Below are 243,793 nucleotides of genomic sequence, written 5' to 3' on the forward strand. Positions count from 1 at the left end.
CTAGCCATAGGTTCCCCAACCATTGACCTATTCACACCTGTGACTGTCCATGTCTACACTCTCTGGCACATCCTACTCAGTGGTAGAAGCTGTCATTTTTTTTATTGAATGCCGGATATATATATAATAGTGACCAGCCCTTCAAAATGATGGAACATAACCGTTATGTCCGTGCCGGCAGCTGTGCATGTCGTATACGGTAGATCTACAATTGATTTGCTCAGTTGCCCTCTTGCTCTCCAACCTCTCATCCCTTTCTCGCTTTCTCTGTGACACCCTCCTCTCTTTCCTCTCCCACTTTTTCCACAAAACTCACTCTGTCCCTCACTAACATGCTCCTCTATCTTACGGTTTCTCAACTGACCTCTCTCTGACCCCCCCCCTAAAGGGCATTGTAGTGACAAAGGCATGGAGTGGGTGCCCTCTCAAATTTTTCTTATGGGACCTGCAAAATTTCAGGTATGCCCCTGAGAGGGGCGGGGGCATACCTAGTAATATGTAGCATCTAAGGAGGGAGTTGGGGGAGCACCTGATCACTGCTAAGCAGCATGTGAATACTGAATAGATGGTGTGAAAAGAGCCTTGTGGCCAGTTTCTTGGCATGTCCTCAGTGACAGAAACAAGGATGTGATGTGAAATCCTATCTCTTTCACGCACAGCATATTCCCTCTTATATAGTATATAATGTTGGGGTTGAGTGTGAATAACGAAAGACCCACCACTGGTTGGTAGCAGGTACACACAATTTTCTTCCACATTTGAAAGTCCAGCAGTGAGCTATAAATATTTTAGCTAGATTGGCCTGACCGATGTTGGGTATGAAATGTAGACCGTTCTAATGTTGACATTCACCATTTTACCATGAGAATGTCGACACTGTCAATTTCAACTTTGAATATATGGACGTTCATCATGTAGAAACGTTGAGATGACTATATTATCATCCTGGTGGCCTTGCAGTGATCTACATCCACCTGGCAGCTGCACAGCTCCAATGGCTTCTTCCAGGTCCTGGTGGTTAACCAGTTATGGTTAGAGCTGCAATACTTGCTTTCCAGTATGTATATTTCCCCTCTCCCTTATATATTTCCCTTATCCCTATCCCTACCCCACAGCCTAACCCTAATGTCGACATTCACCTGTCACTTGGATTTGATTGGCAACAGATTATGCATATGTTTTTTTATTAAAGGCATTATCTAGCACAGTGATGGCTAACCTTGACACTACAGCTGTTGCTGAACTACACATCCCAGCATGCCCTGCTACTATTTTACCATTTGGCCATACTAAAACTGTAGCAGGGCATGCTGGGATGTGTAGTTCAACAACAGCTGGAGTTTCAAGGTTAGCCATCACTGATCTAGCAATTCTAACCCGGCACATCTAACCACTGGAAATCAGCAGTCTGTGATAACTTCCTCATCACAGACTGTTACATACATATAGGCGGAGCAGTGTTTCAGTGTTGGGCACTATAAATATGCAAATAAAATAAGTTAGGTGCTAGAAATAAATGTTCATAAAAGGCTTTTAAAGCATGGCACATTACAATTGGGTAACACACAAAAAGGTTTATTTAAGCATAATAGTGTTATCGCCAGTGGTGGTGAAAGCGCCTGCCTCTCCCTGGTGGTGGAGGGGGGGGCGCATGCCTCTCCCTGGTGGTAGAGGGGGGGCGCCTGTGTTCCTCTTTATGGCTCCTCGATGTCGCGGCTGAGGTCTTTGTTGTGGCAATGTCTGCATGCCATCCAAAGACAGAAGAAATTGAGTTCTAACAGGACAACTGCACAGATGACCAAAATGCAAATAAGAAGTATGACAGGGGTGTCAGGCTCTTCTATGGATGAGGAGGCTCGGGCCCCTTCAATAGCATTGATGCCTCTGGCATTGTCATCACTGGCCGCATACGTGGAGGCATCGTCAAATTCTTCATCAGTGGGGGAGGCCTCAGTGGTCTCATCCGCTGGGATGGTGTCAATGGCCACATCATCGGGTGCTGTGTAAATGGCTTCATACATTGGACCAGTGTCAATAGCCCCATCTGCGGGAGCAGTGTCAATGACCTCATCCACAGGGGCAGTATCAATGGCTTCATCCATGGGAGCAGCAGGATAATCTGAGGTGGTGGCATCCATGGCTTCGTTCACAGAGGCAACATCCTCATCTGTTGGGGTGGTATCAATGACCTCGTCCATGGGGGTTGCAGCAATTCCCAAGTCTGCCTGAGTGGACTCAACCATTAGGATAGGAGTGCCAGCCTTGACCGCTTTGGTGGTAGAGCTAGCCTCAGCCACCAGGGCAGGAGTGCCGGCCTCGACCTCTTTGGCGGGAGTGCCGGCATCTACTACTGGGGTGGGAGTTCTAGTCTCTTCATGTCTGTATGTAAAAGGAGCCTATATACATAAAAAAAATAGTATAAATCAATGAACATTTTTGAACTTTGTTCAAAAGAGAACAGCTTAGAATCTCTGTGATCACAATTAGGAACCACACTGTTGTGCAGAATACTTTAAATAAAGAACACAAATACCTGATTGCAATGGCCAAAAACATGTGCTACAGTTACCTGTAAGACAGATTTCACAATTGTTTCCAACACTGTTTGAGGGGACGGATCACGGCGGCTGCATGACATCACATGCAACCGCTGTAACCCAAAACACACCAACTCTGCGCCTGCCTCTGCAGCTAGGCTGCGCAGGCAGGGGACTACAATGGAAATGGAAGTGCTTCACTATTTAGCAAAGCATTGGCATTTCTGTCAGGAGGGACAGAAAGCAGTTGTTGTTTTGTGATTTCTCACAAAACTACTCCTCAAGTTGAATTAGGCACTAAGTACTGTAATACATTACATAGAGGTACAGTATAGTAACTGTACTCCTAGCATGGGAGCTTTGATCATTAATATAGTTTATCTGTAGCTAATTTCAAAACATTGTAATCAACACAAAACCTTTCAATATTAGTACATGTAAATAAGCAAAATAATACTCACACCAGCTCCATTATATTTGGAATAAACTCCAGGTAGAACTGCAGTGACTGTTAATACAAAGACAACTTATGTTACATATTTCGTATGACCATCTAGTTATGATTTACACACATATTTATAGACATACTGTAATTGCAACTACTGTGACAAGGAATCACATACACTGGATAAGATGAAATCTTGGTCTTTATTTTGTAGCAGGCAAACAGCATACCAGGTAACCAGCATAAGCGAGGATGGTTACAGCAATTCAGCATACAGGTGTCGCAGCATAGTACAAACTCTTCAGAAAGCTCCAGTGTACCCTACAGTGAAGCCCACACCCCGGCCTAATGACCCTCTGCCCTGGAAACTGTTATATCGGGAGAGCACAGGTGCTGCTAACCAGCCCAACCTTGATCACATCAGTTTCCCTGCTGCTGCTGCTGCTGCTGCTGATGATGATGATCTAAAACCTGGACCAGCTCCTCCACATTATCTTCATGTGGAGGTATGCTGTCCCTGCCACTCTACATAGTTCCGTTGAGGGAAATCCTTGCAACATTTTTGTCCCAGGGATAGGTGGCAGTGTCTATATAAAGTAATATGAGAAATGTGCCTCCATTTCTGTTGATATATACCAAATAAATCTAAAATAATGTTACTTATGCTAAAGGTTGCCAGACTATTCACAGCATAGGATCCATAGAAACATGGTCTTTGCCCCCCATCACTGCAAATGATGTCTTTGCCTTGGGCAGGAGATTATATGACAATTTACCCTAAATAAGATTTTTATGGATATCAAGCCAAGCTGCATTAGCAATAGTATTTGCATCTGAGTACACCAGGATCTGCCAACATACACTTTCTGACTTGGTGACAGTACTGGATCCTAGTAATAGGGTGAATAATGGTTTAACTCTCAGAATAATCTTGTTAAAAATGGGAAAAATGTTGTGATTTCTTCAGCAGCTGATTAGCGAAAATTGTGTCACGCGTATGCGACCACTTAGACCACAGTCACATACAGGAAAATGAAACCGTAGTCCAAGCCGCACCGGTCGTTGGGAGGGTGTCAAATCAGGCATTGGGCAGGCGTGGTCCAAACAACATAGGCATGTCCAAAACGTTTGCAGTTTGGGTCGTTGTGGCTGTGACATTACACACAGGGCCTTATTCTAGTTCACTCTTTCTGACAAAATCCTTCTTAGATGGACAAAACCATGTGCACTGCAGGGGGAAGATGTAAAATGTGCAGAGAGAATTAGATTTGGAGTTATTTTGTTTCTGTGCAGGGTAAATACTGACTGCTTTATTTTTACACTGCAATATACTGTAGATCTCACTTTGAAGTAAAACCCCACCTAAATCTAATTCTCTCTGCACAAGTAACATCTGCCCCACCTGCAGTGCACATGGTTTTGTCCATCTAAGAAGGATTTTGTCAGAAAGAGTGAACTAGAATAACCCCCACAGTCGCTGAGATGGGTAAAATGCCGTCCCTGCACCTGAAATCACAGCTAGGCTGTGCAGGCAGGAGGATACTGTAAAGATGTGATTGCTAAATTTAGCAGTTGCATTCAGGGCAGGACCCGGCATGCATGATGGTCTTGCCCCGTGTTGTGCAGCTCACCATATGCTGGAGATGGCAGGCGTAGTTTTGCGATTTATCGCAAAACTACAACTGATGCTGAATCAGGCCTATATAACCTTCTATCAGACTACGCATGATTGAGAGTAAGAAAATGTATTGTATAAATCAGTTGCTATTTCAATCAGCTGTAGGAAATGAAAGCCCTTTTCTCAACAACTGGCAATTGTATATCTGACATATTAGGTACAATAGTAGTCACATTATATATTTCAAAAGAGAATGAAACCTGCTTAATAAGATAGTGGAGAAGGATTGGCAATGCGCAGGCCAGCAATTTGCTATATAGCTGCTAACTCTTGGGGAATCCCATCTTGGAAACCACAGATGTGGCAAGTGTGGCGGGGTGATGCAATTCTAATCAACATGACATCACACAGCAGGGGCAGGGCTATAATGGCTAAATTTGTTCCAAAACAAGTATTCAACCCCTGTCCCTGAAAACCACACTTGTGAAACTACACATCCCAGCATTCCTTACCATCATTTTAGCATTGCCTAATAGCAAAACTGTGGCAAGGCATGATGGGACTTGTAGTTTCACAACAGCTGGAGGTCCATAGTTTGGACATGATATAGATAGCAGAGGTGGGACTGCACCACTGTCGCAAATTCAAATAGGGGAGCCACACCTGCCAGTCAGTCTGTACTGTGCTGTTTAGGGTGGCAGTTGGTGGGGCTCCCCTATATGAATTTTGGACTGTGCTGCAGCCCAGAGACTCTGCAACTGCCACTAGATTGGATGTCCAGAGACAGAGAATCTTGTCCCTCATGGAAGCACTCCACATGGCTGAAGAATGTGGAAATGAGGGAAAACAGATGGACAGGAACAATCCTTCCAACATATCTGTCCCAGTGATAGGTGGCAGTGTTTAAATAAAGTAACATCAGAAATACCCCCTCTCTCCCCAGTTACATTTTACCAAATAAATATAAAATAATAGAATACATAAATATAAAATAATGATACCAAAGCTAAAGGTTTAATCAGAATACTCACAGCAGAGAATCCACAGGTACATGGTCTCTGCACAGATCTTTGCCAATGATGCCTTTGCCTTGGGGAGGAGTATGACATCACACATGCTGATGTCATAATGGCTGTCTTAAAGGGAAACTACTCTAAATAAGCTTTTTATAGATTAAAAGCCAGGCTGCATTAACAATAGTATTTGTATACCAGCACACTGGGAGCTACCAACATACACTTTCTGACCCAGCAACTGTACTAGATCCTAGTAACTCGGTGAATAATGGTTTAACTCACTGAATAGAGTGATTTCTGCAGCAGGACATATAACCTCCCATCAGACTGAGCAATGGACTGAATAGACAGTTGGCACTAATAAATACTAAAAACTAAAAAATGATATCTTATATCAGTGGTTCCCAAACTGTGCGCCTAGGCTCCCTGGGGTGCCTTGGAGCACTTGCAGGGGTGCCTCAGGTTGGTGGTCCAGAACCAATTCAAATTATTTCTGGCCAATGAAACAGACAAAATCAGTGCTTGTGGCTTCCAATTATAAAATATGTGGGGAAACAGAAGTGAATCATGTTCCTCACCACATAACTGGACCTAAGGATGACATTTAAGCACAACTTATTTAATTTTATTTAATTTTATTTTTTTATTCTTGGTAACAAACTTTGGCCTAGGGGTGCCATAAAAAATATTCTGATACTCTAGGTTGCCGTGATTCAAAAAAGTTTGTGAACCTCTGTCTTATATGAAAGTCAGTGTAAAGGTGCCCATAGACGGTCCGTTCCTGGACCGTTCATTCTGTACTATGAGATGCGCGCTCATACGCATCTCATCGTACGGTGAAAAAATTATGTGCTGCACTGTGCTTATAGTCAGAAACATAATAAAAGAATATGTATTTTTAGTGGGGCACTAAATGGAGGATTAGTGAAGCTCCATGATTCCCAAACTGTCCTCAACAGCCCAGGTTTTAAGGATATCCTTGACTTAGCACAGATGCTTAAATTAAAATGAGCAAGGTATTAATTTGCCTGTATTCAATATCATGGATATCCTTAATACCTGAAATGTTGGGGTGCCTTGAGGACCATACTGTATATGGGAAGCTCTGGTATAATGGGTTGTAGGAGTTCTGCAGTATTAAAGTTATAATCACCTATTCAAAACAGAACTATCCTTAGGTTGAAATAACTTCATAGGAGCAGTTGTGTAAATTATCCTCTTTATATAGTTGCTACACATTGACCCTCATTCTGGTTGACTCACTCGATCACGTATTCTTCCTCAATCGTTCCTTAGCTCACTGCGCATGCATATCACTCGCAAAGCGCATGTGCAGGTTTTACCAGCAGTGAAAGCTCGTGACCTTCCGAGTAGAAATGGGCCAGCGAACGAACTCGTGTAGAGTATGCGTAATGTGGGAGTATTGATGGGTGCGGCCACAAAACTGGGCGGCAACCGGGGCATATACAAGGGTGGTGACTATAAGTGCAGGGCAGGGGCTTCACTCCACTGTGCGAGTGCTTGGGCTGTTTGAGCTCAAAATCACTCACTCTGTAAAAGTAAGTCTCACGCCTCGCAGTCCAGCCGCATGGCCCCGCATTCGCATGGGCAATCAACATGCACAATTGATAGACTACATGCACCTGCACCCAATGCACAGCCATGCAGCATATAATTTTCCCTCATTAATGAATTAACTAACAATATGGCAGTCACATGGGAAGCACCCACAGAGCCTCTTCGCTCAGCCGGCCATTCGGCCGCATGTTGGATTTTGCAACTGACAGGCCGAGCTCTGTCTGAACACGTTGCCGTACGTGCGGTTCCACGCCACTCCCCTTTGCCTTTAGATGCGAACGACTGAGTTTGGCAGTCTTTATTGGCATGCTTTCGCTGCCCGTGTCCATGTGCGGTCTGTAGACTAGGCTACGTGCGAATGTGTGGCCGAACGAATCAACCAGAACAAGGGCCTTTGTATGAGCACAAATATAGCACCAAACCAGAAACTCAATATGGGATATTTTGTTAAAAAACTTGGACCCCGTATCGCCATACTTACACCCCTGTAGGTGCCATGGACTGTGGCATTCAGACATGGCACCTGCAGGGGTGTAAGTATGGCAGTACGGGGTGATACGGCCGGTACCCCGTACCGCCATAACAAATACCCACTCAAGTTTTTACTGCACATGCATGCATATGTGAGTGGCAGGGGGCGTGGCCTCTCCCAGGTCTGCTGCCCCCGACAACTGATTCCAATCGGAGGGTAGGGGAGCGCATCACGCGTCACTCCTTCCCCTCCCTGTGTCACTGTGACTGGGCTGTCAACCAATAAGAGCTCACGGGCTGGCAGCCAATCAGGAGCCAGCCCGCGAGGTATGATTATCTCATGGCCCAGTCAGGGACACAGTGAAGGGGAAGGAGAGACGTGTGATGCACTCCCCTCTGAAGGGAAGCAGCAGTGGCATGGGACTGGAGGCCGGAGGGGGAACAACCAAGACGAGTCCCGGAGACAGCCTGAGCCAGCAGCACTGCAGGAGAGTGAGTTGTGCTGCTGGCTTATTCTGGCACTGTGGGGGCATTTCTGTGTGGCACTGTGGGGGCATACCTAGCACTGTGGGGGGCATACTTAGCACTGTGGGGGCATATGTGTGGCACTGTGGTGGTATATCTGGAATATATATGTGGCACTGTGGGGGCATATATGTCTGGCACTGGGGGCATACCTAGCACTGTGGGGGCATATATATGTGGCACTGTGGGTGCATATCTGGCACTGTGGGGGCATATATGTGTGGCACTGGGGGCATACCTAGCACTGTGGGGGCATATATGTGTGGCACTGTGGGGGCATATATGGACTGTGGGGGCATATGTGTCTAAGTCTATGGGGGCATATCTGGCACTGCGGGTATATATGTGTGGCTCTGTGGGGGCATACCTAGCACTATGGGGGCATATTTGTGGCACTGGGGGCATATCTGGCACTGTGGGGGCATATTCATAATGGGCATCAGTTGTGCGGCAGTGGCACAATGGGCATTATGGTGTTGGGCATAATGTGTAACGGGCATTATGGCATGGGTAATATGTATTGGGTGTGTGACACGTAACAGGCATTACTGTGTAAATTTTGGCCATGCACATTCGGAATTTAATATCCCTGTTTGTAGTTTATCTGGCTCCTACATTTTGTGTGCAGGATGCAATGCACAAGCCCAAACAGAAATATCATCATGTTCTAAAGTTTTGTCGTGCAGCCACTCCCCCTTGTGTCATGTGACCACACCCTTGCCATGCCCTAACCACCTTTGGTGCGCAGCGCAGTACCACTAAGACATTTTTCTACTTTCACCACCTGTAACATTTCTCTAAAGGAACATGTATAAAGCAATACTGCTAACACACATAAAATACTTTATTAGAATTCTGTCATACTGAAGTCTGCACTGTTCTGTCCACATTCAGTTTGTAGACATATTTAGTGTTGAACGGACAAAAAACTTGCGCTTAAGGCACCCCAATGTTGATGTAATAGTCTCCTGCAGTGTTTCTAAAAAGGAATGCTCAGTCCCTTAAAACAATAGTAAACAAACAAACAGATAAGAACAGCGTTGAAAACAAAAGTATGGATAACATTTTGCTTCTATTTATTCAACAAAATTAATTGGTATCACTGGCAAGTGAAAATATAAAAAAATAAGGTACTTATGTAATATCTGGGCTCCCATTTTTCTTATGAGACCGCGTCCCCTCGCTGCGCTCGCCACGCTTCGGGCACGGTGGCTCGCTGCGCTCGCCACACTATATAAAATCAACTCCATGCGTAGTTGGATAGTAGGGGTATGAAAAAATGGGGTGCATTTAACATGGGAGCCCAGATAATACATAAGTACCAAAAATAATAATATATCACAAACAAACATTGAATAGACAATTAAAAGACATATACAGACTGATGGACTTAGACCGTTTTAACAGCTGATTAGCAATAGCCTTTGTTAAGGTGCCTTGAATTGAGTATTAAAGAGCCATCTTAATTTGTCCTTTTGTAAAAATAATATGTACTGATGAAAAAATGAATGAATGAAAAAAAAAAAAAGATCTCTTAAGGTGCGTACCCACGGTACGATTTATGTTCCGTATGATATTGTATACGATTTCCCAGAAAAGTCCCAGTGGTTAAAAGCATAAGATTTGTGCTTAAAATAACTTACAATGTGCATAAGATATCATATACGATATGGCGTCACAGCTGTACTACACTATACTATCTTATGCTTTCTAGCCAGATTGAGTTACATGCTCACCCGAGCAGCTCCCTCCCAGACGACCGTCGGGAGTGCGCATCGTACGTCGGATCGTGCGTACACACGGTAAGATATAGTGCACTATCTAGCATGCTATTCGAAACTAGCTAGATAGTGTGCTAGATTTTGCACTATATCTTACCGTGGGTACGCACCTTTACTGTATCCTATCTGGCCAGACAGAGAAAAGGTCCCTTTGCGTATCGTGCAGTGTGGCATCCCCTGTATATTGAAGTTTGTGTTCAGTAGTAACACATTGGTGATGATGCTGGCTGTATGTTTAAATTGCCTTTGGTGCAGGTTCCTGGCAGAGCCTCCTTATAGTTCAGTCAGGTATAGATGATGATGACGCGTTTCCCCGCCTCCTAAATGGTGTCAGCGGCTATTTCGTAGAGTATGAAGCAAAATTTAAATATACTTTTGTTTTCAGCGCGGTTCTTATCTGTTTGTTTGAATGGAATGACCTCAGCTTCACAGCGGTGGCAATGCCTGTATACCTCCAGGAGACTGACACATTTGGGCTCCAACAAGTCACAATCCCTTTATCACTAATTTTAGACACCTGATTTACCAATGTAGACGTCATTATACCATCTATAGATGTGTTGGTGGTAAAGTGCCAAGGCAATCCCTCTACACCAGTGATTTTCAACCTTTTTAAACTTGTAGCACACTACAGAAGATTTCAAAATTGCCACGGGACGTTGAGTCTGCCAACACCAAGGAATTAGGGCAGCTGGAGTCTTATGAGTACTATGTGCTGCTAATAACATTCATATGCTCTGCCAGCCATTTTAGCATGCTTTAGATGAAGTCTATGATATACATAGGATTAGTCTCTAATGTATATCACTGACTTCATCTGGAGTATGCTATTGTATTGTAACTATTTGCACCATTAAGCAAAGTACCTAGGGCAGCGTCGGATGGAGGAGCAGTGGCGGGTGGGTGAAGGAGCAGGCAGGAGCAGACAGAGGAGCAGCGGCGGGTGGATGAAGGAGCAGGCAAGAGCGGAGCAGTGGGCCAGTGGCGGTGCACGGGCAGTGTAGCAGGTAGATTCTGCCTAGGCATGGCCATCGACTATCGATGTTCCCAAACATCGATGGTCGGGACGTAGTGCTTGATGTTTTGGTCATCGATAGGCTAGGATCGAATAGTTTGATGCCATCGATGGATGACATCCGATGGCGATTGTTTTTTTTCCCCTGCTGGCTGCTGGCCAGCTGCCCGGCTATACTACCCTCTCTGAGTCCTAGTCGGAGCAGGAGCCGGGAGCCGGCTACCATTGTCTACTTGCGCATGCGCAGAGGAAGAACGGGCCCGGGCGGCCGCCGCCGGGCGGTGCGCGCCTGCGCGATAGAACTATACCTGATGCGCTGGATAATAAGGTTTCTTCTGCGTGGGGGCATGTGTGCGGCGCGCGCATGCGCAGAAGAAACCTTGTTACCCAGCCTGTCAGGTATAGTTCTATTGCGCATGCGCGCACCTCCCAGCGGGGGCGGCCGCCCCATTCTTCCTCTGCACATGCACAAGTAGACGATAGTGGTAACCATCGATGGCTGCCAATAGATGGTTCTGGGATAAACTGCCATCGATGGAAGATGCGTCGATTAATTGTGAATGGTCTTCTCTAATTTTTTTGTGAATGCCTTTATGTGGGAATATTTGTTCTCAGTTGCTGAATTTACATTATATTTTTGATCCCTCAGTTATCACAATTGAAATATAGAATCAAATGGGATAATCATAGTATATTCAGTGTGTCTGTGCGACAACAAACACTTTTCCCTTTATATTTTAGAATACTGTACCTTGGACCCAGGTAATTGTCCGGTTGGTGATATGTCGACATTGCGATGTGAAAGGGGTATTAGAAAGTTTCCTAATACCCCTTTCACACCAGCCTAAATTCCCGGGTTGGGCCTGGGAACAACCCGGGACTAGCGTGGGTGTGAAAGGTTCCAGGGACAAATTCCTGGGTTAATTTGCCGGCAATTCAACTCTGCTAGGTAGCAGGGTTGCTCCCGGGTCCTTACCTCTTAAACTGTAAAATAATTTGGGCAGGACCATCTTTACCTTCGGTTTCCTTTCAATGTACATCGTAATTTCATCATCTACACATTGATTATCTAAATATGCAGCACTGTGTAATACAGTATATAAATATAAATAATTTGTAATATTTTATTAAGTCTTGCAATAGGTGGTCTGGGAGGCACACCAGAAGGTAGTGTTCTTGCATCACGGATGGTGTAATGGTTAGCATTACTGCCTCACAGCGCTGAGGTCATGGGTTCGATACCCACCATGGCCCTAACTGTGCAGAGTTTGTATATTCTCCCCGTGTTTACATAGGTTTCCTCCGGGTACACCTGTTTCCTCCCACAATCCAAAAATATACTTGTAGGTCAATTGGCTTCCAACAAAAATTAACCCTAGAATGTCTGTGTGTGTATATATGTAAATATGTTCTACAGAACATCTGTCCTATGTGTAGTGATTGGCTATTCTTCCAAGAACATCTGTGGTGACCAACCATTAAAAGTTCCAGGCAAATATTAAGTCTCATCCAAAACCATCAGATATTTCTGAGACCTCAAATCTTGATACTTGAGCATGGTTGTTTGTCTCACCAGTGTGCAGAATTCCTCAGCTGATCCTTCTTGCCTTTCAGCTTCACTTGTCTTCAGTTTAGAGAAATCATATTTTAAAATGGTGAATTCCTCCCTCAATTTATCTCTTTTGCCTGAAGCAAATGTCATGTTTTAAACTGTAGACTGTTGTGGAGGGGTCTTATTGTTTACTACACTCATTGTTCTAAAGCGGAAGCGGTCTGGGTGGTCCCTGCTTTGGGCAAAGGTTGGGCTGACACTTTGGCCCTTATTCAGATCTGATCGCAGTACAAATTTGTTCTAAAAATGGGCAACACCATGTGCACTGCAGGTGGGGCAGATGTAACATGTATAGAGAGAGTTAGATTTGTGTGAGTTATTTTGTTACTGTGCAGGGTAAATACTGGCTGCATTATTTTTACACTGCAATTTAGATTTCAGTTTGAACACACCCCACCCAAATGTTACTCTAGCTGCACATGTTACATCTGCCCCACCTGCAGTGCACATGGTTTTGCTCATTTTGAGAACAAATTTGTACTGCGATCAGATCTGAATAAGGGCCTTTATTTTTCCACAGAACTTAAGTTGGGTACATACTAGACGATAATATGAATGATTTTGCCAATTCTGATGGGTTGGAACGACAAAATCTTCATATACAAGGACATACAAATTCCACACTATAGGGCTCTTATGTATAAACAAAAAGGCATCGTTATCACTGACACTCAATTCATGCACTCTGAATAGAGGACTTGGCTTGACTAACAGAGCTGTGGCTTTATGGAGCCCTGCCCCCCATTACATCACTCTGCAGGCATGCTTAGTTTATCAAAAATTCTAGGCTTCCCCGCAGGGCTGTGGAGTTGGAGTTGTAGTTGGAGTCAAGAAGTCGGAGTCGGAGCAAATTTCGAGTACCTGGGGTCGGAGCCGGCAAACAATGCACCGACTCCAACTCCGAAAATTATAATTAATGACTTCTCTACTGTAAGAATAAAGACCAATGCATGCAGTGCCTCACGTAACCGCAAAACGAACACGTTAAGTGACCATGAAAAAGCATGCTTTTCATGTGCTTCACTATATGGCACGCAACGCACAATTCGGAGCACCAATACTTATAAATGTATTCTCCCTTGTAGTTTACAACTTATTTCCAACGTTCAATAAGGTTTTCAATACCTCGAAAAATAAATTCAACCAAGCTCTCCCACCATACGCACAACATCTTTTTACGTGGATGAAGATCTTGTTTCATGCGCGGGGTCGTTTGTTTACCTTGGCTAAGCCATTCCTTACGCTGGTTCATATTGATGTATAGGCACCATTTTTCGTCGCCAGTAACGATTCGGTAAAGAAATCGTTCCTTGTGTCCGTGAATTGAACGGTGACGAGCAAGCAAACCAGCGGACAAACATTGTGTTTGTCCTTTGCTTAAACTGTTCAATACAGTAGACTGTTGGCTTCCCAGCCTCTAGTTTCTGTAGTAATAATATGTATGTTGCCTTTCTTTCCTTCAAGGAATGTATCAAATACATTCGCATATTAATACAGAGGAGTCGGAGTCGAGGAGTCGGGGTCAGCCGTATGAGGAGTTGGAGTCGGAGTCGGGCCATTTATCTACCGACTCCACAGCCCTGCTTCCCCGGGCCCCTGGTGCAATGCCGGTCCCTTCTCAGTGACAGGAGCCAAATGCTGCAGGATAATGTCATTAAAGAGTGAAACCCAGGTGCAAACTGCACACCCTTTGAATGCCTTTGATAGGAATGTTGCTTGTATCCTGTAGCTGAATATGTTACAATGCCAATACTGAGTGTGTGTGGCCAGATACATACATAGCAGCCCTACTGTCTTCCTAAAATATTGCCGAATTTTGAGAAAAAATAAATAAAAATCAGAAATATGATTTTAATGCTGCCATTTGGATGTTGTAGCACCATCCACCTAATTGTTAATCTGGCCCTTTCAATCAGAGAAGACTTCAATTGCCCTACTCTATTTCAGTCATGTGCTACTTAGGCTGCCTTGGCTGAGGTAAAGAGAGGCCTGTCATGTCTGCCATAGTCTACGTAGGTCTCATACAAACAACTGTATTGTTGGAGAACAATATAACACGTAAGTACAATTTAAACATGCTTGGGATAGGCATACTGATATCCTTACAAAAAAATAAGGATCAAATATGGTTTGAGGTAACATGTTTAAAAAAGGGGCAGACCAGATGGGCCAAGTGGTTCTTATCTGCCGTCAAATTCTATGTCTATGTCTAAGTAAGTAATATTTACCTTTACAGTATATGGAATATCTAGAATTCCACGCACCCAGGTGCTGGATGTGATACCCATACATGCATGAAGGAGGGGGGAACGACAAAAAATTACTACTCAAAGTAATTCATTTCTTAATGTGTGTTTGTAAATTAATTTCAGGGACGTTTCTGAAGTGATTTGTTGTTCTCCTGAAATTGCAGCAATTAAAAATTAGATTTAAACAAAGACAACTTGAAAAATAATTGTACTATAAACCTGCTACTTTGAGTGCCACACTCCTTTATATGCCTCAGTAATGCTAATCACAAAGGACACCTCCACACCAGAAGTACTATTTATATGCCTCAGTAAGTATGCCAATCACAAAGGACACCCTATACACCAGAAGTACTATTTATATGCCTCAGTAAGTATGCCAATCACAAAGGAGACCCTATACACCAGAAGTACTATTTATATCCCTCAGTAAGTATGCCAATCACAAAGGACACCTACACACCAGAGGTACTATTTATATCCCTCAGTAAGTATGCCAATCACAAAGGACACCTAGCTACAACAGGTGCTATTTGTGTATCTACATTCCATCTGCATAAATATTTGCTTCATCAATAAATGCCAGGATACAGAGAAATAGTCACAGTATACATGGTTCTCTTACACCAGTCATATAAGAGGTAATTCTATAAGTCCGGCGTCTGCGACTTAAGATTCTGCAGACGATTGGCTTTCATAATTTAATATCCTAATTAGTGCTGACACTTCCTTTCTAACAGGGTCATCATTGGTGCGGCACAGATTACCTGTGATCATTTCCCAAAGCACTTATTGTTCGTATATGATCGTAATTTACAGTGAGAGTCCTTAGCGTAAAGTCCTTTAGCTGCACGCTAACATTGTTTTACAGAGGAACTGTGTAATTTCTACCATCAGGCTGCTCCATGTTGTGAAAAGGATTACAGCAATCTGATTAAGACTGAGCCATGTGTGGAAGAAACTAGCTCAGGACAATGCATTCCTGTCATGAAATGCCTACTCCAGACATTTGTTTCTCGTAGATGTCCTCACAATGCTGTAATTTCCCCAAACACAAGGTAAGTCACTCATTTTCCTAGGTCTACATTTGTTAAAACAGGAAACTTCAAAATGTGCTTGCTAAGAACCTGTGTAGTATTATCTAGGCCTGAGATAATGATGCATGTACAGTATAAGCTTACAGCAGCTGAGAGAAGTCTCATGCTGGTAGCAGCACAACAAAATACTTTTATGTGTGATATGACGGCATCTTTCCTTTCAGAGCATATATTATATATATATATATATATATATATATATATATATATATATATACACACACACACACACACATATATATATGTGACAAAATGGCACTTCACGTAACACAATTAGGCACCTGGGTACCTTTGGGTACCATTTCGGGGTGCAAACCACCATCGTCAGGTAACAGCATATATACTGTATATATATATATATATATATATATATATATATATATATATATATATACAACACAAAGAAATAGTTATGTCAATAATTATGTTTTTTTTTTTTTTAATGGACATTTTGCCAAGTAATTAACTTGGTTACATGAAAAAAACGATATTTGGAATGAACGTAGGATCCTATTGAAGCACACTGTACCTGTTTAACAAGTGTATGTAATGCCGGTCTCTAATTGGACAGCTATGCACGATCTTTGCAAAATTTCACAAGATGTATTCATGGATCCATCACCCCACAAATGACTCATTATCTAACGGATCACTGCATAGACAGGTCACTTGTTTCTGGAGAATACTTTGTGGCCAAAAATCATTTTGTGGAGATGTTCTTAACGCAGTAGAATAGAACAGGGCTTCTCAAGTACCCTACAAGTCATGTTTTCAGGATTTCTGTTTAATAAACTTGCCTGGCAAAGAATAAAGAAATCCAGAAAAATGACCTGTTGGGGTTACTTGAGGATTGCAGTTGAGCATTTGTTTTTTATATTAAAATGATTTATTTAAGGTTATTGTAAAGTTTTATTTTATTGTATATATTATTTTTCAATAATATTCTAGTGACTTGTGTTGACAACTGTATATTTACTGTATATTTCATGTAGCTAAGATGTAGCCTAGGTATAGCTCGGTACACTGATTGTTATATATTGTTTATTTGATTGAAGAACAATATATTGCTAGCGCATGGATGTCATTCACAGACATATTAGGTGAGCCCTGCAGCCAGGCTGATCAGTCCCTGATTAACCAATAGGCTGATTAGGCTGCAGCCTATGGCACCAGGATGGGGGATGGGGGGCGCCTTGCAGGTGACAGACGAGGACCAAAATGAAGGCCTAATTTATTCCATGCTTGGTAGCCATCACCTGTCACGATGTACTGTAGGTACTTAAGGTGACTACCAGGTGGCTGTACCAGGGTAACTTATGCTGGCCATGCATCAGACCAACTTTCCTCTAACCATCCAACTAGTTGGATGGAATAAGAATCTGGTACTGGATGGGAGCAAATGTAATTTATAATGCAATCATTTGCTCTCAAAATCTGGAAACGGAAAAAAAACGTTCAGACAAGGGGCCAGATGTATCAAGCTTTAAAAAGTGATAGTGGAGAGTGATGAGCAAGGAGCCAATCAGCTCCTACCTGTCATTTTTCAAATCCAGCCTTTAACATTGAAGTGAGGAGCTGATTGGCTGGCTGTTTATCACTCTCCATTATATTACTTTTTGAAGCTTGATACATCCTAAGTAGTTGAATCGTTTTGACTTAAACAATTTGGGCCAAATGTAATAGGGTGCAAGAATTAGAAAGTGAAAGATTTTGGGAGAGTTTTCCCATTATTTTTTAAAGTTGCAATCATTTACACTGAAAAAAACAGGTGGATTTTGCAATGCAAGGAGAGCTACATGTATATTAGTCTAGGGCACCTGGAACCTTTATTCAGGCCCTGGCGATATATCATGCAGATACAGCTGGCTGTGTGTACAGATTTTGTGAGTGGTGGGCCGGGTGCAAAAATATGCTAAGAAAATCATGACCTCAGAACCAGCTGCCTACAGCAAGAGAAGGGGCAGTCTGATGTCATCAAAGGACGAGTCAGGAAGAGATGAGGGAAGGGGGTAGGAAAGGGCCACATTACATGGATATAGGACTAGGACTTTTATATAACAATTACTTCATGTGCCAATGTATGTGTTATGTTTCAGTGCTTACATATAAGCACAGCACTGAAAAGCAGGAGCACGGCGCAACACTAATGGAATATTTATGGCATTCTCTGTGCAGACCATGTACCCTGGCTGTATCAGTGTGTGCTCCGTGTGGTCAGAGCTGCACCACTGATACTTATTTATTAACAGTTTCTTATATAGCGCAGCATATTCCGTTGTGCTTTACACATCCGCATCTGATATGACATCACAAAGGGGCGGCCATATTCAAGTGAATCTACTGCCAGACATATTGGGTGAAATTTACTAAGATGTGAAATACACTTCACAGGTCATGTTGCTATGGGCAACCAATCACATCCTGTCTACTATCTTCTAGAGGGTGGTAAATAAATAAGAAGTAGCAGCTTCTGATTGGTTACCCATAGCAACATGACCTGTGAAGTGTATTTCACATCTTAGTAAATTTCACCCATTGGGTGGTAGATTTATAAGTGTCAAGATTGTTTGTGCATACACCTTACCTATCAATAGACTTCGGCCTCAGCTGGGAGGCTAATCCAATGAATAATAAGTGTGTACCCACTACCCAGTCATGTTATGCAAGTTTCACCCATTCCATAGTTAATAGTTAAATAAATAGTTGTTTTATATGTATACAATCCAAAACAGTAACCAAAATAAAAAAAATTGAAAGCTGAGGGGTGCTCAACATGTGGCTGCGGAGGACTGCGTGTGGAACTACATATCCCAGCATGTCCTGCCACCACCAGCAAGGAATGCTAAAACTGTGGCATGGCATGCTGGAATGTGTAGTTACAAAAAGATGGAGAGCTACATGTTGTGCACCCCTGCAATGAAAGATAACTTGCTTCATTATATTAACATTGTAATATATTTTATCTTTTCAATTTAATTTACAATTCAATCGTTTCAACCAAGCATACAATATAAACTAAATAGATGTAAGCATTTCAGTACTTATTTGCATGGGCGCTGACAGGTAAAATAAAGGGGTGTGGTCAACAGAGGGGTATGTCTGCTGGGAAGGGTGTGTGGCCACATCCGTGTGGGGCAGTGCCAGATTAAGGTCTAAATGGGCCTGGAGCTGAAAATGATCAAGGGCCTATTATGCGCAATAATAGGGGTTGTGGCCAGCACCTAATAATGTGGGAGGCGTGACCAGTGTTCTGTTTGGGTGGTCTGCTCTTGGGTGTCTATATTTGTGTAAATACTTTCAACTAATTATATATGCCTGGAAAAAGCAGGGGGCTGGCATAGGAAAAATGCAGGGAGATATATTGGCGGGTGCCCTCCAAAGGTGCACCCGCAGGATGCCAATGTCCTAAGATACTTGCAGGGTGAGGCGGCATTCCAGTCATAAAAAACAATACTGAAAGCCGAAACTTGGTAGACAACATTTCAGCACCTTTTATGTGGTCACCTAAGTTTACCATACCATATACCCCTTATACAAATCATGCAACACAATAGTAACCCCCTTATACTGTACTTGCCTCTTACACAATATGCCACATGGAAAGAGCCAAAATTCACACTATGGCACATGGATTGAGTCAAAATTCATGTTATGCCACACAGATTAAGGCAAAATTCACATTTTGCCACATGGATTGAGCCAAAATACACACTATATCAAACAGATTGAGGAATAATGCACAACATGCTTCACAAACAGGGGCATTACATGTTAAGCCACACACCATAATGTCCATTACGTATTATGCCAAACACCATAATGCCTATTAAAAATGATGCTACATAAGTGCTGCTTACCTACATGCTCATTGCCAGGGGTTCCATGCTCATTGCCAGGGATTCCATGCTTACTGCCATGTGGGATTGCATACTCATTGCCAAGGGGGAATACATGCTTGCGGTAACTGGGGGACAGCCGTCAGAGGGCAGAAATGACAGCCATTTACAGCCAGGCAGAGAGCAGGGGGCTGCCCGGCTGTACTCAGAGCAATGCAGGTCCCGGCTATTTGAAATAATACCCCCTTCACACCAGAAAATGCAGGGATTTTCCTGAGCTGGCCCCTTTTACACCAGCCTAGTCCCTGCATTTTCTGGTGTGAGGAGGAGAGAAAATGACCCCCACTCCCCCCCCCCCCCCCCCCCCCTTAAACAACCAGCTATATCTTTGGAACCAACTGACCCATTTACATGTTGGCTTCAAATGATTTTTTAATGATTTCGGTCCTGTGAAACTGGGCCGTTTGGTTCCAGGGAAATCTGTCCTTAAACAACATGAACAGCCATGAAATTACATTTCAGAAATGAAAAAAAAAAAACGGTTTACCCCAATATCTCTAGAACCAATGAACCCATATGGACCAGCCTGATTTCAGATTGAAGGCCCAGGGATTTGGGTTAGATTGAGATCAATCTTGAGCTTCTGTGATGCCATTGGAACCGGGTGGGGATCGGAATTAGCGGGTTCCATGGTATCTCCGGTTCCCGGGGGCTAGCGATGCGGGGCTGGGCTCATTGGAAAGCCCTGGCCCTCATCTACAAAATGGGCCTATGTGGAGTGTGGGCCTGGAGCTGGAGCTCCATCAGGCCCATTGTTAATCTGGCCCTGGTGTGGGGGAAAAAACTTGTTTTTGCGGGTGGCTGGGTGATGGTAGGGTGCTGGGAGAAAGTCCCCACCACCAGCTCTGAACAGCATCTGCTGGGCTGGGGAGAAAGGCTGTGTGCTGCAGCGGCTACCTCTCTCTCCCACTGCCTGGCTCTGCAAGTGTGGAGAAAGACCCAGCCCCTGACAGGTTTGGTTTAACAAAATTAACACAAAAAAAATCTAGTTTATGTTTAAAGCTCTCACAAACCAAATGTTCAGACTGTATTTGTATGAAAGCAGGGAAGGAAGGTGAAGGAGAACTTGGGCCTAAAAGGAACATGAGGAACATGAAGTTTATATTTTAGATATTGGTATAATTTTAAACATTTTTAACCACATTGCTGCTCGTTGAAAATAAATACACTAAAAGGTATGATGATTAAAAACTAGTTTTAAGAGCTACAGAGTGTGACTTGGAAAGCACTGAAATGGTGCCAATCCCGAGAACGCTATTTTAGCCTGCAAAACACAGACCCCCATTTGATAACAACACGTATCAATCCTTAGAAACACTGACCACTAACTTTCGAGTGTGTCCAGTTGTTTATAAGTTGCAACTATTTATAATAACATTCCTGGCATTCTGTAAGTAGCAAGGGCAGAATGTTCCTGAACCTGTTAGTCAATTCCCATCGCCACATAGTTTTCCTGTCTGCAGCTTGTCATTTCTCAATGTGTCCTATTGGACTGCATAGAGGAGACAAAATCTTGCACTAACTGGTCACTGTGCCGCTATAGATGATGGCAGTGTCGGAATTTGTGGGTTGTGGGCCCAGGTGCAAAAATATAATTTAGGCCCCCCTTTTCCACCCAATCCAAGTTCACAATATGCAACACAGCAGTGGGTAACAGTGGGTCAGATGTACTAAACTTAAAAAGGGATAAAAGAGAGAGTGATAAACCACGAGCCAATCAGCTCCTACCTGCCATATCACTACTGTGTTTGAAAAATGTCAGGTGGGAGCTGATTGGTTGTAGATTTATCACTCTCCATTGTATCACTTTTTAAAGCTTAATAGATCTCACCCAGAGAGAGGAAGAGGGTAACAGTGTAAGGCAAGGGGGAGGCAGAGTGTGACAGGGAGAGTGATAGGGGAAGACAGAGGGTGATGGGTAAAGGCACAATGTTCTTCGTGGTCCGGATACCAGGGGGTATGTACCTTTGTGGCAGTGACCCCTGCTCTGTCTCTGCTCTGTCTCTGACAGGGCCCCCACCCCTTGGCTTTCCTCAGTTTGACACTCTGTCAGACATAGGGCGAGATGTATCAAATGGAAAATGCGGTAAAACCCCGGTTTTACCGCATTTTCCAATGTATCAAAAATGATACCGCACTGAAGGGTATCGCCACCTTTGGGTGGCGATACCCTATAGAAGCCTATGGGCTTCTTTTCGCCGCCCGCCGACGCAAACTCGCCGATTCGCCGACCCCCCCTCTGGCTTACCTTCCTGAAGGGTCCTCCTGGACCCCGGAAGGTAAGCCCTGCCTCCCCCTAGTGAAGCAGCCGGACATCCTTCCGGCTGCAGGGGGGAGGAGGAAGCGCCGGGGACAGCATGCATAGCTGTCCCCGGCGTGAGGGGAGAGCGTGGCGGCAGGGAGGTGACGGAGACCCCCCGCACACCAGTGTACAGGTATCGCGGGGGGCCTCCGTCACCGCACCGCGATGCCAGCCGCATATGTTAGTACATATGCGGCAGCATCGCGGCGGGGGGGCGGCGAAGGGCGGCAATGTATTTTAATACATCCCGCCCATACTCTGACAGTGCCAATTACACCAGTTGTGAGCTGCCATTAAATCACAGACAGAGATGATCATAAATAATGTACAGCTGTGTGTTAATTAGTGGCAGCATGTGACTGTGTTCATCAGTGCTCATGGCAGGAGGTGGACATTTTTTACCATGAAACAATACTTAGCTGATGAATACTCTACATGCCTATTGGTTCAGTGATATCACTAGTACCTAGTGAATTGATTGGCTGAACATAACTTCAACCCAAGAAATTTATATGGGGGACTTGTCCACTGAGTACCTTTAGCACATTTTACTTAAAACCTGTCACTAGCTCATAGATCATTTATAGTCTGCATTCTCAGTAGTCCAGCCAACAAGATGGCTGACTCCAATGGCTATAGGTGATATGTCTCTGCAAGCTATAAACTATAGTAGAGGAGCTGTGATATTCTAGCTACAGCCATAACTAGGTTTATAAACAGGACCAGATTAAGGGCTACATGGTGCATATGGTGTCTGGTGCTGAATGTGTTCAAGGGTCTATACTGAGGAGGGGAGGGGCTAAGTGCAGGACTGTGTAGGCGTCAAGCCATGTGGGTGAGTACACCCCCTACACTGTCAGTCCCAGTGACTCCCTAAATACAAAAAAAATGGCATCATTTTGTGACAAAACTATGATATAGCCAACAGTGCGGCCAGGTTTAGTATGCGTGCCTAGTGGACAGGATGCCAGCGGTCAAAAGAACAACAGCAGTTTCCAAACAGAATCCTAGAATGGGCTGAGTAAGTTTATTTACCATACTGCCCTATCCCTAACCCTCCTCGTTGGTACTTAACCACCCTACATCCTTTCCCACAACTTAACCCTTACCCTCTTCCTCTTATTCAAATCTTACAGATAATAAACTGGGTTTGGCTATTTTAAAAGTGGGAGTGGTTGTCAAATCCAAGGTATTATAAAAATAAATATAGATCGCTCAGTTAATAGGTGGAGCAGGATAAGTGGGTGGAGACAATATGATATTAAGAAACTCCTGTAGGCTGTACTATATACAGTATAGACTGGAAGCTGTGTGGTGATATATAAGCAGAGGATGCTTCCTTCAGCCAGTTTCCTGTTACTGGGAAAACAGGTCCCTCCAGTGATATCAGTCACCTGTTTACACCCACTACAAAATATATGGAAATACATTACTGGCACAAATAGAAGTAGGTCAACGCACTGACTAGGTGCATCAGCCCTGCAAAATATAATCTCATTACATGAGATTATGTTTGATAATACCCTTATTTGTTAGACCTTGCCTAAACATTAGTTAGTATGCTAGAAAGCATATAAAGAAGATTATTTGTGAAATGAGCCTTCACTTCTCTTGTTTTGTAGTTGGTGACCTACAAATTTAGAGCATAGTTGCCTACCCTCCTGCATTCTGCAGGAGACTCCCTGAAATAACAGCAATCTCCCTCTCTCCCTCATTAGTCTAAAGGTGCCCATACACGTGCCGATTCGGCTGTGCGTTTTGAGCTTAAATAGCATCGCATCACATCACATGCATTGTGCATGCGTTGTGCATGCGATGCGATAAAAAGCAAGTACAAAAAGTATGTGCAGCACATACTTTTTGTACTGTGCGATGAGATGCCACTGGAGCGCGCATCTCAAAGCACACATCGCCTGGCCGGAATCGGCACGTGTATGGGCACCTTAACAGTCTCCCTCATTTCACCTATCCGACATTACACTGTTAAATTTTATGGGAAAAAAGGAATGAATGAGAGATAGATACATTTACATTGAATCATCAGTACCATTTCCCAGCACTTTACCAAGTATAGTAGCTCTTACTAACTGCTTTGGGGCTCATCTACATTTGGATCTTCCTCTCAGAAGTAGCAATACACACCCAGGCTTCTAGGTGCCACGCTCACAATCTCTTTTCACAATCTCTCCATATAAGGAACTCGACACGCCCTTTGGGTGGAGCATGACATGCCCTCTCAATGGGGTGCTGTGCAAAATTCTACTACCAACTATAATCTCCCTGAAACTAGTTTTCAAAAGTAGGCAAGTATGGTTTAGAGTAGTATGTATGAATGCTACACTGTTATTAGTGGCGTAACTAATAAATTGGCAAATTAAAGTTAAACAACTCCCCCTCTCCCCCCCCTTACCCCTCCGTATGCCGCCGCCGCCGATACAACACCGCATTCAGGTACCCGCAGATCTCCTCCTGGCTCTGTCTCCTCCTGCAGTGCTAATGAAAACTGACCCTCACAAAATGGCTGCCCCTAATAGCATACCGTTTTTAAGGATGCTAGAGGAGGCCAGTGGTTCCCAAATGTAACTCTCTCTCTGCACAAGTTACATCTGCACCACCTGCAGTGCACATGGTTTTGTTCATTTGAGAAAGAATTTGTCTTTGCAAGTGAACCAGAATAAGGCCCTCTGTCCGTGTAGCAGCGGCTCACGTGTACAGTACTGCCAGCGCCGGGATACCTCTGTCTAGAGCAGCCAGCACTGCATTCTGTAATTATCTGCCTGAAAGCCCTGTGCAGACAGGAGAGAGCTCCCCTTTTTCATCATATCTCCTGCTGCTGCTCTCCTGACTGGGCAACTGTATTTCCGGGACAGTGCAGAAGCACAGATGAAGCTGCCCGCATGCAATGTGTTCTTAAATGTAGGAGGGTAATGTGTGTCTGGGGCAGCGCTAGAGAACGGACAAAGCTGTTGTCATATAGGGGGAAATTTACTAAAGGAAATTTGTAAAAAAATAGGTGTATTTGTATCCAGAAATACACTTATTTTTGACATTTACTATCCCGAAAATACGGCTATTCGTATTCGTATTGATAGCACATCAATAAGAATACGAATTATAGTATTTTATATGTATATATATATATATATATATGTATATATATGCCGTATTTTATATGTATATATATATATATATATATATACGGGTGTGAAATAAAGCGGCACTAGGAGTCTGGTACAGCAAATCTATTGAAGCATAAAATACACAGTGTCCAACGTTTCGGGACAGCGACCCCCTTTATCAAGGTGTGTGAACATATATAACGTGTTAAGTAATTATTTCAGTACAGTGCAGGCTTCATGACCTGTGATACCCCTAGTCCAGCCTTTCCAGTCCTGTGCCCCCCATGTCTTGCCTTTACAGTCCTTTCCACCCCAGGGCAAGCCTCCCCTGCCCTGTGCATCCCAATTAAGGACCTGTCCAGCGCTCCCTGCCCTCCACCCCCTTTTTAAAAAAGAAATTGGATCTTAATGCCTCACCTATCCCCACCCGTGCCTCCATCCAAAGTATTTTCAACTCCACCCACCCTTTTATTTTATTAGGGGGGCCATGTCTACACTGTCAGTCCTGGGCCCCGCAAATTCTGGTGGTGCACTCAGTTCTAGAGTTATACCCCTTTTACACCAAAAATCTGGATCTGACCCAGCATTTGGAACAAGGATCCAAGCCGGGTCGGATCCGGGATTTACCCCATTCACGCTGCGGTGCCTACCCGTAGTGTAGATGACATCATCTCCAAGCACCGGGACCGTGGTCATCCCCGCTGGGACCAATGATCACCCCCGCTGGGACCAATTATCACCAAGGTAAGCTGCTGGGCTACCCCCAGCACCCGTGCACCCCCCCAGCCGTTGTCCGTGAGGTGAATGGATGCCGCACACAGGCATCCATTCACCTCCTCCGCTGCCACCGTTGTTATATGCAGATATCAGTGGAGGCTGTGTGTACCCCCTTGTCCAACATGTGGACGCTGCGGTCTGCAGGTTGGACATCCCCCATTCATATAAATGGGAGCCAGGTCGGAAGACCTGGCGTACCCGTTTACACCGCCCTCTACCCAGGTCCTAGCTGTATTCTACCCAGGTCAGAACCTGGGTAGAAGTCCCATGTAAAGGGACACGGCGTGATCCATTTACACCGCCACTGACCCGGGTCTAACCCGCCGATGACTAAGGAATATAACTATGTATAGCTTAATAACATGCAACAAATGCTCCACAAACATGCATCAGCCTCTGGAGGTCATTCTGGTTGACTCGCAAAGCTAAGAAAGTAACTAAATGCCTGCAGGAACGCCCGCCCGCTATGCGCATGCAAATTTTGCCTGCACGCATGTGAATAGATGTTTTGCATAAACATCAATCGACCATTGAATAATGTCTACAGCGCTCGCAAATCTGACTCGGATTTGTGGCGCCCTGGTATGGGAAGAGGGTGGACAATCAATAAGGTGCTGGGCATTCCCATGTGTGTGGCCCATGTCCGTCAACCCATGCTCCCCACTCACACTGCTCCGTGACCATTCACACAAATGGTCTGCACATGCGTATAAGCCAATATGCGCATGCGCAGTACATCACTGTTGCGAATCCGCAACGATGAGTATCAACCAGAATGACCTCCTCTATATATTGTGGGATGCGGTCAATTTCCCGACGCCAGAATCCCGACTGCCAAAATCCCAAACTTTCTCCCTCCTTGGGTGTCCATGACACCCATAGAGGGAGAATAAATTAGCGTACCGAGTGTAGCGAGGCACCGTGCCCGCTGCACGGCGAGCGCAGTGAGCTCGCAAGGGGGGGGCGATCCACGTCCCCCCTTCTTGTCGGGATTTCAGCGGTCGGGATTCCGGCGTCGGGATTTTGACCGCAGAGATTCCGACTGCCGGGATTCCATACCGAATCCGTGTCACCATATACCTTTCATCATGTGCTGGGAACAATTGCTCTTGTTGGAAAGTGCATACGATTCCTGAAATCGTTAGTACTAGAGTAAGAAATGACCATAGTGAATAAGCCTGTTCCTGGATCATGTCCTGTGTATCTTATTCCTTTCCACTCTTTCTGCTATCTATCCTCTTGTTGTTGACTCTGAAAATCTCAGTGTGCAGCAAAACCGCATCACCCCGTATGCCTGCTGGATGTCTGTGCACATTCTTGGATGTAATAAGGAGCTTTTGGCATGGCTTATTGGTTTAATTCAAAACTATTTGCAATCTTAGCATTCTCTGCAGCCGACTCCTCCGAAATTTTGCAAGTGTTTCTTCACGAAAACTATCAGAAAAGCCCAAGGTAGGCAGCATATCTTTGCTGACTAAAACATACTGCTCAATGTAAACAACCACCCTCCCCAACTATTTCCAAACCACTTCTCATTTCTGAGATAAAGATTGCATATAGTAACACTGTATAAGTATATGTCTGGGGAGGCTGGTGTGTGTTGCCAAGCCAGCTATATTGCTCAGGGGGAAAGTGGATACAACTATTAATGGGGAACTTTCAGAAAGTATGGTCAGGTGAAGGTCTGGACTCTGTATTATCCTAGAACCACATCTTGGAGGGTTAGGGGGGGTACACACCAGAACGATTAGGGCTCAATTCCATCAATCTGGATCCAATTCCGACCGATTGGATGCAGATTGTATGTAGATTGGGCATGTTTTTGCATGTTTAGATCCAATTCCGATCCGATTCCAATCCGATGCGCGTCCCCGCTGTCGTTTGATCGTTTTACAGATCCTACCTGCTGCAGGTAGGATCTGTAAGAGATCCATTCAACTGGATACAGACTCAGATCGGATTGGGATCAGATTGGATGCAGATCGTTAGCAGGTTGTTAGCAGATCGTGTGCCCCAACAGATCGTGCGACCATCACACAATCTGCTAACGATCTACTAACAATCAGGATCTTTCTGGTGTGTACCAGGCCTTACAGTATAGATCCTTGATGGCTAACCTTGACACTCCAGCTGTTGTTGAACTACACATCCCAGCATGCTCTGCATCAGATTTAGCATGGCCAAAATAGCAAAACTGAAGCAGAGCATGCTGGGATGTGTAGTTTAAAAACATCTGGTGTGTCAAGGTTAGCCATCAAGGGTATAGATGGTCGACCTTATTCATGTCGACTATGTCCATGTCGACCTTAAGCTTGTGTTCACCTTCTGTCAATGTCGACTTAGGGTATGTCGACCATTCTTAGGTGCCGACCTAGTCACTTTCGGCCATTAGTGGTCGACCTAGTGACTTTCGAACTAGACATTGTCAACCCAGGGAACCCATATTAGCTAGAAGCACTCGGTTATCCTAACTCAGCTCAGAAATACTGTACTTGTTTGCAGCACATAGAAAACAGTTATTAAGGCTGAGAGCCTGATTCAGAGGTGGACGCTGCTGTGCGTGCACTAATGTCCTTTGCCGGGTTAGCGGGTGGGATAATATGCAAGTTTCAGCCTTCCCCTTGTGCAGCAGTGTGCGCTGGAGAATGCAAGCACTGATCTTCTGAGCCCCTGTACACAGTACCACTGCAGGTGCTTATAGACAGTCGACCATCAGTGAATTATTGTTTTCACCACTGATAATTGCACCAGCCTTTGGCATACCTAGTCCCGAGGGGGCAGTCTGTCACACACTGCCCTGTGCCACCACATTGCCTCTGTGAATCCGCTATGCATTTAAGCACACAGACCGCTTGCAGTGACACTCCCATTACATGCCCACGTGGTGGGGTTTTTGCACTGCCTTCAAACCACTACCTACACACTGCCCAGGAATACCTAGTCTATTCCCAGGGCCGTCTTAACAGCAGTGTGGGCCTCTGGGCAAAGCAATGCACTGGGGCCCTTACCCATTCTCCCCTCCTAGGGGAGGGCAGCAGCTTTGATGTCCCACGGGGTGGCAGGGGTGCTCTATCTTCCACTCAACATGTAGGACCTGGAGCAGTAACTTCTGCTAATTACTCCTTTACTGCACAGGTGGTGGGAGGGAGAACACTAACGTGTGGAAGGGGACACTGAACTGAATGAAGGGTCCCTTGTAAATGACATCCAGGGAGGTAGGGGTGTTTTATACCCAGGGGAGGGTTGGATAATGGAGCGGGCTTAATATTTGTCATTTTCCGGTGGAAGGGCAGCTTGTTTGACTGCAGATATCGCCATTATCTGGAAATAGATTTCTTAGCCTTCAATAGTATAAAAACCTAGAGTCCCAACTTTCAGGAGGTGCTGGGGACTTGGGGATCAGAGATCAGGAGCCAGAGCAATCCATTGACAAAAATATAAAACTGTACACCAGACGTTTGGAGCTGGAGCAGGGACCGGCTGCTGGAAGGCTGATATCTCTGGTTCTGGGCATGATAGAGACAAGCCCATACCTCCCAACTTGTGTCCGGATGAAATAGGGACAGAGCGTCCGAAAAGGGGGCGGTGCGTATGCAAATGAGGGCGCGGCTTATGCTAATTAGCCGCGACCTCATTTTCATACGAGAATAGACGCTGTGCGCATGCGCACAGCGTCTATTCTACTAGATTGGGGGGTCTCCCAACTGCCACCCCCCGCAGCGGGACAATGCCTGCCGCGGGTGGGACGTCGGGACAGGACCCGAAAATCGGGACTGTCCCGACGGAATCGTGACAGTTGGGAGGTATGCAAGCCGCTCGTGTCGTCAGAAAAACTGTAAGTTATAGAGAACCTGAGAAATATGACTGGGAATTGCAATTAACAGGTCGGATGTGGACTGCTGCTTTGAAGTTGGATATCTCCAGTTCCCCAGGGCCGATTTTCAAAATTCTGGTATCCCTGGAAAAAGGGGATCCTCAGTTATCAGCAGAGGGCCCTTATATACCTTGGGCCCCTGGGCAAGTGCCCATTAAGCCCATATGAACAGACAGCCCTGTCTATTCCCCTACTAATGGGGTGAATAAAGACAGAAAGAACAACAAATAACAAAAATCCCATTGCTCTAAGTAATAGGATAATAGCGATTGCGGGTAATCGGAAAGCCCCCCGCCCCCCCCTTAATGAGAATATTGCTATCTGTAGGTAAAACTCATACTGTGGGAAGTTTGCTTCCCCAGGAGGCGCCTGTGCAGTGGGTCAATAAATCAACAGTTCTAGGTGGATATCACTGAAGGGCTTACTCTGCAGATTTCTATTGCATGGGCACTGAAGGTTGTCGACATTACCTATAAAGACAGCCCAAATCAGAAGAGTGTTGCCCCACCAGTAAAAAAGGGGGTATTTACCAAAACCAGTAAATTAACCGGGCGCTGATGTGAGGTGTTTTTTAATTAATATAAGAGAAAGCGGCTGTGAGTTAGTGGTTAATAGTGAACCACTGGATTGGAATACACAGCAACAAGAAAGAGTGGCAGCACTAAGGCCCTTATTCTGGTTGGTGCGGTCAGAGCCGCACACGGGGCTCCGACCGCACAAACCAAGGGCCGCCCACCCGACGGATCGCCACGGCCGTCCGTACACGGACGGCTGGCGATCCGCACAAAAATGGTGGAGGCTACGCCTCCACCATGGTGGGAGCTGCCCCCTGCCTTCGATGGTCGACGACCATCGAAGGCAGGCCCGCACGCCGCGGCAGCTCCCGCAAGCTCAGACCACACGGACAATCGTCCGTGTGGGAGCTTGAAAGGGGGCTGAAAGCTGACATCCGGCGACGTCAGCTTTCCGCCCCCATGTCATGGTAATGAGGGCGTCATGCCCTCATTACCATGCACACGCCCCGCGTTTGCATGGGAACGCCCATGAAACGCGGGGCGTACACATAGGGTAATGAGGGGCTGAAGCCCCTCACGCCCCTATACGCCCCCTTTGCGGCGGACGAAATCCGTCTGCGGCGAAGGGGGCTGCACATGCGCAGAATGACCTCTGCGCATGTGCAGAACAAAAACATCGGCGGTACGGCCGCACGCGGGCCGTACCGTCCGATTTAGAATAAGGGCCTAAGTATAATTAAACATATGGGATTGCCTGTATTTTCATGTTTTTTAATAATAAAAGTAAATAATTACACACATTTTACACAATAAAAAATACTTAAAATTGAATTACAATGTACTCTCCCTTATGGCTGGCGTGTTTGTTGGGACAGTCCTCCTTGGAACAAAACAATTGGGGCAATTGGCAATGTCAGAGTTTATGAGAAATGAGTGAATTGGATCTCACCACTTCCGGGCTTGGGTCCGTGGTCCTCACTATTTTTGCGGGGTTTGTAGATGGATGTATGATGTAACCGCTGGAGGATGGTCAAGAACCTTGTGGAGCTTTCCCAGTTCGTGGTATCCAAAAGGGGATTCTTTTTCTCGGATGATGACAACTTGCCAGATGAATTGAATACATTTTTCGGAAGGTCGCCAATGGAGAGTGGAGGATCGTGTTGTCCTTAAAAGTGTGCCGGGGGAAGGGGGGGGGGGGAGGGAGTGCAATGACCCACCAACGCATTTCGCTGAGTGTTCAGCTTTTTCAAGGTTGCCCCACCAGTAACTGCAGCATATAGAAATGTGAGAAATGGAGAGTGATAAACAGCCAGCCAATGAGCTCCTTCCTGCCATGTTACAGGCTGGGTTTGAAAAATGACAGGTAGGAGCTGATTGGCTGGTTGTTTATCACTCTCCACTTTTTGAAGCTTGATACATCTGGCCCAGAGTCTGCCACACAGAAAGCTTGTTTATTATTACTCTCATTAAGCGGCAGACAGAAATAGGCATTTTTGAATTGTCACTAACCCACTTACCAGCTGCCTCGGAAGATAAGGCCATGTTCTGGTAGTGGCCCCTGATAAAGGAGTTTATATTGCTTCATCATAGATAGTTATCTCTGTATATTGATTCTGTTTGACATTGTATAACTACAATTATTTTTAAAGTTTAGCCCCAAATAGTGGCACCTGTTCCCATAATAAACCTGGGGTAAATGTATGAAGCTTGGAGAAGTGGCATCTATATCCCATAAAGAACGTTATGTGCAATGTGATAATGCATCAGCCAATCAGCTCCAATATGTCAATTCACAGTTAGGAGCTGATTGGCTGCAGCATTATCACCTTGCACATAACGTTCTTTATGGGGATAGAAACTTCTCCAAGCTTCATACATTTACCCCTATGTCACTTATACCCTGTATATTGGAAACAGTGTTATCAGTGTTTGTTTATATTTTTATACAAATATTTGGCATATGCAGAATTTAGACTAGGAGACTATGAGGTGTATTCAATGCCCTGATGGTGAGCTGGCCGTCAGTATTCAACTCACCTCCCTTCACTCGACGTTTCCACCTCGTTGGTTCTTTTCAGTGAGGTGGAAATGGCGAGTGTGCCCATTAAAATGGCGGGCTTGCTGCATTTGTGGCGAACCTCACCATTTAAGGGAATTCTCACCGTCCTCTGATGGTGAGAATTTGCCTGGAACATTGAATACAGCGTTGACAGCGAGGGTGGTTTGCTTTTGGCAATCCTTGATGAAAACAAACCATCTTTGCCGCACAAAGCCCCTCGCCCTATAAAGTCCTCACCCATAGTCACTACAGTAGAAGATTATTCGGTACTTGTTTCCTAGCACGGCGCCCATCGCATACCATACTTAGTGGTGTGCGATGCGATATTCATGTTAAATTAACTGGAGTGCCTGTACAATGAAATATCGCATAGCATTGCATGCCAGTAAATGGCATGCAATGTGATGCGATTTTTAATTGTACAAGCACCCTGATGGGTGCTTACAATGTTAAATGCACCCCCATTGTCAATGCCACCCCCACTATCAACGTCAACCCGAAGCGTGGCGAGCGGCGGCGGTACGCGTCCTCCGACCTTTTCATACCCCCACTATCCACGTCGGCGTGGAGTTCATTTTAGATAGTGTGGCGAGCGTAGCGAGCCACCGAGCCCAAAGCGTGGTGAGCGGACGCGGAATACGAGCCCGAAGCGTGGCGAGCGCACGCGTAACACATGTAAAGTAATCCGTGTCCCCTCGCGGGGCTCGCTATGCTCACCACGCTTCCGGCTCGGTGGCTCGCTGCGCTCGCCACACTTTAGAGCTGCGCTCTAAAATCAACTCCAGGCCGACGTGGATAGTGGGGGTATGAAAAGGTCGGAGGACGCGTACCGCCGCCCCTCGCGGGCTCGCTGCACTCGCCACGCTTCAGGTTGGCATTGATATTGGGGGTGGCATTGCCAATGGGGGTGCATTTAACATTGAAATCGTGGGCGCCGTGCTAGGAAACAAGTACCGATTATTCTTAGACTATAATTGTATCTCGTTGTGTGTTGTAGATTACTGCAAATCTAGGTCCAGAAGAATGAAGTTCAATGCCAAGGTCAAACTATTGCTGTGGAAGAACTGGACTCTCAGGAAAAGACAAAAGGTATTACCGGGATCTGAAACACGGTATACAGTATCATATGTACAGTATTTGTGTTTGTAAAAAAACACGAGAGCAGTAAATAATATTCTCAGCTCCGATGTAAGGCTTCTCAGCACCCTAGGTAAAACTTTAACATACCCCCCCCCCCCCCCCGCACTGCCACTAATACCACTTTCCAATCTCATAATGCATACTTGCCTAACATTCTGGAATGGCAGGGAGGCAGGGATGGCAGGGAGGCTCCAAAAAAGCGGGTGGTCCTCCCAACCCCCTGGAGGCCTCCCACTGCAATCCAAAACAGAGTGGAGGAGAGTGCAGCAAAGTAGGGAAGTTTGCCTCAAGGGAAAGAATGGAGGTAAGGTCTTAGAAGTTCAACAGCAGCCACCTGCATAAAGTACAACAAAAATCCTCATAGGTATCATTGATTTTTTGATAGGCAGACTTGGTGGCGCCACCCAGATCCCAGCGGGCCAGGCAGCTGCCTAATGGTAGAGCTGGCCCTGAATAATTCTGCATACCTAAAACCAACATACGATATTGAAATTAATCTAGCGGACTTGATTCTGATTCGTACGTAATGCAGTTGTAATTCCATCCTCTCCCAGCAATCAGCAGTTATATGTGTAGATCTGCCCCTTGTAACAGCAGCTGTAAGATCTACTGCATTTGCACCAGATCCGTTCTTGGTGCAGAGTACTGGCTGAAACTATCCAGATATCTGCATATGTACACCTCGAAATAGCCCACAACTCTTCCTACACGATCGTAGCGTATCCAAAACACGTGCGATTTGCCTGATTTCACCCAAAATCGCAGCAGTGTATGGTCACCTTAAGATGCACAATACATGGTCCAGTGTCTTAATGGGTTCAAAGAAAAAGAAACAAATGTTCTTTCTTATGGGATATTGGTTTGTTTGAAATGTAATGTACAGTATTTGTTTTTATTTTTCATCAAATGTGATGTCAATTTTTCTTCTCTTTATTTCCCTGGTCAGCTTCGGGTTTTTGTGGAAATTTTCTGGCCCTTGTCATTGATCCTTGTTCTGGTGTGGCTACGAAATGCAAATCCATTATACAACCAACATGAATGTAAGGAGTTTTTAAAAAATAAAAACAACGTAAAATGAGGAGTCTAACACAGATGATTTGCTCGACAAAAAATGTTATGTCAGCTCAATGGTATATGAATGTATAGAATAATTTATGTTATTGAATACAGTACCTCTAAAAAAAAAAACGTGTTTATGATAACGATGTTTATTCTCTTAATATATTCTATATGTTTATTTTTTCCAGTTTCTATATAGCGCTTTACAATCTGAAACAGTAATAAAACAAACTGGGTAGTAACAAACCAACATAGTGGTAGGAGGGCCCTGCTCACAAGCACACAATCGATAGTAAATATATATATATATATATATATATATAATGTATATTGTATATAGGGTGTGTGTCCACATACTGTACATCTAGCCTCTTTGCGCATTAGACTCGGTAGTGCCGACATCTTTCCATGTGAAATTGTATGTTTCTTTGTTATGCTACAGTGTTTACCTAGAAAGTAGCAGTGTAGCATTGCATTTCATATGCAGATACAGAATACAGGCATACCGCATTTTATCATTTTAATCAGCACAAGCTGCTTGTGCATCCTATGCATCCTATTCACACATTTTATTGGAAAATGTTGCAGCATGTAAAGATGCTGATTGCTATCAAACCACCAAATGTGGGGGATATGTGGACACATCTGTATTGGTATCATCTATATATATGCCTAGTGTCCGTAAGTCTCTGAAACACTGCCATCTGCTGGCAAAGAGTGAAACTACATTTCTTTCTCACACATGTACAAACACAGAAGGTAGCAGTCTAGCTTTCAGAGCTTTTGCTTCGAGCAGGCTTATTAGTATATAGGTATGTGTATGCATACACATACACATATCTATATATTGGAGTTAAGAGGACAGTTATTTAGATTTGTTTGGACAATGTATTACCGTATGAGGTGTTGGAAAGTTTCCACTGGTCATTGTGGTGTATAGGACGTCAAGCTCTGCCCCTCAGCTGCATGGGCTTAAGATATGCATGCCTTCCAACAGATAAAATCCAGACGCAAGTTAAAAAGAAAAACATCTTCAAGTAACCTAAAAGGAATGTAGCACATAGACTTCTGATGTTATGACAAGTGTTGTTTTAAACACAGGCTAAATTTTGATTATTTCCCCCCTCTGTTTACCCATTTACACAGGCCATTTTCCAAACAAGGCGATGCCCTCAGCAGGGATGTTACCATGGTTACAAGGAATTTTCTGCAATACCAATAACCCTTGTTTTAGGAGCCCTACACGTGGAGAGTCCCCTGGCGTGGTTTCAAACTACAACAATTCCATGTAAGCAGTCAAGCCTATATGAAATGATTAGCTTGGATTGCCATATATTTACATTCTAGCGATATCTCCTTGAGGGATTGCATTTGTTGAAGATTCTTCATATTCCTCTATATGTTTTCACGTCAAGGAAAAAGTTCAGTCACAGGTTAAGCATTCTACTGCATTCTTTGGGTATGTTAGAAGCGATGATAAATTCTGAAAAACAAAAAACAATACATGCGGCAAATGTATGGGGGAAGGGGAAATTGATTCCCCCCCCCCCTAGTTTTACTGATGGGGGGCCAGATGCACTAAGCTTCAAAAGAGATAAAATGGAGAGTGATAAACAGCCAGCCAATCAGCTCCTACCTGCCATGTCACAGACTGTGTTTGAAAAATGTCAGACAGGAGCTGATTGGCTGGCTGTTTATCACTCTCCATATTATCACTTTTGAAGCTTAGTACAGTAGGAGCAAGTTTCATCTTTGCTCCTTTGGCCATGGCTATTCTATTGTTCTCAGCTGCAATACGTATTGTATTGCAGCTGAGAACAATAGAATAGCCATGGCTAGCCATGGCTAGCCATGACCAAAGGAGCAAAGATGAAACTTGCTCCTACTGTACATCTGGCCTGCTATCTTTACTGGGATTTCAATAATCATAAACTGAATAGTGTGCAATGGTGAGTTCTTTGTGTGAGGTGTAAGATACTGTAGAAGCTTAAGTTGGGTACACACTAGAAGGCTCACAAATGGTGCAATGAGGTCACCGATTTCCATTGAACTCCAGGATCAGTTGCAACATCCCGGAGAACGCTGTAGTTGATGATATCCTCAGGTTGAGTTGCATGTACAGAGGATGAACTAGCAAGAATTGGTACTGCTTTCCTAGCATGGCACCCGTCTCATTGATTGTATGCCTTAAGTTTAAGGTACTTAAGGCATACAATCAACGCGATGGACCCGATTTTTTTATCTCATGGATCTTATGCATCCATAAAATGCATAAGATGCATGAGATCCATGAGTTGCATGAGATAAAAAAATTGTGAGCCCCCAATAACCATTGTTAACGCCACCAGCACTATCAACCCGAAGCGTGGCAAACGCAGCGAGCCCGCGTGGGGCGGTAGTACGCGAGGGGCGGCAGTACGCGTCGTCCGACCTTTTCATACCCCCACTATCCATGTTGATTTTATATAGTGTGGCGAGCGCAGCGAGCCACCGAGCCCGAAGCGTGGCGAGTGGACGCGGACTACTTTACATGTATTCCGCGTCCCCTCGCGGGGCGCACTACGCTCGCCACGCTTCGGGCTCGGTGGCTCGCTGCGCTCGCCACACTATATAAAATCAACTCCACGCCGACGTGGATAGTGGGGGTATGAAAAGGTCGGTGGACGCGTACCGCCGCCCCTCGCGTACCGCCGCCCCTTGCGGGCTCGCTGCCCTCGCCACGCTTCGGGTTGGCGCCAATAGTGGGGTGGTGTTAACAATGGGGCATTTCACCCATGAGGGGGGGTTAGCAATTAAAATTGGGGTTTTGGGGGCTTTTTACATTGATTCCAATGTAAAAATCTCGTCGATTGCATCATCTCATGCATCTTATGCCGCACAAACACATAAGATGCATGATATGCTTGAGATATCAGCCCCACACATACAATCTAGATCGTGGGCGCCGTGCTAGGAAAGCAGTACCCAAGAATTTGTGGTAACAACTGGTTGTTATTGGCAAATTTGTTTAAAATGTTGTCTAGTGTCTAGTGCAGTGGTAGCCAACTTCAGTCCTCGAGAGCTACCAACAATTCACATTTTCCAGGTCACCTCACAGGTGCACACATTACTGACTAACATATTTTAAAAGATCCACATGTGGAGCTAATTTCTTCACCTGGGATTCTGTGAGGAGACCTGGAAAATGTGAACTGTTGGTAGCTCTCGAGGACTGGAGTTTTCTACCCCTGGTGTAGTGTGTACCCCGCTACAATTTGCAGTGTGCCTTGTTAACTAAAAGTTGTAATTCATTAACATATGCAAACCATAAGTGTAATTTTATATATAAGTGGGTATGCAGTTAAGTACGGTGTCGCATAGAGGGTGGTCGCCCTGGCTCAGCAATGTACCAAGAGACATACTGGGTACGTAGCTACAGAGACACGCAAAGCAGCCTGGAAGTGTTATCGACGTCTGTGTCTGGCACCACAGCACCATAGACAGTACAGCGAGGGAACGCCAAGCAAAACTACAGTGCCAAAGACAGGCATGAATAATAATTCCTGGCTGCTGTGCAAATCTCAAGGGCCAAGCAGAAACCCCACCAGGGGGGCAGGCAAGGTCATTATTGTGGGCATAGTGTAAGGGGCACTACAACTGTAGTCATAATGTGTAGGGGGCACGACAACTGTGGGTATTACCAGCAGATGAGCAATGGGGTGGATGGCTTTCCGTAGCTCAGTGTGTATGCACGGAGTGATTTTAAACCCAGCAATATTGGCCAATGTGTATGGACGTTAAGAGAGATAAAGTAGAGAGATAAGTACTAACCAATCATTTTACAGGCTGTGGCAGTTAAGAGCTGATTAGTTGGTGCTTTATCTCTTTCTACTTTTTCCATCTCCAAGCTTTTATAAATAATACCATCCCTAATGTTTACCAAATGTAGCCAAAATAATTTTTAGATTAATAGAAAGGAAGCATTGACAGAAAACAGACCCTTGTTAGATACAAGACCAGGGAATTAGCTGCAGACTGCAGGCAGCGGCTCCAATGCATTTTGTAGAATGTGTCTTTTCTGTTTTGTTATTACAAACAAAAAGCTCATTGTGAGCCGTGCCCAGCTGTGACAGGATACGTGACATGGATGATAAGAAAATAGGTGTTGTGGTAACCATCATACTCCTGATTGCTGTCAGCTTAACAAATCCTTTGTATAATGACTTGTTAGTAAACCCCCCCCCCCCCTCCCCCCCCCCCCCCTTCCGACGAACCTCATGGAGCATAATGGCAGATATGTACTGACACTGAGTATTCCACACATGACACATGATAGCCTTTATCATTAAGAATGAGTCTCATATGTGTAAGACAACTACCCCTCTCACTAGCATCTAGAATCCCAGCACACCCAAGCAGACCATGTTATTTAATTAAAATGTCTGGATTTCTTGTCAATATTCTAATGATCGTTCAGGTGAATCCTTGGAACCAACAACGTATTTTGTTACTTCAGCTATGTTGTAGATATGGTGTTATACATTGTAATGGACAAAGGGAAGACTTGTTCTTGGATGAAATGAGAACTTCACTCAAGTTCCATTGTCTTCTTTACCATATACATGGTATGCTCCCAGAACTTTGGATTATGGGCCTTTTTTTCTTCTATTACCTTTTTCTTTAAATAAAGATATGTAAAATGTTGTTTATTCAACATGGTATCATAACAAGACTCTATAGAAGTCAAGATAAAATAGCTGATACAGTAGATCCATTGATGCAGTGAGAGACATCACAATTGTTTTGGTACTTTGATTCACTGTGAAGGCTTGTGAGTCCTTCAAGGTGGTGGTAAAATACATTGACTTACCAGAGTCAGGGCAAGTCATTCTGCAGCGAGCACAAGGCCCAGCATTATCTTGTCACTTTACAAACACTTATTGCATTTAGCTGGTCAACAATTAAGCTGCAAAATGGCCGCTTAGCTCTTTCCTTTTGTGGAGACCATCAGCCTTCGGGCCATCCCTATCCTGTGTTCTCTAGAACACTACCAAGTCTAGCATTTCTTTTTATAGTTTAACTGTGTTTATTTTTCTGCTATCCGGCTTCTGATGCACATGGATATACGCTTAAGGAGTTAATCTGGTTCTCTCCTTCTGGCAAATTCCTTCTCAAAAGGACAAAACCATGTGCACTGCAGGTGGGGTAGATGTTACTTGTGCAGAGAGAGTTAGATTTGGGTGGGGTTTTCTTCAAAGTGAGATCTATATAGCAGTGTAAAAATAAAGCAGTCAGTATTTTCCCTGCACAGAAACAAAATAACTCACCCAAATCTAATTCTCTCTGCACATTTTACATCGGCCCCCCTGCAGTGCACATGGTTTTGTCCATCTACGAATGAATTTGCCAGAAGGAGTGAACCAAAATAACCCCCTTAATAAGCTTAATGGGACACCCAAAATGGATGATTAATATTTTATAGCTCAAGCGTTCCTAATGGTAATTGGATGTTTTATATAATTTACCTGGGAGCCAAAACTTTATTATATAATCCATTTAACATAACACAAGGGGCTTTACCTGTGCATTGGCGTCTCCTAATCTAATCTTCTGGTAACACTGCTGTATTTCATGGGAACAGAACAGGTCTCTGAAGTTTTATCAGTTTGCAGGTTTCGTCTTGTTCCATAACAAATCTCCATTTGTTCTTTGCTTTCCTAAGTCTTGCGAGGGCCTATAAAGATGCCCAAGATATCCTTTTGGAGAAGCCAGAAATCCAGCACGTTGGGCGGATGTGGAGAGAACTTTATACATTGTCTAACTTTATGGAAACACTTCGAATCAACCCTGGCAAAGTCTCAGGTAGTTTCCTAGTTACTAAGACTGAATATCAGTATTTAACCCTTTGAGCGCCAAGTGAATTTGTCAAAATAGGTGTGAGAATTGTCAAGCAAACATTTCTATTCATCATAATGACCTTTAATGTTTACCTTATATATAGGAAATACAGTATAATATATATATATATATATTTTTTTTACACAATATTTTTCATTTGAATTTATATAACAAATGTGAGCGACGATGGCATCTTTTAGCTGATATTTTGCACATCTCTCACAGAGATGCTGGCATTCAAAGGGTTAATGGTTCCATGCCAATCTGGAAGAGACATGAATACAGTTCATTAAAACAGGGCACTATTAAAACCATATTACTTTGCGTGTGTATGTGTGTATATGTGTTCATGTGTGACTGTATAAGTCTAGGTGCCTTAAGTGAGAATTCCAGGTTATGTTATTTATTTAGATGATGCAATAATAACAATGTACAATACTGCATATCAACAAGCTGGAAATAAACTTCCGTTGTGCTAGTGAAAGAAGTCTTTTGATTGGCTGCCCAGTGTTACGTATTCTCCTATTACCCTATGTTTGTATGTTAGTAATCCCCACCTAGCTTTAAAAAAAATGGGAAAACTCTCCCTAAATCTCTCACTTTCTGATTCTCACACCCTATTGCATTTGAAAAGGAGGTACTTGTTTAGTTAGGAGTAGCAGCGCTGGGCTGCCTTGGAGGAGTCAGCGTAGAACGCTGATAATGTACATGACAGAAGTAAGGCAGCTGCCGCCCTGAAACTAAACAACTAAGCAGCTGGCAAGCTGCCAGAATTCAAATAGTCGCTACGCTGATAGGGTAGCTGAAGGCAGTTTGGCAAGCTGCCAATATTCATAGCTTCAGCGTCCTCGCGCTGCCGCTGTGAAACTAAACAAGTACCGAAAAGGATCTTCTTTCTAGTTGTTCAAATAGATATCCTAATAGATGGGTACAACTTTATACAAAATAGCCACAACACTCTCCAATACACATACATACAGTACTTGCCCATATTCATAGCACAAGTCTAGGTAAAAGGAACCGCAAGGCTAAGACACTCACAAAACTATGGCCCTTATTCAGATCTGACTGCAGAACAAATTTGTTCTCAAAATGGGCAAAACCATGTGCACTGCAGGTGGGGCAGATGTAACATGCAGAGAGAGTTAGATTTGTGTGAGTTATTTTGTTTTTGTGAAAAGAGGTGATGTTGCCTATAGCAACCAATCAGATGCTGTCTATCATTTATCATTTGCATCCTAGAACATGATAGACAGAATCTGATTGTTCATTATGGGCATCGTCACATCTTTTTATTTTTAGAAGAGTTATTTAATGTACCCCTTAGGGGTGATTTCATTTACGGTAATGATTTTGGGCCAGATGCACTAAGCTTCAAAAGTGATCAAATGGAGAGTGATAAAAAACCAGCCAATCAGCTCCTACCTGCCATGTCACAAACTGTGTTTGAAAAAAAGCAAAAAAATGACAGATTTGAAACTGCGCCAAGAGCTGCTATATAAAGATCATCAAAAAATGGAGGTCGCCCAACCTCCTACACTCGAATTGCAGAACACAGAAAGATTGATGGCCCTTTAATGGCGCTCTTAGCTTACATTCACACAGATATTCAGAAACGTATAAAGGTTTCTTTAAAACGCCCACACCCACCACAGACAGAAAATACAATAGGAAAATACAATAGGTGCTCACACAGTCGCTTACACCAGCTTGATGTATCTCCTCATATAAAGGTTTCTTTATCTATAATCCTCCTGATTCCAAAGCTTTTTTTTTTCCTTTTTATTCTCAAAATACAGTAGGTTCACAATAAAAAAAATGTTAGGTACCACATAGGATGGAAAACAGTTAACATAGAGACTGCACAAAGAGTGACAAAGAACCCGGACTTGCTCACCTTTAGGCAGACTAAAAACTGGCTAAGTGGACCTATCCTTTAAAATACACACACACACACCAACGCGTTTCGACATGAAAATTTATTTTTCAAGGTAAGAGCAGTAAATCAAAAACACCTACAGGGGGAAGATTTGCATCCCTTCTGATGAACATTTTTTGCTCTGGACATATTATACTATACATACCTTTCTTTTTCTTTCTTGTTATGTACCATTATTGAACAACAAGGAAAGAACAACATAGAGAAGGATTCCAATAAGGAGACATATACAGTACTTAGGATATCAGGTGATAAGAGCGCCATTAAAGGGCCATCAATCTTTCTGTGTTTGAAAAATGTCAGGTAGGAGCTGATATTTTTCAAACACAGTGTGACATGTCAGGTAGGAGCTGATTGGCTGGCTGGTTATCACTCTCCATTTTATCACTTTTGAAGCTTAGTACATCTGGCCATTTGCCTGGCCGAATCAGTGCGGCAACAGCCCAGTCGCACCCAAAATGGCTCATGGGAAATTTAGTAGCAAGACAAGGTGCCACTGCCCATATTAAACATAGTGGCTACGGAAATTTGCACCCTTTGCGTGTAATTGAATCCCCCCCATGCAATTAACTATTAGTTCAGTTTAGTTTTCATCAATGCATGAAGCCAACTGCAATTTTGAAACCGTTCTAAGAACATCTCGCTTGAAGCCCTATGAACTTACTTAATTGCCACCAAGGGAATCATAAGTACAAGATCTTTGCATACATTCAACAAAGGATAAAAGTAGTGAGTTGTTGATACTGTACTTGAGATGAATGTATGAATGACCCGGCCAGACCCACATGCCTGTATATTCTCAAGCTACACCGCTACCTCTCCAGACATCACTCACAGTCTTCGTTAAGTGGGGTTTTAAAATACCCTGCTGAATGGCATATACCAGACACCTGAAACTTACAAACAACTGTAGCCAGAGACTTGATCCCAGACTATAAGCCACATTCCTTTCATTCTAGAGTATTCAGGAGCTTGTTTCTTGTCTATAAACATATTTCTTACAAGTTCATGGTGTTTATTAACCAAAATGATGTTAGATTTAGATTCCGCCTCAAAAAATGCTGTAAGTAATCACCTATCTATTTTAATAATAAGAACACCAACAAATCCACAACAATATATACATACAACCTGTATATAGAAAATGCTAGATTTCCCTGTAATGCCAATAACCTTACGCTGTACCTTCCTTAACAAGTAATGATTTTCAGCTGGACAATTCTCACATGCATGTACCAGTTACTTTCATACTGTATGGGCAACTAAGGTTATTCTGTAATTATGAAGAGAATGGGGAATCTCCATTAATCAAGGGCGTGCAGCTGCTATGGGGCCCAGAGCAGAGAGGGGCCCACTTTGCCTGTCAAAGTATCATGTGCTGTATACATATTTCAGCATTAGGTGATAAATAGGGGCCCTTGCAAACTTTTGCTATGGGCCCCACATGTATCTAGTTACGCCGCTGCCATTCATCTATTGTTCAGTCTTCTTTCTGTGACATCCCAATTGCAAAGATTGCCAATATAATACTATGGAAAATACTTGGATTAATCTGTATGTGTATTATTCCATACCTTCCAACTGTCCCCCTTTACGCGGGAATGTCCCCGTGTCCCGCCTGGGGCCGGCAGTGTCCTGCAGCGGGGGGCAGTTGGGAGTACCCCCCCTGTCCCCTGTAAATAGACGCTGTGCGCATGTGCACAGCTTCTATTCATGCCCCCACAGTGGCGAAACCGGTGGGAATGGCCTCGCGGGAGAGCAGCCCGTATAAGCCACGCCCCCTTCCTGCTAGGCCACATCCCCAAAATTTTTGGAGTCGCCTCTGGCGCGCACCAGCATCCCTCCTCCTCCCTCCTCAAAGTTGGGAGGTATGTTATTCTGAGAGTCAGGTGAGGAGGCTTTGGGTCCGATTCAGACCTGCTAGCTAGGCTGAGTATATTCGCTGTCTAGCAAGCAGCTCAACGTCACCCCGCCAAATGCATGCCACCCCACTGACCTCATGCCCGCGACAGGATGCTAGCGGATGTGTGTACGCTTACACATCTGCTCTCATGCATCCGCACAGAGGAGAATTCCTTTGATTGATTTCTCCTCTATTAGCAGATAACAGTAAGCTTGGACTTTTATTCTCACCATTCTTGTGTGAATTTGGGGCGAGTGCTGATGCCATGTGACATCATCTGCTCACCCCAAGAAGGCAGGGGCAAAATTATAGACAGGCAGGGGGCGGTCCCTGGGGTCAGCCCAGCGTTTCTATGGGCGCACCCCCTTCCTGTCATTTTGTGAGCATCTCGAAGATGTTCGCTCCGGGGATTCGCGCACACCCCCACCATTGAATACGGGGCCGAATTCGCTGCTCAATGAATCGGCCCCTTTGTTTTTAGGGGGAGGCTTAAGGTTCAGGTTTTATTACATAAGCTAAATGTATGTATAGGGGTTTAGAGAACAGGAGGTGTTGCTAACAGCAACCAATCAGAATCTACTTCTTTATCTAGCACTTTCTAGAATATGAGAGCCAGAATCTGATTGGTTGCTGTAGGGAACATCTCCACTGCTAGAAACCCTCACTTTAGTAAATATACCCCTCAATGTATAAACGTACCTGCTGTGTTTCCCTACATAGGACATGGCATCCGAATCAAAGACATCTTAAAGGATGATGAAATTCTGACACTGTTTTTGCTGAAAGATATTGGACTGTCTGATTCTGTGGTATATCAGCTCATTAATGCCCAAGTGCGCGTTGAACAGGTAAAAACAAAATGGCTGACAGCCTTCATCTGGTACCTTTATCTTTATAAAGTATTTCATTGTTAATTTATGTGACAAATGGCAGTGATAAAGATCGTTTCATGTGTAGTCAGCATATTTCCTTTATCTGATATCTAAGAAAAATAGATTGAAATACACTGTTAAAGTACTGTATATCATTTTATTTCTTACAGCAATAAATAGTTGTAGATATTCCAAAAACAAAATTTAGATATTAATAATATAACAAATAGCCAATCTAATAAATGGGGCTGATAAATGAGGAGGGGGCCATGAGTAGCCTCCGGATGTGCCCCCTCCTATTTTCACCATGCATTTGCAAGTGGACTCTGGCATTGTGCAGGTCTCTAGTAACATGTGCCCTTGCCATGTTCCCAATAATGTCTGTTCTGGCAATCTGCCACAACCTTTAGAAAAATTGCATTGTACTATTTTCACAGTGCTTTGTGTGTGGATACCGCAAAGTGAATTGCGTTCAAAATTGGCGCAGGATTTGTACAAATTATTGATATGTAGATATGCCATTTTGTACACTGTACATATTGGGCCTGATTCTGGTTCACTTGCAAAAGGAAATTTACTCTCTAATGGACAAAACCATGTGCACTGCGGGTGGTGGTGGTGGTGGTGGTGGTGGTGGTAGATGTAACATGTGCAGTGAGAGTTACACTGCAATTTAGATATCAGTTTGAAGTACAAACCCCACCCCAATCTAACTCTCTCTGAACATGTTACATCTGCCCCACCTGCAGTGCACATGGTTTTGTCCATTAGAGAGTGAATTTGCTTCTGCAAGTGAACCAGAATCAGGCCCCTTGTATAGGGTTTCACTGGATATTGAGATAACTTATTTGGATTGTGAAATAAGTAGAATTGTTTAACAATAGTTGGATTTTCCTAAAATAATATGTACTTTCAAGTGATTGCTTTTCTGTAATTTGTATAAAAAGTAAATAGAATTATATTATGTTGCCATGTCCAGCTGCTGTATTTGTCAGAATTGTTGCAAGTCTAGTTTTACAGCAGCACATGTCGCTTCACCGAGGTACAAAGGGCCTTATTCAGACCTGTTCGCATGGCTGTGTATGTTCGCAGCCTAGGGAACAGGTAAACGCTGCACGCTGCACGCTGCCCGACGGAATGCCCCCCCCCCCCCACACACACACACACACACACACACTACACGAATCCCTGCATTTGCATGTGAGGGGATGTATACGCTTACACATCCCCTCGTATACAGCTGTCCATCAAATGATACTAGAATTCTGGTTTACTTGACCACTCTTTGGACAATCTGCACTGCATTCGACAATTGCATTTCTCAGAGTGACTAGAGCATGGGTCCTCAAACTGCGGCCCTCCAGATGTGGTGAAACTACAAATCCCAGCATGCCTTGCCACAGGTTTCCTATAACGGAGTGTTAAAACTTTGGCAAGGCATGCTAGGAATTGTAGTTTCACAACATCTGGAGGGCCGCAGTTTGAGGACCCATGGACTAGAGCTTGGGTAATAATGGTTAATGGATTCAGCGGTGTACTAACGCTGGGGTAGGACTGAAACATGCTAAATTTTGCAGTCAAATTTGGAATGACGTGAATACTATTTCTAGCATTTTCAGTCATCTTTATATAAGCTCCACTGACCCAGGGCTACAATATAGGAGTATAACCAAATAAGTTTAGTTGTAATATTATCTCATGAGAACACTAAACAAAGTAGGATAATGTTATGTGAGGCCCTCCTGCCTCCGAGGCATAATGAGATAATTGTGGATTCAATATCCACATTTTGCAACACTTATTATGCACTACAAATATTTCTTTGATGGGGGAGATGGTCGCCCACAACTGCAGGCCTCTTTGTGGCTGTTACGGTGGTTACATGTCTGTCCCCAGGTGTCATTGGTAACACAAATCATCTCAGTAGCAGAATTGGGTCTGTATACTACAAGGGGCACAGTAAAAAGCTATCAATGGTCATTTTCAAACTAGCATGTCTAGAAGGATGCTTAGAAGCAACCACTGGCCAGGCCTGACTGTAGACCAAGCTGTTTAACATACGGTTTATCATTTACTGGACACCACATACGCAAAGGTCTTATATTTATAATTTTCCAAATGTTTGCAGTATTTGCCACACACACACAAACACACACACACTTACTTATGACCTCACTGCTCACTATTGGTTTTGGTCATAATACACATTTAAATAAAAAAAAATGACCCTAATGTAGCTATTATGTACAAACCAATATATTCCGGCAGGTTTGCCATTAGCAACTGTGGTGCCTGGGACTGACAGATTAGGCAGGGCCCTCCTTCCTTCTTCCTTGGTAAGACCTCCAGTGTCTTTAGCACTAGCCGGACTATGAGCCAGATTCTATAAGCTTCAAAAGTTATAAAATGGAGAGTGATTATACAACCAACCAATCAGCTCCTACCTGCCATGTCACAGACTGTGTTTGAAAAATATCAGCCAGGAGCTGATTGGCTGGCTGTTTATCACTCTATATCAGTGGTAGCCAACCCTAGCCCTTGAGAGCTACCAACAGTTCACATTTTCCAGACAACCTAGCTGCTGCACAGCTGCACTCATTAATCACTGACACATTTTAAAAGTTACACTTGTGATTCTGTGAAGAGACCTGCAAAACATGCACTGTTGGTAGCTCTCGAGGACTAGGGTTGGCTACCCCAGCTCTATATTTGATCACTTTTGAAGCTTAGAAAATCTGGCCCTATATGCTTCTTCAAGGGAAACATGAACTTTGTTTATCACCCTTTCTGCAGGGCCCCGGACTGCTACCCTGATGGAAGCCCAGGTCAGGGTGTGCTATGCATATGGCATTGCAGTATGTTCATTCCTTTTACAACTGCCAGCAACAGTGGTGTAGCTATAGCTCCGCAGCCCCCACAGTGGCGGGGAGGCGCAGAGAACATGTGGGCGCCGGGGGTCTGCAGGGCTATAGTTACCACTTACCCGCTGCTGTCTGGTGCCCTACAATCACGGTCCCGTCTCTCCCGACGCCGGCTCCTGCTGCTATAATGAAAACTGACACTTAGAAAATGGCTGCCCCCATACTGCAGTCAGTTTTCTTTATAGCAGCCAGCGCCGGGAGAGACGGGACCATGACCGCAGATGCGGCCAGGCAGGTACGCGGAGGGAGGGGAGGGAGGGGTGGTGCCAGAGGCGTAGGGAGGGCGGAGCCACCGGAGCTCATGCTCCGGGCGGCGATTGGTTGACTGGCGCCGCCGGCCCGCCCCCCCTCCGCAAATGATCCCTGCAAGTGAAGTGTCTGCATAAGTAACTAACGGCCCAGGCAGCGTGCGCAGCGCCGGTGGCTGCCCTGCCCGGCGCCTGCCTCCTGCCCTGCTCGCCCGTTCCTTGCCGCCAAGCGTCACGGGCGGTGAGGCCGGGCGGCGGGCTGACACCAAGTCGGACCTAGGCTATGTCCTCCTCCTGTTTCTGAATTGCTGCTGCTGCGCGGTCCGGCTTCCGGGCAGCGTAGCAGCACTGACCGTGACACACTGTACAGAGCAGACCCCTCCCAGTCCCAGCGGCAGCCAGAGTCACCTGTCTCTGACCCCCTCCCTGGCTACAGCAGTGTCACTCATCAGCCTTCCCAAGCGCTGGCTGTAGCCTGGAGGAGGAGGAGAAGGTGTCTTGCTGGCTGCCGCCCGTGCCTTATCCTGTTATTGAAGGTGGAGTGATTATTTATTTGTTTTACAGCTAAAAAAAGTTCTTACAATAAACATAGTAATGTGCCTGTATTTTTGGTGGATTCGGGGGGGGGGGTGGGGGGGGGGTGGGGGGGGGGGGGTTAGAGTGAATCTCTGGCTTCTGCTGCTGCCCTGGCCTGCTGTGCTGTATATATCTTTATTTATGCTGTATATATCTATCTTTATTTATTTATCTTTATTTACAGCTGTCAGCATGTTATATAGCGCAGCAGCTTCCGTTACAGGTTGTTATATAGTGCAGCAGATTCCGTTACAGTGTCTTATATAGCGCAGCAGATTCCGTTACAGGTTGTTATATAGCGCAGCAGATTCCGTTACAGCGTCTTATATAGCGCAGCAGATTCCGTTACAGCGTCTTATATAGCGCAGCAGATTCCGTTACAGTGTCTTATATAGCGCAGCAGATTCCATTACAGGTTGTTATATAGCGCAGCAGATTCCGTTACAGCGTCTTATATAGCGCAGCAGATTCCGTTACAGCGTCTTATATAGTGCAGCAGATTCCGTTACAGTGTCTTATATAGCACAGCAGATTCCGTTAAAGCGTCTTATATAGCGCAGCAGATTCCGTTACAGTGTCTTATATAGCGCAGCAGATTCCGTTAGTGTCTTATATAGCACAGCAGATTCTGTTACAGTGTCTTATATAGCGCAGCAGATTACGTTACTGTGTTTTTTAAGTTTTTTCTTTTCAAATGTGACATGCCAACACGTGTTAGCCACGCCCCCAATTCATTACCGGGGGGGGCGCGAAATATGCCATTGCTCCGGGCACCATGGCGCCTAGCTACACCGCTGGGTGGTGCTGAAAAATTTGCGGCGGGGGGTCGAAAATTAGGTAGTTACGCCACTGGCCAGCAATGAATCTGTAGATCTGTTGGTGACAATGACAGATACTTGCCAATATAATACTGGTTGTTGTGTGTCATATGGGAGTATTAGGGAAGGTCATGCAGCTGGGTTAATCTGTAACTACAGACATCAGGGGTAGCTGTTCTCACTATTAGGATTACATAACCTCAATGTTCACTTCATTTTCACTCATGTTTATATTTGGCAGACGCGTTCGAAATATATTGCTCTGTCAGATTGGAATCTGTCTCTTGCACAGATTGTTCTATAAGCAATAAGTCATTTGTGTATAATATGTGTTAATCTTTTACTCATTTTGTTCCGATACATTGTGTGACAGGTATTTTCTAGGACTGACACAATTCTTGTTTATCCAGATTGATTGGCTGGTACAAAAACATCTGGGAAATAAGTGTAGGAGACTGTAGCCATCTGTATCCTAACGACCGCCGCCCGCATCCTCTTGCTAGCATGCGAGGAGATGTATACGAGAACACTTCCCCTCACATGCAGCCGGAAGGGGAGAGAATTCATTTTATGGTCGCCAACCATCGAATGATTTCGCTCTTCGGTAATAAGAGTCAGTCAGAACGGTCGGAGTTAGCCGAAAAAGGGGCGAGTGCTGACGTCATACAATTTTTGTTTTATTTTGTATTTAGTACCTCCTATGTCCCTTGACCCCCTTTGTCACAGTGAATCCCACTTGTAAGAGTCATAAGTTTATTTTACATAGAATGATAAACATAAAACGAAAGATACCTGGATGCTCCTAAAGCTCGCAGCAGTGTACGGCCAACCGATTCCCCGTGAGCCACCGGTAAGGGACGCATGCGATCCATCACAATTTGTTGTGGTGGATCGCATGCGTCCTTGCTCCCCGCCTGCCCCGCCACCGGTAGGGAGGTCCCAGGTCAGGTGGTCGGATGGCCAGCAGGTCCAGTCACCGGCTCAGGTCCAATGCTACGAGAACACGCATTGGACCTGAGGGGAAATGAGCTGATTTGGGCCAATTTCACAGCACAATTCATCAAAATCAGCTCAGTGTATGGGCACCTTAAGCCCTGTACATACTAAACGAGTTTTTAAAAGATATTGCTCAGAAGGACCGTGCTGAGTGATAACGTTAAAAAAAATCTAATGTGTACATTCAATGTAGTAAATGATGCATGCTCCTATGTATCGTTAATGACCCCTCCCCTCCTGTCAGCAAAAATCCAGGTCAAGTTTGGCTATGAAGCCAATGACCTACATTGATAACCAATATCGTTCAGTGTGTATGCACTATCTAGTTTCACCAGTGGCAGCACCGATATAGTTAACTTTATCATCTAGTGCGTAAGATGCTTTAAATTATCTAGCTAACCGCATAACTGTCTTCAAAGGTTCTAAATGTAAACATAACTAAGCTGATATAGGATGCGCTTAGCCACATGAGGAACATAGGGTCTCCTTCAGAGTTGGATGCAAGAAATATCATTGGTCGCCGTTCACAGCGCATCTCAGAACATATGCTAATGCGGCATTACTGCAGCCCTCTTTATGCTATTCAGAGCCGCGGTCTGCGTCCGCAGAAGCAGCATTGGCTCAACATTGGGAATGTTGTGTTGACCATCAGACAGACGAGCAACCGTAAGGTTGCTCAGAACGAACAGCACAACTAAGCTGCCACGGTAATATGCCGGTTTCTCCAGGAAACACCATCATCAGCCCCAAACGCCGGTAGCTTGTCATGCAAGCTAGAGCCACACTGCGACCACCATGGCAGCTAAGCATGTACAGAACTCAAACCATCAGTCATTTGTGACCGAAACTGAATAGCGTCCACCTCTGAATAAGACCAAAAGTCCTTCATGCCATGGTAATGTCTCTATTTCCTGCTGAATCGATAGGCTGCATTCTTATAGATAGTATGAAGAGGCGACGGATACAATCAAACTGCTTAATAGACCTGATGGTCTTCATCTGTTGTCGAATCTTCTATGTTTCTATAAAAAGAATCACTATACTTGGTCACAGGGTCTTACTCAGCTAGTTGAACTGTCTTATTCTTCCATGACCCCAATTAATCAGCTGACAGATCAGTCTTATTATCAGCAAAGTCATGTGAATAACCTCACTCCTTTTCATTGGAGCTTTTTCCTCGAGAAGTAATCTGTTTATGGTCAAGTACAGATCAATAGGTCAACATTCTAGAGGCCAAAATGCAACGTATAAGCAGCTGGTGCCACGCTACTACCAGCAAGTGGAGCTCACAGTGACTATCACAAGTGCTGGATGACTCATCATTGACACTCATAACTCATTGTACAGGAAACATGGTGGATCATTATGTTCACACTGACTCACTGTTACTACATCATTTATATCTGTAGCCACAGAGTTTCTGGGAAAGGGCAGAATGGAGAAGACTAATTCTTTCTGTCCAATGTTGGAGTTGCAAACATAAATCACGCCTGATTTCAGGACCATTTCATTGTGAACACTTCACAAATATACTGAGATGTCAGGGAAAGGGAGGAGAAAAGGATGAGAGACATTTTTTTTTTTCACCTCACATCTGGTTTGACCAGTCACACACGTTGATAAAGATGTTAGTCAGGTTTCTAATGAGGTTATAATTTCATTTAGTAGTTTCACTGACATTACTGTAATTATTCTAATAACCAAGCTATAGATAATTATGTAACAGCCATTGCAAAATCATTATACTGCAGCAAACAAGTCACCTTCCTGTATAAAGATTAACACCGACGGAATAATGGTTAGCATTACTGCCTCACAGAACTGAGGTAATGGGCTCGATTGTCACTATGGGCCTTATTCTAGTTCACTCTTTCTGACAAAATCCTTCTTAGATGGACAAAACCATGTGCACTGCAGGTGGGGCAGATGTTACTTGTGCAGAGAGAATTAGATTTGGGTGGAGTTTTACTTCAAAGTGAGATCTATATTGCAGTGTAAAAATAAAGCATCCAGTATTTACCCTGCACAGAAACAAAACAACTCACCCAAATCTAACTGTCTCTGCACATTTTACATCTGCCCCCCTGCAGTGCACATGGTTTTGTCCATCAGAAAGAGTGAACTAGAATAAGGCCCTATGGCCCTACGGCCCTACCTCCCTACATGTGTGGAGTTTGTATATTCTCAATGTACTTGCTTAGGTTTCCTCCAAGTTCTCTGGATTCCTCTAACAATACAAAAGTATACTGGTAGGCTCCCAACAAAAATTAACCCTAGTGTGTGGATGTGTGCGTGTACATGTGGTAAGGAATATAGATTGTAAGCTCCACTGGGGCAGGGACTGGTGTGAATGAATAAATATGTTCTCTGTAAAGCGCTGCGGAATAGGTGTGCGCTATATTAATAACTGGTAATAAATTAACGTGCAATAAGTACAGTTTACACTCTTTATAACCCAATTATTATGACGGGATATGTTCGGTTGGTCAACCTAAAGATGGTCGACAGTCATTAGGTCGACATGTGTGCCCGAAGCAAGGCGAGCGCAGTGAGCGAAGGCACACGGTGCACTTAATCCTTTGTCCGTGTCGACTGTGTCGACATTCGGGTAAAAAAAAAAACAGTGAAAAATCCCACGTCGACCTTTTGACTGTCGACCTAGACCATGTCGACCTAATGACCTGACAACCTTTTCCCATGTCGACCTAGACCCATGTCGACCTTGCAGTATGTTGACCTAGTGGTGTTGACCTAATGACTGTCGACCATACAATCCATACCCATTATGGCAGTCACATCAGTAACAAAGTAATTGCTTTATATGTTGTCCTCTTTATAACACCACCTCGCTATTATAAACCCTCTGTTTAACTGGTGGGTGATGGTGGTGATGCATTTCATCATTACACACTAAACTCTGCTTCACCATTAGGATTATGTGTGCAGACAGATGTTTCTGCACATGCAGGATAGATAAACCACCTAAAAAAAGTCTAAATCGCATGTATTTTACATCAGGTGCGATGTGATCCGATGCGCGGTCCCGTGTCGCATTGGAGATACTGGATTGCATGTGCTGTGCGTAGGCTTTGTTTCTTCGTAGTAAAGCCAGACAGGACTACAAGATACATTGGGGGAAATTTACTAAAATGTATGATCTACTTCACATGTGAAGTTGCTATGGGCAACCAATCAGAATTTACTTCTTATTTATTTAGCACCCTCTAGAACAGTGGTTCCCAACCCTGGTCCTCAAGTACCCCCAACAGTGCACGTTTTACAGGTCACCTGGGAGGTGCCCTCATTATTCAGGCACATTAAAAGATCCACAGGTGGAGCTAATTATTTTGCCTGTGATTCTGTGTGGAGACCTGGAAAACATGCACTGTTGTTCCTGGCTTCTTTATACTGTGCCCTGTCCCCGCTGCTGTATGCCTCCTCCTTGGCTTGGCGGAGTTTCCTGAACTGGCTACCGAACCGGCTCGTTGTTGTTGAAGGATTGGATTCACTTGGTTGGTGGTACACATAAGTCCTCGCAGAAGCTGATGTAGGATGTGACTGCATCCGCTAGTTCATCTATGTCAGAGGCAGAGGCTTCGAACACCGTTCAGTCAGTGCAGTCGAAGCAGGCCTGAAGCTTTGTTTTTGCCTCGATTGACCAGTTTTGACAGACAATAACAGGCTTAGCAGACTTTAGCTTCTGGATGGGATGCGGTCATTTGGTCGAATGCATTATGGTCGAATGTCATTACATCGAATCCATTAGGTCGAATTGCTAAAAGGTCGACATGATTCTAGGTCGACATGGGAAAAGGTCGAAATGATTCTAGGTCGAAAGGTCATTAGTTCGACAGGTCATTAGGTCGACAAGGTCATTAGTTCGACATTGTCTAGGTCGACATTCACAAAGTCGACATGGGGTTTTTCACTGTTTTTTGAGCCGACATGTGCTGACAGCCGGTATTTCATGCCCTACCATCCACTAGGGCGTGGTGGGAGAATAAAATAGTGTGCCGAGCGTAGCGAGGCACCGTGCCCGACGCATAGCGAGCGCAGCGAGCGATGCAAGGGGATGCAGTGCACTTTAAACTGTGTCCATGTCGACTGTGTTGACATTCAGGTAAAAAAACAGTGAAAAAACCCATGTCGACTTTGTGAATGTCGACCTAGACAATTTCGAACTAATGACCTTGTCGACCTAATGACCTGTCGAACTAATGACCTTTCGACCTAGAATCATTTCGACCTTTTCCCATGTCGACCTAGAATCATGTCGACCTTTTAGCAATTCGACCTAATGGATTCGATGTAATGACATTCGACCATAATGCATTCGACCAAACGATCCCAACCCCTTCTGGATATATGTTGGAAGAAGGTGGACTATGCAGTGGTCAGAGAGACCCAGTGCTGCATGAGGTATGGATCGGTATACAGACTTTATGGTGGTGTAGCAGTGGTCTAGCGTTCGCCCCTCTCGTGTGGCACGTGACCTGCTGCGTGTATTTTGGGAGCTCCTGGCTCAGGTTGGCACAGTTAAAGTCGCCGAGCTCAATGAGCAGTGAGTCTGGGTGTCTAAGTTCGGTGTCCATTATCAGAGTGGCCAGCTGAAGTTGGGCTTCTCTTGAACTTGGTTGTGGGGGGATGTATACTCCTACTAGGATAATAGAGGCAATTTCCCGAGGGGAGTAGAAAGGTTTGCATTTGATGGTAAGAGTCTCTAGTTGGGGGCTGCATGACTTGCCCAGGGACTTTCGTTGGTGCACCACCTGACGTTAATGTAGAGGCAGATGCCCCCTCCTTTGGATTCGCCCAAGAGCTCTTTGTTGCGGTCGGCCCTGAAGAGGCCGAAGCCTGACAGAGTCACTGAGGATTCAGCAATATGGTCTTCCAGCCAGGTTTCTGCATAGGATGGAAGATCTTGCGCTGGCCGACCTTGCATCTTGTATTAGCAGAGACAGCTCATCCATCTTATTCGATAGAGATCTCGTGTTTGATAGCAGGATTGCTGGGAGGGCAGATCTATGACCTCTGCGTTTCCACCTGACAGCGACATCTTGCACCACATGCAAGATGCAACACTCATTGCAAGCACAACTGTGCTTAGTATCACCATATTCTTGAATACAATTGTAAAAGGCGGCTCTTCCGATAAGAAGAGTGGACACTGGGAGGGATCCCTTTCAGTGCATATTGTGATAAGAAGCCCATAGGTTTCTGTGAGGCAATGCCGTCTACACGTAGTGCTACCTACCTTTCCCAGCTCTAGAATATATTGCATTCGGAATTAAATACTTCCTGCATCTTTGTGCATTTAGCTTGGATGCATCCAATATTTTAAGTTATGTATAAAGACAAAACAAACGCTGAAAAATAACGTAGTGTAGCAGGGACAGCAAACTTCCACATGTGAAGGATCCGGCCCAGGTTTTAGGGCAGCAGCAGAAGGAGAAACTGATGTGATCAGGGTTGGGCTGATTAGCAGCACCTGTGCTTTCCTGATATAAGTGTTTCCAGGATAGAGGTTCAGGGCTCCTGAAGGTGGAATAGATACCCAGGTGCTAGGCCGGGAATGCGGGCTACGGTAGGGACCACTGGAACATACTGAGGAGTTTGTACTATGCTGTGACATCTGTATGCTGCAATGCTATAACTATCCTTGCCTATGCTGTTTACCTGGTAAGCTGTTTACCTGCTACAAAATAAAGACCAAGACTTCAATTTATCCAGTGTATGTGATTGTTGTCCCAATATATAAATATAACATGTAGAGCTAACTTGTAAGGAAAGAGATTACCAGTTAAAAAAATAAAATGTGTCAATGTTCAGCAACAGGAAGATAAATGAATGTTAGCAAGTGTGAGGTTCCGCAGAGATTTTTCAGCACTGTCTCTTGTACATCTAATGACTGACTGTCTCTGTGTTTCTTAGCATGTACTGAATGCTGGCATTATGCCTCAGCCCAATCGGTCCTGCCATCTCTCCCAGTGAAGCATACATTTATACTTAAAATGAGAACCAGTAATGGGTAACTAAATCCACCCAGTTTGACATTAGTTCCCCTCTGATGATTCCTCATTTCCCATATTGATTTGTAACAAAAGACATTCCATTATGTTCTCAGCAGATAAATATGTCCACTGTATGCATAAGGTCTATTACCATGTTTGCCAGACTAATCGGGGCATACTGATACCGCTCTCACTCATTAAATGTCTAAGAGTTTTTTATTCTTGACACTTTAAGTATTGCGGGTTCCTCAGGACAGGCCCAGGAAGTCTCCTATAACCCAGTAAATTGGGATAGTATTAATATTTCACTTTTCTAGAATATTTCATCTAGTCTGCAAGGCTACATTGCCTTTCCTTTTATATTATTATTTTCCATTTGTAATAGTCACTTGGGTACTTGTTTCCTAGCACGGCCACACCGATTAAGATCGGGGTGGTCGTGCTGAAAAAAATCGGGTCGATCGCATCGCATGCGATTTGGTCGCATGCGATGCGATCGACGCGACCGACCGATTTTTGACCCGATTTTTTTCATTGAATCCAATGTAAATTGGGTCCCAACCCCCCCAAATTGAAGCGCGTAAACAGCAGCCCACGATAGACGCATACCCGAAGCGTGGCGAGTGCAGCGAGCCCGCGAGGGGCGGCGGTACGCGTCCTCCGACCTTTTCATGCCCTACTATCCACTAGGGCGTGGAGTGAGAATAGAATAGTGTGGCGAGCGCAGCGAGCCACCGAGCCCGAAGCGTGGCGAGCGCACGCGGATACCTTCACAGGTAAACGCGTCCCTTCGCGGGCTTCACAGGTGTCCGCGTCGCCACGGACACCTGTGAAGCCCGCAAGGGGACGCGTATAACTGTGAAGGTATCCGCGTCCCCTCGCGGGGCTCGCTGCGCTCGCCACGCTTCAGGCTCGGTGGCTCGCTGCGCTCGCCACACTATTCTATTCTCACTCCACGCCCTAGTGGATAGTAGGGCATGAAAAGGTCGGAGGACGCGTACCGCCGCCCCTCGCGGGCTCGCTGCGCTCGCCACGCTTCGGGTTGGCGTCTATCGTGGGGCGACGACGGGGACATCTATAATGTGAAATGGGTCATATGGACCCATTTCACATTTTTTGACATTTTTACACCATTTCAATGTTAAAAATTTTTTTAACATTGAATCCTATGCAAAAATCGGGGGCATCGCGTCGCATCGCGTCGGGACCAATGTTAATGGTCCCGACCGACGCGATGCCCCCGATATTTTACCTTTCCCGACAAGATTTCAATGTTAAAATATTTTTTAACATTGAAGTCTATGGAAATATCGGGGGCATCGCGTCGGTCGCGTCGGGACCAATGTTAATGGTCCCGACCGACGCGATGCCCCCGATATTTTATCCTAGCCGGCAAAATGGACCTGATTTCAAAAGAAATCGGGTCCATCGTGGGTAATCGTGTCCCTTAAGTAAGGGACACGATTACTCACGATTGTGGCCGTGCTAGGAAACAAGTACCGTCACTTGTATAGATGTTTGTTACACAGTGGAACTGCATGGTTTATGAATGGTGCTAAAATTCCATTATTATACAAATCTTGTTTGTGAATAAACCGCGAGGACCAGCAAATTACAGGGCTCGCCTCCCAAAATGTGCCCACATTTGTATCGTCCTCATTTTCTTACATTCAGTCATCTTATAATGTTCACGTAATGATGTTGGCATCCTCAGCTGGATTTAGATTTATTGGGGCTCCAGGGCTTTGTGCAGCCGATACCACTGATCATGGTGTCCCACTGTGACTGTAACCTTTCTTAGGCTGCCTGCCGTAGCCCAGCTTGCGAGGCCATGTAAACTGTGCCTCGCAACGCAGTCCCTGGCCCGGCCTCTCCTGGAAAATAGGGGAGACGCATCACAGTTGCCAGAAGTGCAACCTCCCCATGAACGCCTCTGTCTGTTAATCAGGCTTTTGCTGTTCTGTACGTTAATTGTAGGACCCATCCTGTGTACACATAGGGCGGTATTCAATGAGCCAGAATCGCCAAGTTTTATGGCGATTCTGTGTTTTTTTCGTGTCTGACGGTGATTTTTGGAGCTCCTAATGCGAATCACCCTATTCAATGACCTATAATCGCCGATAAGGACCGGTGAATGAAGCACCAATCGCCAAATGTTATTCTCTACAAATCGCCGTTTTTAGTCTATAGGATTTTGCATGGGGAATCGACGGTAGTCGAGGGGAATCGCCAAAAGTGTATTCAATGAGAAGTTGGCGATTCCTTTTTCTTGTTACATATCGCCGTTCCTCACCGAGTGTCCCTCGTCATCTTTTTCTGGTGAACTTTTATAGGAACATGTCAAATAATTGGTTTTAAGTGTTCTATTTAACTGTGCAAGTGTAATGTATTATTATTTGCTGCCCTTGTGTGATGTGATGGTCGTAGAAGTGCTATACAAATATATATTTAATTTTTTTAGGTATTTTTTTTTTCTCCCACAAAGCACTGTTCTTACCCATGGTGCACCTCACTTACCCATGATTTTCCTCCCCACCTCACTCCTTCGTTTGGCCTTTGTGCAGATTACCCAGATTTTGCCGTCTGCTGTATTGGAAGCGTTTATTCAGGGTAATTTGCATTTTTCTTGCATTTCACTGCAATTTTTTAAACACTGACAACATTAATGAAGCTGTTTAGGGAAACGCAGGGTTGGCTGAGAATCGCCGTTAGGGCCGGCGATTCTCAGCCACGTTGAATAGGGTGACTCGGCGACTCCCCACGAATCCCCATGCATGGCGATTGGCAGCAAAAAACCGGCGATTGGCTGGCGAATGAAAAAACTGAATCGCTGTGACCAACGATTCAGCTCATTGAATACCGCCCATAGACTGCAGACACATAGAACCCCAGCACCTGGCACAGTGAAATCTCAGCTGAATTATTCCCACTCATTTACACCACAGGAGATCAAATGTAGGTTTAATTGATGGACTAATGTCTTTTTTCAACCTCATCACCTTTGTTGCTATGTAAGTTTCTTCATGCCCATAATTCTGTCCATCTAACTATGAGTAGACACAAGATACATCATTGTCTGCAGAACATTTATAAACTTATAGAAGCAAAGTGGAGAATGTGGTTATGAAGATAACAATAATCTCGTTTCTATTTCCTCATTTCAGTTTGCATTTGGGGTACCTGACTTGTCCCTGAAGGACATTGCATGCAGTCAGTCTCTCCTGGAGAGATTCATCATATTCAACAGTCGTAGGGGGATGCACTCAGTCCGCAATGCCATGTGCATCCTGTCCCAGCAGAGGCTACAGAGGATAGAAGATGTCTTGTACGCCAACTTTGATTTCTTCAAAGTGTTCGAAATTGTAAGTACTTGAGTTTGTGTAGTGCTGCCCAGCACCTGTATGATGCAACAGTGATTATTATCATGGCTAATTGATGGGAAGGGTTACTAGGTATACACAGGGCCGGCGCCACCACTAGGCAGGACTAGGCATTTGCCTAGGGCGCCGGCCGCTGGAGGGCGGTACTGAGCCGCCGAGGTACCATAGAGAGGTACCAGAAAACAGGGAGCGGGGAGCAGGTGAGTCTGTGATCCTCCCTCTCCCCTCCCCCATCCTGCCCATGGCGTGATTCAACGCTGCTCCCCCCCCGCGCCGCCCGCTCCCTGCTGGGGGGATTCCAGTGCGGCACCACCTGTGCTCCGGGGGGTAGTATCAACTGCCGCAGTATCGCCCGCAACCCCCCATGCCCCCCCGTGCCGCATTATCGTCTGCACCCCCCGGCGGGCGGCTGGGTGGCACGGGGGGGTTTTGCCTGGGGCGGGCAGGTGGCTTGCACTGGCCTTGGGTATACAAGCATTAGGAGGACAGACATTATGCCAACCACTACAGGTCAACAGTCACCAAGTCGACACATGAAATAGGTCGACATGCATTAGGTTGACATCTTTATTAGGATGACACAAGCATTACATAAAAACATAGAATTTGATGGCAGATGAGAACCACTTGGCCCATCTCGCCTGCCCCTTTTATGGAAAAGGTTGACATGAAGAAAGGTGGTTTTTCATACTTTACTATCCAAGGGAGCATAGAGAACCCGAAGCATTGCAAGCAAACACGGCACACTTGTCCATGTTGGCTTATGCCGACATAGACACCCAAAAACATAAAAAGCTTATGTTGACTTTTTATGTCGACCTAATGCTTCTTGTGCCAACCTAATGACTATGTCGACCTATTTCATGTGTCAACCTAGTGACTGTCGACTTATAGTGGTTGACCTAATGACTGTCGACCTAAGATATATCTATCCTATGACTCATACCCAATGAGAGTTATTCACCAAGGGGCTCAGTTATTGCATACGCACTGTCAGATGAGACTCTGAGTCGCTAGTGAAGAACTGCTTAAACACAGTGTATGATTTATATAACCATGCTCAATATGGAGCAGATGCATCAAGCAGGGAAAAGCATGGAGAAGTGGACAAGTGAAGAAGCAGCCCATAGCAACCAGTCATTTTGTTGGTAGCAGTTCAAACAAACACTCTATAAAATGAAGATAGAAGCTGATTAGTTGCAATGTATAATTCACTGGTAATAAATTCTGGTTTTATAGTTATTTGTGGTTAGTACTAGTCATGTTTTTTAACCATTCCTTTATGTTTAATTGTAATATTTGAGAGTTCTGCACAACAAGTCCAGACGGAAAAAAAAACTATTGTTTACAGGCTTTTGATAGGAAAAGGAAGCCCATTTTTCTTGGCATGGGGCAGAGAAAGTCACATTGGTGCCCGGAGAGTGGAGAACAAGCAGTGCGAATGTGGCACTTCATATCTGGTTTGCTCAGCTGTAGCTGGTAAAGTGAGCCTCTGCCTGAACCACTCTTGTTATTACAGCTGTCTGGCTCATTGTGCACGTTCTAGGAAAAGGCTGACTGCAGCAAAAGTGCGCACCCCATGAGAAGTGCTTACAAATAAATATATTAACTAAATGAATATTTCTTGCTATGGGTGTTTTAAAAGAGAAGAATGCTGGCTCAGAGCAGTAACTCTCCTCCCTGCCAGTGCTGTAGACTTTATCGTCCAGCTGGGAGACTTGCCCGCTCTTCCGGTAGGCCCGTAGCGACACCTGATTTTCGGGAGTTTCCTTGGCTGTTCCGGAAGACAAAGCAAGTATGACGTGATTGTGGGCACAGATATGGATTTGCACAATTGTAAAAACGTCCTCCTAAACAGCACTTTCCGAAACATGACTTATTCCAGGGATAGGAACTTCACCAAATTATGGTTAGACCAATTGCGTTTTTAGCTGCCACACAGATATTACAGTGAGATGGTATCACCAAAACCCATGAATAAGACAATATAAACAACAGGCAAAGGGGCCGATTCAGGTGTGTGACCATCAATGTTTTCTCTCCCATCCAGCCACATGCGAGGGGATGTTTTAGGGAACACCTCTCTCTCTCTCTCGCTCTCTCTCTCTCTCTCTCTCTCTCTCTCTCTCTCTCTCTCTCTCTCTCTCTCTCTCTCTCTCTCTCTCTCTCATATTATAGTTATATTTCTTTGTTTAACCTCTCAAAATATGAAAATAGAAGAGTCTCATAGTGTAATATGTTAAGAGATATCAGCAATTTTTATCATAAAAATGTCTCCCTTTCTACCACATTTGATGGTCTACGTTTTTAAGGTGGACACGTCAGCATAGATCATTCTTTATAATCTTCTTTACAACATACACTCTTGCAGTCCTCTGGTTTACCCATAGAGAACAGAAAATAAGGGGTCCAAATAGTGTTGTAACACTTAATTACAAAATTCCCAAAAATGATAAATATAACTATCTGAACTCATACCAGGTGGTATTGTCTACTAAACAATCAAGTATGGGCATTGGTTAAAGGTAAACCAGACGTCCCTGATGTAAAGGCCGCCATACACTATGCGATTTGGCCCCGATTTCACCCGATCCAGATGGATCGGGCAGTGAAATCGGACCAAATCGCAGGTTTTGACACCCGATGCGCGGTCCCGTGCGCATCGGGTTAGAGTCGGGACGTCGGACCGGCTGCACATAAGATAAATCTTATGTGCAGCCGTGGGGACTCTGAGGACGCCGGCGAGGGAGTGGGGCGGGAGACACCGGCGAGGGAGGGGGGCGGCAGGGGGAGCCTGAGCAGGGAGCTATTATGCTCCGTCCGGGTAGGGGGGGGGACACGCCGCTAGTAGTGCGGACGCTGCGGGGGACACAGGCGGCAGTGACATAGAGCCGGGCGGGGGGAGCCGGGAGCTGTCAGCACTGAAAAAAAAAAAAAAACATACAATGATTGGCTGAGCGCTCTCTCAGCCTGTCAGCAATTGGCTGAGAGAGCGCTCAGCCAATCACAGGCTGCCCATTCATTGTATGGGCTTTTTTTTCCAGTACTGAGAGCTCCCGGCTCCCCCCGCCCGGCTCTATGTTACTGCCGCCTGTGTCCCCCGCAGTGTCCGCACTACTAGCAGCGTGCGTCCGTCCCCCAGCCTCCTTGCAGCATCCCCCGCCCACCACCTCGATGTCCCCGGCCCCCCTGCTCGCTCCACATTGCAGCTCCCTGGGAGTTGCAAATGATAAATCGCATGCGATGTATCATTTGCAAAACTTGGCACATCAAGTGCCAAATCGTGTGTCCCCCTCCCGGGGAGCTGCAGGGGGAAATCAGGTCCGACTTGTCCTTAGGACAAGTCGGACTAATGTCTGGGGGCCTTTACAGTCTTAATACCCAGGTGGAGTCCATAAATGATTCCTCCGTGCCGCTCAGTTTTTCTGTCAACATTGTTCTGTGCAGGCGTTAATGAATTATGTATGAACTCATGGACTTTCAGAGAGTGCAAATTGTTGTGGCACGTCAAGAGGTTGCATCTGTAACTGTAGTGGCCAAGTGACGGCATTTCCGATTTCCAGAAAAACACACCACTGTTTATGAAATTGGAAACTCAGTGCCAGAGACAGAAGGGTATTGAGGAGGATTGTAGCCAAGAATAAAAAGACAACTACTGCAAAAGTAACTGCTGAGCTGAATACCCATGATAAGGGAACTCCGCATGTCCAATATTCATGGGTGAGCTGCAGTTGCCACACCACTGTTAATTCCGGCAAATGTAGCAATGCGGAGAGAGTGGTGTAACAATGGTCATCTGGTCTAATGAATTGGTCTTCACCCTGCTCCCAACTGCAGGACAAGTTTAAGTATGGAAAACACCATGCCAAGTGTACGAACAGGACTGTCTGGTGTCAAGATTAAAGCATGGTGGAGGGTCTGTTATATGGGCAGCCATTTCATTGTATTCTGCCTGCCTCGTTATCACCAAACATGTTTCAGTCACTGCCAAGAACAATGTAGACATTTTTTTTATGTGATAGTCATAAGACCCATGAGGCAAATGCTTGCCTGTCCTGCAACCAGAGCAATGCAGAGTTACTTATGTATCCACTGCTTAAGTACCCAGCGGTGGGTACTTAAATACTGGTGAGTTGGATACTTAATAATCTTTGGCCAATTGGCTTCCTATAATCAACAAGTCCATGAGATGCAATTGTCCTGCAGCGAGAAAAGGAGTTTTTAAAGTTGGTACTGATTGCAGATTAAAGGCAGCAAATAGAATAGCAAGTTGTACTCTTACTGCAGTTAGACCCACACAAAGCTCTAATGTGTTGCTTTCTGTTATACACTGGGTTCCAAACTTTGCATTCAGGACCAGAAGTTTCTTTGGTTAAACTAAGGCATTGACAAATGTGTGTGACTGTGACCAACAGGATGAGGACGGGGACATTATTTTAGAATGACTGGCGATGTAGATGAAGATTTGGAAACCTAAAACATACGACACGTGTTATGGAATCTACCCAAATTCTGAGGCACTTTTACCCTGGGAAAAAACAGGTTGCACCATACAGTACAGTATGTCAATTAAAACAAGTTCTCTTTAGGTAATGGAACATTGTTTTTCAGCATGTTCAGTTTATGGTCCCTTTAGGAAATGAGATTAATTAGTTGTAACGCTGGCACACAGTTTGTGCCAAGAACAATATTATAGTATGCAGTTTCATTTAGCGTTCCCTGGCACACGCAGTAAGACTGGAACAACTATGCATAATATTAATTAAAAATACCATAAGCTCATATGTAAAACCCATACCTATTGCATTATTCAATTATTTATTTTATTTATTAACAGTTTCTTATATAGCGCAGCGGGTTGGGATCGTTTGGTCGAATGCATTATGGTCGAATGTCATTACATCGAATCCATTAGGTCGAATTGCTAAAAGGTCGACATGATTCTAGGTCGACATGGGAAAAGGTCGAAATGATTCTAGGTCGAAAGGTCATTAGTTCGACAGGTCATTAGGTCGACAAGGTCATTAGTTCGACATTGTCTAGGTCGACATTCACAAAGTCGACATGGGGTTTTTCACTGGTTTTTTACCTAAATGTCAACACAGTCGACATGGACACAGTTTAAAGTGCACTGCATCCCCTCGCATCGCTCGCTGCGCTCGCTATGCGTCGGGCACACTATTTTATTCTCCCACCACGCCCTAGTGGATGGTAGGGCATGAAATACCGCCTGTCAGCACATGTCGGCTCAAAAAACAGTGAAAAACCCCATGTCGACTTTGTGAATGTCGACCTAGACAATGTCGAACTAATGACCTTGTCGACCTAATGACCTGTCGAACTAATGACCTTTCGACCTAGAATCATTTCGACCTTTTCCCATGTCGACCTAGAATCATGTCGACCTTTTAGCAATTCGACCTAATGGATTCGATGTAATGACATTCGACCATAATGCATTCGACCAAATGACCGCATCCCAGCGCAGCATATTCTGTTGTGCTTTATATATTATAAACAACGGTGATAGAAAAAAAATTTTGCAAAAATTTTTAAAAAGTTAAAGTACAGTATTTTATATTAAATACAGGAGAAAACAGGCAACCAATGGGGGCACTGACAGAGCGAGTCATTATTGCTACTGTCTATATTTTTACCTTTTCACTATAGCATCATAATTCTGCTTTCAATTTAGTAATCAGATCATTTAAACCTATGAGTTATGGTAACATAAATGGATTCTCATAATCCTCTTGTTATGATAATCTGGGGTGAACTCTGGGTTAACCCTTGCTCTGACTGGCAGGTTGATTCTGTGGCCAAGGTGGTGAAGCCACAGTAGCACCTGTGCCTTACCCTGTTTCTATTACTATACCCTGAGTTGGTTGGCACTTGCGTCTTTCCAGGGCAGACTAGCTCCTCCCTGTACTCGGATGCCACCTAGTCTTTCGCGGTGACACAAAGTCCCAAACGAGTCCGGGTTCTAGTAAAAGGATAAATGGACTAGATAACACAAAGATAAACTAGGCTCTGCACATGAACATGGACTAGAATTGCAACATTGCAGACAAGGACTGAACACGGGATTTGTGGAGTTTACTGCTATAATGCGAATCAATTGCAATAAACCAAACCAAGGTATTGCAGCAGTGGCGTAACAATGGAGGGTGCAGGGGGTGCAACTGCTATGGGGCCCTTCGGCTCGGGGGGCCCGGGGGCCTAGCAGGCAATCCCCCTGCACCCTTTTTGTTTTAATTATCACTGCAGTGTGATGCCGCCGCCGCCGCCGCAGCAATTTTAGTTCCTGGGTGAGAGGGAGAGCGGGTTGGAGGGCGGCATGTGGCGTAAAAGGAAAGGCAGTCTGCTTAAACTAAATCACCACACTAGAGGGCGCTGCAGCTGCCTTTCACAACTGCCGGGTGCTCGCTGAGATGTGACCTGTCACCTGCGACACCCGGCAGCTCTGAGTACTTCACTTGCAGTGCGGCTTCTTGTGTTGTGCGCGGAGGGAGGGTGAGTCAGCGCTCTTCCAGCACCATCCTTGGCCAGGGCTCCTCAGACCCTCCCTGCTGGAGAGCGCCGGCGGCAGGGGCTTCACTGAACTGGGACGCGCGTGGGTCTCACACGCACGTGCGCCCCAGTCTCTCGGCGGGACGCTGCGTGTCCCTGCCCGTCTCCGCTTCAGGGGGACGGGCAGGGTTAGGGGGTGCCCGGGTGGTGAGGACGATGGTTGGCGATGACGGGGGAGGTGGCGGTGACCGGAGGAAGGCTCCGTTGCACATGGGGCGCGTGAGCGTCTCCATCTGTATATACCCGGTGGCTTAGGTGGCAGCCACACCCAAAGACTAATGTATGTATGGAAACAAGGCAAGATGGATAAGCCAAAACCGGGAGCACTCATCTGGTGAACACATAAAACCAACACAGAACATGAATAACAGTGGCTGCTGCGGTCTGATTCAGATACAGTATACTCGCAGCCTAAGTCAGTCTAAACTGACTTTTATTTCTGCCGCAGATCACCGAAAAGGGCGCGGGTGCTGATGTCATGGAACATGATTACAGTCAACAGTTAAGCTGTCAGAGGTGGAGAAAACATAGTGGGTGTTGGGGGCCCCTAATGGAGGAGGCCGTAGGACAGCCGGCCCTGATGCTACTCCCTTAATCAAGTGATGGGAAGATTTATCAAACTTCTATAGAAAAGTAATGGAGGAATTGTAAACAGCAACCAATAAGATTCTACAGTACAGCTGGAGCCACTGTCATCCAGCCAGCTCTTGGCGTGCCATTCGCCAAGGTCCGCCACTGATTGTGGCGTGCGTGCATCTGTGGCATGCATGCATCTGCAATGCTCACATATACCATTCATGCATCGATGGCACGTCAGCCACCAAGAATGTATCGTTACTACATTTTACTAAATAATACCTAGAGACTATGGTTGGTTACTTATCCTCTTTAGAATGTTTGCTCTCCACCCTGAGGATGGTAACAATGCGGTTATTTTCACACTCAACAACAGATCGCCTGGCTCCAGGGACAGGCATAGGAAAATGGAAGGTGTACAGCGAGCACTCTGAGAGACCCACTAACGGCCCTGGTACCCTTGTGAACCAGCCTCTTGGCGTCCCTGGTTAAATTCTATCCTTTCCCTGTTAATAACTGACATCTTAGAGAAGAGAGTATAATACTGAGGTTTATAAATGGTACAGAGCAATAATAAAATAGACATTACTTGCAAAACTAATTCTAGGCTAAAATTGTGTCTGTGAATGTTTTGGGACATAACTGACAGTTGGTGCCCATATAAAACTTACCTTCCTGTTACTTAACTTGCATTTTAACATTTTTCCATTTCTACACATACTTGCCTACTTTTGAAAACTAATTTCAGGGAGAATATAGTTGGTAGTAGAATTTTGCACAGCGCCCCACTGAGGGGGCGTGTCATGCTCCACCCAAAGGGCGTGTCTAGTTCCATATATGGAGCGATTGTGAAAAGAGATTGTGCACATGGCACTTAGAAGCATGGGTGTGTACTGCTACATCTGAGAGGAATCTTTTTAAATGATTTATATTCTAATGTAGATGAGCCCCAAAGCAGTTAGTAAGAGCTACTATACTTGGTAAAGTGCTGGGAAATGGTGCTGCTGATTCAAAGTAAATGTATCGCTCATTGATTTTTATCCCCAAAAATGTAACAGTGTGTAGTGTAGGCTACAGTAGGTGAAATGAGGGAGATTACTAGACTAATGAGGGAGAGAGGGAGATTGCTGCTATTTCAGGGAGTCTCCTGCAGAATGCAGGATGATAGGTAACTACAGTATGTCTCTAATGTACGTAGTGCAATTAAGCAAATCATATGACAGTGTTTGTTTGTGTTTTTACTTTATGAATGAGACTATAATGCATTTGGTAAATGCCGAGGAGGAACTTTGTCTACGTTGTTTGCTTTGAACATTGCTCAATATTGCTAAATATTTGCAAAGTGCCAACAAAGTAGAGAGGCTGCATTGTTTCCTGGTAGAAATATACTGATTACATTTTGCTGAGGCTCACAGACAGTTTGGAGGCATAACTTCCATTAGATTAATAATCACTGTTATATCATGTGTGCGTAGGTTCGCCCAAACATTGTGCAGCCACAGGATTTCAGTCCTGTAAAACCTAGTTTAAGATTTAGTGGAGATGAATTAAAGATCACCTACATTTCCAAAGCTAAAATAGTTATTGCCAGTCACTAGCAGCCAAAGGGCCAGACACACTAAGCTTCAAAAAGTGATAAAATGGAGGGAAAAACATCCAGCCAATCAGCTCCTGCCTGACATTTTTCAAACACAGCTTGTGACATGGTAGGTAGGAGCTGATTGGTTGGTTGTTTATCACTCTCCATTTTATCACTTGTTGAAGCTTAGTGCATTTGCCCCTAGATCTGCAGATCACTGATGTTCATGGGATTTACTCCTTGGTGCCAACTCATTTTCCTTGCTCATAAACGCTATAGGGTGTTATGTGGCCTGTGTGTTAGAAGAAGCACCATCTTTATGTACATTCAAAACAAACAGCTAATGACTCACCTCAGATAGGATTTTATTTCTGCTATGGGAAAATACTAAGTTTTTACATTTATTTAGCTGGATAGCTTTCTGCAGCTGTGTTATCTGCCATGTAGCTGAAATTAACAAGCTGTAAAGGACACACAATAAATGATCTAGGTGGGGGCAGCCAGGTAGGCACTGCTGGAGGCATGGTGCGGTGCAAGTGGGGGGTGCTAGGGGTATGATGATGTATCATCAAGGTCAGGGCTGGATTAAGGAGGGGGGGGGGGGGGGGGCTCAGAGGGCAAATACCCCTGCCCCCTCTATCTAGGGCCCCCAGTGGTAAGCATGTATTTAAAAAAAAATTTAGCTAAAGGTTATGTGCATGGGAGTGGGGTAGTGCTGCAGCTTCACCTATCTGCTAATGTGACAATGATTAATGGTGCTGAGCATAAGGAGCCAAGGCACACTGACTTCACAAGTGTGCAGTGCATCACTGGGAGTTGACCCATGAGACTTTGCACAAGAGGTCAGAGGCTGAGAAGCTTGTGCTGAGCTCTGATTGATGAAGCTCATCACATGGTTCTTAGGCCCATGGAAGACAGCATCAGCAGCGGCCTTGTCATGGGAGGTTTTATAATCAGAGGCAGCGCTGAGCCTGTGAGGTCTCCTACAGAGTAATGTACAGAGGGACAAACACAGACTTTTCATGTGGTATATATATATCCTCCACCCTGCAGTTACCCATTGACCAAGTTTATACTGCCTTTACTCTGATCAAGTCCCCTGATCAAGGTCCCACCCCCCACTGTACAATGCTGAATGCTGCAAACTGCATAAGCAGCTACCTGTACTTGCCTCTTTAAGATGACCATACACTAGGTGACTTATTTGAGCGAGGGGTCGCCCACGACCCCGCTTGAGCTGCATGAGAACCTCCTGGGTGGCAGGACTACATCCTTATGCATACGATATATTGCATGTGATCCCAGCCAAGTCTGCCTGACTTGGCTGCAATCTGTCAGATCTCCTCTGCTGGTGGTGCGACTCATGTTATAATATTCTTGTTTTATTCTGCAGAGCCGTTCCTATGAACGATGAAATCTGGTTGTTGATGCATCTAGTTTCTATGCATTTCTCTGTGTTTTTTTCCTTTTTTTGCAGCTTCCAACGGTTATAGATAGCAGATCCCATGGCATAGACCTTAGATTCTGGGGGAGAATTATGTCCAATCTGTCCGAGTCAGTGAGAGAGGTATGTAGCTGCCTTTATCTTTCTTTATGCACTCATACTATAAATTGTATTACTTTAGTATCCTTAAGGTGTGTACACACAGTGTAATTGCCTTGCTATTCGAATTGCACCACAAGGCAAACGCATTCAATCTGGACTATATAGCCTTGCCTATCTTGCAATCAAACGAAAAAAGGAGCGACTGCCATATGCACCGAAAAGCTAATGGTTTTCTGCTGGGGGAACAGTGCCAGTCTTAGACCCTCTAGTCTAAGTCACTGCTGTAGAGGATATGCTGAATGCCAGTTGGGGGCCTGAAGTGGATGTCATTTATATAATCTAAGTTTGATTACTCCTAACCAGCATGATCTCTTTAAGTCAGATGGTGTATATTTTTTATAGGACTTGCAGGTTTTTGGCTGCACGTACCCTTGCAAGCTCTGAGAAATAGCTATGGCTTCCAGCCCTTAGATTAGACTCCATACTTTACCAGATGGGAAAAGAGGTGGCAGCCTCAAGCTATCACCGTGGCTATTAGAGTCCTCATTTCTCACCCGGTAAATGTTCTGTATTCAGCAAAAGCTGGTTTAACCAATAACTGGGCCAAGACTGGATTGGCCTCCTGACATTTGTGCCAAATGCCAGAAGGTCAGATGTCCTGATGGGCTGGTTTTAGCCAGACAGAGAATAGGGCTGGCTGAGCAGTGCAGCCTCCGGGCAAATGGAGACAGTGGTTGGCCACTGGTGCCACTGGTCACCTCATGGTGCTCTTCTTGGTCATCCGGCTTGCAGAGACACGGTTTTCTGCAAAGTTACGCTCCCATGTGCTGTGACCATGCACTCTTGGTGCGTGCGTGACTGCAATGTCAGGGCTGTTATAGAGTTCCAGTCCATCCCTGGCTCAGCCCCTAAGCTTACAAGTATTTTTGCACCCCACTGGCATTTCAGTCCTTCACTTGTGTCTTCATTTACACTTTTGCTGGTGAGCCATGGGAGCGCACCTCATTAGTGACATAGGGCCCAATACTGCCTTGAGAATTAATGTGTTCGCTGTGCGAATTGATGTATACGCCTAGCCTAGAATTCACAGCCAACCAAAAATTTCCCAAATGATTAATAACAGGCTCACCATCAAATGAATTTTCCACTGGGCACCAGTCATTGGAGGCTAGGAATAGCCAAAGACTTATTAGATAGCTGCGATGCATACAGGCATATCCGGCCTAGAGCTATCACACACCCTCCTCTAACAGGCTTTGGCACACTTCTGTTTTCACTGACACTCCCAGCATTTTTTGGGGAAAACTCACTAACACTCCCTTAAAATGGCCGCATATCACCCCCGATCCCTACTTGCTGTCAGTCACCTTACGAATGGCTAATCGGTCACTGTAGGAATTTGCACAGCAGCAATCAGGTCTCAATCGGGCCAATAGTGCGTACACACTGAACGTTTTGTTATTCCAATCTGTTGGAATTGGCCAAATCATTCATAATGTCATCTAATGTGTACCCAGCTTAAGCTAAATCATGCCATACCGTACCATATGTGTTCCTGCATGAATAACTTATTGGTCTTTGTTTTGTTCAGGCATTATGCAGTGTTTGACCATCCCATACTTCCTTTGTTATTGAGATTAAAAAATGATATATATTTAATTAATGTTGTTCTTGTTTTGCTGCAGTTATCACAAAAACAGAGTATACAAGACCTTCTATGGGTGCTACAACCTATTGTACAAGATGGTGGGCCCTCAACATTTACCCAACTCATGAGTTCTCTATCACACTTATTTTGTGGTTATCCAGAAGGGGGAGGTTCTAGAGTGTTTTCCTTTAACTGGTACGAGGATAATAACTACAAAGCCTTCCTTGGAGTAAACTCAACCAAGAAAGAATCCTACTATTTATACGACAAGACAACCAGTAGGTGCTCACGCAGTATTATATCGTAATAACAACTGACTAATTCTCTCTATGGTTAGATCAACTGTTATAGTGAAATGTACCAACTGACCTCCGCCTAAAGTGACGAGTTCAAGGTATCAGAGATGACAGTTGTATGTGGTATTTTCTGTTAGTAGAGAAGTACAGGGTACAGTATGTGGGGTTTATTTACTAAGATGGGAGTGCTATTAAAGATGGGATGTTGCTATGGGCAACCAATCTAAGAAGTAAATTCTGATTGGTTGCTATGGGCAACATCTCATCTTCAATAGAACTCCAATCTTACTAAATAAACCCATGTGTATCTATTCAGAACCCAATGACATGTCTAGCATAGATATCATAAATTCACATATCATTCACTTTATCAGAATAGATATAATGGCCATACAGTATATCCAGTGCTATGGTACAGTATATGGATTCCAATTTTAATTTTAACAAAATAAACGAAAACCCAAATATATTTGATGCATGGATGACAGCTGTCCTTTAAACGATCATCTGCTACAGTTAGCGCAGAACAACACGTGTCATTCTGCAACATAGCCGCCTATGGTATGGTGGTTACTGTTAGGCAGTATTTACAGTATATATTATGCTTCTGTTAAATACAGCATGCAAATGTACCTTACTTTATTCACCAGCACCATTCTGTAATGCACTGATGCAGAGTATGGAGTCCAACCCTGCAACAAAAATAGCATGGAGTGCAATGAAACCTTTGCTGATGGGAAAAATCCTCTACGCTCCTGATGCTCCTGCAGTCCGAGATATCCTGAAGAGCGTAAGGCATCCTTATGTTGTGTATATAACATCGCTCAAACCAATTCCCACAATGCATAACCTACAGTATGTTCACATTTCTGAGAATGTTTACTTGTTTACTTAAACAAAGAGAAACAGTGGTCCATAGATAGTGGGCCACCGTTCAAAAAAAGAATTCCTTTTTGGAGGCACACTTTTGAAAGAGTAAGGGTAATGTTGAATGAGTAAGATAAAACTTAACTTTTATTTCCAATTATTATAAAATACTGATAACTCTATAATTTCATGTGTTACACAGTAACTAGTTTATGTCCTGTGCAGGATACTACTCCTATTTGCTACCTGCTAATGTTTACTTGTTCTAAGATGTTGTGTTTGTTATGTTATGTTTTATTAAGTCTGTTTGTTTGCTGTGGGTGGCTTAACTGCGTATATAGTGCGTGATATATATATATATATATATATATATATATATTTATAGTGTTAGTGATCGCTTCATGTTTCAGGCAAACTCAACCTTTGAACAGTTAGAGCGCCTGAGACAGATGGGAAAAGCTTGGGAAGAGGTTGGACCCCAGCTGTGGTACTTCTTGCAAAGCAGTGTTCAGATGAACATCATCCGGGTATGTATTAAAAAAAATTCATTGTTACAGATGTATTTGTCAGGATTTAATACAATCCAAAGTTGCTGGATTTGAGGTATACTGGCCGACATTTGGCTTTTTTTTTTTTTTTAAAGCAGCAATCATTTAAAAAAGGCATGGTCTGCCTTGTAAATAACTTTTTTTTTAAAGTTAGAAGAAACTTGGACTGTATTACAGTCTCCTGGATGAAAATAGACAGTGTGGCGGAACTTATGAATTTAAAAAAAAAAAAAAGACTCAGAGGCCTGATTCAAGCAGCGGATGTATTAAATTTGTGCATTTGTCCAAAGCAAACAGCATCCACTCCCGATTGTGTGCACACAGAGATACAGGGCAAGGTCTGTCACTGAAAGTAGTTTCGTTCACAGACACAGGGGAGGCCTATACTTAGATGGAGAAATGGCACCTGCCATAGGACTGCCTCAGTTTTCAATGGTGCGACCACTATGTGCGTCTCAATACACACATGCCCTCATTCAGTTGGGCTCGGTAAGCAGCGAATATCGCCCATGATTCGCAAAGGGGTTGGCACCCCCTATGAGACGGTGCCACGCCCCCACAAAGCAAGGTCATGCCCTTTTTATATCTGCATGTGCACCTTCAGCACGTGCAAAAGGTATAATGCCAGGGTTATCTCAGAACTGTCTAGGTACTGTATATCCATCGGTGCATTTCCACAATGTTTTTTCATTAAGGCAGCTGGAAACTTCATAGCCACAGAAAAAGGTACACTGTTGATCTGGGTTTGGTTCATTGGGTCAAAAGTGTCTTGGTCAGCCCTAAAAAGTCAACACATGTGAAAAGCGTTTTTTTTTGTAGGCTTTTGTGTTGTCAATTTCTATTTCAATACATGTCGACCAATAGTAGTAGACTATTGATCCTCATCCAAATTACTGTTAACCTAAAGTCCGGATACCATTGAACATTCCATGCAGATGCCAGAAGTAGATTGTATAATGTGCATCTACCCCACCTGCAGTGCACATGGTTTTGTCCATCTAAGAAGGAATTTGCCAGAAGGAGTGAACCAGAATAAGGCCTTTAATCTCCAACACATACGCGGTCCTACAATCATCGGAAATCTGAATGACCACTGAGGCAGTATCATCTCCAAATCCCTAATGGTTAACACTGTTTCTCCCGTATGAATGAGTTTTGGCCCTATGACAAATTTGAAGCATTTAAATAACTGAGAAACTCATTTTTCAATTGAAACCTGAAGGTTTTACATATTTAATGGTCATTATTTAATAGGTAGTCTGTTAAAAATTAACAGTAAACCATAGCTTTTTAAATTTATGTTCATATCACAAGAGGAATTCATTCATTTCTTGTCTGCAGGATTCAATTAAAAACCCAACAGTGAAGGAGTTTATCGACAGACAACTTGGGGATGATGGATTTACAGCTGATGACGTCATCAATTTTCTGTACAACGGGAATCCAGATGAGCGACCTGTCGGAAAACCAAACTTTGACTGGAGAAATGTATTTAATTTAACTGATCAATTTATTCGTCTCTTTAACCAATACATGGCGGTATGTAATTCAATATGCACTTTTTTTCTTATGTTAATTTTGTAAAAGGGGACTTCAACTCACAGACTGCATGTAGTTTGGCCTTCCTATAGGCAGTGTAATGTCTCATATTGTTCCTGCACTGGAGGCTTATCAGGACAAGCAATACTTTTATATAAGAACCAATAACAAAAATGACAAGCTACCTATTATAAACTATCAACTGAAAATATTTACTAATGTCTTTGCAACATTTCTCTTACTGTACCTTGACAAAATGTAAGATATTTGCTATTTTATTTTCAGTGTGTAGCTGTTATTAACACTTTCAAGTCCAACGTCTAGTTAGGCTCAACAGCCCTAGCGCTAGTAGCAGATCCAATGGTGAGACACTTTAAAATAAGAACATTTACATCATTCAACATTCAATGTAGACCATTTTTGAAAAAAAAAAATTACAATTAATTTAAACATTTTTACCAGACTGTTTGAATTAAAAAAAATAATAATAATAATTTGGACTGCAAAGGGTTAATTATTCCGTTATCAAACATTTTCTTTAAACCATGGCTAGAAGTGGCTGTTGTGTCCATCTAAGTGATGACTGATAGGACGTCTGCTGTGTGTCAAATATATCTGCCCAAGACAGCTTTATCTTCATTATCTTCAGTTCTGCTAAATCCTGAAAACATTTATGTATACAGTATATTTGTAAATGTTATTATTCAATCTGTTGTGACGGGTCGTTAGCGATGTCCTCCGTCATCTGTACATACAGAACATGGGATAGATCGCTATTGAGAGGCATGCTGGGGAATGCAGCATGGCACCCTCCAACCTCCCAAACACCCCGCCCCCCTTATTCCCGATGCCAGCATCCCGCCAGGTCCCCAATCCAGATGTGGCTGTCTGCTAGATATGCCATTTATTATTGTCATGACCACTAATCCAGTAGCACTAACAGAGTAGCGACAGCAAATAACTAGTATATGGTCAACTTGTCGACATACAGAAGGTCAATACAAAAATGTTGACTGGTTTAGAATGGTGACATGGACATTTGGTAAACATTGCATCAAAATTGAAACATGCTTTAGGTTAAAGTGATTAAAATATTTACAGGTTTAAAATGTTGACAGTTAAAGGAGGAAATGTAATAGGATGAGAGATTCAGAAAGTGAGAGATTTGGTAAGAAATTTCCAGGTTTTTCTTAAAGCTGCAATCATTTACACTGCAAAACCAATTTCATTTTGCAGTGTAAATGATTGCCACTTTAAAGAAACTGAAGATTTCTTACCAAATCTCTCACTTTCTGATTCTCTCACCCTATTACATTTCACCCATGATATGCAGAATCTGATTGGTTGCTATTGACAACATCACCTCGTTTCATGTTTAGAAACTTTATTAAATGAACCCCTGTATGTCATAATGTGAATTGGGGATACTGTGTGGCATAAGGTCAGAAAATGAAATAGGGCACTATTATAGAGCATACAATTAATAAGTGCTTGGAGAGAGGTCTTTCAATAGCCATTAGGACAGGGCATCTTATCTTAAAAATGTTGCTGCGTGGCCCAGAAAAGTTAGGGTTACTCCCTTATCAATAAGAAATCATATTTTTACTATCAATGGATTTATTTATTTTTTATAATGATGATGAGAGTTAAATTTGTAGTCTACTGTTTGTATCTTTACTTATCAGTTCATTTGCTGATTGATTTGGAAGTTCAGGGAGATTATAGTTGGTAGTAGAATTTTGAACATTGCCCCATTGAGGGGGCGTGTCATGCTCCACCCAAAGGGCGTGTCTAGTTCCATATATGGAGAGATTGTGAAAAGAGAATGTGAATGTGGCACCTTGAAGCATGGGTGTGTACTTCTACATCTGAGAGGAATGTTTTAAATTGACTTATATCCAAATGTAGATGAGCCCCAAAGCAGTTAGTAAAAGATACTGTACTTGGTAAAGTGCTGGGGAATGGTGCTGATTCAATGTAAATGTATCTATCTCTCATTCCTTTTTCCCCCAAAAATGTAACAGTGTAATGTGGGCTAGGTGAAATGAGGGAGATTGCTAGACTAATGAGGGAGAGAGGGAGATTGCTGCTATTTCAGGAAGTCTCCTGCAGAATGCAGGAGGGTAGGCAACTATGTGGTGGACCTAAAATCAGTAAGTGTATTTGGTTGTCCCAATGGTGAACTTCCAGAAAGTTACTCCAGATTATATTGTATTAAATGACTGTCTGCCAGGCCTGCTCAGTACATACCGACCAGTACTATATTGTGTATGTGCGTGAATAGCTCAATATTTGGATTTTAGTAATTAAGAACAAAGGTCCCCCTCCCTGTCTCCATCAGCAGGTGATCTCCCTTTGTTCACAATGGTTAATTGTACTATGAAAACAGTGCTAAAGGGAGGGCAATAATTAGAAATAATGGGGAAACACGCTTACTGCCAAGACAAAGTACAGCTGTGACCTGTAAACAAACCAGACAACAGAATGTATCATTCCCTTCACCCGCAGCAGTGAGGAGAATCCATCCAAGCATTGCAGACACTTTCTACAGCTCTTTGTAATAGTGTCCAAGATATTTTTAGATTAGTCTCATGGGCCCTTATTCTGATCGGTGCGGATATATCCGCGTGCGTTCGGGCCACCGATGTTTTGTGTCTGCGCATGTGCAGAGGCGTCTCTGCGCATGTGCGAGCGGGGCGTACGGCCAAATCCCGCATGATATGTGAACACTCCGAACAGGGGGTGGAGAGGGGCGTGAAGGGCTATTTGTGCTCATTACCATATGCATACTCCCAGCGTTTGCATGGGCGTTCCCATGAAAACGCTGGGCGTACGTATGGTAATGCGGCCGTGACGCACGTGTAGGGGGCGGACATATGACATCGCCGGATGTCAGCTGCCCGCCCAGATCTCTGCTTTTGCACGGAAAAATGCCCGTGTGGTCTGAGGTTGCGGGTGCTGGTGGAGCACTCGGTCCTGCATTCGATGGTCTGCGATCAGAATAAGGGCCATGGAGAGGTTTCTGTATAATCACCTGAGTATTTCCCCATCATATACATATGTGAGACTATATAGCACATAGCCATAAAAGACTGCTGTCACTTCTAAGAGATGGGAGCTCATTTACCTCTGATGTCCTTTCAATATGAGAGTAGCAAAAAACTAATCATGATGAGAGAAATTACTATTTCATATATTCTGAGTGGAGTCTAACCAATACCGTGTTCCCTGGCCGTTCAGCTTCAGTCCATTGATGAATAGAGGCGAGCCTTATGTGAACTTGGAAGAGTGCTTTGGAATTAAGGTGTCCATACACTGGGCCGATTCCGATGAATCGGGCCCAAATTGGCTCAGTTTGATATCCGCTCAGGTCTGATGCCCGGTCCCGTGCGCATCGGACCTGAGCCGGTGGTCAGACCTGCTGGCCATCCAACCACCTGACCTGTGACCTCCCTCCCGGCGGCAGGGCAGGAGGGAGCAGGGATGCATGCAATCCATCACAACAAATTTTCCCAAGGGGAAACGAGTGGCCGTACACTGCTGCTAGACATTGCAGCAGTGTATGGCCACCTTTACACTCACAGCTCACAGACAATATCTAGGTAGACAGTCATTAGGTCGACAGCAAAAGGTCATGTAACCTTCGCATCTGACAACCTTTTGAGTGTTGACCTTTGGTATCGACCCATTGACTGTAACCTAGACATTGTCTGTCAGCCATCTGGATAGAGTGCAGTTTATGGTACTTGTTTGTTAGAATCTGTTTTTAGATGGCACTGTTGTGACTCTTGTGTATGAATGAAATGTACTTTTATTGTGGCAAAAAGTGTCAGAGGAAGCTAGTATATATAAGGTAAATGAAGGGACAAGGGGATGGCACTTTCTGTACTTTGAATTGGTAGATCGACATACACATGCGCAATAAGGCAGTGTTTACTATTGTAAACTCCCAGAATTGAGGTCATGGGTTCGATACCATCCATGGACAAATCTGTTGTGGATTAGTATTTTCTCCCTGTGTTTAGGTGAGTTTCCTCTGGGTGCTCTGGTTTCCTCCCCAATCCAAAAACTGGTAGGTTAATTGGCTTTGATGTGAGAACTTTAGAAACCCTATTAATGATTTCCTAGAAAAAAATATTTTAAAGTAAGATGGTTCAGTGCTAAATATTTCTGCCAACACTGCAGTAGCTCTGTGCCTAGCTTTCTTTTTATTTAACATACGTTCTATTGTTTGATACAATCTATATATTTTATTATATTTATTTAAATTATTTACATAGACCACACACATTTATGGCTTTGCTAAAGTTTGTTCTCACCTCAAATCCTGTATTACAGTATACTGTACATTGTGTTCATTATAGCACACTGCATCTCCTAAAAACCCATGGAGTTCCTCTTCCCTGCCTGGGTTGGTGTTCTCTGCTGCAGTGCTCCTAGCACAGTGTGGTGTGTATTTCAGCACTGATATGCAGACCAAGGGCCTAATTCAGACCTACTCGCATGGCTGCAAATTCCCGTAGTACGCATACTCGAGAATATCCTCCGATAAAATCCTGCTGATTGACAGAAAACCGGCATTTGGGGGTGGTAGCTGCCCATTTTCTGGGAGTGACAGGAAACACGCAAGCGTCCCCAGGTGGTTAATGGGAAGTGGTGTGACGTCAGCATCGGCCCCGCTCAGCCTGTTTCTATTGCAGTTGAGAAATCAATAGATGGTGACCAGCTTGTGAATGCATTGGGCAGGGAAGAGGAACTGCACACATTTAGAAAGATGCAGGGTGCTAGAATGAACCCAAAATTATAGATCATTTCAGAGCTACCTTTAGTTTTTAAAATAGCATTGATATCATTAAACCGTCTTTGTATTTTCCTTTTCTCATTCTTTAAAATGTAACCTCATTGCAGGTTCATCTAAATGTACCAAATCATTTTGTATCAAAATCATATCTTATTCTTATTATTAGTTGACAGGAAATGCAAGGTCCCAAATTAAAATACTCAAATGTACATATATCTATTTCATCTTCTCTGGAAAATTGCCTGTGAGATGTTCCAAAAAGTTATAAAACTGTAAAACTCATTTCAGTAAATGCGATACTGAAACAAAGGATTCTTTGCTTATAAAGAGATGTCTGCCAAGAGGGTAACAACCTGAGCACATATACTTTGATGTCAGGTAATTGCTAGATTTTTACCTACAATGGGTATCAGGAGAGATTATCAAACCATTTTGTTTCTTGGAATTACCATTATATGAAGTGTGGTAACATTTCATATGGCTTCCTGTTGATATTATGGCTCAGTCCATCCCACTCATCAGTACTGTAACTCCTATTCTTTATGGTATTAGACCAATATTTTTTCATAGTTAAATATGCGTTTTGACACAATTGACCGTTATTTGAGCAGCCCAAGCAGTATGTGGACATGTGGCTAGTGAGTCTGGTGTGAAAAGCTCACAATGTAATCACAAACTAATCTACCAGAAACATTTGGTAAGGCTAAAATTGGGTACACACGAGGCGATGTGTGTACAAAGTGACATCACGGGTGACAGGACCTGACAGGGGGGCTAGCATCCGTAAGTGCATACCTGATCCTCATGCTGATGATGGCAGCAATAGACTGGAGGCCATATGGCATGCAGGACAAACAAAGGATGTCACCTACGACTCATAGCATCATCAAGGACATAATGGGCACACACACACAATAGATGATATTCCTGGTATGTCATCTGATTTGCCAGATCGGACAACATATCGTCTAGTGTGTACCCAGCTTTAGATATCTGAATTCTAAGTAAGTAGTGTAATGAGGAGGCATAAGTTAGTTATATTTTACTATTAAGCATGCTCGAAGCAAATGCTTTGAAATCTTGATGTAGTTTTACTTGCTGCCAACAGATGGCAGTGTTTTGGTGGACATTAGACATATATATCTATATCTATATATATACTCCTCCAAAAACAGAAGTCACTCCGGGTCTTGTATGGTAGAAAATACTTTTACTATGCCTACAGCGTTTCGGGATTTACCCGTCTTCAGGACGGGGTATGTCCTGAAGACAGGTAAATCCCGAAACGCCGTAGGCATAGTAAAAGTATTTTCTACCATACAAAACCCGGAGTGACTTCTGTTTTTGGAGGAGTATATTTGGTGGGACCTACTTCCCTCTGGAGGGGCACCCGGGCCAAGAGCCTTTTCCAAACGGACAAGGGAAGTGCCAGACCATTTGTGCAAATATATATATATATATATATATACGTATATATATATATATATATATATATATATATATAGATGATTACATATTTTCTGTGCACCAAACTAGACATAGCTTGCCTTCTAGAACAGTGGTGGTAAATTTGTATATGGTACAACTGGCTACCAATAGGTGCATGTTCCTTTAAGGTTCCTCAAGACCTTCACCGACACCAGAAAAAAAACAAAAGTTTGAACACAACCAGGCGCTCTGGTTCTTGGGTGCATAGGATTCCTCCCCACAATGGTAGATGCATGTGAAAAACAAAATGCAATATAATGGTGAAGTACGTTCAATCACTTCAATTTAATTCAATTCACATACATAAAAATCCATGCATAAAAAACATTAAAATATTCCAGAACAAAACACTTCATAAGTGCTAAAGTGCAGAAGAAAATCATTCCTTCAGGGCAGAAGTAAGAAATTACCGGATTATAAGGAACGGGTGGTTAGGCAGTTCCAGAAAGGTTTGAATCACAGTCCCACATAAGCATTCAGCAGTGGATTTCCGTGTCGCCCCAAGTGTCCCGGCTTCTCCACCCACTGGTAGTAGATCAAGTTCAGAGTTTTGGGTGAAACTCTGCACAGCTGATTGGTTAGTGCGGTACAGGTTGAGTATCCCGTATCCAAAATGCTCGGGACCAGGAGAATTTTGGATAACGGATTATTCCGTATTTCGGAATATTTTAATATTTCAATGATGTAATTTGAAGTATCTTGCATTTATGCTGTATAAACACATCAAACACATGAAATACACACAAATATATTTTATTTGTTCAAAAAACAAGGTTTCAAAACATGAAACAAAATTTGTGTACTATCTCAGATATTGAATTTGAATGCCAAGCAATCATTGTCTTGTACATATATAGTGCCAGTTACATATCATGTCACCAGTAGTGCTGTTACAAATGTCCACAGTGAGTTTTAGCAAAGAAAATTTTTTTTTGTCACTTTCTGGAATGTCTGGTTTTCGGAATAATTTGGATAACGGATATTCGGATACGGGATACTCAACCTGTATCACCTTCCACATTATCCCTGCTTTATCACCACTTTATCCTTTTACCAGGTTTAATACATCTGCCCCATAGTGAAAAAGAAATTCTGTATACGCCACAGCCATCCTGATTTACTGTATCTCCCAGCCCTTGCTGTGAAATAACAGATTAGCTAGTAGAATAGTCAGCAGAATAGGGAGAGAACAGACAAAAGACCAAAACAATATTTTCATATTCAATTAAATGTCTTTTTTTGACTTTTATATTTGTGTTTTGCAGTGCTTAAACTTGGATAAATTTGAAGGCCATGACGATGAATCCCACCTGACTCACCATGCTCTCTATCTGCTCGAAGAAAATAAATTCTGGGCCGGGCTTGTGTTCATGGATATGTTTCCCTGGACCAATCAAATTCCTCCTCATGTGAAATACAAAATTCGCATGGATATCGATGTTGTGGAAAAAACAAACAAAATTAAAGACAGGTAGTTATGTTGCATTTAAATATATATATATATATATATATATATATATATATATATATATATATATATATATATATATTTAAATAGAGCATTCAACTATTATATACAGTAGTACATACATTGAAGTTATTTGTGGACTATCCAATATTCAGTCAGTCAGGTTTCTTGGTATGACACAGAGAAGAATGCTGCTTTTACTTCCCTTTATACAACTATTCTCATGGTTACTGTTGCAGCTGACAATATGGCCGCCATTGAGCGCAGTATAGTTGAAATATGCCGTTTAGAGAAGACAGAAGTTACATACTGTTTGTAATATGGAAATACAGGTTGAGTATCCCGTATCCGAGTATCCGTTATCCGAATTATTCCGAAAACCATACATTCCAGAAAGTGAAAAAAAAATATTTTTTTTGCTAAAAACTCACTGGGGACATTTGTAACAGCACTACTGGTGACATGATATGTAACTGGCACTATATATGTGCAAGAAAATGATTGCTTGGCATTCAAATTCAATATCTGAGATAGTACACAAATTTTGTTTCATGTTTTGAAACCTTGTTTTTTGAACAAATAAAATATATTTGTGTGTATTTTATGTGGTAATAAAATATATTTGTGTGTATTTTATGTGTTTATACAGCATACATGCAAGATACTTCAAAATACATAATTGAAATATTAAAATATTCCGAAATACGGAATAATCCGTTATCCAAAATTCTCCTGGTCCCGAGCATTTTGGATACGGGATACTCAACCTGTATTTCCTTTCCTGTTACTGTAAACTGATGTTCTTTTTCATTATTCTAGGTAAAAACTAAATTCCTGTAATATTGTTACAGTTACTGGTAGTATAGCTGGTCAGTACATGTTGAAAGGACATTCCACTATACAGTATTATAATTTAATTCCAGTATCATTTATCACAAAGGACCCTTAAAACTGGATTTCTGTTCCACCAGTGTCATGGGTGAAGTCTGAAGGTAAATTAAATCTGATTTAGCATGCATGGTCTCTAAGTAACGGATTAGAGCACCTGAACATTCAGTTGGGTGGTCCCAAGTTAACGGTTAATGAGATCAAAGAAAAATAGAACTAAGATCCTCTTAGTTGCCCCTGACTCAGTAAAGGCTTGACCTCTGTGAATTTGGCAAGCTTTTCACAGTCATATTGCCCCAGTAGCAATTCCTAGTGGTTTCCTCTCAGCATCAACTATTCTGTGTTTCAGATTTTCCTTTAGTGTTTTAGAAAGTAATCTATTGTTTAATTTTATATCCCAGAACAATATTAAGGGGCAGTAGATACCAGAAAGCTGTATGGGGGTAAAGGTCACACTAGGTGATTTTAAGCTCAGAGTAGCTCAGTTTTCATCGTTTGAGCTCAAAATCTGTGTATGGTTGAGCAGCGAGCGCTGGCGTGCACTCCCGCATCATCCCCAGCTGCCGCCGTCTGTCTGCCTCTTTTACAGTGAACCATTTTCCACAGTGCCATGGGAAAATTGCTGTGTATGCACTGAGCGATATTCATTCCGGCCAGTGATTTTCACATCATCGCTCCTCAAAAAAGCCCAGTGTGTATGCACCTTAAGTTTCTGGTCCTGCCCTCTCTCCCCCAAGATTTCCAGTTGCCATTACTGTTTTCCATATTAGTAACTGTGACATATACTGGGCCGGGATTTTCTTAACTAAAAATGCAGTAAAAACCCAGTTATTAGGGTTTTTACCGCATTGTAGGATGCTCTAAAGACCCACCACAGGCTTACCACGACGGGGGGCATCGGCAGCAAAAGCTTGTGATGCCCCATAGAAGCCTATGGCCTTCTACCGTGACCCGACAGACCCCCCCACCACCACCACCTATTACCGGGCAGCACAGTGCTGTGAGGCCCGGACTTGTGACCTCCTCCTCCCTGCACTGTAAATCCTCTTCCGGGTGCAGGGAGGAGGAGGAGAGCCAGGTAAGGGCTGCAGCACATAAGCCGGGTAAGGGAGGGAGGAGCCGCCGGGAACCGCTGCACATCGCTGGCTCACCGCAAAGGACAGCTCTTAACGCAAGAGCTGTCCTTTGCCATAATTATCACATATGTTAGAGCATATGCAATAATTATGTCAGGGGTAACCGGCGATGTGCAGCGGACGGGGGCACAGATATTAGTGAATCCCGCCCACTATAATTGAATGATGTATATGCAGGTGATTGGGCATATTCTGGTTTCTGAGGGGTACATTTACTAAGATGGGAGCACTATTTCAGATGGGATGTTGCTATGGGCAACCAATCAGAATATTCTTCTTATTAATTTAGAACCTTCTAGAGGATAATGGATAATATTTGATTGGTTGCCCAATAGCAACATCATATCTGAAATAGAACTCCCATCTTAGTAAAAAGTGTGCAGGTAGAAGCCCTCTCTGCATCAAAAGTGCTACTATCTGGGGCTGTATTCAGAAACATGTCATATCTGTAACTAATTTGCGGTCAATCGTCAGGTTGTGTGTAATAAATAAAGGGTAATATCTTAATTGCTATCTATTCAGTGGAGCCCCCCCAGGAAAAATCCGCCACTGTAGTGAAGCCAGATGCAATCTGCGAGACTGCACTAGCTTTACTGTGATTGGCAGTGACTTCCTATTGGAAGTCCAACCTGCCAGTCACCAAAGGCAGTCCCATTGGGAGGTGTTCCTTCCCTCTGGGACGCCTTTCTGCGGGCTGCCAAGCAAATTTCCCGATTGCGCATGTGCAGTACCTACATCGGTACTGCGCATGCACCGGTCCCAGTGCTTGTCACATACCCTCCAACATGACCCATTCCATTCGGTACACAATGCTCTGTTCCTGGACGTCCCTGGTAATGTATGATTGCCAGCACCTGTGTGGAACTAGGTTATTGAAGAGAAGGGTGTTTCAACACAGGTGATGACAATCATACATTACCAGGGACGTCCAGAAACAGAGCATTGTGTACCGAATGGAATGGGTCATGTTGGAGGGTATGTTGTCATTTGTATTACACAGGCGCCGGGACCATGATTCCCTTCTATGGGCTGTTGCCGAAGCAGCCCATAGAAGCTGGCCACATGCGCAGTACAGATGTTTGTACTGCGCATGCGCCAGTCCCGACGCTTGTCATCATAGCACAGGCACCAGGGACCGGAACAGGAGGAGAGGCAGCGGCGGTGACAGGGGGAGGGGAGGCCTGCATCGCAGTACCCCAGCGGCGGCTGTGGCAAGAGGCAGCCCCCCTCCCTCAAGAAGTTACAAGCCGCCACTGTATATATTATAAAGTTAAAGACTGGTTTATATCTTATGCATTTTTTTATATTTTTTAGCTGTTTCTATTTTCAAATATACTTTTCCCTATAAAGATAATTATTTGGTTTTGCTGCAGATACTGGGATCCAGGACCAAGGGCTGACCCGATAGAAGACTTCCGATATATCTGGGGAGGCTTTGCTTACCTTCAGGATATTATTGATCACGGTATTATCAAGACTCAGACGAAAAATGATTTGCCAGCTGGACTGTACTTGCAGCAGATGCCATACCCCTGCTTCGTGGATGATGTGTGAGTGGGATCATTGACTATAAGTTGTAGACAAACACAAATGGTAAATGGAGTAACACAATTCAGACATGCACAGTATAGATGTGTGATCTCTGACCTTGTCATTAGATGTTCTGAGAATGTCTTTTCACAAAGCATGACTGTGAGGCCCTGTGCTAGCAATGATCATTTTCCTGCTGCAGCAAGAAACATTATCATTTATTGTAGTCAGAAGAGATGGCCTACCACCCGTTAATTTCTGAACTGGTTGTTATACATCGCTACACTTATGTGTTATGTGTCTGCTCTTTGCACACTTTACTTTTATTAAACCTACATGTACCTGGACTATATCCAGATGATTGGTCGACAGCGGGCAGTATTCAATGCTCCCGATTCACAGTTTTTTCGGTGAATTGGCCTGTTTTCACTCCTTGCGGTGAATCTTTTTCACTGAAAATCTGATTCACCCTATTCAATGTTCACTTTTCACCGAAAGCGAACAGTGAATGCCGGCCAGTTCTCAGTTTCATGCTCGCTGCAATTCGCTGGTGTATTTCAATGGGGTTTTCACTGGGATTCACCAAGATTCAATGCTAGGATGGAGAACTGCTTTCAGAATGATTTTCACCATGATTCACCGTTTTGCATTCAACATCTTTTTTAAGGTGAACTGGAATGTGATCTTTTAAAATAAAGGGGTTTTTATTTTTTGGTTGGCAAAAAAATTTGTAATTTTATTCTGTGAAGGGGCATGCTATCTTTATTCATGTATATGTATATACACATGTATATATATTTCATTTTTAATTTAAATTTTTTTTTTACACATTCGCCAGCAGGGGGCGGGGAGCTGCTCATTACATATGCACGAGCGGGACCAGTGCAGCGGCTCTCTCCACAGCGCCGCTGCCAGCTCTCCCGGGGGGCAGCTTGTGCTGCCTATGTCCTCGGGAGCCCTCCCCCACACACATATTCTGGGGCAGGCAAGGAGGCTTCCATCTCCCTGCCAGCCGCTGTCCGCAGGGGTTAAAAATCGCCGTCAGGGGCAGCGAGCCCCTGCGGCATTGGATAGGGTGACAAGGAGGGCTGGCAGCGAATGCTCCAGCCCTCCGGAACACGGCGAATGTGCAGCGAATTCTAAACAGGATACGCTGCACATGCCGAAAAAGGGCATTGAATACTGCCCAGTGTCTAGACCACACATATCCAAGCTATGGGAATGCTAAACCTCTGGCAAGGCATGCTGGGATGTGTAGTTTCACAACAGCTAGAGGGCCACAGTTTGGACATGCCTGGATAGACAGTCAATAGGTCAACACCAAAAAGTCAAAATGCACAAGGTCGACAATGACAATAGGTCTACATGCACAAAGTTGACAATGACAAAACGACAACATACACAAGGTCAACATTGACAAAGCAAAGGGTCGAGATGACAAGGGAGATATGAAGAGAGATAAAGTACCAGCAGGTGCAGTGCACTGGGGACTCTGATTATTAAGGTGCCCACTGCTGCCCCTCTCTCTTTTCATATGTCACCCACTATTTGTTCCTGTCACATTCTGCATTCCCCCTGTAGGATGCAGTCAAAATCCCGACAGGGTCAAAATCCCGACTGGGTCAAAATACCGACAAGGACAAAAGCGGTATTTCATGCCCTACCATCCACTAGGGCGTGGTGGGAGAAATAAAATAATGTGCCGAGCGCAGCAAGGCACCGTGCCCGAAGCATTGCGAGCAAAGCCAGGGGCTGTGGTTCACTTCCAACTGTGTCCATGTTGAGTGTGTCGACATTCGGGTCAAAAAACAGTGAAAAAACCCATGTCGACCTCGCAACCTGTCGACCGAAAGTCATGTTGACTGTTTCCCCTGTACATTCTATATCTCGGTATTTTGACCTTGTCGGGATTTTAAATGTCAGGATTTTGTCCTTGTCGGTATTTTGACCCATTCGGGATTTTGACCCTGTCAGGATTTTGACCATCGGGATTTCATACGGAATCCCCCTGTCACCCTCTGCCTCTCTCTGTCACCCTCTGCCTTCTCTGTCACCCACTGCCTCTCTCTGTCACCTACTGCCTTGTTGCATATTTTGAACTTTGGTTGGGTTGGAGAAGGGGGGTCCCCAAATAATCAGCTTTGAAGTAAAATTTATCAAGAGCATTCTATAAAATGATATGTACAGTAGCAGCTGATTGGTGCCATAAGCAACTTCTCCACTGTCACACTTCTACACTCATCACTGCTTCATACATCTATCCCTAAGTGCTTTCCTAACTAGCTAAACATTTGGTCACTGTCAAAACTGCAAATCATACCCCTTTCACATCGTAAATGCCAGGTCACACCAAGAACACGGGTCCATCCCAAGAGCAAAATGCCTGGTCACTAACGTCATCTAGGGGTCTGATGTGGCATTGCATCAGGCGGGGAAGGAGACAGCACTGAAGTAATGCTGATGCCTCCTCCATAGAAGTGAACAGGACCTCAGTTGCTCGACCCGGGTTACCCGTTTAGACTGCCCAGCAACCCGCGTTCGACCCGGGAATAACACTGCTTATAACCCAGGTTGGATTACCGGGTTGCTGGACCCAGGATAGTCAACATGGCCCTTTCACACCGCACATTGGCCCGGGTTATTTTTGCGGTGTGCAAGGGGTATAACAGACTGAAACTAATGGGGATCATCCCAAAATAATAAATATAATAAAACAGTGCAAAGATAAATCGTGTGGGATATGTAATACATTACAATAATGCATTATTTGAGTTGCTTTTCCTTTCAGCATCGCCAATGTTTTATACATGAACGAATGGCAACAAATATGATGAATTGAGCCAGATATTAAATTGTAGCTCTCTATAAATAGTAGTCACTGTCGGGCTGGCACAGATTTCTGGCCGCTTCCTTTACACGATGATCTCTTGGGTTTCTCAGTCTGTTTTTTATATAATGACAATGGATTCTTTTGTCTGCACATGTGAATATAAATTCAGGCAAATCTTCATACTGTTGTTCTGTATCACAGCAATGGGTCTGCTTGATATCACTATATATGGGTCTGATGCAACCCATTTTCTTGTCAAAATCCAATTTACTTTCCAGGTTTTTTTCTGGGGGGTGGGGGGAGGCGATCGTGACAGGAAACCAGGGCTAAAACTGGGAGGAGTCAGGGCATAGGATGGGCCATTGGGGTGAATAGAAGTGCTATGAGGCAATAATTCTACCCACTACGCTATTTGTGCTGATCAACTGATATGTAGAGTTCAGTCAGCAACTGTAGTATATGTTTCTGGTTTATATCAGACATATGTCATAGATACTTATTCAGTTGGTCTATGTCAGTGCTTCTCTGCATGGGGTCGCGACTCCATGTTGCTGACCATCAGGCTGATTATTCTCTAATCTCTCAGCCAGTAATACAAGGAGTTTGAAAAATCAGTTGAATTGTCTGTTACTTTGGACTCCTTGCATCATTTTGTGCATCCACAATGCTGCCATGCATTTGCGGTCTGCACATGTGTGGTGACTGTTCTTTGGTAACTTGCTGGGGTCCTGTAACAATTTTTAATGTCTGACGGGGTCCCAGAGCAAAATAGTTTGAGATCCACTGGTCTATGTTATAGACACATATTTGCTATTAGGCATAAATGAAACTATAAAAACCTAATCTTACACAGAAACAACAAAGAATCCACCAATCATTGTCAGCGGGGCATTCCCAAACAGCCAATTGCATGTGATGCATGTTCATCAGCAACCATCTCTGTTCGCTGATGAAAAGGAGACACTGAGCAATATATTGCACCGTTTGTACACAGCTTTAGATTATTACATTTGATCTTCTGACTGTCGGAACATCCCAACAGTTGCAATCCCGTCCATTTTTCATCTGATCCAACAGTACATCAACAGTCAGTATTCAATGTACCAACTGTTGATTGCAAATTCTCAGAAACAGAAGCGTATTGTCTGAAAACGGGCATGAATTTGACAATCCGCAGCTGTTTCCGACAAAACAGGTCCGACTTTAAAAAAAGTTGGCTCTGACACCCTTCAATACTGTCAATAACGGCAACATTGAATAGGTGAGTACCGATGTTTCTCCTGCCGGGAGATATCAGCACAGATTTAACATCCCCTTTAGTATGCTTTAAGGAACAAGGTTGGGGAAGCCTGGTATAGATGAAGTGTGAATATAATCGTTTCACCTTTTTCCATGGTTCTTTCCCTTGAGACACCCATTTACTGTATCGTCCGGCAATCATTTAAAGGCAAAAACAGGTGGGCTGTGCACTGTAAATGATTGCTGCTTTAAAACATCAGGCAGACTCAGCGGGATTTCACCAATGCTTCCAAGTCGAAGGCTGTTACATTTCCCCCATGGTGTAAACATAGAATAGTAGTGAATACTCCAATGGAGAGATAGGTGAAAAAGTAAAATCAATGAGAATACTTGACTAATTTTGGTAAGATTTTAATTGACCTAAATGATGTTAGGAAGTTAGTGCTGGCTCTATATTATTCTGTATTTCTTGTCTTTCTAAAGCTTTTACTATTTTTACTATTTACAGGTTTATGATAACACTGAATCGCTGCTTTCCCATTTTCATGGTGCTGTCTTGGATATATTCCGTATCCATGCTGGTGAAGGACATTGTTCTAGAGAAAGAATTGCGTTTAAAAGAGACCATGAAGAACTTGGGTGTCACTAATGAAGTCATTTGGTTCACCTGGTTCATTGATAGTTTTAGTATTATGTCACTTAGTACCCTTCTATTGACAATCACCATTGTGGTAAGTTCCATCCCATTATATTTTATTGCAAACGTTGGGTGCTTTTGTGCAAGAAAAAAGTAATCCATGGAAATATTTACAGTTGAGATTGGCCAAACTAAAGCCCCGTACACACTAGCCGATTAGCACCACCGCCAATATAGTTAACTGTATCGGTGGTGCCGCTGGGCAAACAATATAGTGCATACACATTGAAAGATATCGGTTAATGATATTGTACAATTACATCGTCATGACACCACCATATGCATGCTGAAGCTGTCAATATAGTTATATTAAGCTGTATGCACAGACAATGACGTGGGGCACTCATTAATAATAATATTGAGCGTACACACTTAATATTTTTTAAGCAATATCGGTCTGAACGATATCTTTTAACAAATCTTGTGTGTATGGGGCTTAACTCTTATCTACCTATTTACGGGCAATTCTAATGATCTATCAGGAGAGATAAATCATTTGGATCCTAAACATCTAAAAGTGTTAACATCTAGTTAGACTGTGGTCAATTCACATTCTGCTTCTTTTTTCTCTTTCTTACCCATAATCCATCATTGAGAGAATCACTAAATGGTTAGCAGTGCAGCCCCCTTGAAGGAGTATCCACTGAATGCTACTCCCAAATCCAGCTTCAGCTATGTCACTACATACTGTACAGTACCTAAATACAGCCAAATTTGTCAGCACTTCTCCTCTATAGAATACAAGTAGAAGTAAATCATCAATGATGTAAAAGGATAAATGCAAGACAGGAAGTGTATGCGATGATGAACCAAGTAGCAGCCCAGTGTTCTCAGCCAAGTGGTAGATCTTGGCAGGCAATTTCACTCCATTCCAGGACATTTCCAGAATCTAGGGAACCGGATGATGGGTCAACAGCGTCTAGGTTGACAGTCAAGGGGTCAACACCATATGGTTGACATGGTGAAAAGGTCAACACAAGAAAAAAGTTGATATGGCTATGAGTGACACATGAAACAGTCAAGATAAGTTTTTGAGGATTTTTTTATTTATTTTTAACTTTTTCAGTTACCTGGTCCAAAGCTTGACAAATGAAGTTAGCCATGCAAGGGGACGTAGAACATTATTGGGGGTTCACATGCTCAGGTGTCGACATGGACACCAAAAAAAGTGGAAAACTGTGGCCTTATCATGTCTTGACCTTTTGCGTACCAATCTTTTGCTACTATTGACATTAACAACAGTGTGCATGCCAGCCTAGACATTTTTCAACTTATATACCCCATGCCATCATGTCAATGCTTGCAAAATGTTAAATCTACATCTCTGAAGGCAGCAGTGCTCGTGGTACATCTTATGGTACTTTCAAGATTCTACTACTCCCCATTAGCTACCTGACATACAGGGTTATTCAAAAAGAATGAACTGATATCATGACACATTCATTCAATTTCCATGCATTGTCATGAAATGAGTTACTGACCATTTGAAAGTGGAGGTTTCTAAGCTTTGAATGGCTGCCACAGGGGCGCTGTAATTGCGTTGCTCCCCCGGCAATGTTCAGTTGTTTATTTACCCTGAGAATGGCAAGTCCTCTGCAAAAGGCATTTTCTAAGGCAATTCGGCAGTAATCCGCCCTCTAATAAGAACATTCGACTGTTTCAAGAGAGAATTTCGGAGGAACAAGTGGTGAGAATACATGCTGTGTTTGAGCCTACGAAAGTCCACAAATCAAGCTAGCTGTGCACTTGCCATCCCTAAATCTGGCATGTGCTCAGAAGATGCCTACATTTGAAAACATACATACTGCACCTTTTTCAGGCACTTACAAATGACAAGTAGAAGCGGATGGAATTTTGCGATTCTATACTGGAGGAGATGATGGCAGATGAAACCTTTATTTACATTTTTAGTGATGAAGCGAATTTTCACTTGAGCGGCAATAGAGTTGATCGCAAAAGGGATTGCCCTAAGGTGAAGGTCTTCTGTGCTGTGTCTAAGGACAAGGCTTATGGTCCCTTTTTCTTCGTTAAAGGACAAACTACTATATCTCGGTATGCTCAAAAACAGGCTCTTTATTTATTGGCTTAATTTTTAACAGGATGGAGCACACTCCCCCCCCCCCCCCCCTTCCTCCCCCTAAATTTTTAATAAAAAGGTGTCCTAGGTATGGATTAGTCGGAAGAGGGCTGGGATATGTCAAATATTGCATTTATGTTCCACTGCTACTCACTAACCTTGATTACTTTAACTCAGTGGATTGCTGTATGCTGGGAGTAATTCTCTTATTGCCTTGATGTTGCAGGTAGTGGCCGCGTTGAATTCTTGTAAAATAGAAAATTAAACATTATTATGAGTAGACGGCTGGAGTATTGTATTTCTTTTCCCTAAAAAATATTGTGTAATGAAATCGGTTCATTCTTTTGGAATAGCCCTGTATATGATTATTTATTATTATTATTATTACCACCAGTTATTTATATAGCACACATATTCCGCAGAACTTTACAGAGAATATTTGGCCAATCACATCAATCCTGCCACAGTGGAGCTTAAAACTTATGGGGCTAATTCAGTACAGTATGTATTTCTAAATAGAGAATTATTGAATTACTGAGCATGCATAAACATAGTCATCTCGCAGTATGACTGACAGGAAGCCAGCATTAAGAGTCGTAACCAGCCATTTTTTTGTGTGTGTGTGTTTGAAAAAACGCAGACGTGCTCAGGCATTTTTAAAGAGGGTCTCTGATGTCAGCGATGAACACTTCCACCCTGTTTCAGGTGCAGATTAGTGGAACCCTCAGTCCTACATTGGCACAGACGGCAAAAACTCTTTGATGGTTCGGGAATTGCATATGGATATGTGTGTGAGTAGATAGCGATAAGCGTTCCATTCGCTATTCTCGCACAAGCAAGGGCAGTCCTCTCTTTCTTGCTGACCAGCAGCTTTCTCCTCGCAGTCCACTGTGAATTCTTACATTAGCGATCCATGCAGAGTTAGCCTCTATATTTCCTACCATATGTACACGCACACACATTCACACTACGATTTATTTCATTGGGAGCCAATTAACCTACCAGTATACTTTTTATATTATCATATAGCTGAAAGAGTCACAAAGAGTCAATTCATTTAGTAAACAAAACATTCTTGAACAATTGTTGTGGATGTTTATGTGTTTGCGTTACAATTTACTGAGGAAATGGACGGTGGGGAATGCTGATTAGTTGTAGTGATTGGTGTCCCTGCATTGTGAGGCTCTAGGTTGTTGGCAGGACATGCAGGGGCTAGCAGTTCCACAACAGAAGGGCCACAGGTTCATTACCTCAGCTCTAGATAATTTCCAGTACATGCACTATCAGGACTGCACATCTGACAAGGAAGGAAATTCATTGATGCCGGATTTGGGCATGTGTGTTGGAATTTACAGAGCATATTTCCTATAATAAGCTTGTGCATGTTTATTCACCCATTAGAGCAATACAGGTTAATCAATATATATATATATATATATATATATATATAATTCCAGGATATGGGGGTATCCAATTCCAGACGATATTTACAAAAGGTGGAAATATCGACCTTTGTGACTCATCTATGCATATTCGACTTTTTAAAAGGCAAAGTCTGCATTGTCAAAAATGGCGGCTGGATTGTCGAATCCGCAGGCATTTTCGATTAACGCTGATCCATGAGCTTTCCGACTCTTTCCGAATCTTTCAGAAAGTCAGATAAATGGACCTGACATTGAATAGGTTGAATGTAAGATTGTCCAAGATTGAATACCCCTCTGTGCAGATATTCATATGAGGTACTTAAAGGTGGAGTGACATGTACACATAATGGCCTGCAATCTCAAGATCTAAATGCCTATATCATCTGGAAACTCAAATGATGTATGCTTTTAACAGAGGCTTGATAAATAGCACCCTCAGTGTGTTTATTTTCTCAGTGGCACAGTGCCTATTATAAAATGAATCGAATTGAATATACTGAATTTTAGCCGATAAGCAATATCGGTAGTGTTTCCACCTGAGCTTCCATTCAGACGATATTCAGTGTACACACTGAACCATATCAGTAAACAATATCATTTATTGACTTCACCAGGACTCACTGAACATGCTTAACATAGCCACAACTGACCTGCATGTACAGTATAGCAGATGGGGTTTATTACCGATGCGCATTGTTAACAATATGGCGTGTACACGCTAGATGAGAATGTAAAAGATATCACTCAGAAGGGCCCTTCTGATCAATATATTTTACATTGTGTGTACGGTGCTTAACTTTCCTGTTGTGTTAGCCTGATTCTAGTGTATGAAGTCTAGAAAAAGGAAACGTGCTGATATAAAATGAGCAAGATTCTATTTTGTGCAGATTTGGCACTTACTCCCTCCTCTGTCTGTCTGGAGATGTGGGGCAGGAGAGTACCTACTACTGTATGCCGAGTACCATAAAGGCCCCCATCCACTAGTGCGCTGTGGTCACTTCTTATGCAATTCTGAAAAGTGGCCCTCGCATGTCATTCACCTGGCGTTCCCGTGCATCGGAGTCACAGATCTCATGGCTGCCACAAATATTTAACGCGGCCGGTTAGCCCTGCTAGGATCACATGAGATACATTGTATGCAAAAGGCTGCATACAATGTATCGGATGCGATCCTTCCCCCCTGGGTGAGATTGTGGAGTATTGCACAGATGTGATCAATTACAGGGTGGTGCAGGGTCACATATAATGCCCCACTTACTGTTGTCAGGAAAAGGTGCAAATTCCAATATATGATAATGATCGCCAGATCTAGCCAACCACTTGTGGACATTAGCATTTTGTGTTTTGCAGAAATAGTGTTTTTGAACACAAGACAAAGGCGTTCTACTATGTTACTGGTGGCTTTGAAGTTGTATTAATGCCTAATAGCTAATGGATATTTTACATGTGAAACCAATGATTAAATACATATTTAAGTGAATCTGGCATAAGTCTGATGTATACAGAAAGCAATCTACTGTTGCCGACCTGCATGTGTAATGCATGTGCATCAACAAATACTTGCCTACTTTTGAAAACTAGTCTCAGGGAGGTTGTGCAGCACCCTATTGAAGGGGCGTGTCATTTTCCACCCAAAGGGCGTGTCTAGTTCCATATATGGAGAGATTGTGAACGTGGCACCTAGAAGCGTGGGTGTGTACTGCTACATCTGAGAGGAATATTTTAAAATGACTTAGATCCAAATATAGATGAGCCCCAAAGAAGTTAGTAAGAGCTACTATACTTGGTAAAGAAAAGTCACTGATAACTGTCAGGGATTGTTCATCTATTGTGTTTTACATATAAATGGCCACAATAAATGCATGTAGCCATAGGGATCACCAATGCTGGGAAATGATGCTGCTAATTCAATGTAAATGTATCTGTCTATCGTTCCTTTTTTTCCCCAAAAATGTAACAGTGTAATGTGGGATAGGTGAAATGAGGGAGATTGCTAGACTAATCAGGGAGAGAGGCGATTGCTGCTATTTCAGGGAGTCTCCTGCAGAATGGCGGAGGGTAGGTAACTATGCATCAACATACTGTATGCGTGTAACCGCGCTTATAATACATACTGCTTTTGTGTATGGACATGGCACCACATTCGCGATCTACTCTGCATGAGGCCCTAATTGCAGTTTTATTTTCCTGGAAACTGCCTTTTGCACAGAACTGAATATGAGCAGCACATAACAATTATTAAGTGTTTAATTGACCCGACCAGAAGAAAATCACTGTGGCTGCTCTGCATGTACAATAGGAGAGACACTTCTGACCTTATTATGTGTTTTATCCAATACTCAATAATACAAACAGTGCGAGATTGTTTAGATGCATCCAGTGAGTCCTGTGTGTGAGTTCTGCTGTCTTTCCTCCTTTCTAATCTAGATTGTGTCAAAATGCTATTTTCCAGCATACTATTCTTTTCCATACAAAACAGATCCCATGCTGATTGGTTTTCCTGTTCTGTTTGCAGGGTGGCGGAGTCCTTTACTATAGCAATCCCATAATCCTCTTCGTCTTTCTGATGGCTTTCACTCTGTCCACCATCATGCAGTCGTTCCTCATGAGCGTCTTCTTCTCTAAAGCCAACTTGGCAGCTGCCTGCAGCGGAGTCATTTATTTCACACTCTACTTGCCGCACATCCTGTGCTTCGCCTGGCAGGACCGTATGACTTTCAAATTGAAAACCATAGCAGTAAGTCTCCATCTAGATTTATGCTTCAAATAATTAAATAATTAATATGAGGATATTTGTTTCTTTTTGTCTTCGTGTTTTCTGCAGAGATAAGTTTAAATAATTTTTTAGGGGTCTATTTACGAAGATGCGGGGAGAGAATAGAGTTTCTGTCACTTTTATACACAAATAAGCCCAATAACTTCTGTAGGGCAGCTGAACAATGCTGACTGACAGTGGTACTTGTACTTGTGCCCCTTCACCAAGCACAATAGTGTAGCCAAGTTTTCCAATGAGGTGGAGCAAAGGGTAAAATAGACTCCAAATGCTTCAGTGGTCACAAGGAGAGCCACCACCACATGTAAATACTGTGTGTTGGCATCTGACTATTAAAAAGGTAGATTGTGAAGAGACGGAAGCCAGGCAGTATGCACAGTACAATAATACTAAGTAGTGCAGTGTTTGTAGTGTTACCTAGATGTGTTATTGTAAAATACACTTGTAATAGAGATTGTTTATATCAATGTCATTATGGAGGAGCTGTTTTCTTGATGGCAGTTGCTAGGAAAACAAGCTCCCTGGGATTAGGTGCTGATCATGGATTCAGCCCATAAATTAAGCCAGAGGAGGAACTGCCCCCAGGGGCAGCAATGTGGCCCTTGTCACCCTCTGCACAGGAAGAGAATGGCAGGAGCCCATAGCTGCCCCGGTCACCCTCTTCCTGTCGCCCGCTGTCTCACTTTGCCCTTCCCTATCACCCTCTGCATCTCCCTGTCACCCCCTGCCTTTTTCATACTGTGCACTTGGGTTGGGTTGGAGGAGAGGGTCCCAAGTTATAATTTTGCACCTGGGCTCATCTGGGGGTTAAATATACTTACCCCTCCACTGCCCCCCCCCCCCCCTTCTCCAACCCTGTCCCTCCTTCCTGGCAGCCTTACCCCCCTCCGCCTGACCCTAATCCTCCCTGCTAGTGGCTAACCCTAACCCCCGTATCCCGCCATCTAAACCTAACCCTTCATTCCACAGCCTAACCTTAACCCTCCCTTCTGAGGGGTAAATTTACTAAAGCTTCTAAAAATTAAAAGAGGAGATGTTGCCCATTGCAAACAGCACCGCCATCTTCATTGATTTGGGGATTTTGGTGCCAACCTCCTGCTAGTAATCGGACGCTCGGCATCAGTATAGGGAATGCATGCATCCTGACCACCGGGAAGCTGAACACATCCCCTCACACTTAGGTGCAATGACCACTAATTGTTTATAACAGAAGTGTTTGAAAATAGCTGCGATGGTCCTTATTTGGAGTTGGGGAAACGATGTGCACCTTATATAGCTATGTCAGGGCTGTAATCTTAAAATACTCTCATACAGGGCCGTAGCAGGCAAAAATACACCCTGTGATAGCCCACTGCCTAAATATGTCACTTCATGTTGTCCCAAGGAGGAGGCAGAGCCGCCGGGACTAAAGCGAAGGTGATGGCCTGGTGCATCCTGAAAATGCTTTGGGTGGCCTGTATAGTGGTATCATACACTCACCCATAGTTATGGCCCTGCTCTCAGATCTACTGTATACATTTTAGCACATGACCAGTTCTGAAATGTGCATAGTTTTACAACAGAGTACACAGTGTACTAAATGAGTCTCAATGTCCTTTCACAAAGCAATATATAAAGTAATTGCATGGTATAACACCTTATATAAACAAGCCAAAGGTAACGCTGATATTTATAGTACAGTCAGGGCTAGGGGCCTAATTCAGACCTGATTGCAGGACAAATTTGTTCTCAAAATAGGCAAAACAATGCTGCATTGCAGGTGGGGCAGATGTAACATGTGCAGAAAGAGTTAGATTTGAGATCAGAGTTAGATTTGAGATCTGAGTTAGAGATGATGTGGGTGTTCCCCTACAGCCTGCATACAAACGCATCGTGCGATGTGGGCATGTGTATCGGCATTCGCAGGGCGGCTTCTGGTGGACTTGCAAGGCTGCGAATTTGCAGTCTTGCAAATAAACCAGAATAAGGTCCTATGACCATGGTCAAGCTTTAATTGACATGGTAACTGAATAATTTTTCAAGCGCCAGATTGTTTCCTTTAGGAGGCGGCTTCAAAATATGTCAATCCATTTCTTATTGTTTGCGTTTGTAATACAATTTAGCTTATACAGTACATGCATTTCTCTTGTTGCAGAGCTTCCTGTCCCCAGTGGCATTTGGGTTTGGAACAGAGTATTTATCTAGGTATGAAGAGCAAGGCCTTGGGCTACAGTTTGGCAACATACGGAAAAGCCCGGTGGAAGGCGATGAATACAGTTTCTTCTTCTCTATAACCATGATGCTCTTTGATTCTTTTGTGTACTGGGTTCTTGCATGGTATATAGACCATGTGTTTCCAGGTAGGCTACTTGCTAGAAGAATTTGGATTTGGTGCTTTCTGGATATTCCAAAATACTTTTTTTTATTGTACTTATTTATTTTGTGAGGTGTCCTGATTAAACTCACATACTGTCCAACTTGTCCTGCATCAAGGAAGCCTGGCAATCGTAGCCGGGCTAAGAGGTTATCCAATTACATGCAATAATTTTTTAGCTAATAAAAATGGGCATGATTGTTGACTGATGGTCATCATTTGGCTATCCAATTATAACCTGTTTTTATTGGCTAAAACATGTCTAGTTTTCGGGCAATTGACATATGGAATCCAGAATAAGTATCCAGACCTATGTGTTATCACTAGAAAAAGGGGGATGTTATCGCGTATTATGCTTTGTGTGCCCCATAATCCTACGTAGGTGCTATTTGGATAGCCGCGGCGGATAGTTGGATACACCCTATATATTATCCATCCTAGTCATCTGACTAGCGTCCAGTGAGTACTGAGGTGCCCGGATCACCCTAACCCATTATAATAATAATGTTGTTTATTATGACAAGCGGTGGGTGACCGGGTCCCATGCCAGTATATTGCCTAGGTATCCATAGGTCTCTGTGCAAGCAAGGATAGGCATAATTTCTATGCCAGTTGAACCATACCAAAGGCTGTCAGGAAATCTAATTTCCCAGCCTTTTGGACTGACTTACAGTACTTAAGAAAAAAACAATATAAAAACCTGCGCTCTAAACAAAGGGTGCAGCCTTATCATAAAGGATAGTCACCAAACTATCCAGAAGTAGTAGATGCAAACAAAGAGGGTCTGATAAGGCGCTCCCACTTGAGATATGGCGAACTTCAATGTCGGTAGATCTTTGATACCTCAAAACGAGAAGAATAAACAAATCGCAGCATTCATAGTATAGATACTAAGATGAACTATATAATACAAAATTCTACGGTCAATCTATATTCTCCGTACCGCAGATGAGCCTTTCCTTAGGCCACAAGATATTTCGTATGATATCGTCTGATATAAGTTTGGTTTCCTTTTTCCTCTGTTCGTATACCTCGGTTTAAAAATTCAATATTTGCACATAGTGTAAAACTGTGACAATTTATTCAAAAAAACATACTAATACACACAATCAATGGCATAGTACCGTGTCTGGCCTTATCATCAAGGCTATTTGTGTCGCTTATCGGACAGTCAGAAGGATGATTTCTCAGTGGGTTCCCGGGTTCCACTGAAGAAATGAATTCCGTCCCAAAATAGCCTCAGATGGTATATTGAAAAGTCCAGTCCAACGGCCTTTATGTCCTTTTAAAATAAACACCAACGCGTTTCTGCTTGATCCCAAGCCTTCCTCAGGGTGTGTGTGCTATGATGGCCAGTCTGGGTTTTTATACCCAGCATGCCTCTTAGCTCCTCCCTCATGCATGGTCACATGGGTGCGTTCATATTGTTGTAATTACTCCAAATCAAATCACCAAGGTATACATATGGCATATGGCATGAATTAACAAACTTCATTACAATGCATACTTAAAAAACAAAAACCTCCAGCTCTTTTTTTTTACATCTACCGACATTGAAGTTCGCCATATCTCAAGTGGGAGCGCCTTATCAGACCCTCTTTGTTTGCATCCCTGACTTACAGTACTTGCCTATGGAGTGTGGCGTGGAAAATTCCATAACTCTTCTCACTGAAAAAGCTCAAATTGAAATGAATAATTAAAAAATCAATTAAACCGTTTGTCTTCTGAATGCTGCTGTTTTCAGCAATAGTAGTAACTGATGGCTCAGCCAGAAGAGCTTTCTCCGAGTAATGCTTACATTTTATGCATTCCCAGAACACTCCCTTTCATGTTCTGCTTATCATTTTCCCTAATGACTCCCCAAATACAAGAGCCCTCACTACCTTTTACTTAACTGGATTACTCTCCTCCACACACATTCTCTGACTCTGCGGCCTACTCTGCCTCCCACGCTCTAATTATCCCTTTTCACTCATGCCAGCTGATAGAACCAGTTGTGTCTGCCCAGTCACCTGAGTATTTGTCAATCTGCATTCCTGTGGGATCTGTGTGGACAAAGCTCTCTGCATTTAGATGTGTCAAATCCTGGGATTATTATTATGCCTTGTCAGCTTTAGTAGATACAAGGCACTGTCTCTCTCCTTCTGCCTCCCACACCTCTGTGGCCCCTTCTCCATGACAGAGCATGACAATCTTTTAGAGATCTTTCAGAATTAATGAGACTAATGACAATTAAATGGTGAGCTGAGGAGGCAGAGAAACCAACCTCGTTTGCTTTATTATTTCTCAAAGCCCTTGTAATTATTCAATGTACATACTCTATGTGACCTCATACACCTATCATACAACATACACCACGAGATGCCCAGTATGACTGAGACTTTGTGCCTTCATGACAGAGCCCTTTTTTTAAAATCTGACATGTCTCACTTAAGTGGGGATAACTTTTTTTTGCTTTTACTTATCCCAGTGATTTTGAGATTGTTTTCTCGTGACACATTGTACTTCAAGTTAGTGGTAAATTTTCGTCGATACAGTCTGTGTTTTTTTGTGAAAAATACCAAAATATCGTGAAAAAATGGAAAATTTAGCAATTTGCAAAATGTTAAATTTTCTGCTTGTGAGACAAATAATCATACCACTCAAAATAGTTAATAACTAACATAGACCATATGTCTACTTTATGTTTCCATCATTATTTCAACTTCCTTTTAATTTTTTTGGACACTAGGAGGCTTACAATATGAATAGCAAATTCTCAAATTTTCATGAAAATTTCAAACACTGATTTTTTTAGGGACCAGTTCAGTTCTGATGTGACTTTGAGGGACTTGTATGTGAGACACCCCCATAAATGATGCCATTTCAAAAACTGCACCCCTCACAGTATTCAAAACAGCATTTTGGAAGTTTGTTAACCCTTTAGGTGTTTCACAGGAATTAAAACAAAGTGTAGGTGAAATTTCAAAATTTCTTTTTTTTTGCAGAGTTTCAATTTTAATAAATTTTTCTAACGAATACAGTAGATTTTACTAGAGAAATGTGACTAAAAATTGATTCCCCCAATTCTTTTGTTTTCAAAAATATCCTATATGTGGCCCTAGTGTGCACGTTGACCAAACCACAGGCTTCATAATAGAAGGAGCACCTACTTGATTTTGGAGCCTCCTTTTTATGAGATTTTTTTTTAGGCACCATGTAGGTTTCTAGGCACCATAAGTGCTAAAAGTTAGGAACCTCCCCCACAAGTCACCCCATTTTGCAATCTACACCCCTCAGGGAATTCATCTAGGGGTATAGTGTACATTTCAAACCCCCAGGGGTTTCACCAATTTTGGTATAACTGGGATGTGAAAATGGAAAATTACATTTTTTTACACCAACATGCAGTTCTGGCTCAAAATTTTTCATTTTCACAAGGAATGAAGGAGACAAAGCACCCCAAAATCTGTGCCCCAATTTCTCCCGAGTACGGCAATGCCTCACATGTGACCAAAAAATACCAGTTGGGTGCATGGCAGGACTCAGAAGGGAAGGAGTGATTTTTGGATTTTGCAGCAAAGATTTTGGTGGAATGAATGGTGGGTGCTATGTTGCATTAGCAAGACTCCCAAAGCACCAATACAGTGGAACCCCCCCACAAGTCACCCCATTTTGCAAAGTACACCCCTCAGGGAATTCATCTAGGGGTATAGTGTACATTTCAAACCCCCAGGGGTTTCACCAATTTTGGTACAACTGGGATGTGAAAATGGAAAATTACATTTTTTTACACAAACATGCAGTTCTGGCTCAAAATTTTTCATTTTCACAAGGAATGAAGGAGACAAAGCACCCCAAAATCTGTGCCCCAATTTCTCCCGAGTACGGCAATGCCTCACATGTGACCAAAAAATACCAGTTGGGTGCATGGCAGGACTCAGAAGGGAAGGAGTGATTTTTGGATTTTGCAGCAAAGATTTTGGTGGAATGAATGGTGGGTGCTATGTTGCATTAGCAAGACTCCCAAAGCACCAATACAGTGGAACCCCCCCACAAGTCACCCCATTTTGCAAAGTACACCCCTCAGGGAATTCATCTAGGGGTATAGTGTACATTTCAAACCCCCAGGGGTTTCACCAATTTTGGTACAACTGGGATGTGAAAATGGAAAATTACATTTTTTTACACAAACATGCAGTTCTGGCTCAAAATTTTTCATTTTCACAAGGAATGAAGGAGACAAAGCACCCCAAAATCTGTGCCCCAATTTCTCCCGAGTACGGCAATGCCTCACATGTGACCAAAAAATACCAGTTGGGTGCATGGCAGGACTCAGAAGGGAAGGAGTGATTTTTGGATTTTGCAGCACAGATTTTGGTGGAATGAATGGTGGGTGCTATGTTGCATTAGCAAGACTCCCAAAGCACCAATACAGTGGAACCCCCCCACAAGTCACCCCATTTTGCAAAGTACACCCCTCAGGGAATTCATCTAGGGGTATAGTGTACATTTCAAACCCCCAGGGGTTTCACCAATTTTGGTACAACTGGGATGTGAAAATGGAAAATTACATTTTTTTACACAAACATGCAGTTCTGGCTCAAAATTTTTCATTTTCACAAGGAATGAAGGAGACAAAGCACCCCAAAATCTGTGCCCAAATTTCTCCCGAGTACGGCAATGCCTCACATGTGACCAAAAAATACCAGTTGGGTGCATGGCAGGACTCAGAAGGGAAGGAGTGATTTTTGGATTTTGCAGCAAAGATTTTGGTGGAATGAATGGTGGGTGCTATGTTGCATTAGCAAGACTCCCAAAGCACCAATACAGTGGAACCCCCCCACAAGTCACCCCATTTTGCAAAGTACACCCCTCAGGGAATTCATCTAGGGGTATAGTGTACATTTCAAACCCCCAGGGGTTTCACCAATTTTGGTACAACTGGGATGTGAAAATGGAAAATTACATTTTTTTACACAAACATGCAGTTCTGGCTCAAAATTTTTCATTTTCACAAGGAATGAAGGAGACAAAGCACCCCAAAATCTGTGCCCCAATTTCTCCCGAGTACGGCAATGCCTCACATGTGACCAAAAAATACCAGTTGGGTGCATGGCAGGACTCAGAAGGGAAGGAGTGATTTTTGGATTTTGCAGCAAAGATTTTGGTGGAATGAATGGTGGGTGCTATGTTGCATTAGCAAGACTCCCAAAGCACCAATACAGTGGAACCCCCCCACAAGTCACCCCATTTTGCAAAGTACACCCCTCAGGGAATTCATCTAGGGGTATAGTGTACATTTCAAACCCCCAGGGGTTTCACCAATTTTGGTACAACTGGGATGTGAAAATGGAAAATTACATTTTTTTACACAAACATGCAGTTCTGGCTCAAAATTTTTCATTTTCACAAGGAATGAAGGAGACAAAGCACCCCAAAATCTGTGCCCCAATTTCTCCCGAGTACGGCAATGCCTCACATGTGACCAAAAAATACCAGTTGGGTGCATGGCAGGACTCAGAAGGGAAGGAGTGATTTTTGGATTTTGCAGCAAAGATTTTGGTGGAATGAATGGTGGGTGCTATGTTGCATTAGCAAGACTCCCAAAGCACCAATACAGTGGAACCCCCCCACAAGTCACCCCATTTTGCAAAGTACACCCCTCAGGGAATTCATCTAGGGGTATAGTGTACATTTCAAACCCCCAGGGGTTTCACCAATTTTGGTACAACTGGGATGTGAAAATGGAAAATTACATTTTTTTACACAAACATGCAGTTCTGGCTCAAAATTTTTAATTTTCACAAGGAATGAAGGAGACAAAGCACCCCAAAATCTGTGCCCCAATTTCTCCCGAGTACGGCAATGCCTCACATGTGACCAAAAAATACCAGTTGGGTGCATGGCAGGACTCAGAAGGGAAGGAGTGATTTTTGGATTTTGCAGCACAGATTTTGGTGGAATGAATGGTGGGTGCTATGTTGCATTACCAATACAGTGGAACCCCCCCACAAGTGACCCCATTTTGCAAACTACACCCCTCAGGGAATTCATCTAGGGGTATAGTGTACATTTCAAACCCCCAGGGGTTTCATCAATTTTGGTACAACTGGGCAGTGAAAATGAAAAAAATACATTTTTTTACACAAAAATGTACTTCTGGCTCAAAATTTTTCATTTTCACAAGGAATGAAGGAGACAAAGCACCCCAAAATCTGTGCCCCCATTTCTCCAGAGTACGGCAATGCCTCACATGTGACCAAAAAATACCAGTTGGGTGCATGGCAGGACTCAGAAGGGAAGGAGTGATTTTTGGATTTTGCAGCACAGATTTTGGTGGAATGAATGGTGGGTGCTATGTTGCATTACCAATACAGTGGAACCCCCCCACAAGTGACCCCATTTTGCAAACTACACCCCTCAGGGAATTCATCTAGGGGTATAGTGTACATTTCAAACCCCCAGGGGTTTCATCAATTTTGGTACAACTGGGCAGTGAAAATGAAAAAAATACATTTTTTTACACAAAAATGTACTTCTGGCTCAAAATTTTTCATTTTCACAAGGAATGAAGGAGACAAAGCACCCCAAAATCTGTGCCCCAATTTCTCCAGAGTACGGCAATGCCTCACATGTGACCAAAAAATACCAGTTGGGTGCATGGCAGGACTCAGAAGGGAAGGAGTGATTTTTGGATTTTGCAGCTCAGATTCTGGTGGAATGAATGGTGGGTGCTATGTGGCATTAGCAAGACCCCCGAAGCACGGTGAAATGATGAACCTAATAATCCATAGATGTGTGGTATATTTTGAAACACTCCTTTATACATAGGCCGGGTTTGTCGGGGCAAGTTTCACAGTGGAAAATAGTTTCCTTTCTTATTCCCTTTTTATAGCAAACTTTGCACCTTTTTTGTGTCCTGCCCTTTCTTGCAGTGGAGGGGATTTCGTTGGGAAAATGCTGCCCTGGTACAATACGGGGGCCAGTACTAGAAGTACTGGGGCCCTCTGCCTGCTGATTCCCAAATGTTAGGCTCTTTATGACTTCCTCTTGAAAGTGCATAAATGTCCCCCTCTGGCCGGTAGAACGGAATAGCACGTAAGCGTTATACAGTGCCATCTGGATGATATACACGGCCAGCTTCTTGTACCAGATATTTGTTTTCCGCAGGGCACTGTACGGCTTCAGTACCTGATCTGAAAGATCCACTCCGCCCATGTACTTATTGTAATCTAGGATACAATTTGGTTTTGAGGTGTGGGTACTGGTACCTCGTACAGGGATGGAGGTGGTACTGTCTCCATGAATTGTTGTCAGTATAAGGACATCCCTCTTGTCCTTATATTTGACCAACAACATATTTTCGGTGCATATTCCCCTGCTTTCACCCCTTCTCATTACTTGGGCAATGTGCGTTTTGGGGAGGCCTCTTTGGTTCTTGCGCACAGTACCGCAAGCTGCTGTACCTCTTGAACCAAGGGCCTTAAACAGGGGGATGCTGGTGTAAAAGTTATCCACATAGAGGTGATAACCCTTATCCAGGAAGGGGTGCATTAAATCCCAGACAATTTTTCCACTAACACCTACGAGGGAGGGGGGGCATTCTGGTGGTTCAATTCTTGAATCCTTCCCTTCATATACCCTAAACTTGTGGGTGTACCCTGTGGTGCTTTCACACAGCTTATACATTTTTATGCCATACCTTGCCCTCTTACTGGGAAGGTACTGGCGGAATTGAACCCTTCCTTTAAAATGTATAAGGGACTCGTCGATACTAATACATTTATCAGGGATGTATAGCTCTGCAAATTTGGCACTGAAATGATCAATGACCGGCCTGACTTTGAATAGCCTGTCAAAGGTGGGATCATCTCTGGGTGGGCACTGTGCATTATCGGTGTAATGTATAAATTTATGGATTGCCTCAAAACGAGCCCGGAGCATGGCCATACGGTGAAATGGGGTGCTGTACAGAACATCTGTACTCCAATATTGCCTAATTTGTGGCTTTTTTACTATGCCCATATGTAACACCAGACCCCAAAACGTCATCATCTCTACTGCATCTACAGGGGTCCACCTAGCAAATGATGACGTGGGGTTTTGAGCAATAAACTGCTGGGCATATAAATTAGTTTGGTCCACCATTAAATTTATAAAATCATCAGAGAAAAATAATTTGAAAAAGTCAATTTCTCTGAGACCTGTTGAATCAAATTGGATTCCTGGGATGGCCAAAAACTCAGGAACCTGGGGCTCAAAATTGTCTGGTGGTGGGGTCCATACGAGATCAATTATTGGGGGGGGGGTCTCAGCTGCTCTACGGGGGCGTCTTTGAGGGGGTCCCTCATCATCAGAGGAGGAAGAGGAGCTTAAGACAAATCCTTCAAATTCCCCGCTTGCCTCACTGGCTGTGTCAGAGTCAGAGGCAAGCATGGCATATGCCTCCTCCACCGAATACATTCTCCTGGATGACTGGGACGACATTTGGGATGACATTTGGGATGCCATTTATATTTTTGTGTTACTGGTAGTGAAATGTTTCAACACGTGTATAGTGTAGGGGGGGGTACAAACTTTATTTCAACCCGGGGGGTATGTAGTGTGTAGTGTGTATGTAGTGCAGAAAAAAAAAAATACAAAAAAAAAAAATTGAAGGGTTAAAAAAAAAAATGGAAGGGGTTAAAAAAAAAAATGGAAGGGGTTAACAAAAAAAAAATGGAAGGGGTTAAAAAAAAAAAAATGGAAGGGGTTAAAAAAAAAAAAGGTCCTGCGCCAAAAATTGAGCACAGATGTTGGTCAGTAACGTCCGTCACTGAACAGCGCTCAAAGGCAACAGGAATTTGATCCAAAAAAAAAAAAAATAGATCAACCCTGTGCCGAAAAAGCTGATCAGTGATGTACGTCACTGATCAGCGCACAGTGGCCACAGGACACACACAAAATCACAGTGTGTGTAAAAAAAAAAATGTAAAAAAGACCCCACAGCACTCACAAAAAATAAAAAAAGGTGATCAGTGATGCGACACTGATTACCAGTGAGGGGCAGCAGGTGCACAACCTTTGGTGGTACTGACAGGTATATATATAAAAAAAAACCTCTGTACCCCCAAAAAGTTGCTGATCACCTCAGATATAGTGATCAGCACAAAAGGCGGGGGCAGCAGACACAAAATTTAGCACTCTCTATCACTCTCTGTCACTATCTCTCTCTATCTCTCTATCTCTCACTATCTATCACTCTATGACACTGCAGCAGCAGCACTGACAGGTATATCTATATATAAAAAAAAACCTGCGCCCCCAAAAAGTTGCTGATCAGTTAATTTATACTGATCAGCACAAAAGGGGGGGCAGCAGTCAGTTATATAAAAAATATATAGCACAATCTGTCACTATCTCTCTATCTCTCTCTCTCTCTATCTCTCTCTATCTCTCTCTATCTATCTATAGCTCTATCACACTGCAGCAGCACAAAATATAGCACTAGGCCTCTCTATCTCTCTCTATCTCTCTCTATCTCTTTCAGTTATATAAAAAATATATAGCACAATCTGTCACTATCTCTCTCTCTATCTCTCTCTCTCTATCTCTCTCTATCTCTCTCTATCTCTCTATCTATAGCTCTATCACACTGCAGCAGCACAAAATATAGCACTAGGCCTCTCTATCTCTCTCTATCTCTCTCTATCTCTCTCTCTCTAACTCTCTCTCTATCTAATAAATCGCAGCAGCACAAGATGTCACAGGATGTCACAAGATGTCACAAGCATAAGCAATATCAATGATCAGGTAAGTATTTTGGATGGGTTCTGGTCAGTATAGGCGGCAGCTGGGCACGGTGACCGCACTGCACGCTATTCCAGACCGGAATGGCGTCTGCAGTGCAGTCACCGTTAGTTTAAACCCCCCTCCATGGCTGTGATTGGTCCGTCGGTCCGACGAACCAATCACGGCCTTTGGGGGCGGGAGGGGTGAGGTGGGGTGACACCAGTGTCACCCTTACACCCCGCGGTGATTGGTGCTGTACTTTACAGCACCAATCACCTCCGATCCCGTGTCACCGGCGAACGTTATTCGCCGGTGACACAGAAAACGCTGTGAATGGCTGTTCACAATGAACAGCCAATCACAGCGATCGCCGACGGGGGGATGCACGGACATGTCTGCTGTCAGGGACAGCAGACATCGTCCCTCTGTCACTGCGTCTCTAGACGCAGTGACAGTTTTAAGCCATGACGTATATATACGTCAACGGTCGGGAAGTACTTCCCGGCCATGACGTATATATACGTCAAATGTCGTGAAGGGGTTAAACTTTGTGACTTGTTTGCTTGGTAGATGTATCAAAATATCAGTAAGACACTGGGCACCGGCTGTATTAATTAACACAGGCATTAGCTTTTATAAAATGCAATCACAGATGAGCCACACGAGAAATGCCACGGCTGCTGCGATGTACTGTAGCTCCCAGTGGCATTTTAAAAAACGAGGTGGGGTCCCTCCCACGGCTATAACCAGCCCTGGGCTCAAAGACCTGGTCCTGGTTTTAGAAATTCAGGGGGAAAACAAGTTGGGGTTCCTCAGGATTTCTACAACCAGCACCAAGCTCATGGGCCAGACCTGGTTCCCAAAATACGGGGGACCATGTAAATAGGGGTCCCCCGTATTTTGACAACCAGCAGCGGGACCAAACAGCCAGCAGGGTTACTCCACAGCCAGGGGAAACTTTTTTTTTTTTTTTTTTATTCAATCTTTATTTTTGCAATTTTTCCTTTATCTCTTATATATTTGGCTACATCTGTCACTCAAAGTGTGTGAGTGTGTGTATAACGCTGGGTGGAGCCTCTGACTCACATGACTGACTCACATGACAGAGAACCAGCCCAGTGAGCCCACAGACAGTGCCCGAACCCTCTGCCTCACCATGTTGCCCAGCACTGCTACTCCACAGCCACCAGGTTTTTTTATGTTTTCATATTCATTGTCATGTGTCGACATGGACACCAATGAAGTGCATCACTTATGTCAACATTTACATGTTGACATTTACGATTCGCGGCACCCCTCCCACAATTCGCGGCAACCCCCCACCGGAACCCCCGTGAACCCCGCCCTCCCGCGATTCGCGGCACCCCCCCGCGCGATTCGCGGCAGCCCCAGGATTAAATGGCACATGCAAAACACTGACATGGCTATGGTCGACAATGAAAAAGGTTGACATGAGTTTTTGAAGATTTATTTTTCATTTTTTGAATGTTTTCATATTCATTCTCATGTGTCGACATGGACACCAATGAAGTGCCACACTTATGTCAACATTTACATGTGTTGACCTTTCTGTGTTGATTTTTTCTTGTGGCGATTCGCGTCACACCCCCACCCCGCAACCCCCACTCCCGCGATTCACGGCACACACACACCCCCTGCGACCCCCCCCTCCCGCGATTCGCGGCACCCCACCCCGTGACCCCCCCTCCCGCGATTTGCGGCACACCCCCCGCGACCCCCCCTCCCACGGTTTGCCACAACCCCCCCCCCCGTGATTCTCTGCAACCCCTCCCGCTATTGGCAGCAACCACCCCCCTCAACCCCCCTCCCGCAATTCGCGGCACCCCCCGCGACCCCCCCCCTCCCACAATTCGCGGCACCCCCCGCGACCCCCCCTCCCGCGATTCGCGGACACCCAAGTTGCAATACAGGGCATCTTTCATACAATTCTAACATATTTCTCATATACAAACGTTCACAAATTAAAGGGGCGCAGCCCCTTACGACAGTGTGAAGAGCGCCCGTAGGGCGCGATGAATCACCTAGTATACAAAATATTCTTTAAATTTGACCAAGTATAGAGCAGGAGGATGGCATAGTACAAACAATAAAAATCACCTGTACACAGACAGGCCTACAGTGCATGTAGCTGTGAACTCCAGGCATTTTGTTTCCTTTTTCCCCTTAATTTGTGGGTCAGTGTCCAAAACCCCTGCGCTCCACATGTCTATCCAAAGTGCACTTATCTTGTGGGTTCTTGCTTTATATTTGTGTTTATCGTATCTTAACTTGACTGTGCTTAACGTCTTAATTCTTATATTTATATACTCGTGCTAGTGTTTTATATAAATTACAGTCAGTGTTTACACTGTGTAGAAGGTATAATAAGTGTAAAGGTGACTACGTGTCTAAGGTACACTGTACTGAAAAAGTAAAAAAAATAGAAATCCAGGAGTAAAAAGTAAACTAAACGTCTTAATTAACCTAGTCTATGTAGTTGCACCTCTAACAATCTTCCTCTAGCCTATTTTATTCCTATTTTACAGAGTATAGTTGAACATTCACATCAGTCCCTGCAACTGTGGAGCTTACAATCTATATTCCCTACCACATGAACACGCACACACAGACATTCTAAGGTTAATTTTTGTTAGGAGTCAATTAGCTCCCATACATTTATTATAATTATTTTACCTACATACTCATTGCCAGGCGTTTCATGCTCATTGCCAGGAGTTTCATGCTCATTGCCAGGAGTTACATGCTCTTGCCAGTGGTTCATGCTCATTGTCAGGGGTTACATGCTTGTTGCCAGGCTTTACATGCTCATTGCTAGGGGTTTCATGCTTGTGTCCAGGGGTTTCTTATTCATTGGCAGTAGGTTATTGCTTGTTATAAGTGGGTAACAAGCTACCCATTCGGATCTCTAGGATCTATCCATCTGTCCAGTAAGGACCTATTGCATCTGTCTCCTACAAGGCGTTGGACATTTTTGGAGGGACATTTTCAGCAGATTCCATATAGATGGCCAAACTCATTGAATCTGCAGAGACCATGCACTCCTTCAAGCCACTGCATAATAAAATATGTTCGACAGTTAGAACACAGTTGGTTGTCTAAATGTATTTAGTTTTTTTATAAAACAAAGTTGATTTCAATAGTTGATATAAATGTAGTTTTTTTTTTTTTTAATATAATTTTTATTGAAGCATTAAAAAAATTTGACATTGCATAACAGGTTCAATAAACATCTCATCACGGGTACACTTCACATAAAAAAAAAAAACATCGGCACTAGGGTTAACATGGACCACAGTACAAAGTTATAAATAATGATCTGAAGACAATATAGAATGTATCGTATTTCTCAGTGACGTTAGGGTTTAAAAGGGAGGCTTCCCGGTCTCCAAGACATACATATTGTACCAGGTGGACAAGTATACAGACTTTCTGATAATGTCTCGTTCTGAGATAAATGTAGTTTTTAGTTCCTCTAAACATAAACGGCCATGGATTGTCAAGATTTGAGCGTGATAGCGACATTTCACGGCCATTATTGGCAAAAGGGGCCATCGGCCCATTCTGTCTATCTTCCTCTTCAATGCTGTCAGGGAAGGCAGCGTTGAATAAAGCCCACTGCTATTTTCCCCGTCGAAAATAGTGGTGGGGATTCAATACCCTCTTAATGTTTAAACTATTAATTTAATCATTCACCTATTTTTAGATATTATCCATTTTGATAGTGCATACTGTGTATGTGACTCTTTACTTGCTCTAATAAACTACATGCTAAAAATATAGTATGGACTATTGGATTACATACTGATTATGTACTGTAAGTCCTTGAGCTCCCTAATAAATTCAGATCAAAAATATATATTTATTTGCTGAACAATCTAATAAATGGGTACACACTGGGCAGATATTGTAAACTATATTGGCAGTGCCGCATGGAATAGCGATATAGTACAACTGCATACACTCTGAACTATATCGTTCAGTGATGTCACGCACTCACCCCCACCCCCTTGGCAGGTGCAAGGCACCTATTCCGTAAGACAAAGGGGCAGGGGGCATAGCCAGAAGCTCTCGCAGTGCTGGCCATGCCCCCATAGTGATGATAAATGGGGACGTGGCTTGCAGCAGTGACATTCCTGTGAAGCCACGCCCACTCTACCGAGGCCAAGTCCATTTTCAGGCACAATAATCAACTCTTTTAGTTGGAGCTCTTGGATCTTCCTGCTTTCCTGTGAAGCCTATACAGTGTGAACCTATAATGACACACACACCAATTTTTAAAGATCAGAAAATTTCTAGTGCCAAAGGGATACATTTTGGTGTTTTAAAAAAATATACGACGGGGACAGCATTTATTATACTTTTAATGGAATAATTTTTAACAATAAATAAATACAACAATTGTTCTGTCATAAAGTATTTATAAACACCAATTATTAAATTTGAATTAGCAAATAATATTATCCTTTAAATATAATTAATAAATAATATTGGTCTCTTAAGGTGACTGCCAGATGGCTGTGCCAATGTAACTTACTGATAGAACCATTACTTTATGTACATTGTGCTACAACACCAGCTGGGCAGCCTAAAGCCAAAGTCTCCTCACACGCCACAAGCATTAGATCCTACATGCCAGTTGTATAACCTTCATTACATGCCCATGGGCAGTATGAATGGCAAATCCCTGAGTGCTCATATATGTGTGTTTAAAATGGGAGCTACATATGGATTCGCCTAGGGCACCTGGAACCTTTAATCAGGCCCTGTACATCTCCTGTATTAATATACAATTTTATGTCTTTTAGGGGAATACGGCATCCCAAAACCATGGTACTTTGCATTCCTGCCAACATATTGGTGTTCATTTATGCCCCCCTATGAGGGGGATGGTAAGCAATGTTTTATACAAATCTACTTAGATAAAAATACAATGTAGAGTCATTGTGAGCCCTGGTAAAGAGATTAGATGGAGTAGAGTGGGAATATTATTGGTTTCTTTGAACTCCTAATAGGCTACAATTATTATTATAGAATTATTAGGAACTGAGCCATCTGAATGACTTTGATGCTAATGACAAGAATCAAATTCAGAGAAAGTGAGCTCATTTTAGTAGACAGTAATAGGATATAAGCTTGTCTTTAAAGTTTATTTTTGCTTGTGGCTGTCTTGTTCCAAGGATACAGAGCACGTTTCTGTCCAGCAGACAGTACAACATTAGCAGTACAGTGCAGAGGCGTAACTGTGGGAGGAAATGGAGTCATCTGCCGCCGGGCTCCTGCTCCCAAAGGGGCACCTCGTCTCCCCTGCAAGTTTGAATCCATTCATTGAAAGCCATTGATATCGCTTCTGTGGCCGACTCCCCCTCCTAGCAGGACCATAGACATCAAAACCTCTTTATTTTAAACAAAATATACATAACAGGCACACATATTTACACACATCATTTGTGTCATCATATTTACATACATCATCTAAATCGGTATGAATTTATACATTTATGATACAATCCACCATGAATTTTACTATGGGTTATATATACCAAGATGTGGTAAAAAGTATTCCCAAAATATTGCAGACCAATTCTCGAACATTTACTGTGTTCACTTGCCAGACCCACCCTAGGGATCCTGAACATACAATTCATTAATACCTTACTTATTGTCATCTCACCTTCTTTTTCTGCACCTAACTCATCCTTTTTCCTATCCCAAATGTCAAAAATTGTCGATAGCACCACCATGGCAAACATGGTGGTCTTAGCGAAAGACGATCAATGAGTGTACAAGCTACAGTAGCTATAAATATATACCAACTGAGTACATATAGAGTTCAAAGATTTCTGATGGAATCACATTGCTAATTGTTTCTCCACCTTAATGTTAAATACATTTTTATGATTTGTCACCAACAGCTGATTCAGTACAAACAGAGCTGTCGATCCATGAACATATGGAGGACAACCATGAATATGGAGCAGGTAAGAACACGTACAGAAAACTGTATGAAACATTGAGGTTAAATGACCTAGAACATGTCTGGGATGGGATGCAGTTAATATCCCGGCGGTCGGGATCCCGGCGTTCAGAATCCCGACGCCGGAATCCCGACCGCCGAAATACCGACACATTCTCCCTCCGTGGGTGACCACCGGGCCCGCTGTGTGGCGAGCGAAGCGAGCCCGCAAGGGGGGTGATCCACGCACGGTCCTGGCCGCACCGATCAGAATAAGGGCCCATGTGCACTGCAGGGGGCAGATGTAAAATGTGCAGAGATAATAAGATTTGGTTGAGTTATTTTGTTTCTGTGCAGGGAAAATACTGACTGCTTTATTTTTACAATGCAATACAGATCTCACTTTGAAGTAAAACCCCACCCAAATCTAATTATCTTTGCACAAGTAACATCTGCCCCACCTGCAGTGCACATGGTTTTGTCCATCTAAGAAGGATTTTGTCAGAAAAAGTGAACTAGAATAAGGCCCATAGAACCTATTAAAATAGTATTTAAATGATTTTAGGATTTCATGACAATATGGACATATAAGGATAAATCTAAACTGATCAGAGAAGCTGGAGGTCCCATGTTGGTTTTGCTTTGTAAATGATTGCCACTTAATTAAATATGTCCATTCTTGGACAAACTCCTGCACCACCGACTTCCCTGACCCTATTACATTTACCCCAAAGGGTCACATTTTTCAACAGCTGTACTTTATACACAGTTCAAACTCCAGGTTGTTGTGGTATGACCCATCATCAGGTGCATCTTTTACATATAAGACCCAATGTTCACATGCTTGGAATTACCTCTACTAGCATCAGGCCCTGCCATTTCTAATGACATTTTTGTAAGCTTAGAGGGTAGGGGAACACATTTGCAATACGCTGAAATTGGAAATGTGTAATTGTGACAGGTGTAATGAAAAAATAAATGCTTTAAAATGCTTGAAAGAAAACATACTTATAAACCATACATAGCCCAGCTAAAAGCATAGAAAATGCCACCATTTATATGACATTACAAGTGCCCCAGATAAGGAATGGCTTTATTTTGTGTAATTGTCTCTAGATTGAACCAACTCTTATTTTATTGACACTGTTGTGATGTTTTAGTGGGACATCTGCTGATGGGTCTAGGCTTGTTGCTTGTGATCCTCCAGTTGGGTGCTGGAGAAATGTGCAGAGTACTTCCCACCACTTTAGAAAACCTTCCATTTGGTGACAAATCCCGGGATCAGGATCGGCAGGTTCCCGGGATGTGGCCCCAAAATGTTTGGGATTTCAATCCCAGGATTGGAGTATTTCGGAATTAGACTGCACCCACTCAGACGCTGCCCAGCTGTTCCCGACCCCGGCGTGCAGTCTGCGCACTGCCCAGTGTGACTTGGTCATAGGTCAGGCTGCGCAGGCCGCATCTCTGACGCCGGAACTCTCCAACTGCCGATCAGCGCTCCCAGCGGACGATTGTGCTCCCAGCTCTTGGTGCTCCTCAGCTCTCCCAGTGGCCAATTGCCTGCCGCCGACCACTCCCAATGCCCGTCACACCCGCTGGCTGCATCCTCCTTGCGGTAAATAATTGTGGGGGGCAGGGCATTTTTCTTTTAGGGATGCAAATTTTTTCAATCCAGATTCCCGGGATTGAAAAAATGCCCTGGATTGGCATCCCTAGTGACAACATTTGGGTTACACACTGTGAAATAGGCAAGGGGGTACTTATGTAGTATCTGGACGCCCGATTAAAAAATCTGGTCCATCGCATCACATCGCATGCGACCAAATCGCATGCGATGCGATGGACCCGATTTTTCCATAGGATTCAATGTTAAAATGGACTGAGTCCATTTTAACATAGGATTCTATGGGAAAAAGGGTCCTTTTCATTTCCCCACTATCCAACTACGCATGGAGTTGGATATAAACCGGTGGCGAGCGTAGCGAGCCACCGAGCCCGAAGCGTGGCGAGCGCAGCGAGCCCCGCGAGGGGATGCGGAATACTTTTTAACGAATCCGCGTCCCCTCGCGGGGCTCGCTGCGCTCTCCAGGCTTCGGGCTCGGTGGCTCGCTACGCTCGCCACTTGCGATTTGGTCGGATGCGATGTGATAATCGGGTGTCCAGATACTACATAAGTACCGGCAAGGGGTCTAGACAAGGGGTCAAGGAACTTTTTTACCTTTTACTGCAAAATATATTTAGATACGCCGACGTTACCTCAGTGATTTGAAAGGAAGGAAATCATATAATTGTAATACACACTGTACCCCCATACATTGATGATATATCCTGCTAGTACAGTACACAGCCTGGCAGCAATTGATGATGATGATGATTATTACCATGTATGCATGCATGTGGTACAAAATTTGTACTACACAGCCATACATGGTAATCATCATTATCATCAATGGCTGCCAGGCTGTGTGTGGTATAGCCATTGATAATGTAATAAAGAAACTCGGCGCCGCAGTGGCAGTACAGTCAATAGGTCGACACAAAAAAAGATCAACATGGTCAAAAGATTGAGATGAGAAAGGCTGACACATGAAAAGGTCAACATAAGAATTTTCTGAATTTTTAGGTCAATGTTGACACTTGCTGACATGGGGTAACACATACCCTCGCTTTTTTTGCTTCGCTCACCATACTTCAGACTTTGAGGATCGCTCTGCAGGTTCTTCACCAAGCACATTTTACCATTGTAGTCAATGTAGATAAAAAAAATTCTAAAAGGAAAAGAATTTAAAAAACTTCTGTTGACTTATTGCACGTCATCCTTTTGTTGTTGACCTATTGACTGTCTATCTAGACACTGGTGATCTATCAACCGGAACCACCCGATGGGACCTGTTACCTAGTGGCATGAGGCTACCATGCATTTATAAAGAGTCTGTATTTATTGCAGCTCATAGTAAAAGCTGTAACTGAAGACTTGAGGTAAGTATAAAGTGCATGGTACAAACAGATGCATATTACAAAGCCGCAATGTTTGCAGGTATTTTAAATGTTTAAGGTAAACTGAATATACATTTTATTGCCAATTAATTATCTGAAATGCGGTATATATCCTTAGATAAACCTCCAATTCGCCCGCCTGTGGATGTTATAGAAGACATACCAGAAAAAGTTGTCTATGATAACAAACTTAAGGATAAGGATACTTGCAAACATAAAGCTAAAAGAGAGAAGGAGAAAGAAGAGAAGCAAAAGAAGGATGAAGAGGAAAAGGAGAGACATGATAAGGATGAAGCGGCGTATGGTAAAAGCCTATAGCAATACAATATTATGTGTTGGGACGAGTAATGTGTCCTGGTAGTAGATCCAATGATAAACCAAAATTCTTAAATTGTCACCTACCTTTTGTGTGGTGGTGATAGTAGTAGTAGTGGTAGTAGTAGTAGTAGTAACCCTACAGTATGTCCAGGATGGTCTCCCTTCCGGTCCAAATTTCAAATGTGCGCATATCCAGGATCACAATCATGTGAACTCAATCGGCTTCAGCCCATAGACATCAGATTCGGAGAGAGTAAACCTAGCTTCACAGCTACCTGATAATCCTGACCAGTCCAACAGGAGGCATAAATACTAATCAGATCTATTTAAATTAAGAGCCTAGTCAAGACCTGATCCCTGGGCTGTTAATATTTGGATTGATATCCCGCCCCATGCAAAAATGCAAATTGGTGGTTCGGCGATTAGCTGCAAATCCATTTGTAATCTGCCCACTATCTAATGATTTTTCCAGTGTGTGCATTATATGCGCAGCGATTACCTGTCAGATTGGCTGGGTAAATATGCCCTCTAGTATGTATGTAGTTTAAGGCATCACCATCATTTCAGAATGTAGAAATCATAAGGCCAAAAATAAATCAAATTATTTGCCACAATCCTGCCAACATAAAGGTGTATTGGTTTGATGAATTTTATTGTCTAGCTGCAGATTCCGAATTATTTGTTGTATAAATTATGAGTGTTGTGAGTTGAAATGGTGGTTCAATTTACTTACTCTCTTACTTTAATCCAGGTATTTTGGGGGAAATTTACTAAAATCGGAATAAGACTTCACATGTGATGTTGCTATGGGCAACCAATCAGATCCTGTCTACTATCTTCTAGAGGGTGCTAAATAAATTAGAAGTACTTTCTGATTGTTTGCCTATAACAACATCACATGTGAAGTCTAATTCCCATCTTAGTAAATTTCCCCCTTTATGTAAATCCCTCAATAATAATTATGATTTATTAAAGGTTCTAGTTTAGCAGTTAGCCACAGTATTAAAATCATCAATTTTCCACAAAATAGAATAGTACAATCTTTCACAACGTGTCCATGGTCTAAATAGCTGGAAATGCATGTACAAATTACCATATCTGTTACCATTGTTAAGGCCCCTACACACGGGGCAATTTCAGCCCATTTTCTAAGCGATCTCACTAGATTGCTTAGAAAATGACTCTACATTACTCCATTTGTAGGGGCCATAGTGATAGCGATATGCGGCAGGATAAATCTAGTTAGATTGCCAGTCAGGCCCAGTGTTCTCACCGGAGAACACTAGCCCTGACAGATCGCTTAGCACACAGCGCTGACAAATCGCTGTGCAGTGTTGTGCACTGAGTGATCTTGCTGGGCAATCTTGCTGAGCGATCTGAGTGGTCTACATTGCTCAGATCGCTCAGCATAGTCACTGTGTGTAGGCCCCATTACAGCTTTGTTACCAAGATGTTACATTTTTAGTGTTTAGGCTAAGGATTATCACAAAGCTCCACCTATAGGATTAAGGGTCTATTTCAGACCTGATAGCAGGCCAAATTTGTTCTCAAAATGGGCAAAACCATGCTGCACTGCAGCTGAGGCAGATGTAACATAAGCAGAGAGAGTTAGATTTGGGTGGGGTGTGTTTAAACTGAAATCTAATTTACAGTGTAAAAATAAAGCAGACAGTATATTTACCCTGCACGGAAACAAAATAACTCACCCAAATCTAACTCTCTCTGAGTCTGCACAAATTACATTTGCCCCTACTGCAGTGCACATGGTTTTGCCCATTTTGAGAACAAATTTGTCCTGCGATCAGGTCTGAATTAGGCTCTTAGTGCGAATTTGAATCAGCTTTTTTTCATAAATAGGGCTGAGAATGTGAAAAAAAATGTGGGTGCAATCTGGGTTGTTCAAGATAGACAAGTATGTTACTTGTCTATACAGACCTACAGTATCTCACTGTCAGGCAGCTTTACTTCAAGGTGACAATATTTATAATTCTCTCATTTCATTCCAAGGAAATTCATTTTTTGAACCAGAACCACCAGGGATGGTACCAGGCGTGTATATTCAAGATCTGGTGAAAATCTATAAGAACACGTACAAGCCAGCTGTGGACAGGATAACCATCACATTTTATGAAGGGCAGATTACAGCTTTCTTAGGGCACAATGGAGCTGGGAAAACAACAATACTGTAAGTTATACTTCTTCTTCAATACAACAGCACCAAAGTCACTAAGGCCCTTATTCTAGTTGACTCTGTCAGATGCGTATTTCGGATGGCCACCGAGTGTTCTTAGCCCCATCTACCGTACGGATCGCTCACACCATCCGAATGCCGTAAGATGCCGAGTGAATGGACCGCGAGTGGATGTTTCATGTGAACCACTCCCCCATCTGTGGAAACCTCCCCCATCCTCTGATGGTCGCCGACCATCGAATGATGAACCACATTTCTCTGAGTGGTCTGAATATCACAGTGATTGATAGCTGACTTTTGTTTTAAAATTGTTTTCCTATGGGCCCGTGACTGCGTCATTTAAGCCCTGCTGCCCTCACTAGCTATGTCCCTTGCGACCACAGACATGGTTCTGGTGTCTTTGGACCTGACCAATAGGCGGTGGCAAATGCAGGATTTCCATGGGGGGTTTCCATACATGTATGTGCGTACGTACGACCGTCATGTGTTTATATATATATAGCACATTTACATACAGCATATATAAATACACACACACATAGCATATGTACAGACAACAAATACACACAGACATATAAACAGCATGTGCACACAGACACATACACCATATATACACATACGCAGCATGCATACACACAGCACACACCTTCCTCCCCCACTAGCTCCCTTAAATATCAGGGGGTCTTGCAGCACACAGAGAGCTCTGGGTTCCTTCTAGTCCACCAGGTCACAAGTAAGTGCAATTTACTTTTAAAAATACATTTAATACAGGCTTGCCTACCCTCCCGGAATGGCCGGGAGCCTCCCGAAAATCGGGTCCTTCTCCCGGCCCCCCGGGAAGGTGGGCAAGTCTCCCGCTTTCTAGTGATAGACCCCGCTCCCCCTTGCCCGCTGGTTTAATTACCATAAATCGCGGGTCCGCGGTGATGGGGCGGGGCTTAAATGATGCGATCGCCCCTCTCCGCAGCCTGCGAATCACAGCAGTTTTCGGCATTAAGGGGGGGGCACGTGATGTCAGCCTTGCCCCCGCCCCCTGACGTGTTGCCTCTCTGGGTTTCTCTCGGAGAGGTGAAATCAAAAGTAGGCAAGTATGATTTAATATATATTTTGTATATGTTTTGTGCCTTGTGCCCTGCACCAAGAATACTTCAAACACATTTTAAGTCCACCAGGGGTTACACCCCTTCAGTGCCATGAAGGCCATCTTCTCCATGTGGGTTGGGGTCTGCGGCCACAGGACCAAACAATATTTCCGGCTATTTCTTTGGGGGTTAGCTGCAAACATTAGTATAACACCGAATGTACTGTATGTAGGTGGGACATTAGCAGATATCTCAGAGACCTGCTGCAATCCCTTAATCACCACCTACAGATGCATACCACGTAGGTTTCTAAGGGGGGCTGCAATGCTGTCAGATGTATAAATTTTCAGAATGCAAAGCATTCCCAAATGTGAACCCTAACACCCCGATATAGCCTATTGGCTACACACTGTACAGTATATCTGGCACGCAGGGACAGGATCCATTCGCATGCAATCCTCTCTTGCTTATAATGACACATTAACACCAAGCAATATGGGCCAGATTCTCTAAGCTTCAAAAGTGATAAAATGGAGAGTGATAAAAAGCCAGCCAATCAGCTCCTGGGGGAGATTCTCTAAGAATCTCCGCCCCCCTTCGCCTGTCTTCGCAATTATAATTATCGCATATGTTGTAACATATGCGATAATTATAGCAAAGGACAGCTCTTGCGTTAAGAGCTGTCCTTTGCGGTGAGAGTCGCCGGGTCCCAGCAGGTCCCGGCGGCTCCCCCCTCCCTCCCACACCCGGCGCTGCTGCTGCTGCGCCGGGCTCTTCTCCTCCCTGCACCCGGAAGAGGATCAGTGCAGGGAGGAGGTCACAGGTCCGGGCAGCACTGCGCTGTGCTGCCCGGACACAGGTGAGGGGGGAGGGGGCGATGCGGGGCGGCGGGAGTCCGTGCGGGGCGGCGGGGGGTCGTTGCGGGGCGGCGGAGGGATGCGGTAGAAGCCCATTGGCTTCTATGGGGCATCGCCAGATTTTTTTGGCGATGCCCCCCGCCACGTTAACCCGGCGGGGGATGTCTAGAGCATCCCAAAATGCGGTAAAAACCCCGATAACGGGGTTTTTCCCGCATTTGTTATTTAGAGAATCTCCCCCCCTGTCTGACATTTTTCAAACATAGTCTGTGACATGTCAGGCAGGAGCTGATTGGCTGGCTGTTTATCACTCTCCATTTGATCACTTTTGAAGCTTAGAGAATCTGGCCCTATATCTGTTTAACTTTGTATATGAGACATACATTGTATACGAGACATACATTGTATATGAGACATACTTTCATGTTGCCTCTCATTACAGGTTCTGGTGTTGTCTGTCATTTCTTTGCCTGTACTGTAAATGCCCCCATACACTAGATGCTGCAGTGACCAGTAAGTGATGCTGAGCAGACCTGTGGCGGCAGAATTAAAAAAAAAATAATCAAAAGATAGGTCGGCCGCTGATTGGCTGAGATCTCTCAGCCAATCTATTTAATTTTTTTTATTTCTGCTGTCACAGCTCCGCTCAGCAGCACTTCACAGACACTGCGGAGTCAGACTGCCCGCCACACCGCAACGCTGCATCCACATCCCCCGGGTGCTCCGCGCAGCCCAGACACCGCCACTGCCCGACTCTTCACATAGTTGTGTGCCAGCGGTACTTCTGATTGGACCCAACACATCGTGGGTGCTAAAAAGAACTGTGATGTACCGCTGATGGCTCGACAGATTGAACCTGTAGCAGGATCAATCTGTAGGGTCTGACTAGATGCGCACGGATCAGGTGGGCTGTCAAACACATCCGATTCGGGGCGATTTCTCAGCCCATCCAAAAGCGGTCCAAATCAGATAAGTGTATGGACACCTTTAATTACACCAGAAGAGGGCATTTCAATTGTTTAATGGGCACCAGCCTGTACAGGCACGTATCGTCATTGTGTTGTCATATTTTGTGGAAACCCTGCACTTCTGGGCATGATCAGTCTTAATAAAACTATGGATGCCCCGAACAATTGCATACCACCCTGTCTAAAGAGATATACTCTTTATATATACTCATAGGCGTGCGCAGCCCATTTTTTTAGGGGATGCACCATTGGAAGGGCATGTCCATCACCGCCTAATGGGCGTGTCCATCACTGCCTACTGGGCGTGTCCATCACTGCCTACTGGGCAACAATGCAAACTAAATAGAAGGTGATTTATTTATGTATATGCACTTCAGAATTTATGATACCCCACCACACACACCGGAAACTGGCAGTGCGCACCGAAGGTGCGCTACAAAATTTTACACTGTAATGCCCATTACACATAATGCCACACACTGTAAGGCCCATTACACATAATATAATGCCACACACCATAATGCCTATCACACATAATGCCGCACACAGTAATGCTAATTCCACATAATACCTCCCAACATAATGCCCATTCCACATAATGCCAAACACCTTAATGCCCATTCCACATAATGGCAAACACAGTAATGCCCTTTACACATTATACCAAACACCGCAATGCTCATTACACATTATGCCAGGGCTTTTTGTAAAATAGGGACAATAAGGCAGGGGAGGAGGGGGTAGGGTTAGGCAGTAGTGAGACAGTATGAGGGTTAGTAATTAGCAGGGAAGGTTAGGGTAAGCTGCAGGGGGGGTGCATTATGATGGTGAAGCTGGATAGATATCTGCAACGACTAATAGCTCATCATCTCCCCTTAGCATAGAATAGTCCCCTCCTATTCAGACATATTGATTACATCTAGTAATAATTGCCTCTTCCTCCCCTTAGCACTAAATAGTTCTTCTCCCCCACAGACAGAACATCTCCCCCCAGTACAGAATAACCCCCACCCCCTTCCCCCCTCGACAAATACACACACTCAGGAAAACTTTTTCTTACACTCACAGCGGGTGCCGGCATTGGCTTCAGTCTGTCTCCCCACCGAGTCCTACACTCTGTGCACAGCGCAGCATCAATTTGGCTGGCAGGCACCATCTGATTGCGGCCAGGGGAGCGCAGCACGGCGCAGACAGGGGCAAGGGCTGGACACACTCCCGCGCTTCTTCATCCATTATCTGCGGCCGTACTGACGTTGTCTAATTGTCATTCAAGGCAGTGTGACCAGTAATGCACTGAGGGGGCGTGACCACAGTTCACAGGCAGCTCCGGTCCTCAGACCCGCTGCTGCCATTGTAAATTGAGTCCAAGTCTGCTACTGGTCCCCGCTGTTACCCTGAGCCAGCCAGTCGGCTCTGATTAGGAGGTGCTGCACCCCCCGTGCGCACGCCTATGTATATACTTATTGCCCCTTCACTAACTCCCTACCATTTGCTGCTTTTGGAAATTATTAAGGAAATATGACATATAGGGCCAGATTCTCTAAGCTTCAAAAGTGATAAAATAGAGAGTGATAAACAGCCAGCCAATCAGCTCCTGCCTGATATTTTTCAAACACAGCCTGTGACATGGCAGGTAGGAGCTGATTTGCTGGCTGCACTGGCGTAAATATCGCCCCGCAGGGGGCTATTGTTACCGTTCTGCTGCGTCTGCCACGGGATCTTTTGCCGGCTCTCCGTCTCCCTGCTCTCCCTGCTCCGTCTGCAATAAAAAAGGTGAAACACAGAAAATGGCTGCCCCCTTAATGCAGACCGTTTTTGAGGATGCTAGAGGAGGCGGAGGCCTCCTCTAGCATCCTTAAAAACGGTCTGCTGTACGGGGGCAGCCATTTTCTGAGTGACATGTTTTTTATAACAGCAGGAGCAGGGAGACGGAGAGCCGCAGCGCAGACTGATTCGCCGGCTGAAGGTGCCTGGGCAGACGCAGCGGCACTACGTGCAGGGGGTAAGGGGGTCGACCTGGCGGGGGGCACGCAAAAGGGTTGTTGCGGGGGGGAGATTTTTCCATAGTTACGCCACTGGCTGGCTGTTTATCACTCTGGATTTTTTCACTTTTGAAGCTTAGAGAATCTGGCCCATATTCTTTTACATCATTATTTGCACCGGGAGGGGTAGTGTTAAATCACTACCATCTTTTTCTTCCATAAGGTTGACACTGACATAATGTCGAAATTTTCAAAATGTTGACTTTGTGAATGCCAACAGTCAGGATGTGCGACGTGCAGTTAGTTAGGGCTATAAATATGGTTGGGCTGCAGTTGGGTTGGATGAGCGTGGAAGATAATTTTCATGTGCACATGATGCATTTGTGTTTTATCACTGGTGCTAACTGCTAATCCTCCAAACAGGTCTATAATAACTGGCTTGTTCCCGCCTACATCTGGTTCGGTGTGGATTCGTGGCAGAAATATTCAGACTCATATGGACTCTATCCGGCAAAGTCTTGGCATGTGTCCTCAACACAATGTTCTCTTTCGCCAGTAAGTATATCAAATTTAAAACTTGACCTCTGTTGTATTAGAATGTAAGTTACTGTTTTGCTTATTTGTTGGGCGCTGATGATCCTTTGTGGCACCATATAAATAAAGGATAATAATAGTAATAAAGATAAACATAAAAAGAGGCACATCATGTATTAGACCAATATAATTAATAATTAGAAATTGCAGTGTGAGTGGTCTATGTTATATTATGCTAACGATTTCTAACCATTCTAGAAGGACACGTACACCAGATTATGGGTTTGCTATGGGGAGACCTATCTCTCTATGCACACCAGACTTGCTTTCAGTAAAGCACACTTTGCTGTAGTTAGAATTATCTAGAACCAAAGGTAAATTGCTTATTTTGTATTTTGTAGAGGTGGGATGTGGACCGCGCTCGTATTGTATTGGCAGCTCCGCTATATATAAATGGTTATAATAATAAAGGTATTGGAGCGCTCTATGTTACGTGCACTATATAGATGAATAAAAAATAAATAAAAAATATAAAATGAAAATAAAAATAAATAAAAATGAAAATAAAAATAAATATAAATATCGAGTGGACACCTGTAAAAGAAATGTGCGTTAAAAGATTGGGTTTACCAATGTTTACACTCTTTTATGAGTTAGATGGAGTTGCCCGTGACCCTGTCTATCACTAACTAAAAGCCGGCGGTGCAGCACGGAGGCTGCTATGTGGTGCCGCGGCTTTTGTTTACCTTCTCCCGTATGGCAGCGGGGATGCAGCTGTCGGGTCCCGTTCTTCGCCGGCGTCCCGGCACAGCTTCCAAGATCTTCTGCTGCTGGGTACTTCAGGTGTGGTAGGCAGGTGGGCTTGTGTATCTGCTCCAACGCATTTCATGCCGCACGGGCACTTTTTCAAGGATGCAGTCTATTTAAAAATTCCGCTTTTTTATTCAAAACTTTAATGATAAAACAGGAAGTTAATTGACGGATGTGTCGTCATGGTTTTTGGTGGGAACCTCATGGGTTCTTAATCTTCAAGGTGCCACTCGAAAAAATGGGTAAAAATTTAAATAAAAATAAAAATAAATATAAAAATAAGAATAAAGATAAAAATAAAAATAAATAAAAATAAATATAAAATGAAAAATAAAAATAACAATAAAAATGAATAGAAATAAAGAAAAAAATATATAAAAAAATAATTATAAAACTGGGCTTCGAATAATAATAATAGAAATCAATAGGACAAAAGTTGATAACGAGGTTTATGTGAAATATTTGGAAATTGTAATATTTAGTATACATGATATGAATATTGGTCAGTCCAGAAAAGCATTTAGTTCTAAGTCTATATTTAGACCACGAGGATGAAGGGTTTTTAATTCGAAGATCCATCGCATTTCATTTCTCAGTAGATCTTTAACGATGTCTCCTCCTCTCCAGTTTTTATGGATTTTTTGTATTACAGTAAATTTTTATTCTGTCGGGTCTTTGTTGTGATTTTCAAGGAAGTGGTTGGAGACACTGTGCGTAGTTAAGCCTTTTCTTATATTATATATATGTTCCGCTATTCTTATTTTTGTTTTTCTTTTTGTTTGACCAATGTATTGCAGTTGACAGGGACATTCTAGAAGATATATAACTCCTTCTGTTTCACAGCTGACTTGATCTTTAATATTGTAGTCTTTGCCTGTGATGTTTGATTTAAAGCTTTTAACTGATTTAGTGCTTGTAGATTTTAGTTTGCAGCCTTTACAGTTCCCGCAATGATGGAAGCCTCCATTAGTTTGGTGGGTTTTTGTCTGTTCTGTGGGTACATAACTTGTAGTGATTACTTGTTTAAGATTTTTTGCTTTTTTATATATTATCCTTGGTCTTTCAGGAATGATGGTATGTAGTGCTTCATCCAATTGAAGGATGTGCCAGTTCTTTTTAACCATATCTTCTATCTGTTTTGAGTTGCTGTTGTATTGTGTGATAAATGCTGTCGGTTGGGTTTCTGTGTTTTCTTTTGTTTTGTATTTTAGCAAGTCTTCTCTCTTTATCTTGTTGACTGTGGTGGTATGTTTCTGCAGTTGTTTTTCTTTGTATCCTTTTGCTTGAAAGTTGCTTAGCATTGTCTTACTCTGTTGTTCGAATATCTCTTGTTCTGTGCAATTACGTTTCAGTCTTCGCAGTTGTCCTCCCGGTATATTATTTATCCACTTGATGTTGTTGCCTGAAACTTCTTTAATGTGTGTCTTTGTGTTTATCATGTTGTTCTTTATATAAATTACAAGGTCTAGGTATATGATTTCTTGCTTGCTGTTTGAAGTGGTAAATTCCAAGTTTATGTTGTTTGAGTTCATATATTTAGTGAACATTTTTAAGTCTTCTTCTCCCCCCTCCCAGATGAAGAAGACATCGTCGATATATCGACGCCACACGACAAGATGTTCTTTGTAAATGTTGTTGTTCCAAATATTGTCGTCCCCCCATTTCGCAACAAACAAATTTGCATAACTTGGGACCAGGGGGGTCCCCATTGCCGTGCCACACAGTTGCAGGTAGAAGGTATCATTATACCAGAAATAGTTATGGGATAAAATGAACTCAATATTCGCCATGATGAAATTTATTTGTTCATTGTTGAGATCTGATTGTTCTGACAGATAATGACGGGTGTGATCACATCCTTTGTCATGTTGGATGCAGGTGTACAAGGATTTGACGTCTGCTGTACAAAGAATATAGTTTTCTTTCCATTGTATTGTTTCAAGTAGTTGCAGGATGCTGGTGGTGTCTTGTAAATAGCTTTTTTGTTGTGAAACCAATTGTTGGAGAAAATTGTCTGTGTATTTTGATAGATTGGATGTGATTGATTGAAGACCAGATATGATTGGCCTGCCCGGTGGATTTTCAACGTCTTTATGTATCTTGGGTAAGAAAAAGAAGGTTGGAATCTTTGGGTTTTTCTGTATAAGGAATTTATGTTCCTACAGTGAATTTCTGCTGTGCATAAAGAAATTCTTTAAATTAAAAGAAAACAGTCATCCACAGACAACAGTCACAGATCCATTTAAACATACAGAACTGAGACCAACATCAACATTTAACCCAACTCATCTAAAAGGACCACATATCAGCACCTTTGAAAAAATAATGGAAGCTGAAATTGAAAAAATACCGGACACTCAAAAAATACAAAGAAACATTTCAAAAACAGAGAAAAAAGCAATAAAAGATTTAAGGTCGGACGACTCAATTATTATCAAACCGGCCGATAAAGGGGGAGGCGTCGTCATCATGTCAAAAGAAAAGTATGAGAGAGAAGCCGAAAGCCTCCTTTCAGATACCACTACATACAAGATACTAAAATCAGACCCCACCAATCAATACAATAAAGAACTTTCAGAACACCTTGCGGAAGGACTTGAGATGGGAATATTAAATGAAAAAGAACATAAATTCCTTATACAGAAAAACCCAAAGATTATAACCTTCTATTTCTTACCCAAGATACATAAAGACGTTGAAAATCCACCGGGCAGGCCAATCATATCTGGTCTTCAATCAATCACATCCAATCTATCAAAATACACAGACAATTTTCTCCAACAATTGGTTTCACAACAAAAAAGCTATTTACAAGACACCACCAGCATCCTGCAACTACTTGAAACAATACAATGGAAAGAAAACTATATTCTTTGTACAGCAGACGTCAAATCCTTGTACACCTGCATCCAACATGACAAAGGATGTGATCACACCCGTCATTATCTGTCAGAACAATCAGATCTCAACAATGAACAAATAAATTTCATCATGGCGAATATTGAGTTCATTTTATCCCATAACTATTTCTGGTATAATGATACCTTTTACCTGCAGCTGTGTGGCACGGCAATGGGGACCCCCCTGGCCCCAAGTTATGCAAATTTGTTTGTTGTGAAATGGGAGGACGACAATATTTGGAACAACAACATTTACAAAGAACATCTTGTCGTGTGGCGTCGATATATCGACGATGTCTTCTTCATCTGGGAGGGGGGAGAAGAAGACTTAAAAATGTTCACTAAATATATGAACTCAAACAACATAAACTTGGAATTTACCACTTCAAACAGCAAGCAAGAAATCATAAACCTAGACCTTGTAATTTATATAAAGAACAACATGATAAACACAAAGACACACATTAAAGAAGTTTCAGGCAACAACATGCTCCCTGCATCCAGTAATCATCATACAAAGTGGATAAATAATATACCGGGAGGACAACTGCGAAGACTGAAACGTAATTGCACAGAACAAGAGATATTCGAACAACAGAGTAAGACAATGCTAAGCAACTTTCAAGCAAAAGGATACAAAGAAAAACAACTGCAGAAACATACCACCACAGTCAACAAGATAAAGAGAGAAGACTTGCTAAAATACAAAACAAAAGAAAACACAGAAACCCAACCGACAGCATTTATCACACAATACAACAGCAACTCAAAACAGATAGAAGATATGGTTAAAAAGAACTGGCACATCCTTCAATTGGATGAAGCACTACATACCATCATTCCTGAAAGACCAAGGATAATATATAAAAAAGCAAAAAATCTTAAACAAGAAATCACTACAAGTTATGTACCCACAGAACAGACAAAAACCCACCAAACTAATGGAGGCTTCCATCATTGCGGGAACTGTAAAGGCTGCAAACTAAAATCTACAAGCACTAAATCAGTTAAAAGCTTTAAATCAAACATCACAGGCAAAGACTACAATATTAAAGATCAAGTCATCTGTGAAACAGAAGGAGTTATATATCTTCTAGAATGTCCCTGTCAACTGCATTGGTCAAACAAAAAGAAAAACAAAAATAAGAATAGCGGAACATATATATAATATAAGAAAAGGCTTAACTACGCACAGTGTCTCCAACCACTTCCTTGAAAATCACAACAAAGACCCGACAGAATAAAAATTTACTGTAATACAAAAAATCCATAAAAACTGGAGAGGAGGAGACATCGTTAAAGATCTACTGAGAAATGAAATGCGATGGATCTTCGAATTAAAAACCCTTCATCCTCGTGGTCTAAATATAGACATAGAACTAAATGCTTTTCTGGACTGACCAATATTCATATCATGTATACTAAATATTACAATTTCCAAATATTTCACATAAACCTCGTTATCAACTTTTGTCCTATTGATTTCTATTATTATTATTCGAAGCCCAGTTTTATAATTATTTTTTATATATTTTTTTCTTTATTTCTATTCATTTTTATTTTTATTTTTCATTTTATATTTATTTTTATTTTTATTTATTTTTATTTTTATCTTTATTCTTATTTTTATATTTATTTTTATTTTTATTTACATTTTTACCCATTTTTTCGAGTGGCATCTTGAAGATTAAGAACCCATGAGGTTCCCACCAAAAACCATGACGACACATCCGTCAATTAACTTCCTGTTTCATCATTAAAGTTTTGAATAAAAAAGCAGAATTTTTAAATAGACTGCATCCTTGAAAAAGTGCCCGTGCGGCATGAAACGCGTTGGAGCAGATACACAAGCCCACCTGCCTACCACACCTGAAGTACCCAGCAGCAGAAGATCTTGGAAGCTGTGCCGGGACGCCGGCGAAGAACGGGACCCGACAGCTGCTTCCCCGCTGCCATACGGGAGAAGGTAAACAAAAGCCGCGGCACAACATCGCAGCCTCCGTGCTGCACCGCCGGCTTTTAGTTAGTGATAGACAGGGTCACGGGCAACTCCATCTAACTCATAAAAGAGTGTAAACATTGGTAAACCCAATCTTTTAACGCACATTTCTTTTACAGGTGTCCACTCGATATTTATTTTTATTTTCATTTTTATTTATTTTTATTTTCATTTTATATTTTTTTATTTATTTTTTATTTATCTATATAGTGCACGTAACATAGAGCGCTCCAATACCTTTATTATTATTTTGTATTTTGCACAATCTTACAATGTGACCAACTGTAATGCAAACAAACGCAAATGCACTATTGCATGCATGAATCCGTTTTTGCATGTATCAAATGGATATATGCAATTTTTCCCGATGTTTCTCTGATTTATTTTTCTCTTGGGCTATTGAATTTGAATGAGCGGAGGAAACCCCCCCCAAAACACACAGGTCCAGTGAAACCTGTGTGTTTCACTGTTTATGGAGATTTTGCCGGTGGAACAAAATACCCGATAAGCCATGACTCACATTGGCTTATCGGGGCTAATTGATTTTTTGTGTTTTGTTTTTTTACAGCACTTTGGTTTGTTTTTTTCCCAGTGGCGTAACTATAGCCCCGCAGCCCCAGCTGTGGCAGGGAGGTGATAAGTAAGTGTGGGCGCCTGTCTTCGGGGCTATGGTTGGCCGGGACTCGCCTGTGTGTGTGCGGTCCTCCTGCTCCTGGCTCCGTCTGCTGACCAGCAGTGCTAATGAAAACTGCCCCACACAAAATGGCTGCCCCCATACAGCAGAAAGTTTTCAGGGATGCTAGAGGAGGCGGCGGCGGCCTCCTCTAGCATCCTTAAAAACTGTCTACTATTAGGGGGCAGCCATTTTGTGATGGTAATTTCTCATCACTGCAGGAGGAGACAGAGATCTGCGCAGCGGGTCCCTGAATGCGGCGGTGGCGTAATGCGGAGGGGTAAGGGTAAGTGTTTACTTGGGTGGGTGGCCGGTCGAGGTGGGGGGCGCATTGTTTCTAGTTACGCCACTGGTTTTTGCAGCTTTACTTTGCTGCCCAGGAATGTGAGAACACCTACTCAGTAGATGTCTAGATGTATGGAAGTCAAATTATTATATGTTGATCTAAAGAACTTACATATTTCTGACTCATGACCAGAAGACACAATAAATGACCTGTGACATTGTGGCTTTATGAAAAAGTGTATACATGCATGCAATCATTTTGGAAAATGCTGTGATACAAGAATGGGTGTAAAGAGTTCTTAGTCAGAAATAATGTTTTAAATTGTTTTCCTCATGTGTTTAAAAACAAAAGTATGCCAAGGACAAATTGGAAAAAAAAATGTAGAAATGTTGAAGCTTGGTACCAGCTTTTTTGGAAAGCTATGTAAAATAAGACCATGGGGAGATTCAATTAACCTTGGGAAAAGTAAACACAGTGGCGTAACTACTGTAAGGCAGCCCCAGCTGCCGCTTGGGGGAGCAAGCCACAGTGGGGTCTATGTGGGCGCCAGCACCCACTGGCTGAGCACCAGAGGCAAGTCAGCCACAGCGCGGGTGCGGCCATGACAGAGCTATGGCAGAGACGACAAATCCCTCCCACAGATTCAATTGACTGTACACAGAGCCGGCTATTGGCTACTGTGTGCAGGATGGGCAGATGGATGGGCGTGCTGGGGCGGAGCAAAGGGAATCAGCAGTATCTGCTGGTTTCTCTTCCTCTATCCTGCTTCAGCTTCTCCATTATGCGTGTGACGTCATCACCTCACACGCTGGGGAAACACGCTGGAGCGGAGGGGGGGGGGGGGAGAGAGAGGGGCGCCACATACTTTTTGGCAGGGGGGAGCAAAATTTATAGTTACGCCACTGAGTAAACACCATGGGTGATAAAGGGTGGCAGCGTCAAGCTTTAACATACAGGACACACAGGAATATTAAATTCTGACCCCTTTTTAGCCCAAGCCCCTTGTTAACATCCATTAATTTAATGTATTAATGAGCATTTACACATGTAAATGGTGTTTACACACAGAGGGGCAGATTTATTAAGCTTGTGAAGTGATAAAGTGTCCCGTTTTTATCATCGGCCAATCAGCTCCTACCTAAGTTACAGGCTTGGTTTGAAAAATGACAGTTATGAGCTGATTGGCCAGTGATAAAAACAGACACTTTATTACTTCTTCGAGCTTAATAAAACTACCCCAGAATCTGTCAAAAGTTAATAGATTCATACTTTAATAGGGTTGTGACACCTGTTAACCCACTAGTTATTGAAGACGTATGGTATCTGTTCACATCCGTTTAAAACATACCTGATAAATGCTGGTGGTGAGCTCAGTTTGAGGATAACTGAATAGTTTTTTACAGCACTTCGGTTTGTTTTTTGCCAGTGGCGTAACTATAGCCCTGCAGCCCCCGCTGTGGGGGGGAGGTGATAAGTAAGTGTGGGCGCCTCTCCTACCCCCCCCCCCCCCCCGGGCTCCTCTCCAGCGTGTTTCCCCAGCATGTGATGTGATGACATGCATAACGGAGAAGCTGAAGCAGGATAGAGGAAGAGAAACCAGTAGACACTGCTTATTCCCTTGGCTCCGACGCATCCCAGGCCACCCCAGCGCTCCCATCCTGTACACAGTAGCCAATAGCCGGCTCTGTGTACAGTCAATTGAATCAGTGGGGGTTTTGTCATCTCTGTTGTGGCCGCACCTGCGCTGCGGCTGACTCGCCTCCGGTGCTCAGCCAGTAGGCAGTGGCAGGCAGCAGCATGTCAGTGCGTCCAGCAGGTGCTGGCGCCCACATAGACCCCACTGTGGCTTGCTCCCCCAAGTGGCAGCTGGGGCTGCCTTACAGTAGTTACGCCACTGACAATATCGTTTGTCCAGGACACTGAAAAGTTCAAGAGATATATCTTTCACCGAACACATCATCTAGTGTGTATGGGCTTAAACTGTTCTGTATTGTCTTGTTCTCACAGAGGAGATATATCAAGCCTTGGAGAGAGATAAATTGGAGCATTGCCCAAAGCAACCAATCACCTTCATTCTATCATTTATCTAGCATAGTATTTGAAATGGCATCTAGATGATAACTGGTTGCTTATTCTCTCCAAGGCTTGAAATATCTACTTTGTGAGAACAACCCAATATACTGTAGTACCGTTATGCATTAAACAGAACAGATTCACTACTGGGTAAAGGCAGGGTCTGTCCAATACCCCAATAGGTGTCTCTTCAGGGGACTTACAGTATTGTCCATAAATATGGGAATTTTTGGAGAATGAACCATTGACTGGGGTGTTTTCTGGTGTATTGTCCACATTATGAACTCAGGGTAGCAGGCTGCTGGGATATGTACTGTAAGGAATCAGAAAAAGGCTTGGAACTACACTAGAATACAAGTTAATTTTATTTGCCACAAGCAGTGTAGTTTATTCAAAGCAGGATATTTGTGGTGACTGACGAAATTCACACAGCATGTATGTTGTTGCATGTGTTGCTGGAGATTGCATATTTCAGACTGTAGTTTAACCTCCACAACATTCATTTATTACTGTGTCTGTCTCATCTTAAACTACTTTCCCAAAATAGACAAATGTGTCTGCTCTGTCAACAACCTCAGCCCAGGTAGGTAGTATAAAAAAGGTATACAGTATGCCTGTACCTTTTATGGCAGTACACATACAATTCCATCTTGAACATAACAAGTTGTGCGTCCATGATGGTGTTTATCAAAAAACAGTGGATCTATGTTTCCGATGCCATCACCGCCAAACTCCTGGCACCATGTAACACTTTACATGGTGTCAGAAGTTTGACTGACACACCAGCCAATCATCACAAGACTCTGGAGATCTGGAGAAATCACCACAAGATTCTGAAGAACTGCAGAAGTGTGACTTTACTAAATGCAAGTCATGCTGGAACAGTGCCTGCAGTAGCAAAGGGTTGGCAATGATGCAGATTCCACCATCCAAATCTGGCATAATGTACATCTACAGTCTGGCCACAAAAATGGATTATTTTGAGATCTTTCCTCAGTATGTTGGGTATCTGCCAATGTGTACGCTCACTTAGACTGGGCAGTGTAAATATTACTACTATGGAAGTTGTGGTCATAGGGATTGCAGGGTCCATTGATTTGTGGATCAGCTGTTCCCCCACCAGAGCAAGGTAGAATTAGTTCCCTTTTTTTGTATCCACTACTACAAATTCTAAGCTTCAGCAATAGAGGCCGGATATTTTGTAACAGAGATCCCCTCCACATATTAGGTATAATATTTAGGGAGTTCCTTAGTATCTAGCAAATTAATACACTGCACTGGGGCTATAAATATATACTTATACACAGGGATATTTTTCAGCAGGCTCCAGCAGGAACTGAGGCCCTTATTCTAGTTCATTCTTTCTGACAAAATATTTCTTAGATGGACAAAACCATGTGCACTGCAGGTGAGGCAGGTGTAAAACCCCACCCAAATCTAATTATCTCTGCACAAGTAACACCTGCCTCACCTGCAGTGCACATGGTTTTGTCCATCTAAGAAATATTTTGTCAGAAAGAGTGAACTAGAATAAGGACCTCAGTTCCTGCTGGAGCCTGCTGAAAAATAGCCCTGCTTATACATATACTAACACTTGGTTTACATTTACAGATGTTCAGAAATACATGACATAAAAAGTTTTATAAAATGTTTTCTTGATAAATTCTGCTTTGATGTTTTAATTACACAGATAAGGCTTCATGTCCACATTGACTGTTCCGTCATCTTGTCAGACATGGATTGTATATGATGCATTGGGACAATGGTTCTTCCCATGCAGCTATACTTCTAAAGGTTTATTGAAGTGACCTTTGTAAGGATACAAAGTGATGGTTGTGTTCAACATATCCAAAATTCTTACTTCCCCAGTTTAACAGTGGCAGAGCACATCCTGTTTTATGCTCAGCTGAAAGGTAAATCAATGCTGTCGGCTGAGAGAGAAATGGAAGCGATGTTGGAAGATATTGGAATTCCCCAGAAACGAAATGAGGAGGCGCAAAACCTTTCAGGTACTGTACTTGTTATTCGCCAGCTGTCATTCAAAGGTTTTCTAAGGCCCCAAAATTAAATATGAAGGTAAAATATAATCCATAGTTGCCTACCCTCCTGCATTCTGCAGGAGACTCCCTGAAATAACACCAATCTCCCCCTCTCCCTTATTAGTCTATCAATCTCCCTCATTTCATGTAGCCCACATTACACTGTTACATTTTGGGGGGGAAAAAGGAATTAGAGATATATACAGTTACATTGAATCATCAGCGCCATTTCCCAGCACTTTACCAAGTATAGGATCTCTTACTAACTGCTTTGGGGCTCATCTACATTTGTATATAAGTCATTTTAAAAGATTCCTCTCAGATGTAGCAGTACACACCCACGCTTCTAGGTGCCACGTTCACAATCTCTTTTCACAATCTCTCCATACTTGGAACTAGACACTCCCCCTCAATGGTGGCACTTTGCTAAATTCTATTACGGGTGTGTCTTGAGCCCCCTGTTGTATTCATTATTTACTTATGATTGTACTGCCAGCTCCGATTCTGTTCAACTTATTAAATTTGCGGACGATATTGCCATTCTAGGTCTCATCTCTCATGACGATGAGTCAAAGTATAGGTTGGAAGTGTCCAAATTGGAGTCATGGAGCAGTGAGAATAGTTTGATCCTGAACGTGAGCAAGACAAAAGAAATGATCGTGGATTTTAGAAAATTACACAAGACTACATATTGCCCACTGGTTTTAAATGGTTCAACAGGTGGAGACTGTTGATTCTTTTAAATTTTTGGGTGTAAATATATCTAAGGACCTTTCATGGAGCACTCACATCAATATTACCGTCAAAAAGGCCCACCAGCGTATGTTTTTTCTTAGGAAACTGCGCTTGGCTGGCATGAGTGAAAGAACTTTGGTGAGCTTTTACTCATGTGTGATTGAGAGTGTCCTCACTTACGGTGCTGTGGCATGGTTTGGTCCCTGTTCGGCAGCTGACCGTAAGTCTTTACAGAGGGTGGTGTCAACTGCAGGTAAAACGATTGGGGTAGTCTTACCAAGTTTACAAGATATTTTTAAAAAGCGACTTCTCTCTAAGACTAATAGTATCCTGAGGGATCCCACCCACCCAAATAGTGATCTCTTCTCTTTACTTCCATCAAATAAACGATACCGTTCGGTCTTATGCAAAACCAAACGACATAGGGAGAGTTTTTTTCCAGTAGCAATCCGCACTTTAAATACTTTAAATATTTTAAATGCTTAGGGTTATTTATGATCTACGCACAATCCTGTAGTCAAGTGTACCTCTTTTTTAATGTTTCTGTATTTGTACTGTTCATAATTTATTTTCGTTTAATGTTCATTGTATGTGGACGTTTTATGATAAATAAAGATTCTATTCTATTACCAACTATAATCTCCCTGAAACTTGGGGGGGAAATTTACCAATATGAAAAACCTAGTTTTTCGTATTGGTATTTCCTCTACGGCTGCATACGACTGTTTTAGTCCTATGCAAAGTCATGTTCCGGAGGGGAAATTACAAAGCAGTCAGATACGACTGCTTTGTAACCCTCCGATGGTGTATTCATTCGTATTAGCAGCACATATATACGGCCGCTAATGCGAATGTTTCTGGCAGTCTGCACGGATCAGTCAGATCCGTGCAGGCTGCAAGGTGTAAAAAAAATAGAAAAATTAAATAAATAAATTAAAAAACGGCGTGGGGTCCCCCCCCACAGCTGAAACCAGCACCAGGCTGAAGGAGCCGGGGCCGGTAATTAAAAATCAGGGAACCCGACAAATAGGGGTTCCCCGATTTTTAACAACCAGCCCCAGGCTCCAGGTCCGGGGCTGGTTCCCAAAATACGGGGGACAAAATGACTAGGGGTCCCCCGTATTTTAAGAACCAGCCCCAGGCACAACCAGCCAGCAGGGTAATGCCACAGCCGGGGGGAGACTTTTTATACAAGTCTCCCCGGCCAAAGCATTAACCCTACCGACCAGTCAGCCTGGCCAGGGGCCCTGGGGGAGTGGTGACCCCCCCAATAAAGGGGTCCCCCCCCCTCCAGGACTTACCTGACCAGGCTGAAGCCTGGTGCTGTCCTCGATGCCCCTGGGCGGTGGGCATCGAGCTGATAAATGGTGTAAAAAAAAGATTAAACTATTGTCTAATACTGGGGCACTATGAGTCCCAGCAAGCCTACCCCGCAAGCTGGGACTTGGAGAACCACAAGTCCCAGCCTGCGGGGCATTAAAGGGCCCGCTGGGTCTTGTAGTGCCACAGTATTAAAAATAGTACAATAAAACACACTGACACATGCTTAAAATAAAACTTTAATACATACAAAGCCCTTACATACTGATACTTACCTATCTTCTTCCCGTAGGTAGCCCTGGTCCTGTGTCGTCTTCTGGTCCTGTGTCGGCGGTCTTCTGGATCCATGTCGACGTCCTTCTTCAAGTCAACGTCGCTGTCGACGATGGCGTCCGGATCCGACGAAATCCATGGAGGAAGCTGTGGAAGGAAACCATACTCACCTGTCCCAGGGCGACGTAGTCCAGGTAAGGGTCTTGGCAAAAAAACAAACCAACACCCGAAACCAGCCGGACAGTGGGAGCCGCACGGTGTTTGTGTACATCGTGCGGCTCCGCCTCCCGAATGCCGCTATTGGCCGCCTTGCGGCCTAGCGGCTCCTGATTGGCCGCTAGGCCGCAAGGCGGCCAATAGCCGCATTCGGGAGGCGGAGCTGCACGATGTACACAAACACCGTGCGGCTCCCACTGTCCGGCTGGTTTCAGGTGTCGTTTTTTTTTTTTTTGCCAAGACCCATACCTGGACTACGTCGCCCTGGGACAGGTGAGTATGGTTTCCTTCCACAGCTTCCTCCATGGATTTCGTCGGATCCGGACGCCATCGCCGACAGCGACGTCGACTTGAAGAAGGACGTCGACATGGATCCAGAAGACCGCCGACACAGGACCAGAAGACTACACAGGACCAGGGCTACCTTCGGAAAGAAGATAGGTAAGTATTAGTATGTGTGGGCTTTGTATGTATTAAAGTTTTATTTTAAGCATGTGTCAGTGTGTTTTATTGTACTATTTTTAATACTGTGGCACTACAAGACCCAGCGGGCCCTTTAATGCCCCGCAGGCTGGGACTTGTGGTTCTCCAAGTCCCAGCTTGCGGGGTAGGCTTGCTGGGACTCATAGTGCCCCAGTATTAGACAATAGTTTAATCTTTTTTTACACCATTTATCAGCTCGATGCCCAGGGGCATCGAGGACAGCACCAGGCTTCAGCCTGGTCAGGTAAGTCCTGGAGGGGGGGGGACCCTTTATTGGGGGGGTCCCCACTCCCCCAGGGCCCCTGGCCAGGCTGACTGGTCGGTAGGGTTAATGCTTTGGCCGGGGGGACTTGTATAAAAAGTCTCCCCCCGGCTGTGGCATTACCCTGCTGGCTGGTTGTGCCTGGGGCTAGTTCTTAAAATACGAGGGAGTCATTTTGTCCCCCGTATTTTGGGAACCAGCCCCGGACCTGGAGCCTGGGGCTGGTTGTTAAAAATCGGGGAACCCCTATTTGTCGGGTTCCCTGATTTTTAATTACCGGCCCCGGCCCTTTCAGCCTGGTGCTGGTTACAGCTGTGGGGGGGACCCCACGCCGTTTTTTTTTTTTAGATTTTTTTTTTTTAGATTTTTTTTTTTTAGATTTTTTTTTTTAGATTTTTTTACACTGAAGCCTGCACGGATCTGACTGATCCGTGCAGGCTTAAAGCAAATACGACAGGAACATCAAGGTGTATTTTCCTGTCGTATTTGCGTGGGTGTTTTACACCACTTAGCAGCCGTATTATCAGTACGGCTGCTTAGTACATCAGGAACCACCATTCTTTTGAATGGTGATTTCTGTTGTATCCTATCGATGGTGTAGACATTCGTATTTGTAAATACAAATACGAATGTTCCATCTTTAGGACTACGAATTGTTGTATTTTTTGGATTGTAAATCCCGAAAATACGAATTCGTAAAAAAAAGGTATATTTCTCCCTACGAATACACCTTTTTTCTACGAATCCATTTTGGTAAATGTCCCCCTTGTTTTCAAAAGTAGGCAAGTATGATATAATCTATTGACTTTCCTATGTGTCTTCTTCCTCCATTACAGACAACTATAGTCATGCTTGTATACTTTACATACCTTCCTCTTGTCTTTGAGAGAGCAGGGCAGGATGTGGGATAAAGATAATTGTGTTGTTTCTTTGGTACTTGTGTAGTTTCACGGTGCCAGATATTGCATGCGATATAGCATGCGATTGCATGCAATGCGATTTTGTACCTGTTCATAATCCCACTACGCAAGGAGTTGATTTTATATAGTGTGGCGAGCGCAGCGAGCCACCGAGCCCAAAGCGTGGTGAGCATAGCGAGCCCCGCGAACGGACGTGGATTACATTACATGTATTCCGTGACGAGCGCAACAAGCCCCGCAAGGGGAAGCGGAATACATTATAAAGTAATCCGCGTCCCCACGCGGGGCTCGCTACGCTCGCCACACTTCGGGCTCGCCACACTATATAAAATCAACTCCATGCGAAATGGATAGTGGGGTTATGAACAGGTACAAAATCGCATCAAATCGCATTGCATGCGATATCGCATCTGGTGCCGTGAAACTACACAAGTACAGTTTTTTTTCCTGGCCTCTAAATGTTCACTGAGGACGGTGGGACTTGAGGGTAATATTTGCCATGTCACTCAGATACTGTTATAATGCGATTGGTTACAGAAAATATAACTTCTGGTTTAAATGATTGCCTGTCTTTTGGCTTCAGTCTTGGGGCGAGATGTATCAAATGGAAAATGCGGTAAAACCCCAGTTTTACCGCATTTTCCTATGTATCAAAAATGATACCGCAGTGAAGGGTATCGCCACCTTTGGGTGGCGATACCCTATAGAAGCCTATGGGCTTCTTTTCGCCGCCTCGCCGACCCCCCCTCTGGCTTACCTTCCTGAAGGGTCCTCCTGGACCCCGGAAGGTAAGCCCTGCCTCCCCCTAGTGAAGCAGCCAGACATCCTTCCAGCTGCAGGGGGGAGGAGGAGGCGCTGGGGACAGCATGCATAGCTGTCCCCGGCGTGAGGGGAGAGCGTGGCGGCAGGGAGGTGACGGAGACCCCCCGCACACCAGTGTACAGGTATCGCGGGGGGCCTCCGTCACCGCACCGCGATGCCAGCCGCATATGTTAGTACATATGCGGCAGCATCGCGGCGGGGGGGGGGGGGGGGCGGCGAAGGGCGGCAATGTATTTTAATACATCCCGCCCATAATGTGACACTTTTGGCTGTGGCCCCGGGTTTGATTTCACCAACAATGAGAGTTTATACAGAGGATTTATGTTTCTGTGGAACACTACTTACTTATTACTTGTTATACAGGCCACACATAGGGGGTTATTCACAGTTGACCGCGGACGTACAAATTCACAATCCGTTTAAATTTAGAATGACGCGCATGGATATGGATCGTAGCACACATGGCCCAAAATAGTGGCAGAAACAGCTAATGAATGCAAATGCAATCCTCTCGCAATTGGACGGACAGGAAGCCGTCGATTTGGGTTGGTAACCGGACGGTTTCTAGGAGTGTCAGAAAAAGCACAGGCATGCCCTGGTATTTTAAGGGTGGGTTTGTGATGTCAGCAAAAAAACAGGACGGTTCACGAAAATCGGGACTGTTGGGAGGTATGTTTATGCCCAACCATGTGGAATGGTGGTGGCTGTCTGGTGATGATCATGCTGCCATGATGATGGGCCTATTTTTATGTCGAGGCCTGGAGCTGCAGCTCCACCCACCCTTTTGTTAATCTGGCCCTGCCTGGACCCGTCACAGTTCTCTACACCCCAGTTAGTGAGGACAGGGCTGAATGTGACTGCGGCTGTTATGACAAGAGAAAGAGAATTAGCCACAGACTATTGCAGGGTACACACCACGACGACCCGCTTACGATGCACATCGTGAGCGGGTCATCAGTGTCTCGTCCGACCCGCTCACGGTGACGCGAGGGGGCACGACCCGCTCACGATGTGCACCGTGAGCGGGTCCGATCCAATGGCGACCCGCACCCGGCAGTATGGTCGTTATTCAGATCCTACCTGCAGCAGGTAGGATCTGAATAACGACCGACCGACCCGCGGGACTGCGCATCGGATCGTATCGGTCCACACCAGGACAGAAAAGGGCCCAATCAGCACACAATCTACATCCAATTGGTCGGAATTGGATCTAGATTGAGGGGATCGGGCCCTAGTCGTCCTGGTGTGTACCCAGCATAAAGGTGGCCATACTGTACATCACAAAGATATTGTACCCAATCATGCAATCTCAATTGATTGTAAGATGGATTGTATGCAGATTGTGTGCACAAGGACTGCCGGGGCATTGAAGGGAAATTGGACACAATCATGAGCGCAATCGATCTTAAGATCGATCTTTCTGATGTATGGCCAGCATTAGGTGTCTATTTATAAAGCTCAGCAATTTTGCCCCATCGGGTCATACATTCCTACATTTTAGGCTGCCAAAAAAGGATTCAAATATCCCTCTTTGGAGATAATGTAACAATATATAACAATTGTAAAGATGGTTTTTATTTATAGAGCCAAGGTCCAAAAACTTCAGCTTCTTGAAGCTTAGTATATTGCTGATGGCAGCAGTCTCCAGTATGGAAATGGTGACTGTGTTATCTTACATTAGCTGAACTCAAGCAGTATCTGTGATATCGCCTGTGTCCAGCCTCAGGTAAACTGCATGGAGATTTTAATCATGGGAGACCGATAAACTTAATAAATAGATGGTGGACAGAGCAGGGCCCCTGATGCAGGGCAAGATAAGGCTGGGGGTCCGGAGCACTTAGCACAGTGGGGCCTGGGTAAAGGGAGGAATGTGTAGTAGATTGTGCATACCTCCCAACATGTGCCATTCCAGGTGGGGCAAAATACTCTCTATCCGGGCTTTCCTCTTAATATATGATTGGCGTCACCTGTGTTCAAATAAGTCATTTATAATAAAGGAATTTCAACACAGGTGATAGCAATCATAAACTAACACTGAAGTCCAGGTAGAGAGGATTTTGTCCCTCCTGGAATGGGTCATGTTGGGAGGTAATGATTGTGTATATTAAATGTTAACCAATTACATTTAAACTAATAGTTTAATAATGTCTGGCTACTGTTTATAGCTCCACCTAATTGAGAGACAACTATTTTATAACGTTTTCTTGTAGTGGAACAAATACAACTTAAACAACCTTAAAAGAATCAAAGAATACTACAATTTACTGTATCATCTATGGTGCCACATGCATGATTAGCAGCAACCTGTATTTATATCTTAAGTGGTATCTTTTGACTTTTAGGTGGCATGCAAAGGAAATTATCTCTTGCAATGGCATTTGTTGGTGATTCTAAAGTTGTGATTTTGGATGAGCCCACGTCTGGTGTAGACCCCTATTCTAGAAGGTCTATTTGGGATCTTCTGTTGAAATACCGGTCAGGTAGGTTCTATTATTACTAAAAACATGGATCCTCAATTTATTAAAATGTTTCAAATATCTTAAACAATGATAATTTTTATTTGCAGTATTCTTTATATTGATTCCTATTTACTTTATATTGTTACATGATTATTACATGATCCATCATTGTGTGGTTTATCTTCATGTTATTTTTATCTGCATGTGTAGTCAAACAAAGGGACTAATTCAGACCTGATCCCAGGACAAATTTGTTCTCAAAATAGGCAAAACCATGTGCACTGCAGGTGACGCAACTGTAACGTGCAGAGAGAGTTAGATTTGGGTGAGGTGTGTTCAAGCTGAAATCCAAATTGCAGTGTAAAAATAATGCAGCCAGTATTTACCCTGCACAGAAACAAAGTAACTCACCCAAATCTAACTCTCTCTTTACATGTTACATTTGCCCCACCTGCAGTGCACATGGTTTTCCTGCAATCAAGTCTACATTAGGCCCAAAGTTATTATTTATTTACAGTTTTGGTACTCTTTACCTAGAACGGCGCCCACGATGTCCATCGCGGTCATCGGGGGTAAAAAATCTCGGGCGATCGCCCGCGATTTCCCATAGGGATCAATGTTAAAAGTGTCAATGGACGCGATTTTTGTGTTCAATGCCTCAATGCCCGCGATTCTTCCATAGGAAACAATGTTAAATGGGCCACAGAGCCCTAATAGTCCCCCTGAAGTCTGAAATGGCCCCCACAATTGTTAACGCCACCCCACGATCAACGTGAACCCGAAGCGTGGCGAGCGCAGCGGTACGCGTCCTCCGACTTTTTCATACCCCCACTATCCACGTCGGCGTGGAGTTGAGAATAGAATATTGTGGCGAGCGCAGCAAGCCACCGAGCCCGAAGCGTGGTGAGCGCAGCGAGCCCCGCGAGGGGACGCGGATACCTGTGAAGCCCGCGAAGGGACGCGTTTACCTGTGAAGGTATCCGCGTCCCCTCGCGGGGCTCGCTGCGCTCGCCACGCTTCGGGCTCGGTGGCTCGCCACACTATTCTATTCTCAACTCCGCGCCGACGTGGATAGTGGGGGTATGAAAAGGTCGGAGGACGCGTACCGCCGCCCCTCGCGGGCTCGCTGCGCTCGCCACGCTTTGGGTTCACGTTGATCGTGGGGTGGCGTTAACAATTGTGGGGGCCATTTCAGACTTCAGGGGGACTATTTGGGCTCTGTGGCCCATTTAACATTGTTTCCCATGGAAAAATTGCAGGCATTGAGGCATTGAACACTAAAATCGCGTCCATTGACACTTTTAACATTGTTCCCTATGGGAAATCGCGGGCATCGCGTCGCACCCATTTTTTAGTGCATGCGATGGCCGTGATGCCCGCGATGGGCGCCGGGCTAGGTAAAGAGTACCACAGTTTCTTATATAGCGCAGCATATTCCGTTGCGTTAAGTTATTGAAACCATTGTGAAATATTATAGTCATAGCAAAGTAGTTCGTAGATCATACACCACTTGCCACATTTGTACTAACCCTTATTTATACCAGGCAGAACCATTATTCTTTCTACTCATCACATGGATGAGGCTGATCTCCTAGGGGATAGAATCGCAATCATTTCTCAAGGAAAGCTGTACTGCTGTGGGTCTCCCTTATTCCTGAAGAACTGCTTTGGAACAGGCTTCTACCTGACTCTAGTCAGGAGGATGAGAAATGTGAAAGAATTAAGGAAGAAAGACTCTGTAAGTTTGTATATTCTTTTGCAGGTTTAGTTCCATTACAAGTTCCCCTTCCTACTGTACATTTATACTGTATCTTCATTTTCCAAGGCTTCCTGTCGCTCTGACTGTTCCTGCCCTTGTCCCAGCTGTACTCCTAAAGCCAAAGAAGATCCCCTGGAGCAAGAGTTAGATGGTAAGTTGATTATCAGTCGTTACAATGCAATTCGGATCCATGACACTAAAATATTAAGAGCAGGTTTATCACAATAGTTTAATGTGGATCCGTTATCTCTGTCATACTGTAGTGACTTATTATAGTGGGACCAGCCATTGGGGCAGATGTATTAATACTTCCTGCTTTGCCTCATTAACAAGGCGAAGCAGGAATGGACATTGACAAGATGTATTAACATCTTGTCTGCTGAAGCAGGGGAGTGCAAACTTACCAGGAGACAGCTCATAAGTTCACAATGATGCGCTGTCTCCCTCCCCCCGGCCGGGTGGACTGGGCATGCGCGGGATCTCGCTACTCACGTGAGATCTCCAGCACAGCACAGAGCCAGCAGCAGGGAAAGCGCTGTCTGTGCTGTGGAGATAGGGCTTCGCCAGCCGGCTGCTGGCAAAGCAAATAGTGGCAGCGGGCGGAATGGTTCGCCCCGCATATCGGCCTGCTATTATTTAGATAGCAGAAACTGTCATTTACAGCACACCGGCTCCTTCATACATGGGGGGGAAGCAGTATCAGTGCACCTAACATGCGCTGATACCCCTTCTCCCCCATAAGGAACTTCATACATCTGCCCCACTATGTGAACAATTTAGGACGGGAGTCAACATTTCTAAAGATTGGACAAGTGGAGATGTTGGCCATGCCAACCAATCAGCTTCTACCTATAACTTATGGAATGTACTTGATAAATGATATTTCGATGCTGATTGGTTGCTGTTGGCAGCTTCTTCACTTGTTCACTCTTTACAAAGTTTGGTACATTTCCCCATGAGCAAATATGTGCCCTGTATGTGAGAATGAAAGATAAGAGTACATGTCTCTAGCAAATGTAATCTACATCAGCAACGTAAAGGAATTCACTCAACCAATACATAGGACCACAGTCTTCCCAAGGTCCCTCACAAGTAGGAGGGTTTAGGGTTTGAAGTAACTAATCTGCAACCACTTAGATAATAAATGCATTGGAGGACAAATTGCCAGAGTAAGATTTAGGAATAGAGTGTGAAAGTGGAGAGGCAGTCTGTATGGAAAGGAACAAGCCGAGACTGCAGAGAGGACATGGGAGCATAGAGAGGCATGGGGAAGCAAAGACTAGAGTCTGAGAGGTAAGAGACATTCAGTACAGTAGGATCCGATTCGGTAATGCAAAAAAGCGTGTTTCGGTGCAGGGTAAATACTGGCTGCTTTTGCATGTAGCCCAAAGATGTTAAGACAGCTTTATTTTTACACTGCAATTTAGATTTCGATTTGAACACACCCCACCCAAATCTCTCTGCACACGTTACATCTGCCCCACCTACAGTAGAGCGTAGTTTTGCTGACTAAGGCCCATAATACAGTAAGTATTGAGAAAGTTTACACAGGTACTGTAGATACTGATGATATGTAAAGACAAGCACCTAAACCCTCCACCACTGTATACATCCCAACTGGCAGATTTCAGGCCTGTGTCCCAGCATCATGATCAGAACTGAATGAACCCAATTGAACTAACCCAATCTGCCGGACAATTGGGAGGCATGTCCCATTCCCTGCTGCTCCCCTATAGTGCACCAGTTCCATAATCACCTGCCTCTAGGTGACGTGTTACAGTTTAGGTTGCCAGATATGGCTATTTATGTATTTACTATTATGCTATAGGTGACGTGCCTGGGCTGACTGAGCTAATCCATCACCATGTTCCTGAAGCCAAACTAATAGAAAGCATCGGGCAAGAGCTGATTTATCTGCTGCCTGGTAAAGACTTCAAGTACCGAGCTTATGCCAGTCTGTTCAGAGAGCTGGAAGAGACACTGGGTGACCTGGGACTGAGCAGTTTTGGCATCTCTGATACACCGCTGGAAGAGGTAACGCCAGCCCAACAATATTGTAGTATTACGTATTATCTTAATTTCACTGTGCAATATTTATGTGTGTCACAAAACTAGGGGCCTGATTCAGACCTGCTTGCTGCCGAACGCACCCCCTCCCCCCCCCCCGCGCCTGGCCCCGCTCAACAATTTCCTGCACTAGCATGCAAGCAGATGAGTACGCTTACACATCCACTCACGTGCGGCCGGACAGATGAAAAATCATTGGATGGTCGCTCACCGTTTTATTATTTTTCCAGCCGTCGCTCTGAAAAGTCTATGGAGGAAATTTACTAAGAATACAAATGCAAAATGTTGCATTCGTATTCTTTATACGAATGAATACGACAGCATACCTCGTATGCTTTGTCGTGTTCCGGAGGGGGATTTGCAAAGCAGTAATATACGACTGCTTTGTAACCCTCCGATGTTGTATTAATTGTTATTAACGACCATATATACGACCGCTAATACGAATTAGTGTAGCCAGACTGCAAGGATCAGTCAGATCCGTGCAGGCTGCAAGGTGGAAAAAAATTAAATATTTTTTTTTTAAAACCGGCGTGGGGTCCTCCCCACAGCCGTAACCAGCACCAGGCTGACAGAGCCGGGGCCGGTAATTAAAAATCAGGGAACCCGACAAATAGGCGTTCCCTGATTTTTAACAACCAGCCCCAGGCTCCAGGTCCAGGGCTGGTTCCCAAAATACGGGGGACAAAATGACTAGGGGTCCCCCGTATTTTAAGAACCAGCCCCAGGCCAAACCAGCCAGCAGGGTAATGCCACAGCCGGGGGGAGACTTTTTATACAAGTCCCCCAGCCAAAGCATTAACCCTCTGACCAGTCAGCCTGGCCAGGGGCCCTGGGGGAGTGGGGACCCCCCAATAAAGGGGTCCCCCCCCTCCAGGACTTAGATGACCAGGCTGAAGCCTGGTGCTGTCCCCGGTGGCCCTGTGCGGTGGCCATCGGGCTGATTCAGTGTAAAAAAAATAGATTTAAAAACTATTGTTTTAAACTGTGGTACTATGAGTCCCAGCAAGCCTCCCCTGCAAGCTGGGACTCAGAGAACCACAAGTCCCAGCCTGCGGGGCATTAAAGAGAACGCTGGGTCTTGTAGTTTTACAGTTAAAAAAATAGTTAAATAAATACACACTGACACACCAGAAAAATAAAACTTTAATACATACATAATACACACATACTGATACTTACCTATCTTGATCCCGTCGGTAGGTCCCTGGCTCCGGGGGTCCGTGGGTCGGTGTCCGGTCCGAAGAAATCCATGGTGGACCTGTGGAAGGAAATCCTACTCACCCAGGTCCACCATGGAAGTTCTTCCCCCTATATGTACTTTTCAGATGGCCGCTTTCCGCTGAATTAGAGGCGGACGCTGACGTCAAGTGACATCAGCCACCCACCCTGAGGATGCATGGGCGCCTGCGTTCGCAGGGATACGGGCAGCATTTGTATGGGCACGCCCACCATTTTTGTGAGCACTCCCATAAACACTGGGTGGTCCCTCTGCATCCGCCCCTGCCTGCCCCTACCCACCCGTCTATGATTGAACGAGCATGCACAAACCCCCACCATCGACCGGGGTAGCAAATTCGGAACTGAACAGTCAGGTCTGAATCACCAACTATATGAACTAATTTGTACGTCTAGCTGTTTACTTTTTTTTTTCATATAGTAAATATTTTTCTTTGTGTTTAAAAAGCATTTACATGTGTTTGTCATTGTGTTATGCATACAGTCATGAAATTATTGTATTTACTTAGGCATAATGTGATTTTATTTCTATCTCATGAAAATGTTGTACAACAACTTACAGTACTTTGGGCCTTATTTTGGTTCATTCTTTCTGACAAAATCCTTCTTAGATGGACAAAACCATGTGCACTGCAGGGGGGCAGATGTAACATGTGCAGAGAGAATTAGATTTGGGTGAGTTATTTTGTTTCTGTGCAGGGTAAATACTGACTGCTTTATTTTTACACTGCAATATAGATCTCACTTTGAAGTAAAACCCCACCCAAATCTAATTCTCTCTGCACAAGTAACACCTGCCCCCCTGCAGTGCACATGGTTTTGCCCATCTAAGAAGGATTTTGTCAGAAAGAATGAACCAAAATAAGGCCCTTTGTGCTGTATGACTTAAGCCCTTATCGTTGCCATTATCGCCATTATCGCTGGCTAAGTGGTCCCTAAGTGACCATATCGCCAGAGTGTTTTTTGTGTTGTGGGAGATAAATCGGTACTTGTTTCCTAGCACGGCGCCCAGATTTTCTATGTACGGCACCGTAGGGAAATCGCATTGCATGGCATGGGCCATTATAGTGGCGTGCGATGCGATTTTTTAATGTATTTTTTTCCCTCATTTTACACCACGATATCGCATCGCATTCCATCGCATGTCCCGCAAAATCGCATGCGATCGCATGCGATTTTATAGGGTGTGCGATGCCATGACATTAGGTATACAATAATATGATTGTATGTCCCAAAAATAGATGTAACACACCCCCCACTATCCACGCCTCCCCGAAGCCTGGTGCGCTACGGTGGAACGCATCCTCCGACTTTTTCATTACCCCACTATCCACGTCGGCGTGGAGTTGACTTTATAGTGTGGCGACCACAGCGAGCCACCGAGCCCGAAGCGTGGCGAGCGCAGAGATCCCAGCGAGGGGACACAGATTACTTGCGCGTCCCCTCGTTAAGCTTCGGGCTCGGTGGCTCGCTGCGCTCGCCACACTATGTAAAGTCATCTCCACGCCGACGTGGATAGTGGGGTAATGAAAAAGTCGTAGGACGCGTTCCGCCGCTGCTCTCCACGCTTCGGGGTGGCGAGGATAGTGGGGGGGTGCGTTAAACCTATTTTTGTGACATACAATCATATTATTGTATACCTAATGTCATGGCATCACACACCCTATAAAATCACATGCGATCGAGATATTAAGCCAAAATTGCTCAGCGACCATATTGCACAGTGTGTACACAAATTTAAGCTCCGTACACACCCTATTTTCCTCCATATCTATCCACGAACTGCAAACCATCTGTTTTTCAAGCATAATAGAAACAAATGACTTAACATCGTCCTAGGCAGCATATCTAACCCTTTTATCAATTTGCCATATGTTTTATATATGCTCTTAATTTTATGTGTTTTATTAACAAATTTGACATGATTTACTAATTTTGATTAAGCGCTGCTTTATATGCAATTGTGTTTCACTTTTGCTTATTATTTATATCCCCGGCGATATAGGTTAGAATCACCCCGGGTGTGTTGGGAGTATAATATACTTTATACAGTATCTGCTACTTTTCTGGATTTTTCTTACTTTATAAAATGTACAATCTGTGAGATTATATTTTTATAGGGTTTCATAGCTAAGTAAGGAAATAGAGGGAAGTGAAACTCTTCAGAGACTCTCCGCAGGCCCCTTTATAGACAGCAACAGTGACATCTACTGACTTTCAGAAGCTACTATCCAACATACAAAAAGACATCATTACCGAACAATAACATATTGTGTTTTCTATGAGCTGAGAAATACATAATTATATTAAATACAAATCTACACATCTATTTTCTAAAATAAAAGGTTGGAGCTTATGGATGGTGTGCCCAGGTGCAAAAATATAACACCCCCCCCCCCCCCCTCCTCCACCCCAACCCAAGTTCAAAATCTGCAACATGGTAGTTGGTGACAGGGAATGGTAGAATGTGACAGTTGAAAACAGTGGGTGACAGGAACAGGGGCAGCAGTTGGCCCTCAGGGGCCCCGGTGCAGTGCATCTGCTGCACTTATGGTAGTTCCGCCTCTGATCCCATATAAATTAGTCTCTTGTAACCATATATCATTTTGAACTGATCAAATAATAGCATTCTTATGTTTATATTCCAAATTACAGAGCTATAGATATACAGGTAAATATCCACAGGTGTAAAATAGACATACACATAAATATATACATACATACTCAGTGCTCATGTGGCAGAGGGGATGTCCACCCAGTGGTTTGGTCCTGGCTTTAGTAAACATCTGCGGATCCATATTGCGACTTCCTCTTTTATTATTAGTCTCACTTTGTTTCATAATTGTTTGTAAGTGATTAAAAACTTTAACTTTAAATTTAAAACATACAGATTTCTTTGGTGCATTCTGATCTTAGAACACTCCCAATTATTCCGATATAATTTATGGACGTCTGGGACACCCTCCTTTAGCTAGGACCAAATTTAGGACTCAGGCCACCTCTAGCAGGGCCGACCCAAGCCTAATTTGTTTGGTAACCAAACATAGATTTTAGCACCCGTCATGTTGATATTGTTGGTGGAGCGACAATGTGGATGAAGTATTAATCAAAAATAGGAACAGTGAGGTGCGAGTAAAAAAATTAGGGCGTGGCCACATAATAGTCACACCACACAGAAGGGCCACTTACACACTGCGCCAGCTAGTGCCCCTTAGACACACTGCACCAGGTTTACGCACACCATAATGCACATAACACATTGAGCCACACACCATAATGCCCATTACACATTGAGCCACACACCATAATGCCCATTACACATTGAGCCACACACCATAATGCCCACTACACATTGTTCTACACACCGTAATGCCCATTACACATTGCACCACACATCTGTAATGCTCATTACACATTGGGAGTCATTATGCTTCATTCACTCCACCGTGTGGCCCGGGTCGCACCCATGGGAATGCCCATGAAAAGCCTTCCACTCTGTCACTCATCTGCTGGTAATACCTGTAGATGAGTGGCCGGGAGAGCTCACGACTCTGCTCTGTACACACTGGGCGGCTTTCAAGCTGAAAGCAGCTCAGACGAGTAAACTGAGCAGCTTTCAGCTCAAAGTCGCCCAGTGTGTATGGGCCTTAACAACATCATTGCTGCATCCTTATGTCTGACCATGGCCTCCTTTGCTTGAAACTTTGCATATGAGACACTCCCTGACACTCCCATAACACAACTAATTGCACATTTTTGCATGCATTTCTAACCTCCTACCAGTCACGGGCAGGAATAGCGAGCATGTTTCTGTCACCTCTCTAATACCCTCTGACCCGATAGCAACAGAACATGTGTGAGTACACTACTTGTGTTATCTATGCACCGTGGCTGTTTTTAGAACTTTTTGTGCAGTTGTAAATAATTGCTCATTTATATGATCTTCAGCAATGCGCATGTATTGTGAATTACTCAAAATAAGGCTCATTGTGTTTTATACCCATATGACATACACATTTTCTTTGAAACATTATCTCTGCAGATCTTTTTAAAAGTTACAGCTGATTCAGTGACCGGCACAGAAACTCCAGGTACTAACTCCTTCCCTATAACTTGGCAAGTATTACCACACTTTTTTGAAAACTCCTCTTAACTAATATTATTAAGCATTTGGTGCCAGATGTACTAAGCTTGAAAAGTGATAAAATTGATAGTGATAATGCACCAGCCAATCATCTTCTAACTGTCATGTTAAAAGCTGTATTTGAAACATGAATGTTAGGAGCTGATTGGTTAAAGTTTTATCCTTTTTGTATTACTTTTTCAAGGTTTAGTACATCTCGATTAGTCCTTTAGAAATCTAAGATCTTTGAGTGTATCATGACTTTTAAACTAGGTAAAATCTCCGATCAGATGCACACAGGACCGCATATTGGATCATGTTCAATGTCAAATACCTGGCCATTTTTCACCCGATTTCTTGGCCCGATCTGTTGGAATCAGGTGAAAAGTGTCCAGATCGTTAGTGAATGTAAGGTAAATTAAAGCAAAATTGTGATTGATTACTTTTGGTTACTGAATTGTTTAACTTAGTAGATAAAATTGAAGACTCCCTTTAATTTTCTACCTGAAAATGTATGTATCGCTGTACTATTAAGCAAAGCACAGAAGCTTTATTTAGCATTCTATATGAATATTGTAATACAGTATCTAGGATATCTGACTTCAATCCCAAGTAAACATTTTATGATGAAGGCAAAATCACTCTGGTTCTGTCCTTAAAACAGCCGCTTTGCCGATTCAGTGGCAAAATCATTGAAACTGCAATTTTGGCAAATTAAGGTCTATTACAACATGCTGTAGGGTCTATATGTTTCTTCCTAACCTGGCAGTCCTACACTATATATACAGTCATTTACAATAGCAGCCAAACTTCATATAACTGAAGTGACAGAGGCTGGAAGAAGCACACTACGTTCTTTTATTTGTTTTGGAGTAACGACCATCGCAACTAATTTTCCAGACTAATAATGCAGATTATCTATAATGGTTGCAGGATGAGTGGTGGACATGGTTCCTCAGTCCATGGGGCCCATGCTCTTCACCAGGCATTCCCAACCACGGTCCTCAAGGCACACCAACAGTGCAGGTTTTGTAGATATCCAGGCTTGAGCACAGGTTACTTAATTAGTATCTGAGTGATTCTGATTAAATCATCTGTGCTGAAGCCTGGATATCACTAAAACCTGCACCGTTGGTGTGCCTTGAGGACCGTGGTTGGGAATGCCTGCTCTACACCCATTCCCAATAATTACCTCTGCACCGGTGCTGCAGATATCACCGGGAACACGAAGGAGCCCTGTTTCCGGAGTTCAGTGCATTCAGAAATCATTGGGGAAATGACACTTGTGGGAGGGAGGTCTACACAGGGGCTGCACCTGGACCCTCCACTCTCTTGAAACCCTCCCCTCCTGAATGAACAGGAGATACAATTAAATCATATATTACTGTTGTTTATTAGTGTTCATAACCAGGGCACATACTTTTCAGCAGCTGTTCCTCGCTGCCCTACGGTGTGAGTATTTTGCCCCCTTTATTGTCGATAAATTGCTATGTTTTGATTTTTCTCTTGGCTGATCTGTATAACAGAGGAATGGATGTTACAACAGCGGAAATCCAGGACCAGTCTAGCAGTGGATACTAAGGCAACAGTTGTCAATATCGATACTAAAGGTGACTCAGGCATAATAAAGATGGGTAAACTGATCGGAATGTCAGCACCGCTGCTTAGCTGGTTAGATGCACTTGTGCATTTCCTGAAGCTTTTGCATGTAGTGAACAAATATTTGGCAACTGTGTTATTACTATGACATTTAGAGTTCAGCTATGACACAACTCTTCCCAACTCTAATATACACAATTTACAAATTCACAAATCGAATTTGGACTGAATCTGCCCCTTGATTCTTTATCAGTCCCTGTGCTGGTTATGTAAGGATGTCTACAACTTCCGGTGGGGCCGGGGATGGTCGCATGCATGTGGAGCTCTGGTCCCCCATCCACGGAGCTCCACCTTCCCTGGCCTCCAGAGTGGTGGCGGTGAGGAGAGGGAAGAAGCAGCGCTGCTCACCCCCGGCAGCGAGTGGCGGCGAGTGCCACAAACCACTGGAGCAGCAGTGGGACAGTCAGGACCATCGGCCTGCTGGGGTTGGAAAGGAAACCACACTGGGAGCTCCTGCTCCATCCACAGAGCTCCCATCCCCTGGCCCCCCCAGCCTCCCTGTGGGATCGCGAGCTGAGATGGCCACCAGGAGTGAAGAGGAGAGAGGGCCGGGATCCCCCCAGGCAGTGGCGGTCCGGCCTAGTGGAGGCCCCACACAGAGGTCTGCAGGCGTCTATCCCACGACCCCGGCATCCAGGCATCCAGGCTCCCGGTGAACATCGGTGGTAGAGGTTAGGGGAAGCTATGGGAGGGCCCCGAGGAGACATTGTGGCATGGATCTCAGCCCAGGGAGGGCCCAACTCCAACCCCAGGCCTCACTGACTCTGCCCAGGCCTCACTGACTCTCTGTCCCCCACCCCCCACCAACTCCTGCCCCAGGCCTCAGTGACTCTCTCCCCCCCCCCCCCCCCCCCCCCGCCACCACCACCCATGCTACCCATGGCTCTCCCTACAAATAGATGCAAGATGTCGCTGCAAAGGCTGCCTAGGAATTGTGCGCTCAGCCATATGTATCCTGTGTCCTCTATGTCTCTGTTACAACTGTGCTGTCTTTGCTCACACTGTTACCTCATACTGTGCTCATACTGTTACCCACCTGGCTGCTGCAACGACCAGTGGCACTGCTGATGGCTGCCTAGGCGCTGTGCAGCTTGGCGGGAATGTGTTCCCTGTGTGACAACTGTACTGTCCCTGCTTATATTGTTCCCACCTGGCTGCGGCAATGACCAGTGGCGCCACTGAAGGGCTGCCTAGGCGCTGTGCAGCTCTGCGGGTATGTGTCCCCATGTGAAAAATGTACTGTCCCTGCTAATATTGTTACCCACCTGACTGCTGCAATGACCAGTGGCACCGCTGATGGCTGCCTAGGCGCCACGCAGCTCGGTGGGCATGTTTCCCCCGCATGTAATGTCCCAATATAATGTATGTAATGCAGTGGTTCCCAAACTGTGTGCCGTGGCTCCCTGGGGTGCCTCGGGACACATGCAGGGGTGCCCTGGGTTGGTGGTCCAGGACCAACTCAAATTATTAATGGTTCATTATGTATGAACAAAACCAGTGCTGGTGGCTGCCAATCATAAAATGTGTACAAAGAGAAGCAAATACTGTCCTTTACAACATAACTGACCTTAAGAATCGCATATAAACCCAGTCTAATTATTTTATTTTTGGCATAGGGGTGCCGTGAAAAGATTCTGATACTCTAGGGTGCCGTGATTCAAAAAAGATTGGGAACCCCTGATGTAATGTCATCCCCCCTTCCCTTCATCCCTGCTTGATGCTGCACTGAAATACACAATAAATTCCTAGTGTGCGCAAGCACACATGGCCCAAAAAGTTGATTCTATTCTATTCTACAAGTGATACATTTCTACTTACAATCCTTATAAACTAATAAACTAAAGCCCCACACACAGTGGTGGGATTCAGCCGGTTCGCACCGGTTCTGCAGAACCGATACCTAATGCATTATGGGTTCTGGAGAACCGTTTCCTAATGCGCCCCATCGGCCGGGTAGAGGCTGAATCCCACCACTGAGACAGTCCTTTTACATTGAGCGGCTTTCCTGCAGTCACGCAAACACCGGAAGCACTAACTGGTGATGTCACACCGAGGGCATCTGGCTGAGCGGGAATATCATATCACGCTGGACAGGGAGGGAGAACTTCACCGTGGAGGAGTGGGGGCCAGAGTCCACCTGCAGGTTCAGCGTGCTCGCCTGGGTGCTGTTCCTGCTGGCCTCCGCCGTGCATGCCTGGAGGTCCCTCTTCCTGCTGTGCAAGGGCCATAAGGAGTAAGTACCGCATGCCGGGGGAGGGGATGAGCTGGAGGCACTAAAGTGCAAGCTCTGAAGCCATGTCACTAGAGAGTGAGCTCTGTAGTCATGTCACTAGAGTATTAGCTCTGCAGCCATGTCACTAGAGTGTTAGCTCTGCAGCCATGTCACTAGACTCTAGTGACATGGCTGCAGAGCTAACACTCTAGTGACATGGCTGCAGAGCTAACACTCTAGTGCAGGCTTTCCCAACCAAGGTCCTCAAGGCACATCAACAGTGCAGGTTTTAGTGATATCCAGGCTTCAGCACAGATGGTTTACATAACTGGACCTTAAAATTACATATAAGCACAACATATTTAATTTAATATTGTTTTCTGAAATTCTCTTTAGAAAACTTTGCACCTAGGGGTGCCGTGACAAATATTCTGATAATCTAGGGTGCCGTGATGCAAAAAAGTTTGGGAACCACTGCACTAGAGTGTTAGCTCTGCAGCCATGTCACTAGAGTGTTAGCTCTGCAGACATGTCACTAGAGTGTTAGCTCTGCAGCCATGTCACTAGACTCTAGTGACATGGCTGCAGAGCTAACACTCTAGTGACATGGCTGCAGAGCTAACACTCTAGTGACATGGCTGCAGAGCTAACACTCTAGTGACATGGCTGCAGAGCTAACACTCTAGGGACTTGAGTGTTAGCTCTGCAGCCATGTCACTAGAGTGTTAGCTCTGCAGAAATGTCACCACATGTCCATGATACTAGAACCTGGGTACTCAGCCACACTATGACTAGCTGTATAATACTGATATATAGGACTATGCATGTGTCAGGTATATGCAGTACAGGGCCAGTAAGTGTCCCATAGGAATGTGATTGGTTATTTATTAGTATACAAGTTAGCCCCCACCATCCCACAGCCTGTCCCTAATTCCCTTGTAGGTGCCTAACCCTAACCTTTCCCTCCGCACAGCCTTACCCTAACCTCTCACTCCCCCGCATCCTAACCCTAAGACCCCCCAATAGTTCCAACTGTGGTGGATCCTTTTTTACTTGTGGGAAATAATATTAAATAAACATTTCAGATACTTTGAACATAAAGGGTTACTGCATAGCCCCATCTATGAAGCATTTTTTTTCCATCAGGTATAGCGTGTTCTGCTGTATCCCTGCTTTACCTGTGAGTGATGGGCATTACAGTGTGTGGCACGATGTGTAACGGGCATCAAGGTGTGTAGCTCAATGTGTAATGGGCATTACGGTGTGTTGCCTTATTTGTAATTGGCATTACGATGTGTGGCTTTATGTTTAATGGGCATTAGCATTATGGTGCATGAGATAATATGTACAGGCATTACAGGTTGCAGAGTACTGTGTAACGGGCATGCGGAAACTACCTTTTGGTATATCTTTTAGTATATTTAAAATGGTCATTAGGACATAGAACCTGTTGTTAATTTTTTTGAATCCCACCACTGCCCACACACCCTACATGATACTGTCCACAGGTGGCCGATATTGCGTGTACACAATGAACGATATCATAGTGTGACACCCAAATGTCAGTCTCCACTTTGTACAGCTCCTATTGGGAAGAAAGGATAAATATTGCTAGTAATATTCTGAATGGAAATATGCCATGTGCAGTAGTTCTTATGGGTGGTCCACTGATGCAAGGGTAGCATCTACAGCATCTTAGTGGCAGAACTGGTTATGGTCGAAAGGTCGTTAGTTCGAAAGGTCATTAGTTTTACAGTGTCTAGGTCGACAGTCAAAATGTCGACATGGGGTTTTCACAGGGTTTTTTTACCTGAATGTCAACACAGTCGACATGGACACAGTTTAAAGTGCACCGCATCAATGTCCTGACTATGTCCTATTCATTTTGCATCTCATTTGATAATTAACAATCAGTTTTCATCTAAATCATGAAATTGTCTGGGTGACCCCAATCTTTTGTGTAACGTCTCAACTTTATGCTACATGAGGTTTTGCTATGTACATGTTTAAACTAAAGTGATCATGCCTGTACTCTTACAATACTTTAAATAACATTACAACAATGTCAGCATTGTCACATTTATATCATGCTGTCAACATACCGACTGTCGACAGCATGTACATCGATACTAACATCCCTTATTGGTATATGTATTTTATTATAATAGTAACTATTTTACAACAATTACCATAAAATAGCTGCACATTCCTCAGTGTACCCATCATTGGCCCTTATTCTGAATCGTGCGGTACGGCCCGCGTGCGGCCGTACCGCCGATGTTTTCAGTCTGCACATGCGCAGAGGTCAATCTGCGCATGTGCAGCCCAATTCGCCGCAGACGTAGTTCGTCCGCCGCAAAGGGGGCGTATAGGGGCGTGAGGGGCTTCATACCCTCATTTCCCTATGCATACGCCCCGCGTTTCATGGGCGTTCCCATGCAAACGCGGGGCGTATGCATGCTAATGAGGGTATGACGCCAGTGATGGGGGCGGAAAGCTGACGTCGCCGGATGTCAGCTCTCAGCCCCCATACAAGCTATCACACGGACGATTGTCCGTGTGGTCTCAGCTTGCGGGACCTGGTGGGGCGTGCGGCCCTGCCTTCGATGGTCGCCGACCATCGAATGCAGGGGGCAGCTCCCACCATGGTGGAGGCGTACGCCCCACCATTTTCTTGCGGATCGCCAGCCGTCCGTGTACGGACGGCCGTGGCGATCCGTATCGTGGGCGGGGATTGGTTTGTGCGGCCGGAGCACCGTGTGCGGCTCCGGCCGCACAGATCTGAATAAGGGCCATTATCTGTTACCTGACATACAGATCTGGCTATGCATTTCCAGGAGTAGTTTCTTCCCTGCATGTTTCCGGAAGCGTGCAGCCTGTAGGCTGGAAGGAGATATTACAGCTGAGTTTCTGCATTATTGGCTATGTACTGACTGTAATTAGATGCAATAGCAAGCTTACATGCAGAACGATTTAATATCAGTGCTCCAACACTCAGCTGGACTAGGGCCTGGTTCTTATTCATTCAGAACGGGGCACATTCGTCAGGAGGCTGCAGCTGCAGAACAGAGTAGGTATGGCCATCGATGATTTAAAATCATTAATGGTTTATGGCCGATGTTGAATACTATTGCCAGCGATTCGGGAGAACAAGATGGTTTCCCTCCATCAATGGCACAGCAAAACCAATGTTATGCTTTCTTTTTTTTCTTCAAAGTGCCAGGACATGGAGCATAGCACCGCCTCATGTTTTCATTGGCCCACAGGCCAATCAGTCAAACCAAATGGATGACCATCGATAGGTAACAATATTGGTGGTCATTCATTGCCTAGTTTTACACTATCGTTGACAGTTGCAATATTGCCGTCGACGGCAACCATCGATGGCAATGGCAACAATGGCCATCTCTAGAACAGAGAGGTGGTACCTAGAATCAGAACATGCAGGAAGTGTTCTTACTTTCACTGTATGCCTGAGGCAGCAGCTGCAATAGCAGCAAGGCAATGAATGGGAGGAGCTGCAGGACCCTGCCCCAGCCAGTCAGCAACACAGGCAAAAAGTGAGAGCTGGATGAGAGGGAGGCAGTGATGATGACGGTTATAGGATGAAAGGGGGTGGGGAGCAACAACAAGCAGTAACCATTGGCGGGTGGGGTATGTGGGATCAGCCTGTACTGTGAGTTATAATGGAGGGGTACTGAGTGATGCTGTTGTGATCTGTGAGATTGGTGCTGTGCTGGGAGAGGGGGGCGGTGCTGGAATAGGGGTACAGGGTGAAGGGTGATGGGTTTTAAGATTTTTGAAGAGTACTATGCTCGGAGAAGGGTTTTGTGCTGTGCATTAGGTCAGAGGGGTGCTGTGAGGGCAGAGCCTGGGGTGCTGTGAGGGGAGAAAGGTTCCCATAGTATGCCTTCTGAGATGGATGGATACTTGCCTACCCTATCGGAATACCTGGGAGGCTTCTGAAAATCGGGTCCTCCTTCAGGCCCCCCGGAAGGGTGGGCAAGCCTCCCGCTTCAAGACATCCCCACATCCCCCTCCTCTGCCAAATACCAGCATAGCAGAGGGGGCAGGGTTAAATGACACAAATCACTGGCCGTGCCAGTGGCCGGGATGTACCATGCACCGGAGAGACATCCCACCGGCCATCGCTACAATGCTTATTACATATGTACTGACAGATGCAATGAGCAACGCAGAAGCCAGCTCTCTCGATAAGAGCTGCACTTTGCGATTCCCACAGCTTTATCTAGATTATGCCACCTAGATCTCCTTTGCAGCACAGCAGCCACAGAAGCCACATTGAAAGAAAGTTGCAAGGGACACTTTGCCTTAAGAGGTGCAAAGTGGGTGTTGCAGGGATTACTTATTCCATCACCTAGATGTACACACAAGGAAAGCCCAAGCTGACATTTGCCTATTTCCGTTCTTGCGGAGTCATGAGAAATTGCAGACGCAAAAACAGCCATGACATGCAAGGGTTTTTGCCATCACTCACTGTGAGCGATAGGGTACCTTGGCGCTTGTGCAGTGCAATGGCAGCATACAGTATGCACAGTCCACCATTATTAATAAGATTCTAGACCAAGGCAGAGCTTCTTGGCTTAGTGTTAGGTTATTGAGACTTGCATAGATGTAAAGAGCTTTTGTTCTTAAAAATGACCCTCCAAATACTTAGGTATTGCAGTGACATTGACCAAAGTCCCTTTCCTACATAATAATGTCCTGATAATTATATTGTTCACAATAGAATTTGTTCATACACATCCATTGTCTTATGGGGCCTACACACATAGCGACGAGTGCCAGCGATCTGAGCGACGCTAGATCACTCAGATCGCTCAGCACACAGCGATGTGTCAGCGATGTGTGCTGAGCAATCTGGCAGGGCCAGTGTTCCCTGGTGACGCTATTGCTATGGTCCTTACGCACGGATTGATTTGGGGTCATTTTCTAAGCAATTTAGTCAGATCGCTTAGAAAATTACCCCAAATAGCTCCGTGTGTAGGTCCCATAAGTTTTCTCTGAACATCAGATTGTGAATATGGGAAGCTGTATCATGGAATGTTAAGCATGGAGAAGTTGCCTATAGCAACCGTACAGCTTCTATCTATCATTTTATCGAATGTACTTGAAAAATTCTGTCCTTCTATACCTAGCCTCAATATACCATACTGTGCTTATGTGATCCATCCCCATTGTGTGCTACAGATCCTGGGCTCTGGTTTTTACCAAACAGAAATTTGTTTTTAAAATGTACAAAGTTGCAGATGAAGCATCACGAAACTCAGTGTGGGTAAAGTATGCAGCATTGGAGAACTATAGATATATATATATATATATATATATATATATATATAATACTTGTAGAGAGAGAAGTAGGCACTCACCAGCACTGAGAATTGTGCAAATAGCAGACAAAGTTTTATTTTCAATTCATCAGGACATCAATATGGTCGACGAATATATATATTCAGACTCATTTGCACAAATGTTGCATGTCAATTGATTAGAGAATTCTAGTAGACTTGTCACTTTCATTTGTTTTATTTATGGGAATAAGACGCACACTTCGAGAGAAAAAGACACTCAGTACTGCCGAGTCGCCTGGGGCCTGGCGCATGGAGGGGCTGTGTGACACAACTGAAGTCACAGCATATGAATACACATCTTCTGTACCTTGCATCTGATTGGTTGCTTTGGGAATCTTCTCAATCGGTCAATTTATCCACTCTTTAGGCTGCTTTTTACCTCCCACAGTCCTTTGGGTAGTTCTGAGGTGACATTTTTAATTATGTTATGCACAGAGAGAACAAAACATTTGATACACACAAGCTGCATAGCTGCCTGCTGTTGCTATCACTGCTTAACCCCCATTAGGTTATGCTCATATTTAGTGAGCTGGATTATATATAATGCTGGTATGTGTGCTGCAGCCAAATAACAGAGCTTTCTTAGGTTCTAGTGGCATAAACTGTGGGTACATACTTACTTGTTGTTGCATTATTGTCAATCTACAGTCTCAGATCAGCAACCGGCAGTCAGGAAGGAGTCTCAGAGAGATCCGGCTGATGATACCCATGCAGATGCCCAACCACTTGAGGGTAAGGGATCCCGGCAGATTAAGGGCACTGATCTACTGCTGCAGCAGTTCAAAGCGCTTATCATGAAACGCTTCCAGCATGCAACACGGAGTCGCAAAGATTTCCTGGCTCAGGTAATGTCATGGCTTAGCAATAACACATACATAAGTCATTGAAGGTTTTTCTATCTAGTGACCGCATCGATGTTTGGGCAGTGGAGGGAGTCCGATGGCTGGAAGAAGTATTGCAAACATAATGGGGGACCGATTTCGTCATAGTCATTTCTGCACATGTGCAGCAGCTGTATGCGAGCGGGCGCGGCGAATAGATTTTTCGCCGGGCACTCGCGCACAACAGTGTGGGTGGGGGACATTTGGCAGTGGGCCGGGGATTCACCCATGGGAACGCACAGCGTTTCATGGGCGTTCCCATGAAAACACTGGGCGTTCTCAAGGTAACTCCCCAATGATGTGGGTGGACAGCTGACATCTGCTGGCGTCAGCTGCCCTCCCACTTCCCCACAGAGCTGTCTCAGAACTGAGAGCGCTGGAGAAATCATTCGATGGTCACCGACCATCGAATGATTTCTCCCCCTCACCTAAGGCTGCAAATGGATGTTTATGCAAAACATCCATTTGCATGCCTGCGGGGGATCGCGGCATGCGAGGGTGGGGGTGGGGGGGGCGGGGGGCCATGCGGGTGGCATCTGGTGCAAAATTTGCAGCCTTGCAAGTCAACCAGAATTACCTCCAATGTGGCAGACTTGTCCAAATCTGATGTCCCTGGCAGCTCCCCGGGAGGGCTCAAATACAATTAGGCACAAGTTTTGCATGTAATTTAGCACATGCATCTACTGGGTTCACATAGAACCGGGCAGGGGGAGCTAGGAGCAGGGATCCAAGCTGCAAAAAAAAAAACCCATACAAATAAATGGAAAGCCACTGATTGGCTGAGAGCTCTCTCAGCCAATCAGCAGCCTCCCATTTGGGCGGTGGCTGCCCATTCATTTGTATGTTTTTGTGTTTTTTAAATTAGCTCACCACACGGTCCCACCCCCCGCCTCTCTGCGTCCCCTTGCCGTCTCGCAACGCCCCCCCACCCGCCTCTCTACATCCCCCCACCAGCTCTCTCTGTCCCACCGCCCTTCTTTGGGCTGGACATAAGACGTCAAACATATGAGATTTGGTGTTTAGTCCCCTGCTGTATATTAATAAGAAAAACCACCTGTCAGTGTGGACAAAGGGGGTTATTCAGATCCGATCATTGCTGCGCGGAGTTGCAGAGCCCTGCGATTAGATAGACGTCGCCCAGACAGCGTAAAATCCCGCCCTCTGCCAGGCTGCAAATGCCTTGCGGAAATCTCACTGATCGGTGGATCACTCACCATTGAATGATTTTTTTCGGTCTGTGCATAACTCTGACCCTTGCACAACTCTGTGACAGAAACAGGACAGAGATGATGTCACATGACGTCCCTGAAGATACTGTACTTGGGCACACTTGCGTATTTTCTTAAACTTCCAGAAAACGGCCGGATGACACCCACAAAAAGCAGCTTCCTGTCAATGAAATTGCAAACCGCTTGCAAATAGAGTAATAGCTGGTTTTTGTTGCTGTTTGGCCTCACACATGCGCGCTACAACCTCTACAAATGGTCTACAATTGATAGTCGTCGCCATGTGAATTCATGCAGCAACGATCAGGTCTAAATAACCCCAATTGATTATTAATTCTTACTTTATATATATATATCAGTGAAAAATAAATATAATGAAAAGTGACTGGTTCTAACATGGGCAGCATTGAGCCACCAACTGGCCAACTTTGTGTGTTATTTGTAAGATTTCAACTGTCTTTGCAGTATACAGCTAATTACTGTCTCTTGTTCCTGCTACCTTTACCCCTGTGCAGATTGTGCTTCCTGCCAGCTTTGTGCTGCTGGCCCTAGTCTTCACTCTCATTGTCCCTCCATTCGGAGAATATCCCAGCCTGACACTTCATCCATGGATCTATGGACAACAGTTTATGTTCTTCAGGTTAGAGTAACACGTAGACTAGTAATTATGTGCTTCAATCATAATACTCCACCAATGGTACCAAGAGGTGGACAGAGGGACATACGGGATCCTCAGTGCTCACAACTGGGTCTGTGGATAGGGGTGTATGTTGTCTTTGGTCTTCTTCCAATTGAGCCTGATATCAAAGGATGAACGAGGTGTACTTCCATAAGGCCCAATGTAGAGTTTGGCTTGTGTCAGTTTATGTGTGCATAGCATGGGTAAGACTTACAGTCCTTGTAACTGGGAAGGCATAATGGGGTGGGAAATTGTTCAGTGCAATAAGGGCATACTGTATTTCACCTTAAACTGCTGCCCTGATTTTGTGAAATCTAATGCAAAACTAAAATGCGAAGGAAAATATTGTTTTGTTCTGTTCAGTGCTCTGTTCAGTGTTTTGTCATAATTCATGCTGCGATTGACCTTTAGAGGAGGTTAAGGTGCCCATACACGCTCCGATCCCGGCGTGCGTTCTGAGCTATAAAAGCATCCATTGCATCGCATTGCATGCCTTGTGCATGCAATGCGATGCGATGCGATGAAAAGCAAGTACAAAAAGTATGTGCAGCACATACTTTTTGTACTGTGCGATGAGGTGCCGCGGGAGCACGCACCTCAAAGCACACATCGCACCGCTGGGATCGGAGCGTGTATGGGCACCATTAGGCCTTATAAATGTAATTAATTGGAGACATATTATCTACATTTTTTTTTATTTCTAACCACTAACAACACTCCACTTTGAAAGCATCTGGAATCCATATTCTGGATGGTGCAAAAAAAAACCAACAACCTTTATTTAGCTTACCAAGTAGAGGACATATGCTGGGTACACACTGGGTGATATATCGGCCTTGTAATTGAATGGCCAATATATTGTGAGTGCATCGATGGGTGTGTACTCCCAATATGTCTGTGAACTACACCATTTACAGACATATCGTATTGGACCTACAGCACATCTGATGAATGATATAGCTGTAGATATATTGGTGCATCCTGCTGTATGTACAGTATGCACTTATCATCAGATTATTTGGCGGACTGGCTAGACAGCCAAACCATGGTACAGAGCATACCCAGCACTAATGTCACTATTTTGTGCCCCTCTAAAGCTGACTACACACTAGGCCAGTGGTTCTAAATCTTGGTCATCAGGAGCCCACCCAGTTCATGTTTTCCAGGTCACCCGACAGGTGCACAGGTGTAGTCATAACTCACTGACACATTTTAAAAGATCCACATATGGAGCTTATTATTTCACTTGTGATTCCATGAGGAGACCTGCAAAACTTATATGGGGTCCTGAGGACCAAGCTTGAGAACCTGTGCACCAGATGATATGTTGCCGGATCCCTCGGATCGGAGCGTAATATCAGGTATATTGTGTACCCACGATATGCGCGCTCCTGTGGGTCGCTTCTGACCTCCCCCTCTGAACACATTTTATTACACGGACTGAATACAATTTTTAGTAATTGCCATATTCTGGCTGTATTTACCAACATTGAATATCAATGTTGATTATGCTGCCTCAGAGGATGTATTACCCGGGGTACCCGGCTGATACCATCAATGCAGCAGCTGGTGCAGCAAACAAGGCAGATGTTACACAAGGCTGCAGAACACCAACATTTGCAGCATATATCAGTGTTTCCTTCACATGTAGATTAAGTTTCTGTGTTACAAACGTTTATCAGTGTTATACAGTACAATCAGTATACAGTATAGTCATGGAGAGCAAAAGAGTTAAAGTTGCTGTTATATTTGTATTGCAGTCCTGGGTGAGTTTCTGGGCTGCCCACTAAAAAGCTAATTTAAGAAAATATCATAGCTTCATAAAACTCAAGTCAAGAGGTTCTTATATTCAGCCCTCAGGTTCCCAAACAGCTCCCATTTTCCAGATCACCTAGCAGGTGCACAGGTGTACTCACTACTCGCTGACACAATGAAAACATGAACTGTCTATGCTGCAGTACAGAGCTTCCCAAACTCTGCCATTACTTTTCAGGTTTGACGTATATCTGTAAAAAGGAGAATATGATAGCATTGTGGGTGCAGTGCTATAAATGTATATGAAGTTAGGGTTAGGCTGTGGGAGGAGGTGGTTAAGGTTAGACTGTGGGAAGGGATGGTTAGGGTAAGGCTGTGGGAAGGGATGGTTAGGGTTATGCCGTGGGAGGGGATGGTTGGGTGCCAGGACGGGGTCCCGACAGTCGGGATCCCGACAGGCATTCACCGACAGCCGGGTTCCCGACGGCCACCTGCTATTTTCCCTCGTGGGGGTCCACGACCCTCATAGAGGGAGAATAGAATAGGTGGCTCACATAGCGTGCCACCGTGCCCGCAGCGTGGCTAGCACAGCGAGCCCGCAAGGGGCTTAGTTGCGCTCACTATGCTGTCTGAGTCTGGCCAGTCGGGATCCCGATGTCGGGATAATGACTGTCGAGATCCCGACTGTCGGACCCCTATACCACACCCGGGATGGTTATGGTTAGGCTGTGGGAAGGAATGGTTAGTGTTAGGGTGTGGGAAGGGATGGTTAGGGTTAGGGTGTGGGAAGGGATGGTTAGTGTTAGGGTGTGGGAAGGGATGGTTAGGGTTAGGGTGTGGGAAGGGATGGTTAGTGTTAGGGTGTGGGAAGGGACGGTTAGGCTGTGGGAGGAGATAGTTAAGGTTAAACTGTGGGAGGGGACAATTAGGCATAGGCTGCGGGAGGGGACGGTTACGCTTAGGCAGTGGGAGGGGAGGTTTAACACAAGGATATAAGAGACAAGGCTGAGGGTAAGGTGATTATAATAATCATAAATTAAAACTTCCTAATATACTTTAGAAGAAGTATGCAAAAATAGATTAATGGCTTAAACACAATAACATTTTAAAAAAAGTGAATATATCTATAGCATAAAAAAGAAAACCGGATTCAATCAAGCTGTGATAGAGGAAAACTCCCACCTATATCTCACAAACCGATTCCCATGATAACAGACAAAACAATACTACAGACTGTACATCGTAGGTTGTCATCGACAGCCTAGAATACCAGTGATGCAAAGGACAATTTAACACCACTCAAAGCCTGCCAAATACTGTGTATGCTGGTATTGTTTGCTGAGATGTTATTCCCGACTAAATGAAAAGCTTGATTTGATACAAGGAATTTAAAATCAGGTCAACACACTTTTGTGCCAAGTACATTTATACAAATAATAATGTATTAACTGTTCTGCGGAATTTATCAGAATATATATAATGTTGATTGAGGAACAAAAATGACTGCCATTTTCTTCTGCCACCTTTGTTTTAGTAATGAGCGGCCTGGCAGTGAGCAGGTTGTGCCCATTTCGGATGCATTCCTCAATAGTCCAGGCTTCGGAACCCGGTGCATGAAAGACCAGCCCCTGTCGTAAGTGATAATGGTATATAATGTACAATATATGTGGTTCCTATAATCAGGGATTTGCATATCAGTTGCTAAGCAGTAGTCTGATAATTCAGCAGAATTATTTTTTATTGTGTTTCTGTTAGCTGGGGTCTACAACCAGTCAGTTTCAGTTATAAAACTTTGGGGGTATGCAATTCGGGTACACAGCTGTCGATCCCCGCTGACACCCGTGATCCCAGTCCGTTTGCGGTCTGATCGACCGCAGAACGACAGGTGGGATTCAATGTCCCGTCTGCCGCTTGGCGCAAAGGGGGTGTAGCCATGAAACCGGCCGTGGATGGCGATCTGCGGCCGAGATCACGACAGAACAGGCCCGACAGCTTCTAAAGTCGGGCCCGTTCTGCTGTGATCCCGCTTCATTGCTGTCGCTGAATAGGGAGCCGCCGCTATTTCCCACGTCGGAAATAGTGGCGGCAGATTGCATAACCCCCTATATGTTAGTATTATTTTTTTTTTTTTATGTATTTGGCCTATGGAGAGGTTAAAACATTTCTGATAAGATTTATATTGATACATTTTGTTCATGTTTTTTTTCTAGTAAAAAATTCACTTGTGTGAACACATCAAATGAGTGGACCATCCCTTCTGTGTCTCCAAGTGTAACCAACATACTGCTGTCTAATGAATGGACTCCTGATAATCCCTCCCCGTCATGTATATGTAGTACAAATAGTAAGCTGATCATGCTCCCAGAGTGCCCAGAGGCAGCTGGGGGGCGCCCACCACCACAGGTAAAGCAATGGCCTTTCTCGGATGACATGGAATATTTTCTTATTCACAAATGCATGCATACATACAGACTTCCAACCAGATGTATTGTTTTCCACGCATAAGCCATACATGTCTATAAATCCCTTACTGCACACAATGGGAGCTCATGTAACGATGGATCATGTGTTTATGCCATAAACCCACAATTGCATATTTGTCTGATGTGAGCCTATGTCAGGTGTACAGGTGTGTATAGTTAGGTTTCTGGTGTGAATAATCCAATAAGGCAGTGAGTGTGAGGGAGCCGCGACCAGTGGGCCTGACTGTGGAAATCACCAAATGAAGACTTTATGAGGGAAATTTACTAAGATGGGAGTTTTATTTCACATGGGATGTTGCTATGGGCAACAAATCAGATTCTACTACCTCCTAGAAGATAATAGATACTAGCTGATTGGTTGCCCAGAGCAACATCCCATCTAAAATAGAACTACAATCTTAGTATATGTTCCCCCTATATGTCAACAGCAATGAAAAATTAACTCACTATTTCCAGTTTTGCACTTAAATTGTCTTGAGTTGATCTTTGAGTCCAGGCCTGGACTGGCAGGGCCGGCGCCACCACTAGGCAGCTCTAGGCATTTGCCTAGGGCGCTGGCCACTGGAGGGCGGAAGAAATGAGCAGGAGGTGTGTCTCCCCCCCCCCCCCCCAGATGGAGGTGAGCGCACCCCGCATCACCTAACCCAGAAATGTGTGTCTCCCCCCTCGCATGGAGCGACTGCCGCATCACCCGCCCCCGCGCACAGAGCGACGGAGACGGAGCGATGGCCGCATCACACACTCCCGATCGGCGCACAGAGAGAGCCACAGCCCACAGAGAGGCCCCCTCTCTTCAGGACCTCATCGGCGTACAGAGAGAGCTGCCGGACCTGCCGCGAGTCCAGTGGCTCTCTCTGTGCGCCGATCGGGAGGTGGAGCCTCCACTTTACACAAAGCCGGAGAGGCAGAGCGCGCATGCGCGGTTCATGTGTGCGTGCGTGCGTGCACAAATGGCAGGGCCGATTCGGCGGCCCAGTCTGTCACTGCAGGGCCGAAGGGCTCCAGCTACAGGAACAGACTCATGAGCATTCAGAATGAATGTTCACCAGTGGCTGCCATCTCACAGTCCAGCAGCAGGTGCCCCGTGGCTGTCTACAGCACAGGTTGTGCCGTCCTGCCGCTTATTGCAGGTGTTAGTTAATTGGCTCTATCCCAAGAGCCCTGCTATGTGGGTGCACCTCAGAGCTCCATTGGAAGATCAGGAGCCACATTTGGATGCCAGTGGGTATCACACAGATGCTGCTCTACATGCAGGTGCCCCTTCAGGGCTTGAAGTGCAGAGGCAGACACCTTCATTGCCTCTTTGAATTACGACCCTGAGCATACCTTTAATTTTGTATGTAATGTTGTGTAATGGATGCCTGACCCCTGGGGTCAGCAGCACTGTATGTATAACATTTGAGGTTGCACTCAGGACACAACACTCAGCCTTTTCTTCCTGTATAAACCAGCCCCAGACTCCTATTGGCTAGGCCACTGGGGGCTGGCTTATACAGGAAGGAGAAGCTGAGTGGTGAATTCTGCATCCCGAGTACAGGGGTGGCTGTGAACAGCACACAGCCATCACACATATTACATACAACATTAAAGGTATGTTTATATGTGTTACCCATCCCCTATTGTTATGTGGATTATTTAATTTCATTAGCTGGTTCCCAGACTGTGTGGCGTGCCACCCTGGGGTGCCTTGGGTCAATTGCAGGGGTGACCTGGTTTGGTGGCCTGGGATCAAATAAAATTATTTAAGTTATAGACAAAACCAGTGTTTGTGGCTTCCAATTATAATATATGTGGTCAAACAGGAGCGAATCCTGTCCCTCACAACATAATAACCTTAAACATGACATATAAACACAATTTACATTTTATATTATTTTCAAAATGTAAAACTTTTAGCCTAGGGGTGCCATAAAAAGAATTCTGATGCCCTAGGGCACGTGATATAAAAAAGTTTAGGAACTGCTACATTAGCACCTAAATGCTATTTGTGCTGCTTAAACTCTACAACACATTGGGGGCCGGATGTACAGTATCAAGCTTTAAAAATGTATAAATTGGAGAGCGATAAACAGCCAGCCAATCAGCTCCTAATTGCCATGTTACAGGCTGGGTATGAAAAATGACAGGTAGGATCTGATTGGCTGGTTGTTTATCACTCTCCACTTTATCACTTTTTAAAGCTTAATACATCTGGCTCTGAGCCTGATTCTGGGTCATATGTAATACTGACGTTAACGTAGTGGATCGATTTTTTGCAGCTGCACATGTGCAAAGATTATTGATAACCCTTATAGCGCATGCATTACACATAGTTTATGCACAATGGTGCTACTGCTATTTTATCAAACTTTATCATTTATGGGGTGGAAAACTGATGTGCATGCAAAAAAAATATTTTCAATGGGCGTATTGCGGGAGTGATGCCTACGTGTTAATGCATCAGCTGCGTTTCCACATGCACAGCCACGGGCTTTAGTATGCCAGAGTCTGGGGAAGAAACTGCACCTGCCATGGTGTTAGTGTAAGCTTTGATGGCTGTGTATAAAGATGCTCCAAACATTGTTACATTATTACTACATGCACAGATGCTAACTGTGGGTGTTTCCATTATTGCATGTTCCGCTGAACAGATGTACACAAGAGAAGGACATTGCATTGGTATTTGCATAAAGTTGTAACTGCCAGTAGACGTTGCTGCATGCACTTTTGCGTGAAACACAAAATCAGACGGACTAACTTCAACTAACACAGTAAATCATATTAGTAAAAGGCCTGAAAATTCCACGTAGTGACGCAGTTTAGTTCATTAAAAGATATGACTATTTATTGGTATGTTTTATTTTATCAGAGGATCCAGCCAAGCTCTGAGATTCTCCAGGACCTCACAGGAAGAAATATTTCAGATTATCTCCTCAAAACCTACCCCAATCTGATAAGAAGCAGGTGCAGTAACATTCTTTATGACAGATGAATGTTTTTCTTTATTGTAGTAAATTACCCAGTCATTTATACCACATGTTTGGTTACAGACATTTTTTTGTGAATGTGTATAATTTGTGTTCTAAATTAATCATTTACAAGAGCATGAATGTTGCCACAGAACGTTATCTGGAATGGATACATGCTTATTGGTCAGTTATTACCTCAGGGATTTTATCATATGTTTGTACAAAGTAATATATTCTGGCTTAAATGTGACCTTGGGTAGCTGAGCTGATTATGGCTGTGTATATGTCCCTCTTACCATTCATGTGCATGGCTAATATGACAGTAGTTATTTCAGGAAGCGTGGATGAAAGTGACTTAAGCCCCATACACACTAAACGAGTCCCCACCAACGCTGATTTGGCACCAGCAGGGCACCAGCATCCGCAAGTGCATACACACCGATGCCGGGGGGAAAAGGGAGCGACAACAGGGGGAGCAAAGGTCGTTAATGAGGACTACCTGGTTTGAACATGTTCAGATGAGGGAGGGGGTCATTAACAGTATGCGGGAGCACGCGTCAATATTGAGTTAACACACTAAGCGATATTTCAGAAAGCGCTTTCTGAGCGATATCATGAACAATATCGCGGAGTGTGTGTGTGGGGCTGAAGAAAATTTATTTAATTTGCATTAATTTGACCAATTCTCACTGTAAAATTACAGATGTGTACAGTGCAGCCAAGAGGGGGCATGGCCTAATTGCTGCAGGCATGGCCACGCCCCCTTGGTTTATTTTTATAAACAGATGCCAATCAGGGGTATAGTGTGATCCCCCTCCCCCTCAGCGGCCTCTCTGCAGCACAGTATAATACAGTGTGTGCTGTGCTGACAGCAAGATCTTCTCATAATCTGTCACATGCCGTCCAGACGGGAGGAAGCCGGGACAGGGCCCCCACCCCTTTAGGCGGCCCTGGATGTGTCCACATACATCTATACTCCATGCGATACAAATTGCATTATATTGTACATAATCCATCTTATTCGCAAAATGGAGCAAATAGGATGCGCAAGCAGCTTCCGCTCCAATAATAATGCTACATTTAGGAGGAAATGTACTATTATGGGAATTCTATTGCACATGGGATGTTGCTATGGGCAACCAATCAGAATATACTTCTTGTTTATTTAACACCTTCTAGAATATAATAGATAATATATGATTGGTTGCCCATAGCACCATGCCATGTGAAATAGAACTCCCATCTCAGTAAATTTCCCCCATAGACACGTATTCAATCCCGGGTCACGACTGCCAGGATGTCCCGACAGTCGTGACCCTGGCCTGTTCTTGGCCCACTCAACTGATATTCAGTGTGGATTGTCGAGATACGGCCGTGAGCTCGTCAATCCACGGCCGTTCTTGGCAAACAGGGCTTGACTGCTTTTAAAGTCGGGTCCGTTCTGCCGAAATAGCGGTGGGGGATTGAATACCCCCCTTAGTGTCCTTCCTAATGTAAGTAATCAATAATCAGATATTCCAAAGACACCTCAGGCATTGTGTATCTATAGCATCTAAATGGTATTACAGCTACTGGAAATACTGTTTGTACGAATGAATGAATATTATGTGTGTATCACTCTATTCTAGTATGAAGACCAAGTACTGGGTCAATGAGCAAAGGTAAGTGCCAGAGAGTAATATAAAAGTTATCCCAGAATCCACCGCAAGTAAAATCCAACCTCTGTTCTGCAGCATTAATGTTAGTAGCTCAGTCAGCTGCGGCATTGCACTAATAGGTAATGCATTAAAGTAACCTCTACTGGCAGCCATATAGACCTAGCTCCTTAATAAGTAGCTTCTGGTTATTTTGTAATCTGATTTGGCTTTGTGCACACTGTAATACTAGCTAATGTCCTCAGGTTAGATGAAACACAGTTAACTTTATGTGCACTTTAATCTTATTAAAGCCAGCCACTGACTGAGACATCTCAGTACTAGAGAGACCATGTCTCGCTTTGCATATTGGGACCCACATTCAAGCTCAGGCCTGGGTAATCTGTACCCCGTCCACCCTTTTCATTCAGAGCCACTGCTTTTAAGTTGAAGGCGAACTTCCTAGATTGTTATTTCTTTCTACTTCCTGCAGATATGGAGGTATTTCTGTTGGAGGGAATCTTCCTATTCTTGAGGTACAAGGAGAGGACATTGCAGATTTTTTCAGGCACCTGGGTCACATGACCAATGTGTCAGGAGTGAGTATATCCTGCATTAGTGCTTAAACCATGCAAACAAGTTATCCAAATTCTTAGTCATGAGTCTTTGGTTTTGTGTTTCTGGCAGGGTTCCGTTACAAAGTCTGTATCACAAGAACTTCAGCCTTTTCTAAGAAACTTGGAAACTGAAAACAACATCAAGGTGCAAAGTCCATACACTAATCTGGGTCTACCATGAATTAGTAGAGGTTATGGGACTGTAAAACTCATTTCTGAATTATGGGCTTCAGTTAACTAGGGCAGAGATCATTAATATACTGGATGTTAACAAACAGCATTCATCTACACAAGATCACACATGAACTCACACTACAAACTTCAATTGTTGCTGGTGTTCGCACCTGGAAAGGGGGCAGTTTATCACACTGGAGTAGTCGGTACTTGTGAGTTATCTGGGCGCCCGATTTCTAAATCGGGTCGGATCGGGCACATCGCATCGCATCGCATGCGACCATCGGATGCGATGCGATGCGATGACCCGATTTTTCCATAGGAATCAATGTTAAAATGGACTGAGTCCATTTTAACATGGAATTCAATGGGAAAAAGGGGTCCTTTTCATACCCCTACTATCCAAGTGGGCATGGAGTTGGATATAAACCTGTGGCGAGCGTAGCGAGCCACCGAGCCCGAAGCGTGGCGAGCGTAGCGAGCCCCGCGAGGGGACACAGAATACCGTCCCCTCGCGGGGCTCGCTTCGCTCGCCACGCTTCGGGCTCGGTGGCTCGCTACGCTCGCCACAGGTTTATATCCAACTCCATGCCCACTTGGATAGTAGGGGTATGAAAAGGACCCCTTTTTCCCATTGAATTCCATGTTAAAATGGACTCAGTCCATTTTAACATTGATTCCTATGGAAAAATCGGGTCATCGCATCCGATGGTCGCATGCGATGCGATGCGATATCGCATCGCATCGCATCTGATTGTATGCCTTAACTTAAGGCATACAATCAAAAAATCGGGCGCCCAGATAACTCATAAGTACCGAGTAGTCTGTTTATAAACATGTTTGTTATTTACTAATGGGAAAAAGTTTGTGTAAATGTATCTGTCAAGACAACATAAAAGGAAATATGTTATAATTACTGCATACAGTTGCTCAGGCCCCTTTTACACCACACCTTGGACCCGGGATATTGGCAATTTGACCTGGGTTATAAGAAGGTTTAAACCCCGGTCACCGGCTGTATACAGGGTGACCCGGCTTTAATGTAAATGTGATGGACCCGGGTCGGAGCCGGCTCCGACCCAGAATCACGATCCTGGGTTTGGCTGGGCTTTGGAGTGTGAAAGTGACAATAGTTTTTGCGTGAGTCATTTTATATACTTAAATGAAATAATTCTCCAGACAAATGTAAATACTTCTGAGTATTAATAAGTATATAGCATTTACTGGTAGTAGCAGTGGTACCATCGTTCATCAGCCTGCAACACATTTCACAACAATTAAAAATGCTATATAAGAGTTTGATAATGCATGTGACCATGCCCCAGGTGTCTGCAGGGCTACTGAGATGTAAGAGAGGTACAGGTACTGGGGTAATGTAGATTCTGTAAGGTTCAAGGCTATGCCCCACTTTAGTGTTCATCCTATGGATGGTGTATGGATGGTGTAGTCATGGCATTCTATGGAGTCCTGAGTCAGAGTCATTTCTACCAGACACCCCCAAAGTCCTATCATTGGAAAGGACGGGTCTTACCGCAAGAGCCATCATTTATAGAATTCCCCATGTATACAGCGTAAGTAAATTCCGGTATACATGCAGAGGCTGGCGGAAAGTATGGCAAGATTTTTGCAATGATTGGTGCATCTGGCCCAAAAAATTTTACGTAGGGGATAAAAACATACAACTACAATATATTATGCATAAATACATGACTATAACTTTGTTTTTATTTCTTTAGGTTTGGTATAATAATAAAGGCTGGCATGCTATGGTTATCTTCATCAATGTTGCCAACAATGCTATTCTCCGAGCCAACATAGGGGAAGAAAAAGACCCTGAAGAGTTTGGTATAACTACAATGAACCATCCACTCAATCTCACCAAGGATCAGCTGTCTGAGGTCACAGTGTAAGCAGATAACTGGGATGGGTGTGCTGCCTGGCACTATAGTGAACTCACTATTCTGGTTCTCCATCCAGGCTTCATAGGCTGATTACAGCTCCCAGCAGAGACGGTTGTGATTCTTTTGGTTGTAAATAAAGAGTGACAGGTTTATGGAGATAAGAAAATAGTACTCTGAGCTATTAGGACTCCTTAATGGGGATCTATCTAGAATTCTCTGACCTGAGGCCAAAAGGGCCAATAGAGGCTGCAGAATACCAATCACATCAAAACATGAGTGAAATTCCTGTGTTTTGTTCCGTGACCCAGTTGCCCTTTCTCCATAATATTGCTTTTGTTAGCAAGAGTACCAGCTAAGTGCTCATTGCTAGTCGTTACCTCAAACAGTTGCCAGCAGCTGTCCCTCCTTCCTTAGTGAGTACAGGCTCGGGGGTTATTTGTCACTAAAACTATTCAGTCACTTGGCTCTGAATTACAGTGCACCACCATCATGTCTTTGTGCACTGCAGCTGTTCTTCCTATCTTCCCTTGCTCTTCCTGACTTAACTGATAAATAGTCTACCACCATGGCTTAGACTAGGAAGGAGACATCTGTAATATATTATCCTATAAGAAGTTCCACTCAAAATTGTCTATTGGCCACTCAGTGGTTGATGACTTATTTGCAGAATGTGAGCCTGAGAACCAGCAGTTCCATTGTAATGGCTGAACCTGCCTGGGTAATTAATTAGATTGGGTATTTCAGTGCTTTGTAGCTTTATATTCTACTCTGGGTTCTGAGGGACCTACCTTCCTCCCCTTCTTTTGTAGCACATGACCTTTGGCCTCACCTCCACTGAGGATAAGCCTGCTCGGGCAAAGGGAAATGTCAGTGCAAAACCTTAAGTTCTCATCGTTCCTGGAAAAGATGTATCAGGAGCCATACTCCTGCTCCACTTTATTATTCGGAGGTCTCCCAAGAGGAATGTGAAGTGGCAGAAGATTCAGATCTGGAGATTTTGTCATTTGCAAAGTTTTATATTGGGAACAAGAGATTTCCACGGAAGTCTAGCAGATATTTCATTTCAGGAGAGGGATATTTCATTTCTGTCTGACAATTCTCAGGCAAAATGTAGATTCCCGTCCTCTTTCCCCACTGGACCTATTTTGCTAAGTAAATTTCAGACTTTGTAGAAAGTTCTACATTTTACATAGGTTGCAAGCCCTTTATGATTTCCCATTGTAGGATACGAAAAAAAAAGGAGTCATCAACTGATACAGTATGTATGTTCCTATAGCACGACTCTCTAAGGCTACACTTTTATGAGTCTGTATGCTGTAGAACACAGCATAAAAAAGGTCTGTAGGACCATTCAGTGGTGTAGTGTGCAGCCAGGGCACCCAGGGCAAGATCATGTCACGGTGCCCCCCCCCCCCAGTTATATGAAAGGGGAGCTGCTGAGCTCCACTAACTTGTGGAGATTCCAGGGCCTCATAAATTGGGGGCAGAGGGCTGTGCTGGGAGTGGGGAGGTCTGCTTCCCTCAGTGCCCTGTTTCTGGGCCTCCAGCGGGTCCAGGGCACAATCGGGGCCGCTGCTTGGTGCTGATGGTAGGCCTCAAATTGCGAGGAATGAGCACATGGACCCCCGGCTGCGCAGGACGTGTACTCCCCGCTGGGCAGGCGAGTGATGAGGAAGGGTACAGGTCACTAGGGGGGCCAAAAGCAGAGTTTAATGGGCAGTTTCTGTGGGAGCTGCGTGCACAAGCGTCCTGCTTCCTCTATGGCCAGGCCACGCTCCCTCGATGCTCTCCGCACAGGGCACAGCAGGGGGGCAGATTGTCTAGTGTGGGTACACACTAGACAATCCAGTTTTCAAGGGTTTTACAGCATTTTGAAATGCACTAAAGCCCCTCCTGCCGGGGCTCCGCCAGTTCTAGCTGACATAACCCCATAGAAACCTTATTGAGAGAGTTGCCCTTTGCATTGCTCATCGCATATGTTTGTAAATATGACATGAGCATTGGCGTGATGGGCGGAGGGATGTACCGCCGCTGCTTGGTACATCCCGCCCCTTGGTACCGCCCTTTGGGAGAGCACCTCCATGAAGAATTAGAATTCCTAGGAGACATGTTTCTGGATGCTGTTCAAAAAGGGCCAAAGATTCTTCTACAGTTATTGCAGCATTCTGATGTGTTATGGATTAGGACTTGGAGGCTGACAAATGTAGACTGTAGAGTCCCTGCCTCTCTCCAGGTTCACCCTGTTTAGACCAGTACTACAGTAAATGGATTATCAACCTGGCCACAATGACTTTATTTACCAGTGCAGGTACATTGACATAATGGCCACAGGTTTCACTCCTTTTGTTCTGCAGGAATAATTAGTTTCTAGAGGGCAGATCTCAGCTGCTTGTGAAAGTTATAGAGATGCTGAGTGCCTTGCTTCTTAAACTTCAGATGGCAAAATGGCCAGTCTGCCCACCCAGAATCACCTATGAGGCTTCTCTGCTGTGAATGGTTTATCTATTTCACTACCAACACCTGGGTTAGATGAATTATACAGATGGAGCGCGCCTCGTGCTTGTGGGTCCTGGTGATTCTATCACCAACCGCCAGGACCCGCCATCAGACGGAAGGGGGGGGTGCACGCACGAGATTCTCACGTGTCCCTTTCCATCTAAGCCCTTCGCCATCTCCCTGACGCACCTTTGTCTCCCTGCCACAGCCCCCCACACCCCCCTAAACCTGCCCCTCTACCTGAAGCGAAGACGAGCAGGGACTCCCTGCAGCCGAGTGATGCGCACACTTCCCCATCAGATGGAGCACCTCTCTGTCGGCATTCGCCAGCACTTAAGGTGCCCACAGACGCTACAATTGTACTGTGCTATGCGTTTTTGACTGTACAATGGTTCTATACAATTTTTCTTGCAGCTTGCTATGAGATGTGCACTTGGATGCATGTGATGAACCCATGTTTGTAATGTTAAATTTCAGATGTAGTCTAAAAAGTACGTGCAGCACGTACTTTTTTAGACATACAATATCGGGCTTATCGCATCGCACAAGCCCATAAACACCATCCAATAATTGTACATAAGATGCAATTTGTGCTTAAAAAGTACAAAACGCATTCGATAATTGATGCGTCTGTGGGCACCTTTAGGGTTTTGGCGAGAGCTGGCGCCAAATGACAGGTGCTCCATCTGTACATTAGGGATGCACAGATTTCATGAAGGCCCCATCTTGATAGTTTCTTACTATGATTGTTCTGGAAGACAGGACAAAATGGATTACAGTAAGACCCTTTCAGTCCTAATTACTTTATCATTATTAGTGGTTTTTATAACCCTTACTCCTTCTGGTTTAAGGGACTATGATCAGACCTGTTCTTATTTTTAAAGCAAGAATGATATTTTTGCCCAAAGTGGAAAACATGATATTTCTAAACACTCAGCTTTTACAACTGCAGAATGGAATCTTGAGGTCTGTTGTTAACAGTACAGAATAGGATGAGTTAATGGAGTCCACAAATTTTAAAAACTTGTACAGTAGTTACATGGTTCAAACTACTGAAGTCCCACAAAGTTGTTCAACTCTGTATGAGGAGTCTTAGAGGTGGCTCTGCTCCATTCAAAAAAGTTCAACTAGAAACATATATGTGAAAGGTACAAGAACCAACAACATTTGATCTGTCAAATCATAAGGCAACCTCCAGAAGAGCATAAGCCGCTACTGTCATTAAGGTTGACAATCCCGACAGGGGCCCTTTCCCTTTTGTGAGTAGGCCATTGTGATTGAGGACGCCGATCTCCAAGATTCGAGAGCAGTAGTCAATATTCTTGTCCAGTGGTTCTAAAACTCTGCCCCAGGACCCCCACATTCCATATTTCTCCTTCATCCAGCAGGGGACACTGGAATGTAGACTTTACAGTGGGTATTTTCCAAAATAATGAGCATCCACTGACTCCGAGCCAGCCTGGGCCCAGGCTCTTGTTAGATCAGTAGCCATTTATCAAAGGTTGTAACACCCACTACATCATTAGGGGCCCCACTTTTATCAAAGGGACAAGAACCAACAACACTGCCAGAATTTGCCCTGAAGAAGTGGTTAAACAGCGAAGCGCGCACGTCATGCGAACGCTCACTGTGTGTCTCTCCGCTTTACTGCTCATTCCTCACTCATCCAGCATTTTTGGACACTAGCCCTTCTAAGGGCTAATACACTCCACGGCTGCTACCTTTGACTGCAGCTCACTACATATGGTGTGAGCACTGCACAGATATAGGGAAACCTAACCCCTGCTGCTCATACTGATGCTGTGACCCTATACTATTGATTGTAACTGCTATTCTTATCAATCATGTGTGGGGCAGTATTATAGAATATAATCTGGACAGTCCATATTGTTAACCCCATTAATACCTTAGGGGTTCGCTGTGATATATACTGTATAAACACAGGGCAGCGTTGAATTGTAACCCTGCTCCTATTACAATCCATTGATAGAACAACTACAATTCATTGTTAACATTCATTCAGGGTGTTAGTAAAATCAACACTTTATGGTGTGAGCCTTGCACACATAGAGGGCAGCTCAATCCGTGCTACCACTACTGAGGTTGTGGCTATTGAGTATAATTGTTAGCCCAAGTGACTTTACACTCACATGCAGGACAGTACTTCATAGTATAGTGTGGATAGCCCACCCCACAAACCCTCAAATATTGTAAGGGCTTTTTGCTATAAATAATACTGTCATAATCATATACACAGACAGGGAGCAGTCCTTGCAGTTTAATGACAATGTTGGTGATATTTAATAGGATGAGAGATTTAGAAAGTGAGAGATCAAAATCAAACTGGTTTTTCAGTGTAAATAATTGGCGCTTTAAAAATACTGAAGATTTCTTATGAAATCTCTCACTTTCTGAATCTATCATTCTAATAAATTTCTCCCTTTGTGTTAAATTTAACCCTGCCCCCACCATGTGATGTGTCATTAGAATAAAATTGCATCTATCAAGTCACCACTGACATTCTCCTAAGGATGTCAGTTGAGTTAGCACACTCTTACAAAACTGATACAATTGTCAGTAATATCAGCACAGTGTTATCAAATAAAAACTTATATTTTTATTCACTAGCAAGTACATTTTTACCCCTGTGAGGTCCTTGGTGATAATTGAATATGTATTGGAAAAGAACATGAAATTAAACCAAATTCTAAACAGGGCAGTACGGATGGTGTAATGGTTAGCATTACTGCCTCACAGCGCTGAGGTCATGGGTTCGATTCCCACCATGGCTCTAACTGTGCGGAGTTTGTATATTCTCCCTGTACTTGCGTGGGTTTACTCCGGGTACTCCGGTTTCCTCCCACAATCCAAAAATATACTGGTAGGTTAATTGGCTTCCAACAAAAATAAACCATATAATGTCTGTGTGTGCGTGTACATGTGGTAGGGATGTAGATTGTAAGCTCCACTGGGGCAGGGACTGATGTGAATGTTCAACTATACTCTGTAAAGCGCTGCGGAATCTGTATGCGCAATATAAGAAACTGTTAATAAATAAATAAATAATATATACCTAAAAAATCATCCAAAAAACCTCAGCATTGTATTAATACACACAACAGTCCGTAAAACACTGAATTAGAGCATACATCTATATAGATATACTTTGAAGGAGATCAATACATTGACACATGGGGCCTTATTCTGATCGGTGCGGCCGGATCCGAATATGCGGCCAGGACCGTGCGTGCGAAACCCGGCCTTCCATACGGATCGACAACTCCGTCCGTACGCGGTAAGAAGCTGGCCGAACAGACCGCACGTGTATTTTTCACGGAATACGCCTCCTCCATCTCAGGGAACCTCCCCCATCATTCGATGGTCGCAGACCATCGAATGCAGGACCGAGTGGTCCACCAGCTCCCGCAACCTCAGACCACACGGACATTTTTTCGTGCAAAAGCAGGGATCTGGGCGGGCAGCTGACATCCGGCGATGTCATATGTCCGCCCCCTACACGTGCATTACGATTGCATTACCATACGTACGCCCAGCGTTTGCATGGGAACGCCCATGAAACGTGGGGCGTATGCATATGGTAATGAGCCCAAATAGCCCTTCACGCCCCTCTCCACCCCCTGTTCGGAGTGTTCACATTTCATGCGGGATTTGGCCGTACGCCCCGCTCGCACATGCGCAGAGACGCCTCTGCACATGCGCAGACACAAAACATCGGCGGCACGAACGCACGCGGATATTACCGCACCAACCAGAATAAGGGCCATAGTGAGATTCGCACGTGCTATTTTAACACACATTACCCTCACTTTGTTCGTTTTATATGTGTTTTTTTAATAAATACTTTGCCATTTTACTGGTACACCACATCAAGACAAATATTTTCCTAACCTACTACACTACAGTAGATTAACTCTTTTTGAGTCTATGCTCTTACTTTACCAAGCTTACACGTGGAACCCTCAACCCACCTCTTTAAGTGCTAGGGACCACAATTCTAAGGCCCCATACACACCAGAACGACCAGGATCGTCTAACGATCGGCTACCGATTTGGCGTGCACTTTCCTGGTGCGCTCTCCCGCTGCCGGTAAACGACTAGGGAACGATCATGTTCCCTGGTGCACACGATTAGCTAACGATCCGACATCGGTAACGATGGTCGTACGACCGTCGGATGTGCGGATCGTTAGTAAATCGCGAGTACAGTGGTACAGTCGTTTTTAAAATGTTAATAAGGGGCAGGGCTAGCATAGTGGGGCAAGGGGGAAGGAAAAAAGAAAACAAAGAATATGGGCTGGGCTAGCAGAGGGGGTACAAAGACTAGGGGCCATTTTGCAGGACCTCATTTCTGCTTTGTGACTAGTGAGGCTTGGTGTATACCTGCTGAACGCTGCACATTGCTATTTTTGGCTGCTTTGTTTTTGCTTTGCACTACAAAGTTTGCTTTTTGCTTTTCCCATACTGCTATTTGCGTTATGGATTCTGCCCAGCAAGATTTCCTGCTTTCCTACGCTGTGCTCAGGGTGAGGAGGATGAGGGCCCAGCGCAGGAAGGCTCGATCTTGCTGGACCAAGCAGTGGCTCCTGGGCCGACAGGCGCGGTCTCATATGCCCCTGCTGATGGAGATTCGCGAGAATAATCCCCAGGATTATCGGAATTTCCTTCGCATGGACGATGAGACCTTCCAGGAGCTGCTGCGTCTGGTCACCCCCCACATCCAGAAGCAGGATACCAAGTACCGGATGGCTATCCCTGCTGAGGACCGGCTGGTGGTGACCCTCCGTTTCTTGGCTACAGGACGATCGCTGGCGGACCTAAAGTTTGGATCCATCATTTCCCCGCAAGCGTTGGGACTCATCATCCCGGAGACCTGTAAAGCCATCGTGAAGGTCCTGCAGCATCAGTATTGCAAGGTAAGTAAAAATGTACTAGACACGTGTAGTGAAAATAACTGTTTTTTTATTAAATAAGTAAAAGACTGCAATATTTTTTTACAAATGTACTGAGGTAGAGACAATTTTTTGTTGTAGAAATATAAAAAAGGTACAAAAACAGTATTGCTACTATTACAGCTCTGTCCTGGCATGAGGTAGAGAAAAGTAAATTTTTTTGAAAAAAATGCACTTTTTGGCTACATCACGTGTTGCATAGTGCAGATGCAATGGTCCCGGCACCATTGATGTGCACTATGCACCACGTGAAGCTTTGAGGCATCTGCAATGCTGCACCCTGCATGCAGCAATGGTGACATCACGAATAAAATATTAGCAAAGTGCCCAAAAAAGTATAATACTGAACATACAACCAAACAGAAGTCACCTTGCCATGCGGTCACAGGTAGCATTGCAGATGCTGCATGTAGCACAGATCATAAAAACACCCTCATGCATCTGTGGTGCATAGAACAGAAGCAATAGTCCCGGCCCCATTGCTCTGAACTATGCACCACAGCTGCAGGAAGGTGTTTTCAGTATTTGTGCAACAAGCAGCATCTGCAATACTGCACCCTGCATGCAGCAATGGTGACATCACGAATAAAATATTAGCAAAGTGCCCAAAAAAGTATAATACTGAACATACAACCAAACAGAAGTCACCTTGCCATGCGGTCACAGGTAGCATTGCAGATGCTGCATGTAGCACAGATCATAAAAACACCCTCATGCATCTGTGGTGCATAGAACAGAAGCAATAGTCCCGGCCCCATTGCTCTGAACTATGCACCACAGCTGCAGGAAGGTGTTTTCAGTATTTGTGCAACAAGCAGCATCTGCAATACTGCACCCTGCATGCAGCAATGGTGACATCACAGATAAAATATTAGCAAAGTGCCCAAAAAAGTATAATACTGAACATACAACCAAACAGAAGTCACCTTGCCATGCGGTCACAGGTAGCATTGCAGATGCTGCATGTAGCACAGATCATAAAAACACCCTCATGCATCTGTGGTGCATAGAACAGAAGCAATAGTCCCGGCCCCATTGCTCTGAACTATGCACCACAGCTGCAGGAAGGTGTTTTCAGTATTTGTGCAACAAGCAGCATCTGCAATACTGCACCCTGCATGCAGCAATGGTGACATCACAGATAAAATATAAGCAAAGTGCCCAAAAAAGTATAATACTGAACATACAGCCAAACAAGAAGCTGCAACATGCAGCATCAGAAAAAATGCATAGCATCTTACGACAAATCCTGTAATAAAACAGGGGTGTCATCAGTCCCCGTACCCTCTTCCAGCAATGAAGAGTACAGATGGGTGTAGCGAGGAGGTGTGGTTGATATGCTAGAGGATTGTCCGCTAGTTGGTGTTGTTTCCTGCAACGAGGCAGGGATGGGCGATGTTAATTCGGTACTGGTGGATGGTGTATCTTCCCACGGTACAAGGCCGGCCAAATGCGTCTGAAATGACAAACGGCGAATGCGACCCATAAACACCAGCTCACTGCAGACACGTTCAAAAGCCATCTGTTGTGCGGGTTCCAATTGGCGTAAGCTCTCTGCCACATATTTCCCATATGTGTCAAAACGGTCTGGGGGCCTACGCAGCACCTCTTCAGCTCGCTGTAGCAATTCATCCTCTGGTTCATGGACCGGCTTACATCTTTTTTTTTTTCTTTTTTGGGTCGTTACCGGCGGTGTGGGTGTTTCTGGCACTCCGCTAAATGTACCTGAGGATACAGGGCCAGACTGTTCCAGGGGTGGGTTTGTGCAGATCTCTTTTTCTGTACTTGTGGTCTGTTGAAAAAAAAACACAAAGACATGTCAAACTAATGTTTTTTTTCTATTTCTTTTTCTCCCAGTTCCCCAACACCGTGCAAGAGTGGAAAGATATTGCTGCGGAATTTGAGGACACTTGGAATTTCCCTAATTGTGGAGGAGCTATTGACGGCAAACACGTGCGCATCAACCAGCCACCCCACAGTGGATCTTATTACTTTAATTATAAAGGGTACTTCAGCATAGTGCTGATGGCTGTGGTGAATGCCAATTATGAATTTATTTTTCTGGATGTCGGCAGGAATGGGCGAGCCTCAGATGGTGGAACTTTGAAGGACACAAAGTTCTACCACAGGCTCGTCTCCAACAGCATGCACTTGCCGACAGTCCAGGAAACCAAACATGGTCTGAATTTTGTGTTCGTGGCGGATGAGGCATTTGGACTTCATGAACACATCATGAAGCCATATGCCAAAAGGGGACTAGACCACGACAAAAGGGTCTTCAATTACAGGCTGTCCAGGGCACGGCGGCTTGTGGAAAGTGCGTTCGGTATCATGGCTAGCCGATTTCGCATTTTCCACACGGCCATAAACCTGCGCCTGGACAAAATAGATTGGGCCGTCATGGCGTGCTGTGTCCTGCACAATTTGTTGCGCCGGAAAGAAAGGCCCAATCGCCAAAGTGGACCAGCGCCTGATGAGGACCCAGAAGAGCCAAGGGAAGTAGCCCCAATCTCATCCCTGCAAACGCCGGCACTGCAGTATCGAGGGAGTGCGCGTGCCAAACAGGTCAGGGATGAGTACAAGGCCTACTTCAATGGAGTGGGTGCTGTCCCTTGGCAGGAGGACCACATATAATTGGCCGGCAAATGAATTTAAAGTGGAGACAAAAAACTGAAAAAACTTGTGTAATCAGTGGGATGGTACTTACCGATAAGGCCTGTGAACTTTCATCCTGTACTGGCACCACGTCATCTGTTTCGCTCTCTACCATGAGGCAAAGCCCCGTCCTTGGTAACTCCTGGCTCAAGGTGAAGCAAATCAGGTCGTAGTACCAAAGGGACGTTTCATAGACATCTGCTGCTCCTGCCCCTGATTTTTTGGACGCCTGTATCTTTTTGTGTTCCTTGAGGAACACAGTCCGCAGGTTTTGGATTTTCTTTTTGACCCATTCGGAGTTGGCATCTGGGTTGTGACTGCGGCTGAACTGGACAAGGTCCTCCAGGGCTTGACTGCGCTTTACTTTATTGCTGTAGTCCTTTGATTTGGTTTTCCAAAGGCACTCATGTTCCCTGTATTGTTCGATGAATGCCTCAATGAACTCTCTTTCTTTTTGTATGGCTTGTGACATGTCTGCCCAAAAAAAAAATATTTAACAATAAATATACATTCACACAATGAAGGAAAATTAAATGTATTATTATTTCTTAAAAGGACATTAGGAAGACAGTACAGTTGGGGTGGGCTGCTGTGTCCTAATTAGCAGGCCAGTGGATACACAGTACAGGTGGGGTGGGCTGCTGTGTCCTAATTAGCAGGCCAGTGGATACACAGTACAGGTGGGGTGGGCTGCTGTGTCCTAATTAGCAGGCCAGTGGATACACAGTACAGGTGGGGTGGGCTGCTGTGTCCTAATTAGCAGGCCAGTGGATACACAGTACAGGTGGGGTGGGCTGCTGTGTCCTAATTAGCAGGCCAGTGGATACACAGTACAGGTGGGGTGGGCTGCTGTGTCCTAATTAGCAGGCCAGTGGATACACAGTACAGGTGGGGTGGGCTGCTGTGTCCTAATTAGCAGGCCAGTGGATACACAGTACAGGTGGGGTGGGCTGCTGTGTCCTAATTAGCAGGCCAGTGGATACACAGTACAGGTGGGGTGGGCTGCTGTGTCCTAATTAGCAGGCCAGTGGATACACAGTACAGGTGGGGTGGGCTGCTGTGTCCTAATTAGCAGGCCAGTGGATACACATTACAGGTGGGGTGGCCTGCGGCGGCCTGTTTACATTGCTGCGCCTGGCACACTGTGCAACCTGCGGTGGGGCACCATTGGTGGACAGTGGGGACACATACAGGTGGGGTGGGCTGTGCTGTGACCAACAAACAGTGGTGGGCAGTGGGGACACATTACAGGTGGGCACCATTGGTGGACAGTGGGGAAGGGCTTTTGTAGAGGGCTGCGTGCAGTTCACATACCTGTTTTTTGTTTTGGCAGCTTCCCACGCCGAGAACCTCCGTAGCTGTGCTGTCTGCGGCATCCACGAGGCAAAATGGCTGCGGTGGGAGTGTCTTTATAAACAAGCCGGATTGGAACGACGGTCCGTACGACGGGAGCACACACAATGTGCTTCAGATGTGCATACAATCAGCACCCGACCTGCGGTCGGATTGGAGATTCTGCTGCAGGAGGCAAAATCTCCAATGCGACACACGACGTGACGGGAGCGCGCATCCCGTCGCAAACGATCCTGATTGTGAGTGAAAAACGAACGATTGACCCACAATGCATGCACAACCGTCGTTACAACGGTCGAAATTAGCCCTAATCGTGAGCTAATCTTTCTGGTGTGTATGGGGCCTAAGATACACTCAATTTAAAATTCTGATTTAGGCTTTGCTCATTTGTGGTCCAACCAGTCTTGTGGGGGTAATTTTTTTCCATTGCACAAATGACCGCCCAATTGTATATCAGTCTCTTTGTATTTTAGTATTAAGGAATTGTAATTGAGTTATTATTTATTTTCCAGGCTGACTACATCGGTGGATGTTGTGGTTGCTATTTGTGTTATCTTTGCCATGTCTTTCATCCCAGCAAGTTTTGTTCTGTATTTAATTCAAGAAAGGGTATCTAATGCCAAGCACCTCCAGTTTGTCAGCGGTGTCACTCCAACTGTTTACTGGCTCACAAACTTCTCTTGGGACATAGTAAGTGACATGCAATCTTCTTCCCTTTACCATGTAATCATGCTATAATAAATGTTGTCCATTAAACTGTATACTGCCTGTTGTACTTACCTGTTCTATATGGAGGTATGACTGTATATTAGACAAACTACTTCTGTAAGGAGTAGTTTAAACACAGAACGGGGTGGGGGGATTTGCCGCGCAGGATTTGAGTATTATGGTTGTTAGTATTGGTTGTGACCCCCTATTCTGGTGGTTGAAACAGATTTGTAAAATTCTCTTTGTTAGGGGTGTGCTACCACTGACACAAAAATTTATCACATTTAACTCAGAAAGAGAAAGTGTGTCTGGGTGTGGTGCACCTTAGAGAAATAATGAATGCCAATAAAATGTAACCTTTAATAAAGTATTACTAAAACTGCGAAATATAAAATAAACATACACATAACAAACAAAGTGAAAATAAGTGCGTGTTTAAAAACAGCATGTGTGGGGACTAAATATGTGTTCAAATAGGTCTCTTATAGTAATGATACGGTGTAGCGTCTCAGATGAGAGATATTGTTGCCAAATGTGGGAAAGAAAATTCCTCTTGTTATATTTGTTGCAATTCTCGTTGCTTGTAAGAATATGTTGCTTATGTTAAGGCAATCGTGTTATGCAAGTAGGAGATATATCTGCTGATAAATTTGGTGGACGTGTAGTTTGAACACATCCAAATATAACCTAATTTACCTAGGCACTTATATATAGGCTGGACAAGGTCGGCACCTTCTCTGTCATCACCGCTGGCATCAGGACAGGATTATAGGAAAAGGGGTTGCACCATGCTGCCGCATATATTTGCCCCTTGGCTGCAGAGGCAGATTTTTCCACAAGGCAGCCTAGGCGTCTGCCTAGGATCTAGCAGATCCTATAAAGATATCCAGGCAGTTGAGGGCGGCACTTAGGAGCAGCCCCCCCCCCTCAGTGTGGAGCTTGGTGAACGACACCCCCACCCACGTGGACCTGGATCAGGTTGGTGGCATGTGAGCAGTGGGGCTGCCGCACCCCCCTTTCCCTGTGCAGCAGCCAGGTGAGTGGCGCCACAAACCCCCCTTCCTCTTTCCCCTGCAGCAGGTCAGGGGCCTTACGGCCGCACACATACACACCCCCCCTCCCCATGTAGCGATACAGCCAGACACCCCCTCCCCCCGTGGAACAGGTTGGAGGGTGGTGTCCGGCTGTGGCATCCCACGCCATGAGCAGCGCCTGCAACCCCCGAAGTGGGTGTAGCTGCGGGGCGCCCCCCCACCCCCACCTGAGGCGCTGGGGTGACTTACCAGCACTGTATCCAGGCCATCCAAAATATTCCAAGAGGAACATTGTGCAACTATCGCATGACAGCACATGGACCCGCCCACACTACCAAAGTCCCTTTTGATGTTCTTTGATAGGATAAAAATCATTTGTAAAGTAAAATGAGCGGTCAGTCTCTTTAAATGTGACCCTACTTCCAAAAGACCTAGAGCTTGATTCCGATGTATATGTGATGCCAATGTTCACGCAGCTGAGCGCTATCGGTAGAAGTACTCTATCGGTGCCACCTGCAATCATCAGCAAAAATATAGTGCTTTGGTTTGTTGGAGGGAGGATGGCCCCGAAGCTGTATCTTGCCTAGGGCCCCATGAGGTCTAAATTTGCCTCTGCTTGTCTGGCAGTGTTAGAGACCCGCGGGTTTATTCTGGTTAATTTGCTCCCCCAGAATGTTTTGGGTGTTCCCCTGCAGCCTGCAAATGGATGTTTATGTTAAACATCCATTCGCAGCCACTGTGTGCGAACACAGGCTGCGAGGGGGGGCGGCCCGGCAAAAGGGTTTTGTGGACTCACAAGGCTGCAAATTTGCAGCCTTGTGAATCAACCAGAATAACCCCCACAGTCTGCACTGCTTATCTGCTGCATCTGATAGTCAATAGGATCCAGAACATCTTTTGTCAGAGGGACGACCTCTGACCTGATCCTTCTGTGCAGGCATGGGTCACCTTTCTGTCTTTTTTCTCTTCCGTATGCAGCACCGCCACCACTTATTATTAGGGTACTTGTTTAGTTTCACGGCGGCAGCATGGCCGTGCGTCTGAGTCCCCTTGCGGGGCTCGCTTTGCTCGCCCACGCTACGGGCTCAGTGGCTCGCTACGCTCGCCACGCTATCTAAAATAAACTCCATGCCAAGGTGGATAGTGGGGGTATGAACTATCCACGTTGGCATGGAGTTTATTTAGTTTATTTTAGAAAGTTTGACGAGCGCCGAACCTGGAAGTAGTGCGCGGTTATGATGCCGCCGTGAAACTAAACAAGCATCGGTCTATGGTAGGAATTGTTCCTGGCAGAGGATGGCGCAGGCTCTCCTAGTTTGTCAGAGTAGCTAAAAAAACAGCATTTATATTTGCAGAACAAGCCTACTGAAATGAGACAAAGGGAAGAGTGTGCGCACATATAGAGGTGTCTGTCGCTATGCAGAGGAGTGAATGGCCATGATTTTTTTACCAGCTCTATAGAAGCTGGCAAAGATTAGGTCTTGTCCTGTTATTTTTTTTATTGCAATACATCTTCTACTGGCAATTTGGTGGATAATCACATGCACCATAGTGGAACTATTATTGAGCGTTCTTTAAAAAATACTCCTTTTAGACTCGGCTAAATGCGAATGTAGAAAGAACGGAGAGAGGCCAAACTCTCATTATTGCCACAGTAATTGTGGTGCAATATCCTTGATATTTTCAGTAGATAAAAAAGCTTTTAAGACTCCTGCTAAATCAGGTATGCCTCAAAGTATGTAAAAAATGAACATCATGTATATCGAACATTTCACATGGAGAATTTCATTGCAGGAATATCCACACTGTACATCAAATTGTTCTGCAATAGCCAGTGGCAGTTTGTCCTGGCTATTGGCGTACTAATGTATGCATGATTCACTGAGCAGGAAATTATGATTAGTCCTGTGACCACCAAGTATAACATTTTCCTTTTCTTATGACACTTATATGTTTTTATCATTTGTGTCTAATGCTTTATTATTAAACATTTTTTCCTCATTTTACTTTCTATTTAGGCAAACTATGCTGTAAGTGTGGCTATGGTGGTGATAATATTCATTGGGTTTGAAAAGAAAGCCTATACGTCCGCGTCAAACCTACCAGCACTCATAGCCTTGCTCTTTTTCTATGGGTAAGTAATAGCTGCAGATAGGATGATTTCATAGTGGACAATGCCGACTCCCTGGTGGCCAGTGTACAATGTCTATCCCCTAGTACGGGATTGAAAAATGCTCCATCCTGGAATTCTGGGATCCCAGGATCTGGGACCCTTCCCGGGGAGAGTTGCGGTGCTGCTGGAGGCGCATCTGGGAGCCAGGCGGGCGGCTGGAGCAGGGCCGGGGAGTGATGCAGTGAGGCTGTGGCAGGTGGAGCGACTGTTCGGCCTGGGCAGCATGACCTCTGACCTTAATGCTGCGCAGAGCCACAAGCAGGGCATCGGGAACAGCCGGGCAGCATCTGAGCGAGTGCTCAAAAACTTGCCGGCATTAATCCCAGGATTGGAAGCTCCAATCCTGGGATTAAAATCCCAGCGTTTTGGGGGGCCAAATCCGGGTATCCCGCCATGTAACATGCATGTAACATGTTTGGTGGACTTGTGCCAGCACTCAATACATCCCTCATTTCCCCTAGAAAAATAACAAAACCGTTTTAATGTGTCATACTAGTCACAAACTTTGTGTGCATTATGACAGGTGCTTGTCTAAGAATGGCCACTAGATGGTGGTCTTTGGCTCTGTCTTGGTCTTACATGCTTCATCATCGAAAGCACAAATTATGTTTTACAGTGCACATGATACAAGCAATGTCTGGGCATATTTCTGATTGAGGATGCAATTTATACCCTTTTCCTCAGATTTTTTTTATGTGTATCAAGTCAACCCAGACCAGGCTATAAGGTTTTTTTCCAGGACTTGCAACTCAAATAGACAAACTGGCTTAGGTCTGAAAGATGTGACCTGGGTAATGCCTGAAATGTTTGATTATCCAGGGACAGCGCTTGCAAATACCAAGTACCAGTGAATTCCAAAAGACCCGGGTCATTGGATTACATGCGAAGGGTAATGACATAGGAATAACCCGGGTTGTCACCCATGTGTTAAAGGGGTAACCCCGACTTCAAATTGTGATCTGTTTCCCAGGTCTGAGCCGGGTTGAAGCCAAGACTTTATTCTGAAAGTGGTATTAGAGAGTCTAGTTTTTCTAATAGTTTGCATATGATATGAAAGAAAATTTGTTGCTGATTGTATTGCCTTCTTATTTGAACCTTCGTCATGTTTTATGCACTTTACTGTTTTATGTGACATAGGTTACCAAGTATGCAATTATATTTGTGTCTCTGATTCAGACCTGCTCACTGCGCTACAAGTGTTCAGAGTCCAGCAAAGGCCGAGCCCCCTGTGCAAGGCTGGGAAAATCACTCACCATCAAATGATGTTCCCCCGCTTGCAAGCCCCAGTGAGTCTAGACTTGCTCAGTGCTGCAAAGGCCGTGAGGAGAAGGAGGCTGCTGATGACGTTACCATCCCTCCTTCCCAATGGCCAGGGAATGCCTGTGTTATCTGGGCAATCTGGGTTACCGCCCAAAAACGCCCGCAGGGTGTCAATCAACATGCAAGCAGCCAGCGAAGGCTAGCCTTCTCTAGCATGCATGGCTGTCCGATAATCGCACGTGCTGCGAATTTGCAGCACAGCAAACAGGTCTGAATCAGGCCCTCTGTGAGCAGTATTGCATAGGTTTGTGAACATTTAAATAAAAAGTTGAAAACCAAACACAAGGGCCCAGGAGCAGACTAAGAAATGTATATAGTGTTGCATTTATTGAAAGAGTGCTAAACCTGATGATAAATCCTTTGTATTTGCAGATGGGCTGTAATTCCTATGATGTATCCCGCATCATATCTGTTTAATGTGCCAAGCACAGCCTATGTTGCTTTATCTTGTATGAACCTCTTTATTGGCATAAACAGCAGCGCTATTACTTTCGTCCTGGATCTCTTTGAAAACAACAGGGTGAGTAATGCTGCTGTCCCACTGCAGACCAGTTTAAAGTACTGGTAATCTTAAACGGTATTTAAAACGGTATTAGCATTCCCACTGCAGCAGATTACCGTTTTAAATACCATTTAAGTACCATTCCCATTGCAGTGAACTGTGTAAAATGTAGAGTGCCTACCCCCCCCCCCAGTGTAAAGAGTGCCTAATCCCTCCCCAGCCTCCCCCCCCCAAGTGTAAAGAGTGCCTAACCCCCGTACCTGCCCTGTGCCACCAACTCCCCTCCTCTTGTACTTACCTGCACAGGGATGCAGGGCAGTGGGGAGGCAGCGGGGGTCCATGCGGGGTCCAGGCAGTCCCAGTGCCTGATGAGAACTAGTAGTTCTCACTTTGCGCATATGTAATGAGTGCACGTGCATAATAATGAGCCGCTCATTACATATGTGCATATGTAATGAGCGGCTCATTATTATGCACGTGCACTTATTACACATGCACAAAGTGAGAACTACTAGTTCTCATCAGGCACTGGGACTGCCTGGAGGCTAAATAACGTTTAAGAGGCATTCCCACTGCCTCTTAAACGTTATTTTAACGTGTAGGACTCTGCTTTAAAAACGGGTTGAAATACCATTTAACTTTAAACGGTATTTCAACTCTGGCACTATCCCACTGCAGCCTTAAAACTGTAAATTGCGCTGAAAATCGGCAAGTTACTGTTTTTTAGCTGCAGTGGGAAAGGGGCATAAGAGAAGGCTTATTATATATAACAGGCTGTGGAGAGCATGCATGTAACCAATAACAGACAATAAGGCAGGCTTATTAAATAACACGCTGTGAAAAGCATGCGTGTAACCAATAACAGACAATAAGGCAGGCTTATTATATACCACGCTGTGAAAAGCATGCATGTAACTAATAACAGACAATAAGGCAGGCTTATTATATAACACGCTGTAGAGAGTATGCATGTAACCAATAACAGCAAATAAGGCAGGCTTATTATATAACACGCTGTGGAGAGCATGCATGTATCCAATAACAGCCAATAAGGCAGGCTTATTATATAACAGGCTGTGGAGAGCATGCATGTAACCAATAACAGCCAATAAGGCAGGCTTATTATATAACAGGCTGTGGAGAGCATGCATGTAACCAATAACAGCCAATAAGGCAGGCTTATTATATAACAGGCTGTGCAGTGGCGTAACTATAAATTTTGCTCCCCCAAGCCAAAAAAGTTGTGGCGCCCCCCCACTAACTAAATATATATATATATACACACACATACACACACGCACGCGCGCACACACACACACACACACACACACACAGGGATCCAGAAAAAATGACAGCGGGGGCACTACAATAAATAAATGGGGGGGGGGCAGTTTCATGCAGGTTCCTAGAAAAGTGTGGACTACCTCATACATACATACATACATACACTGCCTACCTCATACATACATACATACATACATACATACATACATAGCCTCCCTGATACATACAGTACATCCATACACTGCCTACCTCATACATACATACATACAACCATCCATACACTACCTCATGCATGCATGCATACATACATACATACATACATACACTGCCTCCCTCATACATACATACATACATACATACATACATACAAACACACACTGCATATCCCTGATACATACAGTACATCCATACACTGCCTACCTCATACATACATACATACATACACTGACTTCCTTATGCATACATACATACATACATACATACACTGCCTCCCTCATACATACATACATACATACATACATACATACACTGCACCCTCATGCATACATACATCCATATGTCCACAAAATTACATCTATACATATATCCCAAGATATTCTTAATATTGTAACATACCACTGGCGCTGGGTGGAGGGCCTGCCAGCAGCAGCACTAGGGAGACCAGCAGCAGGTGTTTGCAGGGGCCAGCTTTATTGTCCAATGGCAGAGAAGAGGCAGCAGCTCCAGCTCCAGGAATCCATGCTTGTTCTCAGCAGTGACTGGAGTGAGAAGGCGGGGGCCGGGGCTCAGAACTGCAGCGTGGAAAGTGAAACTGAAAGTAAAGTGACTTCCAGTTCCTCTGCTGCTACTGCCGCCCTGGCTCCTATGTAAGCCCCGGCTCCTGAGTCCCGTCCAGCAGCAGCTGCTGCTATCATCCCAGCCGGCGCTGCTGCCTGTCATCTCTCCCTGCACACTGGTTAGTACGCCGGGCGCCCACCGCAGGCGGCTCCCCCAAGCAGCCGCGGGGGCTGCCTTTATTGGAGCTACGCCACTGAGGCTGTGGAGAGAATGCATGTAACCAATAACAGCTAATAAGGCAGGCTTATTAAATAACACGCTGTGAAAAGCATGCGTGTAACCAATAACAGACAATAAGGCAGGCTTATTATATAACATGCTGTGGAGGGCATGCATGTAAATAATAACAGACAATAAGGCAGAAATTATATAAGACGCTGTAGAGCAGGCATGTCCAAACTATGGCCCTCCAGCTGTTGTGAAACTACAAGTCCCATCGTGCCTTGCAACAGGTTTGCTATTATGTAATGCTAAAACTATGGCAAGGCATGCTGGGATGTGTAGTTCCACAACAGCTGGAGGGCCATAGTTTGGACATGCCTGTTGTAGAGAGTATGCATGTAACCAATAACAGCAAATAAGGCAGGCGTATTATATAACAGGCTGTGGAGAGCATGAGTGTAACCAATAACAGCCAATAAGGCAGGAATTATATAACAGGCTGTGGAGAGCATGCATGTAACCAATAACAGCCAATAAGGCAGGCTTATTATATAACAGGCTGTGGAGAGCATGCATGTAACCAATAACAGCCAATAAGGCAGGAATTATATAACACGCTGTGGAGAGCATGCATGTAACCGATAACAGCCAATAAGGCAGGCTTATTATATAGGCTTATTATATAACAGGCTGTGAAGAGCATGCATGTAACCAATAACAACCAATAAGGCAGGAATTCTATAACACGCTGTGGAGAGAATGCATGTACCCAATAATTATGTAACACGCTGTAAAGAGCATGCGTGTAACCAATAACAGCCAATAAGGCAGGAATTCTATAACAGGCTGTGGAGAGCATGCATGTAACCAATAAGAGCCAATAAGGCAAGGCTTATTATATAACAGGCTGTGGAGAGCATGCATGTAGCCAGTAGCAGCCAATAAGGCAGGCTTATTATATAACAGGCTGTGGAGAGCATGCATGTAACCAATAACAGCCAATAAGGCAGGAATTCTATAACACGCTGTGGAGAGCATGCATGTATCCAATAATTATGTAACACGCTGTGGAGAGCATGCGTGTAACCAATAACAGCCAATAAGGCAGGCTTGCTGTCTCAGACTGAGCGGTTCTCCTGGGATGTCGGGGCCCCTACAGATGCAAATTAATTAGCAATGGCTGACTGAGCAATGCTCAGAAAGTGGCCTTGATGTACCCACGTTTTTTTGAACATGCCTCGAGTCATTACCTCCTCAGAATGCCTACTACTGGTCACTTTGTAAATAATTCCTCTGTGCGTGCAGTTTTGGGGCATGCGCAGCAAATCAGGCACAAAGATCTGCTCAGCTCCAATGATTTAAACTGACAATTACAACTAGCTTCATATATTTAGAATGACAGAGTTCCTAAACAAGCGCAAATATAGCCAGTGCTATAGGCTGTCCGGGGCCGGAGCTGACCTCATACACCCTCCCTGAAAATGCACAGAGAAGTCTGCGTTGTTCCTGACACTCCCAGTACAAGGTCGGGTGACACCCACAAACATCAGCCTTCTGCCAATCTACTTGCAAGTGGCTTGCAATTAAAAATTAGGTTGGATTCTATCGCTGGTTGGCCTTGCGCATGAGCACTACAATCCGTATACATGCGCAGACATTTGATCATTGGCTGGCCTGCGAATTCACAGCCCAGCGATCATGTTTGAATAACCTGCAATTCAGCAGCCCAAACTAGTTGCAGGCAGAGACAATGAACTGCACTGTAAAGTCAAGATTCCTAACAAGCCCGAATAATAAAACATTAGAAGCATTGTATATACAGACACCCATGTATTGTGATCTCAGAAATGAACCTTGGGGGAAATGTATCAAGCCTTGGAGATAAAGTGGAGAAGAAAAAAGTAGACCATAGCTGGCTGCTATGGTCTACTTTTTTCTTGTAACCCTCATAAGCTTGTAACCCTCATTTCATAGATGGTGCTAGATAATTGATAACTAGAAGCTTTCTCAAAGGCTTGATACATCTCCCGCTATTATACAATATGTGTTATGGAATATGTACTGTATGACAAAGGTGCCTTGTTTACATAGTTATACAATTTGGTTGTTTACTACTAAACTGAGGTTTGTTTCACTGTATTACTATTTTTTCCCTTTAGGCTTTGTTAAGGTTCAATGAGAGACTGAAGGATCTGCTGTTAATCTTCCCGCACTTCTGCCTGGGCCGGGGACTCATTGATTTGGCGATGAATCAAGCAGTGACTGACGTGTACGCTCGTTTTGGTGAGTGCAAGGCTTAAATTCCTTTATACCTGACCATGGATGTACATGAGACACTCAGAAAGTGAGAGATTTGATAAGAAATCTCCAAGTTTTTTAAGGTGGCAATCATTTACACTGCAAAACCAGTGTGGTTTTGCAGTGGTAATGATTGCCGCTTTTAAAAAACTGTAGATTCCTTACAAAATCTCTCACTTTCTGATTCTCTCATCCTATTACATTTAACCCTTAGGGTGACATTCTATGCGTTGAGATAAATGCGCATGTTTTTTTAGCGCACCACATCGCCGCAAATCGCACTTTTTGAAATTGCACTTTTCTGTCAAAATTCGCATATTTAATGTGATGCGTTTTGGAGGCTGAAAAGTGCGAAGTGGTGCGATTTGCGGCGAATTGGTGCGCTGTCTTTAGTCCTGAAAATGTGCGATTTTCATGTCTGAAAATCGCACGTTTGCAGGAAAGCGCAAAGTAAAAAAAAAAAAAACGCGCGCGGGGTCCCCCGCCCGAGCATAACCAGCCCCGGGTGCTGGTGACATAAAATCAGGGTCCCCGACAAATCGGGGTCCTCTTGATTTCATGAAACCAGCACCAGGCTCAAGGTCCGGCGCTGGTTCCCAAAATACGGGGGACAAAATGGTAAGGGGTCCCCCGTATTTTAAGAACCAGCACCGGACCCAACCAGCCAGCAGGGTAATGCCACAGCCGGGGGACACTTATTATATAAGGTCCCGCGGCCAAAGCATTAACCCCCTGGCTGGTCAGCATGGGCAGGGGTCCTGGGGAAGTGGGGACCCCCCCAATGAAGGGGTCCCCCCCCTCCAGGACTTACCAGCCCATGCTGATAGTCCGGGGCTGTCCCCGATGCCCCTGGGAGGTGGGCATCGGGCTGATGAATTGTGTAAAAAAAAGAAGTAAAACTATTGTTTTCTACTGGCGAACTATGAGTCCCAGCAAGCCTACCCCACATGCTGGGACTTGGAGAACCACAAGTCCCAGCATGCGGGGCATTAAAGGGCCCGCTGGCACTTGTAGTTCTACAGTACAAAAAATAGTTAAAGAAAACACACTGACACCCTGAAAAATAAAAGTTTAATACACACAGAACACACACACACTGATACTTACCTTGAGCCCGTAGGTCGGTCCCTGGATCCTGGGTCCGGGCTCTGGGGCTCCAGGGCAGAAGAGTCCGGTTCCGGGGCCTTGGTCCTGGTTCCGGGGCTGGTCCTGGGGTTCCGGGGCTCCTGGCCTGTAGAATCCGGGATCCGAGGTAGTCCCCAGGGGTACCTAAGGAAGGAAATCCTACTCACCTGGTCCCCGGCGACGACCTCGGCATCCTCTCCGGCTGAAGCGCTGCTCCCATCTGGTACCCGGCTTACAGGACTTCACCGGCGCAGAGATGTTCCTTCCTCGGCGTCTCTGGACAGAATGATTTCTGGCCAATCAGGAGCCGAGAAAGTCGGCTCCTGATTGGCCAGAAATCATTCTGAATACAGACGCCGAGGAAGAAACATCTCTGCGCATCTAGAGCAGAGATGTTTCTTCCTCGGCGTCTCTAGTCAGAATGATTTCTGGCCAATCAGGAGCCGACTTTCTCGGCTCCTGATTGGCCAGAAATCATTCTGTCCAGAGACGCCAAAGAAGGAACATCTCTGCGCCGGTGAAGTCCTGTAAGCCGGGTACCAGATGGGAGCAGCGCTTCAGCCGGAGAGGATGCCGAGGTCGTCGCCGGGGACCAGGTGAGTAGGATTTCCTTCCTTAGGTACCTGGACCTTGGATTCTTCAGGCCAGGAGCCCCGGAACCCCAGGACCAGCCCCGGAACCAGGACCAAGGCCCCGGAACCGGACTCTTCTGCCCTGGAGCCCCGGAGCCCGGACCCAGGATCCAGGGACCGACCTACGGGCTCAAGGTAGGTAAGTATCAGTGTGTGTGTGTTCTGTGTGTATTAAACTTTAATTTTTCAGGGTGTCAGTGTGTTTTCTTTAACTATTTTTTGTACTGTAGAACTACAAGTGCCAGCGGGCCCTTTAATGCCCCGCATGCTGGGACTTGTGGTTCTCCAAGTCCCAGCATGCGGGGTAGGCTTGCTGGGACTCATAGTTCGCCAGTAGAAAACAATAGTTTTACTTCTTTTTTTTACACAATTCATCAGCCCGATGCCCACCGCCCAGGGGCATCGGGGACAGCCCCGGACTATCAGCATGGGCTGGTAAGTCCTGGAGGGGGGGGGACCCCTTCATTGGGGGGGTCCCCACTTCCCCAGGACCCCTGCCCATGCTGACCAGCCAGGGGGTTAGTGCAGAACATTGCGATCTGTGCAGGGTTCTGGCTAATTCGCCAAACAGACCCTGGTCTGAAATAAGTGCGATAATTAGACAACTAAAAATTGCGATTTGCAAATGCGCATAGCATTAAATAAGCGAGTTGTATACTGTTCTGTACGAAAACATCTGGATGCGATAAAAATGCGAATTAATCTCGCACTTTTGGTCAGCATGCCTTAACGCACATAATATGCGATTTCAGTCCCTTAGCGCATCCCATTAAATTGGCGATTTGAAGGAAAAATGCGATATCGCCATTTTGTTGTCTAATTAACGCAAAAAAACGCAAATCGCATTCCATAGAATGTCACCTGAGAGCGCATTATGTTGGATTGATTATATACCCATCTATTTTCTGTGACTGACGGCTGTATTATGCTTTAAAAAAGAAATGAACAAACATTGATGTTCAAATGAGTCATGATTAAATATAAAAATAATGAATTGTCGGAAGAATATCCGTATAAAAGACTTGGTTGCTCTTGAACATTGGGAGAGCTACACGCGCTTCCTTCAGGGTTTCATACCAAATCCAAACGTTGTGTATTCCCAGTACTTCGGCCACAACAAAACTATTGTGTTCTCTGTTGTTTTCTGCCTAGGTGAGGAGCATGTCGTAAACCCATTCCAGTGGGAGTTCCTGGGGAGAAATATATGTGCTATGGCAGTTGAAGGAGTTGTCTACTTTGGATTGAATCTACTAATTCAAAACCGTTTCTTCCTCAGCACATGGTAAGAGTCAGCCCTGTACTGTAGAGTAGAAAGCATGATGGCTTCTAAACTATAAGTACTACTAAAATGCTCCATACTTAGGTGAAAGTCTGTCCCTAAAGTACAGGTTTCTTCAACATAAAATAGGCTGTAGCATGATATGCCGACATTCAGACTTTTGACATCCATCATGTAGACAATGACAAAATGGAGACATATAAGAATTACAACATATTATCTCTGGTCGATGGCCAACCTGCTTGTGATGGCTGCAGCTTCCAGGACGCAGCAGTCCATGCAACATCACTTCTGGATTACAGCTGTTATAGTGGGTATTCCCCCGCTATGCCTTGCCTTAATCCCTAACCCTCTCTCTAGTGCCTAATGCTAACCCCCCCCCCCCCCCCCCAACACACACACACACACACACACACAACCTAACCCTTCACCCTGCAGTTTAACCATTATGTGGGCATTCTGACAATAAGCATGGTGTTATATTGTCCTCCTAGGCACAACTATCGACGTTAATGTGGTTACATGACTGCCAACCTTTTAACTACATTTATAAATCAGTATTTAGTAACATTTACAATGTTTAGTTAAAGCTATTTATTCAATTAGACCCTTTTCCATCTACAAGCCAGGTCGCACCAGAGATTTTCCCTGGCTCCAACCCGGGTGCGACCCTTCCCGGCATAATGCCTGGCGGGTAATGACAACGGAGATGGGTCCTGAGCCTGCGCTGGGAGATGAGAGCATCTCCCAGCGCCAGCTATTGCATTGCAGTGAACGGGACCCAGGTCGCATTGACCTGGGTTATCTGTTTACACTGCACAGTGAGCCGGGTTGAATCCTGCTCGCTATCCGGGTTGAGATGCCGGATCTTACGACCTGGGTTATTTCTACAGGGAGCATTTTCACCTGCCTGCAATCCCGGGTTTTGCGCGCTCCTGTGCAAAACCCGGGATATTTAAGCTAGTGGAATAGGGTAAAGGAGTATCTGGTGTCCATAATGATTTATGCTATGATGGCATGGAAAACAGCAGATCTGATAAATATTGGTAGTGCCTACAAGTTGCAGACAGTTCAGTGTTCACAGTGACAAGAAAATAACATGCAATACACAAACACATACCTACAGAGGGAGCGCCTCTCAGACAGCGCAGGGGATCTAGAAACCCTGCGCTGGCGAGAGCTGGTGGAGAGGTGCTCCATCTGACGGGGACGCGCGAGCGTCTCACACGCAAGTGCGTCCCTGTCAACATGGCGGAGGGGAGCTCTTTCCTGCCTGTCATCGCTTCAGTGAAACAGGCAGGGTTGGGGGGGGGAGGGGAAGGGTGCAGGGAGCGGCGGGGAGGCGGTGGAGGGCTCAGACAGAACGGGGTGCACAAGCATTTCATGCGCGTGCACCCCCTTCTGTCTGATGGTGGGTCCTGGCGGTTGGTGATAGAATCACCAGGACCCACAACAATGACAGGCTCCATCTGTATATGCTTAAGGATGAATTCACACAAAGTGACATAATGCCCTACAGTATGACAATAGTTCCCAAACTTTTTTGAATCACTGCAGACTAGCGAATCACAATTTTTTTCATGGCACCTCATAGGCCACAAGTTTCTTAATAACACATAAAAAAAATAATAATAACTACATTTTTGTTTATATGTCATTCATAAGTTAAATTTTGTGGTGAGGAACAGGATTTGCTTCCGTTTGTCCATATAAATTATGATTGGAAGCCACCAGCACTGGTTTTGCCTAATACTTTGACCATAATTAATTTGAGTTGGTCCTGGGCCACCAACCCAGGGCACCCCTGCAAGTGTGCCTAGGCCCACAGTTTGGGAACCACTGCCCTATGAGAAGGACCAATCTGTCCATAGGTGGAAATACTATGTTTACAAGATAGCATGTCTATCTGAACCTATCCAAAGATGATCTACAGCTCACTGGCCTCACACCAGTTGATCCAGCCACAACCATTAGCATTATTTGACTTTTCTTTTATAAAAATATGATGGTTCATAAAATCCTTGTTTACCATCATGTTGTTCACCATTATCTGTATTGAAGGTTTGCAGAGCCCCCTAAAGGGCAGATTATAGGTGAGGATGAAGATGTTGCACAGGAGAGACAGAGGATCATGAAAGGAGGAGGGAAGAGTGATATATTAAGACTAATGGAATTATCAAAGGTAAAACATTGTTATGTGCCAAGACTGATAGACTGTATGTTTGTGTGTCTGTTTTTCCTTCATGTAATAGGATTCAAGAAGCTGAGGGTGCCGGAGTTTGTCCACAGTGTTCTTATTGTAATGTAGCACTATTGTTAGGTGACCAATTGGCAAATGAGCTTATATTATGCTATGACTTTTACATTATTCTTGAGAGAAAACTAGAATATTTAGATATTTTTTCAACATAATATATTAAAATAACATATTACTTTAGCATAAGATTTATTTTTATCATAATATGTAACATGCATTTGAGATACTAATGACTGTAAACGGCTTCTGCTGAGGAAGAACAGCCTGAAACTGGCGTAGCAACGCTGAATATGGCCGCATCTCTCAATTGTTAGCTCCATACGCTCCATCATTTACCTATGTCCTAAATTACTATTGTTACTGAGAATAAATGGTTTTAGGAAAAGAAGAATGAGTGAAATAGAGGTAATATATGTTGCTTGTAAATGCTATAAATTGCAAATGTATCATTCCCACCAGTGGCGTAACTACTGTAAGGCAGCCCCAGCAGCCGCTTGGGGAAGCAAGCAGCAGCAGGGTCTGTGTGGGTGCCAGCACCCGCTCAACTCACTGACATGCTGATGCCTGCCGCTGCCTGCAGGCTGAGCACCGGAAGCGAGTCAGCCATGACAGAGACGACAAATCTCCCCACTGATTTAATTGACTGTACACAGAGCCGGCTATTGGCTACTGTGTACAGGATGGGCGTGCTGGGGCGGCCTGGGACGCGTCTGAGCCAGGGGAAGCAGAAGTGCCTGCTGGTCCCTCTGCCTCTCTTGTGCTTCAGCTTCTCCGTTACGCTGGAGAGGAGCCGGGGGGCACAAACTTTTTGGCAGGGGGGAGCAAAATGTATAGTTACGCTACTGATTCCCACTCCCAACAACACAGGGGCTGTACTGGGTGTGATTTCTACGCCCTTTTAATGCAGCACTACAGGGACATGGCCACTATACCTGTGGCAGTACCCCCTTTCCTTATCTGTATGGGTTTTTAGCCAAGAGATATTGGAGGGTATGAGCCGTCTTCCCCTTCCTAATATTATTACACCCATGATACAGGTTGATGTTATGGCTAAAACCAAATGTGATGGCATGCAGTGCGAGTCAGAATCAGGCTCAGTGTGCATAATCCAGAGATAGCCAAGCACCCAAATTACCAGCATTCTGCTTTTTCTAAAATGTTGTGTAAACAAAGATGTTGTCATAGTAATGACTTGAAACTGTAAACAAAAAAGGAAAACAATAAGTGAATATGGCTTGTTCCGCTGAATACTTAGTTGTTCTAATGCTGTACAAAATAATTGGAATACATAAATGAATTGTATTAATTTGATTTAATTTAGACTTGCTTTTACTCCTCTGCAGACTTATGCGGGTAGACAGACCCCTTCTGTGGACAAGCTCTGCATTGGTGTCCGGCCTGGGGAGGTATGTATTAGGGATAAGGGAATGTATGAGCGACCGAGATACTGCCCAACACTACTGCAAGAATGGGTCACCCTGCCGCCAGCACAATCTTTCCAGTGATAATTTAGGAAAGATGGCACCTTATTCTGAAAGCAAATACTTCAGACTGCCCATATTATTCATGTGCCGGTTACTCTGGAACAGTACTATTTTTCTGGAAAACTAGGTCGAGGAACTCCAGGTCTGGCATGCATCTGGGGGTGGATCAATTATATAAAAATAGAGAGAGAGATATGTATATATTGTATTTAGAAAGAAAGGCACTCACAGGGGACTTTAAAATAAAACTTATCGGTACTCTTTACCTAGAAGGGCGCCCATCGCGGCCATCGCGGGCATCGCATGTACTAAAAAATCGCATGCAATGCGATGACCGCGATTTCCCATAGGGAACAATGTTAAATGTCCCAATTGACTCGATTTTCCTGTTCAATGTCCCAATTGACCCGATTTTCCATAGGGAACAATGTTAAATGGCCCACAGAGGCCAAATAGGCACCCTGAAGTGTGAAATGGCCCCCCCAATTGTTACTGCCACCCCACGATCAACGTCAACCCAAAGCGTGGCGAGCGCAGCGAGCCCGCGAGGGGCGGCGGTACGCGTCCTACTACCTTTTCATACCCCCACTATCCACGTCGGCGTGGAGTTGAGAATAGAAAGTGTGGTGAGCGCAGCGAGCCACCGAGCCCGAAGCGTGGCGAGCGCAGCGAGCCCTGCGAGGGGAGGCGGATACCTTCACAGGTATCCGCCTCCCCTCGCGGGCTTCACAGCTGTCAGCGTCGTGGGGTGGCGTTAACAATTGGGGGGCCATTTCACACTTTAGGGTGCCTATTTGGCCTCTGTGGGCCATTTAACATTGTTCCCTATGGAAAATCGGGTCAATTGGGCCATTGAAATGGAAAATCGGGTCAATTGGGACATTTAACATTGTTCCCTATGGGAAATCACGGTCATCGCGTCGGTCGCGATTTTTTTCCCTAACGATGCCCACAATCAAAATCGTGGGCGCCCTTCTAGGTAAAGAGTACCAACTTATCTTATGGAAAGTACATTTTGGTCCAGATCAGATTCCGGAACCCAGTTCCTGATGATGTCATATTTAATTAGAGGTTCAGGAACTGAGTTCCTGCTGGTTCCTGCTGAAAAATAGCGCTGCTCTGGAACTGGAACATTCGGCTCCTGTTTGAACAGTGGGGATTGGGCAGCAACAGCCTCTCATTATGAAAATGTAAGCAGCAGTGATAGCAACTCCGAGCGCACATTAATGAGAAGTAGACAAAATGCTAGTAACCTATGCAAAGGTGTGCGCAGCACATTTTATTAGGGGGTGCACCATTAAAGGGGTGTGTCTAGCACCACCTTTTTGGCGTGTCTAACACTGCCCATTGGGTGTGTCTAACACCAGCAATCAGACGTGTCTATCTATTGGCACACGTGACATTATCCATATCATAATCTCTTGCCTATTTCAGTTTTAGGAACAGATGTACTAAGCTTGAAAAGTGATAATGACCAGCCAATCAGCTCCTACCGGCCATATCACTGGCTGTGTTTGAAAATGTTAGGTAGAAGCTAATTTGTTGGAGGTTTATTTTCCTTTTTATCACTTTTCAAGGCTTAGTACATCTCGTCCTGAATCTTCTAATTACTCAGCTCCAACCCTTATATCCAGCCGCTGCAGCCCAAATACTGTACAGTACACTTACCTTCTACTGTGTCTCCTAGCTGTGGGTGTCCTGTACACGCTGCAGCGTTCTCTTCTGTCTGCTAGTGCTGATGTCACATGGCCTTGTCTCATTTCAAAAACTTTATTCATTGTACCAGGCAGCTGCTCACAAGCGACTGCCACACTCATGACCACAGTAATAGACATACATACACTGGGTCGACATGTCACAGTGTAGATTCCCCCTCATGCCGAGGGGTGACGGTCATTAGGTCGACCCTATTTAGGTTAAAATGCATTGTGTCGGCCACTGAAGGTGGACATGGCTTAGGGTGACACATGAAATAGGTCAACATGGCTAATGTCGAGAGGGTTGAAAGGTCGACCAAGCATTAGGTCAACAATGAGATGGTCCACAGTGAAAAGGTCGACATTTTTCACTTTTTGTTTTGAGCCGACATGTGCCGACAAGCAGTATTTCATGCCCTGCCATCCACTATGGTGTGGTGGGAGAATAAAATAGTGTGCCCGAGGGGACGCTGGACACTTTGACGGTGTCCATTTTGATGACATTCAGGACAAAAGCGTGAAAAACTCATGTCGACCTTTTGTCTGTCGACATTTCCATTGTCGACCTTCCAACCCTGTTAGCCTTAGCCAAGTCAACCTACAGTCCTGGTAGTTCACGCTCTGTTGTCTACATTAAGGGCTGTATTGTATGCTGGCTGGTGCTGAATTATTATATACTTGGCTATCTGTCTGTCTATCTCTTTACCATTCTTTGGACATACATTTTCAATGTATAAATGTGTTTCTGTCAGTGCTTTGGTCTGCTGGGAGTGAATGGAGCTGGAAAGACGACCACTTTCAAAATGCTGACTGGAGATATTGAGGTGACATCAGGAGATGCAACTGTGGCTGGATATAGGTAAATCAAGCATGTGAATCTCAAACTCATTTTGCATGGTAGACCCTGTTATACCGCTTTCACATCTCTATTGCTGTGTACGACCCAGGAGCTCGATCACGAGTCTGACCCGGGTTCAGCACTTTCACATTAAACCCAGGTTGCCCATTATTTAGAGGGTGACTCGAGTTTAACCTTGCTTATAACACGGGTCGAATTGCCAGGTTGGTCAACCCGGGTTATACAGTATGGTGCTTTCACACTGACCAGGGTCGACCAGGCAGCAACCTGGCAATTACCTGGGTTTTCAGTGCGATGTGAAAGGGGTATTAGTGTTTTTCTGCTATAAAATGCAATCTATTCCTTCCATCTCAGGACATGCAAAATCTGTTTATTAAATGACAATGTTACATGCTGTTGTTGAGTAATGGAGTGAACAGAGCTGTGCCGGTCTGAGTGAGGTGTGCTATATATGGTATGTAGAACATCCTCTCATGACAGAATACCAAGGCCAAATGAGGGGGGTTTGTGTCAAATATAGCCAGGCCAATAACGTACCCTTTTCTCAATTCTACTTGGGTGACAAAGCACATTATTCCTCAATTTACTGTAAGAATACAGTTCTTCTTTTCAAGCTTGTTGACCCCTTTCCAGCAGCTTGTAATTTGCTTGCTGCAGCTACTCCATGTGGGTAATGGACTGGGAATGCAGTACTGGGCTATGCTGGTAAAGCAAGGCACCACACTCCCAGCTGGGGTTAGGATTTAGGGAGGGGACTCTTAGGGATAGGGATAAAATAGTTCCCTGGAACCGGCAGGATTTTGACCATCAGGGCACCACTGTTGGCGTTCTGACTGTCATGATAGTAACTGCCAGGATTCCAGTACCAACCCCATTGTATAGCATATACCCATTTTCATTGTATAGCCCTCCTAACTAAGGTCTTTTTTTATCAGAAATGCTATTGCCAGATAAGAGTGAATTCCCTCACCAATCCTGCCCCTTCTTTCAGTGTATATTACAGCCTTAGGGTATTTACAGTTAAGTGGATATTCCCTCACACCCATAGTACTTTATACAATCCATTTATGTTGTCACAGCTCTACTTTTGACACAATATATTTACTAAAGTGTGGTTGCTTAGAAGTGGAGATGTTGCCCAGAGCAACCTATCATATTATACGTATAATTTATGTAAGACCTTACAGAAGATAAGAATCTGGAATCTGATTGGTTGGTGTGGGCAACATCTCCACTTAAAAAAAGCTACATTTTATTAAATATAGATAAAGTAATTGATGGTTCTGCCTTTGAGAAACTTCCAGCCTTGGTTAGACAATGGAAAGGCTATTTGTGCGGCTACAGCATAAGGCACTGGGGAGGGGGCACATCAGGACAGAACTATTACCTGGTCTGCACTCATCCAGGGGTGCATGGTGGCAGGGGTGAAGGGCAGGCAGGGTGCAGGGAGAGGCTGCAGACTGCTGTGCGGGGACACGCATAGCGCACAGGACATAGTGCACGTGGGATGGGAGACTACACAGACTACAGATATATTACCGGGTCAGCACTCAGCCAGGGGTACATGGCGGCAGCGGTGAAGGGCAGGCTGGGTGCAGGGAGATGCTGCGGACTGCTGTCCGGGGACAGGCAGAAGTGGACATAGGAATCACTTGCATTGTTACAGCAGGCGCCTTAAAGTGTGGAGGCTGTTGCTGAAGCAGGAGGGGAGATATAGAGGCTGCTCCCAGAGGCAAATGAAGGATTTTCAGAAAGGGGTTTCCAGAGGGGGGGGAGCAAAGCACGGAGATGGACACTTAGGTGACCCAGTATATGCCGAGTCAGTTAAAGTATTATAGATAGACCAAATGTATATAAATAATAATAATTATATATATATATATATATATATATATATATATATATATATATATATATATAAGTAAAAGCAATCCAGAGCACTCAGTCGTCGCTCACCCTGCTGGCAAAAAATCCTATGCTTAAGATCAAGAATAAGGTAGATGTATACATTGAACAAGCAAAAATGGCAGGTTGGATTGAAGATTCATTAGTCAATTTTTTAAAAGTTGATGAACCAATCTGCCCGATAATGTATACTTTGCTGAAGGTGCACAAACGGCTGGAACGGCCCCCTGGTCGACCAATTATATCGGCCAGGGGGTCGGTCCTTCAGCCTATTGCACAATTTGTCGACGAAATATTGCCACCTACTGTGATAAAGATTCCTAGTTACATCAAGGATACTTTAGATTTTTTATCCAAACTGAGTGAGGTCGAACAATTGGAGGATGAGACACTCTTTGCAACACTATACAGTGATACCACACCATGAGGGGATAAACGCTGTAAGAAAGAGGCTAACAGAAACAGATTATGTTGGCCCACCCATTGAGTTTGTATGTGAATTGATTGAGCTAGTGCTGACCCAGAACCATTTTCAATACGGCAAAAATTATTACATCCAACAGAAAGGGACCGCTATGGGCTCAAACTTAGCCCCAGTATACGCGAATATATTTATGGCGGAATTCGAAGAAACACACATATATCGGGCCTATGGTAAGGATATTATAAAATATTATCGATTTATCGATGACATTTTTTTAATTTGGCGAAACACACAAGAGGCCTTTGAAAACATGGTGATGAAACTTAACTGTCTGGACACTCCGATAAAATTCACGCATAGTGTGAATAATACATCAATAAACTTCCTGGAAGTCACGGTCTATAAAGAGATCAATGGAATGGGCACAACCCTATACAAGAAGGCCACAGACAGAAATTCGTTATTATATTACACCAGTTTCCATCCAAGGCCCCTCAAGGATGGACTACCAGTATCACAGTTCCTCCGTGTGTTACGAACCAACACAGATCCACAAAAAGCTGAATTACAACTTAAAGAGATGACAACCAAGTTCCATGAGAGGGGATATCCTGCAGAAGTGGTACACTCAAATCTAAGAAAAGCAAAGAAAATGAGCACAATGGGTAAGAGAGAAAAAATCACCCAATAACCTCCACGCATGATTGTAACTACTACATTCGACACTAAAGCCACCACGTTCAAAAAGAATGTAATGAAACATTGGGACATTGTCTCTACAGACCCGAAGTTGGGCCTCAAAGAGAAAAAACCATTATTTTCATACAAAAGAGGCAGAACAATTCGGGATCATCTGATGCGACCGATGTTAAATTTCAAAGATGAAAAGCGAGATACCTGGTTAACAAAACCTAAACTGGGATGCTTTAAATGCACGGGCTGCATTACGTGTCAATCAATGCTCACTGGAAGCTTTTTCCCACATCCCCACAATGGACAAAAACTGGACATTCAACATCGTCTATCATGCACGTCTGAATACGTGATATACCTATTAAAATGCCCTTGTGGGTTGACATACGTGGGTAAGACCATTTGCTCTTTTAAAGAGCGAATGGCAAACCATCGCATAAGTATACGTAACGCATTGAGCAGTGGTGAGACGGACAAACTGGTTGCCCGTCACTTTTTGTTGAATAAACATCCTCTATCCTCATTGAGAAGTATGGTCATCGACCATGTCCCCAAATTATCCAGAGGAGGAGACCGGGCGAGACTTTTGTTGCAGAAGGAGTCTCGCTGGATTGCCAAACTGGACACTATTAATCCTAGGGGACTGAACGAATATAACTCCTTCAAGTGCTTTTTATAAACCATGGGTCCCGATATACATGTGTGTACTAATGAGTTTAATTCATATATAAAGAGATAACATCAGTAGGAATCCTCAATTTTGATAAATGGACTTACACTATTTGGTTCATAGATCCACCTAAATAGATGTGACATTTTTATAATGTATATTTTATATCTAGAATGTTTATATGTGTGTATGTCTTTAATATTTGATTTTTTGAGTGGTGTATTTTTGATGTATAATATTATCTGCACAGGGCAGCGTCTGGGATACAGGCCCCATTGCCCATTCATACAGATCCAGTGATACTATATGCGTATAGAGAAATGGTGGTGCGTTCCAGCAGCAAAAAAATGCTGGACCGCAAATAAACAACACACATGAGTTCCTATAGTAACCTGAAGACGCCGGGCTAAGAGGAAGTGCGTCAGCACCCTCAAACACCCGATACGTCACTTCCGCCGGGTTTCAGAAGAGAAACCGTCAGGATGCGGAAGTAGTGACGCCATTTTGCGTTCCACAGCGGTGGAACGCAGGGCCGTAATTAACGCTGTTTGTACAGTTTAACAAATGATGGAATTACAATTATATAGCGGATGGTTACAGAAATCGGCGGTGAGTAGATTGATATCCTTACAGCCTTGATATATTGATTATAAAGCATTTTATGAACTCTGATTATTGTGACACAGGTGATGTGAGGTGATTATCACTGGGGGTATAAGAATGGGACAGTGGTGGCTAGTGGTCAGATGCTGTCTGATGCAGGAAGTATATGCAGAGCCATGAATAAGGGTCCGAAATGTCGGCATTGGCACTGATGGAGAAATAAAGAACCTTTGAATTTGCAAAAGTGGTGAGTGCTCTGGATTGCTTTTACTTGGATTGTGTACCACGGAAGTTTTTCGATGGGAGAGTGGAGCACCCCATGACATTAAATGGATGAACTGTGAGTGCAATATAACTGGTTTTGGATATATATATATATATATATATATATATATTTAACAGCAGTGTAGACCCCTGGGCATAGCAATGTATTGGGGCCCCTACCGATCCTCCAGCGGTAGGGATAGGGGGTGCTATGAGCGGAAGCTTTGATGTCCCGCCGGTGGTAGGGGGTATTATATCAACCGCTCAGCATGTAGGGCCTGGATCAGTAATTTTCACTAATTACCTCTTTACTCTACAGATGGTGGGAGAAGGGGGCATTGGGCTGAATGATGGGGCCCTGATACATAACTTCCAGGGTGGTAGAGGATGTTTAATTTGCAGAGGAGGGGTGTATAGTGGAGTGGGCTTATTATTCATAATTTTCTGGTGGGAGGACAGCTTGCTTGACTGCAGATATCTCCAGTTCCCGGAACTAGATTTCTTAGATTTTAATGGAATTAAAAACTAGAGAATCCCAACTACCAAATGGTACTGGGTCTAGGGAATCAGAGTTCAGGAAGCAGAGCAATCCACCAACGAGAATATAAAACTACATACCAGGTGTGGAGCTGGAGCAGTAACCAGCTGCTGGAAGGCTGATATCTCTGGTATTGGGAACAGTAGAGACAAGCTACTAGTATCCCTCAAAGGGGGAGAGTCCTAGATATTGGAATATACCCTCATAAAAACTCTAAGTCAGACAGAGCCTGAAATATCTTACTGGGAAGAGCAATTAACAGGCTTGGATGGGGACCACTCCTTTGAAGTCAGATATCTCCGGTTCCCCAGGGCCGATTTTTTAAATTCTTGTACCTATGGAAAGAGGGGACCCTCAGCTTTCAGACTGGGGCCCTTAGATTCCTGGGGGGGGTTCTGGGTACTCAGAAACCTCCCCTGTGCGCGCTACTGGCTGCTCCACTAGAGAGCAAAAGAAGCAGAGATGAGAGAAGCTCCTGCGGCTGTGGGGGAGACGCGGCTGTACTTCAAGGGGAAGGCGTATGAATGGGTAGAGGCTGATGCCAGTGGAGCCGGAGAAGAAGGAGAGGGGGAGAAGCTGCTTCAAGGTGGGCCAGTCTGGAGGAGGGGGATGTCTGGCCTGTGCGGAGGGCTGCTGGTGACGCTACAATAATAAGTGCTGTATGGCGTCTCTGCGGAAACTGCCTGGTGATTTGTGTAAACTATAGTGTTCTGTCTATTTATCTGTCCTTCTGTACCCCATCCTGCCATTCCACCCATCTATATCCCTTCTCATCCATCCACCCACCCATCTATATCCCCTCCCATTCATCCATCCACCCACCCATCTATATACCCTCCCATTCATCCATCCACCCACCCATCTATATACCCTCCCATTCATCCATCCATCCACTCATCTATGTTTCCTCCCATCCACCCACTCATTTATGCAGCTCCCATCCATCTGTCTATGCTACTTCCATCTGTCTGTCTTTCTATGCCCTTTCCTGTCTGTCTATCTATCTGTCTATAATTCTATTGTCCGTTCCCCTCCTGTTCCTACGTCTTTGCCCCGTCCACCTTTCTATGCTCCTTCTGTCCATCTATGCCCCCTCTAATCTGTTCATCTGTGCTTCCTCCCATCTATTCGTCTATGCTCCTCCCATCAGTCTGTCTATGCCCGCCCTTTTTGTCTGTCCATCTGTCTATGCCCCTCCAGTCTGTCTGTCTGCCCCCATATGGTACTCTGTCCATCCATAGGTCTGTCCATGCCTTCCTCATCTATCTGTCCATCTATGCCTCTACCCCCTGCTCGCTCTTTCTCCCTCACTCTTGTTCCTGTATTTTTCTCTCTCTAACATTGTCTCTCTCTCATTCCATCTTTTTCCATGAAGACACTGGCATGTATTCAATGCTCCTATGTCGCTGTAAAAAACGGTGAGAGTGCATGTTTTTTGGAGAGTGGTGAACTTTTCTCTCCTATTTTGTGCTTCCCTCTATTCAGCTCTGTTGCTTCTCCAAAAATATTTTGCGAAGCTAACTCAGTTCACCCTTCACTTCTCACCATTTCTGTTCAATGGGGATTTTAGTGTCTCTCTCCAAAAGTGTATTCAATGCACAAATTGCGAGTCCTGCTGGTTTCTTTTTTTACAGCAGTTCACCATTTTTCCCTCGGCATCTTTTTTAGGTGAACTCTAGGACTATCTTTGTTAAAGTTGTTATTTTTTTTGTTTTTTATGGCTTATAAATTAAAAAAAATGTACTCTAATGTATTTATTGCAAGTGCCATAATGCTGTACTTCTATATTAATTTATTTGGAATTAATAAGTTATTTTAATGGTAACCAATAAGAAATCATTTTGGAATGCTCCTAGTAATTTCCCATGCTTCCTCACCTAACCCCCAAACAGGCTTTCAAACACACTAACAATTATAAAATAAATTAAATAAAAACACAGGGCAAAGAAACAATGCTAAAAGCACAACACAAGGATAAAGGCCAAACAGAACAAAATACACCCTGCACAAACCCAATTAAAGTAGTCACACAGCCATTTGTTGTAAAATAAATACTGAACAAAACATTTACCTTTCTAAACCTTTGTAAAAAAATACAAGTCCACAAATGTGAGGAACACGCTGCTGAGAATATCCCAGTCTGACCAGCTCACAGAGCAGGAGATAACAGAAGTCTCCAGTTACAGCTCTCCCATTTGAACTCGCATAATTATGCTAAGTTCGCAAAAGGAGTCAGTGAGCTGGACACACGTTGAATACTGAGGAAGCCAGAAATGAGGAGATAAGAAAAAGTGGTGAGCACTTCAGCGAGATCACAGGGACACAGAACAGTGAGCGGTGAGCCAGACTCTCAAAAAACATTGAATACTCCTCACTGTCTTTTTTACTCTCTCTTACTCACTCCTTTCTCTCTTTTTCTTGTAGTGATAAAGGCTGGGGAAAGGGGGGGGGGGCTTTTAAAATTTTGCTATGGGGCTCGCCTAGATCTAGTTACGCCCCTGCCCTCATTATTGCTATTTCTGGTAACACTTGTGACAATGTCATACAGTACGAAGCAGTGTACACTCCTCCCTCCTCCTGCCCAGAAGCAACATCCACCTGTTGTCATGGATCCATAATGCAGAAAGTCTATATGCACATTGGTTTGTGTTGTTAAAAAAAGAAAGGAAAAAAACGCCATCAGCAAAATGAATTTGTTTTTGCAAAGCATTGCTTAATCCAATCTGTCAGGTCATTGTAAAAACATGTTTTTCATATGTAGGCTGTCAGTATGGAAAATACAGTATGCCACGTGTTCAGCTCATGGAGGGCTGGTGGCTCATCATGTTGTTGATGCCACCCAGTGCCCAGTAAACAGTAGAAGTGCATGAGTGTATATCCTCTGATTAATGGGTTTTAATGAGAGTATTGTTGTGAATTCCCTGGTAAATGCATGAAATGATAATAAATCAATAATAGGTGCATAAAGAATATTATTAAAGACCCATCAATAAAATTGATTTGATAGACATCCAAGACTATTTCTGAGCCATTTTTTAGTTCTATAACAGTTTTTCAGTAGATATCTCATTGTTTAAAAATTAATTATTTGCATAAGACAGTTTAGGAATTAGTACAGTGGTGGTTGCAAAGCTAACCATATAATAATGTAGGGGAAAATCTCTTTGCACATACCTGTATAAACATACATGTCATCATAAAGAACAATGGTCCAGGTATTGCCCTATTTACATTACTCAGCGAGCGGCAACTCTAGAACGTCCTGTTAGTGAGAGACACAAAATAGTATGAACAGAAGGGGGTTGTCCAGAGTGCGCTCTAATGGTACCACCTAGCAAGTACATACAATCAACCTGATATATCAATCATATATCTTCTGGAGTAAAATTCTGATATTTAATCAATAAAACGTAGACTTCATTCGAATAGTAGTCCTTTATTTTTAAAAAACAAACCTTTTTTTTAAATAAAGGACTACTATTCGAATGAAGTTTACGTTTTATTGATGAAATATCAGAATTTTACTCCAGAAGATATATGATTGATATATCAGGTTGATTGTATGTACTTGCTAGGTGGTACCATTAGAGCGCACTCTGGACAACCCCCTTCTGTTCATACATGTTATCATGTATGTAATATACAGTATGTGCTGGTAATACATGTAATATATCCCCGGGGATTGGGTACACTGAATGTATCTGGTTGTGTGTGGCACCCAGGAATCCACATAAGGTTTCACACAGTGAAACATTTGAACTTAGCATTTAATATGCAGATACAGCAGCTGGAGCATACAGAATATAGGCAAGCAGCATATCATTTGAATCAGCAGTAGATGTGTGTGGATCTGGGGCGGGCTGGGCCGGGGGGAAGGGTGCCACATGCCCCCCAGGCCGGTCTGGCTATTTAGTGGCTGGGCCGGCTGTGTGCTTCTTGCACACGCTGCCGCAGCCGTCGCTACCGCAGCCGCCGGCCGCCTCCCTGTTCAGCAAACTCCGAGTCCGGCCGCATAAATGTGAGTAGCGACGGCCTCTCCAAAAATGGCCGCCGCCGTAGAGGAGACAGACACTAGAGGTACTGCCATACCTCTAGTGTCTGTCAGAACTTAGAGAACAGCGCTGCCAGCACTACCCGGAAGTGCAGATTCGGCTAGCGCTGGCGCGCTATTTAAATGGGACCCATTGGCGACGTGCATGTACCCTGGCTCCCCCCTGGCAAGAAATATCACTCCCCATGGCAGAAATGAAACCCCTTGCAATAAGTTGACTGCGACTCTGATAATGAGCATGTAGGTAAGCAGCAGGTAGATAGTATAATATGTAATAGGCATTATTATATTTAATGGGCATTATGGTATTGGCATTATGTGTACTGGGCATTATGGTATTGGCATTATGTATACTGGGCATTGCGGTGTTGGCATTGTGTAATGGGCATTGTGGCGTTGCCATTGTGTAATGGGCATTGTGGCAATGGCATTGTGTAATGGCATTGGCATTGTGTAATGGGCTTTGCGGCATTGGCATTATGTGTAATGGGCATTGCGGCGTTGGCATTATGTGTAATGGGCATTGCGGCGTTGGCATTATGTGTAATGGGCATTGCGACGTTGGCATTATGTGTAATGGGCATTACGACATTGGCATTATGTGTAATGGGCATTACGGCATTGGCATTTTGTGTAATGGGCATTAGGACATTGGCATTATGTGTAATGGGCATTACGGCGTTGGCATTATGTGTAATGGGTATTACGGTGTTGGCATTATATTTGGGCATTACAGTGATGGCTTTATGTGTAATGGGCATTACGGTGTTGGCATTATGTGTAATGGGCATTACGGTGTTGGCATTATGTGTAGTGGGCATTACGGTGTTGGCATTATGTGTAATGGGCATTACGGTGTTGGCATTATGTGTAATAGGCATTACGGTGTGTGGCATTATGTGTAGTGGGCATTATAGTGTACATTTTTGCAATGCGCCTTCGGCACGCACTGTTCCCATTTCTGGTGTATGTGTGTGGTGGGGAAGGATTGTTTAATCCTTGCTGCATACTAGAGGGGAGAGGATAGGGTGGTGAAACTATGGCGATGGTGATGGGCCACTTGCTTGTGTTGCCCCCAGGCTGAAAGTTGCCAGCCAGCCCCTGGTGTGGATCCTATTTGCACTTGTGTGGATAAGATTCACTTTAATGGAAAAAAAATGCAAGTTTTGAGTCACGCTGCACTTACTCAATCAGTGCCAGATTAAGCCTTCAGGGGGCCCGGGGCACTTTAGACAGGGTGGCCCCCTTGCACTTGACATTACTGGCCGCAAACTGCATGGGAGAATATTACACTGTGAAAACACAGAGTAAAGGCAGTTTAAACTTGGTCAATGGGTAACTGCATACATACCACATGAAAAGCCCGTGTTTGTCCCTCTGCACCTTACTCTGTAGGACTGTAGGAGACCTCACAGTCCCAGTGCTGCCTCTGATTAAAAACGCTCCCATGACTAGGCTGCTGCTACTGTCCTCTATGGGCCTGAGAAGCATGTAATGAGCTTCACCAATCAGAGCTCAGCACAAACCTGTCAGCCTCTGTCCTCTTGTGCAAAGTGTCATGGGACTTAGTCAACTTCCAGTAATGCCAGTGTGCCTTGGCTCCCGATGCTCAGCACCATTAATAATTTTCACATTGGCAGATAGGTAAAGCTGCAGCCAACCACAGGGGGCCCCTAGCTAGAGGGGGGCCCAGGGGTACTGACCCCTTTTGCCCCTGCTTTAATCCGGCCCTGTATTCAATGTGATATTTGCAATAATGACTGAATGGGATAATACCAGTCCTTTGTGCACACAGTATCAGTTGTATTGAAGAGGTCAATGGTGAAATATTGCTTCAGCTCTCACAATGCACTGTGCTGTGCAGGGCCGGATTTGTGCCTAGGCCCGTGAGGCACGGGCCTCAGGGCGGCACCAATCAAGGGCGGGACGGCAGGGTCACATTCCTTTAAATAGCCGCATCGCAGAGCAGGTGGGCAGCGGCAAGTGACAAGCGGCGCCGCCGCCGACATGATTCATCATATGTAGGCGGCAGCGCCGCTCGTCACCCGCTCTGCCATACACAGTATATCCCTAGCTACCTCCTTGGTCCCCCTGCGCAGCCGCCACTGCCGGAAGTGCAGGGCCGAGGTGTGTTACAGGCAGGGCGATAGCTCCAGGCCCCCCCGCACGCTGAGCTGGCCGCAGAGAAAAGACGTGGACTGTGGACAGCCGGCAGCGCAGTTAGCCAGCCGTCGGAGCTATAGGACGGGGCACACGGTGGGCGGAGTCTCGGATTTCCCAGTCAGTCAGCAGGCAGCTGTGCTGAGCCTGGCTGACTGATAACTGAGCGGCATCAGCAGCAGCCGGTGAATAGGACCTGTCACCCTGATTACAGCCTAGGGGCAGCAGTAGTCACTGTAATTGCTGACTCAGGGGGAGAGGTACGCTGTAGTACTACTGAGAGGGTGGGGTGCACCACTGACTGGTGATCTTGGCTGCAGCCTCCTCCTCACAGGCGGTTGTCTGCAGTGTGAGCACCAGGGGCTAGGGCATCAGCACCAGGAAGATCCTCTGCCAGCAGGGATAATTACATCCCCTCACATCAAGGGCTTCAATCCGGACAATGTATACAGTCTGTCCGGCTACTTCCTCATGTAGCCACGCCCCCATGTCTGGCAACTCAGCTTCTCCACGTTACTTCAGTTCCCACCTGGCCTGGCTGAGAGGAAGGAAGAAGACATTCCCCAGCGGTCCCTGTCCTGCTGTATGGTAAGTTCTGCCATCTGCCAGCATTTATGTCACTGCAGAGGGGACATACACACAGGACAAGAGCACATAAAAGTGGCTGACTGCAGAGCTGCCTGTGCTGATGGGAGGAGATCTCTTTCAGAGGGATGAAGGGGATGTTCTGTAGTAAGGAGGAGGGGGGCAGATGATGAACTGTGAGGGGGTTATTCTGTGCTGAGGGGAGAATGATCTGTTTGAGGAGGGACTTACTAATGGGGTAATGATGCCTGATAAACTGCAGTGCAGGGGTGACTGGAGGGAGTGGGTGATGGATGGAGGTAGTGGGGTGAGGGGTATGAGGGACAAGGGTGATGGGTGGATGGAGGGAGTAATCTGTAGTAGTGAGGGTACAGGGAAAGAGTGAGTTGCAGTGGTGACAGGTAGATGGAGTGTGTGAAGTACAGGGGTGAGAGGTGCAGGGATGGTTGGGGGTTCAATGAGGGAGTGAGGTACTGCTGTGGGAGGTGCAGAGGTGGGGGCAATGAGGGTGTGAGGTACTGCTGTGGGAGGTGCAGAGGTGGGGGCAATGAGGGAGTGAGGTACTGCTGTGGGAGGTGCAGAGGTGGGGGCAATGAGGGAGTGAGGTACTGCTGTGGGAGGTGCAGTACCTCGAGTGTCCTCCATGAAGTTAGCAGCCCAGACTGCTTAATTTTTTTTTGAGGTGGGGTACAGTTACATTTGTATGTAGTCTATAAATAACATATATATATATATATATATATATATATATATATATATATATAAAACTTATACCTTAATAATGATTACATTAAGGGGGGGGGGGGGGGGGCGGCCAAAAATGTTGTGCCTATGGGCGGCCTGACCCCTAAATTCGCCCCTGGTGCTGTGCGTATGTGATGTGTGGCTTCAGCATGTATGTGCCCTGCCACTTTGTGTCACATACAACTGCAATAGGACCCATTGTGATATCAGAATACATGTGGCTAGATATTTGGGATAGGATAGTAGTTTGGGTAGAGGAGGAGGTGCTAGATATACTGGGTGACATTTAATGAGATGCGAAAATGTGATTTTTGCTATTTTTATTTTCGGCAAAAACGGGCAAATCGCACTTTTTCCCATTGAAAAGTATACAATTCGCATATTTAAGGAAATGCGAATTCGGGAAAATGTACAGCGCTACAGAAGCTGTAATCCGTGCTGGAGGAGACAGACCAGCGCTGGACCCTGGATTGGTAAGTATATTGGTGTAAAAGTAAGAGGTGTGTGTGTTTGTGAAATAAAGTTATATTTTTCTGTGTGTGTGTGTGTTTTATTTTAACATTCTTTTTACAGGTGGACTACAAGTCCCAGTGGGCCCATTAATGCCCCGAATGCTGGGACTTGTGGTTCTCCAAGTCCCAGCATGCAGGGGAGGTCTGCTGGCACGTAGTTCTCCTGCATAAAGCAATGTTAGGTATGTGAGAATTAACCCTTATCAGGCCGTCGTCCACTGGACACGGATGCTGGTGACAGCCCCAGGCTTCAGCCCTGGACGGGTGAAGCCTGGGGGGGGGGATCCCTTTATTGGGGGGGGTCCCCACTCCTCCAGGTACCCTGTCCAAGGCTGACCAGGCACGGTGCTCATGTTTCGGCCGGGGGACCTTATATAAAAAGTGTCTCCTGGCTGTGGCATGACACCGCGGGCTGTTGGAGCCCGTGCTAGTTTCAAAATACTGGGGACCCCCAGATTTTTTGTCCCCCAGATTTTTGGAACCAGGACCGGTCCAAGAGTCGGGGGCTGGTTTCAGAAATACGGGGGACCCCTATGCTTTTTGTCCCTTGTATTTTTGGAACCAGGTCCGGCTCAATGAGCCCGGGGCTGGTTATGCTCATGAGGGGGGACCTCACAAAGTTTTTTTTTTACAAGCACATTACCTCAAATTCGCACATTTTCATGCCTCAAATTTGCATATTATCGCACTTAATCACACTTTTTTTCCCGGAATACACACCTCATTAAATATGTGAATTTGCCGCAAAAATTGCGATTTTAAAAAGTGCGATAATGGACGAATTTAAAAGTGCGAAAAAATTGCATCCTATTAAATGTCACCCACTGTGTGTGTAAAAAATAAAAGAGTAGAAGCAGCAGCTAAGGGGTGAGGGAAGGGCCTTGTACCAATCCACTGGTTCTGGAGAAAATCACTGGTCTGGAAGCTGGAGCTCTTCATGCAACTAGCTTTTTAACCAATGCTTTTTTTTTTTTGTTCCTTTAGTGGTTGTGATTATGTGTTTTCCTTGAGGGGGGCAATGTGTGTGTGTGTGTTTCTTTTATGGGGCCAATGTGTGTGCCTGTATTGGATTGGTGGGGTATTCCAAAACGTCTCGCACAGGGTATTAGTAGATGACACAACAGAAACGTTTGCAACTGTCTCTTTACCATATTGTACAGAGAGCCCCACATTACCAATACTGCGTTACCTCACTCATTTCTCTCTCTCTTTTCCTTTGCAGCATCCTGTCTGAGATTGATGATGTGCACCAGAACATGGGCTACTGTCCTCAGTTTGATGCCATTGATGAGCTGCTGACCGGCCGTGAACACCTCCAGTTATATGGACGTTTAAGGGGAGTTCCTGAGGATGAAGTTGAGCAGGTAAAACTTTGCACATTTTTGTCAAAATATTTTTTTTCATTTCTGATTTCCAACTTACATTTTTATGATGCATTTGACTGCAGTCAATGCACATTATTGTATTAATCATATTAGCTATCAGATTATTAGGATTTTCCAAGCATCACATACGGACTAATGCAGAGGTTCAGAAATTCCATGTTGGGAATAGAACGTGCGATTTTCATCACTTTGCATTCTCTGTGGCCAAACAACTTTAGGCGATTCACAGTCATATGACACTGACCAACATACTCCCGATGTGGGAGATCCCCTATTCGGGAGGCCGCCGATTCTTCACTTAGTCTCCTCCACCGCAAAAACAGTGGATGAATCCCATCACTTCCTTTTAAAGTGTGCAGGATGACTGGAACATAGGTATACCATGATGCAATTTATTAAGGAAGGACAGAAGGGGAGGAATCTGAAGAGTAGTAATGTATGTTAAAAAAGCACAAATGCTACTTTAACCCCTTCAGTGGCACTCCCAAGAATTTTCTGGGTTATGCTCCAGTGCGCTGACTGGCAAACCCGGAAAATTCTTGGGATTGTCTCTGCCTGCGCTCCCTCCTGCTGGGCAGCACCACTGAGCTGAGGGCTGCGCTCACCTCCTTGTAACGTCATGCCGCACACAGCTTGGTTGCCGGGGGCAGGGATGAAGTGCTCAACGGCGCTGCCCAGCCCCGGGAAATGGAAATGCAGGGGGGGGGTGTTAATATGAAATATTGATGAAAAGCTGAGGCCCTTTGGGTCACTATAGAAATGGGGAGGAAGCACACTATTCACACTGGGCTGGAGTTGGACAGAAACCTATTGCTGGATCACTAAAATGACTTTAAAGGTAGAGGTCATAATCACGGGAGACTTTAATCTACCTGATGTAAATTTGGAGGGGTTTGCAAGTTCAACTACAAGTGGCAAATTTCTAAATTCCTAACATGTAGCATCCTTTAAGCAATTGGTGAGGGAGCCCACTTGCAAAGGAGCAATATTAGGTGACAGGATATTAGACATATATGTGGGTTAGAACCTAGGATCCAGTGATCATCAAACAGTATGGTTTAGTATAAGGTCAGGGTCCAACTCCTGTTACAAAAACAAATGTGTAGGATTTTAGGAAGCTGACCTTGCACAGATGGAGAATTGTGTAAGCAATTCATTTTTGTATTAAAGGAACTTGAAAGGAGAGTAGGAGAGTTGCAAAAAACCTAAAAAGTGCAATACTAAAAGCTTCAGGCCTTTGTATTAAAATAAGGTTATGAAAAGCACCAGGATAAGGAAGCCAATGTGGTCTTCAAAAGAGATACTGTAGCAAATAATGTGAAAGCAAAAAAAAAAATGGCATTTAGGAAATATAGGCAGACTCAAAATAATAATGACAAAGAGGTGTATCTTGCCAAATGGAAGGAGACTAAGAAGGTGATAAAATGTACAAAGGCAGAAGCTGAGGAGAAAATGTCCACGTCAGTAGATAAAGGTCTAAAACCTAAATATCAGTGAAAATGAAATGGAGGAATAATAAAACTAAGACAGAGAGTAAGAGTTTGGTGGAGGGAGACAAAGCAATAACAGATTACCTAGATAATTATTTTTGCTCAGTATTCACTACTGATGGAGATGGAAAGGGACCACAGTTAAGTTGCAAGGATATTCATAAAAATAAGAAAGATGAAGGTCCTAAAAGAACTCTCAAAACTGAAGATGGGCAAATCAATGGTGCCATATGAGATACATTCAAGGATACTAAAAGAGCTTAAATACAGTATATGTTGGTAGCACCATTAACAGGATTATTCAACCAGCCACTAACTACAGGTGCAATTCCAAAGGACTGGAAAAGTGAATGTGATAACACTGCACAAAAGTGAAATCAAGGAAGAAACAAGTACAACTACCGACCAGTGATGGAAAAACTACTAAAATAAAGAGTTGTGGAATATCTTAAATCAAAAAACTTACAGGATAGCAAACAGCATTGAGTTACTGGGGGGAAGATCATGCCAATCACATTTTTGGCTCTGTGACTAATATAATAGATCGGGGGGAAGATATAGCATGTTATTATTATAAATTTTTGCTTATATTCTGAAGAGGAGAGGCAAACAGATATGCATGACACAGAAGCAGTAGAAGTGAGCATGTAACAGAAGGTTAGGATGAAATATGGCTAGGGTTGATGAAGAAGTGGGTTTTGACAGCCTGTTTAAAGTTTTGTAGAAAGGTGGGGAGTCTGATAGGGATAGGTAGAGAATTCCAGAGATAGAAAGCATAATGGGCAAAATCTTTGACGCAGGAGTTGGAGGACATTACCATTTGGCAGGAGAGTAAGCAAAGGAAAGGAAGATCAGATATGTAGGTGGGAGAGGAATTGGGTGATGGCTTTGTTAGTGAGTGAGACAAGCTTGAATTGTACTCAGAAGGGAAAGGGGAGCCAGTGTAGAACTTGTAAGATAGAAGAGGTGTACATAGTATGTTTGGAGAGGAAGATGAGCTTACAGCAGCACTGATGATAGATTAAAGTGGAAGTGTTTGTCAGGGAGGTTAGACTGGAGGAGATTACAGTAGTTCAATCTGGAGATGATCAGTGAGTGGATGAGGGTAGCATTCTGGGTAAGATTATTTTGGAAATATTTTGGAAATATTTTTGAGACGGAAATGGCAGGACAGTAAGAGTTGCTGAATATGCTGTCTGAAGGTGAGGGAGCATTCAAGAATAACTCCAAGGCAGTGTACTTTGGGGCTAGAAGAGTTAGTTGTGCCATCAATGTGAGGTTATCCGGGAGGGTGGAAAATTTACCTGACCAGTCATAGAGGGGTATCCAATCCTGGGTCATGAATGTTGGGACATCCCATCCCGGCCCGCTGGACTGTTTATCGGCAGGCGGGATTCAATGTCCCATCTGACAATCAGCGGAAAGGGGGTGTGGCTGTATAAATGACCATGGATTGTCGAGGTACGGCCGTGATGTCGACAATCCATGGCCACTCTCAGCAAAACAGTCTTGACAGCTTTTAAAGTTGGGTCTGTTCTGCCAAAATTACTCTTCACTGCCGTCAGGAAAGACAGCATTGTATAGGGGCCCACTGCGATTTCCTCCATTGTAAATAGCGGCAGGGAATGAATACCCCCATGGACTTGTTATGTTTAATAATGCTCTGGGACATCCAAGAATGTTACCAGTGAAGTACCTTAGGGATCGGTACTTGGACCAGTGCTCTTAAATATTTTTGTTGGTGACATTGCAAAATGGTATTGAAGAGATATATACCTTTTATACAGATGGCACAAAGATGTTCAACAGGGTAGACCTCCCAGGGCGGATAAAACACATGATTGAGGAATCATGCACTTGGGTCTCAAAAACCCACACCCCCAAACAAATAGAGACGCATGTGGCTGCGCCCATTCTCCACTCCCGGTGTCAATTTTCAGCTTAATAGGAGAGCCATAATGTATGGGTAGTGTTATAATATGCAGTGCCTTAAAACCAAGATGTGCTCCTGTATATAACCACTCAGAAGCAGCACAACAATGTTGCCATGAATCACATAAACTGGATAAGATTAAGGGCAGTATTCAGGGGTAGATTTATTAAGCTCGGTGAAGTGATAAACTGTCTGGTTTTTATCACCAGCCAATCAGCTCCTACCTGTGAAGTTACAGGCTTGGTTTGAAAAATGAGAGGTAGGACCTGATTGGCCACTGATAAAAACCAGACAGTTTATCACTTCACCAAGCTTAATAAATCTACCCCTCAATGAGGCTGATTCGCCATGTTTTATGGCGATTTTGTGCTATTTTCGTGCTGTAAGGTGATTTTTTTACTAAAACGGTGAATCACCCTATTCAATGACCAGATGGCGAATACATTTCAAGGTTTTTATCGCCATAATTCACCGAGTAGCAATCGCTTTCTTTTTATGGTGAAGTGGAATGTGAACTTTTAAAATAAAGTGTTTTGTTTTTTACATTTGGTGTCAAAAAATCAGGAATTTTATTCTGAGGAGGGGCATGCTATTTTTATTCATGTGCTTTACGCACATGAATATATATTTAATTTAAAACTTTTTTTTTTTTTTTTTTACACAGAGCAGCCAGCAGGGGGCCGGGAGTCGAGCAGCTCATTAGATATTCATATATTCACTGCACCCGATCATTACATATGCTCGATCAGGTGTAGTGAATACCCGGTCCCCTGTTGGCTATCCCGGGGGGGGCAGCCTGTGCTGCCTGGCTCCCGGGGAGCCCACCTCCCCCCCACAAATGTTCTGGGGCAGGCAGGGAGACTTCCATCTCCCTGCCTGCCGCCATCGTCAGGCTCCCTGCGGCATCGCCGCAGGAGTTAAAATTCGCCGGTCAGGGGCAGTGAGCCCCTGACTCGTTTAATACTGGAGCCTGCGAGGCTCCGGAACGCGGCGGGCAGTGGCGAATGTGCAGCGAATCCTAAACAGGATTCGCTGCACATCATCAAAATTCTCATTGAATACTGTCCTAAATATTGGTCTTTATTTTGTAGCAGGTAAACAGCATAATCAAGTATGGTGACAGCATTGCAGCATACAGGTGTCACAGCATAGTAAACTTTTCACAAAGCTCTAGTGGCCCCTACAGTAGCCCACAGCCGGGCCTATCAATTGGGCAGCTGTTCCACCATCAAGAGCAATGACCCACTGCCCTGTAAACACTTATATCAGGAGAGCACAGGTGCTGCTAATCAACTCAACCCTGATTACATCAGTTTCCCTGATAATAATAATTGCAAATCTGGAATTAAGCTTTTACTGTGTTCTCTTTTCCAGGTGGCAGATTGGGGAATTGAAAAATTGGACCTTAAAAAATACGCAAACCAGCCAGCTGGTACTTACAGTGGAGGAAACAAACGCAAGCTGTCCACTGCCATTGCTCTGATAGGATGTCCTTCTGTGGTGCTATTGGTGGGTACTTCATGTTATTTCTCTCTCATATTGTCCCTTTCCTCTCTCTGGGCCTGTATCATAGGTGGCACTGCTGTGTGTGCTCTAGCGTCTGTTGTCAGAGTCATGGCTTTGATAATAGGCAGATGTTAATTTAAGTCTTCACTTTGTGTACTAGCGTGTACCTAAATGTACATGCACTGAGATGACCACGTTCTGCACCTACGCATGTTGTACCACCTCCTCTGGTTCTATACACTCCCTCATCATGTGCACCATTGGCCAATGGGAAAGTTTTTCCATCTGTACATGGCCTCTATGGAAGCAGCTATGCTTCTGACAATGCAGCTGCTTTGTGTGTACACTCAGGGTAATGCATGCGCTATAGGGTATTCATATAACATTTTGTGCATTCACAGTAGAAAATAATTGTTTAACTGGGCATTGGTCATAGTTTGCATGCACCTCTAAGTCAGGCTTTGTATGTGACCATGGGCCTCATTCATTTTGTATAGTACTGTATATGCAAGGGTCCTGCATTCTCATTGCTGTATTGCAAAGCTCTCTGAGTAACAGGAAGAGGTGTTTCCAGGGAGGGATGGGAACGGAGGTGGCTGGTGTTCGGCAAAATCTAGGGGTGCCGCCTCTGTTTCCCTGGGTGTGGCAAAGCAAAGTACTGCATCTGCAACACAGTTTGACCTGTGAGGTCAGACTTACTCAGGCTGCAGGTGCAAATGAACATATGATATGATAAGCAGCAAGCAGCTTAACGTACGCAATCCAACCAGAATGAGGGGCTTAGTACCAACTTAATTTATAAATCACAAATCTTGATTCTCAAGCAGGAGAAAAGAGGTTTTCAAGCGAGAGGGTATAGCACAAAGATGGACATAGACTTGGGTCCTAGAGGGAAGACTGCCAGAGGAAACAGGAGGTGAGAGCCTCCCAAGGGAGAGGTTAGGATGTACAGGTGGTCATAGACCTGGTTCCCAGAGGGAAGACTGCCAGGGGAGTCAAGAGGTGGAGATGTTCCCAAAGGAGAGGGTAGCAGAAGTGGATAAGAACATAGGTTACAGAGGGAACAATGCCAGGGAAAACAGGAGGTGAAGTTTCCAAGGAAGAGAGGTAGGTATAGAGGTGGATAAGGACCTGTTAGCGGAGACAGGAGGTGCAGAGGTTTCCAAATGTAGAGGGTAGGGTGCAGAGACAGATAAGGATCTAGGACCCAGAGGGAAAACTGCCAGGGAAGACAGGATTTGGAGAGGTTCCCAAGGGAGAGGGTAGAGTGCAGAGATGGATAAACAAATACCTAGGTTCTAGAGGTAGAACTGTGAGGAGAAACAGAAGGTGGAGAGGTTCCCAAGGGAGAGTTTAGGATGCACTGATGGATATAAACCTAGGTCCCAGAGGGAAGACTGCCAGGGGAAACAGAAGGTGAAGAGGTTCCCATGGAGAGGTTAGGATGCACAGGTGGACATGGAACTAGATCCCAGAGGGAAGACTGCCAGGGGAAACAGAAGGTGAAGAGGTTCTCATGGAAAGGTTAGGATGCACAGGTGGACATGGAACTAGGTCCCAGAGGGACGACTGCCAGTGGAGACAGGAGATGGAGAAGGGTCTCATGGAAGAGGGTATGGTGCAGAGATGGATAAGAACCTAGGTCATGGGATAGACTGCTAGGGGAGATAAGAGAGGGTCTCAGAAAATGTAACTACCACCAGCTAATTATAGCAAGATGCTAAAGCTTCTAGTAAGTAAACCATAACTTTTAATATTTTCCCTTAAGGAAGTGAGGTAACACGACATACATATTAACCCCTTCAGTGGTACTCCAGAGAATATTCTGGGGTTTGCTCCAGTACGCAGACTGGCAAACCTGGAAAATTCTCAGGAGTGCCACTGCCTGCGCTCCCTTCCTCTGAGATCAGCTCCGCACTCAGCTTCGGCGGCTGCCCAGCTCCTGCTGCTCGGCCCTGCCTCCCTCCCCCCTGCTGTTTGCGGCGTGGTCTTGTAACATAACGCCGCACATAGCCGGGTTGCTGGGGGCAGGGCTGGGCAGCGGCTGATAGACACTTCTGCGGTGCTGCCCGGACCCGGGGACACAGTGGTGGGTTTTTTTTTTTAGGGAGCGCTCCCCAGAAAAAACTTGCTCCCGCTCCCTAAAAAAAAAAACACCACTGAAGGGGTTAAGATAAACAGTATTAAAAGAGGTAAGTTTGTAATTAGCAGATGTGAACTCATCTTGTGGTGAGAATATTACATTTGTCTTATGAGTAATTAGACAGGATAGAGAATGTATTTACTTTTTCACCTCTGGCAGCATTCCCAATATTGTAGTTACACTGGGTAACATATGATATCCCATCTTAGTAAAATTTCCCCACTGTATGTATTTGTCCATAGTGTTTTTGCTTTGCATAGGAAACTGCACGCCATAATAGGCATCATTTATGTATTTGCTCAGCTGCTGTCACTTTAGTCACGTGTGATTATGAATGTGTAGTCACTTGCCATAAAACAAGCCACGTCTACTTTCTATGCCACCAATTGAGCCCATTTGTAAAAAGGCTATAATGCAACAAGTGTGATATATTTCCCTTATGGACTTTTCATCCCATCATGTCACATGTTTATTTATATATTTAGGATGAGCCAACTACAGGAATGGATCCTCAATCGCGTCGCTTCCTTTGGAATTCTATTGTCAGTATAATCAAAGAAGGTCGCGCTGTTGTGCTGACATCTCACAGGTACCTGTAATTCTGCCTACTGGTCCATGGGTGGCAGCAATACCATACTATACAAGAATAGTCATTTTACTGTGCAGGTATACCTTGTAAATGGACTTGCTTAATGGGGTTTCCCAGGAGCATACAGAATAAAACTGATTGCATGGATTATTAATATAATGTTTGTAGGTGAATACAATGAAGCTGCACTTGAAAATAATACAGCATACACTTGAACAAACTGTAGCAGCAACATTTCGATATTTTAATTACATCGTCATCAGGCAATACATGTATTGCCTGATGACAATGATGTATTGCCTGATGAAGATGTAATTAAAACATCAAAACATTGCTGCTACATTGTATATGCTGTATGCTGTATTATTTTTGAGTGCCGCTTCAATGTGTTTGGTTATTTGGATCCCTGCCTGGGTATTTCCATTGAAGGCATCGACTTGATTAAAAGTTGTTGATGGAGTGCTGCCTCTTCTGCCGTGTGTATATAATGTTTGTAGCAAATATATGCCTACCAGCAAAGGGGATGCCGGCGTGTTAGGCTGCTGGGAAGGAGGGGGGGGTTGGTTCAGACTGAAGGGGGGCTTAGGATTAGGCTGCGGGAGCAGGGGAAGTAGTGTTAGGTGGTGGAGTGCGGGGGTTAGGTTTAGGCGCTATCAGGAGGAGTTAAAGCTGAGGGGGAAGGGTAATTATACTTACCTGACCCTTTAAAACAAAAGTGTGCTGTGGAAATAGGTGCGCAATAAATTAGGCTGGTGCTGCCCACTCTGATATATGAAAAATGGGGGAACACCACCTCCCAGTCATATATCATAGACAACAAAATATATATAGAGTGTGGCGCACCTTACCTAAATGATGTTCATAAAAACAACAATGTGAGTTTTTACAGTATTTATTTCATGGATAAAAATAAAACAATAAAGATAACAAACAAGGATGCAATACTTATTAGGAACATTTCTTCCAATCCTGGGTACAAATAATCAATATATTGAATGGGTTTTTCACCATTTAAAAGTACTGTGGCGGCACCACCGCAGTGAGCTTATTTGTGATCGGTCCCAGGATTAGAGATGGTCAAAACGGATCATCAAGCTAAGCCGGGATCCGTCTGAGCTCTCAGTGGAAAGATGCGGATCTTTTAGACGGGTCCTCGCCTCGCTTTAAAAAAAAAAGGGGGAATATACATGACCGAGTAAAAACACTGATCGATGTTTGGTTGCAGAATCGCCATCGATGGCAACCATCGATGGCATCTGCACCGATGGCCATCCCTGGCAGCAGCAGCTAATCTTTCTATCACTTGTAGTCACAGCACTGTACTCAGTCTACAGAGGTAGTACATCTCAGCTGCCACAGGTGGCAGCACTGAGATCAGGAAAATGCATTGTAAACTGAAACGGATCACCTTTTTGGGATCGGCGGCTCACTCGTTCTTGGGTGGGATCCGTTCAAAAGATCCTGTTCGTTCGCGAACAACCCATCTCTACCCAGGATCCAAAGTGCAAGTGCGTCCCGATAAAGTGCATCCAAAGTGTCCAAGTGCCAAGATGCTTTACACCTAGCCAGGAAGTGGTGTAGATATAGTTCCAAATAGCAACAACGCGTTTCAGAGACCTAAACTGTCTCCTTTCTCAAGCTGGGTATATCTACTATTAGGTTCAGGAACTCCACTTCCTGGCTAGGTGTAGAGCACCTTGGCACTTGGACACTCTATTTGGATGCACTTTATCAGGACGCACTTGCACTTTGGATCCTGGGACCGATCACAAATCAGCTCACTGCGGTGGTGCCGTAGACTTGACCCCCTAAGTACTTGGAAGAAATCGTTCCTAATAAGTATTACATCCTTGTTTGTTGTCTTTATTCTTTTATTTTTATCCATGAAATACATCCTGTAAAAAACTCACATTGTAGTTTTTATGAACATCCTTTAGGTACGGTGCGCCACACTCTATATATATTTTGTTGTCTATTGCCAAGATGGGTGTGAATCCTTAGGTCGACCACAGGAAGGTTAACGTGCATTAGGTCAACCACTGAAGGTTGACAGGCCTTAGGTCGACACACTGAAAATGTCGACATGTTGTTAGGTCGACAGGGTCATTAGGTCGACACAAGCATTAGGTCAACTTTGGCAGGGCCGAAACTAGATGTTTCGGTGCCCGGGGCGGCAGTCATTTGGTGCCCCCCCCAAAAAAAAAAAACCCCCACAATTCACTGCCTTGGGGACAGGCAGCGGGGGTCCGGGGACTGGAGAAGGTTAACTCCGGCTCCTAGTGCTGCCGGGCGGTGGGCAGGAGGCAGATTTTGAAAAGACTTGCCGGACGCTGATTGGCTGAATTCAGCCAATCAGCGTCCGGCAAGTCTTTTCAAAATCATCAGCGCTTCCCGCCGCCAGGCAAATAGCGAGCGGCTGTGTATGTGAAAGCTGCCTCTACACCAGTCCCTGGACCCCCGCTGCCAACATACCTGTATGCAGCCAGCGGGGGTAGGCAGCGTCCAGGGGTCCAGGGACTGGTGTAGCGGCAGCCTTCACTCACTCCGTCTCCTAGCGCTATCTGCCTGGCGGCAGGAAGCGCCGATGACTTTGAAAAGACTTGCCAGACGCTGATTGGCTGAATTCAGCCAATCAGCGTCCGGCAAGTCTTTTCAAAACCTGCTTCCCGCCCACCGCCCGGCAGCGCTAGGAGCCGGAAATAAACTTCTCCAGTCCCCGGACCCCCGCTAGGACCTGGCGTTAACCCACCAGTCCCCGGACCCCCACTGCTCATCCTAGGGACCATGCTGCCAGGACACCACACTAGCGCCCCCACCCTCCAGCGCCCGGTGCGCGTGAGCCCCTAGCCCCCCCCTAGTTACGGCCCTGACTTTGGGAATATCGACATGGGTTTCCCCCCCCAAAAAAAATTATCCCAGATGTCGACATGGACACCGTATCCGTGCACTGCGTTTCCTCGCATGTCTTGCTGCACTCGCCATTCTTCGGGCAAGGTGCATCGCTTTGCTCAGCAGCCTATTATATTCTCCATCCATGCCCTAGTGGATGGTAGGACATGAAATACAGAATGTCGGCACATGGCGCAAAAAAAAATGTGAAAAACCCCATGTTGACCTTTTGACTGTCAACCTTCCCAATGTTGACCTAATGCTTGTTTTGACCTAATGAGCCTGTTGACCTAGAGCCATGTCAACCTTTTGAGTGTGTCGACATAAGGCCTGTCGACCTTCAGTGGTTAACCTAATGCATGTCTACCTTTTTTGTGTTGACCTAGTTACCGTATACCGCCAGGATTCCCTACTTTGGAATTCTGACCACCGGTCATCCGTATGTATCCCTAGCAGAGAATGGCAATTTGTTACTATAGTTATTATGTCCAATAACATATACTGTATATACTGCTAGTACAGCGGGGGAGTAAGTCTGGTTAGCAATGATTCATTGGATCTGTGTTTCTCTTTAGCATGGAAGAATGTGAAGCTCTCTGTACTCGTCTCGCCATTATGGTCAAGGGAACCTTTAAATGTCTCGGCACCATTCAACATCTCAAATATAAGTATGGAAAATAATATTTTATGTAATCATTTCATCTTTCATTTGTTTTATCAGCAGTAGAGATGAGCAGCATTCTCCAATCTGTTCCATGGAATATTGATCTCATTCCTAAAGTGGCGACACGTCATGATTATATTTCCAAAACGTCACACTTCTGCGACAAAGGGCCTAATTCAGATCTGATCGCAGAACAAATTTGTTCTCAAAATGGACAAAACCATGCTGCACTGCAGGTGGGGCTGATTCATGCACATACAGAGGGCACAATTCAGACCCATACGCTAGGCTGGGAATTCGCAACCCTGCCAACTTAAGACTGCGCCTGTACACTGTGCGCATGCAGGGGGGTCACATTGCGAATGGACCATGCGAAGGTTTGCCTTCGCTGGCCACTCTCGAGGTGATTGAAAGGCGGCGGGCGTTTGGGGGCGTAATGCCAGTGGCAGACGTTCCCTGGCTGTTGGGAGAGAGGGCCTCCTTCTCCCCACGGCCTTCGCAGCGCTGATTGAAGCTACATACACAATGGGCAATTTTGAGCTAAAAGCAGCTCAGTTTTGTAGTTTGAGCTGCTTTCATGCTCCCGCATCATCGCCGGTGGCCGCCGCTCATCTGCTGGGGTGGACGGCTTTCCATAGGGTCCTGCTATAGAAAATCGTCCTGCTGAGCGATTTTCAGCCTAGCAATTTTCACCATCATCGCTGTCTATACATGCTGGGCAAAATCACCCAGTGTGTATGGACCTTAACTCAGCACTGCAATCACAGGGAAAATCCTTTGATGATGAGTGATTTCTCCCCTGTGTGCACAGCTGCGAATGCATTCGCAGTCGTGCACAGGGTCGGGGGTAGGTAGCTCAGCTGGGCGGAATTTATCTGCTCGCTAATACTGCCAGCCTAGCGTGAAGGTCTGATTCGGGCCCAGAGAAAGTTAGATTTGGGTGAGGTTTTTTTTTCTATGCAGGGTAAATACAGTACTTGACACTTCAATTCAGTTTGAACACAGAACTATGGTGTGTGTGGAGATGATATCCCCACTCAGTAGCGCTGCCACACTCAATAAATGGATACCCAGTCTTTTATGGGAAAGTACAAATTATCTTTACTTGGGTATCAGACCATAATACATTTTAAAAAATTACACATTACATACATAGTTTTACACTCAAAAGGGACATACAAGACGTACAACATAAAACATATAAGGCATGGGCTGGCTATAAAGCTTGTATCTGCATATACAATGTATATATATGAGGCAATAACATTTGTTGGTTTTGAGCAAATAGTTACCAGTCCTCCTTGTTGTCAGCAACTCGTGCTGTACTGGGTGCAGGTCACCAAGTCCTATATCCGAGCCTGTGGATGCTGCAGTTTGAACACACCTTACCCAAATCTAACTGTCCCTGAGCATATTACATCAGCCCCACGTGCAGCATGGTTTTGCTCATTTTAATAACAAATTTGCCCTTCGATCAAGTCTCAATTAGTCCCAAAGTGTCTTCTACCATCAAATTTGATTTTGCTCCTCTCTGGTTTATAGGCCCTTTGTCTCATAAACATGATTAAATCAGCATACTGGTAATTGGCCTAATATGCGCATAAGTAAATCAATGGATGCCTAATCATATCGGAATGTAAATCCTCTGAGCTCCCACTGATTCACGGTTTTGTAGCAGATATAATATACTGCGATTGTATTCTGTGACATCTCAGCAGAGGACACAGCCAGCAGAGAGATAACGGCCTATTTATAGTATGTAGCATCACTACGACTGTCCTCTATGTACCATCGCGGACTGTCCTCTATGTACCATCGCTTATCACAGCTATTTGCAGCAATAGAGATGACAAGTAATATACAAATACATTACACATGAGCAGAAATGAGGGGCTCTGCCAACTTTTACTAATTCACTTTACTGTCCATATTAAATGGTTGCTGAATACAAAGCATTAGTTTATTAATTATTGTGATTCTCATTAAAACTCACATTCTGTAATTTCATTTCTTAAAAAAAATATTAATAGGATTTACACCCTGTGTAGTTGGTGTAAGATACTTTTGGACATTGGGGGCGTTTGTATGCGAACACCCTGCGATTCCTGGATGTACCCAAGAAAACACCTAATGCAAACGGCTGCGGCTACTTGTCTTCCTAGAGCGGGCAGCTGACATCGCCTGATGCCAGCTGCCTGTCCTGTTCATGGAGAGTGGCCTAGATTAGCAAGCGCTTAAAAAATAATTCGACAAAATGAAAGAGGTGATGTTACCCATAGCAACCAATCAGATTACAGATGGAGCAGCTCTCATATGCCAGAATGGGGCACGAGCGCACAAGATGCTTGTGTTTTGTTTTATTCTCGGCAATGGGAAGCGCGAGCGTGTGAGATGCTCGTACGTCCCAGTCCCGCCGTCCGCCAGCTGCCGCCAGCTCTTGCGATATGGTGAGCTGGCGGCAACATTAAGAGAGGCTCCATCTGTATGTCTATCATTTATCTATTGCATCCAAGAACATGATACACAGAATATGATAGATTGGTTGCTATGGGCAATGTCACCTATTTTCATTTTTAGAATCTGTAGTAAATTTACCCCTAAGAAGTCCATTTTACTCGTGATAGTTCCCATGAATGCTGCTCATTGACTGGGGATGACCAGTTTGTGAGATATTAATGACAATGCTGCCAATCACTTCATTAGACACTAGTGCATTATAGGCAATTAGGGGCCCATTTATTAATAATCGCATTTGCAATGTGATCTGGACACAATGGGGGAAATTTACCAATATGAAAAACCTAGTTTTTCATATTGGTATTTCCCCTACGACTGCATACGACTGTTTCAGTCGTATGGAAAGTCGTGTTCCGGAGGGTCATTTACAAAGCAGTCATATACGACTGCTTTGTAACCCTCCGATGTCGTATTAATTTGTATTAGTAGCCATATATACGGGCGCTAATACAAATTATTTGTAGCAGTCTGCACAGATCAGTCAGATCCGTGCAGGCTGCAATGTGTAAAAAAAAATAGAAAAATAAATAAATATTTAAAAAAAAACGGCCTGGGGTCCCCCTCACAGCCGAAACCAGCACCAGGCTGACAGATCCTGGAGCCGGTAATTAAAAATCAGGGAACCCGACAAATAGGGGTTCCCTGATTTTTAACAACCAGCCCCAGGCTCCTGCTCTGGGGCTGGTTCCCAAAATACGGGGGACAAAATGAGTAGGGGTCCCCCGTATTTTAAGAACCAGCCCCAGGCAAAACCAGCCAGCAGGGTAATGCCACAGCCGGGGGGGAGACTTTTTATACAAGTCAAAGCATTCATCCCTACCGACCAGTCAGCCTGGCCAGGGGCCCTGGGGGAGTGGGGACCCCCCCAATAAAGGGGTCCCCCCCCTCCAGGACTTACCTGACCAGGCTGAAGCCTGGTGCTGTCCCCGATGCCCCTGGGCGGTGGGCATCGGGCTGATTCAAGTGTAAAAAAAAGATTAAACTATTGTTTTTTACTGTGGCACTACAAGTGCCAGCAAGCTGGGACTTGGAGAACCACAAGTCCCAGCCTGCTGGGCATTAAAGGGCCCGCTGGCACTTGTAGTTCCACAGTTAAAAAATAGTACACAAAACACACTGACACAAATTTTTAATAAAAGTTTAATACACACACACACACTGATACTTACCTATCTTGATCCCGTCGGTAGGTCGCTGGCTCCGGTGTCGGCGGCTCCGGTGTCGGCGGCTCCGGGGTCGGCGTCCTGTCTGAAGAAAATCCATGGTGGACCTGTGGAAGGAAATCCTACTCACCAGGTCCTCCATGGATGGTCTTGTGTCTTCTGTCTTCTTTTCCAGGGCTTATTTCTGCACCCACAGCAAGCTTTCGGTTCACCGGGTGCACACACCCTACACGCCGAGGGGGGGGGGGGGTGGAGAAGGGAGCTGGGCGCCCGGCAGCCCCATTAGCATATGGGCGTTCCCATGAGAACGCTGGGCGTTCCCAGTCTAATGACGCCGTGATGGACATGCGGGGGGTGGGCAGCTGACATCACCGGATGTCAGCTGCCCACCCTGTCCTTGCACAGGGCGCCTGCAGTTTAGAGTGATTATATAGGTCACTCTGAACTGCGTGCATGGGAGAAATCATTCGATGGTTGGCGATTATGTAAATCATCCATTCGCAGCCATGCGGGGGGGGGGGGGCACGGTGTGATAATGGGTCCTATTGCCCTGTAGTCTCTAAATAACATAATGGGTTTTTAGTTAATTAAAATACTTTCTTACAGCTATTGAATCAGTTCAAACTGTGTCCACTCACATTTGTACAAATGACTGGTATATTATATTCCAACATAACATATATTCTCATAATGGAGGATTGGCAGCTTCTGTCATTTGTTTAAGCACAGCCTGTTAAACGACACTTAGAAGATGATTGGTTGGTACTCAATCAATCTTTAAGGCTTGACACTATGGCAATAGTGCCAGTGATCATCGATAGTAGCATACTATTCAATGGATGAAAAGTAGAAAAAAACACTTTATGCTTGACAATGATGGAGGGAAACCATCTGGTTCTCGATGGCAAAACTATTCTACATTGGCCATAAACCGTCTATGATTTTGAATCATCGATGGACGTTGGCCATCACTACTTGACGCACCTCCCCCTGTGTGAGAAGTAATAGTGTGTCAGTAATCTCCCTGCTGCAATACAGCTGTACTACTCATGGTTTATTTTCCATTACAGATTCGGAGATGGTTATATTGTAACAATGAAAGTGAGAGCGCAGAAGCCTGGCTTAGCTCCGGACTCGGGCCCCGTAGAGAAGTTTATACAGACTAACTTTCCTGGTAGCTTAGAGCGAGAGAAACACTACAACATGTTACAGTACCAGATTAACTCCAGCTCCCTGGCCCGGATATTTCAGTTACTCATCTCCAACAAAGACATCCTCAATATTGAAGAGTACTCTGTGTCCCAGACCACATTAGACCAGGTAAGATGACAAGTGTATATTATTCCTAGTTTGTGCATTACAAGGGATCCAAACACACTCGGAGCATATCGCCTAACTATTACCATTGGGCTGGACAGTCCCAATCTTCCCACCCTGCTCTTAGGACCTTATTCTGGTCCGTTCGCAGCTGGCGTTCGTTCGCACAGGGACCGATGTTTGGCGTATGCGCATATGCCGGTTGCATGCGGCCACTGCGAACAGTCTATTCGCAGGGTGCACTCACCCAAGACTGCGGCTGGGGGCGTTCCCATGGTAATCGGGCCGTGAGCGGATGTCAGCTGCCTGCCCACATCAGGCCGTAACAGGATGTCAGCTGCCTGCACACTTACTTCCAAATGCCCAGGCACATCTAAGGTTACCTCAGAGTAACCACAGATGTGCGTGGGCCGCCGACATCATGTGATGGTCGGCGAATGGATGTTTATGTAAAACAGTTGTCAGATAGTTCTTTCCAGTAAAAACATTAAAACAATGACAGTTGCAAAATGTGACAAACTTCTTACTAATCTGATTATAATCAGGGGTATAGCTGTATCTGGTGCATTTGTTGGAAACAAATTGGAACCCACTCTCCCAATCATATACATACAGTCAGTGGCGGATTCAGGGGGGGGGCACCCGGGCACGTGCCCCCCCTGTCATTCATTTTGTAGATGAGGACCAGAGCTTTCCAACGAGCCCAGCCCCGTGTCTCTAGCCCCCCGGGAACCGGAGATATCGCCTGGCAAAGCTGTAACATTTTTTCCCCATAGGATAATATGGGACCCGTCAATTCCGACCCCCACCCGGTTCCAACTGCTGCCAGGTCCCCCCCTGGCATCACAGCAGCTTATGATGGATGTTATTCAATTCCAAATCGCTGGGCTTTCAATATGATACCAGGATGGTCCATATCGGTCAATCGGTTCCAGAGATATAGCGTGTAAATCGATTTTTTTATTTTTGAAATGTAATTTCATGGCTGTTCATGTCTTTGAGGGCAGATTACTCTGGAACCAAACGTTCCAGTTTTACTGGACCAAATTCATTCAAAGCCCACTCAAAAGTTCTTCAATATGATACTTGTCTCATGTAAATGGATTCAGTATTGAATCCCGGCGGTCGGGATCCCGGCGTTCAGAATCCCGACGCCGGAATCCCGACAGCCGAAATGCCGACAAGGGGGGGACGTGGATCGCCCCCCCTTGCGGGCTCGCTGCGCTCGCCACGCAGCGGGCCCGGTGCCTCGCTACGCTCGGCACACTTGTTTATTCTCCCTCCAGGGGTGTCGTGGACACCCACGGAGGGAGAATGTGTCGGCATTTCGGCGGTCGGGATTCCGGCGTCGGGATTCTGAACGCCAGGATCCCGACCGCCGGGATTGTAACTGCATCCCATGTAAATGGGTCAGTTAGTTCCGAAGATATAGCCGGTTAAATGAGACAACTGGTTAAAGGGGGGAGGGGTGGTTTTCTCTCCCCCTCACACCAGAAAATGCAGGGACTAGGCTGGTGTAAAAGGGGCCAACCTGGGAATGCATTTTCTGGTGTGAAATGGGTATTATTTCAAATAGCTGGGACCTGCAGTGCTCAGAATACAGCCAGGCTCTGCCACTGTCAGTGGCTATCACTTCTGCCTGGCGGCGGCTGTCCCCCATTTACCACGAGCATGTATTCCCCGTTGGCAATGAGCATGTAATCCCACATGGCAACGAGCATGGAACCTCTGGCAATGAGCATGGAACCCTTGGCAATGAGCATGTAGATAAGCAGCAATTATGTAGCATAATTTTTAATAGGCATTATGGTGTTTGGCATAATACATAATGGACATAATAGCGTGTAACGTAACGTGTAATGGACATTATGGTGTAAATGTTTAATGCGTGCCTTTGGTGGACAATGTCCCTGTTTATGAAGCGTATTGTGAATTTTGTCTTAATCTGTGTGGCATTATGTGAATTCTGGCTCAATCCGTGTGGCATTATGTGAATTTTGGCTCAATCTGTGTGGCATTATGTGAATTTTGGCTCAATCCATGTTGCATTATGTCAATTTTGGCTCAATCCATATCGCATCTTATGAATTTGGCTCAATCCGTGTGGCATTATGTGAATTTTGGCTCAATCCATATGGCATTTTATGAATTTGGCTCAATCCGTGTGGCATTATGTGAATTTTGGCTCAATCCATATGGCATCTTATGAATTTGGCTCAATCCGTGAGGCATTATGTGAATTTTGGCTCAATCCATTTGGCATTATGTGAATTTTGGCTCAATCCATGTGGCATTATGTGAATTTTGACACAATCCATGTGGCATTATGTGAATTTTGACACAATCCATGTGGCATTATGTGAATTTTGGCTCAATCCGTGTGGCATTATGTGAATTTTGGCTCAACCCGTGTGGCATTATGTGAATTTTGACACAATCCATGTGGCATTATGTGAATTTTGACACAATCCATGTGGCATTATGTGAATTTTGGCTCAATCCATTTGGCATTATGTGAATTTTGGCTCAATCCGTGTGTTATTATGTAAATTTTGGCTCAATCCGTGTGGCATTATGTGAATTTTGACACAATCCGTGTGTTATTATGTGAATTTTGACACAATCCATGTGGCATTATGTGAATTTTGGCTCATTCCATTTGGCATCATTTGTAAGGGGCAAGTATAATGGGGTCTAGTATTTTGTTGCATAATGTGTAGAAGTTGTATATGGTGTTGTACACTACACTCAAGGACATGCCCCATGTTGAGTGGCCACACCCTCTTTTCCAGAGCGCGCCTTCGGCACGCGCACAACTACATCCTTCACTTTTGTCGCCATGGTGGGCCTGTGTACTTTAAATGCCAGGGCCTATTTTTAATCCCATTCCCACCCTCTCTCTGCCGCTCTCTTAGCAGGTACACTGGCACCACTAACACTGGCCCTCCCCCACCTAAACCCTCTTTTATCATGGTGCCCCCCCTGTCATTTTATCCTGGATCCGCCCCTGCATACAGTACCTGCATACCTCATTATAGAGTAAAACAATTGTCATTGCCTGATGATTCTGCATTGCCCTCTACAGGTGTTTGTGAACTTTGCTAAGCAACAAACAGAAGATGAGGATATCCGTCTCCATCCTCGTGCTGCTGGAGCCACACGGGAAGTCAAAGTTGCACCTGCCCCAATACCAAAATGATAATATGAGAAAGCTAAGCTGGCCCGAGGTATCTGGGTAACACAGCAGAACATGACAGTGGGTTTTGGAAAGGGTGATGAAGACTATAAGACTGCAAGACTCGAGAAAGTCAATCAACCGCTATCAAAACTAGTTGAGAACTTGCACCAGTTTGAGAACAGCGTTTTAGAAAAGTGTTCCCAATATGCCAAGTGTATATACACCTGACATATGTATTCCAGTATGACGTCATTTCTGCCACTGCACACTCTTGTGCCAGTCAGTATGTAAGTTACTGCTTGCTGGCCGTGTACAGGGTTCATGTGTAGATTGTCACAGTGAAATTCCAGTCACGGCTCTTAAGAAAGAAGCCATGTAACATACTGCCTATTGCACTCAGCCCTCTCCCTGACGGAGTGTACTAACATAACCGTCCATTTAAGGCAATTTACACTATGGAATCAGTCCAGATGTAATTACCCTTGCTGCTCTCGCTACATCTTTCCATAGTAATACCATAGGGCAGCTATTGTAATAAATATGTACCTTCTGTATGTAATGTGTGCTGCATCTTCTCTTTTACTGTGTTTGAGGGGAGACAACAATCAAATCTGCTTCCTACTACGCCCAATGTCCCCTACAATACTCCAACCTCTCTCAGGTCTAGTTATCTCCAAATACTGTCTCTAGTCACTAATTATGATGGCCTGCATTATGTAATGAATGACCATGTAATCACATAATGATTATAGATTTGCTTTGTTCTTATACTTAAAAAATAAAGTTTAGTGGATTGAATTTGTTTACTTGTCACTATTTGTATACCGTACTCTGACAAGAACTTCAGAGACAATAAGTATTGAGTTGTAGGGTATGTAATGGATTTAATAGACTGGATGCAGTAGACGGGCGCCCAATTTGCATACAAACGTTACCTTAGGAAAATCGCATCGCATGGGCCATTTTAAGGGCCATGCGATGCGATGCGATTT

At 44.4% G+C, this 243,793-nt stretch overlaps 2 protein-coding genes across 2 annotated transcripts; one reads left to right on the forward strand and one right to left on the reverse strand.

The window, feature by feature from the left end:
- Positions 1–1,578: 1,578 nt before the first annotated feature.
- Positions 1,579–5,711, reverse strand: LOC146027077 (uncharacterized). The gene is made up of 3 exons (XM_083158075.1): positions 5,632–5,711; positions 2,999–3,045; positions 1,579–2,396 (listed from the first exon to the last, which is right to left on the reverse strand). Exons 1-3 carry the CDS (start codon positions 5,651–5,653, stop codon positions 1,695–1,697), a joined length of 771 nt encoding a protein of 256 aa, XP_083014201.1. The 5' UTR covers positions 5,654–5,711; the 3' UTR covers positions 1,579–1,694.
- A 10,064-nt stretch (positions 5,712–15,775) lies between these two features.
- On the forward strand, positions 15,776–243,583 carry ABCA4 (ATP binding cassette subfamily A member 4). The gene is made up of 51 exons (XM_083157071.1): positions 15,776–15,905; positions 33,484–33,575; positions 34,573–34,666; positions 35,832–35,973; positions 40,387–40,526; positions 45,125–45,252; positions 60,011–60,208; positions 70,429–70,518; positions 72,183–72,423; positions 73,092–73,231; positions 73,719–73,835; positions 75,198–75,395; positions 82,950–83,155; positions 86,550–86,726; positions 91,284–91,506; positions 97,489–97,710; positions 99,881–100,085; positions 114,679–114,762; positions 115,786–115,851; positions 118,942–119,127; positions 121,149–121,326; positions 126,645–126,776; positions 137,366–137,505; positions 144,909–145,046; positions 146,570–146,763; positions 146,851–146,935; positions 148,613–148,818; positions 154,133–154,181; positions 164,105–164,301; positions 166,079–166,203; positions 169,532–169,630; positions 170,208–170,400; positions 173,329–173,423; positions 175,057–175,089; positions 175,556–175,661; positions 175,750–175,824; positions 177,590–177,759; positions 189,740–189,917; positions 192,988–193,103; positions 194,835–194,982; positions 199,407–199,530; positions 202,455–202,584; positions 204,643–204,763; positions 206,182–206,244; positions 208,772–208,878; positions 223,250–223,391; positions 228,210–228,344; positions 230,970–231,073; positions 234,538–234,630; positions 239,377–239,626; positions 242,709–243,583. The coding sequence occupies exons 2-51, from the start codon at positions 33,510–33,512 to the stop codon at positions 242,820–242,822; spliced, it is 6,963 nt and encodes a 2,320-aa protein (XP_083013197.1). The 5' UTR covers positions 15,776–15,905; positions 33,484–33,509; the 3' UTR covers positions 242,823–243,583.
- The last annotated feature ends 210 nt before the right edge of the window (positions 243,584–243,793 follow it).

The sequence above is a fragment of the Crinia signifera genome, chromosome 8 (assembly GCF_055691185.1).
Source record: "Crinia signifera chromosome 8, ASM5569118v1, whole genome shotgun sequence".
Taxonomy (NCBI): Eukaryota; Metazoa; Chordata; class Amphibia; order Anura; family Myobatrachidae; genus Crinia; species Crinia signifera.

Bases quoted from the DNA above. Each gene is read 5' to 3' on its own strand.
- LOC146027077 (XM_083158075.1), bottom strand. From the start codon at position 5,653: ATGTACCTGTGGATTCTCTGCT. The intron at 3,046-5,631 runs GTGAGTATTCTG...TTGTATTAACAG, and splicing joins GTACCTGTGGATTCTCTGCT to TCACTGCAGTTCTACCTGGA. The intron at 2,397-2,998 runs GTGAGTATTATT...TTATGTATATAG, and splicing joins CCAAATATAATGGAGCTGGT to GCTCCTTTTACATACAGACA.
- ABCA4 (XM_083157071.1), top strand. From the start codon at position 33,510: ATGAAGTTCAATGCCAAGGTCAAACTATTGCTGTGGAAGAACTGGACT. The intron at 126,777-137,365 runs GTAAGTATATCA...TTACTTCCCCAG, and splicing joins CACAATGTTCTCTTTCGCCA to TTTAACAGTGGCAGAGCACA. The intron at 145,047-146,569 runs GTAGGTTCTATT...TATTTATACCAG, and splicing joins TCTGTTGAAATACCGGTCAG to GCAGAACCATTATTCTTTCT.